Below are 288358 nucleotides of genomic sequence, written 5' to 3'. Positions count from 1 at the left end.
GAAAGGGGCCTATTTATAGGTTGGAGACCCCTCATTAAGATTATTGGAAATCCTAATTTACAAGCTAACAAATCAGGATTATGATTTTTTTGAATATCAAAACATTGCGGGCCTTCTTTGTCTGCTTGAGTCATGGGTGTGGGCTCAAAAGAGAGAATTATTGATGGTAGATAAGGTGAAAGTAAGTAAAGAGAGAGAGAGAGAGAGAGAGAGTTACTATACACATGTCTTGAGGCGAGGTGTCTTTTATGGTTAGGTCAATGGCTATTTTGTGTTAGTATGTTAGTGGTTAGTAATCACTAGAAAGTTAATGTTACATTTACAATGGGTAGAATGAGGTGGATGGTTGAATAAGGTGAGCAAATCCTTGTGATGGTGAATCTTGAAGATGTTTTGGACTTACTTGTGTAGGTTCTCAAAATGACTATCGATCTTCTTCTTCGTCTTCTCTTCTTTACGCCACCTCCGCCAAGGTTGATTATCGTGATGAAAATGGTAATTTCGTTGATGAGATCTCTTGATTTGCAGAGGTTAATCATGGTACACATGCTGAATTTATGTATATATATAAGGGTTAAAATGGAATTGTACTTTGGAGATAATAGAGAGAGGCATAGAGATGGTGTATGTATGTAGAGGTTCATAAAAGAACTATAGGGATGAGAGAGAAGGGTAATGGTGAAGAGGGTGGGAGAAGACATGGAAATTGCAGGTTTGAGTGAGGGAAGGAGAGGGAGGGATGTGTAAGAGTGAGTAGGTGTGTGGAAGGGTGAGAGAAGACTAAAAGCTACTTGTGAGAAAAGTGGGCAGGCTGGGGTCCACTCAAAAAATCATATCTCACCGTTGGTAGCTCCAAAAATCATGAAAAAATTTGAGGTGATTATTCAGAGCGTGGGCTACATGTTCTCCACCGCTCCAAATTCGGAGTGGAGATCGGTGCCAAAATTCTCACCAAAAAGCCTATTTTTTATGCCTGCAAAAGTCTTTTAGTGGCCCCCTCCTTTGTTGAATTTGTACAATGCATCCAAGAGTGAGCCCCTCCTTTGTCATATTATAATACAAAGCATCCAAGTTGCCCTTGACCCATGCATGGAGGAGGATTATTGGTGAATAAAGAAATATATACATGGTGGGAATAGTGTATGGACTGTTCATGGACTTTAGCTCAATGAGCACATGGTGTTAGAATAATGAGTAAAAATAATAATAAAAATATGGAGGAGTTATGGATATGGAAAGATATTGGAATCATATGATATGGTCCCTCCTTGAATTATTTTGGGTGAAAGAGGAAAAGGTATGCAAGTAAATAATATAATAAAAGTAACCAATGAGTAGAAATCAATTTTTTGTTTTCACGAGGGTGAGGGTGAAAATGTGGGAGTGATTTGTATAAAGGAAAAATATGAGGTTAGAGTATGTACAATATTGGCAAAAAATATAATTATGGTGTAAGTGAATGAAAGAAGGTGTACATAGGTTTAATAAAACACACACCTAAGTAGAATATTTAAATAAAATACCAAAATAATTATAAAAAATCCCTATATTTAGGCCATATATACAATGAAATATTTACACACAAAGAGGCCATAATATACTTTTATTTTTTTTATTTTTTTGGCTCAACTAGCCCAGTGACTAGCTAGCTGAGGGTTTTTAAGAAGATATGGGAAAAGCCCCCTAACTCACACACGCCTATGCATAGTGAAATGGTAGAGATAGCCATAGCGTTTGGGTAAATTTGGGAGGGTGGAGTAACTTACTATGGCAATTATGGAGAGCCGAAAAACGGCTATCAGCGTCAAAGAAGTAACCATATTAGATTTCTACAAACGCAACAAACTGGCAAAATTCAGATGCCCAAAACCTGCATGACACATTTTTGCGTCTGAAACAGCCCTTGAATCTGCAACTACATTTGCAAAATTTACATTTTAGCAGCAATAAAAGCATGTTCAACTACACACTCTCTAGTCCTGATCTTTCTGGAAAGTGACTCTAGCAACAGCAATGTGCATAATGCATCAAACTTAACAACTTCAGGATTTCCTTGGGTCATAAGTCTCCAAAAGTACTAGCAAAAGACTGGTAAGAATCTGGTAAGGCATCAAGAACAGTCTGCACAAGGGAACTGTCTGAAATGACTTCACTTGCTTGACACCAGCAAGAAAAGTTTCCATATCATCTTCCTCATGCATAATATTCAACTCCAGCTCTTTACGCAGCAATGTAATTTTTGCCTCATTGCGGCTTGCATAAAGATAGCCAGAATATCCCAAGCCTGTTTTGCAAATTTTGTCGAACGAATGTGAGGAGTAATGGTGCGCTTCACAGACAACACAATGAATGCATGAGCATGTGCATCTTTTACATCCCAACGAGCTTGTTGTGCCATAGGCAAAACAATTCTAACAGCAGCAATCCTTGCAGCAAGACCTGCCACATCCTCAACATCGCCTATATCCTCAAAACCAGGACGTACATCAATGCCCTACACAATATTCTAGACGCCCTTTGACACAAGAACATGTTGCATCATGTAAGCCCACATAGGGTAATTGTCCCCATCCAATTTGTCTTCAACAGCAAACATCTTGAACATATCTATGTTGTTGTCAGCCATGGAAAATGCTTGCACTTGATGTGAAAACTGCCCAAAATGAGGAGAAACTGAGTGAGACCAACACGTGCTATATAGCACAACCCGCAGTAGACTGTCTTGTGTAAGGCCTGATTGTAGTGGAAACAGAGGTCAAAATGAGCCCGAATCAACAATATGAGCAAACTAAGCTCTGTGAGCTCTCTTAAAGTTTTTGTCGACCTATGAATGCTTGGCAAAGCTCACTGAAATCAGAGAAAGTGAGTAGGCGTGTGCTGGAGAAGCTGGCGACTAAGCCCGAAAGGACACAACCTGCTCTAATACCAATTGTTGGAACTAGGGTTGTAGGAAAACACACACAACTTGGAGAAGACAAAGAAAGCTCAAGGCACACAACAGAGAGTGTTTTACTTTGTGTGCACTGGAAAGATTGATATCCCTAGAATGATGGGCGTATATACAATGCATGGGGAAAAAAACCTCCTAAAGAGGGAAAAATGCCCTGCCGGTCCTAGTGTGTTCACACACATCACTACCACATGTATACGGTAACAAAAAGATAGAGGGGTTAGTGAGTTAGTGAGGGTAGGGGGTGTTCAAGGGTCGGTCAGAGGGCGTTTACCCAACAAGTGCAAGGCACTTAAATGTATCGGCTGAAACCATTGAAGCCATCATTGTCGCCAAGGGCTTATCACTCAATTTTTCTCAGTTGCACGCATGGCATGCTAGTAGGGTGGACTTACTTCATCTTCATCAATGTTTATGCTTCAACACTAGATACTCTATCAAGGACAACATTCTCCACCTAATGGTCAGGGTGGCTTCAATTTGACGTGGTCTCCACATGCACTGGAAGTGCATGAAGTGCATGCTTCTTTAAGACGAGGTAAGATTCTATTTGTTTCTAGTGATTGTTTATTGATAATTCTTATGTTCAAACTATTGCAGGGGTTACTCATAATAATCTTCTACTCAATAGCAATTGAGGCAGGTATTTTTTCTTGTGTTCATTGCATATGACTCCATCAACAGGCACTCTATATCATTATATATATGCACAAGGTGCATGCACTATAGGTGCTCATTTTCTTATGTAGCAGATAGGCATGGCCTGGCTATCAAGAAACTAGTTCATGTGCCACATGACTCTTCTACAAGAGCCTCAAGGTAGAAAATTTAATGTTTCCATTACATTATGCAAGGCATATCTTTAACAAAACAAAAGAATACCCAGTATGACTACGTTCTTTGGGTTTTGTGAATGTTTCTCTTCTTTCAATGGGAAGATATGATTGTTTCAAAGATCCAATTATGAATATGATTCCAACTTGAGAGGATCTCTTGCTTTGTCTATAGCACCGGGTGTGTCTATAGAAGCACATTTTTTTGGGTATGACCTAACTTGTGGATGCAAAATCATTTAATCGGTGCTGATGGTCGCTTTTGTGCCTCATTTAACTTGGGATTTCAAGGAAAGAATTTCTCAATTTCCAAAGGGTAGTGAAGAAGTGCATCATACCGATCTGTGTACAATCACTATTGATAGCACAGTAGACTCTGCTAGTCTCACGTACATAATGGTTTAATCAGGTTCTTTCCAGAATTTGACCAAGGGCCAAATTGCCAAGGCAACACCAAGGGTTGGTGTACCACTAACCGCCTCTGCTAAATTTTTCTGACCCTTATTAATTTTCCTGTGATGGAACTGTAGGTGTACTTTGGGTAATTTATTCTCTTTTTGTGGTTACCTCTCTTATTAACGATCATAGGCCTGCAAGGTGGCAACGTTTTTTGGCACACGTTGTCAGTCACAAGGTGTACAACATGATCTTAGAACTCATGTATTTTGGTTAAGCCAATGTGGAGTAAGGTTTATGAGGGGCCCTCTCACTCCTGTCACTAAGTGTTTCTAGTTATCTCAACACACATGTACTTCTCATACTTGATGGATGTCATGTTTATTGATACCAATATATGAGACATATTCCACATGTGGAGAATATGAGTCTTGGGGACAGACACTGGTACTTGTTTCCCCATTTATGTATGTGACAAATTCCTTAGGTGCTACTCAAATCTATTTTTTAAATCATTTCGAGCACGTGGTATTGAGAACAATTTCAGTGGCAAAAAATTGTCAGGTATCTAGTAAGACTTGTTATTGTAATGAGTATTATAAAGAATATTAATCATTCTTCTAGCTTTTTAGGTTGCAATATTGCATTCTTATTACGCATATAGCAAGGCTATGTCATGTTAATGAAAATGTTTCATTATTTGCACCTAGATGTGATTTATGTTTACATCCTATTATGGTCCAAATGTTTTAGTAGGGCTATCTTGAAAATGCAGGTATAAATATTTCATTCTTTTCAAAGAGTTATTTACACACTTATTATCTCATCTTTCATGTATGCTATGAACATAACATCCTCCATGAGGAGCAGTCATGGAAATGCAAGCTCGGGTACATTTTTGCTAAATGCATGCACACTAGGTGTTATGGGCCTTAGTATTTAGCAAAGGCATATTTGTAGTAGCATGAAACTTCATGAACTTGATAGATTATGAAGCTTTTTATTACCACATGTATAGTACCTCTATGGGATTTATTATGGGTACATAAGTCAAGGGTAAATGGATTACGTCTTAAATTGTATCATGCTAGATTGATGATGGTGGAGCAAGATGAGCTATCTGTGGAGCAAGTAATGTTGGTGAGGGATGAGGCGATTGGTGACACGGCGAGTCTCATATCTCTTTTTGTTGCTACTGATCATGAATGATCTAGCAGGCTAGGGGATGGGAAAACTATGTTAGGAGTTTTTTGGAGCAATGGATTGCACATATGTATATACACATGCATGGTGCATTGAATAAAGGATTGCCCATTCTTCAGCTCTAGGTAGTTACGTGGGGCCCACATGTGTACAAATAGGGAGGGTGTACATACTGCATCCATTTTCATTATCACGAGTGAGTTCCATTGAACGCAACAAGTCATGACTACAGACGCGTGCGCACACTTACACGGTCCATGTTCGTGATCCATGTGAAGCAAGTTGTGAACTGGGTTGCTGTTGGAGGATATCGAGTTTGGACTTTGTAGAAGTTGTACACATGTTCGAGATTGTTATGTAGGGAGTTACCTTAACATCTTTTTGTTCTTTTGGTTGTGAACTACAACAGCTCCTTCTTTTTTAAGCAAACAATGGTTAGGACAATACTACATGTAGTGGAAAATGCACACATTGTCCACTAAAATGCTATGCTAAGTGTTTCCACAAAATCTGTCACACATATGTAATTCATGCTTTTTTGATGTAGAGATCTCTTTGGGTCATTCCAAGTTTTGTTCATTTGCAAACTTGGGACTGCGTTGGAGTTTCATCTACTGTACTTAGTAATTTGTCGGTTTGTTTGAATGATGAAAGGTATAGGCGGGCCTCTTTGTGCCAGTGGTGGTCTTTTCAAGAACATTATATGTAGCCCATATGCTTGGTTTACCATTTTAAGACCAACACCCCTCCAGGTTTAGTTAAAGAAGAAGGTTTTGTTTGTAAAGGAACCAATGGTCTATGTTCTTTGTTTATGACATTTTCCCGTAAAGAGCAAACACTGAAGCAATCTGGAAGGCATGTGGCATTACACAAGATGTTGATACGAGCAAAAGAATTCACGCTGATATTGTTAGACTGGGGTTGTTAAAAGAAAACATCGTGCTTGGCACTACTTTGCTGGCATGTATGCCAAATGTGGTGCACTTCTCCTTTTCAAGAGACAGAGGTGTGTCATCCCCAAGTGTGGGTCACGGCCATGATCTGCACTATCTCCCTTTGTTGTTAGAACAAAAGCATAGGGTATGGTCATCAATCAATGCAAGGCTAGGAAGCACTAGGTTCTTTGCACATAATTTAGACCCTGGAGTGAGGGTCTCTCTCTGAATGTAGTGCCTTCAACACCTTGAGGAGGTGGGCAAGTGATATCCTATTATAGGAATTAGGAGTTGAACTACTTCAACAAGCCCTCCATCATCTGTGATAAATATGAAAACAATTGATTAAGGTAATACATGCACAACTTAATGAAATACCATGTGTGTCATAGTAAGAGCGAGTGAGACCCGCCGAAGGCGGGTCGCGTGAGCTAATATCTATTAAATAAACTTCACATACATGAAAATATCAATTTCTTCAAGAAGTTATAAGCATGGGAGCTAAGGATTCGTAGGAGAGTTGAGGGAATTTGTAGTCAGGGTTGAAGCAACTAGATTTGAGGGTTCGTAGGCGAATTGATGGTTCGTCAGGGAGGTGAGGGTTTGCGGGCATGTTGTGAATCAACATGAGTAGGAGATGGGGGGTCCAAGTCAGGTTCTTTGTACTAGTACGTCCAAGCCTTTGTGCATAGATTTGGTATTCGACAAAAGAAACCCCATTTGTAGGGGAGGTTTCGTGCTATATGCAATCTCATTACCACACATGCAAAGAATAATTATTCGCACTTCTTTTGCACAATGTTGAACTAATAAGCTCCACCTTTCTTTGACAAAATAAGTGCGCCCAACGGCCAGAATAATTTGCGCAATTACTTTACAAAAGACTAAAATCTAAATCAAAGATGTTTTAGGGGTTGTACCCACTATCACTCCCACCATGGAACATGATGGTGTTTTTCTAATAAAACAAGAAGGGGGGATAATGCTGGTAATCTTAGAGAGGCACTGCATAACATGGGCTCGGATGCTACTCTGTTGCCATATAAGGATTTTGCATTTGCTGTTGAGAACAAGAAACGAGCCAATGAAACCTCTGCGAATGCAAACAGCCCTGGAAAAGCTTTGAGCCTGACTTTTTTTGGAGTACGCACTTTGACTGAAGGAATTTTACATCGGGTTATCATGTTCAACCAAAATAAGGATTTGGATGGATATGTGATGAATGCTAACTTTAGTCCTCCAAAGTTAGTGTTACTACAGAGCTTGGAGGTATGATGTGCTCATTCAGTGGTGCTTTACTTTATGGGCACCCAAGGCTTACAAGAGTGGGCATCAATGGCGCTTTGTAGAAATGTGATAAGCCATTTCACATCAATGGGCCAAGGCTTCTATGTGGTAGCGTGTGCCTCCGAGAAAATTGATTAGGATCTTGTTATCAAAGAGGTGTTTGGGGGGGTCGGGTGTGTCACTACAATGAAAAATGCCTATCACGCGCATTCAACAGTAGGAATTACTTTTTTCTATATTTTCTTACATTTTCACATACAAAAGGGTGTTAAAAATTTTATCTTTAAAGAAAATTTACAAATTGATTAAGAAAAGGGTCCCTTTTATCGATGAAAATTCACAGCTAAGGGGTTTTATAAATAGTCCTTAAACACACGTGATATATAGGTTTTACATATAGTGACCCCCTCAAGTTTGGGGGCTTCCTATTTTGAGTACGCAATGCCATGGATGCCAGAGTTCTGCCTGAATGAAGAGTTTATGGACTTCTACTCTATTTGGGTCACGCTTCAAAGCCTCCCTCTTTGGCTCCATGATCAAGTGCATTCCATTGCTTCTATGATGCGCCATGTGCGAGGCTACAATGAGTTAGATCGGGCTTGGATGTAAAATTATGTAGACTATGGAACATGAGTACGTCCATCCCAAAATATTTGGATCTCAACATGGAATGTTTTGGAACCTTTCAACAAGAGGTAACGTTTGCCTCATTTCCCAATGCATGCTACAAATGTCGCAAAATTAACCACTATGCTAAGAACTACCCTGAGGCGTGTCTCTAGAGATGTCAAGCCAACTACAAATGTAAGCAAGTCAGATGAGGGTGAGACATGGCTACATATGAAACGATCAAGAAAGATGATCATCATATAGCAGATAAACAAGAGAAAACAAGTAAGCGAGTAGAACCCTCGAAGAGGTTTGATGACCTATGAAACCCACCAGCACAACATCATAGTTGGTGACAATTAGGGACAAAAGATAGATCTCCTTTTCCACCTTGTTGATGTCTTTGTGTCCTTGAATAGTACTAGTCTGATAAAAAAGAAGAAGAAAATTTAGAAGTGACTTCCCTGTCGTTTTATATGACTATAAGGGTTGCTGGCTCATAGTATCCTTGTGTCCCCATTGCAAGCCAACCTTGCATGGGCTAGTTTGTATCTTTTTGTTTTTGTTAATACAAATATTCCTCATAATGTGAAAACTGCAAACAAAAAAGAGAGAAAAGAAGTTATAAGCTATTCATGAATTTTTTAAAACTAAAACAGCTTCAAGTTTTGATCAAAAAATTTCAACTTTAAACTCTCAACAATCTCTTAATATATCATGTATTTTGACATAGGGGAATTTTGCCAACTTTTTTTCACCTCATACCCTAACTAGTCTATGAACAAGACATGCAAAGTGTGTATAGTATTATAAACAACTTGGTGAGAAAATAGTACACTAAAGTGTCCGATTACAAAACTAGTGATAATTATGACAAGGCCAACCAAGCATGGCTAGTTGGTGATATGTAAAACCATACTTTTGTTATCTAATACCTGCATTTGTCTTGGCAGTTTGAGAATTGAGTGGACTCATGTCACACCCACGTAAATGTATGCCCAAGTCTCTCTTTCTATAAGGCCTTCCCATACTTGGTTAAACTCCCCTATTGTGCCTCTGCTATATTTTCCATGGGCATGGGAGGGTGGGATCTACGACGGGATGAACGAGAGCCATAGATCTCGAGCAACACAATCTCGGGTAAAAAGGTAATTTTGGGTACATGTGTGGGCCCTTGATCCCACTTTGCCCAAAGCATTATCGCTCACGTGATCTTTAATGAACCCTGGGAGGTGGACGTAGATGGACGGTCAACAAAAAGTCATGGGTGTTGACCACCCTTCTCACGCCCTCAATTCATGGCTTTCTAGAAGAGGAATTGTGTATGGTTTTAAGCTAGTATTTTACATTTGTACACTATTCTTCTCAATTTTTAGGTGGAAATTTTCCGACGTCCCTTCCTCATCCTTGAATCCTCAAGTTGAGATACCAAAACTAGTTCGTTTACGCGTCCGATGGATCTTGGAGTTGGGGACGTTAAAAATTCTCAATCTTCTTCTCTTCTCCATTTTTTGCTGCCGCAGGCAGCAAGGGAGTATGTACTCCGTCCCACTAAACCATGCTGATAATGGGAGCTCTAAATGCACACGCAAAGATGCTGCACCTCGCGAAGGCAAACCCATTTTGGTGTGCATGTAGAGCTTGAGGAGTTTTCATGGCCGTATGCCAAGGTTGGTCTATCAGCAGGGCCCCTGCGGCCCCAGTCACCTCAAAATTTTTCTTGCAAAATGGAGAAAAGGAGGTTGATGCCACCATCTCCAATAGCAGGTTCCTTTTCGAAGAGAACCTGCACAGAGTGGACGCTGAGGAGTTGTCTATGCTACCCAACGTACTGCAGGCAACCTTGTGTGATGACATCCATGAATTCTCTTTGAGCAGGAAACTGCCCAACAATGGGTATGACACGATTGGTAAGAGGGTAGAAAAGAAGATGTGCATAAAAGCCTTTTCGATAGGAAGCCGACCCAATGAAGAAAACATGATGTGTGGTGGTAGTATCATGCATGCAGCTTCTTTGATCGAGAGGTCCCCTAATGGAGAGAGAAGCAACATAAGGACGCATTTGGGCAACAGTTTGGGAAATGAGGCCACTCTAAAAGAGGTCTTACCCCAAGCAGAAGAGAAAGTGCTCATGTACGTGAGCAGAGATGGCGATGCTGTCAAGAGCACCACTGTGGGGAACACTGATGGCACGGGTGTTTGCTGCGAAGGAGATGGTATTGCATGGGATGAGCTCAATGTAGAGAAGGCGCTTTTACCCTTAGAGAACAGCTTGAACACCCAACCATCTGTGCAAAGAATAACCTTCCTCTTGCTCAAATGTAAGAAGGAGAAAAGTTATGGGCATGTGTTGCAGCTTTATGCATATGTACGCCATCATGGATTAGAAACACATGAGCTACTCGGGAACCATCTGGTTTTGCTTCTGGCTGAAGCAGAAATGATGTGTGATGCTCAGCAGGTTTTTGATGGATTGTCGCACCGGAAAAAGCAGTCTTGGAATCTTCTGATTACTAGTTATGTTCGTATGAAGAAGCCACAGCATGCTCTTGACCTCTACCAAAGAATGCAGCAGGAGAGTTTTGTAAGTCCAGACCCTTTCACCTTTATCTCTCTGATGAAAGCTTGTACTGAACTAAAAGATAGGGAAAGTGCAGGAAAATTACATGATCACATCCTTAGGATCAGGGTGCTCGAAAGACATACCGCCGTTGGAAATGCACTGGTCAATATGTATGTCAATTTCAGGATGCTAGGAAAAGCACACGAAGTCTTTGAGCAGCTTCCCTTGAAGAATGTAATTTCTTGGAACACCTTAATCGCAGGGTATGCTAAATATGGGCGAGGACAAGAAGCACTTGGATGTTTGGAGCAAATGGAGCTTGAGGGTATTTTTCCCAACCATGTCACTTATATCTGCAGTTTGAAAGCTTGTGGAAGCATTGGTGATGTGAACAAGGGCGTAGACCTACATGCGGACATTGCAAGGAAAGGCTTGTTGGAAACTGATCTTCAGGTTGGCAGTGCCTTAGTAGACATGTACGCTAAAAGCGGCCTTCTTATGAAGGCTCAAGAAGTGTTGGATAAGCTTCCAACAAGGAATATAGTGTCTTGGAATGCATTGATTGCAGGATATGTCAATGCCGATCGTAGTCTTGAAGCATTAAGGTGTTTTGAGCGTGTGCAACGTGAGGGTATTCCACCGGATGCCGTAACATTCATCAGTTGTTTGAAAGCTTGCAGTAATGCAGGGGCCATAGATGAGGGAAGAAAAATCCATGATCAGATTATGAGGGGGAGTGATTCACTACATAAAGACCCTGTTGTTGGAAGTGCTCTAGTCAGCATGTACGCAAAATGTGGCTTGCTTGTGAAAGCACAAGAAGTCTTTGACAAGCTTCCCACTCGGAATGTGATATCTTGGACTGCATTAATTGATGGATATGGTGAGCATGGGCATGGTGAGGAGGCCTTACATTTTTTAAAGCAGATGCAAATTGAGGGAATCTGTCCAAATGCTGCCACATTTGCTTGCAGCTTGAAAGCTTGCAGTAGTGTGGGTGCAATACAAGGTCTACATGCAGAGATTGCTAGAAAACAATTATTGAAGGGTGATACTTTAGTATGTAGTACATTGGTGGACATGTATGCCAAATGTGGCTCATTATTGAAAGCACAAGAAGTGTTTGATAAGATAGCGACACGAAACACCATTTTGTGGAACGCTTTACTGACAGGATATCTTGATCATGGATGTGGTGAAGATGCTCTAGTATGTTTTGACAGGATGCAACTTGAAGGAGCTTTACCAGATGCTGTAACTTACTTATGCGGCTTGATGGCTTGTAGTGGCACTGGAGACATACATAAGGGTCGTCAATTACATTGTCAAATTGTAAGGGATTGCATAGCAGGAGGATATGTTGCTGCTGGAAATGTACTCGTTGATATGTACATGAAGTGTGGGCTTCTTAATGAAGCGCAAGATGTTTTTGATGAGCTTCCATCACGAGACATAGTTACTTGGAACGCTCTACTTGCAGGCTATGCTCAAAGTGAATTTGGTGAGGAAGCAATAAGTTGCTTTGAAGACATGACTCTAGAAGGCGTTTCCCCGGACGTCATCACGTACGATTGTATGCTAAAGGCTTGTGGCAGCATAGGTGCAGCAATGAAGGGTCAAGAAATACATGCTGAGCTTGCCAAGGATAAAGAGTGGGAATTGGATTCTGGTATATGCAATGCCTTAGTTGGCATGTATGCGAATTGTGGCTTACTCAGTAGAGCTCAAGATGTTTTTGACAATCTTGTGGACCGAGAAGTGGCACTATGGACTGCTTTGATTTCTGGCTATGCTCAGCTAGGAGAGGTTGGAACTGCTTTTGATGTTTTTAGCCAAATGCTAAATGAAGGTGTGAAGCCTAACATGGTCACATTTGTAGGCATGCTTAATTCATGTACTCATGCAGGTTTAATTGAGAAAGGTCAGAGATGTTTTGAAGCAATGTGTACAATCTACGACATTGCTCCAGTTTCGGAGCATTATACATGCATGATTGATCTTCTCTGCCGGGCAGGCCAATTAGAGTATGCCATATTCACGACCAAAGAGACCTGCCTTCTTCCTGATGTTGTGGTGTTGCGTACTTTGTTGGGGGCATGTAAAGATCAGACAAATGTGGAGCTTGGGAGACAAGTATTTGAAGAAGCAGTGCAATGTGATCAATATAGTGCTGCAGCGTACATTTCCATGTATAAAATGTATGCAGATGGATGACTGAGAGATATAAGTACTAATGAGACCAACCATCAACTGTTGGCGGAAAAGTGCCACTTCTCATGCTACCATACCGTGGGGTGGTTGGTGCTAGTGAAGTGTCACAGATTGCGAGCCAATCTCGGCCATCTGATCAACACATGAACTGGGGGTGAACTAGGCCAACCCTAGTCATCCCTAGTACACTCTAGTTCACCCCTAGTTTACTACCCAAATGCTAAATGAGGTGTGAAGCCTAACATGGTCACATTTGTTTAGTTCATGTAGACATGCAGGTTTAATTGAGAAAGGTCAGAGATGTTTTGAAGCTGTGTATAGTCTACGACATTGCTACAGTTTTGGAGCATTGTACATGCATGATTGATATTCTCTGCTAGGCAGGCCAATTAGAGTATGCCATATTCACGACCAAAGAGACGTGCCTTCTTCCTGATGTTGTGATGTTGCGTACTTCCTTGGGGGCATGTGAAGATCGGACAAATGTGGAGCTTGGGAGACAAGTATTTGAAGAAGCAGTGCAATGTGATCAATGTAGTGCTGCAGCGTACATTTCCATGTATAAAATGTACGCAGATGGATGACTGAGAGAGCTGAGTACTAATGAGGCCAACCATCAACTGTTGGCAGAAAAGCGCCACTTCTCATGTTACCACACCATGGGGTGGTTGGGGGGACCTACGGTGCTAGTGAAGCGTCACAGATTGCGAGCCAATCTCAGCCATTTGATCAACACATGAACTGGGGCCCGGGGATGAACTAGGCCAACTCTAGTCATCCCTAGTTCACCCCTAGTTTACTACACAACCTGACAGTGTGGATTGCCTCGAGATAAGGACCTTGCGTGCCATGCAATGACAAGATGCGAGTGGTTGAAGGCAGTTCATAGCTGGTGGTAGTGTCACGTCATCTATAGCATCGAGACAATGGAGCACATATGGCATACACTGTGTATGCAGAGTTCAGGGGTGGAGTCTACACGGGGTTCAAGGAAGCCAGTCTCGGGGGGGTGTAGCGCAGCACACCGTAGGCGTGGCCATACTCGGCCACAGTCTTGACCAAGTGCGAATGGCTAGGTCTATATAAAGGGAACCCTGATAAGGTTTAGACAGTGCTCATATGCAAGGAGCTCCTCTCAGAGAGCTCATATGAGAGGTGCACAATGCCTACGTTACAGGTAGTGATGCCAAGTCTGGCTGCTGGTGATGGATCATGGATCATGGATCGTTCCGACTCTTGTCGAGTTTAGTTGCAGGTGGTTACAAAAGGATATTGCCGGTAGTACAATTTGCCAACATAACTTAGGGTTGGTAGACTTGGTTGGAGGTCAGTAAAAGGATGGAAGGGGTCTTTCTAGTACCCTGCAGTATTCAGGTAATAATGGGATAGGAAAGACGTAGACTCGCTAAAGGGCGGTAGATTTTAGATTTCACCCGATGTTTACTTTAACAACTTTACTTGAACTTCATGACACTAAGGAACTTTGTAAATAAGCTTGAGATTGGAATTCAACACTTAAAACAAACGAGGGCTTGGCAGCTAGAGTGCTTCCAAGCAAATAGTGACACCGCGTTGGCCCCAAAGGTTGGCGCCCTTTTCGGTATTTCTTTATCCAATTAAACTTTGAAGAAAAATCAATAATTTCCTGCGAGCTGTCCCACGTTCATTGAGCTGAAAATGGCCAACTCTAGCCCAATTTCGGTAGCATATCCGCAGTAGGAGGCTTCACAGGCAAAATCCCCATGCAAAAGGTGACTTTCACGGTGCATTTGAGCACTTTCCCAAACTTGGTGAGAAATTACAGCATGTTGAATTTTTTGTTTTCGGCCTCGAAAATGCACCAGAACACCTGTGTAGTGATCCCCTAGCTTCCTCAAAGCTCCTTGGACTATTAGGCATCAAAAAGGGTCAAAACCTTAAACTTGCAAAAATAAACAACAAGCAAGTTGTAATTTCTTGGTTTGGGTTCCATTTCGTGTTTTGGGTGCATCTGTAGCAAGTCCTTGAGCTCTTGCACTTGTAGGGCTGATTGCCCTTTCATTTGGACGAGATTTCTTGCGTGAAATCTCTTCGAATCAACTTGTATCTGTGGAAGATTAGCAATTAGCTAATCCAATACTTGTGTAAAGAGGCTCTTCCCTCGGTTATCACGCATGAACCCACACAATTGTACATACAGATGAGTAGCCCTTGACCCTTGACTTGGGCATCATGATTCTATATTCAGAAGGAGAGAGAGGTGCACGAGAATGGAATTATCATGCTACATAGAACAAGGGAGAAGACAACTTTCCATTAAAGCTGTGATCACCTACACCCACTACTTACACACTGGAGTTCACAATGAAGGAGCAGGCGCAAATCGATTTGGACACCCCCTTCCAATGATGCCGCCAAGTGTCCCATTTGCTCTTTTAAGTTAATGTTCTAGTACCTATCAACTTATAAAGTGTCGTGCATGGCTTAAATGACTTTGAACTGAGTCTAGCCACCCTTTTATTGCTTAGATTTCAATGTCGATTGGCTCGACCAATTCGTGGCAACCTGGCCTTCACTATTGCGGCTCAATCGTCGGTTGTTTCACACTGGCCATACAATGTCCGGTCATTTGTGACTTCAAAAAGAGGGTCCCAAAACTTAAATAAAAATCAAGGGAAAGAAACGAACAACTAAAGTTAGAGATTGTCATAGCCTCGTGACAGACCTCCCTTTTGAACTCGCAAACGTCCTTGATTGCATGCCAGATGAGGATCAACCAAGAGTTAAGGAACTTGATAAGATCTTAGTTCCTGAGCAGATTTTGGCACTTTTTTTTCTAGTGAAGTTCAAGAACTATCCACCTATGGATGCAAAGCCTTGTGACAGGTGCCCTGCTCGATTGAGGGAACAATTGTGATGTGAATCCATTTGTGGTGAGGTGTGGATTGAACTCTTGTGCCATATTGTCTAAAGTGGTTGTGTCAAGCCATGGAGTCGAAGGAAAGAGAAAGGAGACAATGTAGAGAGAGAGAGAGAGAGAGAGAGAGAGAGAGAGAGAGAGAGAGAGAGATGGACAAGAGGCAGACGAGCCCAATAAGTGGAGAGATGACAGTAATACGAGACAAGGACAAAGAGCCCCCTAGGCCACATATATATAATGAGCCAAGGTAGGGTTTGGCAAATAACTCTGTCCAATACCACAAGGAAACATAAAATCCTCATCCTAAAAATAATAAAATGGCCAAAACAGGCTTGAGATGGGCAAAGTGCATGTGCAAACCCCAAATGTGCTTGAGATCCATATCTAGCAGGTGTATAGGTGGCCAATCCACAACTAAGGGCAAGTGCACATGTGATGAGAAGCCTGCAAGGAGGAAGGAAGAGCATCTGGAGGGTGACCACAACTCTAATAGTTCGGAGGTGGAACTTAGGAGTGGTGCTCAGTTTGGCTATGGGTCATCATTAGCCATTCGCTGACTTTAATGTCAAGCTACAGCATCAAGGGGGTTTTGAACGAATGAGCTTCTCTAGCTTGATAATGTGGCAATCATGTTTAAACCTGTTGGTCTCCCATGAGATGGGTGATAATTCTGTAAATCACACAAGCTAGAGACAAAATGGCCAAAACAAGACAATCTGACACTCGCACAATCCAAGTGGCAAGAGCAAAAACCACCACACTCGGTTGGACTTAGTGTTCCTTTCAACAGTTCTTTCACAGGAATTTGGTCACAGCGCGTGTGCTATTACAGCTTGTTAGAGCACTCTCAGACTACTGCTTGTTGGTCAGCCGTCAGTCCATATTAATAGACTACCATGCACTATCTGATTGTCTTTGTCCAGTTGCCACATCATCTCTTGCTGAGATGGCTACCAACTCAGTTGCATGTGGCTCTGATAGAAGCACCTCTTATGAATGAAATCCATAACTCTCTTCAACTCCCTTTGACTTGCTTTATACACCCCCAATACCCCTTAGTCACTATGCACACTCGACTCTAATATAATACCATTTGCTTTGTGGTTGCATTGTCTGATTAAGAGTATGAGTCAAGGGGAGTTGGCCTAGCAGTAAAGGCCTTGCGACATGCAGGTGTAGGTGCAATCCTGTAAAACTAATTGTTTCACACCAGATAGCTAAAAAAAGAATAAGATTATGAGGCAAAATCCATCCAATACTTATATGGGACTATGGCTATAACTCTTGTGTGTGTGGCTATGGCTACGGAGTGTTTTAGCTTTTCCCATGCTCTGTTGGGCATAAAGGCCTTTAGGCCAATACCATCGCAGACTAACCGCTCACTAACTCTAATCTCATTCTTTCTTATTGATATTATAGAACAATAAGGAGCTTACACATTGTGCAAAAAAAAGCTCCACAAGAATATTTCTCTCTCTCTCTCTCTCTCTCTCTCTCTCTCTCAATCAATCAAAACACTAATCTCTCAATCCTTGCATCACGCACTCATCAACAACTGATATCAGAGCCACACTGAAAGCCATGCATCATTGCAACATCATGGCAGAGAATGTTGTGAAGCTATAAAATTTTCAGCACTGTTTTGCGACAGAGATTTGACTAAGTAAAAATGCATTTTTTAGCTTGATTCTGGCAATCCTTACAAAGAATGCCATGGTCTACAACTTTATAATTGAAAGTTTTTCAAATTCTGTACTGATTTTGTTGTATGTTTGGCAGACATTGCCTGTAGATAGAAGATAGAAAGTTGCAAATTTCTACAGATCTGTTTGACCTGTAAAAATAGCTCGTTTCATGCAGTTCCCATAATTCTTGACCTTTTTTTTACAATCTACAACTTTGCAAAAAAAAGTTTTTACAAATTCTTGACGCTTGGAGAGATATCGGTTGACTGGCTACATGGTGTTTGCAGATGCTTGTGTGAAGAGTTTATGGAAGTGGGATGCTTATTGCATACTTCATTTATTCAATGCGTGGTTGATTTTCTTGGGGGTTTTGAGCATACATTAAAAAAAAATTATGCGTTGCGTGTGAAAGAAACAAATACGTTCTGATTATGTTTATTGACCATATCTATGGTTCATAGTGTATCTTACGGTTTTGCACTTGCTTATGCGCATTGTTGATTACTTTGATGCATGGTCTTGTGAATACTGTTTATGAATGCATTTGTGAAGTCATCTTAGGTAGTATGACAATCCCGACCATTTTTTAGACTTGGTCCGAAAGATAATCATTTTTTAGACTTGACTATGGTGGATTAGGTTGCTAAAGTTTCCCTTATCATGGCCTCACCATAGCACATGTATGATAGTGGACATATGTGCTCGACATATGTGTTCATGATATGTATGCATTGAGAGATGTGGTGATTTTTTACCCTTCTTGTTGAGATACTAGCAGACATTGCTTATTTTGGTGATTTATAACATTTGGAATTTGGTATTCTGTTCCTCGTACAAAGGAAAATTCTATCAAAATTTTCTCGTGAATTTCATGGTTGTGATTGCTTTAACATTTCTTTATCTTGCCATTTATTCGCTTGGCTTCTATTGGTTTTTTGGTTGAAATGTTACTCAATTTATAGTTGAAACTCTGCCAAAGTTTTGTTAAGATTATTCTTTCCATTTAGTGGAATTATGGCTTCTTTTTTGGAGAATGCTTTGATTAATGTTGAAAAGTTTGATGGAAACAAATTTTTTTATTGGGAAAAGAAAATCATGAATGTCGTTGTTCAAAAGAAACAGGTTAAGCCCTTTAAGTTTCAAGGTGTCAAACCCGAGAACATGAATGTGGAAGAATGGGAAGAGCTAGATGAGCTAGCTATGTCTACCATCCAGCTATCATTGTCTAAGACTGTCTACTACAATGTGGAAGATGTTGTAGGAGGTACTTATGCATTATGACAACGTTTGTGCAATCTTTATGATCAAAATAGTGTTGCATCACAAGTCTATTGGCTAAGAAGCTTGTGGATTGCCGCATGAAAGAAGGGACTTCTATGTCAGATCACTCGAATGAGTTCAATATGATTTTTAGCCAGTTGATTGCACAGAAGGCTCCACTCAATAATAGCCTAAAAGCTATATTCTTGTTGACCACTTTTCCAGAAAGTTGGGATACTTTTCATATGACAATAAGTAATAGTCTTACAGTGAATGAACTCACCATGGAGAAGGTTTCTAATTTTGACTAAAGGGATGAATAGGAAGAAAATTGACTATTGGAAATATCATACTGCTCTTAATGTTCCTAGTAGATCGCAATCAAGAAAGGAATTTGTAGAAAGAGAAAAATCAAGAAGCAAATATCGTTCTTGATAATGGGAAAGGTTCTACTGCTCTTAATATTCCTCATAGGTCACAATCAAGAAAGGGATTTGTAGAAAGAGGAAAATCAAGAAGCAAACCTCATTCTCGTCATGACATAAAGTGCTACCGTTGCAATAAACTTGATCATATACAAAAGGTGTTGGTTTCAAGCCCTCATTCGATTGATGGTGTCAGCCCATGGGATACTCCCTTTATAGCATGCAGAGGACACTTTAGTTTAGAGCTAGTTTGCATGGCCAATTTTGCTCTATATATGTAAACTTCACAAAAATTAATACAATCAACAATAGCGTGTTGTTTTTTCTCTTGCTGAGTGTTGATTCTCACTCTCTTGATTGCTCTGCAAACTTGCTCGCCATGAGTCCTGCGTGCCATCACCCACCATAACCGGCACCACTCAACACTGGTATCAGAGACTATGCTCTCGACCTCGGCAAGCTTGAGTCAATACAGCGTGCGTGGGAGCTGCCGCTTGTGGAAGGGAAGCTAGCGCCCGTCGACCTGCACAAAACGTGCAAACTCACCATCAACATGGTCGCTTTGGTCTGAGAACCAGCTTTCGACACCTGTTTTTCTGCTAACTCGGCCTCTATAGCCCGCTGCAAGAAGGTTTCACCATCGCGTACAATCTATTTATCTGCTACAGAAAATCGTCACTTTGTTTTTATTTCACATTGTTTTTGAATTGGCCAACCTAAATTAACCCCTTAAGCAAGAGGGATTCACACCCTCTAGTTCCGTGCTCAATGCTCTATGCTCGAAGCTCAATGTTTAAGTTTAAGCTGCTGCAAATGGGCTATTGAATGCAATTCAATTTGCTGCCAACTCTTCCAAGCGGTGTTGAAGGTTTGGTTATGCTACGGATTTAGTGATATGTTAAAAAGCAATTCAAAATTCTATTAACCAAGGTCGACAATCATTATTTGAAAGCATAGAAAACAGGACCAAGCTATCGTTGGCATATCGAATATGGTGGATAAATTCAACAGATCCGGATTCCACACATGGAAAATCAAAGTGAAGGGATATCTGATGCGCAAGAATTTGTGGAGTGTCATCAAGCCGCTATCAGCCGATGAAGCAGGCACATCCGCTGCAGTTACCTGAGCGTTATCTACCGAGCAACAACTCAAGGATGAGCAAGCATTAGGTATTATTTTGACATCTCTCGAAGATAATTTTATTCATTATCTGGATGACATGCAATCTGCCAACGCTTCCTAGATACAACTAGAGAAGGTTTTTGGTGCTAAAGCTAAGTATTAAATAATGAGTCTAAAGATGGAATTGTACTCTCTTGCTATGCATGCTGATGAAAATATCACATCTTTAGTTAACCGACTGAAGAGTATTAAAACTCAACTTGTTTATGTCGAAGCCCCAGTACCAGAAGAAGATCTCATAGCCGTTTTGTTAAAAATTTTGCCTGACAAATTTTATCAGATTGTTACTGTTTTAAAGGAGAAAGATCCACTGCCCTCCTTGGATGGTATCATCAATTCATTACAGGAAGAAGAAAGAAGGGTATCCCGTACCAATTCTCCTATTATCCCTAGTGCATATATGGTCTCCAATGCAGTATCTCCCATCAACTCTTATGATACTTCCAGTGCCTATGCAATCACTAATTGTGCTTCTACATCGGCTTCATCTCGACCATCCATTGATACCAGATCTTTTGCCATTTGTGGGTGCAACAATCATCAGACAAAAGACTGGTTCAAGAAGAATCCTTGTGTTCACTGTGGTAAAACAAATCATCCTTCGAATAGATGCTTTCAAAAGGGTAAAAATCAAATTCATATGATTGAAGGAGACATCAAACCTCCAATATATTCTGTTGACAATGAAGTCTTTTAGCTCAACTCTTTTCATGTTTTTTTTGTCAAAATAAATTGTACGGGCTATAGACACTGCCACACATGAGTGGTAAGACCTCCCAAATTATCAGTTTTTTGCTCAAGTCCTATTTTGTCCTACTTTTCATGGGGTTATTGGGTACACCTTAAACCCAAGGTTTGGCAGTGAACCAAAAACTTCACTCATTGGTAGCTAATTTTTTGACCTACACCCTATCTGTTCTAGGGGGGTTTTCTATCATAGCACCAAGTTATGGATACACTAGAAATCCTTGTTTGTGAGAGAACCTAAAACTCACGGTTGCCGAGTATACCAAAAACTCGAGGTATCATGAAAATGGTCTGTCTAGTTCGGGCTTGAGGGGGGATTGTTGGGTTCAAGCCCTCCTTTGATTGATGGTGTCAGTGTGTGGGATACTCCCTTTATAGCATGCAGAAGACACTTTAGTTTAGAGCCAGTTTTCATGGCCGGTTTTGCTCTATATATATAAACTTCACAAAAATTAATACAATCAATCAACAATAGCGTGTTGTTTTTTCTCTTGCTGAGTGTTGATTCTCTCTCTCTCTCTCTCTCTCTCTCTCTCTCTCTCTCTCTCTCTCTCTCTCTCTCTCTCTCTCTCTGTTGGTCTGCAAGCTTGCTCGCCATGAGTCCTACGTGCCAACACCCACCATAACCGGAACCACTCAACAAAAGGATTACTTTATATGGAAGAGAGAGCAAAGGAAATCTAAAGATAAGCAAGTACAAAACGAAGGTAAAAATAAAGTTTTGTTTGTGAAGATCGAAGAAGCACAATGGAATCACGTGGAGATGTGTTGGTCTTATCATCTCTTGACTATGATCTACTACCCTTAACAAGTGGATCAGTCATTATGGTGCATCATTTAATGTTGCTCCATGTAGAGAATGGTTTTCTGCTTATGATGCTGCAAGGAAAGGTGTGGTCCGTCTTATAAATAATTGACATAATGGACATTGGTGATGTGCAATTGCAGTTTTCTAATGGCTGTAACTTCACTTTGAAGTACGTGAGACATCTTCAAAGTTGCAAAAAATTTGTGATTAGCATTGGGTAACTTGATGATGAGGGTTATCATGCCTCTTTTGGAGATGCTTCCTAGAAGTTGTCAAAGGGTTTCAAACATGGAACTCTTTACACTCTACATGCTACTGGCATTAAGGACATTGTTATATGTGTAACCAAGCAACCAAATACCTCTGTGTGACATTGCTAGCTAGGTCATATGAGTGAAAAGAGAATGAGAGCATTGTCTCGTTTGGGTTATTTACTGAATCTTGATTATTCTACTTTTAAGGTGTGTGTGTATTGTCTGTATGGTAAACAAACACAAATTCCTCACAAAGAAAGTGGCTATACAAGAAGTGGGCACTTAGGGTTGATACATAGTGACATTTGTGGTCATATGCCTAGTGTTTCATTAGGGTGTGCTCCTTATTTTTCCACATTCATAGATGACTATCCTCACAAAGTTTGGGTTTATTCTCTTAAGTACGATCAAGTGCTTAAAGCATTCAAAAAGTTTGTCTCATTGGTTGAGAACCAGAGTGGAAACAAAGCAAGTGCTTACACACTGCCAATAGTGGGCAGTATATTTTAAATTATTTTCAAAGGGAATTAAACGTGAGTTGACTGCTCCTTAAAATACTCCACAAAATGGTGTTGGAGAGAGGATGAACATAACAAAACTAGAGAAAGTCATATCTATATTGTCTAATGCCAATCTACCCCAAGGATTTTTGCGTAGAAGCAATTGCTACAACAGTTCATCTTATCAATATTTCACCTAAACGTGTGCTAGACGAACAAGTTCTAGATATGCTTTGGTCTAAGATTATGTGTAACAAGCTAGACTCCAAGTCAAGGAATGTATATTCTTGGGTTATGGTGAGTCTGGTGAAATGAGATATCGACTTTAGGATCTCGAAGCCAAAAATTAAAGATTGTTCAAAGTAATGATGTGTACTTCAATGAGAAGAAGATGCATAAGAAACCTATACCTACTTTTGAGGTTTGTTGGTGATTCAAGAGGATGGAATGGTACATAACCGAGTATGTAATGTACCTGAACAACAATAACAACATGTGGAAAACCTTCTCTGCTAGAAGAAAGACTGGAACATCCAAATGTACCTGAGTTAAGGAGATCTAAAGTTTTTTGTCCTCTTGAACTTTTTGTTCCATCTCTTGACTATGTGATGTTGAGAGATTGCGGTGAGCCTTTATGCTATAAGAAAGCCATGTTTGCAGATGATAAGCTTAAGTGGCAAGTAGCTATTCAATCTGAGATGAATTCTTTGAAGAAGAATGACACTTGTGACTTAGCACCTCTGAAAGAGGACATGAAAGTTCTTCCTTACAAATAGTTCTACAAAATGAAGCTCGCTTCCATGGATGATCAGCCAAAGTACAAGGCTAGACTGGATACCAAGGGTTTAAAGCAACAAAAGAGTGTTGGTTTTGATGAAATCTTTTCACCAGTTGTGAAGATGACCACTCTTAAATTAGTGCTTGCATTGGTAGCCATTGAGGATATGGAACTTGTTCAAACTGTTACCATATACATGTGGTAGTGATGTGTGTGAACACACTAGGACCGCCGGGGCATTTTTTCCCTCTTTAGGAGGTTTTTTTCCCCCGTGCATTGTATATACGCCCATCACTCTAGGGCTATCTATCTTTCCATTGCACACTAAGTAATACACTCTCTATTGTGTGCCTTGAGCTTCCTTCGTCTTCTCCAAGCTGTGTCTGTTTCTTTGCAACCCTAATTCCAACAATTGGTATCAGAGCAGGTCACGTCCTCCCGGGGTTAGTCGCCAGCTGCTCCAGCACACGCCTGCTCACTTTCTCCGATTTCAGTGAGCTTTGGCGAGCGTTCGCAGTTCAACAAATATTTTGAGAGATCTCGAGGAGCTTGGTCTGCTCAAAATTTTGATTTGGGCTCATTTCGGCCTCCGTTTCCACTACAGGCAGTACAGCACAGGCTATTTCGTCATTTTGTGCAGAATTTTTGTCAGTGCCGTTTTCTGCATAACAAGTGCCTTACAGTCTTCTACGGTTTGTGCTATATAGCACAGGTTGTTCCCGCTCCGTTTCTCCTACTTTCGGGCAGTTTTCACATCAGGTGCAGCATTTACCATGGCTGACAACAACAACACAGATGTGTTCAAGATGTTTGCTGCTGAGGATAGGTTGGATGGGGACAACTACCCTATGTGGGCTTATATAATGCAACATGTTCTTGTGTCAAAGGGTGCCTGGAACATTGTGCAGGGCATTGATGTACGTCCTGGTTCTGAGGATGTAGGCGATGTTGAGGATGTTGCAGGTCTTGCTGCAAGGATTGCAGTTGTTAGAGTTGTTTTGCCTACGGCAGAACAAGCTCGTTGGGATGTTAAGGATGCGCAGGCTCATGCATTGATTGCGTTTTCTGTGAAGCGCACCATTGTTCCTCACATCCGTTCTGTAAAATCTGCAAAACAGGCTTGGGATATTCTAGCAGGTCTTTATGCAAGCCGCAATGAGGCTAAAATTGCTTTGCTGCATAAAGAGCTGGAGTCGAAGATTATGCATGAGGAAGATGATATGGACACTTTCCTTTCTAGTGTCAAGGATATCAATGAGCAGCTTATTTCTGCAGGTGAAGTCATTTCAGACAGTTCCCTTGTGCAGACGGTTCTTGATGCCTTACCAGATTCCTACCAGACATTTGCTAGTACATGGAGACTGATGACCCAAGGAAATCCTGAAGTTGTCAAGTTTGATGCATTATGCACATTGCTGTTGCAAGAGTCACTTTCTAGAAAAAACAGGACTAGGCAGCGTGCAGTTGAACAGGCCTTTATTGCTTCTCAAAGAAAGGGTGGTAACAACAATGCAGCCACTTCTTATGGTTCTGCTGCGAGTGGCAAAACTTCTGTTCCTAATGCTTCTGCTAGCAGTACTTCGTCTGGCAATTCTGGTGATAAGGGCAAAAAGAAGATGCGTTGCCATTATTGTAAAGCCAATGATCACTTGATCAAGTCGTGTCCTAAGTTGAAGGCCAAAGAGGCTAAGAAGAAAGAGGGTGGTTCCACTGCAAATGCTGGTTCCACTACAAATGCAGCCATTGTTGAGTCTTCTGTAAAAGGAGACTGTGTTGCTGATGTTGATGTAGAATGGGCTTTTAGCGCAGAGTGCACTTACAATCCTACTGTCCATGATGCATGCTTGTCAGTTGCTGCAGATTCACATGTGTGGTATTTCGACAGTGGTGCTACAAAGCACATTACCTCACATCGTGAATTGTTTACCTCTCTTGAGTCTGTCCCTCATGCGAATTCAGTCACTTGTGCCAGCAACGCCTCTTATCCAGTTCAGGGAGTTGGAAAGATTGTGCTCACTGCTGCTAATGGCAGTTCCTTCACACTTGTTGATGCACTTTATGTACCTGGGATCAAGAAGAATCTCTTGTCTGTATCCGCACTTGCTAGACTTGGACTTGTAGTCAAATTTGTGGATGATAGATGTACAGTTCATGATCTCAGTTTTGGTGATGCAATTGTTGCATCTGGGCTTTTGTGCCATGGGCTGTATAAGCTCACTTTGTATGACAAGTGTGGACAAAATTTTGCAAATGTTGTTGCAGATTCAAGGGCTATTTCAGCTGCAAAACTTTGGCATGCATGTTTTGGTCATCTGAATTTTGCTAGTTTGTCGCGTTTGCAGAAATCTGATATGGTTTCTTCTTTGCCACCTCTTGAAGCACCTGTCAAACATGTTTGTGAAGGCTGTATTTTGGGTAAGATGCAGCGTTCTAAATTACCAAAGGATGGTTCAGTTCGGGCCACATGCAGGTTGCAGCTTGTGCATAGTGATGTTTGTGGGCCCATGCAAACTCCGTTCTTGGGCAATTACCTGTACTTCGTGACTTTCATTGATGATTACTCCAGGCATGCATGGGTATTTCTGCTTAAAGCGAAGTCCGAAGTTTTTATGTGCTTCAAACAATTTCTTGCTATGGCTGAAAATGTCTCGAAATGTACTATGGGCACCCTCCGTTCCGATCGAGGGGGGGAGTATATGTCTCATGAATTTAATGCATTTCTAGTTAGTCGTGGGATAAAACACCAATGTACAGTGCCTTATACGCCTCAAGAAAATGGTGTTGCTGAGAGGAAAAATAGGTCACTGACGGAAATGGCACGATGTATGGTCAAAAGTCAAGCTTTACCGCATTCTTTTTGGCTTGAGGCCATCATGTGTGCCACTTATGTACTTAACAGGTGTCCTACGAAAGCTTTGCAGTCTATTAATCCATATGAAGCATGGCATGATAGAAAGCCTTCTATTGAGCACATGCGTGTTTTTGGCTGTTTGGCATATGCTTTGGTGCCACATGTGTAGCGCAGAAAATTGGATGATAAGGCTGTCAAATGTATTTTTGTTGGTTATAGTGCTGAAAGCAAAGGTTACAGGTTGTATCATCCACAAACAAAACGTATTCTGGTTTCACGGGATGTAGTGTTTGTGGAAGATTCTGTTCAGCCCTTGCTGTCATGTACTAGAGACAGTAATGTAAGCTCACAGGACATTTATGACACTTTGTTGCCTCTTTTCAGTGGTGGAAATACGAATGTAAGTTCCAATGAGGAAAATGTATAGCCTATGGGGGTTTCTGAAAAATGTTTTAGATCAGCCTATTACTGATGCAGATGTACATGATGTACTTGATGAGGAAAGGGCTGAAAATGAGCAGGCTAGAGGTATGCCAAAATGGCTGGTGCACACTTTGCGTGACAGTAAATTGGATGCACCTTTGTCTAGTCGTACTCGTTCAGGCTCTCGCCATGCATCTTATGCATCAGATTGTTATGCTTTGGCTGTGTCTAGTTTACATGATGTTGAGGAGCCTCTGTCTTTTGATGAAGCACAGAATTCAAAAAATTGGATGGCTGTCATGCAATCAGAATATGATGCACTTATAGAAAATGACACATGGACTTTATGTGATTTGCCTCCTGGCAAAAAGGCCATTGGTACGAAGTGGGTTTACAAGTTAAAACGCAAGCCGGATGGTGAGATCGATCGCCATAAGGCTCGACTTGTTGCAAAGGGTTATGCACAGCAAAAAGGCATAGATTATGAAGAGACTTTTGCTCCCACTTGTCGTATGACTACTGTGCGTTTTCTATGTGCATTGGCAGCTCATTTTGGTTGGGATGTACATCAATCAGACATTGTTACTGCTTTCTTGAATGGTGTCATATTTGAGGAAGTTTATGTAACGCAGCCTCGCGGTTTTGTCATAAAAGGACAAGAGGACAAAGTGTGCAAATGTAACAAGGCTTTGTATGGGTTAAAGCAATCTCCTCGTGCTTTGTATGAGAAAGCTGACACTCATTTGGTCAAACAAGGCTTTCGTAACAGTCCAACAGAAAGCACATTGTATGTAAAGCGTGAGGGTGATGTAATTCTCATCGTGGTTCTTTAGGTTGATGATTTGTTGATCACTGGACCAAATGAGAGACATATTGTTGAATTTAAGGCTGATTTGAATGCTACTTTCAAGATGAAAGATTTGAGGCTGTTGCATCATTATTTGGGTATACAGTTTAAGCAGTGTGATGGTGGTATTGCCTTGTGTCAGAAAAGTTACGTAGAGACATTGCTATGTAAGTTTGGACTTGAGGATTGCAAACCTATTGCCACTCCCATGGAAGCAGGTTTGAAGTTGAGTCTACATGATGCTGGTGATCCTGTTGATGTCACTCTTTACCAAATTGTTGTTGGCTGCCTCATTTATGTATGCAACACGAGGCCAGATATTCAGTTTGCAGTCTCACAGGTCAGCAGATTTATGCATAGCCCATGGTCTAAGCATTGGCAGGCTGTCAAGAGGATTTTCCGCTACCTTAGTGGCACTTTACATCTTGGCTTGTTTTATCCCAAGGGGGGATCATTGCCGCCAGACTTACATGCTTTTTCGGACTCAGATTGGGCTGGTTGTTTTGACACGCGAGTGTCCACAAGTGGTTTTTGTTTTATGCTTGGCAGTTCATGTATATCATGGTTGAGCAAGAAGCAACCTACTGTGGCCACTTCGAGTTGTGAGGCTGAGTACAGGGCAGTCTTCACAGCTACGGTTGAGTGTGTATGGCTCAGACACCTTATGGATGATTTGGGTGTTGGACAGGACACTGCCAACACTATCTACACTGATAGTCAGAGCGCATTGGCAGTTGCGAGGAACCCAGTTTTTCATGCTTGCACAAAGCACATTGAGGTGCATTACCACTATGTCAAGGAGAGGCTCTCAGCAAGAGAGATCAGCTTGGCTTATGTGCCAACATAGGACAACCTTGCAGATCTTTTCACAAAGGCATTGTGTCGTGAGAAGCTTGAAGCTTTCCGCAAAGCTTTGGGCTTACTCCCCTTTGTGGACTGATCCTGTCCTCAGGGCATGGCACTTCCCTTTACTCATGTGCCAGCTCTCGTTCACCGCATCACTCCAGGGGGGATTTGTTACCATATACATGTGGTAGTGATGTGTGTGAATACACTAGGACCGTCGGGGCATTTTTTCCCTCTTTAGGAGGTTTTTTCCCCCGAGCATTGTATATACGCCCATCACTCTAGGGCTATCTATCTTTCCATTGCACACTAAGTAATACACTCTCTATTGTGTGCCTTGAGCTTCCTTCGTCTTCTCCAAGCTGTGTCTGTTTCTCTGCAACCCTAATTCCAACACAAACAAATGTCAAAATGGAATTCTTGCATGGGAATCTTCATGAAGATGCTTATATGCAACAACCAAAAGGGTTTGTTATTGAAGGCAAAGAAAAGATGGTCCGCAGACTTAGAAAGGATCTCTATGGGACAAAACAAGGATCCCGTCAATGGTATCATAAGTTTGATGCTTCTATGAGGTCTCAAGGTTTTCAATGGAGTGACAAATAACATTGCCTCTACATCAAAAAGGCTATACATTGTTGTCTTTTGATATTGATCTTGTATGTAGATGACAAACTTATCACAGAGAAAAGTACTAGCGAGATAGATACATTAAAATCAAAGCTGCACAAAAACTTTGACATGAAGGATTTAGGAGAAGTCAACCACTTTCTTGGTTTGAAAATGCTTTTCTTATCTCAAACTAAGTATATTTTCAAGGTACCTCAATGTTTTAATATGGAGCGAGGAAAGATGTTTAATAGCCCGTTACCTCCATATTTAAAACTCAGCTAAAATGATTGTCGTAAATCAAAGTAGGAAAAGGTTGAAATGGCCAAAATTGCTTATGCATTTGTTGTTGGTAGCTTATTGTATGCCATGATTGCGACACGTCTAGACATTGCATTTGCAGAGTGGGGAATAGTTAGCAGATATATGTCTAATCTTGGTAAGAAGCATTGGGAGGCAGTGAAAGGAGTGATGCATTTGTTGCTGGTAGCTTAATGTATGCAATGATTGCGACACGTCCAGACATTGCATTTGCAAAGTGGGGAATAGTTAGCAGATATATGTCTAATCTTGGTAAGAAGCATTGGGAGGCAGTGAAAGGAGTGATGAGATATTTGAGTGGTACAAAGGACAACTGCTCATGCTTTGGAAACAGGTTGTTGGGAATAAAGGTCATTAGGCCAATACCATCACAAAATAATAATTCAATAATTATAATCTTATCCTTTCTTTGATAATACAAAACAATAAGGAGCTTACACCATTTTCTGAGAAGAAGCTCCACAAAAACCTCTCAGCCCTTGCATCCCTTTCGTATCGTGCACTCATCAACATGCTCATGTGCCACTATATCTAAACTCATCATATGATGAGATCAAAAGTGCCCTTTCTACATGTCCAAAACTGCAAAGTTTATGCATGGGTGTTTTGCATCAGATAGCTAAAAAAGGAAAAAGATTATGAGGCAAATTCGATTAACACTTATAAAGGACTATGGTCATAACTCTTGTGTATGTGTGGCTATGGTCATAACTCTTGTGAAATCCTTGAGCTTCTTCATGCTCACGTGCCAATATATCTAAACTTCTATACTATATATAATGGACCTTAAAATTTTCAAGGAAGGAGAGGGCCTCCACGTGTCACTCATTGATTCACTTTTAAAAAAACATCTAATCTAAAATGCAAAAATGAAGGGTGAGATTGTGAGAAATGACATCTTTTTTTAGAATGTAAGAAATGACTTGCTCTTTATATGTAAAGTCAAAAGACTTTTTATTCTACATAGAATAAGTGTTCCAGTTTGAATGCCCATAACAAAAAGGGGATAATTTTAGTGGAAATTTTGCTATTTAATGAAAATTAAATTTTTTGAAGATATTTTCAAGGAAGTAGAGGGCCTCCACATGTCACTCATTGGTTCACTTCAAGAAAAACATTACAAAATATCTAATCTAAAATGCAAAAGTGAAGGGTAAGATTGTAAGAAATGAAAGCCTTCTCAAAATGTAAGAAATGACTTACTTTTAAAATGTGAAGTCAAAAGACTATCTATTCTACATAGATAAATGTTCCAGTTTGAATGCACATGACCAAAAAGGGATAATTTTAGTGGAGATTTTTCTATTTAATGGGAATTAAATTTTTGAATATATAACAAAAAAGGAATAATTTTAGTGAAAATTTGCTATTTAATAAGGATTTAATTTTTGAAGATATACTTGGCTTTATCTTTTTAAGAGGCTTTTTTCAAGACCAATATTGATATTTTTTTGAAATTTTTGGAAGTTTGTGTTTCTTTAAAGAGCTTGAGAAAAAGGAGAGAAAAAGAAAAAAGCTCACCTAACGTTGACTTGGTATTGTCTCGCTTTGAGGACATGTATGTAAATGCGGGGGTCGTTATCCACATTATTGCCCATGAGAGAGAGAGAGAGAGAGAGAGAGAGAGATTTTACTGTTGAGCTCATGCACCCTTCAAGCCCTTCAAATTCCCAAGATATTATGGTTTTTTTGGCATTGGAGTATATTTTTAAAAGGGTAGCTAAAGTTTTCTACCCGTAGAAAATGGATAAAATGCTCGACAAAGACAAACCCTCACATTAGCACCCCAAATGGATAGAGAGTTTGCCCAGTTGATGGAACTTCTACCAATTTTGGGATATTTTGTTCTTTTTAATTTTAAGAGTTAAATTATGGGCCATGCTTAAGAATCTATAAATTCTCTAATTGGCATGCAAGGGTGCCTATGAAAAATTAAAGAGAGAGAGAGAGAGAGAGAGAGAGAGGACAATTTTTAGTGCCCAACAAATGACACAAGAGGAGAGAGAAAGAGTGATCAAAATGTTCAAGGGTGTAGGAATAATCTAAAGAGACGTTAAAAGTTACACGACAAGTCTTTAACAAAAGTGAATATCTAGGGGAGGAGAGAGAGAGAGAGAGAGAGAGAGAGAGAGAGAGAGAGAGAGAGAGAGAGAGAGAGAATCATCCTTAAACATTATGTATGTGCATATATGTGTGTGTGTGTGTGTGTGTGTGTGTGTGTGTGTACAAATACATGTATATATGTGTTAGGGGCTCACAGCTCTAACAGGTATTATGTACAATAGACATGCAGTGAAGGAGAAAGAGAAGACAATGTACTGCACATTAAATTTCTTTTGCAAAGATCTGATATGGTTTATTGACCACATCATACATTTTGACTTTGATTTTCTACCAGATACCTTTCATATAGTCCTTTATTTCAACCTTCATCTTCTCCACATCACTTGAAGCCAAATACTAGCCCTCTACATCTAGCTCTTCCTCTGACATTTCTCTAATCTTCTCTTCCAATTTTTTGCATGTTGTAACTCTGTTCAACAAAACCCTATTGATGCTCTCCAAAGTAGCATTCAAAGTAGTCATTTCAATCAACCATCCCTACAAGACATTAAACCACGCATCTCTCCAATGAGCAATTCTAGCTGAACTTTTCTATCTATGTACTACCAATTGCTTATATGAGGCTAATTACTTTTTCATTAGCTCCTGGCTTCAATCAACTCTTTAAATGTCCTCTGTAAAACTTCTTCTTCATTCTAAAATTTCTTTTCTTTTAGTGTTTCCTCCTTAATCTGCTCCAATTCATTGTGCAGTCTCTTATTCTCCCTCTTCAATAAAGGGAAATCCATTGTCTGTTGTTCTACATATTCTTTGAATACACCAATTGCATTTTGCACCTCACTAAAAGATACATTTGAAAAGCTGGCCTTGGATATGTTAGGCTTTTCAATTGCAGATTCCCCAGCTGTTATGACAGGTGCCTCTCTTGCAAGTTTTCCTTTTAGCTTTTTGAGTTTAAAACCTGTCTTGACTAACACATGTACTATAGAGTTTTTACTTTTTTCCACTCCAGATTCAGGAAACAAGGCCATAAATTCCTTGTCCAAATTCACCTTAACTAATTCCAGAGATTCCTTCTTTGATATTTTGCAGAGACAAATTTTCCACATTCTTTGTCATATGCAGGGTCTTTTGTTCAATGACACAATTTTTATCTTTTTTCTTTCCTTGGTGCAGATCATGAGTCTTCAATCAACTGTCTTGGCCTTGGAAAAAAATTCCCTTGCAAAATACTCTTATTGTTCACATACTGAAAAACTGTTGTCAAATATGGTCCCACTTTTGTTGTTTTATCCTTTCTCTTGTAGATTTCAAACTTGATCCTATTAAATAGGATGTTTGCCATCCAATCTACTTGCCAGTCTCAGCTGCTAACAATATACCATAATTTTCCCTGCTTATATACTCTAACTTGACCACCAAAAATATTCTCTCAAGAAACCATTTCACCTACTGTAGTCCCACTTGGTTCTTCATTCCTAATAGTTGATAGTAATGCCTCCCACCTTGAGACCGTCCAAATTCCTTTTTCATGTCCTTTTCAGTTGCTTTACTGACCTCATTGTCTTCTACAGTAGGTATATCAAACACCTGTGCAATCAGTTCTTCAGCCAAATAATCCTCGGCAAAGATATGTCTATCATTTGCCTACAAATACTTTAAGTATACCATTGGCATTTGATTCTGCCTCCAACTCATCCAGGGTAAGCTTGCAAAATTTAGTAACCCTATTTTCTTCAACCATGGAATACTCTCCTCATTTGCCACTAAATCATACATGAAGTCCAAGAAAATGTACTCTCGGATTACTTCCTCTTTTGAAGGTGGTAAAGCCTTGATGGGTGTAAGAATTTATGGCTCATCCTCCTCACTGGACTCATCCACCACAGCTCTCTGATAACGAGTTTTGTGCAAAGGTCGCAGTGTGAAAAAGGGATCTTCCTCTTCCATCCTTGAGTGAGGTGTTGCAAAGGCTACACATGCTATAGCAAGCAATAAAGTGCAGCAAGGAAGAAAAATGCCACGAAGTAGAATTTTTGGCACTCCTCAAAATGATGTCCTTTTCCACTACTTCACATGCATAAGACATCTCTATCCCACTAACATCATTAATTTGATGCTCTCCTCGAGTACCCTTTATTTCTCCAAAGAAGCGTTTAAGTCAAAAACCATTTACTGGCTTAGTAATGGTTTGTCCTGACTCATCCACCAAAATAAATGTATTAGGTCCCATAGACCTAACTATCTAGAATGACCCTACAAATGTGAGTTTCAATTTGCCAGGTCTTGGTGCCAACTTGCTGTTGTAAACCATCACCCAATCTCCTGCAAGGAAAATGTTGAACTTTCTATTCATGTTGATCCAAGCTTGCCTTCTTTGTTGGATAACCTTTGCGATATACATGCTTTGAATTTTGTCATCTTCCAGTTTTAGTAATGCTTCCTTTCTACAATTGACTAATTCTTTAGGAGATAGTTTCTGTTGAACTGCAACCCTGAGGCTTGGTACCAAAAACTCTATAGGAACTACTGCTTCCAATCCATACACCAAATTGAATGGTGTCATACATGTTGCCCGGGGGATTCACCATGGAAAACTTATCGCACCACGTAAGTGCAAGGGAGGGGGGTTTTTTTACAAGTTACATAAGCGTATAAGTTAGGGGTAGGCCCCCAATAATTTATCTCTAAGCTTAAAAATAAGGGAGGGGGTTATCATATTTTGGGGTTGGGGGGGGGGGGGCACACATACTATTCCCTATACTTTTCTTTGTTTTATCATGTTCTAGATGCTTGAAGATCTAGCCTATAGCTTTTATACTATCTTGAACCAAAATTGAAAGCCACATGTCAGTGCTCGAAACAAACCTCGTTTTAGTGTATTTCCACCTACAAATTTTAAAATTTACCTCTTGAAATTAATTATATGGGTTTTGGCAACTTTTTTCAAAAAAGCCTATTAGGTTTTTTAAGTGTATGCAAAGGAAGAGGAGATAAACTACCTTTTGAATATACAAGGATAAGATAAATATAAGGGAAAATAAAAAAGTTATATAGTTTTTTTAGAATTTCAAAGTGCATTATGTTCTTGAAGTGAGGAATAGGACTAAGGATAGTGGGAATGGGGAATCAAGATGCCTTAATCAGATTAATGTAAATTTTAAAGACTTTACTGTTGCTATTATGCTTAGCTAACGTTCAAATCTAAATAAACATTATTTTTGGTTGGCAAGGCTCCCGCCTCTTTACAATTTGCCTTGTGAGCTTCTGACTTGTGAGCCTTGTCTATAGTCCCCTCTCACTCTCTCTTCCTCTCTCTCAACATTTGTGGCACACGTGACACAAGCTTTGTCAGATTTTCTCATCCCGCATCTTCAAAGATTTCCTTTGTGAGTCTCTGAGTGCTGAGCAGTGAGAACCTTAGAGCATGTCACATTGTCTCTCTTGGCTGACTCTAACCAAGAAGTAGGAGAAACACAACAAGAGGTAATTTGACCACAGAGAATTACCTTGCTGGCGCCTTGTAAAGTGGACCACTGATCCTTATGGGTGGGATCATATGGGACCCCTTCCCATTTTCCAAATGTGTACATGTGCCATGTGTGAGTGCCGAGGTTATCCATTGCCGCCAATGCAGCACACTCTTAAATTCTCGCCTCTGTTTAAAATTAAGGTCCATTTCTTGCTTTCTAATCTCTATGGGTTGCCCCTCTTGTGAGCTTTAGTATTCAACTTTTTCGTACACACCCATTTTGCATCTTTCCCTCGACGCAGATAAAGTCACTCTCTCCCTCATCAAGGACCGCTACACTTGCATCCTTAGGGTTTTTCCAAAAGCTTCACCCCGGGATGCATCCCCCCCCCATCTCCACATACCTACAAAGACGACCTCTACATTTGGATTACTTCTACATTTGAATTTTCACAGATTTTCTATGCTCTTGTTTATGAAGGAGTTGACGCACACATCAAAAGAACTTCACGACACATTCCCAAATGAAAAAAGGGTCTTTTTTTCCATATAATTTACCACGTTCAAGGGGGGGAAAACCTTCAAATTTTCTTTTCCATTAAGGAAAGCTACTAGTAAAATACACCCATGTTGGAAAATGTGATTTGGAGCTGACGGAGGGAGGATGATGATGATAAGGCATGCATCCCCTTTATATGTTTGATAAGAGTGCATTACTAGAAGGCGTAACCCACAAGTCAACATTATGAACTCTATGCAGTTGAGTCCAACTCTCCAGCTTCTGTAGCCCGACAGTGATTTCCATTTCTAGCCAAGCTGCACCTTCCTGTCCTTAGATGCTGAAAGACTCATGGGAGGGAGGGAGGGAGGGAGAGAGAGAGAGAGAGAGAGAGAGAGAGAGAGAGAGAGAGAGAGAGAGAGAGAGAGAGAGAGAGAGAACGGAGACTGCCCGTGCCTTGCCTTGCATGCGAGAGTCTCGTCGCAGTCCAGTACACACACACACACGCACGCACATGCGCGCACGCACACACACACACACACGGAGCCTGCCCGTGCCTTGCTTCTGCATGCGAGCGTCTCGTCGCAGTTCAGTACACACACACACACACAGAGGCATAGAGTAGCCCCATCCCCCCACGTAAAATAGAGAGAGAGAGAGAGAGAGAGAGGAGCACCCTCCCACATCTCTCACCAGCTCCACCCACGGCAGTTGTCAGCACTTGCATCGGCCCACATGCAAGATGTCGCCTACACTCACATCCTCCAACCACCCTCTCTATCCCCTCTCTTGTCCAGATGGAAAGTGCGAAATAGAGGGATTTGGTGAGATTTCCTTCAGAACAAAATGGGCACCACCCTACTCTGCTCATTAACAAAAAGAAGTTGCTTAGTGTGGCTTGCCCTCAGTTACTCAGTAGTGCGCTCTCTCAATGGCCTGCTGCTCATGGTATCATATGCCAACAACTCGCAGAATCTTGCACAGTAGCCCTCAGCGGCGGTCGGGTAGCCCCAGGCTCGGAAGGGCACCAAGGTCGACCGGGCCTCACTCTCTATCTCTCTGTCTTGTTTTTGGCATGCCCAAAGGGCAAAGGCTATAGCGATGTTTTCTCTTTTTGCTGATTAAAATAGAAAAAAAATAAGTTGTATTTTCAAGCATTTTTTGAAAGGTCTAAAATGTTGATTGGTTGAAATCAGATAGTGGGCACTCATTTAGATGACCTCTATGTATTTTTCAAAAATTGCACAGCTGTATTTTATTGGACCGTGGATAGAAATACTGGACATTTACTTCGATGCTATGGGACTTGTGATCGTAACTTGAAGTTCTAAGCCGTCTCTTGCAATTAATTAGTGCGTATGATTCCTAGGGAATCTTGGAAATTGGAAGGAATTCAAGGAAAGTAACGGAGCACGAAGAAATCACCATCATGCCCTCTGTACACACTTCACCCCTTGCCATAGCTGCAGGCAGAGCTCCGCTTGCCATCTCCCTCTCTCCCCGCATGGTACCTGCACCTCTCTCTCCCGTATTAGCCTCATATACACCAATGCTCTATGCGTCCTACCTCGGCCAAATGCTTTTCGAATTACACACTAGATATTTATCTCACTTATGTTGAGGCTTTGCAGGTTTGTCTGTATCTCTTTTCGGGTACGCGCGAGAGGAAGATGGGACTCTGCAGCTTGAATGCAGGGTGTTGCGAGCAAGGGACACTTTCAGAGTCTAGGTGCAAAGGAGAACAAAGCAACCATGGAGAGTGCTGGGGAACGACTGATGCTACTCGCGCGATAGTAATGTGCATGTGTGTGTGTGAAGCACAGTGGGCTCCTAGTAGGGGATGGGGATGGCCCAGGATGACGATTCATGAACCTCCATCGAAGGGGTTTTATAGCATTTTGTGTGTTGCATACCTATTCAATGCAGGGTGTGCGCCGAAGAATCTGAAGTGTGTGCGCGCATTACAGTATCTCTTTGCACAGAGAATCTTGTCTCACCTCCGGCCGCCTGATCATAGGCTCTTGCACGTGCGTGCTGGCCTATGGGAGGCATGGTTCAGGAACCAGTGTTGGCTGGTCATTCTCTGTCGGCACTGCCCCCACGAGGAAATGGAGTTCATGGCGCGTTGCATACCCAAGGACTTACATTCACCATTGTCTGAAGACCTCGGTTGGGTGTCACTTTGTATGATCAACTGGAGTTATGCTTGGAGAGTGGTAAGTTTTGGATGCTTTTTTTTGCATTAATAAACAACCAATTTTTTAAACTGGCAATGCCTGAGGTATAGCGACGCATCTACATGACATGATTTGCAGGATCCGTCACTATTGGACCACAATAAGCTTTTATCTGAATGAGAGATATGGGAAAATTTGTACACTTTCCGTCATTTGTTTTTGTCTTGTGTCTTGGCAGGTGATGCAGCTATCAAAGGAAAAGGGGGTCTCCATTCTGTTTTTCTTCATGCTAGAATGGATCCATTTCATGTTGTAGGAGAGGCTGTGCAGTAAGATTCTCATGTCTATTTCTTTGTCAATAGTCCACCTTGATAACTTGTGCAATGCTCATATGGATCTGCCTTAGAGCTATGGAAAAATTTCGTAGGCGAGAAGAGAAGGAGGTATGGGATTTGCCTTACACTGCAAATTCCAGACATTCTGAATCTGTTTGGTGCACATGGGATGCTTTTTATACATATGTTTCAGCAGACGGAATCAGGCAAGGCCTAAAAAGGTATCGTCTATATGGCTTCGTATAATCTCTTGAGATAGGTTATTGCAGTGGGTTTTTTTAATCAAAAAATTTTCAGTAGAACCAAAAAAATTGATTATTATGTTTACCAGAGGATGTTGAGGGTTGTCCAAGGTGGTCCCTATAACGTTAGTATTATCCATTATTTTATACTCATTATAATCGAAGGACTTAATGTTCTGAGACATTATTGTATGATGGCACATGCAACAAAGCCTGTAGGTTGCATTATGGTCAGCTATGTCCGTCAACAATGCTAATGCATTGGCTATACTAATACCATTGGTAAATTCAAGGGATATGACAGAAGTTTGGGGGAGTGTTCAGAAAATTTGTAATGTAAGGTGGAACATGTCAACCCATTAAAAGCAAGTTCCATTGTTTATTGATGCTAATCCACTATTTTTAGAAGGAAAGCATAGTAGGTGGCAGAAGAAGAGCAAACTTTTTGGGCTTTGGTTGACTATAGTGGACCTCTATAGTATGCACTCATGTTTTTACTCCCCGATGGAAATGTAGAGACAAGTGTCATGGTCGTTGTTTTTGCAATATCTAGTTCTAATCTGATTTTGAGTCTTGACATCTGCCCTATTGTTCTTGACCATCAAGCATAAAATTTAAGCACCAGGACTCTCCATCATACATGCATACAAATTACTCATTTGCGTTTGTTGAGCTTATGCACCTCTTACTTGTGGAAGGTCATCATGGTGCAACTCTCTGATGTGGATTATTTTTTAATCACTTCTGCCATTGTATGTGCATCTCCTTTCAATTCAGTGTCTGCTTAAAGCGGCCTCTTCTATCATAGTGAGCCATATGAGTTGTGGAGATCTGATCATGTGGGTAATAAAAAATTACCAAGCACTTGATGTCTGACATGAACTTAAAAGGAATACAAAGCTAATCTGCCACTATAATAGCAAAAAAGTAGGCACACCTTCGCATCATAAGTGACAAGTGTGTGTGTGTGTGTGTGTGTGTGTGTGTGTGTGTGTGTGTGTGTGTGTGTGTGTGTGTGTGTGCGCGTGCGCGCGTGTGTGTAAAGTGTGTTCTCCAACTTTAAAAAATGCAGTAAAGTATGAGAAGAGTCTAACAATCTTGGGATCTTGCTTGATTTCCCTCAGCGTGGAAGATGGTGGTACTCTAGCACGTTTCATCATCATTGATGACCGATGACAATCCATTGCTACTGATCATCAGCATCAAGTTGATGAGGAAACTTTGAAACAGATACCGTATGTTGTACTTAACAAATGCCTGTGAGTTCTACCAGTTTGTTGGCGCTAATGCTCTTGATCCTATATAACCAACCTTGTACCAGTGCTCTCGTCTCTAGCGCCCCTGCCCTGCGGTAATAAATTAGGGTAATATTAGGGCTTGCTACACCCCGGGGATCAATATTCTGGTTGCTTTTCTTTTCCCTGCTTAAAAGTCCCCTCTGTCTTTTGCGGTCTCTTCTTGCAGGGTTCAGCGGCAATAATCTCTCTCTCTCTCTCTCTCTCTCTCTCTCTCTCTCTCTCTCTCTCTCTCTCTCTCTCTCTCTCTCTCTCTCTCTCTCTCTCTCTCTCTCTCTCTCTCTCTCTCTCTCTCTCTCTCTCTCTCTCTCTCTCTCTCTCTCTCTCTCTCTCTCTCTCTCTCTCTCTCTTTCTTTTGCTGCTGTGCTCTCTCTGTCTCTCACAAGAACATGTGTCAGTTTATAAAAGACATTTCAAGTGTGCATTCTCATGTACTCTTCGCCCAGGCGTCTCCCTCCCCTAACAGACGTCTATAACAGGACACTGCTAGCTCTCCACTCTCTCCCTCAAGATCAAGATCAACCTTCACCCTGTGTAACACGAGTCTTCAATAGTTAAAGACCTCTCTGTGTGTGCATGCCGGCTTTTTGGCAAATATATCTCGTTTTCAATTTTTATCTACCTTGTCTAGAGCCTGCGCAGGAACTGTTCCACGATTTAATTAAATGGCGCGTCGCATTGATAAGACCACATTGATAGAGACACTCAACCTAGGACACATCACACCCAGCTAAACCAATGCTCTAATGCCTGCTTGTTTGCCTCTTGTAGGCTTGGGATGGATGGGCTATGTTCAGGGGGATAGCAATACAAGTTGTATAGCTTTAGCTGAGCTCATCCTTCACATCAAGAAGTGTGGGCCAAGGTTGTAAAGGGTTGCAGCAAACCCTACGACGCTACTTTATTTGGGCAAGTATTTTACAGATGTAACCCTATTATTGGTGATGGGTATTCACTCTTTAAATATTTGCATTTTTTCTAAAGTGTATGTTCGTTCTTTTATTGGCATGGTACAGGTCTTCAGGTTGGTTACTTGAGACGCACCTTATTTCTTCATTAGCAACAAGCAAGTATTGGTGGATTGAAAGCTTGAGTGACGGAACAAGCAAGTGACTAGCCCGTTTTCATTACAAAGCAAAAGTCCAGTATGAAGCCACTTGGAATGCTCCATTCACCTCAATCATCCTACAAAAACATTTTCCTACGCATATTAACATATTACAAACTACCCAACAAGGTTTGCACAAGACTGCAATGCATCACAAAGAGGCCACAAAGGCTACTCTTGCAAAGCATCATCTATCATCTAATCACTCACATTAGTTTGAATTGCTTTGTAAAATACATTTGCTGTACATTATTGGGCTGGCATTGCGAGCAATGAGAACTAGCTACAGCCTCAACCTTGGAGCCCTGTGCTTCCCTTTATCTGTACAGAGGAGCAGAGCAACCTTGTTAAGTGCCTCAAATTTGTTCTGGTGGAGTTGTTTACTGAGTTGGAGGAAAGTGATCATTGAGGTGTCTGCTTGGAATAATGTTGTTTCCTTTTCAAAGCCTATTTACTTGAGTGAAGCTGGAATGATTCAAATATCTAAAAAGCAGCTGTAGTCTTCATCATGGCTAGGGTCATTTGTGCTTCGAGGCACGAGCTTATTTGCTTTGTGCCTAATTAACGTGTAGAAAAAAACAATTATTAGCAGAGTAGATTTTAAGGGTTTCCTAACATGCTTAGTCTGAATTAGTGGTAGTTTTTGTTATCTGCTATTGTGCCACTTGAGAGAGTGTTAAGCTTCTGCCTTATGATGACCATCAAGTTAAAACACATGGTTATCATTATACTGAGAATAGCTTTTGTAATTTTTTTAAACAGATCAGTTCATGTCTTCTGTGAATTTAAGACATGGATAATGTATTCTAGGAGAATTTCATTGATATCGAAGCCCAGGATGTGTTTACTTAAAAGGGACAAGTTTGTTTTGCTGTTAAATATGTCGTTTGTGAAAGCTTCACAATATCTCTGTTTACAACAGACACAGATAACATGATACATAACAGGTATTTGCAAAAAATGTGATGAATTGTCTTTCAATTCAGGTAGATGTATCTTGCATATATATGTAGAACAGATGTCAATTGTACACAGAATTTTGAATTTAAAAGGTATAGAATGAATTTTTGTCTTAATCATTAATAGCAGTGAGTAGTGGGTTCTTGAAAGTGGCATGCAATGAATGCTATTCTCATGAAAATGTTGAATACTAGAACAATCTACTACATAAATGAAAGTGAGATTTTTTAGTTAAAACTTTGGAGAAAGGGAATCTTACACACACACACACACACACACACACACACACACACACACACACACCTACTCTTCCTCTCCATCACCCTGTGTCAGTCGCATCTTGGTGGCCCCTAAAAAACCACCTCAATCTCCCAAAGCACTCCCTTGTCACCAACAAAATGCTCTCAGCCTTCCTCCTTTTCTCCTCTCCCAAAATCTCAATAAGGTCCCTGTCCTTCGAGACCTCGGTTCTCCCTTTATCGGTTGCTGACTTGGCACCCCTTTGTGAGCCCTCTGAAAATTTCCCATGAGGTTGTGCAAGGTCTGGAGCAGGGCCCACGTCACCTCGAACATCTGGTCATTGGAATACAGTGGTGGAGGTGTTGCATCCCAACTCCTCGGGCTTCCTCCCACCCCCTTCTCCCCTTCCATTGTTGTGTGTTGTTGTCATATGGATTCTAGGCCTGCTGCTTCTTGATCACTGTCGTTGTCAGTATTGGGTAGCTCAAGCTCACTCAAGTGTTATCACTAATAGTAACTTGCATCACCCTGTACTTCAGCATAGTCATAATCAAAATAATTGGTATCCTATATCAATATTAGCATATCCCAAAATTTGGCAAAAATGCAAGTATCTGGTTATACTTGGCTTCAAAGCTTAGAATTAGGGGAGGGAGGGAGGTTTGAAAGATCTATCATCTGAGAAAGGGAGACAAGCAAAGTAGAGCACTGGTGATTTCCGCAAGGGGATTGATCATGGGGGGATTGGATTGCAGATCTTGAGAATCTTGACTTGCAGAACCTCCTCTGGCCTTGGAGAGATCACCTATAGTCGATGGTGGGCAAGGGTCAATTGCAACATTGAGTAGTAGTACTTAGCTCCTGCTCCCCTTTCCCAGTATGGTAGGCTATGTTGCAATGAGTGCTCAGAAGAAAGTTATGACTAAGGGTAGTGGGTTCTTTTAATGATGTTGCCAGCATGGAGGCCGGAGGTAGCTTGTGTTGGTGGGTGAAAACTTAAAAGGCTCCCAAGAAGGTGTAGTTACCGAAATGGCATCATTGTGGAGGTTTATTTTTTGAGGTTCTCGCTTCCTCGTTAGATGAGGGTAGTGACTAGGCTTGTCCCCTAAAACCCTAGGTCCCTTCCCTCACGTTCTATCTTTTGCTCAATTTCTCTTTCTTGCCCTACGCATTTTTTAACAATCCTATACATTTATATCGGGTTTTCAAGCCCTCGACCGCTCTCCACCTAATGCTTCACGAGCCTCTTTGAAGGTTGTGGCTCGGTTATGCTCGGCTTCTTGCAGCGGAGCATCTCAAGCCATTTTTCAGTGCTTTCCCTCTCCTTTCTCCTCATATGCTAACAACCCTATGTTGGAAGAGCTTTTCAATACTTATAATTTTGAAGGCACACCAAAAGATTAAAAGAAGGAAGAGAGCGGAGTCTCAAGGCAGGTTCAGACGAGCTCGTTGGTAAAAGAGGTACAAAAACTTTTCTCCCACCTTATTGTTCACATGAGGCGACGACAGCACATGTATGCAAACCTTACAAACAAGCTTTCAACTAATCAATGATAATGCAATGGTGAAGTGAAGTGGATGGCACGATCAAGGCTTCTTACAGTCAAGCTGCATGATGTTTCCATGCCTTGACTAGTTTTACTCGGTTAGATCATGTGAGGCATAAATTTTATATGTAAGATAGGGGTATGATAGTTTTCGTAATTGATTGTCGTATAAGTGTAGAAAGGGGGGTCATATTCCCTAGTATGAGTCGTATGTAGGGGTTTTATCAAAGTTGTCCGCTCGCAGGTGGCATCCCGTTTTGTATATAGAGTGAATCCCCCGGGACATGTTGTCACTTTAAATGCTGTCCTAAAAGCCCAAAGTGTTGAATCCAAATTCTCATCCAAATTTGTCTTGTTCTGATTCACCAACTTCCTGATTATCTTGATCAAATCTTATTAGTACTTTCTACTTGTCCATTTGCATGAGGATAATACACAATTGATTTCTTGTGTAACATCATATGCAGTTCAGTCAATTTACTGATCACTTTGTTAATAAAATGTCCTCCCTGATCAGAAACCAACTCAATAGGGCATCCGAATCTGGTCATAATATTTTTATACAAAAACTTGACCACACTCCTTGCTGCGTTATCTCTCAAAGCCACAGCTTTGAGAGATAACGCAGCAAAGCCACAGCTTTGACCGATTTTGTGCAATAATTAGTTGTAACCAAGATGTACATGTTCTGTGTAAACCCTGCAGGTGGCTTGATGGGACCAACAAAATCTAATCCCCTCTTTTGAAATGGTTCCAAAGGTAATATAGGTTGCAAGGGCATCCTGTCTACATTCAATGGTCTACCCTCTCTTTGGCACAATGAACATTTCTTACTAAATTCCTGAGATCCTTTATAACAATTGGCCACTAAATTCCAGCTAGAAATATTTTTCTTGCAGTAACATCTCTTGAAAAATGTCCTCCTAAACTACCTACATGAGCTTCTGTCAGTACTGCTCTTTGTTCAAACTCAAGAACACATCTCCTGATCACCTGGTCAATTCCTCTTTACAAATCTCCTGCAATAACTATAAAAGTTTTGCTTTCTTAATCTCTTCCTTTGATCCTTAGTCATTGCTTTAGGTAACACCCCTTCAGAAACTGAAGCATATCATCATACCAGTACCCTAACTGGTCAGTCACCTGAACTAGAAACAACTCTACATTAGGCAATTGATCAAGTAATCCTCCAAAATCTTCTTCTTGTGTTTCCAATCTACTCAAATAATTGGCTAATACATGAAGTGTTCCCGGAGTATGTATCACCACATAATCAAATTCCTGCAAAAGCAGTATCCATCTTGCCAACCTCCCTGAAAGGTGGGGTCTATTCACCAAGTAGATCAATGCGTGGTGATCCACATAAAAAATTACCCTATTTGCCAATAGGTAATGTCTAAAATTTTACAGTGCATTAACCATTCCCAAGAACTCCCTCTCAGTAATTGTGTAAATTGTAATTCTTCTCTACAGGTGGTCGTACCCTTCTTCCATAGTAAATAGGTATGAACCCACCTCTACTAGTTTCTTGCATTAATGTTGCACCCACTGCTACATGAGATGCATCCACAAAGATGTGAAATGGTAACTTCCAATCAAGAACAATCAAAATTGGTGCTATAGTCAACATGTTCTTCAAAATTGTGAATGCCTTGCTCTACTCTTCTCCCCATTCACATACAACATCCTTCTTTGTAAGTTTTGTTAATGGTGTGCACACATGAGCCAAATACCTCAAGAATCTATTATGCCACTTGACTTGCCCCAAAAATATGCTCAATTATTTAATTTTTCATGGTTCTGGTGCCTTACTAATAGCTTCCACCTTTTTGGGATCGATAGAAACCTCTTCTTCAAAAATCACATGCCCTAAAAGAACTCCTCTTTTCATTGCAAATGCACATTTGGCTGGATATAATGATAATCTGAATTCCCTGCATTTTTGAAAACACAATCTCAAGTGTTCAAGATGCTCCTGCTTCTTTCCAAAACACTAAAATCATTCAAGAAAACCCTCATAAATGTTGTAAGGAACCCAGAAAACACATGTTGTACTGCTTTCTGAAATGTTCATGGAGCATTTTTCAAACCAAATGTCATCACATTGCTAGCATAAACTCCCCATTCAATAACAAAAGCTATTTTTTCCATGTCTTCAAATGCCAATTAAATTTGGTTGTCACCACTAAAACCATCCAAAAGATTATAAATCTCATGCTGAGCTACTGCATCTATGTTGGAGGGAGCGACTCACACACCCATGAAGTGCATGTAAACACTACCTAGATCAACATAATGTCAATCGAGGACACAGATGACACGATAGGCACACGGAGCAAATCTCTTAAGCTTGTCAAGCTAAGACCATCCTACACATACAACACTCTGGAAGGCCAACTATACCACAATCAAGAACCTCACTACTCTCAACTACACCACCTAGCCACATACACACATACGGAAGGTAACTCACCTAATCATGCCAGATTCGTACGAAACTTAAGGAACACCATCCCCTCACTAGGATACACCTGTCCCTAAGCTTCTACACTCAAAACCCTCACTCTAAACCCATCTGCGGAAAACGCGTAGGATGACAGAGCTGAATTTTGAAAGTGCCCGAAACTGAAATTTATGAGTACCTATGCATAGCTTATGTCGCCACGATTCTATAGACTACTAGCACGCAGAAAACAGACATCATTTGATACACTTACGGCCACAAATAGCTCGTAGATGCGTCGACGTGTGTGCTTCGTCTCGCGTGGAATGCTTGGCATTGTCGTGTAGCTCTCCTCGAGCCTACAGCAATGGTGCAGTCGGATCTCCAATGTGTTGAGCGAGCCAGGCGTAGCGAGAGGATAAAGCTCACGCTCACTGTCTTTCTCTCACACACACAGTAGACAGCAGCGCTAAGTTTTGATTATGATAAAAGTCTTCTTTTACAAAATGACCTAGGTACCTTATATACTAAGGCTACCTTAGGTTTAACCAAAAATGGGGTTGAAAGGGTCAAATGGCTTTGTATTTACAATCTGGAAGTGCCATTGCACCCTGGCTTCTGAAACTAGAATAACTACTCATGACAAATGACGTTTATATCCATAATCCGCAGCATTTCAAAACTCGCAAAAGATAAGACCCAGCGGTCAACATTCCCCCCTTCCGCGTTCATGTCGTCCCCAACATGACCTGATTGTCGATGGCGATGTGGTCTTTGATGTCGTTTTGTTGTTGTAAAGAAAGTATAGACTATAGCCTTTGCAGTAGCTTGTCTTGTTCGTCCAATCCGATGTACATAGTCTTCACATGATTCAGGAAAATCTCAATTGATGACGAACTTTATGTCTTTCACATCCACGCTTCGAGCTGCAGCATCTGTTTCTGTCATTATAGATCTAATGCCAGATCTAAATTCAAAAAGAACCCAATGTCGTTTAACTTGACTCTTATCATCATGGATAGAGAAAGCTCCATCCATCACTTGCTCCAGCAAATCTGTCAATTCGGAGTATTTGTGATTCTCAGAAACAACTTCTACAATCTGTAGAATTGAGTGATTGGCTTTCTGATCTTGTGAGCCAATGACAACTTTCTAAGGATTTTGTAGAAATTGTATGGCTAAACCCTTAACTTCTTTAGGCCAAGTTGCACTCCAATGCAAAGTCTGTCTGTCAGGCCGAATCCAGGACTTAATTATGCTAATTTGAGGTTCAACACCCTGCCGAGCATTCGATGAGCATTATCAAGGACAAGCTTTTGAGATCCTGTGATTGCTTTTATGTCTTCTCTTCTTCATTGGGGACTTCTTTGTTCCTGTGCAATCATGTTGTTGTGTTGTCTGTAGCTTTGTCATTGTAGGCCATTCTTCGACTCACCATTGAGGAGAAGTATGCTATGATCTGAAATTGGTGCTCCAATTCATTTGTCAATTGATTTGAGTAGCATTTCCTTATTGTTGATGTAGAAGGAATATGTACAAGAGGATGGTGATAGGTGTCTTTAGATTAGGGTCTAAAACCTGGATGACCAAAGGGAAAAAACCCGGTGGGAAAAAAATGCCTTTGGTATACGCTCTTATTGGAGTTGAGCAGTTGAACGTGAAGTGCATGTTCATGAAAGGTGAGTGCTTGGGTGAAACACGAAAAGAGTGCCTGATGCAAGTGCCAATTATTGGACACTCTATATGCATATGAGAAATTTGTCAACAAAAGCATGCAATGTGAAAGAAGGAGATAATGGGTGTTTCGAGGAATAAATGTAGCACGTGTGACATCAAAAGGTGTCTCAATATCTTCCACCTTTCTAAGAAGGGTTTTCGATGTAGAAGTTTCTCCACTCGTATCTCACTGTGCTCAGTACATGAGTGTCTTTTGGACCTTCTCCTTCACTTCACCAAACTTAAGTACTTAGACTTCGACTCTTTTGCTCACCTATACCAGCATGAGCCACACAACGTAAATATGCTCAACTCTTCCAGCTTGAGCAGTACCTAGAATAGCTAAGACGCTTAGACCACAGAGAATATTACTTGAAGCTTTGGGACTAACACCTCACTCATTTTGTGGCTTAGCTACTCGACTCTGACTTTTATTACTTGTCGGTTGCATGTTGACACTGCTTTGTGACAAGTTCTTCGGCTGTTGTAGTGGCTGCTAAGACATACTTCGTGAAGTTTCATCGTTTTTCTGTACCTTCTTCTCTTTGTAGTGTTCCGGCCTCTCGTCAGTCTTTTCTTCATGTGGATTATGGATTTTTTTATTTTTTCTTAATAATAAACAAAGAAAATCTTAAAACAACTCAACAAAAGAAAAATCATTCAAATAGAAATCTAAATGCTATGTACACTATACACATGTCCCTAGGGGCTCATATATGGATTTTGTCCCCATACTCCTCTGTAACACTACTATGAGGGCATGTACTCTAAATTTCATCAAAAAATTATCACAATAAAACGCAAAAATTCAATGCATCTCACAAAACATTGCCCTCTAATAGTCATAATGTTAGGTCCGCATTCAGAATGCCTCCCGCCTTCCTATTTGGAGTCATCCTTTACGACAGGATATCGCAAAGGGTATGTGTTGTGCTTGGGCAATTAAAAGTTGTGCCTATGCAGGCCTTGTAATGTAGCCCTATTATGCATACACAATCAATGCATGGAAAAGATTTATATTGTGCAAGATGTGGGTATAAGCAATTTTCTTATTGGCATTTGTTGGCGAGGCTTCCTATTCTAAGCAATGTAATGGTCTTTGAAGCTCCTGTATCGTTGCTTGATTGAAGCGACTTGCTCTCTTCTAACTGTACTGTAATTGTAGGAAGAATTGTAAGAATTCAAGCGGCGATGCACTGACAGCAGTTTTGTTGTTCTTCTTTGGGACCCATTTCTTTGCGTTTATTGGCTGTTTTGTTGTTGGCTCTCGTTTGGGAACCCATACTTGCCCGTGCTTCGTTTGTGTTTGAAGAGACTTCTTTGGGATCCACCTTTTTGTTGTGTGAGTCAACAGTGTTCTTTGCTTCAGCCCTTGTACGCTTGGTTGGGGACGGGATTTAGGCTTTAAAAGTTGATAATGTGGTTGTTTTGGAATCCAAATGAATTCCTGACTTTTTTGTGCTTGAATCAACTTCTTTGGAGCCCAAACTTGAGTTGTGAAAGCTTGCGACTTTGTGATATTCTTACCCGTTCGTGCACGCTTTCCTTGTTTTTGTTTTGGTGTTGGATCTTGTGATTTGTCATTAGAGATCTTTGTCTTCTTGATCCATATCTGTTTTTGGCCGATCTGGCTTTTTGGTATCCAGATTTGTTGAGCTTTTTGGCTTTGACTTGTTGTCCTGTTCTTTTGACCTGTCATGGTTGTTGTTGAAGGGGTTGGTGATAGTGATGGCCTGAGCTGATGTTTGGGGATGTCGTAAGATTCATCACTATCGCTACTATCCTCAGCAAGGTTGACTTCTTGTACTTTCCCTTGATTTTTTGGCTGGTAGTGGAAAGTTACTATCTGTTTGCTCATGGGTGGTAGTTTCTTGGAGGACTTTTCTAGCCCATTGATTAGAGCATTGTTAGCTCGTTGCTCTGGTCGTATTCCTCCTAGCTGAGTCTTTGCATCCTTATTAGGAGCCATGTATGAGGATGCTTGTGGTGGCTGTGTCTTCACAGAGGACTTTGGAATCCACTTTTGATGCACTTTATTCGTGTAGCGATGACATTGATTCCCGGGTCGTTGATCTTCTTGAAGCTCGAAGTGTTCTACAGAGTCATAGAACTCGTCGTCTTCTTCATCTTTTGATTCTCCACATTTATTTGTTTGCTCCTTATGTCTAGAGCTTGTTGATGTCTAGTTCTCTTCGTTTTCCTGGATTACACTCACTGCAAAATAAGGAACGACATCATAGCCATTTTCATCACAAAACTTTGTTGTGGAAGCATCCTCCACGGCGCACACGTCCAGAGTAGCCAAGATGTGTTCCCATCCAAAAGGCTCTAACTCTTCTTCAGGAAATGGTTCTAGGATATAGTCCTTATTCTCTATAACCCGCTCTAGGATACATTCCTCACGCTTCAAGCTACCACATTGTGAAGCTCCACACATCCACAGTTCTTTAGGCTTACCTAACCAAGCTGGAGGTTCTAATCCTGCTACTGTGGCTGAATCAAACTCCTCAACCGGTGTTCTCGTCACATCCCTATAGCTATGGTCCCTCAAGTTTACCTTTGTTATTGTTTCCATATGTCTCAGGTATATATGGTCATAACCCCAATCTTGGACCATTTTCAATTGTCGCATGAATGGTCTTCCCAGAATGATGTCATAGTTGTTCTTCTTGCCAAAGTCAACAACAGCAAAAGTGTGTTCATATTCAATGCCACAAGAAGTAACAAGTAATTTTTCTAGCAGTCCTAGGGGCATTTCCTTGTGTCCGTCTGCAAGCTGTAGGGTCATTCGTGTAGATATCAAGGCAGGTTTTCCCCATTTTTTCCAAACCTCTTTGGTTGCAATGGCCACACCAGCTCCATTGTCAAGGATTGCCATGGTTTTTACACCATTGAATTCCACAAGAAGGGTGGTGTTTCCCTCTTCTCCCTCGTAATACTCGCCTACCTTGTTTAATGGCATTGGCCTAGTATTTAGTTGAGGCATTTCAAGCTCTTTGATGCCTTCCTCAATTTGAGTCATTGGGGTTTTTACGCCAAATTTCTCTAAACATTTACCCACATTAGCCCACATGTTTGGTCTTATTCTGAGCAACTCGGCTAACCTTATTGTACAGGTGACTTGGGTTGATAGAATATCTACTAGCCCCTTTGAATCGATGGTCTTGTTGGGAGACAGTCTCTGTGATGGGACTGCAACCACATCTGACTTGGTCTCGTACTCTCCCATGTAGGACGGTAGTGTTCTTAGCGAATGGGGTTGACTATCCATAGATTGTACAAATCCTTTCTCGCCCCAATACGATTGCACGTCTAGATTCATTTGAGATCCAATCTCAAATTCCTCTATTGGTGGTAGAAACACTCCTCGTTCATCACCAGTCTTGTCTACTCGTTTAGGTCATCGGCTTCATTGGCCTCTCTGACTTGTTTCCACAATTCGTCAAGACCATGTATCTTTTTACAATCCTTAGGTATAGCTTGGTGAAATCCCTCGGAAGAGTTATCTGTGGTATTCAGTACTATCCTTGGTTCTAATGCTGGGTCTTTGAGGTTTGGTCTGTGCTCATGACTAGAATCTGGCTCTTTTAGTTCCTAGTTTGGTGGGATTACTTGTGTAGGCATGACACGGATCACGTCCTCAGGTTTTGCAACTGGTGGTTCTAGTAAAGCTTGGGCTGTTTGAATCATTTTCTGGCACATTTCAAACCTTTGCTTTTCTAGTTCCGCATCGGGATATGTCATCCACCTGTGTTCTTGGGTTTGGTTGTTTTTGAGCCTCACGTCATAGGCTTTCAAGAGTGCATCTAATGTCTCATTAACCTTCTCTGCCAACACAGATCCTCCTGAACTAGCACTTCTCAGTTTCTCATCCGTGGATAGTTATTCTAGAGGTTTAACCATCTGTGTAAGAGAAGGTGCCTCCTTTTCCTCATGTTGTTTTATCTTCTCCTCAGCTTCGGTAAGCTTCTCAGCTAGGGATTTTTGCTCTCGTTACCTGCGTGCTTTCATCCTAGTCTTTCTAGCTTTCCAACTATTTCGTTTGCTCTTTGTTTTTTGACTAGGTGCGTCTGTCTTTGGTCCATCATCTGTCTTTGGACTCGTGTCACTTTCTGTGTTCTTTGTCTCTGGATTCTCATCAGCTTTCTTTTGAGCTTTGCTCTCATAACCACTTGAACTGGTACAACATTTTCATTTTCTGAGCTACTAGGGAGCTGAACAATCCCTGATACATTTGTCATGATTTTCCTGATTTGGTTTAGGTTTTTCGGGCAATCGGGGATCAAGTGAGTGATGCCACACTCAAGACAATAGGCATTTACTTCAGTGATCTCCGTATGAGGAAATTGTTTGACTAAATGGTTGTCAGGACTTTTGTGACAATCTGTCTCTGGTTGAGGAGATTCTTTTAGCATTTCTTCTTGGCTATAAGCAAGCTTCGACCTAGCCCGGCCGTTATTTGCAATGAATCGCAATGTCCTTTTGTCCATTTCATACCTTCTTTCTTTCAACTGAAACCCAGGAGGTGGAGGTTGTACCGGCCTCACCACTCCATGTGTTTCTCTCACATTTTGTTGCTCCGAAGGGTAGTACTCACTTTGGTTGCTATACCACATTGTAGCTGGTACTGGCGTTGGTTTATTTGATGCTTCCCTCATTGGCATGTATCTCATGTCTACCTGCATTCTAGCACCTGGAAGCGGAGGTTGTTGTCCTAAGACAAGCTGTGGCCTTAAAACTCCTACTGGTCCTGGCGCATTCCCCGTAATGTATCTAGGTGGAGTAAGTTCTTCTGGAACAGGTTGTACATACCTCTCCCTAGAATTTTCCATGCTATAATAGCACTCTTCCCCCGTATGGTTCGTCCATTTTCTCTCAATTTCACACCACTTCGGCTCTCCCGAATCAGACCTTACAAGAGGAATCAACCTCTTGACCAAGTCATCGATAAGCTTTTCTTGATCAATAGGTGTCGTTGGCTTGGCAATGGACTCACTTATCTGTGAAACACTGTGCTGAGAGGATGTGTCATCTCCTTGACTCTTTAAGTCCGTTTCTTTGTATGCCTCACAGTTATCGACTAGATAAAGAGCTTATTTGATCAACTCGTTTAGCGTCATCCTCATTAACATATGCAGATCCTTCTGAAGGCCCGCATGTCTCATTCCCTAGATAAAGATCAGCATCAGTCGTGCTTGCGTAGGTAATTCCACTCTCGAACAGAGCTTAACATATCTCTTGAGCCATAATGATGCTTTGCATACTAATTCATCCTCTTTCTGTTTGAATCTATGGATTTGCGAGACCGTGTTGTGAGCAATGCCTTTTGGTGAGAATTCTTCAATAAACTCCTCAAACAGCTCATCTAGGGTCTCAAAATCCCATTTTTCCACCGAGTCGAACCATGTAGCTGCATCATCTTCTAGAGTCAATCCAAATCCCGCAAACTGTGTCGCAAAATCTGAAACTTCCTCTGCTCTAATCACTCTTCTAAAAGCCGTTACGTGATCTCTCGGATCTTTATCTCCGGAGTATTTTCTGTTTACCCATTTCTGGACTTGGGATTGTCTAACTCGTCAATTGTCTACAAGTCTAACCAGAGACTCTCCCAATCCTTCTCTTGTTATCTCTCTTGAAGGGAATCGTAGTGGCTCTCTTCTTGGAATTCCTATAGGAATTCTCATGTTTGGTGGAGGCATTTGTGATCCTTCATTGACCAAATATCCACCTCTTTCTAGTACGGTCTGTGGATTTGTGTTTTCTACAACTCTGTATTCTCGTCCATACTTGTCGACAACTATAGATCTCCATTGACAGTCAACTCCATATGTATAGATATATAAGAGCTTGTAATCCGTTATTTCTTCTAGGTAGGGATCTGAGCACCTATAAAGATTGACCTCATTGTCGTCAATGTATCTATATAGTCCTTCACTCTCATGACCAATCATCCAAACTCTCTCAACAAGATGGGTCTTTATCAATTGCAAGTTTGGAAGATCCATTGTGGGAGGATATTCCTCTATCGTCGGGATCTCCAAGCTTGTGTAAGCTGCGTTTGAATCTAGGGTAGACATGATTTCTAGGCTTAAGAGCTTTTGCTTGGTTCAAGTAGACTTACTCCATTGTGTTCAAGTGCTTTGGTTAGGGAAAATTCGAAACTATGTCCAAAACCGCAACCGTTTCGTCACAATTCTCGCAAATTGTCGCTTTCAGACACCCCTGACTTTCGGATGAATTTTGAGGCCTCAAACGATGTTTTTTTTTTTCAAAGTTGAACTAAATGGTTGCCGTTGGAATGCTTTAAGTTCAAGTTTTTCTCTAAGATCTGTAGAGCCGCTCTCAGGCTACGTTTTGATATAAAAACTTTTCCGATCCGATACCGTTTGTGAAAGTTATGGCCAAAATAGTGAAATGCAGTTTAAACTGGTCAAAATGAGTCCAAATTCAATTTTAAAAGAAGATTTGGGATCTCTGTGACACTGTGAACACTTCTGTATGGTCAAAAGTATGGTTGGACCCTAAAACTGGCCTAGAGACATCCTACGCGTAGGATGTCTATATGATCATAATTTAACAAAATTTGGTCCAAAGACTCCCCTTAAGTCCAGCAACACAATGGTATGCTCAAAATTTCATTTGGACCTAAAAATGGCCTTGAGACATCCTACGCGTAGGATGTCTTTTTGCTCAGAATGACTTGAAGTTTTCACCCCAGCTTCTCCTTGATGTGTTGATCACAATGGTGTGCTCATAGGTTGGTTTGGAGCCCTAAATCAAGTTGGAGACATCCTACGCGTAGGATGGCTTTCTGCTCTGTTTCAGCTCAAACTTGCACTGTAGCTTCCCCTTGATGTGCTTAACTCACAGCTATTTTTACTTTTTGATTCTGCCACCTATAGGTTGGTCAAATGATCAAGAATCTGCTCCAGAAGCCTGATGTCTGTTCTGATGAATTCCCAAGTCAAATCAACTCCAAATTGGACCAAATTTTCCTAGGAGGCTTGCCTAAGGCTATATGACAGCATGGTATGGTCAAAGTAGAATTTTGGTTTCAAAATTATGCAGTAGACATCCTACGCGTAGTATGTCTTTTTGCTCAGAATGAACCCAAATTTGAACCACAGACTCTCCTTAAGGTTCTGATCATTGTGGTATGCTCAGAATTTTGTCTAGAGCCCAAAATCACACAGAAGACATCCTACACATAGGATGTCTTTTTGGCATGTTTGACCCCAGACTTTTCCCACAGCTTCCCCTTGATGTCAGTAACCCAGTGGTATGCTTAGATTTTGGTTTGGATTTCAAAAATCGCAAATTTTAGCTATTCTTGCCCGTTTAGGACCCCCGTTTTAGTCAGCTTAGGACCCCCGTTTCTCCCCCAAATGAGATGAAAACTCTCTCAGTCACTCAATATATCATGCAGATCATGCTCCTACAGCCATCCTGTGGTTTTGGTCTTGGAATAATGCCTTGGCACAATTTGGGTAGGATGTCTGGCAATTTCAGTCTATCTGGCTTTATCCTGTCAAGATATGGTCAAGTTCCCCTTTCCAGGTGAAAATAGGGTAAAACCTACCTTCTGAACACACTGGTTAACTCAGAATTTCAAAATTTCCACCAGATCACCCTGTGACATCCTACGCATAGGATGTCTTTTTTTCTCAGAATGGACTTCTGTTTCTACCCAAGGTGCTTCTTGATGCATATAACAAGAATATGTGATCACAGCAAATTTTGGATGTCAAAATTGCTCAGAAACACCACTTTTGGGAAAATATTTCTCTGAAAGAGTAACATCGCCTTAACTCTCAGTCTATACGTCCAAATGACATGAGCTTTGGTGTGTGTGTCCAACACAACATGCAGAATATGGGTATGATGTCAAAACTTGATTTTTGCTTCCAGAATCACTCTCTAGACATCCTACGCATAGGATGTCTACTGATGAAATTTGTGGCAGAATTCATCCACATGCACCCCCAAGTCTTGAGCACTAATTTTCAAGCATTCCTACCAGTTTTTATGCAAAATTGTGCTCAGAATCTTAAGTTTCTTGTTTTCGCATTTTTGACACTCCGTCTTTGGTCTTTTGGGTGTCAAGAGTTGGTCAAAACTTTAGTTTCAATGTATACTTAGGGTAAACCCCCCCTTCTAAACACACTGGTGCAGTCAGAATTTTCAAATTTGGTCTCCAGAACCCCCTTGAGACATCCTACGCATAGGATGTCTATGTTTACAGAATTGCAGGTTTTCTTCACAGAACCCTTGCAAATGCTCTTTTATATGCACAACATCAGTCAGTGATACAAAAATATCCACAAAAGATTGTTTAATGCATTTTTACCCTCAAAAGCACACTTTTCTGTGATTTCAAATGCAATCAAGCACTTGAGCAAATAATTCAATGCTGAATAGCTCTAGATCAGAATCGGATCACTTACCTAAAGCTACTCCTACAAATCATATGGGGTTTTGCATCTATGAGTAGAAAAACGCTTCACTGCCACACACGGACAAGTAAACGCTTTTATCACCTCACAAATCACTCGACCACCAACAACTACTCTAATCCACAGATCCTAACTAAACCTATCTAGTCGCAGACCCTCGGCAAGACACACGCTTCCTAGCTATCCACTTGATCGCGGAATATCCTCTTCCGGATCCACTTAAGAAAAATGCTTTCTTTAGCCAAAACTAAATCAAGCAACCATCACACAAGTGTTAGTAGGAAACCTACTTAGGTCCTTGTGTCCCCGGCAACGGCGCCAATGTTGGAGGGAGCGACTCACACACCCATGAAGTGCATGTAAACACTACCTAGATCAACATAATGTCAATCGAGGACACAGATGACACGATAGGCACACGGAGCAAATCTCTTAAGCTTGTCAGGCTGAGACCATCCTACACATACAACACTCTGGAAGGCCAACTATACCACAATCAAGAACCTCACTGCTCTCAACTACACCACCTAGCCACATACACACATACGGAAGGTAACTCACCTAATCATGCTAGATTCGTACGAAACTTAAGGAACACCATCCCCTCACTAGGATACACTTGTCCCTAAGCTTCTACACTCAAAACCCTCACTCTAAACCCATCTGCGGAAAACGCGTAGGATGACAGAGCTGAATTTTGAAAGTGCCTGAAACTAAAATTTATGAGTACCTATGCGTAGCTTATGTCGCCACGATTCTATAGACTACTAGCACGCAGAAAACAAACATCGTTTGATACACTTATGGCCACAAATAGCTCGTAGATGCGTCGGCGTGTGCGCTTCGTCTCACGTGGAATGCTTGGCATTGTCGCGTAGCTCTCCTCGAGCCTACAGCAATTGTGAAGTCGGATCTCCAATGTGTTCAGCGAGCCGGGCATTGCGATAGGATAAAGCTCACGCTCACTCTCTTTCTCTCTCACACACAGTAGACGGCAGCGCGAAGTTTTGATTATGATAAAAGTCTTCTTTTACAAAATGACCTAGGTACCTTATATACTAAGGCTACCTTAGGTTTAACCAAAAATGGGGTTGAAAGGGTCAAATGGCTTTGTATTTACAACCTGGAAGTGCCATTGCACCCCGGCTTCTGAAACTAGAATAACTAGTCATTACAAATGACGTTTATAGCCATAATCCGCAGCATTTCATAACTCACAAAAGATAAGACTTTGGTACGAAACTTGAGTTATGTTGTGTTGTTGACCCAACGGTCAACAATCTAGTAGTGTATCACAAAAAGGTAAGGGAAATGGATTAGTTATTGTAGTAGCATTCAGTTTCTTGTAATCCACACACACCCTGATCTTTCCATTCTTCTTTTGAACTACAACAATTGGTGACAGCCAAGTAACTTCCTCCAAAGGATAAATGAAACCCACAGCCAACAGTTTGTCAATATCTTCTTTAACTTGTTTGGCATAATTAGGATTCATCATGTACCTTTGTTGTACAGCTGGAATTGCATTTGCTTTCAAATTAATTTTGTGTTGAAAAAAGCTAGCATTTACTCTTTACATATCTATGTATTTCCATGCAAAAACACCTTTGAATTCTAACAGCAATTCCTTCAGTTTCAGTTTATATTCCTTATCCATATCTGCTAATACCTTCACTATCTGTGGTTCCTCTTGAGTGTTTAGGTTCAATTCTTGCAGTTCATCCTGGAGTCATTCTAGTAGTTCTTGCCATTTGATGTTCAAAGGCTCTCTCTACTTGCTTTATTGCTTCAATGGATTCCTCCTCTTCTCATTACCCATCTTGTTTGGTTGATTGTTTACTCCTCTCAGTAATTACTGGTTTTTGAGCTATTGATTGTATTCCATCATCTTCTGACTATAGCACATATTTGGTTGCTATCTTTTGCACATCCACTTCAAAAATAGGTACAAGTGATGAATTAGTTTTAAGAAATTCTTCCGCTACATCCTCTCTAATTTCTTCTACCATATTTCTTCTACCATATTCAGTCCTTCTGCATGCAGTGCCCTAAAAGTAAGTGGTATCACCTTTTTTGCATCCATTTGCATTATCACTTTTTTCTTTCCTCTTTTGATCGCTATAAAGTATGTTCCCCATAGCTGCTTTACTCTTACTGCTCTTAATAGGGCCTCCCCAACATCATTCGATAACGGCAAGTAGATTCTTCCAACCTGAGAACCACAAAGTTGGCTACAAACCGCAGTCCCCCAACTAAGATTTGCAATTTCCTCAAAATCCCCAAAGGTTGAACCCGTCTTTGGTATGCCATCTTCATGTGAAAAGGCGTTGGATCCCATTTTAAGAGATTCAAATGTTTTCAGGTTGAATCTAAAAGAATATTAACTCCTGACCTGCTATTCAAGAATACTCCTGGAACAAACACTTTTCCAATAGATACCCCCACTACTAGTACCTTGTAATCAACATCCATTGGTATGACTTCACATGCTTCTCCACAAAAAAATTCTTCAATTTCCCTACCTATTGTCTGATTTGTACCTTCCACTTCATTAGTTAATCTTTTCAACAATTGTTGCAAAATTGCAGGTATCAAACTCACAAATTTCTTTATAGTGGAGTTGACAACAAAGCTTCATAAAATTCATCACCACTGCCCTGCGCTTTCAGTACAGCCTTTCTTTTTTCTAATGTACTTTTCCCTTGGTCAACCAAGGATCTTGCAATAAACTCCCATTCTTTAGGTGGCATATTCCCTCCTTGGTATTCTCGTACTTCCTTGAGTGCTTCTGTTCTACTGCTTTCTACTCCTTCTAATTCATAGTGTCCTGATCTTCTTTTTCCTTGAGTGCTTCTGTTCTATTGCTTTTTGCTGCTTCCAATTCACAATGTCGTGACCTTATTTTTCCTGCACAATTGCCTTTCCTGGCTTTAATTTTGATCTTGTTACAACCATGACTTCAGTGCACCCACTGTTTTCAGGAATATCCTCAATTTGGATACATGTTGCACAGTCACAGTTGTAATGCTTACCCATTCCTTGAGTATACTGACACTCTTGTACTTTTTGATCAGGTTTCTCTTCCTCTTAATGAAATTGTACCCTATCCTGAATCCATTCTTCCTCAATCCATTCCTCCAACACCAGTAAATTAGCCTCGCCTGGAGGTCTTTGTTGGCTGATGGTGTGGAGGTTGTTGATTCTGCTCTTGAGGCCTGTTATTATGTGTTGTTATGTTATTGTTATTGTTGTACATGATGATAGGAATGCCTCTATCATTTTTGTTTCTACACCACAGTTCACAATCAGGACCTTGTCTATGTCCTACTGCTCCACATTAATTACATTGCAACTACTGCATATTATTTTGACCTCTGTTCTAGTATTCCCAATATTTTTTGTTTTGAAACCTTCTTTGAGGTGCAGGTCCCTGATATCTCCTGTTAACACCTTGAGGAGCTACCACATTTGCATCTTCCTCCCTCATTTTTTGAGTAGTATACTAAGGTCTTCTTCCCCTGAAATCTAGATTATAATAACAATTTTCATAATCATGACCAAATCTTTGACAAACTTGACAATATGGTTTTCCTAACAACCCTGCTTCTTTTCCTTCTTTCGCTTCTTCTGCTTTTTCTTTTTCTGCTTCTTATTCTTTTCTGACCAATCTTCATCATCAATATCAGTTTTTTCCTCAGTATCCTGATCTTCATCTTCATCTTCTGACTTTGGCTCATTTGACTCCGAGTCTGAATCTTCAATCTTCTTCTTCTTCTTCTTCTTTTCTTTTATTTCTGCCTTCCCTCCATATCTTCTTTCAGCTCTTGCAGCTGCTTCAACCAAATCAATCAAATCATGTGCATTTGGTAATGGGGGCCTCCCTGCTAGTGCACTTTACCCCTTTTTGAGTCCCTTACAAAACTAGTCTCCAATCGCTCCATAGAAGACTATTGTGCTGCATCCAGTCTATTATTCAAAGTTCTATATTTTTGTGCATAATCTTCAACTAACTATTTTTGTTTCAATTTTCTCAACTTCTGCAAAATTTCTTCAGGTGTCTTATCTTCCTTGAACCTTAATAAAAATCTCTACCTCAAATCATTATAATCAGCAAAAGTTGCCATGCCATACTGCTGCAAGAACTAATCCATGGCCTTACCATGTAGTGTTTTTACAAAATGCACTTTCTTCACTACATCCAGATGGAATGCCTCATATCCACTTGCAGACCACCTTGTTTGAAATTGGTTGATGTGGCTGTCAGCATCTTGGAACTTTTTTCTGCTGAACTTTGTCGCGCCCACTTTGGGATTTGGTGCAGCCATTGGAGGTATCGGAAATGTTCTAAGTACTCTTATCACAGGAGTGCATTGAAAGGTAAAGTACCTATCCCTGATGATACAAATGGAAATTTTCTTCTTGCCCTTAAGATTGTCTGAGTTAGCAGTACATTAACCAATTGTCCCAAAAGCGGGTATGTTGTAGGAGGAATTGTTTGTTGGCCTCCTTGGTTTGCAGGTGGGGTCTCCTGTAGCCTGTGTTCAGGTTCTTGCAGTTCAGTCCTTGCCCCAAAAATTTCTACTCTTGCAGTAACCCCCCTTATAGGTTCTTCTTGGTCATCACTTAAGTGTACGTACAACATAGCTTATTTCTCTTCAAAAGATAAACCTCCCTTTCACATTAAAGTTATTAACCTTTATGCCTAGGGCTTTCTAAATTTCCAATGGCTAATTCACATGGCCATTACACATATCATGACAGTTTTACAACTTAGGGAGTAAACTGACTACTCTAGAATCAGGATTTACACACAGTGTAGCTACACTAGTTCAGAAAAATAATAGAGCACAATTGTGGTGTCGAGCTATGTGTCTGGCCAACTCGGCGTCCGTTTAATCAATCCGCTAATAATCCCCCCTACCGTCCCTTGACACGACCATGTGCAATCTTGTTGTGAGGGTCATCTTCAGCTTTGTCTTCAAGGTTGGTCTTTAGCTTGGGAAGTTCTTTGTCGTTGATTGCTTCATATCTCCTATGGTTTGGTTGACGCATGTGTTGGAGGAAACTTTGTATCTTGTTACCCATTCTTCTCTTTATTGCCACTTCCACCCTTGAAGATGGTTTTGGATGTGCTTGCCTTTATCGTCTTGCAATATTTCACTAGCTTTAGCATTGTTGAGCTCCTTACTGTTAGGTTTAATGGCCATGTGGCCGACCACCCATCACTAACTGCTACTAACCCTAAGTGTACAGATATACACTTGTGTGAGCCACTAACACTAAGTACAATGTGTATTGTGCCTTAGTGCATAAGATAGAGAAGAAAAAAGGGGGCACACAATACGTGTTCGCTCTCCCCCTCCAAGCTGTGTGTGTGGCTATGGTGGTGTGTGTGTGAGTGTGTGCGTGCATATTCCTCTTCCGCTGTGCTCCCAACTCCTTCTCTTCATATAAATCAGAACCATCTCATTCCTGAAATCATTTTCGCATGCGTGTGCACTTTCAAGAGTGCAAATAGGATTTCGATTTCGGCATCGGCAAATTTAGCTTTTCGAGAGCGTTTCCAGTAGGCATCCTGCAGTTTTACCCCCCTTTCAGAGCCATTCGAGCCATCAGAAACCTCATTCGAGCTACGATTCAGGAGATGAATTTTTCAACCCTCTTTTGGTAGTTTGTGTTGCAGAGCTTCCATAGCCAGTTACAGGTACCATTGTTGCAGTCCCATCCATCTACAAGAGCCCACGACTCATTTAGGAGTGTGTAGCCTCTTTTGGAGTGTCTCATACACACACATAGAGTGGGAGTTTGACGGAATTGTCTTCTTCGACTACAGGTACAGATACAGGTTTCAATGCTTGCGATACTCTGGTTCCAGTGGGAGCAGCTGTTTATGCGTACATGCATATGTTGACACTTTTGACAATGTTTGAGCTCCTTTGAGAGCGGTTTGACTCCGTGCAGGAATGTTTATTTGCATGCACATGCTTTTGACGCTTGATTGAGCGTCCTGATAGACTTGTACGTCTTTGTGGATACTACCATTGTACGCTTTTGTGGAGCCATCTTTTGGCTAGTACGGCAGTCTCGGCTATTTCTGAGACTTGGTCCGGATGATAGCCATTTCTGAGACTTGGCTATATGTTTTGATGCATAACCTACGTTGTTGAGGGTCGATAGCATGAGGTTTTCATTGAGCTGGGGGTATTCTCAAATCTGGAGATACGTACGGTGATACAGGTAGTTGGAGCATCCTTTATGACACCTCGCCATAGGACATGTATAGAGTGGTATAGGTGCTTTTGATGCCAAGTTGGAATTCTATGGTGAGTTTGACAGTTTATGCGCCTCAGTTGGTCTCTATACAGTGTGCTTATGAGAGGCATTTCCCTCTTTTATGCTTTGTGAGTGACATACTTGGTCATTTTGTCTCGTATTTTGGTTGACACAATCCCAAATACAAAGGAGACTCTAGAGAAATTTTCCCAGAATCTTTTGGTAGTTTTGTCACCATGTCTGCTAGCAAAGACCGTGACATTTATGACATAAAGAAAAGCTTTAGAAGAACCAAATGCATCATGTGCTTGTCCAAAAGAATCAAAAAATGCCTTGCCTATGCGGCTAGAACTGAAGATATGCACATGACTTGGTTTCAGTGGGAGGAGCTTGATGAGCTATGCAAGTCTACGATTAGACTGCACATTGGTGAGTCGGTGTACTTTTCAGTGTTAGAAATGTGAGACTACTCATGCTTTATGGTAGAAATTATGCGACACTTACAAAAAGGATATGGCTAGCAATAAGGTTTTCTTGATGAGCAAACTTTTCAACCTTTGTATGAAGGAGTCAGCTAGTGTTGGCAGCCAAATCAATGATTTTGATTCTCTTTTTGCCCAGATTCATGCACAGCGCATGACCATTGATGATGAGATGAAAGAAATCTTTTTGCTTTGTTCGTTGCCACCCTCTAGGGATATCTTTTGCACAGTTGTTAGTAACTCGGCTCTTAATGGTACGATTAAGTACGATGATGTTACTAGTGCACTTTTATCAGAGGAGATGCGTCGGAAGACCATGGCTACCTCGCATTATGGCAAAGCTCATTATGTGCAAAGGGATGATAAGCAACGTAAGGGCCGTTCTTCACAATGTGAGTCCAAGAAAGAGGGCAATAGAGATGCATCAAAGGATAGATCAAAGCCTCGTAGTCGCCACAATGTTCAATGCCATTATTGTGATAAGTTTGGTCACATAAGGAAGGATTGTTATGCTTGGAAGCGTGACAAAGAGAAGGGCAAAGGTAAAGGCAAAGATCATGATGTTACTAGTGCACTTTTATCAGAGGAGATGCGTCGGAAGACCATGGCTAGCTCGCATTATGGCAAAGCTCATTATGTGCAAAGGGATGATAAGCAATGTAAGGGCTGTTCTTCACAATGTGAGTCCAAGAAAGAGGGCAATAGAGATGCATCAAAGGATAGATCAAAGCCTCGTAGTCGCTGCAATGTTCAATGCCATTATCGTGATAAGTTTGGTCACATAAGGAAGGATTGTTATGCTTGGAAGCGTGACAAAGATAAGGGCAAAGTTAAAGGCAAAGATCATGATGATAAAGAGGAGAAACCAAAGAGTTCGGTTAAGATTGAAGAGCTGAACATAGTTTAGGATGACATTGATGCGGAAGACATTAATATGTTGACTAAAAATAATGATGTCTTTTATGATGCACAAGAAACTCTATCTTTGCAGAGTTCTATGCTAGTTGAACTCCTTGTTAGTGGTGAAGTATCCCATACATGGATTCTTGATTTGGGTGCTTCGTTGCATGTCACACCTCATAGGCATTGGTTTACTACATATGAGGAAACCATTGGCTTTGTTACACTTGGTGATTGTTACTCTTGTGACATTGTTGGTATAGGTGATATTGCCATGGTTATGGAAAATGGGGTGAAGTTTATTCTCCATAATGTGCATCATATTCGAGCCTTGATGTGCAATCTGATTTTGATTGGACGTCTTGATGACTTGGGTTACAAAGTCACTTTTCATCAGTAGTCTTGGCGTATTGCAAAGGGTCATCTTATTATAGCCCATGATTCTAAAGTTGGTTCACTTTATCCTCTTTATGTATCTGATAAAAACAGTGTTCTTTCTGCAAACCAAGCTGCCAATCATTGCTTTGTGGCATAGCCGGTTAGGACATATGTCAAAGAAGGGAATGGAGACATTCTCTCGTTTTGGCTACTTATCGTCTTTGCTTTCTGATTTTCCCTTTTGTGAGCACTGTCAATATGGAAAGCAAATATGGACACATCGTACACATTCTTTTGACAAAGAAAGAAAACCCTTAGAGCTTGTGCACAGTGATTTATGTGGGCCTATGCCTTCTAAATCCCATGGTGGTGCGTCTTATTATTTTACATTCATCGACGATGCAGCACGACATGTTTATGTGGGCCTATGCCTTCTAAATCCCATGGTGGTGCGTCTTATTATGTTACATTCATCGACGATGCAACACGGCATGTTTGGGTTTATGCCATGAAGTCTAAAGATGAGACCTTTCCTTGCTTCAAGAAGTTCTTATCTAGTGTTTAAACTCAGTCTGAATATAATTTGAAAGCTTTGCACTCAGAAAATGGTGGAGAATATGTCTCCAAAGAGTTTACAGACTTCTTTTCAAATAGGGGAATTAAACGTGAGTTTACAGCTCCTTATACCCTTGCACAAAATGGTGTTGCGGAACAAATGAATAGGACCATCCAAGAGTGGATTATGTCTATGCTATCACAGGCTAATTTACCGCAAGCGTTTTGGATTGAAGCATTATACACAACCGTGTACTTGATCAAAATTTCACCACATGCTTCATTACAATTTCGTGTACCTTTGGAGTTATGCTCAGGACATAAATTGTATTATGAAAAACTTTACACATTTGGTTGTGAAGCTTATCCACATGTACCCAAGGAGTTGAGTGCTAAGCTAGATCCTAAGTCCAGGAAATGCATCTTCATTGGCTATGGTGTAGATGGTCATTTTGGCTATTGTTTATGGGATCCGAAAAGTCGATCAGTGATTCGTAGCAGTGATGTTTTCTTTAATGAGACTAAGATGCATAGACAGCCAGTGAAAGAGGTTGAATTTTGAAAAGTGACATTTTTTGATGTATCACCTCCTGTCCAAACAGCTCTCGAGCCAATTACTACACAGGCTAGTACAAGTTTTGATCAACCGTGGAGATCTCAAAGAGTCTCACATCCGCCATAACGTTTTGTTCCAGGCGTGGATTTTGTTTTGCTCTGACAGATAGTAGTGAGCCTTCTTGTTACAAAGAGGCTATGTTAGCCAATGATAAGGTTTAATGGGAACATGCTATGAAGAGGGAGATGTCCATTATTGCAAAGAACAAAACATAGGAACTTGTTCCATTGCCAAAAGGTAGGAAATCATTGCCTTGTAAACGGGTTTACAAGAAGAAGATTGAAAATTACAAAGCTCGTTTAGTGGCCAAAGGTTTCAAGCAATAATATGGTGTGGATTTCCAGGAAATCTTTTCTCCAATGGTCAAGATGACCACAATGAGAATGTTGCTTACTTTGGTTGCCACTGAAGATATGGAGCTTGATCAAATGGATGTCATTACAGCATGGTGATATCAAGGAAGAGATTTATATGCAGCAACCTGAAAGTTTTGTGCTAAAGGGCAAGGAACATTTGGTCTGTAAGCTTCTAAAAAGTCTTTATGGCTTGAAGCAATCATCCAGACAATGGTATCCAAAATTTGATGCATTTATACGTTCCCTAGGGTATAAGCGCAGTAATGAGGATCCATGTCTTTAGGTAAATAGACAACCAAATGGACACCTTATTATACTTATCCTTTATGTAGATGACATGCTTATTGCTAGTCATTCTAAGAAGGACATTGCTGACTTGAAAACCAAGCTGAAAAGTCAATTTGACATAAACGATTTAGGTGAAGCCAATCACATTTTGGGTATGCACATTACTCGTGACCGTAAGAAGAGGTTATTGTACCTTTCTCAAAAAGAGTATGTGCACAAGGTTCTTGATCGTTTCAACATGCAGAAGGGGAAGGCTTTGAGTACTTCATTGCCTGCATATTTGAAACTTAGCAAGAAAGACTGTCCCAAATCTGCTGAGGAAAAAGCTACGATGGCTAAGGTTCCTTATGCTTCAGCATGTGGTAGTCTCATGTATGCCATGGTGGCTACAAGACCTGACATTTCACATGCAGTGGGAGTTGTCAGCAGATTTATGTCTAGCCCTGGTAAAAAGCATTGGGATGTTGTCAAGTCGCTTCTCAGATACTTGAGTGGCACTGCAAATAGAGAGTTATGCTATGGTTGTGGAGTGTCATAGATTCAGGGATTTTTAGACAATGATTATGCAGGCTGTGTTGACAGTCGTAAATCAACAACAGTTTGGATTTACACTTTGCAAGTTTTGCTGTTCTTGGAGATCCATTCTTGCATTGAGTGAGGCATGCAAAGAAGCTATTTGGCTTGCTCGCCTAGTGAAAGATCTTGGATTTGAGCAGTGTACACCAGTTCTTCATTGTGACAGTCAGTGTTATTGCCTTGGCTAACAATCCACCAGTGTTTCATTCCAGAATGAAACACATTGATGTGCGTTATCACTTCAGCCGTGAATGCCTAGCAAACAAGAGCCTTGATTTAGTGAAGATTCCTACATCAGAGAACACAGCGGATGCATTGACTAAAAGTCTCTCCTGCCATCTCAGCTTCAGCACTGTCGTGAGTTAATGGGCATTGGGTGAAGAGTGGTTCTTTTCCATTCTTATGGTCTCCCACATTGGCCATCAAGTGGGAGAATGTTACGTTTAATGGCCATGTGGCCAACCGCCCATCACTAACTGCTACTAACCCTAAGTGTACAGATATACACTTGTGTGAGCCATTAACACTGAGTACAATGTGTATCGTGCCTTAGTGCATAAGATAGGGAAGAAAGAAAGGGGGCACGTAGTACGTGTTGGCTCTCCTTCTCCAACCTGTGTGTGTGGCTATGGTGGTATGTGTGTGAGTGTGTGCACGCATATTCCTCTTTCTCTGTGCTCCGAGCTCCTCCCCTTCACTTACTACTCAAGAAAAATTGAAAAATCCTTACATCTTGGCGTATCGCCTTCAACATTGCACCAACCTCCACCAAAGTAATCACCTTTTAAAACCACTTCAGAAACTGACTTTGCAGCTCCTGCCATGAGCTTCGATCCACACTCTTTAGACCATCGAACCATACATTTGCACGTTCGCGCATCAACAACTTTTCTTCATCACTTTGCAACCACAATGAGAATATAAACAGCTAAAAATATGCCAATCATTTGTCCACGTCTTCAACCCCAATGAAAATCCAAATCTCGACCACGCTATCTCTAGCAATACCTGCTCTTCAAAACTTGCATCTTTGGCATTGGCAAAACCGCCACTTCAACTTCAAACAAGAGCATTAGATCGCTTCTCCATGGGGGCACCACACAGCCAAAAGCCCTTCAAAATGGCCAAAAACGTGGGTTATATCTACTCGTACAGCTCTCTAAGAGCTTCATTTAGAATTTTACTACATTATACACAAGTGTGCATACCTTTCAATCCTAACTGCCTATGAACTACCCCTTGGGCTCATTCTCAGCCACCCTACCTCCTTTGTGTGTGAGCATCCCCATATCATCTATGGGAGCCCCGATGGCACCATCGGTGCTCTATCACTTTCTCCTAAAAAAGGTTTGGCCCTTATGGGTGCGGGAAGAGACCCTTGATTGGGCATACCACGTCATCAACTGCAGAGCATTGTCAACAGCTGCCAACCGACACTGTTCCAACCCACAGTGCTAATAGTGCCGCCAAAGGCCGTAGGCGGACAACCAAATGCAACGCCACAAATTCCCTACCACGCCCACGCCATGTCTAAGAGCTTCAAGTTCTCCACACACCACCTCATTGTTGTCAAATGAGCTCACACTGCAGTATATATAATGCAACATCTTTGGCTTTAATTCTGCAAATGGGATCTCTCCCAGTGCCACATGGCAGCATCGGGTGGCTTCACCCCAAAGATCTACAAAACCACCAAAAAAACTTGTTTCCAACTGTAGTTTGGTGCCCAATGATCGAAACTTTGAGCCGGCAAATCCAAGTTAAACTCTTGCTATAGCGGACTTCAGTCCTCAGATATCCCGTTGCACTTTGATCTTCCCAAGTTTGCAAACCGAGGTCGCCAAAACCAGCAAAACCCCTCTGGAAATGTACCGCCGTCAACTGCTGGCACCCAACTTCAACAAGCCATATCTCCACAACCATAAGCCCGATGGACGATCCGTCGATTCATGATAACTCCACATGATGCATATCACATTGCAAAACGTGGTCGAGCACATTTCCCAATCGGTCAAGCCGACTCAAAACCAACTCCTGGCAAAGCTTCAACTGGCCATATCTTCCACCATGTAGCTCCATTTGATGAGCCGTCTGGACCAGCTCACTCAACACTTCAAGCTCTACACCCCCAAGCAGAAAATTGGCCCTTGAAACCTCCTTACGTGCAATCCCATCTCTCTATTTTTTTGGAGCCCATCTGGCCTAAGAAACCTTATTAGACATACACCCCAGCTATCACTTACCTGCCCAAGATCTTTCCACTTGCTTTAGCACTTCTGCTTGCACTTGCTAGCCCATCCATATCTGTTTGTGCCATCTTCTATGGTCGACCAACTTTTTTTGTACCAAAGTATTAGGGAGAGAATGCAACAAGAGAATGTGAAAAATCTGCTTTTCTGGCAGGGGGAGGGCTAAAAGTAAGAGAGAGTGGTTTCAATGTAAAAGAGAGAGGATAGGGGTGGGAAAAAGACACTCTAAAATTAAGAAATATATATTATTATAACATTTATTTATCCACCTCTCTTTTTGGTAAAAAAATTCTATTTTCAAAACAAAATATAGAAATAGTATTTTTTAAAAGCCCAGCATAGGCCTTTTTGCCCAATCTTCTAGGCTTTGTCAAACTTGGCTTAAGCCTTACGCATTTCCTTAAACTGCTAAATAAAGAGGCCCTCCTACACTCAATTCACTTCTTTATTATGGCTTAGCACTTGGTCCAACATCGATGACAAGATCCTTGTAAAACTTGACACTCGTAGTCCATGGTTAATCTCTCCTATAATGATTGATTGTTGAGGTAAAGATGCTCCACCTTTTGCCCGTCCGGACGTCCGCTATCCGGCCGTCCATCCACGTGTGTAAATACCCTTATTCTTCATTATTTATGAGAGTAAGGAGGTCCTCATCTTGAGTCTTGTGAGGCTGCTCCACCCACACCGGCTTGTGCTTCTTTCCTTCCCCGCACGCACGCACACTCCTCAATTGGTATTAGAGCTATGGGTAGGCGGCGGTGATGATCTCTCGACGATGCGGAGCTCGGCCGGAGCTCGACGCTTCACGGCGTCGGATCGGACTGACTTGGGGCGGATCTGACACGGATCAGAGAGATCGGGCAAGGTCGGCGGTATAATCAACATTGCATCGAATTCAGCTTAGTATAATCAGGCTATCATAAGCCGTGAGCCGAACAAAAGCCGAGCAGTAGCTAAAATCAAAGGCTTGAAGGGCATTCAACAAGTGAATCGAGGCAGCTCGGAGGTCTACTCATGAAGCATTCAAAGGCTTGAAACCTTGACAGCCAGAGCATTCAAGGGGAAAGCATCGGGTAGGGCCAGCATAGCAAGTTATGTAGGAGCCGGTTTTCAGGAAATTGAAGCCATTGGCAAGCAACACACACACACACTGTGTGTAGAGAGCAACTGAAGGAAGTCAAATCGGGCAAGACGCGCAGCCGACAAACAGTAGTAAATTGCGGGATTGCAGTAGCAATTGGGGAGCCACAACAAGGGTGAAAGGGGTCGACCAAGAGCACCAAGCTGCAATAGACTCGAAGAGAAGAGTTCAAGCAATGAGCCAAGCTCGAAGAGCTTGCGATGATGGTGTTGTGTATAGCGCACACACACACTCTCTCTCTCTCTCTCTCCATAGGAGCTTGGGGAGAATTGCAGTAGCAATCAGGCAACAACAACAGGCAACAAATCCAAGCAACAGGCAGACGTGTGCAGCTACCTGCGAGTAAGCTCGGACATCACCCAGCATCGGCCCGATTTTCCCGCCCTTTACGGTGATTTTTTCTCCTCTTCTCGACTTCAGATTTCGACGACCCGACACCGATTTTGGCATTTTTACTTAGCATCTCAGCATTCCTCCTCCACGGCTTTGAGCAGCTATTGGAGTTAGTTTACGACACTGATTTAGCGGCTTGGCTTTAGCGGTTCTTCTCAACGTTTTGCATTGGCTCGGCATCGGCCTTGAGCTGGCCTTGAGCTCGGCGATTAGCCATCCCAGTGGATTGGTTTCGACATTGATCATGCAACTATTCGAGTAGCGCACTTTCACCCGACAGCGAAAGCCGACATCGAGCATTTTCTCAACTCCGAGCACAGGTGGCCATAGCATTGGCATTTTCGCCTGACATCGGAAGACGGCTCCAACGACCATTCCCGGGTTTTTGACTTCGACTGTCATCTCCAGTTTCGTCTTCGACGGCACATACCAACAAATACGACTCTGATGACCATTCCAAAGTGGATATCTTCCTTGAATGCGACAACTCTTGACAGGTTTTTCGATCGACGTCTTTACCGATCGATGAGGTAGTAGTTGCTAGTTTTCAACGGTTTTCCTCAAAGGTTGAATTGCAGCTTGTGTGGAGCACTAGAGAGAAATTTTTGCACGATTTTGTGTAATTTCATGCTATGTATGCATATGTGGATACAACGTGAGCTAAGATAGCTTGCAGGTAGCAGATTTACAGGTTTACAGGTTTACAGGTGTTTTTGGACAGGTACACGTCCATAGAGACACTCGGTCAGGAGTGGACTAGTTCGCCATGCTTTTGGCAACATATGTAGACCATTTGTCGATCTGTTTAATTGAGACATTGTTTGTCTAGTTTTCATGCGATTTGGTGAGATTTTTTGAGCTTTTACTCAGTTTCCAAGGGAAACTCTGTCGGGGTTTTTCCCAGATTCTCTCCATGGTTTGCACGTATTCATAGTTTACTCTCTGATGGTTTAGTGGTCAAGTTGACTTCCACTCTAGCAGTTATCTACAGCTTTTTGGCTTGCCTTTTGCATTGAGTTTTGACTCATTTTGCAAAGGAAATTATGTTCGTTTTTCCTCGTCTTCCTGCCATAAAAGTTTGCAGTGCTATGCCATCTTGTACAGTGGTCAATATATTCCCACTTTGACAGTGATCAAGTGCTTACTCTCACTTTGACAGATTTTGACAGGTTTTGTCAGTTTGGACGCAGTTTGGTGTTCTTATACCCACTCTCGAAGTGAGGATTGTGATTGTGTATGCTTGTGTGGCTAAAGATAGACAATCACAGGTTTCACAGTTTTTTCTCAGTTTTTTATAGGCAGCTATCTTGTGGGATGCGTTTTGAGCTAGTTTGCTCTCTAATTATGAGCTTTACGCTCAATTGAGCAGTTTGTCCCAATTCATGCTTGCAAAGTTTGAAGATTGTAGAGTTTATTTTAGGCATATGTGAGTATCAATTTTAATGCGATTGATCATGACTTTGAGCATTGTGTAGTGGTCGAGTTACCTCCCACTTTGTTGCCAGCTTGGCATGGTTTATGGTTGAGATTGTACTTGAGGTTTTGCTCAATTTACACGACGGGAGATTCTGTCATATTTTTCCTAGATTTCTTGCCATACTTTGGTTATTAGCCATTCATTTATAGTATGCTCGTAGTGGTTACAGATTTCCTCTGATTTTGCTTCATGTTCTCACATCGACACATATTCGAGCGTGAGACTATAGCATGCAGGTTACAAGTTTTCACTATTGAGCTATTGGTTGGTTTATGCTTGATTAGCATAGTGGTCGAGTGATCTCCCACTTTGTTGCCATTTTGGCGTTCACTTATGGTAGCAGACATGTGTGTCATTGAGAAACGATGGTCTCGTTCTTGCTGACACATGCGTTATTGGCATTGCGATCATACAGGTCACATTAGATATCGTTGCTTTAGACGTATGAGATAGCAGCAGAGATGTATGCAAGATGCAGATACGGCTTTGACACATGTTAGAGAGGCACTGACAGTCTATGCTAGTGATGGTGATGTCACGCTTGCCTCCAGTGTACCTCTTGCAGATTTGTCTATGGTTAGTTCGTGACGGTGTACTCTGGATTTTGTTGCTAGCATGTTGTAAGATAGAGGAGACTGGAACATGCTGATCACCACCTAGCCATGCCCTATATAGACCCTTGGCCTACTAAATATAGGGAACCCCTTGACTGCATGTCCGTCCTAGCCCTTGGCCATGAGCGGGGAAACCAGAGACGTTTGATCTCCACATTGTTATCCATTTCTCTAAAGGTTGAACCTAGTGTTCACGTATCCGTAGTGAAAGGCACCTGCCCAAATTTCTCGTCTGCAAAGGCCTGGGAGTACTAATTAGTAAAATGCAAGTAGTATTGTATAGATAACCTTGGGTGCTGCCTTTGCAATCTAGACCCCCTGGTTAAAGCAACATTGTCAAACCCCTTGGTTAAATGTTGCATGAAAACTGCTCAACGAGCAGCTTCTGCCTTTGCAATCTAGACCCCCTGGTTAAAGCAACATTGTCAAACCCCTTGGTTAAATGTTGCATGAAAACTGCTCAACGAGCAGCTTGCCCTTGGCCTTTGTCCATGACCCCTCTTGGGTTTGCCGTGGCATTTTATTACTTTTGAAGTTGAAATATTTTCACTACCCCTTGGCAATGTGTGGACTTCTTTCCTTGAAACTATAAGTGTGAAGGTTCCAAGAATGGACCATCAATCCTTACTAAGTGATTTAGTAATCACGCAATGGGTCTTACCCCAAACTGTACTCATATAGGCACTCTTAGTTCTAATAGGAGTTCCACTAAAATTGGAGTTCTATGCACAACTAGATCTTTGTCACACCTGAAATCCATAATGTGGGGTTTTTGTGAGCAGTCGTGCGGTCTGAAATGCTGGCTTCATTTATACACCTTGGTAGAGATAAGCTCGGACAAGTTTAAGACGTTCAAAAACTCAACTTGACTTGCACACTTAAAGTGTGAAGTGCGAAAATAATGTCCAAAAAAACACTAATGGCAAGACTCTTGCTTGTCTATTTACAAACATATGGCTCTTAGCCATGACCAAATAGGTGGTAATAGATGGCTCTTAGCCCTTCCAGTTGGCTTGTAGCCCTTCCTGTTATCGTACTATCATAGAAAGATTTTAATAAAATCATGTCTAGTTTCACCTTTCCCGCATGGAATGTGGAAAGAGAGAGAGAGAGAGAGAGAGAGAGAGAGAGAGAGAGAGAGAGAGAGAGAGAGAGAGAGAGAGAGAGAGAGAGAGAGAGAGAGAATGCTGGGCTGAGGAAAATCCTTTATTTGAATGTGTGGTAAGCCCCTTGCATATGATGCAGTGTAGACCATGTCTGTGTCTTAGCTGATACTATAAGCATAAACCATTGTACTCGGATCATGCCCTTGTAGAGAGAGGGACTCGAAGTCACATCCTGACCAATTTTCCGTGTATGTGGTAGTGCATATGTATGGCACTTTGCCCGTGAATAAACATAAACACAAAATGTTTGAAAACGTCAACAACTGAGCTCGTCCTTGACAAAGTAATTAGTGCTATAGTGGAAGCATATGCAATGATGGATGTCGTACGTCCATCATACTAGCATGTCATGCATACATTGCAAAAAATAGAACAATAAGCCCTTGGCGTCCATGATAGACTCAACCATGTGAGCCGTTGGTATATGTGCCGCGCATGAGTACACTGGAATGGATACATCACAGTGTAGCGTTGCCTGTGAGCTTATATCCATGGAGTGTTGAAGATGCATGCCATTATCATTGATCTATAGTCAATCGATAATACTTGGGCACATAAGAGAAGCTGTGCTTCATATGAAGACAGTCAAAGCACTTTGCTTTGTCCAGTGTCTTTGTATGGAGTCTGCCCAAGCACTTTGCTTTTCACAGCAGAGAGGTCTTGTCCAAAATGAAAAGTAAAACATAGACAAAAAACAAACATAGCGTGAAGTGGACTAACCTTGTCACCCACTTTCTGATAATGCACTCGAATCCGGCTCATAGCCATATATGCAAAGGACTTGAGAGCTATCGGATGTCCCACACATGCCGTCTTGGCTTGGTTTAATCTGATCGTAAGTGAAAAACATGCAAACATTGCAAAGACTCCCAAGTTCGTATGATAATAGCATATTCCGAATGTTGGAAACTGTTATGCAATATGTCTTAGCATGAAGCCTTGCTTTCTTGTCAAGTTTGCAGAGAAAAAGGTCCTTGCCAAAATACATCTTATTGAGAATCATGTGATTGCTCAATAGAAAAAAAGTTAGCTGCAAAACCTAGTTATCAATTAGCATCTAAATGCCAAACAACACTTGGACAAAGCAAGATTTGCTTGTCAAGGTGGCATGATAGAAAAATGGAAGAAATTCAAATGGAAACTTAAGGGAACATGATTGACCATAGCCATGCCCCTAGAAGTCATGTGGGTCTCTGTCTGAGTACCATAACCCTGGTTGACTGCATTAAAAGCAGACAACGTGCCTAGGAGCCCTCTCCTAGCATTGCTTGCCAACATCTTGAAAGAAATTTAGCGATCAGCCGTGCCGAGTACCTTGACCTCACAAATCACATACCATGCCTGACTTCTTGATTAGGAGGCCATATTGAAAGCATAAGATTTGAACTATCCATATACACAAAGCGTACCTGTATTGGAACGTGTTCACTGTGCCAATCGTGTATCTGGCAATTTGTAGTCTCGTTGGCTTGGAGCCTTGCTCCTCTCAACATGATGCCCTTGCACCGTGTGCTGCCTCCAAAGGCAACAAAGAGTTGATATTACGAAGCCGTGCTGCCATAATGAGTCTCTGCCTATTTCAGAATTTTTTGAGATTCCAAAATTTTGCAATATCATTTTCCTTGAGAACCTCGTCGCACAACCAAAAAGAGCTATGGAGGTTGTGGGGAGAGGCGGCCCATCATTAGCACGCCTTGCATGCCAAATGTGCCTAGCTTTATCAATTCTTGCCGTTGCTAAGGTTTTTCATTTGCGTGCAATTGCATGTGGCCTTTAGGACCTTCACAATCCGCACATGCGTCACAATCCTCTCATGACCCTTTGCTTTAGTTGAATTTCTCGGAGATCTCTGTAATCTCTGAATATTGAAGAAATTACAGAAGCCGCAATGTTCTCATCCATTTTTGCCTCGTCTCGGACTGCTCTGCGCCAGTGGCATTGCTTACTTACATGAAAAGCCTAAAAGGGGGGGGGGGGGGGGGGGGGGGGGGGGCACCGTGGGTACCTTCGCTAATAGACTGTGTAGAGACAGAGATAGAGCGGCAGTGCTCTAGTGAGACACAACAAAAGTTGTCAGACTTTGTGTAGGTAGAGATAGAGCAAGTCTCCTCCCTAGAGACACAGACAGAGGTAACAGATATGGAGTTTTTTTACATGCTCATGTTAAAAGCTGATGAGTTGGTACCAGGATTGCCTATGGGTGAGAGGGACGTAGCTTCCCCAGTGTCGGCGTTGACACATCTATACACGATGGGTAGTCCTAAGGGTGCAATGTTTGTAGATAGCGCAGGGGAGGCGGGTACAGCCAGTCTTGCACAGATTTCGTCAGCATTCGGGCGTCTCATGTTTGACTTGTTACTGTCAAGGCCCGACCTAGCAGCTACAGTGGGAGCATTTGTAGCAAGGATTGTTAGTCGTACGGTGGCTGACACTAGCATGACGCTTCATGGAGCTTTGTAGACCATACAGAGTTGTCTGCAGGATATACATGCAGGCTCTAGCATGGGTACGCACACTAGCCTACCACTAGAGCTGATATGACTACGTGTAGATCGACAAAGTGAGCTAGTGGGGTAGGTTGAGAGAGTCTCTCACCTAGTTTCTTGTACATACTAGTCGTTTAGCAAGTAGGCCTCACTTATCGACGCATCGCCTTTAAGTGGGAGATTGTTGGGGTAAAGACGCTCTGCCTTTTGCCTGCCCGGACGTCCACTGTCCGCCCGCCTGCCCACGTGTGTACATACCCTTATTCTTCATTACATATGAGAATAAGGAGCTCCTCATCTTGAGTCTTGTGAGGCTGCTCCACCCACACCGGCTTGTGCTTCTCCCCTTCCCCGTATGCATCTGCGTACACGCGCACTCATCATGGATGTCTCCTCATCTTGACACTCGCAGTCCATGGTTGATCTCTCCTAATGATTAATGTCTCCTCATCTTAGTTTGATTAAGTTGTTTAAATTCATTATTGTATCCTCTACACAAACTCACGGGTTAGTATGATTTCTACCTAAAATCCTTTGATTTTATTAATTTGCAACATAATTAAAACTATAGGAGATTGTCCCTGCATGGCATGTTGATCCAGCCCACCTTGGCTTAGATGAGTGGCACTTGATGGTCCCACCTCTCATACAAAGGCTACTTTTTTGTGTCAAGGACCCAACCTTTCATGCAACTATAATAGACCATCATCCTGGTTTAGTGGGTAAGGGAGAAAGCCTCATACTTTTACTCCTAGCTATCCTTAACATCCCTGCATGGTTGTGCCTTTATGCAATTACCCAAGAAGGCCCGACTCTAGCTATTGCCCGCATCCATGACATTGGAGCCAACCTATCCACCATCAACAAGAACGATGCAAGAGAGAAAACAGGATGGAGAGAGTAATCCCACCCCGTTATGAGAAAATTTATGGACTTTCATGGCAAGAGGCTAAGAAACGACCCTTTCATGTGACTCGGGAAATGAAGCAGGGTTTGAAGTTCTCTTAGTACCCACTTTTGTTAAGTATGGAGCTTGATTTACCCTTGTAATTTTCTGTGGTAAAAGCGCACATTTGTAAGGCCCCCATTATAAGGAGAAGCCATCATGCGTAAAGGAAAATCACTCGCCGGAAACCAAAATTTTCACGGCCAAAAATCAGGGGCAACTTTTTTTTCCCTCGCCGGAATATTATGGCCGAACGGCGGCTGGAAAGTGGTCGGAAAACAACCGTCGGTTGGCCGATGGCCGGTAGTCAATGGCCGGTGGCCGGTGGCCGAATTCAAAAGCGGATTTGTCTACACAAGGGCGGCCACACATGGGCGGATTGGAGGGTCCGATTTAGAATTATTCACACAAGGGCAGCTACACATGGCTGCCTCTCATAAGAGAGGGCAGCCCTTTTGGCCTATAAAAGGAGGCCATTTCTACACACATTTCATAGTGTAAAGTTGATGCAACAAGGTGAGTGTGAGGTGGTGAGAGTGAAGCAAGGCGGGAGCTCCATTAAGGGTATAATCCCTTTGTAAACTACTTCTTGTTTTGAAGTACTAAAGAAATTGAGTGGCTGCTTTCCCGTGGACGTAGCCCACATTGGGTGAACCATGTATATCGTGTGTACTCTCTCTCTCTCTCTCTCTCTCTCTCTCTCTCTCTCTCTCTCTACTCTATAATATCGTGTATGTAAATTTGTCTCTCTCCATTAAGAAATCTACTCAATTATCTATTTAGCTACGTCTTATTTCCTAACAAATGGTATCAGAGCAAGGTTTGCTCGTAGCTAAATTATCTCAAGGAAAGGATTCCTTGAATTGAGTGGGAGTTATGGAGGAGGAAGGGAAGCTCAAGATTGAGAAGTTCAACGGCAAAAACTACCAACATTGGAAGATGCAGATTGAAGATAATCTCTACCAGAAGGACCTCTATTTGCCACTAGGCGGTCTTGCGAAGAAGCCCGCAACAATGGCAGATGAAGCATGGATTGTCCTTGATCGAAAATCACTGGGAACAATCCAGTTAAGCTTGGCGTCAATGGTGGCCTTCAATGTTTCGGACATGAATACCATGGAGGACTTAATGAAGTCACTTGACGACTTCTACGAGAAACCATCGGCATCCAATAAGGTATTTCTTATGAAGCGTTTGTTCAATCTAAAGATGGCAGAGAATGGTTCAGTTGCAAAATACCTAAAAGAATTTTAACACAAACATAAGTCAACTTCGATCGGTGAAAATCAATTTCAATGACGAAGTGCGAGCTCTCCTTATACTATTATCTCTACCGGATTGGGACAGCCCCCGAGGGATTCACCACTTATAATAAGGACACGTCACCTGCGTGCAACAAATTTCCCTTTTTTACCCCTATAAACGGGACCATCCTTTGTAAAATGCACCTTTTCTCCCCTTTATAACCTCCCTATTGTACACTCACGTGATACCATACGGTAAGACTTAGTGAATCCCCTGGGGGACAGCCTTGTGATGGTTGTAAGTAATTCTATCTCTGGTACAAATACTCTTAAGTTTGATGATGTTGTGGGTGTTCTCCTAAGTGAGGAAATACGAAGGAGAAGCACAAGAGAATCATCAAGTGCTGCATTGTCAGTGGAAACAAGAGGAAGGCCTAAGGAGAGGTTCAAAAGCCAAAAGGGTCGTGATCGCCCAAGACGGAGCAAGTCACGCACAAAGTCAGTTCTTGAATGTTGGAATTGCGGCAAGAAGGGCCACGTCAAGAAGGATTACTGGTCCAAGAAGAAGAAGGAGACTGAGTCTCAAGACAACAAGCCAACATCGAAGGCCAATGTGGCAGGTAAAGTAGAGCAATATGCTCTAATTCTCTCATTAGACAATGTGTCTAATTCCTGGATAGTAGATTCTAGGACTTCATTCCATGTGACACCACACAAGCAACATTTCCAAGACTACACCAAAGGTAATTTTGGGTATGTATACTTGGGAGATGATGAAGCTTGTGAGATTGTCGGCAAAGATACAGTTTCTGTCAAAACTGCTAATGAAAATGAATGGAAGCTTAAAGAGGTTAGGCATGTTCCTTCTCTTTGCAAAAATTTGATCTCTACAGGACAATTGGACGATGAAGGTCACAACATTGCATTCAGAAACAAATGGTGGAAGATCTCAAAGGGATCTTTGGTGGTTGCCAAGGGAGAAAAGGTCGGTACACTTTACTTGTGTACTATTAGCACGCAACCTTCAGCTTGTGCAACAACTACAGAAGTTGACAGTGCGGTGTGGCACTACCGACTTGGGCATATGAGTGCCAAAGGAATGCAAATCCTTCAAACAAAGAAGCTTCTACTACCATGTTTGAAAGAAGTGGACTTAGAGTTCTGTGAAGATTGTGTTTATGGTAAACAAAAGAGGGTGAAATTTCAAAAATCAGGAAATGAAAGAAAAAATAAAAAACTTGAGTTGGTTCATTCTGATGTTTGGGGTCCTGCAAGTACACCATCACTTGGTGGCTCCCTGTACTATGTAACATTCATAGACGATGCGACTAGAAAAACATGGGTTTATGTCATGAAGAATAAATCCGATGTATTTTCCATATTTCAAAGGTGGAAAGCCTTTGTGGAGAATGAAATAGGTACCAAGGTTAAATGCCTCAGATCCGACAATGGAGGCGAATATTGCATCCAAGCTTTTGAAAGCTTTTGTGCTAGCAATGGCATTCGGAGGCAAAGGACAACCCCAAGGACACCTCAACAAAATGGGATTTCGGAAAGGATGAACAGGACAATCATGGAGCGAGCACGAAGCATGCTGCTACATGCAGGCCTACCGCTTGAGCTTTGGGCGAAAGCTGTAAGTATGTCTGTGTACTTAATCAATCGGTCACCCTCAATGGCATTGGATGGGGGAGTTCCAAAAGAGGCATGGACAGGTAAACCGGTGAATTATGCATTTCTCAAAGTGTTTGGGTGTGAGGCTTTCATGCACATAGATAGAAGCCTAAGATCAAAGCTAGATGCAAAGTCCAAAAAGTGTTTCTTCATTGGCTATGGAGAAGGTGACTTTGGGTATCGCCTATGGAATCCTGAAGATGGTAAAATCTTAAGGAGTAGGGAGGTAATTTTTAACGAACAAAATATGTACAAAGATTGCTTGGAAAGAAAACAAACAAAAGAAACAGGTGATGAGTACATGGAGCTTGAGGACGGTGAAGACTCAAGGACTGCAAATGGTGACAATGTGCAACAACGTCAACCAAATGAGGAGCCTCAACCTATTCCCCGAAGATCTACAAGAGCAAGTAGACCTCTAGAAAGGTTTGTTCCTTCCTTCAACCATCTCTTGATCTCAAATTCTAGAGAGCCGGAATCATACGAAGAAGCTATGCAACATGAATCCAAAGAAGAATGGACGAAGAGCATGCAAGTGGAGATGGACTCACTACATCGCAACCAAACATGGGAGTTGGTTGAGTTGCCTAAAGGTAAGCGGTCACTTCAAAACAAATGGGTGTACAAGCTGAAGGAAGAAGAAGGTGGGAAGAAAAGGTACAAGTTTAGGCTTGTGGTAAAAGGGTTTTCTCAAAAGAAAGGTATTGACATCAATGAAATATTTTCTCCTGTGTAAAAATGAACTCAATTAGGCTTGTCTTAAGCCTTGTGGTTGCTCATGATCTAAATCTCGAGCAAATGGATGTAAATACGGCATTCCCTCACGGTGACTTAGAGGAGGAAATCTACATGCTTCAACCAAAGGGGTATGAAGTAAAAGGTAAGGAGAAAATGGTTTGCAGATTAAAGAAGACCTTGTATGGTTTAAAACAAGCATCAAGACAATGGTACTTGAAGTTTGATCGATGGATGTTGGATCATGGATTCACAAGATGCAACTCGGATCACTGTGTCTACACGAAGAATTTGGGAGATGGTAAATTCATCATCCTAATGTTGTATGTTGATGACATGTTGATTGCAAGTGCTAGCATGCAGGACATCAAAGACCTAAAAGAGGAGCTGTCTAAATCTTTTTCAATGAAAGATTTAGGTGCTACAAAGAGGATACTTTGTATGAAAATATCAAAGGACAGGACGAAGAAGACAATAAATCTATCTCAAGCAGATTACATCAAGAAGGTACTAGAAAGGTTTGCAATGCAAAATGCAAAACCAGTTTCTACACCTTTGGCTGGTCATTTTAAACTAACAAAGGATATGTGTCCAAAGACACAAGAGGAGATAGCCTATATGTCTAAAGTTCCATATGCTGCAGCGGTAGGTTCTCTAATGTATGCGAGGGTCTGGACAAGGCCAGACATTGCACATGCAGTGGGAGTTGTGAGTAGGTTCATGGAAAACCCAGGTAAAGAGCATTGGCAAGCTGTGAAGTGGATACTTAGGTATCTAAAAGGGACAACAACAAATGCTTTGTGTTTTGGAGGAACTGATATTTTTCTAGAAGGGTATGCTGATGCAGATATGGCAGGTGACAAAGATACTCGAAGGAGCACTACTGGCTATGTGTTCACGGTTGGAGGCACAGCAGTAAGCTGGGCTTCAAAGCTGCAGAAAGTGGTTTCACTTTCTACCACGGAAGCAGAGTATGTAGCAATGACGGAGTCAAGCAAAGAAATTTTGTGGCTTCACAGATTCTTAGAAGAGTTTGGATTCAAACAAGACAATTGTGTCTTGTACAGTGATAGCCAAAGCGCTATCCATCTTGCGAAGAACTCAATCTTTCATTCAAGGACAAAGCACATTGAGGTGAGATATCACTTCATACGCACTCTTTTGGAAGAGGGACAGGTAAAGCTAGGAAAGGGGCATACAAGTGAAAATCCTGCAGACATGTTTACAAAGGTGGTCAACAAGGAGAAGTTGAGCTTTTGCTCATCTTTAAAGGGCATTCAAGGATAAGAAGCCAGGATGGAAAGCAGTCCACGGGTTTGGTTTGGAGATCAGTCTCCAAGTGGGAGATTGTTAAATATGGAGCCTGATTTACCCTTGTAATTTTCTGTGGTAAAAGCGCACATTTGTAAGGCCTCCATTATGAGGAGAAGCCATCATGCGTAAAGGAAAATCACTCGCCGGAAACCAAAAATTTCACGGCGGACAAAAATCAGGGGCAACTTTAGGGGCCTCGGGGGCGGAAGCCCTCGATACTTTTTTTTCCCCTCGCCGGAATATTATGGCCGGACGGTGGCTGGAAAGTGGTCGGAAAACAACCGTCGGTTGGCCGATGGCCGGTAGTCAATGGCCGGTGGCCGGTGGCCGAATTCAAAAGCGGATTTGTCTACACAAGGGTGGCCACACATGGGCGGATTGGAGGGTCCGATTTAGAATTATTCACACAAGGGCGGCTACACATGGCCGCCTCTCATAAGAGAGGGCAGCCCTTTTGGCCTATAAAAGGAGGCCATTTCTACACACATTTCATAGTGTAAAGTTGATGCAACAAGGTGAGTGTGAGGTGGTGAGAGTGAAGCAATGCGGGAGCTCCATTAAGGGTATAATCCCTTTGTAAACTACTTCTTGTTTTGAAGTAATAAAGCAATTGAGTGGCTGCTTTCCCGTGGACGTAGCCCACATTGGGTGAACCACGTATATCGTGTGTACTCTCTCTCTCTACTCTATAATCTCGTGTATGTAAATTTGTCTCTCTCCATTAAGTAATCTACTCAATTATCTATTTAGCTACGTCTTATTTCCTAACAATTTTCACCTCTCATCAACTACCAACAACCACATAACCCCTTCATACTTACATAGACCCCCTTATCCCTGATCTGCTCCCTTGAAGTTATGTTATAGGATGCTAATCATAAAGTGTGGCTTTTTGGCAAAATTCACTACCGTGATCAATGAATGTTTTCTTTCCCCCCTTCTTGTTGATGATAAAGACAAGGGGGCGACAAAGCTTGACCTCGCAATGGCATTAGACACTTCTCCACCACGTGACAAGAGATCCTCATGATGAACTCATGTAACCTTCTCAAGCCCTACCTCATTGGATGCTTCATCATGGCACGTTTCGATACTCAAAGATGCTATGTAAAATTAGTGTGAAAACCATCGCACACTAAACTTATTGGCACTGCCTGTTGCAGGTAGTGATATAGGCATGGTGCCTACCAAATTGTGTACACATTTTTTAAGCATTCTTTTAGGTTTTATAGGCTATTTTTTTGGCTTACTAATAAAAATAGCGTATCTTTCTCTCTCTCATCTGCACTGCCGAAGCAGATCTCTCTCTCTCTCTCTCTCTCTCTCTCTCTCTCTCTCTCTCTCTCTCTCTCTCTCTCTCTCTCTCTCTCTCTCTCTCTCTCTCTCTCTCTCTCTCTCTCTCTCTCTCTCTCTCTCTCTCTAACAGCAGGTAGTGCGGCCGTCTACACGTTAGTGTCGGCTTGTTACTTCGTTAGTGTAGGAGGCATTTTCCTATCCCTGGCCTCTCATTAACCCACATGGCTCCTCTTTTTTTTTAACCCAGCGATGAAAAGCTCTAAAAAAAACTACGTTGTCAAAAGCTACCAAGTGAATAAGATTAAAAAAATCATTCTGTGTTGCTCTCACCAACAATTCGATCTTCTCCACAAGTAGTTCGCAGGTTCCCAAAAGCAGCCACAAGCAGTTCGCAAGTTGCAGCCACAAACAGTTCGAAGGTTGCCAGAAGCAGCTCCGAGCTTTGTCTACAGGTTTCTCTGGAGTTCTTGTTTTTTTTTCTCTCGCTGTGCCTTTTAAAAAAAATGCATGCACTGCTTGGTCTCTCTCTCTCTCTCTCTCTCTCTCTCTCTCTCTCTCTCTCTCTCTCTCTCTCTCTCTCCCCCCCCCCCCCCCCCCCCCCCCCCCCCCCCCAAACAGGACATGAGCTAGAAGAACTGGTCACTGAGCTTCACAATAGTATAGATGCATATTCAAAGAGCACAATGTTGAGAAGTTCTTGATAGGCTTCTTATCCGGGATGTTGAATTTTGCTATGCAGTGATTGCCGAAATGCATGGCAGTGGCAAGAAAGCACTTTGGTGTAGGTATCTCTGTTCCACTGAAAAGAATCATGCGTTTTGTATCCACAATAAATCCACTACAGAGAAGAAGAAATATTCACTACATAAGTCAAGCATAGACAGGAAGAGCATGCGTTGTTGCAATGCTTTGGTCTATATGTATGCCAAATGTGGTGCCATTGCAAAAGGATGAAAAGTTTTTGTAGCTATCCTCTCCAAAATGTCGTCACTTAGGTCGCATTGATTTCAAGATATGCCCAATATAGCTGTGGCAAGGAAACTCTAGGCTTTTCCACCAACTCCAAAGGCAAGGCCTCCCTCTAGATGCAACCACTTTTCCTTGCGGACCTTCTTCACATGGGCAAGAGATTTCATGATGAGATTTGTAGTCAAGGGCTATTGAAGGAAGATGTCCTAGTGGTGGTGCTTTGGTTGATACGCATGCAGTCAAATGCAAGAAATGCCCAACCTGGCTAGGAAAAATGAAGCTATGGTTGTTCACCTTAGAGATGTGGCAAAACCTTCACATGGGTGAGACTATTCAGAATGAGATTGCCAGTCAGGGTTTTCTAAATGAAGATTTCGTGTGTAACAATGCATTGTTTGATATGTATTTCAAATGCAAGTGCCTCACAAAAGAACGAATGGTCTCGATGCACATTCTATTCAAGGATCTCATTATTTGGACAACATTGATTGCAAGATATGCCCCACCATGGATGTGGCAAGGAGGCGCTAGGTTTTTTTCACCAGTATCGAAAGGAGGGCGGCCTCTCTCAAAATAAAATCATTTATGTTTCCACCTCCCAGCATGTGGGCATACACAAGATATTCATATCTATAAGATAATTCACTATTAGATTTCTACTTAGGGGCCGTCGTTGCAGAAAAATGTGCTTGACGATGCTTCGTTTGAAATGTATGCCAAATGTGGTGCGTCACAAAAACTTATAATGGGCATCCTCTCTAGAAGGTCGTCATTTTGAATGCGTTGATTGTAGGATATGCCCAACATGGCTTTGGCATTAAGGAAGCTATTTCACCCTGATATGAAGGGAAGACCTTTCTCCATGTGGCCTTTGGCAAAAACTTCAAGTGGATGCAAGATGCTGATATGGGCACCAAAATTCACAATTATATTGTTACTCAAAGGCTACTGAAAAAAGATGTTGTGCTTGGCACTGTCTTGGTAGATATGTATGCCAAATGTGGCGCGCTTGAGAAAGCACAAGCGGAATGTTGCCTCTTGGAATGCACTGATTTCAGGATGTGCACAACAAGAGCAGGGCCAGAGAGCTCTACACTGTTTTTGAAGGGTGAGATGTTGTACTTGGCACTTCTTGGCCGATACGAATGGTGCGGTTGCACAAAAAATGCTTGAGGTCCTTCCTGTCTAGAATGTCACCTCTTGGAATGCATTGATTGCACGATGTGCGCAAAAAGAGCGGGGAAGCTCTAGGCTATTTTCAACGGACGAGATGTCATGCTTGGTAAAAGTGCTTGAGGTGCTTCTTGTTCAGAATAAGCACAAAAAGTGCTTGAGGAGCTTCCTATCTAGAATGTTGCCTCTTGGAATGCACTGATTGCGGGATGTGTGCAACAAGAGCAGGGCCAGAATGCTCTGAGTTGTTTTCAGTGGGTGCCAAGCAAGTGTGTTGAAGGTGCCACGGGAAGCGTGTGCGAGTGCAAGTGCAAGAGCACAGAGAGAGAGAGAGAGAGAGAGAGAGAGAGAGAGAGAGAGAGAGAGAGAGAGAGAGAGAGAGAGAGAGAGAGAGAGAGAGAGAGAGAGAGAGACCTTCTTTGGATGGAGCACACAGCAACGTTATCCTGTTTGCAGCTCCTTATTCTGTTGTATTAAATAATAAGTGTATACATGGGTTAAGTTAGTAGATGGGTTAGTAGTAAGTGGGATGTTCAGCCAGTTGGCTTGAATCCCAACAAACTCCCACTTGAAGGCCAACGCAGCCCAAGTGACCTAGTATGTACAGCCGTGAAGCAATCTAGTGGCTTCAACCTATACCCATCACTCACTGCAATGTGTAAACCGCTCCAAAGCTAAGCCTTTCGTCAAAGCATCTGCTAGGTTGTCGTCAGTGTGTACCTTGACCAAATCAATGAGCTTTTTGGCCAAGAAATCTCTCACGAGATGATACCTGACTTCAATGTGTTTCAATTTGGAGTAAAACACGGGATTCCTTGCGAATGCAAGAACACTCTGACTGTCACAATATATCACTGGACTCTCATCAATGCCAAGATTTTTGACCAAGCGAGATAACCATACAGCCTCTTTACTTGCATCCGACAACGCAACATACTCTGCTTCCGTAGTGGAAGACGACGTACAATCTTGAAGACATGACCTCCAAGATATTGCTGCTCCAGCAAATATGAAAACATAGCCAGATGTCGATCTCCTATTGTCAACACAACCCTCATAGTCTGCATCCGCATAACCCACGATGGATGCATCACTATTGCTGAAGCGTAAATACCTGCCGATCGTACCTTTGAGGTACCTACGAATGTGCTTCACTGCTTCCCAATGCTTGCTGCAAGGATTTTCCATATATCGGCTCACCACTCCCAGTGCAAAAGCAATGTCTGGTCTTGTGGCCACCATAGCATACATGAGACTGCCCACTGCCGAAGAATATGGTACCTTAGCCATTTCAGCTTGCTCAGCATCATATTTGGGTGCATCTTCCTTGCTGAGTTTCAAGAATGCCTACATTGGGGTACTCAATGCTTTCCCCCCTGCATATTGAAACGCTGCAAAACTTCAAGAATACAACGTTTGCAATCTCTTTTGATTCGCATGCTAAGAAAGTGTGTAGCATCTCCCAAATCTTTCATTGAAAAATTATTGCTATGGTTTTCTTCAAGTTGGCAATTTCCGCAATGGATTTCCCAGCTATAAGCATGTCATCAACATACAAAACTAGAATGATCATCAAGCCATCATCTAGATTTCTTGTAAACAAGCAATGATTCTCTTCGCTCCTTTTATATCCTTGAAACCTCATACATGCATCAAATTTATGATACCATTGTCTTGAACCCTGCTTTAAGCCATAAAGTGCATTTTGGAGTTTACATACTAGCTCCTCACGAGATGCGTTCTCCTAAACAAACCCTTCAGGCTACTGCATGTAAACATCCTCATCGAGATCCTCGTGAAGAAATGTTGTTTTCACATCCATTTGGACAAGTTCCATGTCCTCAATTGCTACAAGACCAAGTACGGTTCTAAGCGTTGTCATCTTGACCACAAGCGAGAAAATTTCATCAAAATCGACTCCCTTTTGCTGTTTGAACCCTTTGGCTATAAGTCTAGCCTTGTACTTTGGATTTGGATCACCTGAGGTATATTTTTTCTTGTAGACCCATTTGCAAGGTAAAGCTTTTGCATCATTTGGCAGTTCTACCAAGTCCCAAGTGTCATTAGCCAGAATCGAGTTATACTCAGATTCCATAGCCTGCTCCCACTTCACCAAACCATCGGTCATCATAGCTTCTTGGTAGTAGCTTGGCTCACCGCAATCGGTCAACATGATGTAATCAAGACCTGGCTCGAAACGCGCGAGTGGACGAGAGACTCTAGTAGACCATCTCACTCCTTGACCATTGCTATCCACTCCCTCTGGAGCAATGCTGGTGGAAGGTACATCACTAGCCCGCTGAGTTGATTTCACTGTCTCTGAGGCAACATCCTCAAAAGTGACTCTCCGAATCTCTATTTCCTTGATAGGTTGTTTATGCATCTTTGACTCATTGAAGATCACATATGAACTACGGATGACTCGATGAGATTCTGGGTGCCAGATGTAATGGAAATGGCCTATGAATTTTGAGAGTAGCAGAATTAGGAAATTAGATGAACCACTTTTGTGAGATTACTTTGTGAGCATAGCGGGTGAACTTAATTGATGGTAGCAACATAAACATGGTACTTAGTTAACTTGGCATGAACGATACTTCTGCAAGAGAGAGAGAGAGAGAGAGAGAGAGAGAGAGAGAGAGAGAGAGAGAGAGAGAGAGAGAGAGAGAGAGAGAGAGAGAGAGTTTAGAGAACATGACAATAGTTGAGGACTGGATTCATATGGAGCCGGTCCACCCTCCAATAGGCATTTGTATTATAGTTTCTCCCATCAAGAGAGACTTGGTACAATACAATGGTTGTGTTCCTTGTGACCTAGGTGATGCAATGAAGATGGAAAGCTTCATGCATCACAAGCATAACATAAACTTTGTAGAAAGCATTAATTATCCCAAGCCTCGGTCCCAAGGCCTCAAACACCTTCGAAGGTGGAGAGAACTAGCGGGGAATGAGGATAGGGAACAGGAAGAAGAAACATTCATAGGAGAAAGAAATAGCTCCTCACTTATCATCACTTTTCTTGCTAGCATACATAATAGCATAGTAATGAAGATGGAGAAGATGGCAAGCTTAAGCATTGAAGCATGGCTCTTGGTTGGATTTTCATTCCATAGCCAAGAGTGTTGGTGTAGGCTCTCACTTCTCACAAGCTTGGAGAAGGAGGTGGAGTTCCTCAACTTTAACAAAGTGAGAATGGCCTCACAAAATGAGTGTGTGTGTGTGTGGTGTATATCCCCCTAGCACCCCCCTTGCTGCTTGGGACGAGTTGCAACTTTTCCACATGCTGCAAGCTCATTGGACCCTCTCCCCCTAGCCAATCACATGCAGCATGCAGTCAAGTACATGGGTAGTCTTTTGACAAGTGTCCTCCTTACCCCTTAGAGAGAGAGAGAGAGAGAGAGAGAGAGCTTGAAAATATCTAGATATTTGTTGGATGGAACTAGAAGCTCATTGGACCCCTCTTTAGCCCAACCAATAGCATTCAAGCACACCATGTGGTTAAGCTTAGTGAGAGTCTGACATGTGTCCCATGTGCCCTTTTAGAAAAGGGGTGCCCTTTGGGTGAGTGGAAGGTTAGGTCAAAGATTCCCCTAACTTTGGGACTTTCATGCATAGGAAGCTTCTCAAGCAACTTCCTCATTAATTTTGTAGGGTCTCTTTTTAACTCAAGCACCTTACCCCCCATGCGTAGGAAGCTTCTCAAGCAACTTCCCCTCAAGTACCTTAGTCATCAAGCATGACAAGCACCTTAGGTGGAGTTCCCAGCTCAATCTGCCTAAGGTCAAAGGCAAGTTTAGGTCGGGTCCCCACCTCAAGCTCAGCCCTAGCTTGCCCTTGGTCAAAGCTGAGTTTAGGTCAGGTTCCTACCTCAAGCTCAAGGTCAAAGGACTTTTAACACTAACCATTGGAGGTCTTTAATGAAGCTAACCCTAAGGTCTTTTAGCTTACCCAAGGTCAAAGGACTTTTAACACTAACCATTGGAGGTCTTTAATGAAGCTAACCCTAAGGTCTTTTAAGCTCCATTAGTTAACCTTGCTCTTTGACAGACCATCTCTCCTTTGGGCCCCTTTACCATTGGCGCCCCGTGTTGAGATAGATCCGTAAGCACATGTCTATATTCTAACCCTTGTTCCCGTTTATTATCCCACATTAAATGATCATTTTAATATGAGAAAATCATTTGGGTTGGTTAGATATTAGATTTAATGCCACCAACGACGATATCCCATCTCTCCATCTGCACCATATCCAATGAAAATACATTTGTGTTACTTTGGATCTAACTTCTGTCGAAGTTGTTTAGGCATGTGAGCATAAGCTTCACAACCAAAAACATGTAGAGGGTTATAGTGAGGGTACGTTTAGACCATAACTCTTTTGGAATCTCATAATTCAATGGCGTACTAGGCGAACAATTTATAATGTGCATTGCAGTCAAGACGGCTTCTGTCCAAAATCCTTGTGTGAGATTTTCTCTAGAAAGCATGGTTGTGACTCTCAATCCTCAGCCTATAAACGACCTTTAGAATCTCCCAACAAAGACTCTCCTCCTTGCAAGAAAAAACCCAACTATGTCCACAACCTCAACACACCTATCAATCCTGCCTACCCTCTTAAACCTCGTAGCCCCCAACACCCCACCACTTCCCACCCCGCTCTACCGTCGGTTTCCTCCTCCTCCCTCAAGAAAGCCTCATTTCAACATCACACCTCCCACTACAATTCAAAGCACTCGGGAAAAGTGAAAGGGAGGAGGGACTAGGGCTACAACACCCCACCACATGGGTTCATCTTTTCTTCTCCGAGCCCCCCCTCCTCCCTAACCTTTGGATCTCTAACACCACCTCTACAAGACCTTTTGACAAAGAATACCTCCAGGCCCCAACCTTCAAAAGACGAGTGAGAAGAAAGTTTTGGCTACCCCTCACAAACCCTCATGGCTACAAGCTTCTCCTTTTTGGTAATCTTAAAGCCTTTTCATTTGATAATGGGGTTTCTAATTTTAAAGTGCACAACCTTACGCCTAAGGTACTCTCTCTCCCGGGAAAGCGGTGCCTTGCTTTAGGTTTAAAATACATCCCCCCCCCCTCCTAATCCTTCCCCCTCTTCACTTCTTAAGGCACATGGCATCATGGCAAGAATTCTCAAACTAATTTTTTTTTTCAAGAATCATCCAACTCCTCTACCTTCCCCTTTCAAGTTACCTAATCCTTTTTGGAAACCCCCTTTGTAAAACCCCGCTCTCAATCTAATCTTACACAATAACTTTCATAACCTTAGCCGCCTTCTCTACTCTAATTTCTTCCGGCCTTCAAAGCCTCCCCGTTTTGTCGCACAAGCCTTATGTAGCCTCAAATTGGACCCTTCAATTGTGATAAAACCTGCGGACAAGAACTTAGGCTTGGCCATCTTACCCTTGGATTGGTATCAAAGTAATGCCCTCACCCACCTCAATGATACCTCCACTTATGAGCCTTGCGCTACCATCCCCTTTCCCTTTATTGCCTCCCTCCTCTCCTCCCTTTCCATCCAATTTTTGGCATTTCCGGCATTAGAGCGTAACTTCATCCTCTCACCCCTTAACAAGCAGCTTAAACCATGCCCCATCTACTTCATCCCAAAGCTCCACAAACCCTCCCTTGTCACACGGCCTATTTGCTCCTACAAAGGCTATATTTTTTAAAAAGCCTCCATATGGCTTCACTTTGTACTTTTCCCTATCCTCCTCACGTATAAGCAAAACCTTAAAAACTCTTTCACCCTCATCCAAAACCTTAACAATCTCCCCCTCCCACCCAATACCCTCCTTTTCACTTTTGATGTTGAGGCTCTATATCCCAGTATCCCTATCAACCAAGGACTCTTAGCCCTCAAAGCCTCCATAGCTACCCATTTCGACCCCCCTAGAACTCGCTTTATCCTCTCTCTGGCGGCTCTCATCTTATCGCACCACTACATTACCTTCAAAGGAAAGTTTTGGAAGGTTAAGGGCACGGCTATGGGTTTCAATTTTGCCATAGTGTATGCATACCTTTTTCTTTGCCATTTAGAAGCCTCTTCCTCTCTTTTGCACAATCCCAACCTTCTTTACTTCAAACGCTATGTAGACGATGCCTTTGGTTTATGGGTTGGCTCTTTGACTTCCCTCACCTCTCTTTTGAATGATTATGGGAAACCACTTCAAGAACACATTAGAATCTCAAGCCACATTTCTCCCTACCATGCCACTATCCTCGACATAGAATTTTATAAAGGTAACAATTTTGCCTCCTCAAGCCTGTTGGACTCCCATTGCCACCAAAAACCCTTAAACGCTTATAACTACATCCCTTGGATCTCTTGGCATCCTACGCATCAAAAAGTGTCCTTCATCATCAATGAACTCAAAAGATATATCATTAGGGAAAGCTCCTTGGATGGCTACCTCATTATCAGCAGCCTCTTCTACAAACGCCTTAGGACAAAAGGCTACCCACAAGGGTTTTTGCATAATGTGTTCAACAAAGTCACTTATAAGAACCGTACTTCCCTCTTGGAACCATCACTCCGACTTAAGAAAACACCCCCCATAACCTTCAAGCTACCTTTCACGCCTCCCACAAGAAGGCTATCACCCTCTCACTGTATCAGTAACCCCATTGCTCGGGCTTGCCAGTGCAACCCCACACTCTCACATCTACCTAGACCCACCATTTGTTGGACTTCGGGACCCAGCATCCATAAACTTCTTGTGCATGCCTTACACCACCCCGATGAACACCCTAACCTTTGATTTAGCGGCCCTCTATGATGGTCTTGCTCATAGGGGAAGTAGTGGTTGGTACCTACTTTCCACGTTGTCACTTAACTTCTTCCCACCTAATATTGCCTTTCTCTATCAAATCCTCACAAATTGCATTCCCCTCCCTAGTATAGCTCTCTATACTCCCCAACGTTTTGGCATACCCTCATTAACTCATATCCAATGATCCCCTGTCTTCCTCCCTTTTTGCAAAGCCTCGCTTACGAAATACATCGTTTGCTGGCTCGCTTAAATGTAAACAAATTCTCCCCCCTACATTTTTTGGCATCAAATCACACCCCCCCCCCCCCCCCCCCCCTCTTTAATTTTTGGCATCTAATCACACCCTCACCATTCTCTGCAAGAAATTAAACTCTTTTTTGGTACAACTTGTCTACCTCTTACCATTAAATCAAGTACCACCCCTTCTACCCTTACTCTTTCCCTATGTACTTGAGTACATTGCCATTAACTTCCCTTCTTTCCCCCCAAAAAAACATCCCACCTCAAATTGCCCCTCTATAAAGCCTCGCTCACCCCCTCCATTTGTATCTAAACCCACACCACTGATGAGCTCATTATGAGCGAAACGTGTTTGGTGTCCCACCCCCTTGTTCCTTAATCACCCCTTAATGCCCTCGTTAACCATTCTACTATATGGTCCTTCAACGTCTCATCGTTTTTTATCTTTCTATATTTGGAGTCGTTTCGCACGCTTGCTTACGTTTTTATGTTGCAACTCCATTCTGAGCGGGTGTGTATGGTGCAGTAAAATGCCTTTTAATCCCCCTTTTAGCACAAAAAATGTCAAACTCCTTGGAGACATACTCTCCACCGTTGTCAGTGCGCAACCTCTTGAGTTTCTTGCCATACTGATTCTCAACAAGTGCCAAAAAAATTGGAACACGGGAAGAACTTGATCCTTATGTTTCAAAGGATATGCCCACACCTTTCGAGCAGAGTCATCTATGAATGTCACAAAATAGCTGGCCCCCCCTAGAGATTTGGTTGACATAGGTGCACAAACATCACTATGTACTAAATCTAGAGGTTTAGCTCGCTTTTGACCCAATGGTAAGTGCACTGACCTAGTCTGTTTGCCATAGATACAGTGCTCACAAACAGGAAAGTCAACATAAGACAAGACATGTAAGTAGCCAAAATGAGTCAGAGTTCTCATTCCTTTTTGGCTAATATGACCTAACCGGCATTGCCACAACTCAATAGACGGCAACTCGTCTATAGATATGTAATCATGACCAGCATCTGACACATGCATGGAATACAAGGTACCATGCTTCTGACCTCTGAGTACAACAAGATTACCTTTGTGTACTATCCATGAACCATTGCCAAATGTGGTGTTGTAGCCCAAATCATCAAGCTGACCAACAGAAATCAAGCTTTTAGTCAACTTGGACACATGTCTGAGATTACATAAAGTAAAGTGCGTGCCATTCCTTAGATGCAATTTGATGTTTCTGACACCCTCAATGTCTACTTCATAAGCATCACCAAGTCTCACTTTTCCACAAGAGTGAGAATAAGTAGAGAACCACCCTCTATGTGGTGTCACATGGAAACTCGCACTAGAATCTACTATCCAATTATGTGCACATCTTCTATAACAAGAGCCTCGATAGGTAGATCTGCTGTGAAGACCAATACGTCAAAGGTAAGTGGCATAACAACCGCTGGAAGAGTCTATACAATAGGAGCATTTGAGGACTCTAGCACATTGATCTCCTCTAACTTTGCTTTGCCCTTGTTTGAATCATCAGACTTAGAAGTTTCACCGGATTGTTTATCCTTCTTGCTTTGCTGCCATTTTCTACAATCCTTCTTCACATGTCCTTTTTTATGGCAGTGATAGCACTTGACATTACGCATAGAACCCCAAGAATTACTGCGTGAGCCCCCATGTTCCTTGATTTTGGCACAACTTTGAGTGCGACCCCTCTGTCTATCACTAGCAACATACACATCACCATCCTTCTTGCCTTTGAGAGATTTCCTGCAAATCTCCTTGGTAAACAGACTCCCAAGGACGTCATTGTACACTAGATCGATACCAGGTGCTGCGTTGCTAATTGCAGTACAGAACGTATCCCAAGACGAGGGTAAATTGCATATCAAGAATACATTTGATTTCCTCATCAAAGACCAAACCCTAAGTGGTCAACTGAGTGAAAATGATATTGAACTCATTAATGTGAGTAGAAATAGTGCCCTCTTCCTTCATACGAAGGTCAAACAACTTCTTCATCAAGAAAACCTTATTAGTGGCACTTTTGTTCTCATAACTGGAACACAACTTATCCCATACATCTCTAGCAGTCCTTTCTCCAACTATAGTAAAGTACACAGATTCGGCCAAATGCAAACGGAGGGTATATTTGGCCTTAGCATCAAGTTTCTCCTACTCAACATCTGTATACTCGCCCTCTGGGCGCTCCATGATAGGATCCAGCTAACCTTTTTGTATAAGAACATCTTGAATCTTCTCTTTCCAGATAACAATATTTGTCCCATCAAATTTTCGGATATTGTAACTATCCTTTTCACCACTAGATGACATGGCTGCAAGCTAAAGATAATATGGCGATAAACACTGGTAATTCTGGGAAAACTTCGACAGAGTTTCCCCAGGAAAACTGACAGAATCTCAGTCCAAAAATGTCACAAGAGATCAATAACGCATCAAAAGTAATGCTCTCAGAGCATAAGACAGGCGCATCAACCACTAATTGTGCATAAAAAGTCAAAAAACTGACCCAACACTGCCAACACAGCATCAAATGCACCTAGCCCTCTCTATACATGTCCTATGGCGAGTCACAAAAAAAGGGGTACTCCAGCAACCTGTATCACCGAAAGGATCGCAACATTCGAGAATCCCCCAGCTCAAGAAAACCTCATGCTATCGACCCTCACAAAAGGTTATGCAGAAAAGAAACCATCCCAGTCTCACAAAGGGCCTCCGAACCGAGTCTCAAAAACGATCGGGGCTGCCAGAAAAAAGCCAAATCGGCTCCACAAAAGGTACATATGGCAGTTTTTGCAACTCAATGTACATCCACTATCAACAATACTGCAAGGTGTAGTATATGCGCTCAAACAGGCACCAAACAAAATGTGCAAGCAATAAACAAATCCTTGCGGGAGTAAAACCGCTCTCAAAAGTGCTCAAGCACTATCAAAAGTGCCAAAACAATGCATATGCGCATCAAGTACTCCAACTGAAATGTATGCTAATGCTAAACAGTGCAACCTGTAAGAAACCTGGATGTTCTGTATGTATGCAAGAACCTATGAGGAGATGGATGCCTGAGAAAAACCCGAGACAATGTTGATGCCAAAAAGTGCTCCTAATCAGCCCATAAACACCATCTCAATAACACATAATAGCCATAAAACGGCTATATACCATTCCAAAATAGTCTTTGAACAACCTGCACTTGTGTCATGTACATGTACCTGTAGTAGCTGTAGCAAAAGTGGAGTTGAAAAAATACAACTCTTGAAGCGTAGCTTGGATGAAGCTTTCGACTGCACAAACAAATTTGAAAGGGGGGTAAAACTTCAGGACACCTAATGGAAGCGCTCTCGGAATGCTGAATTTGTCGATGCCGAAATCGAAAACATGTTTGCACTTTTGCAAGTGCGCGCGAGCCAATGCGAAAAAAAGCAAGCACAAACCCTGCTCTGATACCAGTTGAAGGTGCCAGGGGAAGCGTGTGCGAGTGCAAGTGTGAGAGCAAAGAGAGAGAGAGAGAGAGAGAGAGAGAGAGAGAGAGAGAGAGAGAGAGAGAGACCTGCTTTGGGTGGAGCGCACACAACATTATCCTATTGTGCAGCCCCTTATTCTGTTGTATTAAAGAATAAGTGTATACATGGGTTAAGTTAGTAGATGGGTTAGTAGTAAGTGGGATGTCTGCCCAGTTGGCCTGAATGTCAACGTGTATTTCTCAAAATTCAGTCACCTACACTTTCGTCTTGAAGGCCATGCTTACATCTTGAAGCCATGTGGCTCTATGCAAGTGCTCGAGGAGCTTCCTGTCCAGAGTGTGGACTCTTGGAATGCACGGATTGCAAGAATTTCCCCCCCCTGTTTGGCATTGTGTTGGTCAACATGTATGCCAAATGTGGTACTCTTGAGAAAGCACGTGCTTCTTGTCCAGAATGTCGCCTCTTGAAATGCACTGATTGCGGGATGTGCAACAGGAGCAGGGCCAGAAAGCTCTAGGCTATTTTCAGTGGGTGAGATGCCGTGCTTGGCACTCTCTTGGTCGATATGTATGCCACATATGATGTGCTTGAGAAAGCACAAAAAGTTCTTGAGGTGCTTCTAGTTCGGAATTTCGCCTCTGTTACCATATACATGTGGTAGTGATGTGTGTGAACACACTAGGACCGCCGAGGCATTTTTTCCCTCTTTAGGAGGTTTTCTCCACCGTGCATTATATATACGCCCATCACTCTAGGGCTATCTATCTTTCCATTGCACACTAAGTAATATACTCTCTATTGTGTACCTTGACCTTCCTTCGTCTTCTCCAAGCTGTGTGAATTTCTCTACAACCCTAATTCCAACAATTGGTATCAGAGTAGGTTGCATCCTCCCGGGCTTAGTCACCAGCTGCTCATGTACACGCCTGCTCACTTTCTCCGATTTCAGTGAGCTTTGGCGAGCGTTCACAGGTCAACAACTATTTTGGGCAAGCTCGTAGAGCTTGGTCTGCTCAGAATATTGATTTGGGCTCATTTTGGCCTCCGTTTCCACTACAGGTAGTACTGCACAGGCTATTTCATCATTTTGTGCAGAATTTATGTCAGTGCCGTTTTCTGCATAACAGGTGCCTTATAGTCTTCTACGATTTGTGCTATATAGCACGTGTTGTTCCCGCTCCGTTTCTCCTATTTTTGGGCAGTTTTCACATCAGGAGCAGCATTTACCATGGCTGACAACAACAACACAGATGTGTTCAAGATGTTTGCTGCTGAGGACAGGTTGGACGGGGACAATTACCCTATGTGGGCTTATATGATGCAACATGTTCTTATGTCAAAGGGCGTCTGGAACATTGTGCAGGGCATTGATGTACGTCTTGGTTATGAGGATGTAGGCGATGTTGAGGATGTTGCAGGTCTTGCTGCAAGGATTGCAGCTGTTAGAGTTGTTTTGCCTACGGCAGAACAAGCTCGTTGGGATGTAAAGGATGCGCATGCTCATGCATTGATTGTGTTGTCTGTGAAGCACACCATTGTTCCTCACATCCGTTTAGCAAAATGTGCAAAACAGGCTTAGGATATTCTAGCAGGTCTTTATGCAAGCCGCAATGAGGCTAAAATTGCTTTGCTACGTAAAGATCTGAAGTCGAAGATTATGCATGAGGAAGATGATATGGACACTTTCCTTGCTAGTGTCAAGGATATCAATGAGCAACTTATTTCTGCAGATGAAGTCATTTCAGACAGTTCCCTTGTGCAGACTGTTCTTGATGCCTTACCAGATTCCTACCGGACTTTTGCTAGTACTTGAAGACTTATGACCCAAGGAAATCCAGAAGTTGTCAAGTTTGATGCATTATGCACATTGCTGTTGCAAGAGTCACTTTCCCCAAAAAAAAAGGACTAGGCAGTGTGCAGTTGAACAGGCTTGTATTGCTACTCAAAGAAAGGGTGGTAACAGCAATGCATCCACTTCTTATGGTTCTGCTGCGAGTGGCAAAAATTCTGTTCCTAATGCTTCTGTTGGCAGCACTTTGTCTTGCAATTTTAGTGATAAGGGCAAAAAGAAGATGCGTTGCCATTATTGTAAAGCTAATGATCACTTGATCAAGTCGTGTCCTAAGTTGAAGGCCAGAGAGGCTAAGAAGGCGAAAGCCCAATCCATTGCAAATGCTGGATACACTACAAATGCAGCCATTGTTGAGTCTTCTGTGAAAGGAGACTGTGATTCTGATGTTGATGCAGAATGGGCTTTTAGCACAGAGTGCACTTACAATCCTGTTGTCTATGATGCATGCTTGTCAGTTGCTGCAGATTCACATGTGTGGTATTTCCACAATGGTGCTACAAAGCACATTACCTCACATCGTGAATTGTTTACCTATGGAGTGTGTCCCTCATGGGAATTCTGTCACATGTGCCAACAATGCCTCTTATCCGGTTCAGGGAATTGGAAAGATTGTGCTTACTGCTGCAAATGGCAGTTCTTTCACACTTGTTGATGCACTTTATGTACCTGGGATCAAGAAAAATCTCTTGTCTGTATCCGCACTTGCTAGACTTGGACTTGTAGTCAAATTTGTGGATGACAGATGTACAGTTCATGATCTCAGTTTTGGTGATGAAATTGTTGCATAAGGCCTTTTGTGCCGTGGGATGTATAAGCTCACTTTGTATGACAAGTGTGGATAAAATTTTGCAAATGCTGTTGCAGATTCAAGGGCTTTTTAAGATGCAAAACTTTGGCATGCACGTTTTGGTCATCTGAATTTTTCCAGTTTGCTGCGTTTGCGGAAATCTGATATGGTTGCTTCTTTGCCGCCTCTTGAAGCACTTGTCAAACATGTTTGTGAAGGCTATATTTTGGGTAAGATGCAACGTTCTAAGTTTCGAAAGGATGGTTCAGTTCGGGCCACATGCAGGTTGCAGCTTGTGCATAGTGATGTTTGTGGGCCAATGCAAACTCCTTCCTGGGGCAATTACTGTACTTCGTGACTTTCATTGATGATTACTCCAGGCATGCGTGGGTATTTCCTCTTAAAGTGAAGTCCGAAGTTTTTATGTGCTTCAAACAATTTCTAGCTATGGTTGAAAATGTCTCGAAATGTACTATGGGCACCCTCCGTTCCGATCGAAGGGGGGAGTATATGTCTCATGAATTTAATGCATTTCTGGCTAGTCGTGGGATAAAACACCAATGTACAGTGCCTTATACACCTCAGAAAAATGGTATTGTTGAGAGGAAAAATAGGTCACTGACAGAAATGGCATGATGTATGGTCAAAAGTCAAGCTTTACCGCATTCTTTTTGGCTTGAGGCCATCATGTGTGCCACTTATGTACTTAACAGGTGTCCTACGAAAGCTTTGCAGTCTATTACTCCATATGAAGCATGGCATGATAGAAAACCTTCTATTGAGCACATGCGTGTTTTTGGCTGTTTGGCATATGCTTTGGTGCCACAAGTGCAGCGCAGAAAATTGGATGATAAGGCTGTCAAATGTATTTTTGTTGGTTATAGTGCTGAAAGCAAAGGTTACAGGTTGTATCATCCGCAAACAAAACGTATTTTGGTTTCACGGGATGTAGTGTTTGTGGAAGATTCTGTTCAACCCTTGCTGTCATGTACTAGAGACAGTAATGTAAGCTCACAGGACATTTATGACACTTTGTTGCCTCTTTTCAGTGGTGGAAATACGAATGTAAGTTCCAATGAGGCAAATGTACAGCCTATGGGGGTTTCTGAAAATGTTTTAGAACAGCCTATTACTGATGCAGATGTACATGATGTACTTGATGAGGAAAGGGCTGAAAATGAGCAGGCTAGAGGTATGCCAAAATGGCTGGTGCACACTTTGCGTGACAGTAAATTGGATGCACCTTTATCTAGTCGTACTCGTTCAGGCTCTCGCCATGCATCTTATGCATCAGATTGTTATGCTTTGGCTGTGTCTAGTTTACATGATGTTGAGGAGCCTCTGTCTTTTGATGAAGCACAGAATTCAGAAAATTGGATTGCTGCCATGAAATCAGAATATGATGCACTTATAGAGAATGACACATGGACTTTATGTGATTTGCCTCCTAGCAAAAAGGCCATTGGTACGAAGTGGGTTTACAAGTTGAAACGCAAGCCGGATGGTGAGATCGATCGCCATAAGGCTCGACTTGTTGCAAAGGGTTATGCACAACAAAAAGGCATAGAGTATGAAGAGACTTTTGCTCCCACTTGTCGTATGACTAATGTGCGTTTTCTATGTGCATTGGTAGCTCATTTTGGTTGGGATGTACATCAATCAGACATTGTTTTACTGCTTTCTTGAATGGTGACATATTTGAGGAAGTTTGTGTAACGCAGCCTCGCGGTTTTGTCATAAAAGGACAAGAGGACAAAGAGTGGAGATGTAAGAAGGTTTTGTATGGGTTGAAGCAATCTCCTCGTGCTTGGTATGAGAAAGCTAACACTCATTTGGTCAAACAAGGTTTTCGTAACAGTCCAACAGAAAGCACATTGTAATAAAAGGTTAAGGGTGATGTACTTCTCATTGTTTTTCTTTATGTCAATGATTTGGTGATCACTGGACCAAATGAGAGACATATTGCTGAATTTAAGGCTGATTTGAATGCTACTTTCAAGATGAAATATTTGGGATTGTTGCATCATTACTTGGGTGTACAGTTTAAGCAGTGTGATGGTGGTATTGCTTTGTGTCAGAAAAGTTACATAGAGACATTGCTATGTAAGTTTGGACTTGAAGATTGCAAACCTATTGCCACACCCATCGAAACAGGTTTGAAGTTGAGTCTACATGATGCTGGTGATCCTGCTAATGTCACACTGCTGTTGGCTGCCTCATTTATGTATGCAACACGAGGCCAGATATTCAGTTTGTAGTCTCACAGTTCAGCAGATTTATGCATAGCCCAGGTTCTAAGCATTGGCAGTCTGTCAAGAGGATTTTCTGCTACCTTAGTGGCACTTTACATCTTGGCTTGTTTTATCCCAAGGGGGGATCATTGCCGCCAGACTTACATGCTTTTTCGGACTCAAATTGGGCTTGTTGTTTTGACACGCGAGTGTCCACAAGTGGTTTTTGTTTCATGCTTGGCAGGTTATGTATATCATGGTTGAGCAAGAAGCAACCTACTGTGGCCACTTCGAGTTGTGAGGCTGAGTACAGGGCAGTCTTCACAGCTACGGTTGAGTGTGTATGGCTCAGACGCCTTATGGCTGATTTGGATGTTGGACAGGATACTGCCAACACTATCTACACTGGCAATCAGAGTGCATTGGCAGTTGCGAGGAACCCAGTTTTTCATGCTCGCACAAAGCACATTGAGGTGCATTACTACTATGTCAGGGAGAGGCTCTCAACAAGAGAGATCAGGTTGGCTTATGTGCCAACACAGGACAACCTTGCAGATCTTTTCACAAAGGCATTGTCTCGTGAGAAGCTTGAAGCTTTCCGCAAAGCTTTGGGCTTACTCCCCTTTGTGGACTGATCATGTCCTTAGGGCATGGCAGTTCCCTTTACTCATGTGCCAGCTCTCGTTCACCGCATCACTCCAGGGGGGATTTGTTACCATATACATGTGGTAGTGATGTGTGTGAACACACTAGGACCACCGGGGCATTTTTTCCCTCTTTAGGAGGTTTTTTCCCCTGAGCATTGTATATACGCCCATCACTCTAGGGCTATCTATCTTTCCATTGCATACTAAGAAACACACTCTCTATTGTGTGCCTTGAGCTTCCTTCGTCTTCTCCAAGCTGTGTGCGTTTCTCTGCAACCCTAATTCCAACAACCTCTTGGAATGCACTGATTGCGGGATGAGCGCAACAATAGTAGGGCCAAAATGCTCTCACCTATTTTCAATGGGTGAGATGTCATGCTTAGCAACGTCTTGGTCGACATGTATGCCAAATGTGGTGCGTTTGAGAAAGCACGAAAAGTGCTTGAGGTGCTTCTTGTCCAAAATGTTGCCTCTTGGAATGCACTGATTGCGGGATATGTGCAGCAAGAGCAGGGCCATAAAGATATAGGCTATTTTCAGCAAATGCAAATTCAGTCACTTACACTCTCGTCTTGAAGTCTATGCTTACATATTTTAGGCATGTGGATCTATACAAGTGCTTGAGGAGCTTTCTGTCCGGAGTGTGGACTCTTGGAATGCACTGATTGAAAGATTTTCCCCATGTGACACGGGGCAGGGCTAGAAAGCTCTAGTCTATTTTCGATAGATGAGAAGCGAGGGCCTCTCTCTATATGCAATCACCTACGCATGCATCTTGTGACTATATGCGAGATGATGATATGGGCACAAAAAATCACAATTATATTGTTGGACAGAGGCTGTTGAAAAATAGACAAGCAAAGCACGATGAGGTTTTTTCTTTCCTGACCGGACTCATTACAAGATATACCCACCCTGGCTCTAGCAAGAAAGCTCTAGACTGTTTTTACCAGATGTGAAGGAAAGGCCTCTCTCTATTTGTCAGGCCTGGGCCAAAATAATGGCATCCCAGGTGGAATCAGCAGGTTTCTTTAAATTTTAAAAAATTGATTAGATTGGGCAAGATTCGCAAAGGAAACATGCATGCAAATCAATTGCCATATCATTTTGTGATATGAACTTCTGAAGTGCTTCTTTAGCTAAGTGGTTATGTTCATCTCTACAGCTTTGAAGTTGACTCTAAAGCTCATTAAGGAGCCTTGGGTGATCCAAGCTATTGTCAGGGTCAAGGAGTGGAAACGACTCTCCACCACTTCCGTTGGCTGGCCAAGAAAGCATGCATCATTTCAATCGCAACACAAGATGCTTGTATGGGCACAAAAATTGAGCCTGATATTGTTATTACGGGCTATTGATGAAAAAGGATGTTGTGTTTGGCAATGCCTTGGTCACTATGTATGCCAGATGTAGTGCATGTTTCACAAGAAGGTCTGTCGAGAATGTTGCCTCTTGGAATGCACTGTTTGCAGGATGTGCGCAACAAGAGCAGGGCTAGAAAATCTAGGTTGTTTTTAGTGGATGCAAAGCATCGAAATGCACTGGTAGCAAGATACACACAATAGGAGCAGGGCCAGAAAGATTTATGTTGTTTTCAGCTTCCTCTTCGGAGTGTGGACTTGTGGAATGAACCCATTGCAAGATTTTCCATAGGAGAAAGCTCTAGTCGTGCACATCTTGAAGGCATGTGGCTCTATGCAAGATGCTCATATAGCAATAAAAATTCAGCCTGATATTGTTAGTTAGGGGCTGTTGGTGAAAAAGGGTTTCATGCTTGGCAATGCCTTCGTTGATATGTAATCCAAAGGTGGTGCACTTGAGAAAGCACAAAAAGTGCTTGAGGAGCTTCCTGTCTGGAATGTCGCCTCTTGGAATGCATTGATTGCGGGATCTGCACAACAAGACCAGGGCTAGAAAGCTCTAGGCTGTTTTCAGCAGATGCAAAGCATTGAAATGTACGGGTTGCAGGATACACACATCAGGAGCAGGGCCAGAAAGCTCTAGGTTGTTTTCAGCTTCCTCTCCGGAGTGTGGACTCTTGGAATGCAATGTCTGCACGATTTGCCCCACGACAGAAAGCTCTAGTCTATGTTTAGCAGATGCAATCACCTATGCATGCATCTTGACGGCATATGGCTCTACACAAGATGCTGATATGGGCACAAAAATTCAGGATAATAATGTTAGTCAGACGCTGTTGTTAAAAAAAGATGTCATGCTTGGCAATGCCTTTGTCGATATGTATGCCAAGTGTGGTGTACTTGAGAAAGCACAAAAAATGTGTGAGGAGCTCCCGTCCGGAATGTCCCCTCTTGGAATGCACTGATTGGTGGATACACACGACAAGAGTAGGGATAAAAAGCTCTAGGTTGTTTTGAGCGGATGCAAAGCAAGTATATCTCTCCAAATTTAGTCACCTATACTTTCATCTTGATGGTTTCTCTCTAGGCGAAAGCTCTTGGAGTACTCTTATAGAAGTTTGATACCCAACTGGATCTTATTAAGAAAGCTGTGAAATATTTCTTTGATGTAACACAAGGGCAGCTCATCAACATTGTTTATTGAGTCATTTCTTGGAGAGTATTGATTGACCATTGTAGTACTGTTGGAATTAGGGTTGCAGAGAAACACACACAGCTTGGAGAAGACGAAGGAAGCTCAAAGCACACAATAGAGAGCGTGTTACTTAGTGTGCAATGGAAAGATAGATAGCCCTAGAGTGATGGGCGTATATACAATGCACGGGGGAAAAAACCTCCTAAAGAGGGAAAAAATGCCCCGGCGGTCCTAGTGTGTTCACACACATCACTACCACATGTATATGGTAACAAATCCCCCCTGGAGTGATGCGGTGAACGAGAGCTGGCACATGAGTAAAGGGAAGTGCCATGCCCTGAGGACAGGATCAGTCCACAAAGGGGAGTAAGCCCAAAGCTTTGCGGAAAGCTTCAAGCTTCTCACGAGACAATGCCTTTGTGAAAAGATCTGCAAGGTTGTCCTGTGTTGGCACATAAGCCAAGCTGATCTCTCCTGCTGAGAGCCTCTCCCTGACATAGTGGTAATGCACCTCAATGTGCTTTGTGCGAGCATGAAAAACTGGGTTCCTCGCAACTGCCAATGCGCTCTGACTGTCAGTGTAGATAGTGTTGGCAGTGTCCTGTCCAACACCCAAGTCAGCCATAAGGCGTCTGAGCCATACACACTCAACCGTAGCTGTGAAGACTGCCCTGTACTCAGCCTCACAACTCGAAGTGGCCACAGTAGGTTGCTTCTTGCTCAACCATGATATACATGAACTGCCAAGCATGAAACAAAAACCACTTGTGGACACTCGCGTGTCAAAACAACCAGCCCAATCTGAGTCCGAAAAAGCATGTAAGTCTGGCGGCAATGATCCCCCCTTGGGATAAAACAAGCCAAGATGTAAAGTGCCACTAAGGTAGCGGAAAATCCTCTTGACAGCCTGCCAATGCTTAGACCCTGGGCTATGCATAAATCTGCTGACCTGCGAGACTGCAAACTGAATATCTGGCCTCGTGTTGCATACATAAATGAGGCAGCCAACAGCAGTTTGGTAAAGAGTGACATCAGCAGGATCGCCAGCATCATGTAGACTCAACTTCAAACCTGTTTCCATGGGAGTGGCAATAGGTTTGCAATCCTCAAGTCCAAACTTACATAGCAATGTCTCTATGTAACTTTTCTGACACAAGGCAATACCACCATCACACTGCTTAAACTGTATACCCAAGTAATGATGCAACAGCCCCAAATCTTTCATCTTGAAAGTAGCATTCAAATCAGCCTTAAATTCAGCAATATGTCTCTCATTTGGTCCAGTGATCAGCAAATCATCAACATAAAGAACCACAATGAGAAATACATCATCCTCACGCTTTACATACAATGTGCTTTCTGTTGGACTGTTACGAAAGCCTCGTTTAACCAAATGAGTGTCAGCTTTCTCATACCAAGCACGAGGAGATTGCTTCAACCCATACAAAGCCTTCTTACATTTGCACACTTTGTCCTCTTGTCCTTTTATGACAAAACCGCGAGGCTGCGTTACATAAACTTCCTCAAATATGTCACCATTCAAGAAAGCAGTAACAATGTCTGATTGATGTACATCCCAACCAAAATGAGCTGCCAATGCACATAGAAAACGCACAGTAGTCATACGACAAGTGGGAGCAAAAGTCTCTTCATAATCTATGCCTTTTTGTTGTGCATAACCCTTTGCAACAAGTCGAGCCTTATGGCGATCGATCTCACCATCCGGCTTGCGTTTCAACTTGTAAACCCACTTCGTACCAATGGCCTTTTTGCCAGGAGGCAAATCACATAAAGTCCATGTGTCATTCTCTATAAGTGCATCATATTCTGATTTCATGGCAGCAATCCAATTTTCTGAATTCTGTGCTTCATCAAAAGACAGAGGCTCCTCAACATCATGTAAACTAGACACAGCCAAAGCATAACAATCTGATGCATAAGATGCATGGCGAGAGCCTGAACGAGTACGACTAGATAAAGGTGCATCCAATTTACTGTCACGCAAAGTGTGCACCAGCCATTTTGGCATACCTCTAGCCTGCTCATTTTCAGCCCTTTCCTCATCAAGTACATCATGTACATCTGCATCAGTAATAGGCTGTTCTAAAACATTTTCAGAAACCCCCATAGGCTGTACATTTGCCTCATTGGAACTTACATTCGTATTTCCACCACTGAAAAGAGGCAACAAAGTGTCATAAATGTCCTGTGAGCTTACATTACTGTCTCTAGTACATGACAGCAAGGGTTGAACAGAATCTTCCACAAACACTACATCCCGTGAAACCAAAATACGTTTTGTTTGCGGATGATACAACCTGTAACCTTTGCTTTCAGCACTATAACCAACAAAAATACATTTGACAGCCTTATCATCCAATTTTCTGCGCTGCACTTGTGGCACCAAAGCATATGCCAAACAGCCAAAAACACGCATGTGCTCAATAGAAGGTTTTCTATCATGCCATGCTTCATATGGAGTAATAGACTGCAAAGCTTTCGTAGGACACCTGTTAAGTACATAAGTGGCACACATGATGGCCTCAAGCCAAAAAGAATGCGGCAAAGCTTGACTTTTGACCATACATCGTGCCATTTCCGTTAGTGACCTGTTTTTCCTCTCAGCAACACCATTTTGCTGAGGTGTATAAGGCACTGTACATTGGTGTTTTATCCCACGACTAGCCAGAAATGCATTAAATTCATGAGACATATACTCCCCCCCTCGATCGGAACGGAGGGTGCCCATAGTACATTTTGAGACATTTTCAGCCATAGCCAAAAATTGTTTGAAGCACATAAAAACTTCGGACTTCGCTTTAAGCGGAAATACCCACGCATGCCTGGAGTAATCATCAATGAAAGTCACGAAGTACAGGTAATTGCCCAAGGACGGAGTTTGCATGGGCCCACAAACGTCACTATGCACAAGCTGCAACCTGCATGTGGCCCTAACTGAACCATCCTTTGGAAACTTAGAACGCTGCATTTTACCCAGAATACAGCCTTCACAAACATGTTTGATAGGTGCTTCAAGAGGCGGCAAAGAAGCAACCATATCAGATTTCTGCAAACGCAGCAAACTGGCAAAATTCAGATGACCAAAACGTGCATGCCAAAGTTTTGCATCTGAAATAGCCCTTGAATCTGCAACAGCATTTGCAAAATTTTGTCCACACTTGTCATACAAAGTGAGCTTATACAGCCCACGGCACAAAAGCCCAGATGCAACAATTTCATCACCAAAACTGAGATCATGAACTGTACATCTGTCATCCACAAATTTGACTACAAGTCCAAGTCTAGCAAGTGCGGATACAGACAATAGATTCTTCTTGATCCCAGGTACATAAAGTGCATCAACAAGTGTGAAGGAACTGCCATTAGCAGCAGTGAGCACAATCTTTCCAACTCCCTGAACTGGATAAGAGGCGTTGTTGGCACAAGTGACTGAATTCCCATGAGGGACAGACTCGAGAGAGGTAAACAATTCACGATGTGAGGTAATGTGCTTTGTAGCACCACTGTCGAAATACCACACATGTGAATCTGCAGCAACTGACAAGCATGCATCATGGACAGCAGGATTGTAAGTGCACTCTGCGCTAAAAGCCCATTCTGCATCAACATCAGCATCACAATCTCCTTTCACAGAAGACTCAACAATGGCTGCATTTGTAGTGGAACCAGCATTTGCAGTGGAACCACCCTCTTTCTTCTTAGCCTCTTTGGCCTTCAACTTAGGACACGACTTGATCAAGTGATCATTGGCTTTACAATAATGGCAACGCATCTTCTTTTTGCCCTTATCACCAGAATTGCCAGACGAAGTGCTGCCAGCAGAAGCATTAGGAACAGAAATTTTGCCACTCGCAGCAGAACCATAAGAAGTGGCTGCATTACTGTTACCACCCTTTCTTTGAGAAGCAATAAAAGCCTGTTCAACTGCACGCTGCCTAGTCCTGTTTTTTCTAGAAAGTGACTCTTGCAACAGCAATGTGCATAATGCATCAAACTTGACAACTTCAGGATTTCCTTGGGTCATCAGTCTCCAAGTACTAGCAAAAGTCTGGTAGGAATCTGGTAAGGCATCAAGAACAGTCTGCACAAGGGAACTGTCAGAAATGACTTCACCTGCAGAAATGAGTTGCTCATTGATATCCTTGACACTAGCAAGGAAAGTGTCCATATCATCTTCCTCATGCATAATCTTCGACTCTAGCTCTTTACGCAGCAAAGCAATTTTAGCCTCATTGCGGCTTGCATAAAGACCTGCTAGAATATCCCAAGCCTGTTTTGCAGATTTTGCTGAACGGATGTGAGGAATAATGGTGCGCTTCACAGACAACGCAATCAATGCATGAGCCTGCGCATCCTTAACATCCCAACGAGCTTGTTCTGCTGTAGGCAAAACAACTCTAACAGCTGCAATCCTTGCAGCAAGACCTGCAACATCCTCAATATCGCCTACATCTTCAGAACCAGGACGTACATCAATGCCCTGCACAATGTTCCAGACACCTTTTGACACAAGAACGTGTTGCATCATATAAGCCCACATAGGGTAGTTGTCCCCATCCAACCTGTCCTCAGCAGCAAACATCTTGAACACATCTGTGTTGTTGTTGTCAGCCATGGTAAATGCTGCACCTGATGTGAAAACTGCCCGAAAATAGGAGAAATGGAGCGGGAACAACTTGTGCTATATAGCACAAACCGTAGAAGACTATAAGGCACCTGTTATGCAGAAAACGGCACTGACAGAAAATCTGCACAAAATGACGAAATAACCTGTGCAGTACTGCCCGTAGTGGAAACGGAGGCCGAAATGAGCCCAAATCAAAATTCTGAGCAGACCAAGCTCTTCGAGTTCTCCCAAAATATTTGTCGACCTGCGAACGCTTGCCAAAGCTCACTGAAATCGGAGAAACTGAGCAGGCGTGTGCTGGAGCAGCTGGCGACTAAGCCCGGGAGGACGTGACCTGCTCTGATACCAATTGTTGGAATTAGGGTTGCAGAGAAACACACACAGCTTGGAGAAGACGAAGGAAGCTCAAAGCACACAATAGAGAGTGTGTTACTTAGTGTGCAATGGAAAGATAGATAGCCCTAGAGTGATGGGCGTATATACAATGCACGGGGGAAAAAACCTCCTAAAGAGGGAAAAAATGCCCCGGCGGTCCTAGTGTGTTCACACACATCACTACCACATGTATATGGTAACAAGTACATGCAAGTGTTTAGAGGAAGGATTTGTACCAAGTCAGGAGGATAAACAGTGAGCTCCTCAACAACGGGTTACTTAAAAAAGACATAGATTTAAGAAGCACATTAGTGAGTATGTATGCCAAATATGGTACCCTCACGAAAGCACAAGTTCGTTCTCGATGGGCTTCTTGACTTTCACGGCTTATATGCCCAACACATTTGTGGAAAAGATGCACACCGGATGCGAAGGGAAGGCCTATTTCCATATGAAAAATGACATGCTTGGTGACACTTTGGTTTATTCTCTCTAGACTTTTATCACTCGGAATGTATTGACCACAGGATATGTCTAACATGGCTATGGCAAGGAAGTTCTAAGTGGTTTTAACCAAATGTAAAGGGAAGACCTTTCTCCTAATCAATCACCTATGCTTGCACCATGAAGGCCTATGGCCTAATGCAAGACACTCACATGTGGGAGAGAATTTATGACAAGACAAATACATGCAGACTCTTTGTGAGACAAATGGTGGGATCCACTACTCTTTAAGGACTGGCGTCTGTTTGAAAATTGTAGTTTAATGTAGGGTGCATTGGTGCCACTGAAACAGAGGGCGCATTGCTTGAAGGACTTCCTATCCTCTAACTGTTCCATTGGAACGCATTGATGGAGAAGGATGTCATTCTTGTTGAATCTTTGCTCGCTATGTATGCCAAATGCGGTTCCCTCACAAAAGTGCACAAATTTCATGATGGGCATCTCCATCATACCGTCTCCCGAAGTGCGAACTGATTTCAAGATATGTTCAACGTGGATATGGAAAGGAAGATCTAGGTTGTTTTTACTAATTGTGAAGGGAAGGACTTTCTCTAAATGCAACCTTGATGTCATCATCTGATCATCCTTCAGTTTGGTCAGCTCTTTGAAAGCTTATGGTCTTACACAAGACCTTCACACAGATGAGAATCCACAATGAGTTTGCAAGATATACCAATGTGAGCATGCAGAAAGCATATGCGCAAGCTCATTCACAAAGCTTTAGCCAATATCATCGTGTTGGTTAGAACAGTCGACAAATGAATGTCGAAACAGAAGGTACATAAAATACTCTATTCTTTACTCATTACTAAGAACACTGTGAAATGAACGCACTGAAAATTGCACGCTGCCGTGGGAATGACACGTTCCCTCGTATTATAAAAATTGGGGAGGATTGTGCAAACTTCCCCATGCAAGGAGACTTGCATGTTTTCCTTTTTTCACAAACATAAAAAGTGGACAACATCTAAACGTGAACATATTCTAAACGACTCATATCATTTATTTATAAAAATTATAACATTTGCATGGTTCTTTTGTGAGGTACATTGACCAAAATTGGGGCTTCCATATTGTATTAAGGAAGATATCAATCAAAAAACAAGAAAACATGCTTTGATGAAAGGTAACAAGCTCTTTCTTTCTTCTATTTTCTTCTTCAAGGACATATTCTCTTGTTGCATCTTCATATTACACAACCACACTTCACAAATGACAACAATGCATACAATAGGGCGAGATTGAATCAAAAGATTAATACAATTTAAAAACTAAGGACAAATTTGGACATATCCAAGTTGGGGCATGTAGATCATGGCATTGTGAACACAAGACCATGTCAACTTGAGGTAACAAGATTTGTGGAAAACAAAACACAAGCGCTCTCTCTCCCTCTCTCTCTCTCTCTCTTTCAAGCTTCTCTTACTCTTGGACTCACTTCAATTCAATACAAAAGCGGCTAACGAAGCACTGTAGTTCTCTAAGCACACATAAATCCTTTTATGATATTTTTCAAAAGGAAATGATATATAAAACGCAACTTGCTATGCGTGCTACTTGAGCCCCCCCCCCCCCCCCCCCCCCCCTTCTCCAATGTTCACCACCTCGAGGCGAGGATGCTAATACAGCATCTGCCGCTTCTCTCGAGTAAGCGCATCGTCTTAGCCTCCGCCTCCCCGCGCAGGTTCCAGCTTTTACAAAGCCTGGTAGCTCCTTATCTCTCTCTCCCCCCCCCCCCCCCCCCCCCCCCCCCCCCCCCCCCCCCCCCCCAACAAAACACACACACGAACGATATATCTAACACACCACCACCAACATTACTAACGCCTTAGTCTGTACAAGGAAACAGCTCGGCACCATCCAGATAATGATCAAGCATTCTCTTAGATGTTGGCTGTGCAGCTCGTCTCGCTTGATTAAGCATGAGAGGGTTATAAAGGGAAGTGAAGAGAGAGAGAGAGAGAGAGAGAGAGAGAGAGAGAGAGAGAGAGAGGAGGAGAAGGAAACTGGTAGACGCCTAGGCAACAATGCAAAGAGACCTAAACGGACGAGAGAGAGAGAGAGAGAGAGCCCAACTGTTACAGTCGATTTTCAAACCTACTACCAAAGGTTTACTTTTGAGTGAGGGTGGAGCACCATCAGATGGTGCAATACACACCCACTCTTTGACTGATTCTTTCGTGATGAATCCTCCGTTCATCTCTCTTCCTGAAGTACATGGAGGTACTTTCAATAGAGCGTTCTTTATTTGGGCTTACAAGACACTGCTTTGTTTATGGTAGAGCATGGCATATGGCAGCTGGATGCACATGGAGAGTGGAGCGTCCAAAGCATAGACAGTAGGAGTGGACCGTTGAGAGCATAGACAACAGAAAGTTCTTCAAAAGAGGCGGACAAAGGTACTATAAGAACAAAGGCACAGAGAGCTAGGAGGAGCGTAGCAAAGAAAAGGAGGAGGAAGCGTCAGAGCTAGACAAAGGTAAGGTAGAGGCTTCTTAGGTTTCAAAGGTTTACATACGTAGCAATCCTATTCCATGGATCCACCTCTTGAGACTTCTTCCTCTTCAACAACTATACCACTTGCTTCTCTAGAGCCTGATAAGGCTTCTTGGGATATTAATGTGCCTTCATGCGGTTCATACAGAGATGAGAGTCCGCTTCCGTGCTCATGGAACTATGTGAGGAGAAATTTTCACCTCTTGGACTTGATAAAAATGTAGATGTAAAGAGATCTGAGAGATTGAGAATCTTGAGGATTGTGCCCTTGTTGATGAACATTTTAGAAGATTCTTATCACAAAGTAATGACCGGCATGAGCATACCTGATCGGAAGAGAGGAGGCTAGAGTTGAGCTTGGCTCGATGGGCGGACCCAAATCTAAGTCGTGACAGGATTTGTAGTGGGATTTGCATCGCTGCGGTTGCTATAGTGATAGTGTGGACACTGGTTGCTTTTGGTTTGAGTTATGGGAGCATTGACTTTCTGGGGCACCAACTTTTGATTGTAGAGCTGTTGGGGTGCTAGTTTTTGATAGCAGTTGCTTTTGGGCCTACGTGCCTGAGTGGTGTGTTGTCCGTCTTAACGCCTTGTCAATGACTCGCCAATTTATTGTTAGAATAGGCAGCGGATGTCCCAAATTGATGACGTGGCACCACCTCTAGGGGGTTAGAGCCACTAAAACCCACGTGAGGACAATCGGCCAAGAACAGACAAGCGCTAAAAACGTAGGAGTGCTGATGTGGCACAATTGTATGGACCAACCTGTAATTTGCGGAGCTGTTGCTGGCATGGCATTTTGGAACCCTCTTGCGCATGGCTCTATGTGCCACATGGACATGCTTCATAGACCTCTAGAGCCAGTTTTGGAACCCTCTTGCATAAATGGTTTGTACATGTATTCTGACAGATGTTATTACACTGCGGTGGACATCTCGCATGCCGTGCATGTAGTTTTAGGTTAGCGGAATTCAATGAGCCATTTTCCGCGTCAATCAGATTCATGGATCAATAGATGTGCGACAGCTTCACCCAGAAATTGAGCTCTCGTCAAACTTATCAATAAATCATTTTAATGATTTTATTTAGAAGAATTTGGAGGTTTTGCCCTACCTAAACCTTATGGAGTTTATAACCTATAAAATTGGCTTATAAAGGGAGCATCCAGCCTGGCGTTTTGCATCTTGCAGACCAGTTTGGCGTTTTGCTCCAGATCAGCACTAGTGTTTTTAGATTAGCTTTCAGCCTTGGCGTTTTTGCAAAATTCCCCAGATGAGCCCAAGCCTTGCAGAATTCAGCACAACAGCCAGCGTTTTCAGATTTCAGCCCCTTTCCATCGTGGGAAACGGCTTGGATCTATATCACGTGCACATGGCTTTGTGTGCCATTGTTAGGTGCAGCGGAATGAATGTTTGTGCTTTGCTCAAGATGAGTGCTCTGAACTGTGCTCAAGGTTCCTTTTGTTCTTATGGAAGGTAGAGCCTTCCATTCTTAATAGAAAGTGCTATGATCACAAATAAAGTGAATGGACACTGTGCGTGCAAGTGTATGAGACTGAGAGATAGAGAGAGAAGAGAGATACGACACCAGAGACGTAAAACCCTCCTCCGAAGGCCCTACTCTTGTCTGCGAGAGTGGTCTACTTATGATTGCACAAAGTGGTACAATGACGATGCAATGGACTGATGCAATCTGGGATTATGCCGATGACGACGACGGTGATGACGACGACGACTTTAGGGCTGAAATCTGTGGTCTTCTAACTGCTGAATTTCGGGACTGTTTCGGTGGCTGAAAATGACTGTTTTGGCTGCGTTTTCGAGGCTGAAAATTGGGGTTCTTCTGCAACCAACTTGGGTTGAATCTACTGTTGTCCAATAGGGGTGAAAACGCTAACCGTTGATGCATCTTCTGCAGCCAAGGGCCGAATATCAAAAACGCTGATGCCTTCCTCTAGCGTTAGTGAAATGTTGATGCTTCTGGTGTGCTGGCGATGATGCACAGATGAAAACGCTAGGGCTCTGTGTTGATGGCGATGAAGCAATGTTGATACGCCGGACCTTGGGGAAGTACTGCTGGGAAAACCAAAAACGCTAGCCAGAGGGAGGAGGTAGCGCCAAGGTTGGAGGTGTTCAGCGGGTTGTGCTGAGAAGTTATCTGTTGAGCGGGGAGCTTCTGCTGCCTCTTTTGCCAGAAAGTGCTAACTTGGGTTTGCTTATATATTAACTTAGCAAAATTGCCCTACCTACTTTTGTTGGGAAGTCACTTAAGATTAATAAGTGAAAATACCAAAAATAGGCTAAAATCATTGGAAAAATCCCCTAATTGATTCTAATGGATTCTGATGGGAATACTGATAATCATGCGGTGTGCAACCAGAGGATATGCATCTATGCTAAGTGACTGGGCATGCACGGTCTACGAATAGACTCACAAAAGTGCCAGATCACTTCTAATCTGGATTTACTAGACTGATTGAACCGACTGAACCCTTGTCGTGTTGTAGCTTGTCCACGGACACATAGGGTTGGATGTGTCACGTGACATCCCCTCCTTTTCAAAGTGAGGTATTGGTACCGAACCGTATGACGTCAAGGGAGATTGCCAATAGGATCCGGAATCCTGGAAGGGACTCTTCGTCGGCCCACTCTGATGGGTGGGTCGTGTGGTACTTGAACTTCATAAAGGTCTGCAACGCTTGCTTCTTTGGGCTGCGCCGAAAGTGACAGTCTTCTGTATCTCCTTCCTTGCTTCAACTTCGTCTAGAGTCGTGCTTCTTTCATCTTCAAGAATCTCCATGGCTGAAAATTCCTGAAACCACTTCCAACACAGAACCATGAACATACTCATTCCATGTAAAGTTAGTGGAAAAAATCGTGTCGTCCTCATAGACTGTGCATGCAATGTAGATGAACAAATAGACGGAGTGCCAAACGGTTCACTACATATACGCAAACAATGAGATCGAATCTTTCTCCGATGACCTAAAGCAATCAACTGTGGCAATTTACAGCGGAAATGTCGATGCTTGGTGCTCATACTTTCATGTGCTCGTTGTACGAATGTGTCATGCCAAGGAAGAGACATGGAATGCGACTTCCTTACATACTTACTTTTCAGCTTTTCATGAACAATCCGCATACATTCGTGCTCATTCATGAGTGAAACGTGCTCAACGAACAATATGTCATGCCTAGTAAAAGGGGTCACATAAAGACGCTGACTAAAATACAGGAAACGATTACGAATGAAACACTTGTACAATGCATACGTATCAATCATGTGAACACATAATACTTCCTGTGAGGGATCTTTGAACCTAGGCTCGAGAGCTAAGATCGCTTCTTCTTGAGGGGGTTCTTTGGACCTAGGCTCGAGAGCCAAGATCGATTGTTCGTGACTGATCGAATCTGCAATGAGGTTAGCTTCACTAGAGAAAGTATCCACTAACACATCATCCTTGTGAACAATCACATCATCTTCATGCAACTCATCATGCTTGTGAGAAATCACATCTTGATCATGCAAATCATCATGCTCGTGAGAAATCACATCTTGATCATGCAAATCATCATGCTTGTCATTGGCAACCAAATCAGCATGCAAATCCTCTGTGTCATGCTTTGGAGAAGAAGAGACTGAGAGAGTCTTCTTTTCCCGAATCTCTTGTATCTGTGTCTGAACTTGAGAAAAGAGTCGCAAGAACTCTTTCATGTGTTGGTCGCTCTTTTCTTTGATGGCTTTGTTCTCGCGAGCAAATTCTGCTTGTCTTGCTTTGTTCTCGTGATCAAATTTGGCTTGACTTTCTTTTTCTTCCAAGTCGTATTGATGCTCTATGGATGCCATTCCTTCTTTGTATTCACGATCTATGGCTGCCCTTCGTTCTTTGTAGGCCTTTCTTTCTGCTTCTCTTTCTGCCTTTCTTTCTTTGCGTTCTAACTGTCTTTCCTTAAACAACTTCTTGCGGGGTTCTGTTGAGAAGGTGCCCGTTGAGCGGGAAGCTCCTGCTGCCTCTTCTGATATTGAGTGCTAACTTGGGTTTGCTTATATACAAACTTAGCAAAATTGCCCTACCTACTTTTGTTGGAAAGTCACTTAAAAATAATAAGTGAAAATACCAAAAATAGGGAAAATAGGCTAAATGCACTGGAAAATTCCCCTGACTGAATCTGATGGATTCTGAAGGGAATACTGATGATCATGCTATGTGCAACCGGAGGATATGCATCTATGCTAAGTGACTGGGCATGCACGGTCTACGAATAGACTCACAAAAATGCCAGATCACTGCTAATATAGACTTGGATCACTGCTAATATAGACTTGGCTGGACTGACTGAACCCTGATCATGCTGTAGCTTGTCGACGGACACATAGGGTTGGATGTGTCACGTGACATCCCCTCCTTTTCAAAGTGAGGTACTGGTACCGAACTGTATGGCGTCGAGGGAGATCGCCAATAGCATCCGGAATCCTGGAAGGGACTCTTCGCCGGTCCACTCTGATGTGTGGGTCGTGCGGTACTTGAACTTCATAAAGGTCTGCAATGCTTGCTTCATTGGGCCGCGCCGAAAGCGACTCAAAGTCTTCTGTGGCTTCTTCCTTGCTTCAACTTCGTCTAGAGATCTTTCTTCTTCAAGAATCTCCATGGCTGAAAATTCCTGAAACCACTTCCAACACAAAACCATGAACATACCTATTCCATGTAAAGTGAAGGAAAAAAATCTTGTCTTCTCTAAAGACTGTGTATGCAATGTAGATGAACATAGAGACGGAGTGACAAACCGTTCATCAAACACATGCAAACAATGAGAGCGAATCTTTTCTGTTTGATCGAAATCAATTATCTGTGGCAAATTACAATGGAAATACCCATGCTTGGTGCTCATACTTTCATGTGCTCGTTCGGAAACTGTGTCATGCTAAGGAAGAGACATGGAATGTGACTTCCTTACATACATACTTTTCAGCTTTTCATGAAAAATCCGCATACATTCGTGCTCATCCATGAGAGAAACGTGCTCAACATACAATATGTCATGCCTAGGAAAAGGGATCACATAACGATGCTGACTAAAATACAGGAAACGAGCACGAATGAAACACATGCGTGCGTATCAATCATGCGAACACATAATACTTCTTGTGATGGTTCGGTGGACCTAGGCTCGAGAGCCAAGATCGCTTCTTCTTGTCAAGATGAGTGCTCCGAATTGTGCTCAAGGTTCTTATGGAAGGGAGAGGCTTCCGTTCTTAATGGAAAGTGCTAGGATCACGAACAAAGTGAATGAACAATGTGCGTGCAAGTGAATGAGACTGAGAGATAGAGAGAGAAGAGAGATATGACACCAGAGACGTTGTAAAACCCTCCTTCAAAGGCCCCACTGTCGTCGGCGAGAGTGGTCTACTTTTGATTGCACAAAGTGGTACAATGACGATGCAATGGACTGATGCAATATGGGACTATGTCGATGACGACTACGACTTTATGGCTGAAATTTATGGTCTTCTAACTTCTTGTCCATCATTCTCTTGTCGAAAGCCTCCATAGGAGTTAGTTCAATCGGTGTCGTAGATGGGGAAGGGTCAGAAAAACCTCCTGGTGGGGAAAATTCTTCTTCGCCTCTCTTATGCTCATCACCTCCAAGCGAAGTATCCATTCTGCTTCGAGTGATGATCATTCTGAAGTCGTGGGGTCTTGTGGGTTCTTGTGGTCTTGGGTTCTCAAGTTCACGAGGAACTTGGGTTCTTGGGGATCTTGGGTTCTTAAGTTCACGAGGAACTTGTGTTCTTGGGTGTCTTGGTTCTAGAGGTTCTTGAGGTTTTCTTTCGCTTGCAAATCGTGTTAAAGAAGGATCTTCTCTTCACCCGAGTTCTACTCTTTTCCGCGGGCGCACCCCTTGGCGGCCTTGCGCTCACACCAAGGTTGCTTTTTCCCACCTCACGTCGATTGGCCGGCCGCTAAGTGCACGGTCCACTCTCAATGAGTGAAAAGAGACACAAGGGGAGGCTGGACAAGCCCTTCTTTCTTGGGATTCCTGTCACTCTTCAACAAAACACGATTAGGAATCGACACGCCCAAGTAAACTTGGGGTCATGCCACCTCAACAAGCAAAAAAACATTCTTGTGGTTCTTTTCTTGAGTGATATAGAACACTGCCAAAGCTCTCATACCAACGCTACGTGCAACGGAATGAATGTTTGCGCTTTGCTCAAGATGAGTGCTCCGAACTGTGCTCAAGGTTCCTTTTGTTCTTATGGAAGGTAGAGCCTTCCATTCTTAATAGAAAGTGCTATGATCACAAACAAAGTGAATGGACACTGTGCGTGCAAGTGTATGAGACTGAGAGATAGAGAGAGAAGAGAGATACGACACCAGAGACGTAAAACCCTCCTCCGAAGGCCCTACTCTTGTTGGCGAGAGTGGTCTACTTATGATTGCACAAAGTGGTACAATGACGATGCAATGGACTGATGCAATCTAGGACTATGCCGATGACGACGACGGTGATGACGACGACGACTTTAGGGCTGAAATCTGTGGTCTTCTAACTGCTGAATTTCGAGACTTTCGGTGGCTGAAAATGACTGTTTTGGCTGCGTTTTCGAGGCTGAAAATTGGGGTTCTTTTGCAACCAACTTGGGTTGAATCTACTGTTGTCCAATAGGGGTGAAAACGCTAACCTTCTGATGCGACATTGGTTGAAAACCAAAAACGGTGGACTGATCTGCTCATTTCGGCCTCCATTTCCACTATAGGCAGTACTGCACAGGCTGTTTCGTCATTTTGTGCATAACAGGTGCCTTATAGTCTTCTACGGTTTGTGCTATATAGCACGTGTTGTTCCCGCTCCGTTTCTCCTGCAGTTTTCACATCAGGTGCAGCATTTACCATGACTGACAACAACAACACAGATGTGTTCAAGATGTTTGCTGCCAAGGACAGGTTGGATGGGGACAACTACCCTATGTGGGCTTATATGATGCAACATGTTCTTGTGTCAAAGGGCGTCTGGAACATTGTGCAGGGCATTGATGTACGTCTTGGTTCTGAGGATGTAGGCGATGTTGAGGATGTTGCAGGTCTTGCTGCAAGGATTGCTGCTGTTAGAGTTGTTTTGCCTACGGCAGAACAAGCTCGTTGGGATGTTAAGGATGCGCAGGCTCATGCATTGATTGCGTTGTTTGTGAAGCGCACCATTGTTCCTCACATCCGTTCAGCAAAATCTGCAAAACAAGCTTGGGATATTCTAGTAGGTCTTTATGCAAGCCGCAATGAGGCTAAAATTGCTTTGCTGCATAAAGAGCTGGAGTAGAAGATGATATGGACACTTTCCGTGCTAGTGTCCAGGATATCAATGAGCGACTTATTTCTGCAGGAGAAGTCATTTCAGACAGTTCCCTTGTGCAGACTGTTCTTGATGCCTTACCAGATTCTTACTAGACTTTTGCTAGTACTTGGAGACTTATGAACCAAGGAAATCCATAAGTTGTCAAGTTGATGCATTATGCACATTGCTGTTGCAAGAGTCATTTTCCAGAAAAAGCAGGACTAGACAGCGTGCAGTTGAACAGGCTTTTATTGCTTCTCAAAGAAAGGGTGGTAACAACAATGCAGCCACTTCTTATGGTTCTGCTGCGAGTGGCAAAACTTCTGTTCCTAATGCTTCTGTTGACAGCACCTCGTCTGGAAATTCTGGTGATAAGGGCAAAAAGAAGATCCGTTGCCATTATTGTAAAGCTAATGATCACTTGATCAAGTCGTGTCCTAAGTTGAAGGCAAAAGAGGCTAAGAAGAAAGAGGGTGGTTCCACTGCAAATGCTGGTTCCACTACAAATGCAGTCATTGTTGAGTCTTCTGTGAAAGGAGACTGTAATGCTGATGTTGATGCAGAATGGGCTTTTAGCGCAGAGTGCACTTACAATCCTGTTGTCTATGATGCATGCTTGTCAGTTACTGCAGATTCACATGTGTGGTATTTCCACAGTGGTGCTACAAAGCACATTACCTCACATCGTAAATTGTTCATCTCTCTCTCGTCCGTCTCTCATGGAAATTCAGTCACTTGTGCCAACAATGCTTCTTATCCGGTTCAGGGAGTTGGAAAGATTGTGCTTATTGTTGCAAATGGCAGTTCCTTCACACTTGTTGATGCACTTTATGTACCACGGATCAAGAAGAATCTTTTGTCTGTATCCGCACTTGCTAGACTTGGACTTGTAGTCAAATTTGTGGAGGACAGATGTACAGTTCATGATCTCAGTTTTGGTGATTAAATTGTTGCATCTGGCCTCTTGTTCCGTGGGTTGTATAAGCTCACTTTTTATGACAAGTGTGGACAAAATTTTGCAAATGCTGTTGCAGATTCAAGGGCTATTTCAGATGCAAAACTTTTGCATGCACGTTTTGGTCATCTGAATTTTGCCAGTTTGCTGCGTTTGCAGAAATCTGATATGGTTGCTTCTTTGCCGCCTCTTGAAGCACTTGTCAAACATGTTTGTGAAGGCTATATTTTGGGTAAGATGCAGCGTTCTAAGTTTCGAAAGGATGGTTCAGTTTGGGCCACATGCAGGTTGCAGCTTGTGCATAGTGATATTTGTGGGCCCATGCAAACTCCGTCCTTGGGCAATTACCTTTACTTCGTGACTTTCATTGATGATTACTCTAGGCATGTATGGGTATTTCCGCTTAAAGCGAAGTTCGAAGTTTTTATGTGCTTCAAACAATTTCTGGCTATGGCTGAAAATGTCTCGAAATGTACTATGGGCATCCTCCGTTCGATCGAGGGGGGAAGTATATGTCTCATGAATTTAATGCATTTCTGGCTAGTCGTGGGATAAAACACCAATGTACAGTGCCTTATACACCTCAGCAAAATGGTGTTGCTGAGAGGAAAAACAGGTCACTGACGGAAATGGCATGATGTATGGTCAAAAGTCAAGCTTTGCTGCATACTTTTTGGCTTGAGGCCATCATGTGTGCCACTTATGTACTTAACAGGTGTCCTACGAAAGCTTTGCAGTCTATTAATCCATATGAAGCATGGCATGATAGAAAGCCTTCTATGGAGCACATGCGTGTTTTTGGCTGTTTGGCATATGCTTTGGTGCCACAAACACAGCGCAGAAAATTGGATGATAAGGCTGTCAAATGTATTTTTGTTGGTTATAGTGCTGAAAGCAAAGGTTACAGGTTGTATCATCTGCAAACAAAACGTATTCTGGTTTCACGGGATGTAGTGTTTGTGGAAGATTCTGTTCAGCCCTTGCTATCATGTACTAGAGACAGTAATGTAAGCTCACAGGACATTTATGACACTTTGTTGCCTCTTTTCAGTGGTGGAAATACGAATGTAAGTTCCAATGAGGCAAATGTACAGCCTATGGGGTTTTTTGAAAATGTTATAGATCAGGCTATTACTGATGCAGATGTACATGATGTACTTGATGAGGAAAGGGCTGAAAATGAGCAGGCTAGAGGTATGCCAAAATGGCTGGTGCACACTTTGCGTGACAGTAAATTGGATGCACCTTTGTCTAGTCGCACTCGTTCAGGCTCTCGCCATGCATCTTATGCATCAGATTGTTATGCTTTGGCTGTGTCTAACTTACATGATGTTGAGGAGCCTCTGTCTTTTGATGAAGCACAGAATTCAAAAAATTGGATGGCTGCCATGCAATCAGAATATGATGCACTTATAGAAAATGACACATGGACTTTATGTGATTTGCCTCCTGGGAAAAAGGCCATTGGTACGAAGTGGGTTTACAAGTTGAAACGCAAGCCGAATGGTGAGATTGATCGCCATAAGGCTCGACTTGTTGCAAAGGGTTATGCACAACAAAAAGCCATAGATTATGAAGAGACTTTTGCTCCTACTTGTTGTATGACTACTGTGCGTTTTCTATGTGCATTGGCAACTCATTTTGGTTGGGATGTACATCAATCAGACATTGTTACTGCTTTCTTGAATGGTGACATATTTGAGGAAGTTTATGTAACGCAGCCTCGCGGTTTTGTCATAAAAGGACAAGAGGACAAAGAGTGGAGATGTAAGAAGGCTTTGTATGGGTTGAAGCAATCTCCTCGTGCTTGGTATGAGAAAGCTGACACTCATTTGGTCAAACAAGGTTTTCGTAACAGTCCAACAGAAAGCACATTGTATGTAAAGCGTGAGGGTGATGTACTTCTCATTGTGGTTCTTTATGTCGATGATTTGCTGATCACTGGACCAAATGAGAGACATATTGCTGAATTTAAGGCTGATTTGAATGCTACTTTCAAGATGAAAGATTTGGGGCTGTTGCATCATTACTTGGGTATACAGTTTAAGCAGTGTGATGGTGGTATTGCTTTGTGTCAGAAAAGTTACATAGAGACATTGCTATGTAAGTTTGGACTTGAAGATTGCAAACCTATTGCCACTCCCATCGAAACATGATTGAAGTTGAGTTTACATGATGCTGGCGATCCTGCTAATGTCACACTGCTGTTGGCTGCCTCATTTATGGATGCAACACGAGGCCAGATATTCAGTTTGCAGTCTCACAGGTCAGCAGATTTATGCATAGCCCAGGGTCTAAGCATTGGCAGGCTGTCAAGAGGATTTTCCGCTACCTTAGTGGCACTTTACATCTTGGCTTGTTTTATCCCAAGGGGGGATCATTGCCGCCAGACTTACATGCTTTTTCGGACTTAGATTGGGCTCGTTGTCTTGACACGCGAGTGTCCACAAGTGGTTTTTGTTTCATGCTTGGTAGTTCGTGTATATCATGGTTGAGCAAGAAGCAACCTACTGTGGCCACTTCGAGTTGTGAGGCTGAGTACAGGACAGTCTTCACAGCTACGGTTGAGTGTGTATGGCTTAGACGCCTTATGGCTGATTTGGGTGTTGGACAGGATACTGCCAACACTATCTACACTGACAGTCAGAGCGCATTGGCAGTTGCCAAGAACCCAGTTTTTCATGCTCGCACAAAGCACATTGAGGTGCATTACCACTATGTCAGGGAGAGGCTCTCAACAAGAGAGATCAGGTTGGCTTATGTGCCAACACAGGACAACCTTGCAGATCTTTTCATAAAGGCATTGTCTCGTGAGAAGCTTGAAGCTTTCCGCAAAGCTTTGGGCTTACTCCCCTTTGTGGACTGATCATGTCCTTAGGGCATGGCAGTTCCCTTTACTCATGTGCCAGCTCTCGTTCACCGCATCACTCCAGGGGGGATTTGTTACAATATACATGTGGTAGTGATGTGTGTGAACACACTAGGACCGCCGAGGCATTTTTTCCCTCTTTAGGAGGTTTTTTCCCCCGAGCATTGTATATACGCCCATCACTCTAGGGCTATCTATCTTTCCATTGCATACTAAGAAACACACTCTCTATTGTGTGCCTTGAGCTTCCTTCGTCTTCTCCAAGATGTGTGCGTTTCTCTGCAACCCTAATTCAATAGTCACTTAAAAATAATAAGTGAAAAATATCAAAAATAGGGAAAATAGGTCTATGCATTGTAAAAATGCTCTTGATGGGTTCTGATGGAAATTTGATGATCATGCTGTGTGTAACCAGAGGATATGCATCTATTCTAAGTGTCTGGACATGCACGGTTTGCGAACAGACTCACAAAAGTGCCAGATGACTTCCTAAGCTAGGCTAACTGAACTGAACTAAACCCATGTCTTGAAGTAGGTTGTCCATGTACACATAGGGTTAGATGTGTCACGTGACATCCCCTCCTTTTCAAAGTGAGGTATGGTACTGAACTGTATGGCGTCAAGGGAGATCGCCAACAGCGTCTGGAATCCTGGGAAGGACTCTTCGCCGGCCCACTCTGATGCGTGGGTCGTGTGATACTTGAACTTCATAAAGGTCTGCAACACTTGCTTCTTTGGGCCGCGCCGAGAGCGACACAAAGTCATTTGTGGCTCCTTCGATGGTTCAACTTCGTCGATAGTCATGCGTCTACCATCTTCAAGAATCTCCGAGGCTGAAAATTCTTGAAACCACTTCCAACACAAAAACATAAACATACCCATTCCATCTAAAGTGACTGGAAAAATACTATTCTTTCGAAAAAACTGTGCATGCAATGCAGATGAACAAAGTGACGGATTGTCAAACTGTTCATCAAACATACGCAAACAATGGGGTCGAATCTTGACTTTCTGATCTAAATCAATCAACTGTGGCAAAACACAATGGAAATGCCGATGCTTGATGCTCAATCCTTCTTGTGCTCTTTCTGAGATTGTGTCATGCCAAGCAAGAGACATGGAATGTGAATTCCTTGGGTGTAAAAATTTCATCTTTTCTTGAATCATCCGCATACATCCGTGCGCATTCATGAGTGAATCGTGCTCATCGTACAATATGGCATGCCTGTGAAAAGGTATCACATAATGACGATGACTAAAATACAGGAAAGCATCACGAATGAAACACTCGAACAATGCGTGTTGACTAATCATACGAACACATAGTACTTCCTGTGGGGGTTCTTTGGACCTAGGCTCGAGAGCCAAGATCGGTTCTTCGGGATCTATCTGTAAGGTGCAGCAGAATGAATGTTGAACTTTGCTCAAGATGAGTGCTCCAAACTGTGCTCAAGGTTCTTTTTACTTAGGGAAGGGAGAGCCTTTCGTTCTTTAATGAGAGTGCAAGTGATCACAACAAAGTGAATGGACACTGTGCATGAAGGTGCATGAGACTGAGAGATAGAGAGAGAAGAGAATACGACACTCGGATGTTGTAAAACCCTCCTCCGAAGGCCCCACTTTCGATGGCGAGAGTGGTCTACTATTGATTGCATAACCGGTACAAGACTCTGATGTACTTGAGGACTATGATGCAATGTGCGACTAGGGTGCTGTCGACGGCGACGACTTGACTCTATCTTTGGCTGAAAATGGTGATGAAGTAAACACTGAATTGGCTAAATGTTGTTGCTGCAAAAATGCTATCTGCTGGTCTCTTATGTGCTGCTGAAAATCGTCGTTGTGCTGCTGAAATCTGTTGCTTCAAATTGCTGATTATGGCAGCCCAAAACACTGACTATAGCTGTTAGGTGCAACGGAATGAATGTTTGCGCTTTGCTCAAGATGAGTGCTCCGAATTGTGCTCAAGGTTCCTTTTGTTCTTATGGAAGGTAGAGCCTTCCGTTCTTAATGAGAGAATGCTATGATCACAAACAAAGTGAATGGACACTGTACGTGCAAGTGTATGAGACTGAGAGATAGAGTGTTAGGTGTAGCGGAATGATTGTTTGCGCTTTTCTCAAGATGAGTGCTCCGAACCGTGCTCAAGGTTCCATTTGTTTTTATGGAAGGTAGAGCCTTCCGTTCTTAATGAGAGAATGCTATGATCACAAAGAAAGTGAATGGACACTGTGCGTGCAAGTGTATGAGACTGAGAGATAGAGAGAGAAGAGAGATACGACAGCAGAGATGTTGTAAAACCCTCCTCCGAAGGCCCCACTCTCGTCGGCGAGAGTGGTCTACTTATTGATTGCACAAAGTGGTACAATGCGGATGCAATGGACTGATGCAACTTAGGACTATGCCGATGACGACAACGGTGATGACGACGACGACTTTAGGGCTGAAATCTGTGGTCTTCTATTTGCTGAATTTGGGGTCTGTTTCGGTGGCTGAAAATGACTGTTTTGGCTGCGTTCTCTAGGGCTGAAAATGGGGGTATCTGCAACCAACTAGGGCTGAATCTGCTGCTGTCCAATAGGGCTGAAAACGCTGACCATCTGATGCGACAATGGCTGAAAACCAAAAACGCTGCTGCATCTGCTTCAAGTCATGTTGAAAATGAAAACGTTGAACTGATCTGCTAACGCTAGGGAAAAACGTTGGCCTTTCTGGGACTGCTGGCGATCAAGGGATGGCTGAAAATGCCAGGGGACTGTGGAGGTGCTGAAGGTATGCAAAAACGCCAGGCTTAGTGGGAAACCCAAAACGCTAGGGCTAGGTATCTACTAATGGCGATCTGCAACTGAAAACGCCAGGGATCTGGGGGGGTGCTGAGGATGCCCAAAAACGCTAGGGTTGATGGGTTCTTGCTGAGAAGGTGCCTGTTGAGCGGGGAGCTCGTGTTGCCTCTTCTGCCATTTAGTGCTAACTTGGGTTTGCTTATATATTAACTTAGCAAAATTGCCCTACCTACTTTTGTTGGAAAGTCACTTAAAAGTAATAAGTGAAAAATGTCAAAAATACGGAAAATAGGCTAAATGCACTGAAAAATTTCCCTGATGGAATCTGAAGGGAATACTGATGATCCTGCTGTGTGCAACCAGAGGATATGTATCTATACCAAGTGACTGGGCATGCACAGTCTACGAATAGAATCACAAAAAGTGCCAGATCACTTCTAATCTAGACTGACTAGACTGACTGAACCCTGTTATGCTGTAGCTTGTCCACGGACACATAGGGTTGGATGTGTCACGTGACATCCCCTCCTTTTCAAAGTGAGGTACTGGTACCGAACTGTATGGCGTCGAGGGAGATCGCCAATAGCATCCGGAATCCTGGAAGGGACTCTTCGTCGGTCCACTCTGATGTGTGGGTCGTGCGGTACTTGAACGTCATAAAGGTCTGCAACGCTTGCTTCTTTGGGCCGCGCCGAAAGCGACACAAAGTCCTTTGTGGCTCCTTCGATGCTTCAACTTCGTCGAGTGTCATGCTTCTTTCTTCTTCAAGAATCTCCATGGCTGAAAATTCCTGAAACCATTTCCAACACAAAACCATGAACATACCCATTCCATGTAAAGTGAGTGGAAAAAATCTTGTCTTCCTCAAAGACTGTGCATGAACAAAGAGACGGAGTGCTAAACCGTTCACCAAACACATGCAAACAATGAGATCGAATCTTTCTCTTATGATCTAGAGCAATCAACTGTGGCAAAACACAATGGAAATGGCCACGCTTGGTGCTCATACTTTCATGTGCTCGTTCGAAATATGTGTCATGCCAAGGAAGAGACATGGAATGTGACTTCCTTACATACATACTTTTCAGCTTTTCATGAACAATCCGCATACATTCGTGCTCATTCATGAGTGAAACGTGCTCAATGTACAATATGTCATGCGTAGGAAAAGGGATCACATAAAGATGCTGACTAAAATACAGGAAACGATCATGAATGAAACACTCGAACAATGCGTGCGTATCAATCATGCGAATACATAATACTTCCTATGATGGTTCTGTGGACCAAGGCTCAAGAGCCAAGATCGGTTCTTCTTGAATGATCTAATCGTCTTGTGGGGGTTCTTTGGACCTCGACTCGAAAGCCAAGATCGGTTCTTCGTGATTGATCGAATCTACAATGAGGTTAGCTAATCTAGAAAAAGAATCCACTAACACATCATCCTTGTGAACAATTACATCTTCTTCATGCAAATCATCATGCTTGTGAGAAATCACATCTTGATCATGCAAATCATCATGCTTGTGAGAAATCACATCTTGATCATGCAAATCATCATGCTCATCATTATCATCCAAATCATCATGATGATCATTGTCAATCAAATCATCATGCAAATCTTGTGTATCATGCTTTGGAGAAGAAGAGACTGAGAGAGTCTTCTTTTCCCGAATCTCTTACATCGGTGCCGGCACTTCAGAAAAGAGTTGCAAGAACTCTTGCATTCTTGCTTTGTTCTCGCGAACAAATTCTGCTTGTCTTGCTTTGTTCTCGCGAACAAATTTGCTTCTCTTGCTTTGGCTTCCAAGCGTGCTTGCTCGCTCTCACACGCTATGGCTGCCATTCTTTCTTGGTACTTACGCTCTATGGCTGCGATTCTTTCTTCGCTTTCTAACTTCCTATCCATCATCCTCTTGTCGAAAGCCTCCATAGGAGTGAGTGCAATCTTGTCGTAGATGGAAAAGGGGGAGGGTTGGAAAAACCTCCCGGTGGGGAAAATTCTTTTTCGCCTCTCTCATGCTCATCACCTCCAAGCGAAGTATCCATTCCGCTTCGAGTGATGACCATTCTGAAGTCGTGGGTTCTTGTGGGTTCTTAAGTTCACGAGGAACTTGGGTTCTTGGGGGTCTTGGTTCTTGGGTTCTTGAGGTTCTTGAGGTGATTGAGGTTTTCTTTCGCTTGCAAATCTTGTTTGAGAAGGATCTTCTCTTCACCCGAGTTCTACTCCTTTCTGCGGGGCGCACCCCTTGGCCGCCTTGCGCTCACACCAAGGTTTCTTTTTTCCACCTCACGTCGATTGGCCGGCCGCTAAGTGCACGGTCCGCTTTCAATGAGTGAAAAGAGACACAAGTGGAGGCTGGACAAGCCCTTCTGTCTTGGGATTCTTGTCACTCTTCAACAAAACACAATTAGGAATCGACACGCCCAAGCGAACTTGGGTTCGTGCGACCTCAACAAGCAAAAAAAATTTCTTGTGGTTCTTTCCTTGAGTGATACAGAACACTGCCAAAGCTCTGATACCAATGTTAGATGCAGCGGGATGATTGTTTGCGCTTTGCTCAAGATGAGTGCTCCGAACCGTGCTCAAGGTTCCTTTTGTTCTTATGGAAGGTAGAGCCTTCCGTTCTTAATGAGAGAATGCTATGATCACAAACAAAGTGAATGGAGACTGTGCGTGCAAGTGTATGAGACTGAGAGATAGAGAGAGAAGAGAGATACGACACAAGAGACGTTGTAAAACCCTCCTCCGAAGACCCCACTCTCGTCGGCGAAAGTGGTCTACTTATTGATTGCACAAAGTGGTACAATGCGGATGCAATGGACTGATGCAACTTAGGACTATGCCGATGACGACGACGATTTTCTGTGGTCTTCTATCTGCTGAATTTGGGGACTGTTTCGGTGGCTGAAAATGACTGTTTTGGCTGCGTTTTCTAGGGCTGAAAATGGGGGTATCTGCAACCAACTAGGGCTGAATCTGCTGCTGTCCAATAGGGCTGAAAACGCTGACCATCTGATGCGACAATGGCTGAAAACCAAAAACGCTGCTGCATCTGCTTCAAGTCATGCTGAAAATGAAAACGCTGAACTGATCTGCTAACGCTAGGGAAAAACGTTGGCCTTTTTGGGACTGCTGGTGATCAAGGGATGGTTGAAAACACTAGGGGACTGTGGAGGTGCTGAAGGTATGCAAAAATGCGAGGCTTAGTGGGAAACCCAAAACGCTAGGGGTAGGTATCTGCTGATGGCGATGTGCAACTGAAAACGCCAGGGATATGGGGGGTGTTGAGGATGCCCAAAAACGCTAGGGTTGATGGGTTCTTGCTGAGAAGGTGCCTGTTGAGCGGGGAGCTCCTGCTGCCTCTTCTACCATTTAGTGCTAACTTGGGTTTGCTTATATGTTAACTTAGCAAAATTGCCCTACTTACTTTTGTTGGAAAGTCACTTAAAAATAATAAGTGAAAAATGTCAAAAATACGGAAAATAGGCTAAATGCACTGGAAAATTCCCCCGATGGAATCTGATTGATTCTGAAGGGAATACTGATGATCATGCTGTGTGCAACCAGAGGATATGCATCTATACCAAGTGACTGGGCATGCATGGTCTACGAATAGACTCACAAAAAGTGCCACATCACTTCTAATCTAGACTGACTAGACTGACTGAACCTTGTTATGCTGTAGCTTGTCCACGGACACATAGGGTTGGATGTGTCACGTGACATAGAGAGAGAAGAGAAAATACGACACCAGAGACGTTGTAAAACCCTCCTCCGAAGGCCCCACTCTCGTCGGCGAGAGTGGTCTTCTTATGATTGCACAATCTGGTACAAATGGAATGCATGACTGATGCAAGTCTAGTGTCACGATTGTGACGTATTCTTCATGATTGTATTACCTTTCTTGCGTGTTCCTCTTGCAGATACAAAGACGTACTAGATCAGAGACCCCTATTCTCGAAAGGATGTACCTCTTCGTCCAAGAGTCACATCTATTCGGCGAATAGCCATGCCCCTTTGGCGAATGGCTGCACCTCTACGTTGAATGGTCGCGACTCTACAGCGAAGAGACCAAGGGTCACGTCTCCTCATTGTGTCTCTTCAGATTCTATATAAGAACGCCATTGTAACACATTTCAATCAATGAAACATTCAGTCTCTGATTCTCTTGTTCTCAAGTTCTATTCAGAGTTTTAGTTTCTTCTAAATTTCAGTATGAATAAACACACATAATAAGCGTGTTCTTCACAGTGGTATCAGAGCAAAATTTTTTCCCGGGCCTTTGGACTTGGTGTCTACTTAGCTTCGTCGTTGCCTACCCTTCCCGCAACCCTCACCTCGTGAGTTGTATGGCAGCAGAGGAAAGATGGTGGTCAATTGCCTATGTGTATGCGGTAACTTCTAACTAATCTCTTTAATTCAGAGGAAAACAAAAATAAGAAGGAATATATAGCGGGCAGACAGCAGTGTGTGCAAGTGTGTGGCGTACCCAGAATTTATGTGTGGCGTGTACCCGAAGGCTCGTATGTACAGCCGGTACGTGTAGTGTTCTGCCTTTCGCCGCACCTCTTCCCAAGTAGGAGAGCCATCACCAAGTGACACCCTCAAGTGGCAGCTTTGGCAACGATTGGCGTTTCGCTTTTTTATTGCCTGGCTGAAATCGCACGCTGGCTGAGTCTTTTTTTTACGCTGGGGTTAATAAGTTACGCTGGCTGCCTGACCTTGTAAGTTATTAAAAGTGTCCGGCCGCCCCAAATTTGGGTGCCTGGCCATAGAGGGTTTCATAAACTTACCCACATTAAACAGCATGGCTGCATATTTTTCTATGCAACGAATCAGCAACACAACGAAATTATGTAACGCTGGCCTGCCTGTGATTTCTTCTTTTGGCCACACGCTATGCGTCGCGGGCTATTTTTCCTCATGGACGATGATGCATACGATGTGCGTGTTCCGTATTTGTCATACGTAGACGACGTGCCGGAAGAAGTTCTTCCCGAAAATCCTCCTCCCCGCGAGATCATAATCATCTCCGATTCGCTGGAACCCGACATCATATTAATTCCAGATTCTCCAGAGCCGGAAATTGCAGAGATCCCTTTGCCTATACCTATTCCTGCACCTGTTCCAGAGCAGGCTGTTCCGGAAGTACCAGAGGGATTCCGTCTCCCACGTACTCTCCCGAACCTCCGAACCCTCTCGAAAGAGAGTATCTGGTGCACATCTCGCAATGCCGTTTCGGGTTCCAAAGGTGGTCAGTGTGGCGAATTGCCATTCGGTGCAAGCCGACAGAGTTGCCACACTACGAGTTCCTTTTGACTCGTTTTCCATTCGTCGCACATCATATTCCGGCTTGTTACGTGGATAACCTCTCTGAGCTCCAGACTTCCCACACGTTAATTCCTTTCCACGCCGAGGAAGTCGTGCCAGATTACACTCCATTGACTCCAGAGCCCGACGAGATCGAGGATTTTACGGAGGACGACCCAGCATTCGCTGAGTTCGCAAAGCCACTACACACACCGCCTACTTTACCTACAGGTTGGTCTTTTCTAGCCTCGCCTCGCTACGAGCTGTGAGGTCGTTATGTCGGATTCAGGGACACATCAGGAACAGGTGGACGGAGCAGCACTCTTGGCCGCCATTCAGCAACAGTTTGAGGCCCACGCTTCACGACAGCCCAGTTCGAGTCTATGCTCCAGTCCTTGTCAAATGAAGTTAAAGCCCTGACACAGCCGACACTTCAGCAGGACGACAATTCTACATCTTCCGTGCGTGGCGAAGATCAAGCCATGCCAGATCCACCTGATGAGGTTAACAATCCTGAAATTAAATATTTATTTCGATTAATTACAGAATCTAATAAAAAAAAAGTGGACATCAAACCCCCTGAACCTTGTGATGTTCGACGCAATAAGCGGGTGATTGATCAATGGATTTTCAAGATGGACAATTATTTTAATAACCTGGACATAACGGAACAAAAAAAAGTAGCTTTGGCTGCTAGCCTACTGAAAGACACTGCCTTTCTTTGGTGGCAAAATCGGGTTGTCTTAGGAAAACAAACACTGACGTGGGCCAAATTCAAGCGCGCAATATGCAAAGCCTTTATGCCAGCAAGTGCTGATTTTCATGCGCGTTCTATGTTGCGCCACTTAAAGCAAACAGGCTCTGTGGCTGCTTACATATCTCAGTTCCAACGATTGAACTTGGAGATAATGACCATTACTCCCGACGATAAATTACATTTTTTCGTCGATGGACTTGAGCCCACCCTTGGCGATGATGTACATAAGGCAAACCTCCCTACAGTTGAGGACGCCATTTCATATGTGGAATGGTTAGGTGACTTTTGCAGAGATCACTTTCCGCTTGGTCGAGCCAGTCATCGCCCATTTGGTCGCGGATCCCGTGCCCCCTTTCGAAACCAGCGTGATGTCTCTTATTCAGGCAATAGATCACATAATGGTTCTAATGTTTCACCGTCCCAATCAACTGCTAGTTCCTTGTCCCGATCTAGTGTTTGGAGTCCGAGAGCGCAGAATAGTAGGCCAAATTACAATCATTTCGGCAAAATTCTTACCCGGATAGACGTTCATATGGCAATCAAGCGTCAACTTTTGTTGCTCCTCCACAACAGTCCAGTTCCCAACCCTCCAAAGATGGATTATGTACCCTTTGCGGTGGACCTCATCGTTGGTTCCAATGTGATAAGCGGCCTCAACCGTCTTAACTTGAGACGAAACGCTAATGTAGAGACACCTACAATGTTACCTTTTAATACTGACCAGTCTGTCGATTCTACTTCACATCAAGACAGAGGCAAACGTGTTGTTAACACAATTCGCGTTTCTAAGGTGGCTACATTTTTAATGAAAAATGCCAAGAATACTATGCCCATACCGAGCAACTTGTCTAATCAAGTATTAAGTCTCCTTGGCTTCATTCATGGCAAACCAATTAACATTTTGGTTGGTAGCGGATGTTCCAATAATTTTGTGAGCACCAACATTGTGCATCGTGTCACGATTGTGACTTGTTACACTCTTCTTGATTCATTACAGATGCAGATGCGAAGTGTGACTAACCCAAGAGGACTCCTGTTCTCGAATGGTCACATCCCTTCGCCCGAAAGACATACCTCTTCGCCAAAAGCCACACTCCTTCGACGACTGGTCACACCCCTTCACCGTACGGATGCGACTCTTCACCCAATGGTTGCAGCTCTTCGTCGAAAGGATGTCTTTTCGCCTAAAGTCATGTCTCTTCACAAAGAGACATGCCTCTTCACTGATGACTATTCAATTCCTATAAAAGGAACCCTTGTATCACACTTTCAATCAATCAAACACAGTCTTCTAAGTCTTGTTCTAAGTTCAGTTTCAGTTTCTTAAGTCTTAATCATGAGTTTAAGTACTTAATTAAGGATTAGCGACTAGAATCCTTACAGTGGTATCAGAGCAAATTTTTCCCGGGACCCGAAGGTTGTGAGCCTCTCACCCTCGCCGCTACTCTCCCCCTTCCTGGAGTTGTATGGAAGCAGAAGAAAGATGGCCAGGACCCATGTCAGCATGAGGTAATCTTTTCTCAAACACATACATAAAGATAAGCAGAAGATGGCAGACAGAGTAGGTGTTGCAGCGTACCGGTGGCAATTCCAGACTCTTCGCGAGGACAGGATGGGTTGCACTCTTTTCTTCTTGCGCAAGTGATGCGACCCAATGCATCCAGGCCGCCCCTTCACCCGGCACCTCACTCACGGCAGCCCCATGTTGGCAGCGCTGGCTGTTTTTCCAAGAGGCAGCAGCGTTCGAATGAAAAGGCAGCTATGCAGCGTTTCACTTTAATTCCCAGCGCTGATTTAAATTGGGGCCACCTTTTCATTTTAAAAGGTTTATTGGCCGGCCGCCCAACCTCACTTTTAAGTGGGCACCCCATAATTAAACAAAAAAAAAAGGACATGAAGCCAACGGCAGCCAGCGCAATGACAAATCAACGCCAGCGTGAGAAATTCAGCGCAATGACAATTCAACGCCAGCGTGAGAAATTCAGCGCACCCTCTTCTGCTAATTCCCAGCGCCACCAATTTTGGCCATCGACAGACGCGCACGCGGGCTTGTTCAGAGTCATGGAAGACGATGCCCTCGACGTTCTTGTCAATTTTCTCTCGTACATAGACGAGGTGTCCGAAGAGATAATGCCCGAAAATCCTCCTCCGGCTCCCGAAGTGATAATTATACCAGGTACCCCCGAAGCAAAACCCGTACCCGAACCGGAACCCACATTCGAACCGGAAGTCATTCTCATTTCGGATTCCCCATCTCCATTTCCAGTTCTAGAAGAAAGACAGGTTCCCGACTTCATTCCGGCACCCGAGCGTGCTCCTGTACCTGCATTACAGCCAGCAGTGTTGCCCCAAAATTACCTGGTTTATGTCACTCATCGGCATGCCTCGCGTTCACAAGGCTGGGTGGTGTGGCATATCATCGTTACGTGCGAGCCTCTTCATTTGCCACACTATGAGCACATACTGAGCCGGTACCCCCACTTGGCCTATTCTCTAACGGAGTGTCGCGTGGATTCAGTAAACGACATCATTTCCAGTAGCCTTTAGTTCGGGTTCACAGCGAGTTACAGCTTCTGGACTACACGCCTTTGACGCCAGACGACACACCTCCTATCGACGAGGTGGAAGATATCGAGGATTCGGATCTTGGACCAGATTTCTTAGAGGAGTGGGACGCATCATCAGCAGCAGCTTCACCTTTTTACGGCAACCACACCTCTCCAGCTTCTCCGAGATATTCCCTCTGAGCCGTCAGAATATCAGAGACAGGTAGTGCTGCACCAGACGATCCGATAGCCATCCTCAGAGAACAGATGTTCGTCCTCCAGGAGGCCCTCTCCACCGGTCTTGCATCGATGACCGCACGTTTGGATGTCTTGCAGGCCTTTTCTTCTTCGAGGACGCAGCCAGCTACCCATTCAGTTTCTTCGGTAGCAGAGTCAATTCGTGAGCAAGTCGACGCTCCGGAACCAGAGGTAGACAATCCTGAATTGAAATATCTTTTTAAGATAATAAACACAGCACAAAAAAAGAAGATAGATGCAAAGTTGTCCGAGCCATACAACGGTCGCCGCGATAAGCGCGTGCTGGACCATTGGCTTTTCAAAATGGAGGTTTACTTTTCAAATACTGATCTCATTGAAAGCAAGAAAGTTGCTTTGGCTAGCTCTCTACTAAAGGATACTGCATTCCTTTGGTGGCGTCGCCGCATTAAAGATGGAAAAATCACCGCTACTTGGGACAAATTCTGGCGCGTTCTTTGCAAAGCTTTTGAGCCTGCAAATGTCGATTTTTACGCCCGGTCTTCTCCCCGCCGCCTGAGCCAAATTGGTTCCTTGGCCGCGTACATCTCAGAGTTTCATAAATTAACTCTTGAGATAGAGCCTCTCAGTCCTTTCTACAAACTCCACAGTTTTGTTGACGGACTTGAGCCTTCCCTGCGAGATGATGTCCATAAATTGCCACACTGGATGCTACAATCGCTTATGTTGAGCGTCTTGGTGACAATCGGCGCCCACTCAGAAGTTTCCTTCCTGGTGATTGAGTTTCCAATTCTGCAAGCTCTTCACAACGTAATTACCAAGGACAAGGTGGTCAAAATCAGCGTTCATTCTCAGGAGCTCACTCTTCGAGACAATACTCTGCTGGACAAACTTCTTTCCGACCCCAATCTTCTGGACAAGCAGCCACTTCCAGAGCCTCCTCTTCGGCAAATAATCAGAATCGACGAAACAATCGTCCCAATCATAGAAGGAATGGTCATCGTGATTTTCGGCGGAATACGTCCTCTGGACAGCAATCCTCTTCATCAGCTCCTTCAACATCCAACTCCAACCGTACAGGATTATGTACAATTTGTCATGGCGATCACAGATGGTATGAATGTCCCAAGAAGCCAAATCCTTTTAATCCTCGCCAGAATTCTCACATGGAGACCACAATTGCAGAACCTATCCACAGCAAACCTCCTGTCCCAAACAAAGGCAAACAGGCAGCACGTTGTGTTCGAGTTTCCAAGGTTGTAAGTGCCTTAATGATGAATGCTCGGAATCACGTTACTGCTCCAGTGGATCTTTCGAATCAGGTTCTCAGCCTCCTTGGCTTTGTTGGCAAGCAGCCAATCAACGTTCTTGTAGATAGTGGGTGTTCTACTAATTTCGTCAGCACATCTTTGATTACTAAACTGCGCCTTCAAACTCAACCTAGTGAGGCAGCTTACCAAGTAGAACTTGCTGATGGTTCCTTCCTCGAGTGCAACAAAAGGATTGAAAAGCTGGATTTTCAGATACAGGATTACCAAGATCAGCTTGGTTTTTCAGTTATGCCCTTGTCACATTACGACTTGATCCTTGGCCAATCTTGGTTATTTCAGTATGATCCAATAATTAGTTTCAGAGATCACTCAATTCGGCTCTTTCACAAGCAATAGGAAATAGAGCTTCGTGGTCTTTTCAATGCCAAACCCATTATATTGGTTTCTGCTTTACAAGTCAAACGGCTGGTTCGAAAACGTGATTGTGCTACAGCCTTAATCATGTTAAGAGATGTTAAACCCGGTGCAGAAGAAGCAAAAGTTAAATCCTCCTCAAATATTGCCTATTTGCAGCAACCCTTCTTTCAACCACATTTGGACTTGTTTCCGGACGAGCTACCAACAACTTTGCCTCCTCGGCGTCCCGTGGATCATCCCATTGATTTGATCCCCGGCCAACCTCCACCAATTTGAGCCCCTTATCGAGTTTCATATTCAGAGTCTCAAGAGATACAGCGGCAGCTAGAAGATTTGTTGGATAAGGGTTATATTCCAGATCCTACTCAACCTTTTCAGGTCATGACCGATGCGTCAGATCGTGCTTCTGGAGGTGTTCTTATGTAGAATGAGCGTGTTATTGCTTTTGACAGCCGCAAATTTTCAGCCATACAAATGAGATACCCAGTTTATGACAAGGAATTTTTAGCCATTGTTCATGCTTACTGCACTTGGAAACACTATCTTCTTGGCGCAGATTCCGTGGTGCAGATAGATCATCAGTCATTAACATACATTTTTACTCAACCGGTGATGAATCCTCATCAAGGACGATGGGTTGAGTTCTTGGCAAATTTTCATATGATTATTCAATACGTGCCAGGCCTTGCAAATGTAGTTGCAGATGCCTTAAGCCGTCTTCCTCGAGCCATCAACTTTGCCATTTCCGGTGTGCAAATGGAAATACCTGCTTGTTTCAAGCATGAGTATTTGACAGATCGAGATTTTGGGGATGCATTTCAAGCTCTTAAATCCTCTACTCCGACTCTTGCAGAGATGAATATGTTTGCAGCTTACACCATTGTCAATGACTTGCTGTATTACATTGATCGCATTTGTGTTCCACACAATACACCATTGCGGAAAATTTTGATCCAAGAACATGAAGTCCCTTTTGCTGCTCATCCAGGCATCAACAAGACATACAGAGTGTTATCTGCAACATATTTTTGGCCACAAATGCAGCAAGATGTTATCAAGTTTGTCAAAGCTTGTCATTCCTGTCAAACAATGAAGGCTTCTCGACAACTTCCTCAAGGGTTACTTCATCCTTTGCCCGTACCTCAAGAAAGATGGGAAAGTGTCAGCATGGATTTTATCACTACATTGCCTCGTTCTCAAAAAGGCAATGCATAGATTCTCGTAGTGGTGGATCAGTTTTCAAAGATGACACACTTTATTCCTTGCAAGAAAGTTGCCTCGGCACCAGACGTTGCGCAATTGTTTGTGCAACACATTTTCAGATTACATGGATTACCAAAGTCTATTGTTTCAGACAAAGATCCAAAATTCACAGGGCATTTTTGGACATCCCTTTTCAAATCCCTTGGTACAAATTTGTTATTCAGCTCAGCATACCACCCTCAAACTGATGGGTAGACAGAAAGAGTGAATCAAATTTTGGAAGAAATGCTTCGACATTACATACAAATTCGATTGGGATCACGGGAAGAGTATTTGCCACTTGTAGAGTTCGCATACAATAACTCTATCCATTCAGTAACTGGCATGACTCCATTCCAAGCAGCTTATGGGCATACTCCTCTTATACCGACAACCTTTGTTCTTCAACACAAAGTAGCTCTAGCAGATCAGTTGGTTTAAGAAATGCAAGATGTACTTATTCAAGTACGTGACAAGTTGGTTCATGTCCAACAAAAGTACCAGAAACAAGCCAATAAGCATTAACGACATGCAGATTTCCAAGAGGGAGATTTGGTTTTATTATATGTAGCACCTCATCGCTACAAAACTGTGAAATCAATCTTTCCAAAGTTGCGCCCTCGCTTCTATGGACCTTTCAAAATAATCAAGAAGTACTCAGTTGTCAGTTACAAGTTGGAACTTCCACTCTCATGGGGAAAACTTCATCCAACTTTCCACATTTCTTGGCTCAAACAATACATACAAGGAGATTCGCCAATTCCAGACTTATCTTCTTATGTGCCAGAAATTGAAGATGAACACGTAATTCTTGTTCCAGAAAAGATTCTTGATGTAAGACAAAAAGAAACAAGACGAAAGATCACAACAGAATTTCTTGTCAAGTGGATGGATCTTGATGAGTCAGACTCAACTTGGCAGACGGATGAAGATATGCAGCAGTACCCAAACCTCCTTCAAGAATTCTTTGAAAAGCGGAAGACTTTCATCTAAACACAGGGTTTTAATGTAAATGGGAGGGAATGTCACGATTGTGACTTGTTACACTCTTCTTGATTCATTACAGATGCAGATGCGAAGTGTGACTAACCCAAGAGGACTCCTGTTCTCGAATGGTCACACCCCTTCGCCCAAAAGGCATACCTCTTCGCCAAAAGCCACACTCCTTCGACGACTGGTCACACCCCTTCACCGTACGGATGTGACTCTTCACCCAATGGTTGCAGCTCTTCGCCGAAAGGATGTGTCTTTTCGCCTAAAGTCATGTCTCTTCACAAAGAGACATGCCTCTTCACTGATGACTATTCAATTCCTATAAAAGGAACCCTTGTATCACAATTTCAATCAATCAAACACAGAGTCTTTTAAGTCTTGTTCTAAGTTCAGTTTCAGTTTCTTAAGTCTTAATCATGAGTTTAAGTACTTAATTAAGGATTAGCGACTAGAATCCTTACACATCGACTACAATTACCTATTGTCCAGAGTACTCAACCGTACGATGTTGAGTTAGCAGATGGGTCATTCTTAACGTGCAACACAATTGTTCAGCAGTTGTCCTTTGACGTTCAAGACTATCAGCACAGTCTCACTTTCGAAGTGATGCCATTATCCACTTATGATATGATTCTTGGCCAATGTTGATTATACCAATATGACCCTCTGATTAGTTTCTGAGGACATACTATAACTCTTTGCAAGGGTGGCCAGCTTCTTACTTTGAATGGATTATTTCGTGTACAACCGGTGACTGTCGTTTCTGCATTACAAGTGAAATGGATGGTACGCAAACCAGACAATTCTACAGCACTGTTAATGATACGTAGCATCGACGATGATACAGCTGATACAGTTCAATCCAAACCAGCACCAAAGCTAGCAGCTTACCTTGAGCAACCATTCTATAAACCATACTTGGATCTTTTTCTTGAGGACTTGCCGAGCACCGTACCTCCTCGTAGACCAGTGGATCATCCGATTGATCTCATTCCTGACAGTGCTCCGTCTACACGAGCTCCGTATCGAGTCTCATATTCTGAATCTCAGGAAATTCAAAGACAATTAGCAGACTTATTAGATAAAGGTTATATTTGTCCAAGTAAAAATCCTTTTGGTGCTCCAGTATTGTTGGTTAAAAAAAAGATGGTTCGATGCGCTTGTGTATTGATTACCGCGCATTAAACAAATTAACAATTAAAAACAAATTTCCGCTTCCACGGATTGATGAACTGTTTGACCAACTTTTGGGTGCTAAAGTATTTTCGAAGATTGACTTAAAGTCTGGTTATCATCAAATCAGAATCAAAGCAGGAGATGAGTATAAAACAGCATTCAGAACAAAATATGGACATTATGAATTTCTGGTCATACCCTTTGGATTAACCAATGCTCCTGCATCATTTATGACCTTAATGAATGAAATTTTTGGTCCATATTTGGATAAATTTGTCATCATCTACTTGGATGACATTCTGGTTTTTAGCAAGGATATTGCAGAACACAAGAGCATCTTCGTTTGGTGTTTTTGGTATTACGGACTAATGTGCTTTATGTCAACAAAAAAAAAAGCGAATTTTTCAAGGATCGGATCGAGTATCTTGGTCATGTTATCTCAGCTGATAGAATAGCAGTTGACCCTCAGAAAATCAAAGTCATTCTGGAGTGGCCTCTTCCAACAACAATATCTGATGTTCATTCATTCTTGGGATTAGTAAATTTCTATCATACAAAGGTTTATAGATTTTCAGGTATTGCTGCTCCTCTATCAGAGTTGACGAAGTTTGACAAACTTATGTGGTCTTTAGAAGCAGAAAAGTCTTTTAATGATCTCAAACAAGCCTTAACAACTACTCCAGTCATGGCCATTGCGGATCCTACAAAACCATTTCTTGTGATGACAGATGCTTCAGATCGTGCTTCTGGTGGTGTATTAATGCAAAATGACAGGGTTATTGCATTTGATAGCAAGAAGTTTACTGCTATACAAATCTGTTATCTAGTCTATGACAAAGAGTTTATAGCCGTTGTCCATGCATATCGTACATGGAAACATTACCTTTTGGGAGCTGACTCTGTTGTTAAGACAGATCATCAATCATTGCAATATATTTTTACACAACCAGTTATGAACCCTCGACAAGGACGAAATTTTCACATGGTCATTGAATATGTATCAGGACTTCAGAATTCGGTAGCAGATGCACTTAGTCGAATGCCTCAAGCTACGAATATGGCAATTTCTACAGTTACATTTGATATTCCTGATTGTTTTAAAAATGAATACTTGATTGATCGAGATTCTGCTAAAATTTTTCGAGTGCTTCGAACAAACACTCCTACACAGGCAGAAATGAACCTGGTTGCAGCTTATACAATGCAGGATAATCTGTTGTATTATGAGGACAGAATTTGTGTACCACATAATTCGCGTTTGCGAAAAATGATTATTCAAGAACATCATGAAGTAGCTTATGTTGCTCATCCAGGAATCAACAAAACGTACAAATTATTGACAGTTGTTTACTATTGGCCTCAAATAAAGCAAGATGTGGTGAACTTTGTCAAAGCTTGTCACTCTTATCAAACTATGAAGGCGTCACGACAATTACCGCAAGGATTGTTACAGCCGTTACCAATTCCAAATGAGCGCTGGGAAAGCATCAGCATGGACTTCATCACAACGTTGCCCAAATCTTCCAAAGGAAATAATCAGCTATTGGTGATAGTGGATCGATTTTCTAAAATGGCACATTTTATACCTTGCAGAATGACAGCTTCAGCGCCAGATATTGCTTCATTATTCGTACAACATATATTTCGAATCCATGGATTACCAAAATCAATCATTTTAGATCAAGATCCAAAGTTTACAGGACATTTTTGGACCTCCTTATTCAAATCATTGGGAACGAATCTTTTATTCAGTGCAACTCATCATCCACAGACTAACGGACAAACTGAACGAGTAAATCAAATATTGGAAGAAATGTTACGACATTATATACAAACTCGATTGAATTCTTGGAAAGAATATTTGCCATTGGTGGAGTTTGCTTACAATAACTCCTTTCATTCAGCAATCATGACTCCGTTCCATGCAGCCTTCGGTCATACTCCATTGATTCCTACAAATTTTGTGATACAACATAAGGTTGCTTTGGCAGATCAATTGGTAAATGAAATGCAAGATATTCTTATTCAAATCAAGGACAAGTTGGCACGTGTTCGACAGACTTATCAAAAGCAAGCAAATAAACATCGTTGCCATACAGAGTTTCAGGAAGGAGACTTGGTGTTATTATATGTTGCTTCGCATCGATATAAGACAATAAAGTCTGTTTTTCCAAAATTACGACCCAAATATTACGGTCCTTTCAAAATTTTGAAGAAGTATTCTACAGTCAGTTACAGACTTGAACTTCCACTAGCATGGGGAAAGATTCATCCGACATTTCATATTTCTTGGCTTAAAAAATATATTCCAGGAGATTCAATTATTCCATATGTCTCATCCTATGTTCCAGAAATAGAGGAAGAACACTTGATTCTAGTTCCATAACTTATTCTTGATGTTCGTCAGAAAGAGACAAGACGGAAGATTACTACAGAATTTCTAGTCACGTGGATGGATCTTGATGAATCAGATTCTACATGGCAAACGGATGAAGAGATGCAACAATACCCTCAACTTTTACAAGAATTCTTTGATAAACGAATGTCTATAATTTAATACACAGGGTTTTATTTTAAATGGGAGGGCATGTCACGATTGTGATGTATTCTTCATGATTGTATTACCTTTCTTGCCTGGTTCTCTTGCAGATACAAAGACGCACCAGATCAGAGACCCCTGTTCTCGAAAGGATGTACCTCTTCATCCAAGAGTCGCATCTATTCGGCGAATGGTTGCACCTCTACGCCGAATGGTCACGACTCTACAGCGAAGAGACACGACTATTGATCTAGGGTCATGTCTTTTGACCAAGGGTCATGTCTCCTTATTGTGTCTCTTCAGATTCTATATAAGAAAGCCATTGTAACACATTTCAATCAATGAAACATTTCGTCTCTTAGTCTCTTGTTCTCAAGTTCTATTCAGAGTTTCAGTTTCTTCTAAATTTCAGTATGAATAAACACACATAATAGGCGTGTTCTTCACATCTAGGCTATGTCGACGATGACGACGGTGATGACGAAGTCGACCTAAGGGCTGAAATCTGCAATCTTGCTACTGCTGTCCAAAAACGCTATGGCTAAAATTTGTTGTGTAGGTCCAAAAACGCTGATTTGGGGGCTGTTTTCTGTGGGTCTTTGACGCTGAAAATCTGCAGGTTTAGAGCTGAGAACAGAGGTTCCTAAAGGCTGAAAACTGATGGTCTTTCCGGGCTGAATCTGCTACTTCTTTGGGCTGATCTTGTAGGTCTTCTGATGCTGAAAATCGCTATGGAAAAACGTTGCATATGCTTGGATCTGCAAACGCTAGATTTGGGACCAAAAATGCTAGAGATGCTGAAGTCAAAAACGCTAGCTTGCCTGTGACTTCTTCTGGCGATGGATGGTGATGCAAAATGCTATAGGCTGAGGTCTTCTGGCAATGGTAAACGCTGATTTCGAAAACGCTAGGGCTGATTCTTTTTGCTTGGTGGGGGAACTGCCAAGGTCTTGTTGAGAAGTTGCCTGCTGAGCTTGGCTCCTGTTGCTTCTTATGCGAAATAGAGCTAGCTGTAGTTTGCTTACATACAAACTTAGGAAAATTGCCCTACCTACTTTCCAACAAAAGTCACTTAAAAATAATAAGTGAAAAATGTCAAAAATAGGTAAAATAGGCTAAATGTACTAGAAAATTCCCCTGATGGAATCTGATGGATTCTGATGGGAATACTGATGATCATGCTGTGTGCAACCAGAGGATATGCATCTAATCTAAGTGATTGGGCATGCACGGTCTACGAATAGACTCACAAAAAGTGCCAGATCACTTCTAATCTGGACTCACTGGACTGCACTGAACCTTGATCATGCTGTAGATTGTCCACGGACACATAGGGTTCGATGTGTCACGTGACATCCTCTCCTTCTCAAAGTGAGGTATTGGTACCGAACTGTATGGCGTGAGGGAGATCGCGAATAGCATCCGGAATCCTGGAAGGGCCTCTTCGCCGGCCCACTCTGATGTGTGGGTCGTGCAGTACTTGAACTTCATAAAGGTTTGCAATGCTTGCTTCTTTGGGCCGCGCCAAAAGCGACACAAAGTCTTTTGAGTCTCCGTCAATGCTTCCATTTCTTCTATGGACGTAGGTCCACCTTCTTCAAGAATCTTCGAGGCTGAAAATTCCTGAAACCACTTCCAACACAAAAACATGAACATACCTATTTCATGTAAGGTGACTGGAAAAAATCTCGTCTTCCTCAAAGACTGTGCATGCAATGTAGATGAACCAATAGACGGAGTGCCAAACTGTTCAGCACACACACGCAAACAATGAGATCGAATCTTGCTCTTATGATCTAGAGCAATCAACTGTGGCAATTCACAACGGAAATGCCCATGCTTGGTGCTCACACGTTCATGTGCTCTTTGTGCAACTCTGTCGTGCCAAGGAAGAGACATGGAATGTGAATTCCTTGAATGCATACTTTTCAGCTTTTCATGAACAATCCGCATACATCCATGCTCATTCATGAGTGAAACGTGCTCAACATACAATATGTCATGCTTAGGAAAAGGGATCATATAAAGACGCTGACTAGAATATAGGAAACGATCACGAATGACACACTCGAACAATGCGTGCGTATCAATCATGCGAACACATAATACTTCCTGTGAGGGTTCTTTGGACCTAGGCTCGAGAGCGAAGATCGGTTCTTCCTGAAGGGGTTCTTTGGACCTCGGCTCGAGAGCCAAGACCGATCCTTCTTGATCGAATCTGCAACGAGGTTAGCTTCGCTAGAAAAAAAATCAACTAACTCATCATCCTTGTGAACAATCATGTCTTCTTCATGCAAATCATCACGCTTGTGAGAAATCACATCTTGATCATGCAAATCATCATGCTCGTGAGAAATCACATCTTGATCATGCAAATCATCATGCTCATCGTTATCATCCAAATCATCATGCTTATCATTGTCAATCAAATTATCATGCTTGTCATTGTCATTCAAATCATCATGCTTCTCATAATCATGCAAATCCTGTGTGTCATGCTTTGAAGAAGAAGAGATTGAGAGAGTCTCCTTTTCCCGAATCTCTTGCATCTGTGCCTGAGCTTGAGAAAAGAGTCGCAAGAACTCTTTCATGTGTTGGTCGCTCTTTCCTTTGACAGCGGTTGCCATTCTTTCTTGGTGTCTGCGCTCCATTTCTACTTTTCTTTTTGCTCTTCTTTCTGCGTGTCTGCGTTCCATTTCTGCCATTCTTTCTGCATGTCTTGCTTCGCGTTCTAACTTCCTTTCCATAAACATCTGGTCCAAAGCCTCCATAGGAGTTAGTGCAATCCTTGACGTAGATGGGGAAGGGGGAGGGTCGGAAAAACCTCTTGGTGGGGAAAATTTTTCTTCGTCTCTCTCATGCTCATAACCTCCAAGCGAAGTATCCATTCCGCTTTGAGTAATGACCATTCTGAAGTCGTGGGTTCTTGTGGTCTTGGGTTCTTAAGTTCACGAGGAACTTGGGTTCTTGTGGGTCTTGGTTCTTGGGTTCTTGAGGTTCTTGAGGTTTTCTTTCTCTTGCAAATCGTGTTTGAGAAGGATCTTCTCTTCACCTGAGTTCTTCTCTTTTCTGCGTGTGCACCCCTTGGCGGCCTTGCACTCACACCAAGGTTTCTTTTTCCCACCTCACGTCGATTGGCCGGCCGCTAAGTGCACGGTCCGCTCTCAATGAGTGAAAAGAGGTACAAGGGGAGGCTGGACAAGCCCTTCTTTCTTGGGATTCCTGTCACTCTTCAAAAACACGATTAGGAATCGACACACCCAAGCGAACTTGGGTTTTTGCGACCTCAACAAGCGAAAAAAGTTTCTGTGGTTCTTTCCTTGAGTGATACAGAACACTGCGAAAGCTCTGATACCAATGTTAGGTGCAGCGGAATGAATATTTGCGCTTTGCTCAAGATGAGTGCTCCGAACGGTGCTCAAGGTTCCTTTTGTTCTTATGGAAGGTAGAGCCTTCTGTTCTTAATGAGAGAATGCTATGATCACAAACAAAGTGAATGGACACTGTGCGTGCAAGTGTATGAGACTAAGAGATAGAGAGAGAAGAGAAAATACGACACAAGAGACGTTGTAAAACCCTCCTCCGAAGGCCCCACTCTCGTCGGCGAGAGTGGTCTACTTATGATTGCACAATCTGGTACAAATGGAATGCATGGACTGATGCAAGTCTAGGCTATGTCGACGATGACGACGGTGATGACGAAGTTGACCTAAGGGCTGAAATCTGCAATCTTGCTATTGCTGTCCAAAAACCCTATGGCTGAAATCTGCTGCAGGTCCAAAAACGCTGATTTGGGGGCTGTTTTCTGTGGGTCTTTGGCGCTGAAAATCTGCAGGTTTAGGGCTGAAAACAGAGGTTCCTAAAGGCTGAAAATTGATGGTCTTTTCGGGCTGAATCTGCTACTTCTTGGGCTGATCTTGTAGGTCTTCTGATGCTAAAAATCGCTATGGAAAAACGCTGCATATGCTCGGATCTGCAAACGCTTGATCTCGGACCAAAAACGCTAGAGATGTTGAAGTCAAAAACGCTAGCTTGCCTGTGACTTCTTCTGGCGATGGATGGTGATGCAAAACGCTATAGATTGAGGTCTTTTGGCAATGGCAAACACTGATTTCGAAAACGCTAGGACTGATTCTTCTTGCTTGGTGGGGGAACCGCCAAGGTCTTGTTGAGAAGTTGCCTGTTTAGCTTGGCTCCTGTTGCCTCTTTTGCCAAAGAGTGCTAGCTCTAGTTTTCTTATATACAAACTTAGGAAAATTGCCCTACCTACTTTCCAACAAAAGTCACTTAAAAATAATAAGTGAAAAATGTCAAAAATAGGTAAAATAGGCTAAATGCACTGGAAAATTCCTTTGATGGAATCTGATGGATTTTGATGGGAATACTAATGATCATGGTGTGTGCAACTAGAGGATATGCATCTAATCTAAGTAAGTGGGCATGCACGGTCTACGAATAGATGCACAAAAAGTGCCAGATCACTTCTAATCTAGATTGACTGGAGTGAACTAAACCTTGATCATGCTGTAGCTTGTCCACGGACACATAGGGATGGATGTTTCACGTGACAATAGCTGATCCAAAACGCTGATTAGGTGCTGTTAAAAAACGTTGGCTGTGGCTGGGAATTTGCTGATGCAACGATGTGATTGGAGACGCCAATGCAAGGCTGGAAAACGCTATATGCAGAGGCTATATCCTTGCTGAATTTGCTGATTAGAAGCGCTGCTTGAGATCGCCAGATAGGCTGAAAAACGTTGATGAGGCTAGGTGGGGAAACGCCAGCCAAGGGTGGAGGTCTTGCTGAGAGAGAGAGGGGGAACCTGTTGCACTTGTGCCTGTGTTCTCCTTGGTCTTCTGCCAAATGATGCTAGCCTTGGTTTCCTTATATATTATCTTACCCAATTTGCCGTACTTAGTTCCCAACAAAAGTCACTTAAAATAATAAGTGAAAAATGTCAAAAATAGGAAAAATGCATTGGAAAATGCTCCTGACGGATTCCGATGGTAATGCTGATGATCATGCTGTGTGCAACCAGAGGATATGCATCTACTCTAAGTGCCTGGGCATGCACGGTTTGCGAACAGACTCACAAAAGTGCCAGAACACTGCGTAAGCTAGACTGATTGGACTGACTGAACCCTTGTCATGCTGTAGCTTGTCCGCGGACACTTAGGGTTGGATGTGTCACTTGACATCCCCTCCTTTTTAAAGTGAGGTACTGGTACCGAGCTGCATGGCTTCCTTGTAGTCTGCCAACAACTCTGGATAATCCTTGAAAAACTCTTCATCGATCTACACTGCTTCGTGGGTTCCTCAATCCTGAAACTTCAAAAAGTATCGTCTCACTTGCTTCTTCGAACCATGTCGAAACCGATGCAACAACACTTGCTCCGGCTCCATGACTTCAGCTTCATCGATGATCTCTGGTTCTTCTTCTTCCGAAATGTCCTTTGGAGGCGTTCCTTGAAACACTTTCAACCAAGAAACATGAAAAACGTTGTGCATTGACTATGAGTTAGGCAACTGCAATTTCATTGAAACCTCATTTATCTTTTTAATGATAGGAAATGGACCATACATTCGAAAGACAATTTTGGACACTTATTTCTAACTTGCTTAAGATGTTGCTTCATGATTCTTACACCCAATCCCCTTCCTTGATCGAAACATCCTGACGATGCTTATTAGCCTGCCGTGAATAAGATTCATGAGCCCACATTCTTAGAAATCTCATCCAATGACTGACTTTCAGCATTGGCATCAGGCATTTGACTGATCGAGCGAGTCAAAAGTGACCGGAACGGACGGCCAAAAGCTGCCGCATACGGAGTTCGACCAATGGCAGAGGAAAAAGAGTCATTCAAAATAGCTTGAACCAATGGGAGATAGAGCTCCCACTGAGACTGCTGATCATGCACATATGACTTGAAAACATCAAAAGCCAATTAATTGTAATCTCTGTCTGATCATCTGACTGTGGATGAAAAGCCGATGAAAAATTCAACTTAGTGCCAAAATTTTCAAAGAGTACCTGCCAAAAATTTGACGTGAACTTAACATCCCTATCTAAAACAATCGATTTTGGCAAACCACAGAGGGGGTACCAATGCTTAATGAACAACCGTGCTACATCTTGTGCAGTGACTGTGGCTTTACAAGGAATCAACATGCAAAACTTGCTGAAACGATCAACAATTGTCAAACATTGAGTGTTCCTTGAATGCAAACTTGGTGGAAGGTTACTCACAAAATCCATGGAAATATCTTGAAAAGGTTCATCGGGAATAGGCAGCGGAAGCAAGAGGCCTTGCTGCTTACTCCGAGGAGCTTTTACCTTTTGACATATAGTGCACTGTGTGGCATAACGAGACACATCCTTTCGCATTTTAGGCCAATAAAAGAATCTTTCTATTTTTTCCAAAGTTGTGTTTATTCCCCTGTGCCCACCTGTGAGAGAATCATGTGCATCATGCAATATGGTTGGCCTGAGAGAGGGCAACACACATAAACGTTGACGAAAATACAACAAACCATCATGAATGAGATAGTTGCTTGGCCATTGGGAAGCAAGAGCCTGTAACCAATGCTTACCAAACTTGGAATCCGCATATTGATTCTTCATGCTATCGAAAGACACACCCTGAATAGAAAATGTGGACCTTGACTCAAGAGCCAAAATCTGTCCTTTGCGACTCAACGCACCTGCAAACAGGGTTAGCTTTTCCAGGCACATACTCAATCAAACCTCCAAATTGCTCAAAAAATTGTGACCACCGTGTCTGGCGATCACTCCAATGTGCACTAGGCATAGATTGGAGCTACTTGAGGGCTTGATGATCTGTGCGAATTGTAAACTCTCTACCATAAAGAAAATGCTTCCAATGCTTAAGAGAGTGAATGACAGACAAAAGTTCTTTATCATAAACTGAATAATTCTTTTCTGCAATATTGAGCTTCCGGCTAAGCAAAGCTACAGGACGACCATGTTGCTGAAGCACAGCGCCTATGGCGACTTTGCTTGCATCCGTCCATACCTCAAAGGGATCATCCCAAGAGGGAAGGATCAGACACGGTGCTTCTGTCACCGCAACCTTGAGAGCTGCGAAAGCCTCAATGGCTGCTTCGGGCAAGTCTACGCGCTGACGGCTGTCATGGATGCTTGAGAGTTGGTCGTTGCCTACATCATCGCCTACATCATCGCTAGAAGGCTCTAGAAGAATCTAGAAGGATCTAGAAGATTCTAGAAGTTCTAAGGAGATTCTAGAAGTTTCTAGAAGCATGGAGAAGATTCCGGAAGAATCTAAAAGTTTCTGGAAATCTCTAGAAAGTTGAAGAAGGATCTAGAAGGTTCTAGACGAATCTAGAAGGATCAAGAAGTTTCTAGAAGCTTGGAGAAGATTCCGGAAGAATCTAGAAGTTTCTGGAAAGCTCTAGAAAGTTGAAGAAGGATCCAGAAGGTTCTAGAAGAACTAGAAGGATCAAGAAGGTTCTAGAAGATTCTAACCTCCTCAAGAAGAACCTAGAAAGTTGTCACGTGACACATCCCAACCCTATGTGTCCGTGGACAAGCTACACCACAACAGGGTTCAGTCAGTCCGATCAAGTTAGATTAGCAGTGATCTGGCACTTTTGTGAGTCTATTCGTAGACCGTGCATGCCGTCACTTAGCATAGATGCATATCCTCCGGTTGCACACAACATGATCATCAGAATTCCCATCAGAATCCATTAGCATCAGTTAGGGGAATTTTCCAGTGCATTTAGCCTATTTTCCTATTTTTGGTTATTTTCACTTATTATTTTTAAGCGACTTTCCAACAAAAGTAGGTAGGGCAATTTTGCTAAGTTAATATATAAGCAAACCCAAGTTAGCACTTTCTGGCAGAAGAGGCAGCAGGAGCACCTTGCTCAACAGGCAACTTCTTAGCAAGACCAACCCCCGCGACTACTCTGGCGTTTTCTCCACAGAAGACCTAGCGTTTTTGCATTAGATCAGCCTTGGCGATTTGTGCACAGCAGATCAGCCCCGGCGTCATCACGACACAGCAGATCAGCCTAGCGTTTTTGCATTTGCAGAACCCTGGCGACAGAAGGACCAATTTCATCCCCTGGCGTTTTCGGATTTCAGCAGCAAATTAAGACTGACATTATTCACCTAAGTGTAGCAGATTCAGCCCGTAAAGACCATCAGTTTTCAGCCCTAAGAAACCTCATTTTTCAGCCAAGAAAACGCAGCCAAAACAGTCATTTTCAGCCACCGAAACAGTCCCGAAATTCAGCGATTAGAAGATCTCAGATTTCAGTCGTCGTCGTCGTCGTGGTCATCGTCATCGTCGTCACCGTCGTCATCGTCGGCATAGACCAAGTTGCATAGTCCATTGCATACGCATTGTACACCTTTGTGCAATCAAAGAATAGACCACTCTTGCCGATGAGGGGGGCCTTCGGAGGAGGGTTTTACAACCTCTCGGGTGTCGTATCTCTTCTCTCTCCTTCTCTCAATCTCATTCACTTGCACGCACAATCGACTCACTTTGTTCGTGACCATAGTACTCTACAAGACGGAAAGCTTTGTCTTTCCCTAAGAACTAAAAGGAATCTTGAGAAATAAAGAGCACTAATCTTGAGAAAATACAACATTCATTCCGCTGCACCTAACAAAAGTACTAACCTCCTCAAGCAACTAGTATAAATAGGGGTCTTGGGCCACAAGCCCCTCAGTCTTGCCAACACCAGTTGTGAGCCTCCTATGAGGAAATCCCTCTTATAGTTCTTATGTTCAAGTCTTGTCCTTGCAATCAAGCCTTGTCTTGTACTCAAGTCATGTAATCCAAGTCTTGTATCTAGCTCTCTTAATAAAGTATTAAGTCTTGTAATCAATATTAAGCTTATCATCAAATCCAAGTTCTTGTACATTGTGAGCGCTTCCTCTTGCTCTTCTAGCTCTATACGCGCTCATAACAGTTTGGCAAGACTACCATCTCTTAATCTTCTCAAGCCATCATGGAGCCGACGATGGAAGGTGTCATCAACGCATTGCAAAGCATCCAAGCTTAGTTACAAGAACTTCGCGAGAGTAACGCTCAACTTCAAGCAGGGCAACCCCTAATCTTGGGACCGGTGTTGCAAAATCTTCAACGTCAAATTCAAGAACTTCAAGAGACAAGCACACATCAAGCACAAGCTGCAAGATCTAGCTATTCTCAACAACATAAGAAGGAGTCGAAGGTCAGCATGCTTGAAAAATTTGATGGGACTAGATCAAAGTTTAGAGGTTTTCTCCAACAAATGCGTCTCTTCATTCGAATGCAACGAGAGCGTTATCCAGATGATGCCTCTCAAGTAGGCCTTATTGGGACCCTCCTCTCGGGTACGGCTCTCTCTTGGTTTGCTCCCTTACTTGAAAAAGAATCTCCTCTTCTTCATGACTTTGAAGCTTTTGTGCGGGAGTTCTCTGCAACCTTTGGGGATACTAATAGAGCAAGGGTTGCTGAAACCAAACTTAGAAATCTCCGCCAAGGATCAAGACCTGCATCCGTCTATGAATCCGAATTTCAACAGCTCACTTGTGATCTGACTTGGCATGAGGAATATTTCATTAGCCAATTTCGGTGGGGATTAAAGGATGACGTAAAAGATCTTTTATTGACTATGCCAAAGGTTCACACACTAAGCGAGTTCATCTCTCAAGCAATAGAATGTGATAATCGACTATTTGAGAGGAGACAAGAGAGGCGTCTTGGGGCACCATTGCGACCCCAAACAGAAGTGACACATAATGGCTACACACCTCAACAGGGCCATGAATCAAGCATTGAGCCCATGCAAATTGATTCAGCACGGTTTCAACCTCTTTCAGCCTAGGAGAAGCAAAGGCGACGCATTAATGGCTTATGTATGTATTGTGGAGAGCAGGGGCACATAGTTCAACAGTGTCCAAGGAAGAGAAGGATGAAGGTTCATGGTGCAATGGCCTCAATGTGTTCGGAAAACATGGACGTCCAACCCCAATAGAGATCGACCGGTTGGACAAAAGACAAGCAAAAAAAGGTCTCTTTTCTTCCCGCTGATTCCACTTCAAGTTTTATGCTACCTGTCAAGATCCATATGTCGGGTAGGCACATGGATTGTGAAGCATTACTAGATTTAGGCGCAACGGCGTGCTTCATGGACAAAGAATTTGCAAAAGAACAAGGCATACCACTTGTGGAGAAGTCTAATCCAGCAACTATAGAAGTCATTGATGGTGGTCCTCTCACTTCAAGGGATGTCAGGTATGAAACTCGCCCCATAGAAGTAACATTGCAGGAACACGTTTCAAGAATAACGTTCAATATTATACAAAGCCCAAGCAGTCCAATTGTTATTGGGCTACCGTGGCTTGAATTACATAATCCTGACATCGATTGGAGGGCTCGGAGAATTGAACCACGAAAAGTCCAAAAGAAGAAGGGAAGGCATAATAGGCCTATATATCTTGGAGCCAAGGTCTTCATGCGTGCAGCCAAAAAGTATCCAACTTTCTTGATATTTGCAACACCAATCGACACGTCGACAACAAAAATCATGGAGGCATTGCCTCGTCAATATCAAGATTACAATGATGTTTTTGAGAAGAAGAATGCAAACCTCTTAACGGAGCATCGACCCTATGAATCATGATTGTGCTATAGAGCTTCAGGAGGGAACCCAACCTCCTTTTGGTCCAATATACAAGCTATCTCAAGATGAATTGGTAGAATTACGAAAAAATATTGATGAGAATCTTGCTAAGGGGTTCATACGGCATTCAAAGTCCCCAGTAGGAGCTCCAATACTCTTTGTAAAAAAGAAGGACGGAACTCTCCGGATGTGCGTGGATTATAGGGGCCTAAACAAGATCACCGTCAAGAATCGCTATCCCCTTCCCTTGATCCCAGAGCTTCTTGAGCGCCTTGGCAAGGCAAGAATATTTACAAAAATAGATCTTCGTGGTGCTTACAACCTAGTTAGAATCAAAGAAGGTGATGAATGGAAAACAACTTTTCGGACAAGGTATGGCCACTTTGAATATACCGTCATGCCTTTTGGTCTCACAAATGCCCCGACTGTTTTTCAACATTTAATGAACGATATCTTTCGGGAGTATTTGGATTATTTTGTGGTAATATATTTGGATGATATCTTGATATTTTCCAAGGATCAAGAAGAGCATGAGCAACATGTACGATTAGTGCTTGAAAAGATTCGTGCATAAGGGTTATATACAAAGTTGGAGAAGTGCTCTTTTCATCAATCTAAGGTGGAATTTCTTGGTAATGTAATTTCTGAAAAGGGAATCGCCATGGATTCAAAGAAGGTTCAAACCATCCTTGATTGGGAGACACCCACCTCGGTAAGAGATGCTCAATGTTTCCTCGGATTTGCAAATTTTTATCGTATCTTTATACAGGGATACTCCAAGGTGGTTACATCACTCACAAGGTTGACATGCCATAATAAGTTTGTCTGGGACTCAGAGGCCGCGAAAGCATTTCAGACTCTCAAGCAAGCTTTCACGACCGCACCCATTCTAATTCACGCAGATCCCTTTCATCCTAGAAACTGACGCTTCAGATTTTTCCCTTGGCACTATTCTATCCCAAGTAGGAGAGGATGGTCGAGTACATCCAGTGGCTTTTCATTCCCGCAAGTTCTCAGCTGCAGAAATCAATTATGAAATCCATGACAAAGAGCTCTTAGCAATCATCGACTCCTTTGACACTTGGCGTCACCTACTTGAAGGAGCTCCTCATAAGATCACTGTCTATATAGATCACAAGAATTTGGAATACTTCATGACATCCCGCGTCTTGAATTGTCGCCAAGCCAGGTGGAGTGGTATCCTATCAAGGTTTGATTTTCTTATCTCTTATAGACCTGGCCATCAACAAGCTAAGCCAGATGCCTTATCAAGAAGATCCTACCTTGCACCTAGAGAAGGCGACGCAGCATTTGATCAACAAGAGTCAATGATTTTGAAACCTGAACAGCTTAAGCTAAACGCCAACATGAGCCAAGCTCCTGAAGATTCTACTTTTCTTTCTAAGGTGAAGACGCAAATTGCCAAAGACCCACTTGCTCATAATATTAGACAACAACTACAAGGACAAGAGGTTAATGAGGACTTTCAAGAAATTGATGGACTAATTTACTATAAGGGTCTTCTCTATATTCCGCTAGGACCAACACGCTTGCAGGTACTTCAACAACGGCATGATCTTCCATCAGCAGGGCATTTTGGGGTTAATAAGACAATTGAGCTTCTCTCCCGTGACTTTTGGTGGCCTCAAATGTGGAAGCTTGTCAAGGAGTATGTAGGCATTTGTGACACTTGCAATAGATCAAAGGCCCCTTGTCATCGTCCTCATGGGTTACTCCATCCCTTGCCCATTCCAACCAAACCATGGTCATCCATCTCCATGGATTTCATTGTAGAGCTACCCTTGTCACAAGGATTTGACTCCATTTTAGTAGTCGTGGATCGGTTTACAAAAATGGCACACTTCATTCCAACCACTAAAACCATCACCAGCGAAGGTACGGCCAAACTCTTTCTACAACATATCTATCGTTATCACGGATTACCGGATGACATAGTTTCTGATCGAGGTCCACAATTCATCTCTAGCTTTTGGAAAAGCTTATTCAAGCTACTCGGAGTATAAATCAACCTCTCCTCAGCCAATCACCCACAAAGTGATGCACAAACAGAGAGAGTAAATGAAGTTTTGGAACAGTATCTCCGTTGTACTATCAATTATCACTAGGATAATTGGGTCGAGCTCTACCGCTAGCAGAAATATCCTATAATAACAGTTTTCATGCCTCCACCCGTCACACTCCATTCTTTGCTAATTATGGTCAACATCCCAAACAGGATATCCATAGACACTATCAAGTCAAGAATTCAGCTGCTATTCATCTTACACAACAATTATGTGCAATTCACAAAGAACTTACAATTAATATCAAAGAAGCTCAATCCAAGTATAAGGAAAGTATAGATCTCCATCGCATGCAGCATCCAAAATACAAAGAAGGGGATAAAGTGTGGCTCCTCCGACGTGATCTGCGTTCATCTCGTCCCTTTCAAAAGCTTGATTATCGAAGGCTTGGCTCGTTTAAAATTATCCGTCAAGTCAATCCTGTCACCTATCGACTCCGATTGCCCTCATCCATGAAAATCCATCCGGTCTTTCATGTCTCAGTCCTAGAACCTTGTCACACATCTAAGATCCCAGGAAGAGTCCTACAACCACCTCCTCCGGTTGAGATTCAAGGACATGACGAATATGAGGCCGAGAAAGTCCTAGATTCTCGAGTTTCGCGTGGCAGATTACAGTACTTGGTGCATTGGAAAGGCTATGATGTTAGTGAACGAACTTGGGAACCAGTACACAATCTACAACATGCATCTCCCAAAGTCCAAGAGTTCCATCAACAACATCCATGGAAGCCCAACTCAAGGAACACCATTGCTCCTCGTGGAACTCGTCGCTAGAGGAGGGGGTAATGTCATGGATGCTTGAGAGTTAGTCGCTGCCTACATCATCACCTATGTCATCGCCTACATCATCGCTAGAAGGCTCTAGAAGAATCTAGAAGATTCGAGAAGTTTTAAAAGTATCAAGGAGATTCTAGAAGTTTCGAGAAGCATGGAGAAGATTCTGGAAGAATCTAGAAGTTTCTGGAAAGCTCTAGAAAGTTGAAGAAGGATCTAGAAGGTTCTAGAGGAATCTAGAAGGATCAAGAAGTTTCTAGAAGCTTGGAGAAGATTCCGGAAGAATCTAGAAGTTTCTGGAAAGCTCTAGAAAGTTGATGAAGGATCCAAAAGGTTCTAGAAGAACTAGAAGGATCAAGAAGGTTCTAGAAGATTCTAACCTCCTCAAGAAGAACCTAGAAAGTCCTAACCTCCTCAAGTAACCTCCTCAAGCAACTAGTATAAATAGGGGTCTTAGGCCACAAGCCCCTCAGTCTTGCCAACACCAGTTGTGAGCCTCCTATGAGGAAATCCCTCTTCTAGTTCTTATGTTCAAGTCTTGTCTTGTACTCAAGTCATGTAATCCAAGTCTTGTATCTAGCTCTCTTAATAAAGTATTAAGTTTTGTAATCAATATTAAGCTTATCATCAAATCCAAGTTCTTGTACATTGTGAGCGTTTCCTCTCACTCTTCTAGCTCTATACGCGCTCATAACAACGGCGAGTCTTTACCCCTTTCAAAACATCAGTCATAGGTTCGGTAATGTGTGCAAAATTCTCTATGTGTGAACTATATGCTTGACATAGACCAAGAAAAGAACGCACATCATATGCAGTTTTGGGCAAGTCTCAATTACAAACCTGTTCCACCTTCATGGGATCTAGCTTGACGCCTTCTGCAGAAATGATATAACCCAGATAAGTGACTTAAGTAAGAAAAAATTCAGACTTCTTAGCTGCAATGTACAATTGACACTCATCCAAACGTGTTAGTACCCTTTCGACATCCTTTTCATGTTGTTCCCACGATGCAGAAAAAATGAGAATATCATCCAAAAAGATGAACACATACACCGACCATATCGCCGAAACGGCCTACCATGAGATGATTAAATGTATCCATGGCACCTGTCAATCGAAAAGGCATAACAATATACTCCCATTGCCCTCGTGCGAAAAGCGGTCTTGAAGATGTCGCCTTTGAATACCTTTGCCTGATGGTATCTACTCTTGAGATCGACCTTGCTGAAAACCTTTGCTCCATTAAGCCTATCTAGGATATACTCAATGCGAGGCATTGGAAACTTGTTCTTGACGGTCATCTTGTTCAAAGCCCTGTAATCAACATACAAACGAGACGAACCATCCTTCTTGCGAACAAACAAAATAGGAGCAGCAAAAGGACTTACACTAGGACGTACGAATCCTATGGCCACCAACTCCGTGAGTTGTCGCGCTAACTCTTCCTCCTGTGTCTTGTTCATATGGTAGGGATCCTTACTGACAGGCTGTGTCCCTGTCACAAAGTGATGACGTGTCTGCCCGAGAGCATTCCGGAAACCCTAACCCTGACTGCTGCTGAAAACCCTAATTCTGAAAAACCCTAACTCTAAAACCTACAAACCCTAAAATTTGCCAAAAACCCTAACCCTAACCCTAACTCTAACCCTAAAAACTGCCATAAACCCTAACCCTAATCCTAGGACAGCAGGATTGAATTTTCGTGAAACGTGCCGGCATGCTGACGTGGCAGTACGGCAGACCCAGATTTTGCGGCGGTTTTCAGCTTTTGGCTACGCAATTGGAGAATAGAGAGAGAGAGAATTGGATTGCTTTATTTTAAACTCAAGTGAGTTTGAGAGAAAAAAAAGAGCTTTGCTTTTATTTTAGGCTTTTGATCTGAAGCTTTTGGGCTCTGCTTTTGGCATCCCTTGTAATTTAAATAGGTGGTGAGGGCTCACACTCTGCAGAGCATCTGGACGCAGAGTCTGAGAGTGAAACCCTAAACACTCTCTTGTACTTTGAACCGATTAATACATAAAGAAATACCAAAAGGGGCGCCAGTCTTTGGAGCCAATATCTCTAGGCACGGAACTCCGCCGGGCCAATGCAAGTGTATTGTGAACTGTGAACTGTTTTGAAGTGGTTATTTCGTGCTGTTGTGATTGATTCTTTACTTGGAGTGTCCAAGTTTGTTACAGTGGTATCAAAGCACGGCCGATTTCTCTACTACGGGAAATCCGATCCCCAATTTTTTTTCTGCGGCACCTATGGCTTTACGCAAGGATCAGTCGACTCCCACTGCATCCGGGGATGTGGGCAGGGATCACAACGTAGATTCCAGTAGAGAGTATGGCCCGCCTCGGCCTACTCAGGCGGAGCAATGAGAGATGAAGCGTCGTCAATTGATCGGCGATGCACTAAAGACGATGCTCAGTTTTGCGAAGGACCCGAAATTGGCGAAATATATGAGCGAGACTTCTTTTCAGGAAGTGCACGAGCAGTGGCAGAAAACCACAACACCACCCCCGAAACCCGCTCTCAAGAAACCTTCTGCTCACAAGACCTATCAGAGAAGGAATTAGACGAGGTAGTTGATGCACAGCTTACTCAACTTTTTGACGCGCAGAATAAAGCTAAAAAGGCACGGCAAAAAGCAGAAGAAAGGCATTGACTTCCCGTGTTATTTGGGTCGTCAGTCGACATTTGAGAAAGCAAAGAAACAGAAGAAGCGTGTTTGATTTGAAGAAGTACCCAGTTCTTCTTCTTCTTCTTCTGACAGTTCTTCTAGCTTTTCAGATTCGAGCGAAGAAGACAGAAAAGGCAAAAAGTGAAGCAAGAAACAACACTTCGGAAAGGGCAAGAAAAAGGCACTGAAGTCTAAATCTCACCCAGTGAGTGACAGTTCTACAGAGGACTAGTCTACAGACAGTTCAGACTCTGATGACGGCAAATTTTATGCGAACAAGAAGAATTTTTATAAAGACAACCAGTATGATTTTCTGGAAGATAAAAGCAAGAAAGTCCCAGAGTTCAAGGAAGAAGGATAGTTGATTAAATTTGACACTTTTTCAGGATACAACGATGCTTCGAAGGCTTTGTCTTTTATACAACAGTTTGACATCGCTTTCGCAGGAGGAAGATTCGGAGAGCTGCCTCTTATTTAAAGGGGAATGTTCGAACTTGGTGGTCCACGCTTCTTTTAAACAAGACTGCGCCAGTTAAATGGCTGAAATTCAAGAAGCTTTTTATTTCTTCTTGGTTGACGCAAGAGTATGAACGCGATATACGAGCTACTTGGAACCATCTTCGCCTGACCAAGAGAGATACAGTGGATGCTTATCGCGAGAGATTATGGAGCTCTTTTCTACCCGCCTCTTCATTCAATAAGATCTCGTTCAGAGAACAGATTGAGCGGTTTACCTTAGGTCTATCTACAGAGATCCGAGATCACTACTTGGAACAAAAGTCAGCTTCTATTCAAGAGTTGATGAGTCATGCGAAATGGGGCTTTGCCATTCACTCTGGCAGTTTGACCTACCCCACCGATGAGGTCATCACACAACAAGCCAAACAGACATCAGCGAATGAAAGTAGAAAGAGAAAGAGCAACCCAGAAAAGAAGGATGCACGACCCAAGCTTACTTCTGAGGAGAGAGCTCGCTTCATCAGGGAGGGGAAGTGCTTTGGATGCGGAGAACATGGACATATCTCCGCGAAGTGCCCTAACAAGGCACCGAATGAACAAGATGAAGGAAGGCGAGAAAGTTCTAAAGCAGCTGAGAGACGTGGCATAAAGGCAGAACTGGTACCACATTGCGTGGGACCTAAACTGAATCAAATGAATGAAAGTACAAACTTTGCCGCTTTTAGGGCAAAGTGAAGGAGCAGGAAGCTCTTTTGAAGGAGCCAAGGCCAACTTCTTTTCACTCGGAATTGGCGGCTCGATTTGGAATTATGCCCGATAGGCTGAGGCCACAGGCGGAGGTAGTTCGACTGGCACCCGGACGGGATGTTGCCATTACACCGAGCATTGGCAAACTTCATTTGCAATGATAGGGGTGTTCAGGGCACGCAAATGACGTTCTACTCGGAATCCCTTGGTACCACAAGAACTACGCCGTGGTTGAGTACTGTGTCGAGAAAGCGACTTTGACAAATGAAGGGCTCAGAGATTCTACTTGATGAACTTCAGTTTCTTTACTCATTCTTTCGGGAGAGAACTGAACGATGGATAAAGGTTGAATATGTTTTGACCTAAACAAAAGAACGCCAAGATTTTTGTCCACACTCATGCCGATTGCTTTTTCGAGGTCCTGAAGATCATACCATTGATCTGATACCTGGAAGCACACCACCGAACCGGCCACCTTACCGTCTGAGCCGAGCACAAAATGAAGAGATTATGAACCAAGTGAAAGACCTCTTGGAAAAAGGTCTTGTCCAGCCTAGTACTTCACCGTATTGCTCTCCAGTGTTGTTGGTTTTGAAGAAAGACGGATCTTGGAGAATGTGCATCGATTATAGAGCTCTCAACACAATCACCATCAAGAACAGATTTCCGATTCCTAGGATGGGTGATATACTCGACAGATTACAGGGATCCTCGTGCTTTAGCAGGATTGATTTGAAGAGTGGATATCATCAGATCAGAATTGCGCCGGGAGACGTCTACAAGGCAGCTTTCTTGACGACTTTTGGGTTATTTGAGTTTTTGGTGATGCCTTTTGGCTTAACCAATGCTCCTGCGACATATACCCGGATGATGGACAAGATTTTTCGAGAGTACACGCTATTTGTTGGCACTTTCTTTGACGATATCATTGTTTTCTCCAAGAATGAGGCAGAACACAAAGATCGTCTGCTTCAGGTCTTTCAGGCATTACGAGATCACAAGTTAGTGATTAATGCAAAGAAAAGTGAATTTTTTCCTTCCAGAGATACACTTTTTTGGGACACATTGTCTCAGCAGCAGGAGTGCAAATGGATGCGGCCAAGATAGAGACTATACGTGATTGGCCCGATTTGAACAATGTCCATGAAGTTAGAAGCTTCTTGGGACTGTGTTCGTACTACAGGCGGTTCATTTGAAAGTTTGCAGAGGTTGCTTCCCCTTTGCATATCTTGACACAGAAAGCAGTCCCTTTCTCGTGGGGACCCAGAGAGGTGACGGCCTTTCAAACATTGAAAGAGAAATTGACTACGGGACCAGTTTTGACTTTGCCGGACTTGCAAAAGTCATTTGAAGTATATTGTGATGCTTGTGGTCGTAGTCTGGGTGCGGTCTTAATGCAAGAAGGCCATGTCATTGCTTACGAGAGCCGATTGTTCTCAAGGCCGGAATTGACAGCACAGATTTATGAGAAAGAGCTATTGGCGGTTATCCATGCTCTTACTTAGTGGCAGCATTACCTACTCGGAGAGGATTTTACTGTCTTTACAAACCATTAGAGTTTGCGCTACTTCTTGTCACAGAAGCAGCTTTCGGAAAAGCAGATACAGTGGGCGAACATCTTGTTACAATTCACTTCCAGATTGTCCATGTGCAGGGACAGAAGAATGTGGTGGCAGATGCTTTGTCTCGAAAGCCGTTGATTCTGGCTATTTCCGTGATACATCATAGGAGCTTCGAGGATATGGTCGACTAGTATGCCACAGATACAGATTTTGCAGACGTTTTCACACGGATACGGGATGGGGAGACAATAGCGGGATATTCCATTCGGAATGGGTACTTGATGAGAAAAACCATGTTGTGCGTTACACAGCCGTTGAGGGAAAAGGTTATGACTGAATGCCACGGTCCACCTTTTACGGGTCACCACGGCATTGCTACCACCATGAAAGGGTTAGAGAGCTACTTCTTTTGGCCGAGACTCAAAAAGGATGTGGAAGAGTTTGTGCGCAGTTGCTTAGTATGCAAGAAGGTCAAGTTTGACAGGCATAAAGCATAGGGATTGTTACAGCCTTTACCGATACCTACCTGCCCCTGGGAAAGTATTGCAATGGATTTCATTTTTGATCTCCCCAAGAACACAGAGTGGTCACGATGGTATCTGGACTGTTATTGACAGATTTCATTCCAGTGACGAAAACAATCAAGCCGGATCACTTAGCGAGACTGTTTGTGGCCCAGATTTTCAGATTACATGGCGTGCGTGAGACGATTGTCTCTGACAGGGACCCCAGATTTACGAAATGTTTTGGAAGGCAATTTGGGAGAACATTGGCACGCAGTTGCAGTTCTCGTCATCGTTCCACCCGCAGACTGATGGGCAGTCTGAGATTGCCAATTCAGTGGTTTAAATTTATTGAAGTCTTATATCTCGGATCAGAAGACTCAATGGGAAAAGTACCTACCTTTGGTGGAATTTGCCTAGAATAACACGATACACTCTTCGACGGGGAAGGCGCCATTTGAGATTGTTGAAGGTGCTGCGAAGGGCCCACCCTTCCTAAGCACGAAAGATAAGATTTTTGAAGCGGATGAATATACGCGAGACTTAGATATGCCTTTTGCCAAGGTTCGCAAGACTTTGCAGAAATCTCAAGAACGACAGAAAAAGACAACGGATCGCCATCGTCGCGACTTGAAATTGAAGGAGGATGATTGGGTGCTCTTACGTTTTGAGAAGGCACTGCCGCCTGAGAAAGAAAAAGAGAAAGGAGAGGCTTTTTCCAAAGCTTAGTATGCGATATGTTAGGTGCAGCGGAATGAATGTTTGAACTATGCTCAAGATGAGTGCTCCGAACTGTGCTCAAGTTTCCTTTTTGTTCTTATTGAAGGGAGAGCCTTCCGTTCTTAATGAGAGAGTGCAATGATCACAAACAAAGTGAATGGACACTGTGCGTGCAAGTGTATGAGACTGAGAGATAGAGAGAGAAGAGAATAGGACACCAGAGACGTAAAACCCTCCTCCGAAGGCCCCACTCTCGTTGGCGAGAGTGGTCTACTATTGATTGCACAAACTGGTACAAAGTGGATGCATGTAACTGATGCAAATCTAGGCTAGATCGATGATGACGATGGAGATGGCGAGACCGATCTAAGGGCTGAAAACTGATGCTGTTTCTGTCCGAAAACGCTACTGGCTGAAATTTGAGGCTGATCTGCTGTTGTCTAGAAAACGCTAATGGCTGGAACCAAAAACGTTGATGTGGGTTGCTCTTTGCTGGCTGAAATCTGCCGGTGCTGAGGCTTGTCCAAGGCTGAAATCTGATGGTTCTTTATCTGCTGAAAAACGCCATGCACAGGGGGCAATTTGGGTTCTGGAAACGCTAGGGCTGCAATGCCGCTTGGAGGAAAAACGCTAGCAAAATGGGGAGGTTATGGCGATGGTTGCTTGCTGAAACGCCAAGGGCTGATGTCTTCAAGCGATAGATGCTTGTTGATGGAAACGCTAGGGCTAGGGTGTCTTGCTTGGAGGGAAAACGCCACCAAGAGGGTTCTTGCTGAGATGTCACATGACACATCCAACCCTATGTGTCCGTGGACAAAAGCTACAGCACGACAAGGGTGACAGTCAGTCCAGTCAGTCTAGATTTAGAAGTGTTCTGGCACTTTTGTGAGTCTGTTCGCAGACCGTGCATGCCCAGGCACTTAGTGTAGATGCATATCCTCTGGTTACACACAACATGATCATAAGCATTCCCAACAGAATCCATCAGAATCCTTCAGGGGAATTTTCGAGTGCATTTAGCCTATTTTCCCTATTTTTGACATTTTTCACTTATTATTTTTAAGTGACTTTTGTTGGAAAGTAGGAAGGGCAAATTGAGTAAGTTTGTATATAAGCAAACCTAGGCTAGCACTATTTGGCAGAAGAAGCAGTAGGAGCACGATTGCTCAACAGGCAACTTCTCAGCAAGAACCCTTGGTGGCGTTTTCTCCTCCAAGCAAAGGCTCCCCTAGCCCTAGCGTTTTTCATCAGACCCATCGCTAGCATAACCTCAGCCTTCGCGTTTTCCTTAGCAAGCATCCTTGCCATGATCCCCCATTACTAGCGTTTCCATCAGCAAGAAGTACCATCGCCATAGCCTCTCAGCCCTGGCGTTTTCCATAACACCCAATCGCCCCCTTTTGGCATGGCGTTTTCAGCAGATAAGGAACCAACATATATCAGCCTTTGAACCCCTAAAGACCAGCAAATTTCAGCCCACAAAGACCAGCCCACATCAGCGTTTTTGGTGCCAGACAATTTCAGCCATTAGCGTTTTTGGGACAGCAGCAAATCAGCGACAGATTTCAGCCAGTAGCGTTTTTGGACAGCAGTACAAAAGCGTCGGTTTTCAGCCCTTAGATCAGTCTTGTCATCTCCGCCGTCGTCATTGATCTAGCCTAGACTTGCATCAGTCACATGCATCCACTTTGTACCAGTTTGTGCAATCAATAGTAGACCACTCTCGTCGACGAGAGTGGGGCCTTCGGAGGAGGGTTTTACAACGTCTCTGGTGTCCCATTCTCTTATCTCTCTATCTCTCAGTCTCATACACTTGCACGCACAGTGTCCACTCACTTTGTTTGTGATCATTGCACTCTCTCATTAAGAACCAAAGGCTCTCCCTTCCATAAGAACAAAAGGAACCTTGAGCACAGTTCGGAGCACTCATCTTGAGCAAAGTTCAAACATTCATTCCGCTGCACCTTACATTTGGTATCAGAGCTTTGACAATGTTCTGTATCACTCAATGAAAGAACCACAAGAACACAAGAATTTTTTTGCTTCTTGAGGTCGCACGAACCCAAGTTCACTTGGCCGTGTCGATTCCTAATTGTGTTTTTGAAGAGTGACAGGAATCCCAGGAAAGAAGGGCTTGTCCAGCCTCCCTTTCATTTAGTCATACAACAGAATACTGTCAGCTCTCAGTATCCCTCAAACTCAAAGAGACATCAGTGACTCTAGTATTCAAAAAAATCAAGGCATCCGTTGACAAAGGAGCGGAGTAACTCTCCTCTTGTGCAACCCATTGCACCAGATCTCCGGCCAAGCTGAATTCGGGGCTCCATTTGGAGTAGACTATGCTAAACCAAAAGCTTCAAGGTAAAGGTTCACAATCTGAGGAGTATTTGCTAGGTCCTCCTCATCATCCACTTCGCATCCAATGCAGGATAGTTCTTGAATTTAACCAAGAACCGCCTTCATACTTTACGCTTATTCTTTCTATCCTTATGTGCCAAACTCTGGTCAAGAACAAGGATCTCCTTGTTTTCTTCCATTTCGGGTTGCTCATCGGGCTCCCCATCTTCGGGCACATCACCTTTAAAAGATTTCAAGAGACTCACATGAAATGCATTGTGGATCCTCCAAGTGTCTGGCAGTTCAGTCGGAAGGAGACATCATTGATCTTTTCGGAGATCTGGAAAGGTCCATAGTATCGCATACTAAGCTTTGGAAAAAGCCTCTCCTTTCCCTTTTTCTTTCTCAGGCGTGCCTTCTCAAAACGTAAGAGCACCCGATCATCCTCCTTCAATTTCAAATCGCAACAATGGCGATCCGTTGCCTTTTTCTGTCTTTCTTGAGATTCGTGCAAAGCCTCGTGGAACTTGGCAAAAGCCGTGTCCAAGTCGTGCGTGTACTCATCGCCTTCAAAAATCTTATCTTTCGTGCTTAGGAAGGGTGGAACCTTCACATAACCTTCAATAATCTCAAATGGCGCCTTGCCCGTCGAAGAGTGTATCGTGGTGTTGTAGACAAATTCCACCAAAGGTAGATATTTTTCCCATTGAGTCTTCTGATCCGAGATATAAGACTTCAATAAATCTAAAACCACTGAATTGGCAATCTCAGATTGCTCGTTATTTGCGGGTGGAAAGATGACGAGAACTGCAACCGCATGCCAATGCTCTCCCAAATTGCCTTCCAAAACAAACTCGTAAATCTGGGGTCCCTGTCGGAGACAATCGTCTCAGGCATGCCATGTAATCTGAAAATCTGGGCCACAAACAGTCTCATTAAGTGATCGAGCTTGATTGTTTTCTTCACTGGAATGAAATGAGCCTGCTTGCTAAATCTGTCAATAACCGTCCAGATACCATCGTGACCACTTTGTGTTCTCGGGAGATAAAAAATGAAATCCATTGCAATATGCAATACTTTCCCAGGGGCGGGTGGGTATGGGCAAAGGCTGTAACAATCCCTGTGCTTTATGCCTGTCAAACTTGACCTTCTGGCATACCAAGCAATTGCGCACAAACTCGTCCACATCCTTCTTGAGTCTCAGTCAAAAGAAGTATCTCTCTACCCCTTTCATGGTGGTAGCAATGCCGCGGTGACCTGTAAAAGGAGGACAGTGGCATTCGGTCATAGCCTTCTCCCTCAAAGGATGTGTAACACACAACATGGTTTTTCTCATCAAGTAGCCATCCCGAATGGAATATCCCGCTACTGTCTCCCCATCTCGTATCCGTGTGAAAACGTCTGCAAAATCCGTATCTGTGGCATACTGGTCGACCAGATCGCTCCTATGATGTATTGCCGAAATAGCCAGAACCAACGACTTCGGAGACAAAGCATCTGCCACCAAATTCTTTTGTCCGTGCACATGTACAATCTGGAAGTGAAACTATGACAAGATGTTCGCCCACCGCATCTGCTTTTCCAATAGCTGTTTCTGTGACAAGAAGTAGTATAAACTCTGATGGTCTGTAAAGACACTAAAATCCGCTCCGTGTAGGTAGTGCCGCCACTGAGTAAGAGCATGGATAACCGCCAAAAGCTCTTTCTCATAAATCTGTGCTGTCAATTCCGGCCTTGAGAACAATTGGCTCTCGTAAGCAATGACATGGCCTTCTTGCATTAAGACCGCACCTAGACTACGACCACAAGCATCACAATATACTTCAAATGACTTCTGCAAGTCCGGCAAAGTCAAAACTGGTCCCGTAGTCAATTTCTCTTTCAATGTCTGAAAGGCAGTCACCTCTGTGGGTCCCCACGAGAAAGGGACTCCTTTCTATGTCAAGATATGCAAAGGGGAAGCAACCTCTGCAAACTTTCGAATGAACCGCCTGTAGTACGAGCACAATCCCAAGAAGCTTCTAACTTCATGGACATTCTTCAATTCGGGCCAATCACGGATAGTCTCTATCTTGGGCGGATCCATCTGTACTCCTGTTGCTGACACAATGTGTCCCAAAAAGTGTATCTATAAGGTGCAGCGGAAGTGAATGTTGAACTTTGCTGAAGATGAGTGCTCCGAACTGTGCTCAAGGGTTCCTTTTACTTACGGAAGGGAGAGCCTTCCGTTCCTTTAGTGCGAGAGTGCAATGGACACAAACAAAGTGGAGAACACTGTGAATGAAGGTGCATGAGACTGAGAGATAGAGAGAGAAGAATACAACACTAGAATGTTGTCAAACCCTGCTCCGAAGGCGGCACTCTCTATGGCGAGAGCGGTCTACTTATGATTGCATAAATCTCTACAATGTTTGGACTTGCCGACGATGTCGACGACGATGAGGACGACAACGAGACGGGCTGAAATCTGAAAATATTCATCTGTTGAATTCTGACTCTATGTCGGTGACGATGTCGATGGGGAAGATGCGACGACGACGCGCTGAAAATGCAGATGCTGAAATCTGTGTTTTCCGGGCTGAAATTGTGAACTTTGCGGGATCTGACCGTGCGACGAGGATCTGCTGCGGGAAGGTGAGATCTGCAAGGTTCGAGGGTTCCACTACGGGTACTGAATGCTGAAAACTGAAAATGCCGGTGCTTGTGTTGGTTCCGTCGTAGTAGATCTGCAAAACGCTGAAATGTTTGGCAGATGCAAAAACGCTAGGGCTGAAAATCCGACTTGCGGTGGAAATCTGCTAACGCTAGGGCTGATCTGTTGTCGCTTTGCAAATCTGCTAACGCTAGGAGTCTTCTGCTTCTTGTTGTCGCCAAGTTGTTGCCAATGCAAAAACGCTGGCTGATCTGGTCCAAAAATGCCAGCCTTCTGCTGTGATGCAAAAACGATAAGCCTCTTGGAGGTTCTACTGAGAGGTTGCTTGTTGAGCGTGTGCTCCTGCTGCCTCTTCTGCGTGCTAGCTCTGGTTTGCTTATATATTATCTTAGCAAAATTGCCCTACCTACTTTCCAACAAAAGTCACTTAAAAATAGTAAGTGAAAATTGTCAAAAATAGGGAAAATAGATCTATGCACTGTAAAAATGCTACTGATGGGATCTGACTGGAATCTGATGGTCATGCTGTGTGCAACCAGAGGATATGCATCTAATCTAAGTGTCTGGACATGCACGGTCTGCGAATAGACTCACAAAAGTGCCATATCACTTCTATTCTAGATTGACTTGATTGAACTAAACCCTCGTCATGTTGTAGCTTGTCCACGGACACATAGGGTTGGATGTGTCACATGACAGTATCTCTGGTAGGAGAAATTTACTTTTCTTCGCATTAATCATAACTTGTGATCTCGTAATGCCTGAAAGACTTGAAGCAGATGATCTCTATGTTCTATCTCATCCTTGGAGAAAACAATGACATCGTCAAAGAAAGTGCCCACAAATGGCCTATACTCTCGAAAAATCCTGTCCATCATCCGGTTAAATGTCGCAGGAGCATTGGTTAAGCCAAAAGGCATCACCAAAAACTCAAATAACCAAAAAGTCGTCCGAAAGGCTGGCTTGTAGACGTCTCTCGGCGCGATTCGAATCTGATGATATCCACTCTTCAAATCAATCCTGCTAAAACACGAGGATCCTTGTAATCTATCGAGTATATCATCGATCCTAGGAATCGGAAATCTGTTCTTGATGGTGATTTTGTTGAGAGCTCTATAATCGATGCACATTCTCCAAGATCCGTGTTTCTTCAAAACCAACAACATTGGAGAGCAATACGGTGAAGTAATAGGCTGGACAAGACCCTTTTCCAAGAGGTCTTTCACTTGGTTCATAATCTCTTCGTTCTTGGCTCGGCTCACACGGTAAGGTGGCCGGTTTGGTGGTGTGCTTCCAGGTATCAGATCAATGGTATGATCTTCAGGATGAGCGGGTGGTAACTCATCTGGCAGGCCCTGTGAGAAGCAATGGGCATGAGAGTGGAGAAAATCTTGGCGTTCCTTATCAAGCTCAGACATATTTGTCCTATCCTCATCACTCAACTCTTTCATAAAGATCAAGTAAACAAACAGACTGGATTTCATTAACTTTGAAATTGCCGAAGCCGATACAATAGGGACAGACTCGCCCTTAAGTTTAATGTCAAGTACAATGGTTCTGCCCTTCTCTGTGGTCAATGTCGCTTTCCTCGCCCGATAGTCGACCACAGCGTTGTTCTTGTGGTACCAAGGAATTCCCAAGAGAACATCACAATCTTCCAAAGGCATTATGTAAAAGTCCTCATGCCCCAAATACCCCTAACAATGCAACCGAAGTTTGCTAATGACCGGTGTAATGGCTACGTCCCTGCCGGGTGCCGCTAGAACTGCCTCCGCAAGTGGTCCTATCCTCGGGAGTGATCTCGAGCCACGCCGCCAATTCCGGTGAAATGAAGTTGGCCTTGGCTCCTCCATCAGAGAAGATCAGGGCTTCTTGGTCTTTCACTTTGCCCCAAGCTCGGCAAAGTTCTGTACTCTCGTCCAACGTGTTGGGATCAGTACCCACGCAATCTAGAACCAATCTTGTTTTCATCTTGCCTTTTCTTCCACGTTCCTCAGTTGCTCTCGAGCTCTCAGGCCTGTCGTCGTCCTTGCCATTCTGTTCTTTCTGTGCCTTTTAGGGCACCTCGCGAAGATATGTCCAGTTTCCTCGCATCCAAAGCACTTCCCTTGATGAAGCGAGCTCTCTCCTGAGGAGTGAGCTTGGGTCGTGCATCCTTCTTTTTTGGGTTGCTCTTCCTCTTTCTACTTTCATTTGTCGAAGTCTGTTCGGCTCTTTGTGTCATGATCTCATCGGTGGGGTAGGTCAAACTGCAAGAGTGAATGGCAAAACCCCGTTTCGTATGACTGATCACCTCCTGAATGGAAGCTGACTTTTGTAGCAGTGATCTCGGATCTGTGTAGGAAGACCCAAGGTAAACCGCTCAATTTGTTCCTTGAACTAGATCTTCTTGAATGAAGAGGCGGGTAGAAAAGAGCTCCAGAATCTCTCGCAATAAGCGTCCATTGTATCCTTCTTGGTCATCCGAAGATGGTTCCAAGCAGTTCATATATCACGTTCATACTCTCGAGTCAGCAAAGAAGAAATAAAAAGCCTCTTGAATTTCAGCCATTTAACTGGCGCAGTCTTGTTTAATAGAAGCGTGGACCACCAAGTTCGAGCATTCCCCTTAAAGTAAGAGGCAGCTCTCCGAATCTTAGAGTGCTCTGAGTAACGCCCTTCCGAGAAAGCGATGTCAAACTGCTGTACAAAAGACAGCCTTCGAAGCATCTCTATAACCAGAAAACGTGTCAAATTTAATTGACTGTCCACCTTCCTTAATGTAACAGACTTGGACACTCGAAGTCGAGAATCAATCACGACAGCACCAAATAACCATTTCAAAACAGTTCACAGTTCACAATAGATTTGCACTGGCCCGGCGGAGTTCCGTGCCTAGAGATATTGGCCCCAAAGACTCGCGCCCCTTTCGGTATTTCTTTATGTATTAATCAATGTTCAAAGTGCAAGAGAGCGGTTAGGGTTTCACTCTCAGACTCTGCGTCCAGATGCTCTACAGAGTGTGTGCCCAAACCGCTTATTTAAAGTTTACAAGGGTTGCCAAAAGCAGATTCCCAAAAGCTTCAGATCAAAAAGCCTAAAAGCAAAGACTCCTTTTTTCTCTTTATCAAACTCACATGGGTTTTTAAAAATAAAGCAAACTCTTTCTCTCTCTTCTCAAATTGCGTAGGAAAGAGCAATTGACGCAAAAGCAATTGCCAGTGCAATTTTCGGATTTTCAGCCTGTTGCTAGGGTTAGGGTTAGGGTTTTAGGCAGATTTTAGGGTTTGCAGGTTTTAGGGTTAGGGTTTACAAAATTAGGGTTTTCAGCAGCTCGGCTCCCGGGCAGACACGTCATCACTTTGTGTACCCCCCTCTTGAAAGCATTGTAATCGCCCTCGATTACACGCCTGCAAAACAGACAGAGGCTATAAACTGTCTTAGTAGACATTGAGTGTTAGTACCTACATACTAGGAACACACGTCTAGCACATGTACCAATCGACAGTCACATCACACGACATCACATGACATCACTAGACATCATAGGACATCGCATGACATTCAACATTCATTCGGATCTTAGACCATGATTTATCGGCAATGTGGATCTTAGACCATGATTTATCGGCAATGTAGCTAGCAATCGTATCTAGATCCAATCGGGACCTCATCGATGTCCAATTGACTAACCCCTATTGCAACCATGTCTATTCGAGATCAATCAGACCAAAATGCTACAGTTATTTTGTCTATCAGTTCTTGCACTTAAAAGAAGTCAAGAACAAATTAGTATCATAATCAGGAATTCCATTTCATAAAGTCTTTCAGCAGAATACTGTCAGCTGTCAGTATCCCTGAAGCTCAAAGAGACATCAGTGACTTTATTATAAAAAATCAAGGCATCTGTTGACAAAGGAGCGGAGTAACTCCCCTCTTGTGCATCCCATTGCACTAGATCTCCGGTCAAGCTGAATTCTGGGTTCCATTTGGAGTAGACTATGCTAAACCAAAAGCATCGAAGTAAAGTTTCACAATCTGAGGAGTATCTGCCAGGTCCTCCTCCTCCATCCACTTCGCATCCAATGCAGGATAGTTCTTGAACTTAACCAAGAACCGCCTTCGGACTTTACATTTCTTCGTATCCTTCTGTGCCAAAATCTGTTAAGGAACAAGGATCTCCTCGTTTTTTTCCACTTCGGGTTGCTCATCAGGCTCCCCATCATCAGACACATCACCTTTAAAAGGTTTCAAGAGGCTCACGTGAAATGCATTGTGAATCCTCCAAGTATCAGGCAGTTTCAGTCGGAAGGAGACATCATTTATCTTTTCAGTGATCTGGAAAGGCCCGTAGTATCGCATACTAGGCTTTGGAAAAAGCCTCTCCTTTCCCTTTTTCTTTCTCAGGCATCCCTTCTCAAAACGTAAGAGCACCCAATCAACCTTCTTCAATTTCAAGTCGTGACGATGGCGATCCGCTGCCCTTTTCTGTCGTTCTTGAGACTTCTGCAAAGCCTCGCAAACCTTGGCAAAAGACGTATCTAAGTCTCGCGTATATTCACCCGCTTCAAAAATCATATCTTTCGTGCTTAGGAAGGGTGGAACCTTCGCAGCAGCTTCAACAATCTCAAATGCGTTTTCCCCGTCGAAGAGTGTGTCGTCCAAACGTAGGTACTTTTTCCATTGAGTCTTCTGATCCGAGATATAAGACTTCAATAAATCTAGAACCACTGAATTGGGAATCTCAGATTGCCATCAGTCTGCGGGTGGAACGATGACGAGAACTGCAACCGTGTGCTAATGTTTTCCCAAATTGCCGTCCAAAACATTTCGTAAATCTGGGTTCCGTGTCGGAGACAATTGTCTCATGCATGCCATGTAATCTGAAGATCTGGGCCACAAGCAGTCTCGCTAAGTGATCCGGCTTGACTGTTTTCTTCACTGGAATGCAATGAGCCTGTTTGCTAAATCTGTCAATAACAGTCCAGATACCATCGTGACCACTGTCGGGAGATCAAAAATGAAATCCATTGCAATACTTTCCCAGGGGCGGGTGGGTATGGGTAAAGGCTGTCTTAATCCCTGTGCTTTATGCCTGTCAAACTTGACCTTCTAGCATACTAAGCAACTGCGCACAAACTCTTCCACCTCTTTTTTTGAGTCTCGGCCAAAAGAAATATCTCTCTACCCCTTTCATGGTGGTATAACCTTTTCCCTCAATGGCTGTGTAACGCACAACATGGTTTTTCTCATCAAGTAGCCATCCCGAATGGAATATCGCTACCGTCTCCCCATCCCGTATCCGTGTGAAAACGTCTGCAAAATCTGTATCTGTGGCATACTGGTCGACCATATCTTCGAAGCTCCTATGATGTATCGCGGAAATAGCCAGAACCAACGGTTTCCGAGACAAAGCATCTACCATCACATTCTTTTGCGCCTGCACATGGACAATTTGGAAGTGAAACCGTGACAAGATGTTCGTCCACCGCATCTGCGTTTCCGAAAATTGCTTCTGTGACAAGAAGTAGCGCAAACTTTGATGGTTTGTAAAGAGAGTAAATCCGCTCCAAGTAGGTAATGCCACCATTGAGTAAGAGCATGGATAACGGCCAAAAGCTCTTTCTCATAAATCTATGCTGTAATCTCCGGCCTTGAGAACAATCGGCACCCGTAAGCAATGACATGGCCTTCTTGCATTAAGACCGCACCCAGATTACGACCACAAGCATCACAATATACTTCAAATTACTTCTACAAGTCCGGCAAAGTCAAAACTGGTCCCGTAGTCAATTTCTCTTTCAATGTCTGAAAGGCAGTCATCTCTGTAGGTCCCCACGAGAAAGGCACTCCTTTCTGTGTCAAGATATGCAAAGGAGAAGCAACCTCTGCAAACTTTCGAATGAACCACCTGTAGTACGAACACAGTCCTAAGAAGCTTCTAACTTCATGGACATTTTTCAAATCGGGCCAATCACGTATACTCTCTATCTTGGCCGGATCCATTGGCACTCCTGCTGTTGAGTGTCACGAGGACGTGGCAATTGCTAACTTGAGTTGTTGGTTTCTTTCTGATGATTTTTGTTTAATTTTTGGGATCCTCTCTTTGAAGTTGCAAATGACCGGACATTGCGTGGCTAGTGTGAAACGGCCGATGGCCGAGAGTTTCACCCGCAGTCGGGAAGGACAGGTCACCACGAGTTGGTCGGGCTAATCGGCACTGGAATCCGAGGAGTAAAAGGGTGTCTCGGCTCAATTCAAAGTCATTTAGGCCCCTCACGACACTTATAAGTTGGTGGGTACTAGGAAATTAACTCAAAAGTGGCAAACTGGACACTTCGCGGCTCTTGATGCTTTTGCCAGATTTGCATGAAGAGGGGGAACCCAATTTGAGAGCGGGGGCTGATTTCAGCCCATTAGTGGTTGCTACAGTTTGTGTGAGTAGTGGGTGCAGGTGATCACAGCTATAATGGAAAGCTTGCCTTTTCCCTTGCTCTATGTAGCGCGATGACTTGCTCTCGCGCATCTCTCTCTCCCCTTTGCACATATCGTAATGCCCCACTAGTTGGGCTTCTCAAATGACCATGTATTGTTCTGGGGGTTTATGCGCGTTTGCCAAGGCAAGAGCCTTTTGTACAGGAACCGGATTAGCTAATTGCTAATCCTCTTCAAGTATGCACAGTTCCATCGCGAAGGAATGCGAAAACGGAGAGTTTTCTCGCGTGAAAACTCGTTCGGTTTATAGGGGAATTGTCCCATTGCGTGTAGGAGCACCTGAGACACGCGTAGGCGTGCTCGCTCCGCTCGAAACGGTCCAAAACAGAGAATTACAGCCTGCTGTGTTTTTCTGCAGGTTTAGGGTTTCGCACCTAAACTACTGGGAATCGCCAGGGGAGCCTCGGAAAGGCCTTGGGATGCGTGTACAGGGCAGTAGGCACCCAAAAGTGGCAAACAGAAAATTACAGCATGCTGAAATTGACCTACAGCTCGCTGGAAAGCTTCGATACCGCAAGGGAAAGTGTCTTTGATGTGTACTTTTGACCTACAGGGATATTTGCGCCGTTATGTTGGCGAAATTGGGTCAAAATCTTGCAATTACAGCCATGGACAGGTTTGGACAGCTTGGGTGAGGGCTAGGTGCAAGGGTTCAGATCGTTTATTTGTCAGGGGAGCCTCGGGAAAGCATTGGGTGCTTGTACAGGCCATTTTGGAGAGATTTCCCGCGAGGAATCTCGTCTAATTCAAGGGGCAAGTGACCCTACAGGTGCGAGAGCTCGAGGGCTACCCAGAAAGTGATCGGCACGCGGATCGGAGCGCAAAACAAAGAAATCAGCGAGCTGCAATTTCTCGCCAGGTTTTGCAAAGAGCTCTAAAGTGCGTGGAAAGTCTATGTTTGCTTGGGATTTTGTCCGTGGAGACTTCTACTGTGGTTATGTTGCCAAAATCGGGTTGGAGTAGAGCAATTCAGGTCGATAAAAGTGGGACATCTTGTGGAAGTTTACAGGTTTTTCTCAAGTATAATAAGAATAAAGACATACCGAAAGGGGCACCAGTCTTTGGGGCCAACAGGGTGTCGTTGTCTGCTTGGTAGCGCTCTAACTGCCAGGCCGTGGTTTGTCTTGAAGTGTTGAATTCCAGTGACAGGCTTATTCGTGAAGTTCCTTTGTGTCATAAAGTTAAAGTAAAGAATTTCGGGTGAAAGCCAACGCCTACCGCCCTACGGGCCGGTTTCATGGTTCCATTGCTTAGATATCAATCACTTTTTCCTCAAGAAGTGAGCCTTGGTTGTTTTGGGTAAAGACACAGAGTACAGGAACTTGGAATTACACTATGGCTGACAGGACAGATGACACCAGGGAAGAGGGTTCCTCTTCACAGGACAGACAGGAAATTCCGCATGTTCGCCCTGCCAAAAAGTGGTCAAATTAGGGCTGATTTTCTGCTACGTTTTTAGGGTTTGCAAGTATGAACCAAGATGAGATAGGGACAGGTCTCACGGTGGTAGATTGGCCACCACTAGATCTTCTGCGGGAGTGATGTGGGTCTACCACGTGACACGCTGCTTGCCAATCTTTGAGGCAATTGCTTGGATTCTTTGACGCATCGGTAAATCATCTTGAAATTTGAGCTTATTTGGTCGTGGGTAGTATGCTATAGTTTTGCGGAATTATGCTCATTTGCAGAGGCAAGAGCCTCTTGCACACGTAAAAGTTAAGGGATAGGTTGCAAAGATGCTACTTGGTGAAGTTCAAGAACTATCCACCTATGGATGCAAAGTGGATGGAAGAGCATGAACTGTCAGAGTCACCAAATGTATTGCAACTTTACCTTGAGGCCTTTGGGTTACAGCATACGTATGCCCCAACCCAACGTTTGCAAAGGAGGGGTAATGATAGAGCTAGCACATCAAATGTACTCATGGATTCAGTGCAATAGCAGTGTACAATTTGACAAAAGTATGAAGGTCTCATTAAGTCATTTGTACACATGTTTTGACAGTCTTTCTTGCGGATACATGAGATGATAAAAGAGTGCTAACAACACAAGATCATCAATGGCATGTATGTATGGCACGCAATCGAGGACGTTTGCGATTTTAAAAGGGTGGTATGTCACGAGGACGTGGCAATTGTTAACTTGAGTTGTTGGTTTCTTTTCGATGATTTTTGTCTAGGATCAGTTCAAAGTCATTTAGGCCCATCACGACACTTATAAGTTGGTGGGTACTAGGAAATTAACTCAAAAGTGGCAAACTGGACACTTGGTGGCTCCTGATGCTTTTGCCAGATTTGCATGAAGAGGGGGCGCCCAATTTGAGAGAGGGGGCTGATTTCAGCCCATTAGTGGTTGCTACAGTTTGTGTGAGTAGTGGGTGCAGGTGATTACAGCTTTAATGGAAAGCTTGCCTTTTCCCTTGCTTTATGTAGCGCGATGACTTGCTCTCGCGCATCTCTCTCTCCACTTTGCACATATGGTAATGCCCCACTAGTTGGGCTTCTCAAATGAGGGGCTTATGCGCGTTTGCCAAGGCAAGAGCCTTCTGTACAGGAACCGGATTAGCTAATTGCTAATTCTCTTCAACTACGCACAGTTCCATCGCGAAGGAATGCGAAAACGGAGAGTTTTCTCTCGTGAAAGCTCGTCCGGTTTACAGGGAAACTGTCCCATTGCGTGCGGGAGCACCTGAGACACGCGTAGGCGTGCTCGCTCCGCTCGAAACGGTCCAAAACAGAGAATTACAGCCTGCTGTGTTTTTCTGCAGGTTTAGGGTTTCGCACCTAAATTGCTGGGAATCGCCAAGGGAGCCTCGAAAAGGCCTTGGGATGCGTGTACAGGGCAGCAGGCACCCAAAAGTGGCAAAACAGAAAATTACAGCATGCTGAAATTGACCTACAGCTCACTGGAAAGCTTCCATACCGCAAGGGAAAGTGTCTTTGATGTGTACTTTTGACCTACATGGATATTTGCGCCGTTATGTTGGCGAAATTGGGTCAAAAACCTGCAATTACAGACATGGATAGGTTTGGACAGCTTGGGTGAGGGCTAGGTGCAAGGGTTCGGATCGTTTATTTGTCAGGGGAGCCTCGGGATATCTTTGGGAGGAAAAAAAAATTCACTTTTCTTTGCATTAATCACTAACTGTGATCTTGTAATGCCTGAAAGACCTGAAGCAGATGATCTCTGTATTCTGCCTTATTCTTGGAGAAAACAATGGTATCATCAAAGAAAGTTCCAACAAATAGCTTGTACTCTTGAAAAATCCTGTCCATCATCCGGGTATATGTCGCAGGAGCATTGGTTAAGCCAAAAGGCATCACCAAAAACTAAAATAACCCAAAAGTCATCCGAAAAGTTGTCTTGTAGACATCTCTCGGCGCGATTCTGATATGATGATATCCACTCTTCAAATCAATCTTGCTAAAGCACGAGGATCCCTGTAATCTGTCGAGTATATCATCAATCCTAGGAATCAGAAATCTGTTGTGGATGGCGATTTTGTTGAGAGCTCTATAATCGATGCACATTCTCCAAGATCCGTCTTTCTTCAAAATCAACAACACTGGAGAGCAATATGATGAAGTACTAGGTTGGACAAGACCTTTTTCCAAGAGGTCTTTCACTTGGTTCATAATCTCTTCATTCTGTGCTCGGCTCACATGGTAAGGTGGCCGGTTCAGTAGTGTGCTTCTAGGTATGAGATCAATGGTATGATCTTCAGGCCCTCGAAAAAGCAATCCGCATGAGTGTGGAGAAAAATCTTGGCGTTCTTTCATTCAGGTCAAAACATATTCAACCTTTATCCATCGTTCAATTCTCTCCCAAAAGAATGAGTAAAGAAATTGAAGTTCATCAAGTACAATCTCTGAGCCCTTCATTCGTCAAAGTCGCTTTCTCGGCCCGATAGTCAACCACGGCGTAGTTCTTGTGGTACCAAGGGATTCCGAGTAGAATGTCACTCGCGTGCCCTGAACACCCCTGTCATTGCAAACGAAGTTTGCCATTGCTCGGTGTAATGGCAACATCTCGTCCGGGTGACAGTCGAACTACCTCCGCCTGTGGCCTCAGCATGTCGAGCGTAATTGCAAATCGAGCCGCCAATTCCATGTGAAAAGAAGTTGGCCTTGGCTCCTTCAAAAGATCTTCCCGATCCTTCACTTTGCCCTAAAAGCGGCAAAGTTTGTACCTTCATTCATTTGATTCGGTTCAGGTCCCACGCCATGTGGTACCAATTTTGCTTTTTATCTGCCTTTTCTGCCACGTCTCTCAGCTGCTTTAGAACTTTCTGGTCTTTCTTCATCTTGTTCATTCGATGCCTTGTTAGGGCACTTCGCGGAGATATGTCCATGTTCCCCGCATCCAAAGCACTTCCCCTCCTTGATGAAGCGAGCTCTCTCCTCAAGAGTAAGCTAGGGTCGTGTATCCTTCTTTTGTGGGTTGCTCTTTCTCTTTCTACTTTCCTTCGCTGAAGTCTGTTTGGCTCGTTGTGTCATGACCTCATCGGTGGGGTAGGTTAGACTGCTAGAGTGAATGGCAAAGCCCTGTTTCGCATGACTCATCAACTCTTGAATAGAAGCTGAACTGTCTGTAGACTAGTCCTCTGTAGAATTGTCACTCACTGGGCGAGATTTAGACTTCAGTGCCTTTTTCTTGCCCTTTCCGAAGTGTTGTTTCTTGCTTCGCTTTTTGCCTTTTCTGTCTTCTTCGCTCGAATCTAAAGAGCTAGAAGAACTGTTAGAAGAAGAAGAAGAAGAACTGGGTAGTTCTTCAAATCAAACATGCTTCTTTTGTTTCTTTGCTTTATCAAATGTCGACCGACGACCCAAATAACCCGGGAAGTCAGTGCCTTTCTTCTGCTTTTTGTCGTGCCTTTTTTGCTTTGTTCTGCGCGTCAAAAAGCTGAGTAATCTGTGCATCAACTACCTCTTCTAATTCCTTCTCTGATAGGTCTTGTGAGCAGAAGGTTTCTTGAGAGCGGGTTTCGGGGGTGGTGTTGTGGTTTTCTGCCACTGTTCGTGCACTTCCTGATAAGAAGTCTCGCTCATATATTTTGCCAATTTCTGGTTCTTCGCAAAACTGAGCATCATCTTTGTTGCATCACCGATCAATTGACGACGCTTCATCTCTCTTTGCTCTGCCTAAGTAGGCCGAGGCGGGCCATACTCTCGGCCGGAATATTCGTTCTGATCCCTGTCTGCATCTCTGGTTGCAGAGGGAGTCGACTGATCCTTCCGTGAAGCCATAGGTGCCGCGGAAAAAAAATTGGGAATCGGATTTCTCGTAGAAGAGAAATCGGCCCTGCTCTGATACTACTGTAACAGACTTGGACACTCCAAGTGAAGAATCAATCACGATAGCACGAAATAACCACTTCAAAACAGTTCAGAGTTCACATTAGATTTGCACTGGCCTGGCGGAGTTCCGTGCCTAGAGATATTGGCCCCATAGATTGGTGCCCCTTTCGGTATTTCTTTATGTATTAATCAATGTTCAAAGTTCAAGAGAGCGGTTAGGGTTTCACTCTCAGACTCTGCGTCCAAATGTTCTACAGAGTGTGTGCGCAAACCGTTTATTTGAAGTTTACAAGGGTTGCCAAAAGCAGAGCCCCAAAAGCTTCAGATCAAAAAGCCTAAAAGCAAAGACTCCTTTTTTCTCTTTATCGAACTCACTTGAGTTTTTAAAAATAAAGCAAACTCTTTTTCTCTCTTCTCAAATTGCGTAGGAAAAAGCAATTGACGCAAAAGCAACTGCCAACGCAATTTTCGGATTTTCAGCCTGCTGCTAGGGTTAGGGTTAGGGTTTTTGGCAGATTTTAGGGTTTGCAGGTTTTAGGGTTAGTGTTTACAGAATTAGGGTTTTCAGCAACACGGCTCCCGGGTTGACACGTCATCATTTTGTGACACTTAAACTCTCTGACTTTCTTGCTTTTGTCTTCCAGAAAGTCATATTGATTGGCTTTGTAAAAATTCTTCTTCTTTGTGTAAAAGCTGCTGTCATCAGAGTCCGAACTCTCTGTAGACGAGTCCTCTGTAGAACTATCAACCACGGGGCGAGATTTAGACTTCTCTGCCTTTTTCTTGCTACCTGCAAGCCAATAGGATATCCCAAATGTCTGACCACCACTTGTGGATCAAGAATTTCGCCAGGCCACAAACGATGAAGCCAATCACAAACACCAAGAGGCAAGAGTTTGGATTTCCAAAAATCAACCTTAAGGCGTGCTGCCGAACCAAATGTATCCAATGCCTGCATAATCTCTCGTACATCATCCTGTTTATTGCGGGGCATGAACAACGAGGCCTATGTTATGCATAATCTCTCTTGGTGATTGCGGGGCATGAACAACGAGTCATTAACATAGGCCTGGTCAATAAAGTCATTCCCATAAGGTGATTTTTGTCCATCAAAACAACCAAGCGAAGTGAAGTGATCCAAATGTAATAAGAAGGGGTGAGTGGCAATGGCATACAACAAGCAGTTGAGTGGGCAACCTTGTCTGACAAAGCATCCAAGAGGCCAAGGTTCAATCAGCTCACCATATAGAATGCATGCAGACGTACACTGAGCATATACAACATTGGCTAACTTTGGACCGAATGCAAGGGCCGCATTGTATCGGTAATGAAATCCCATTGTACCGTATCAAAGGCCTTTTCAATGTCTACCTGCGTTACGTGTACATCCTACTGAGTATATTTGGCATATTCTATTCCAATCAATACATTAGCCAGATTATCCAAAATTTGGCGACAAAGGATGAAGCCATATTGCACTAAATGGATACCCGCCACAAGAGGTTCCTTGATACGACTTGCAATCATTTTGGCGAAGATCTTATATATAACCGGCATAAGAGTAATCGGCCGCCAATGTGAGAACTACTCACAAAGCGCTTGTTTAGGCAACAACTTCAGCAAACCCGGTTTCCAAGATATCGGCAAATTCTGTTTAGCCCACATAGCGTTAGTCATGTAAAGGATATTTCAGAGGCTCCCGAAAGGAGACAAAAAATTCCACAGTGAAAAGCATCTTGAGGCGAGATAATCGAATGCACTGGAGATAACAAAAGTTGGCGTGCATGAAGAACTTTAGCAGACGGTGGAGAAGGAGCGGCAAAGACATTCCCAAAATGAGAAACCACGGCATCCACAAGCTCACATTTTGAGGCTGTCCAAACGCCCGATCGGAGCATAACCCTCTTAATGGTTTGAGAAGCCCTTGAATGGTGCAAGTGCTTAAAAAATTGTTTTGAGGCACATCCCTTATCCACAAACGCTCAATGGAGAGCACGAGTTTGCCATTTGTCTAATTTTAGACACACCCGTGCCTGACAAAGGCTGTCGATTTAGTTTCAGACAATAAACGTGTGTCAGCTAAGAGTTGGAGCTGTCGATACACATGCTTGGCATCTTCAACATCACCACGTAATTGAAACATGTAATGCTTGCCATAATCCTTAATTACACTTTGCACACGTGCAACATAGCGAAACCAAGCAATATCAGGATCAATAACATCATAAATCATCTCGTAGAATGCTTCAAGTGAAAGATAAGCATTACTGATGTGCAGTAGACGTTTCCTAGAAAGAGGCTGATCATAATGGAGTCGCCCAAAGGGCAACAACATCACAACGGGAACATGATCAGATGTCAATAAGGTGTGGTCTATGCTCGTTTTTCATAGAAACTCATCAAAATGTTGCATGTTAAGGACATACCACCGATCTAATCTTGCACGATATGCAGAATGAGCATTATGCTAAACGTGTACCCGAAAACATTGGGATGCAAAAGGGTCCACATATCCAACATCTGTGTGCATGCAATGAGATTTGTCCAGGCCTGCACTTCCATACTCAACATGTGCGAATGTCCTGTGGTGTTATCAGATAGAGCGGGTGCATTGTTAAAATCACCACAAAGCAGCGCATTGGAAAGTCATGGATAAGAAGACATCTCATGCCATAAAACAGCCCCGTTTCCCCGAGGCCGTTTGCGCATAAATGCCACCAAATTCAGAAGTCTTGCGATTGATTGTACATTGAACCACCATCCAATGGCCCGTTGGATCATTGTACGCTAGAATTGGCTGCAACTCATGCCTAACCATAATCAAAACACCTGAAAATCCCGATAAACCAGCATGTGCTACACACACACACAAAAAGAAAAAAAGAAAAAAAGAGTACATCTTTGTATTAGCATGGCAGCCAGTCTCTCTTGTGCAGTGGATCATTCGCGCTACAGTCATAGCTCTTATGACTCATGGCCATGTTAGTTTCTTCCTTTTTTTTTGCGTGCCCTTGTGGCGCAATGCCCCTAGTCGAATGTAATCAGTTGATGTATTTGATTGGGAATCTCTCTTGCCAGTGGAGTGTATTTTAGGGGGGTTGTGGAGAGGTTTTGGGTGCACTTTTCTATATTTAGTAGATAATAATTGTGTTTGTATGTAGGATTGCTCTATTCTTGGGTAGCTTGCTTGTTCAGATGGCTGTTCTGAGAGAGTCCCCTATAATATTGCATCTACAACATTCCCTTCAGATGCTTACAGGTTCTCAACTAGTTGGAGAGGCCCAAAGGTCAGCTTGTATAGAGAGATAAGATGTGGAAATGTATGTCATAGGATTTCTACTGGCTTCTTGCAGGATCAGGAAGTTATCCATTGTGTGAGAGGGGCCTGGGAGGTACTATGCTTTGGAATGTGATAGTATGGTATCTGTAGCGGTGTCGTTGAGGGCAGGAACTTTAGATGCAAGATATAGTTAACATTCTGGCTGGGTAGATTTGGTTTTAGTCATATTTATGCTGGAGGAAAATGGTGGTTTTACAATCCTCTTTAAGAGCAGGAGAGATGAATAGACGGTATTTTATAACGACCTGGGTGACACGATATTTTCTTCTATGGTTTGAGGAGTGGTCACTTGACATACAAATACCTCCTCATTTTTGCTTCAGTCTAAATGTTCTATTCACTGCCTTATAAATTCTGTTACATATTGACATCATCATGTGACTTCACTTCTCAATCTAATGCGAATAAATATATTTAACTTTCATTAGAATTCTATGAGATGCTGTAGCCTTTTTGTACTGGCTATTATGAGTAGCTGCATTTTATTTTTTTCGGAATAATTGGAGGTCATACAGGGCTTTTTGTACTGGCTATTATGAGTAGCTGTATTTTATGTTTTTTGGAATAGGAGGTCCCTACAGGGCTATGTGTTTGCAAATAGTAGCCTGATGTGCTCTTTGCTAGTGGGCAGGGGCTGAATGTGGAAGTAATACCGTCAACCTTTGATGAAACCCTTGACAAGTCTGTTTTTTCTTCAGCTGGAGGTAAGAAGATAATGAAAAGCACGTGTCTATATGTAGTACATGAGTATATTGAGTGAAATTTTAATACCTCAAATTTACAAGATTTACAGTCAGTGATGGTCATACAATAGTAGTACAAACACAGAAGCTAGAAGTCCTTTTTGTGCTATGTTTTCCATTTTAACATTGCAGCAATCTGACTGCAGAGTATGCGGCAGAAACTGCACTGCACAAAACGATTGAAGTTTCTTGACAAACTTTCCAGGTATCATTTAGCTTGTTCTGTAGGTGTTTGCTTTATTTTTGTCAGGTGCAAGCTTATTAACATTCATGGGCACATTGTACATGTATGCACGTGTAGCACAACTAAATCTTTCATAGATAGGTTTTCTCGAGTACTTCTAGAAAGAAAGTTCGGAATCATTTGAAAAGGAAAGTTTTGATGAAGCCAAAAAAAAAGAAAAGAACACACACCCACCCACACCCGAGGTTAAAGAGTACCTCGAGTCCATTTATAAGGAAAACAAACTAAATGTTTTCTCGAGTACAGAAAAAAAAAAGAACACACACACACACACACACACCCACCTACACCCCAAAGGTTTAAGAGCTCACCTCGAGTCCATTCATAAGGAAAACAAACTAAAGGACTAAATTAGTACCTCTAGCCCATTCTCGAAGGAATTATAGGTTTTGCCACATCTTTTACTCATTGCTCTTCTGAACTGACCTGACATTCTTGATGACTCTTGTTCACTAGTTTAGGATTACTTTTTTCAGCAGTAAAAGAACATACTGATGATGCTGGAGATTGTTTGACAAACTCTACCTTTGTTTTTTGGGTAGGCAGCTGATGGAAGACAGGCAGATCTTGTTATCGGAGCTGACACTGTCGTTGAGCTTGATGTAATCAGAGATCTCCATGTTATACAGTCTGAGCATTTTATCCTCTCTTAATCTATCTGTAGCTATTATAATTTTTTTCTGTAGGGTCTGATTCTTGAAAAGCCAAAAGATGAAGATGATGCAGTTTACATGCTCTCAAGACTAAGTGGTAAGCAAAATCCTGATGGTTTGATTGGAATGTGACTTAGTTAATCATGCCATCCTAGGCCTTGCTTGATTTCTCAAAAAATAAGATGACTTTTATTGTCTGATTGAAATATCCTTTAACCAAGTTGTGCTTGCTCTTACCTGCTTATACCTGATTATGTTTTGGTTTTGGAAATCTTGAAGCTTATGGTTCTCACTAGGCATAAGTGGGGATTTAGCATTGACTGCAAGCCAACTTGACAATGTATGCCTTTGTACGTGCAACCATTTAGGCAAACAATTAGATGATGTATCTACATTTGGTGGACAAGCTTGATGCAAGGTTGCATTCCATACTTGTATTTCTCAAGCTATCCATACCATCTGTAAACTGCTGTAAGCATACTTAATACATACTCATGGAATCACTCTTCTCAACAACAATGGATCAAAAACATAGTTGTTCGCAAAATGTGCTGCCCCTTAAATATGGTGAAGTATCTTTCTTTTGTCTATCCTAGAAACCTAGATCTATACTCCGATCTAGTTATGTAGCTCTTTTTGTCCTCGATGTCAAGGCATCATGTTCACCTTCGGGATGCTTTTCCTCCTGCTTACAGGCTTTCTTGTCTCACGTGCACTGGCCCTTGGTTGTGTTTTGGTCACCTGTACATTTGCAGAAATTCCAAGCACACTTGGGTTTGCACTTACACTTCACCCATTTCATGCCTCTTTTTGACATTTTCCATTTTTAGGATGAGGGTTTTATTGTTGATCGTGGTATTTGACAGAGATATTTGCCTGACCTGACCTTGGCTTATATATATGTGGCCTAGGGGCCTCTCCTCAGAGTTTGCCATCTGGAGTTATTGGGCTTGCCACCCTCTCTCTCTCTCTCTCTCTCTCTCTCTCTCTCTCTCTCACACACACACACACACACACACACACACACACACACACACACACACACACACTCACACACTTTTTTTGTAAATCTATTTGATTAATTTACTACTGGGAAACCTCAAAGCGAGGAAAACCCACCAAAAGGGTAATGTACAAGGGGAAGAACACATAACTACTCAGTTGTACAGAGTAGCTAGAAACATTCATAGGAAAGCCGATGTATCTTTGCGGTGATATCACCAACTTCCAAAGCAAATCGTAACGATTACCGAAGGGAAAGCTTGAAGAGTGGGAACGGGTCTGCATGAGTACGAGGAAAAGTGTAAGCATTACGCTGATGCCACAGGGTCCAATAAGCCCAGTATCTGACCCACATAAAGAAGACCGCAAAACGCTGTAACGTCGGTGAGAAAATGCCAAATGTCCAGAACCTTTGGTGAAAAAAACCCCAGGAAAGTAGAGCCGCATACAGGCCGATGCAGCAATTCCACAACAAGTGGCAAATATCCCCTTCTGCAGTGGAGCAACGGACGCAAGAGGAGGGACGAATATGATGCGCCCTAAGAAAAGTGCCAACAGAAAGCACTCCAAGCAAACAATGCCAAAGAAACAGTTGCTCCTTCAAAGGCAAATGGCTTTTCTACAAGGCAGAGAGAAGCCTCCTCCACCAGAGATCAGATTTGTGCATGTGCCAAAGGGCATTGAAATGATCACCAAGCCATGATTGTGGTAGAAGAAGAGCATGAATTCGACCCGCAAAAATATCTCTAAAAGGCGTTTGAAGATCCCAATCAGACATGCGATCACCATTAGGTGAAGGTGAAACTGGCAAAAAGTCAAGCAACATACTTTGAAGTTCTCTCCAAAACTGACGGTAATGCATGCCCAATCTAAAACGGCGAGCGGCGAAGGGAAACTCAAAAGTATATCCAGCCTCATCGACTACATCCTCAACCACACGAATGCCACGGCCAGAGAGAAAGTAAGCCTGGCGAGGGGAGCGGTCGACCAAAGTAAGAGAAAATACTCGGCTCCAATGGAGACTCTCCAAACGAATTGAATCACCTTCCTGCCGAGGATTCCATGAAAGATGAATCGTAACCTCTTTCCAGGCAGACACTAAAGTGGAAGCAAGAGGACATCCAGGAATGCACCCTTCCATCTTGCCGAAAACCACCTCCCAGATAGATGGTTGCCAATGGCCAGAAGAGGAAGTAACAACATGCTGACCAAAGTATGCAAACATAAGAGTCCAAGGCTGAATTTTTTGCTCAAGTGTAGGCAACAACATAGCTTTCCGAGCAAGAACATGCCTGCGCAAATCCAAGATGTTAAGGCCACCCAGGCGTTTAGGAGTGCAAAGCTTCTCCATTGACATCAAGCGCAAGCCTTTTTTCTGAGCATGGGTCCACCACAAATGGGACATAATGTCCGACATAAGAGAATCAAGACAACGACGAGGCCAATGCATCAAGCGCAAAAAGAACTGAACATATGCCAACAGGATACTCTGAACAATTTGCAGACGAACATGTAATGGCCAAGTGGATAACTTCCAGTAGTGCAATTTGACATTCAAACGTTGCATAACCCAATCCACTTTCTGAGAATGAGTGACATTCCATCTAATTGGATAACCCAAGTGCCTAGTAATCACGTTTGGAGAAACAATCTCACCTGGCCACAATAGACTGTGCCAATCACAAGAACGAAGAGGCAGAAGCTTCTATTTACAAAAGTCGACTTTAAGCCCAGCCACAATGCCAAAAAGTTCCAAGGCTTCTATAATCACTTCGACATCAGCCTTTTGATTACGAGGCATAAACAACGAATCATCTGCGTAAGCCTGGCCAACAAAGGTACGACCCGAAGGTAACCGCAAACCATGAAGATGCTCAACAGAGGTCAAATGATCAAGATAAATCAACAACGGGTGAGTGGCTATAGCATACAACAGAGCACTAAGGGAGCAACCCTACCTGACCGAACAACCAAGAGGCCAAGATTTTGTTAATTTGCCTTCCAAGATCCCCGAAGACGTTCAACTACATTGGCGAATTTAGGACCAAACCCTAGGCACCTCATCGTGGCAGCAATGAAATCCCAATGTACAGTGTGCTAGTTGTGCAAGCTCTCTCTCACACACACACACACACACACACACACACACTTACTTTTTTTGTAAATCGATTGATTAATTTACTAGTGGGAAACCTCAAAGCGAGGAAAACCCACTGAAAAGATCATATACAAGGAGAAGAGCACATAACTCCTCATCTGTAGAGCGTAGCTAAAAGCATTCATATGAAAGCTGATGCATCTCTAAGGTGATATCACCAACTTCCAAAGCAAACCGTAACGATTGCCTAAGAGAAAGCCTGAAGAGAGGGAATGGATCCGCATGAGTACGATGAAACATGTAAGCATTACGCTGACTCCACACGGTTTAGAAAGCCCAGTATCTAACCCACATGAAGAAGACCGCAAAATGCTGTAACGTCGGTGAGAAAATGCCAAATGCCTAGAACCTTTTGTGAAAGACAACCCCAGGAAAACAGAGCTGCAAACACGCCGATACATGGCGAAGGAAGTCTCTAGTAACGCAGCAAGCCCACAACAAGTGACAAATATCCTCTTCTGTAGTCGAGCAACGAACGCAAGAAGGACGGATATGACGCGCCCGAAGAAAAGTGCCAAGAGGAAGCACTCCAAGCAAACAGCGCCAAAGAAACAGACGCTCCTTCAAAGGCAAATGGCTTTTCCACAAGGCAGAGAGGAGCCGCCTCCACCAGAGGTCAGATTTGTGCATGCGCCAAATGGCATTACAATGACCATCAAGCCATGGTCGTGGTAGAAGAATAGCATAAATTCGACCTGCAGAAATAGCTCGAAAAGGCGTTTCCCGAAAGCATAGTTACCCGGAACGCGGAACGGGAACGGCAACGGGATCCCCGCGGAACGGGGGAACGGCTAGGGGTCCGGAACGGGAACGTCGCGGAACGGGAGGTATATAAAACACCCAAATAGTGCAATTTTTAGCTCCTTGTGTTTAAATACAAGGATTATTAGAGTGCTTTGACTCTAATACTCACAAAAAACTCGTTTTGAAGACCATTCAACCTTGCTATGACTAGATGATGAGAGAGAGAGAGAGAGAGAGAGAGAGAGAGAGAGAGAGTGAGATGGAGAGGGAGAGATTTGAGAGAGTGGGAGGGAGAGGAAGAGAGCTTGAAGGCTTGAAGCCTTGAGCCTTGAGAGAGTGAGTCTTGAGAGGGAGAGATCTTGAGAGTGAGAGGGAGAGAGCTTGAGCCTTGAGGATTAGCTTGTGAAGAGAAAGGGGGAGGGGGGTGCATTTTATGAGTCCTTGAGGCCTTGCACACTTTCAAAAGAAGCCTAAACATTTACTTCAATTTTTTCAATTTTTGCCAAATTTGTTTGTAGCCGTTGGCCGTTCCAGGGGCATTCCGGAACGGTTCGGGGGCATTTCGGAACGTTCCGGAACGGCCGTTCCAGTTTGCATTGGCCACCCGGAACGTCAGACATTCCGGGACGTTTCGGAACGTTCGGGAAGGGAACTGACCCCCGGAACGCCGGAACGGGGGCTAGGGGGCGTTCCCCGATAACTATGCCCGAAAGGCCCAATCAAGCATGCGATCACCATCAGGCAAAGGTGAAACAGGCAAAAAGTTGAGTAACATGCTTTGAAGCTCTCTCCAAAACTGACGGTAATGCATGCCCAACCCAAAACGACGAGCAACCATCCAATTGGATAACCCAAATGCCTAGTGATCACATTTGAAGACACAATCTCACCTGGCCACAACATACTATGCCAATCACAAGAACGGAGAGGGAGAAGCTTCGATTTACAAAAGTTGACTTTAAGCCCAGCCGCAATGCCAAACAGTTCCAAGGCTTCCATAATCACCTTGACATCCTCCTGCTGATTACGAGGCATAAACAACGAATCATCAGCGTAAGCCTGCCCAACGAATGTACGACCCGAAGGTAACCGCAGACCATGCAGACTCTGAACAGAGGTCAAATGATCAAGATAAGTCAACAACGGATGAATAGCAACAGCATACAACAGAGCACTAAGGGGGCAGCCTTGCCTGACCGAACAACCAAGAGGCCAAGATTGAGTTAATTCACCTTCTAATATCCCTGAAGACATGCTACATGCATACAAAAAATAAACCACATTGGTGAATTTAGGACCAAACCCTAAAGACGTCATGGTAGCGGCAATGAAGTTCCACTGTATAGTGTCAAAGGCCTTTTTAATGTCAACTTGCATAACCAACACATCTTGTTGAGTATACTTAGCATACTCCATGCCAATCAAAACATTAGCCAGATTATCCATAGTCTGGCGACGTGGAATGAAACCATATTGAGCCTGATGGAGTCTTGCAAAAAGATGGTCCTTAATGCGGTGCACCAGCATCTTAGCCAATATCTTATAAACCACCGGCATCAAAGTAATCGGACGCCAATGAGAGAATCGCTCAGAAAACGCTTGCTTAGGTAGCAATTTAAGTAAACCTTCTTTCCAAGATATCGGCAAATCTTGTTTCTCCCATGCCGCATTAATCATGTAAAGCAGTGGATGCTCAAGATCCTCCCAGAAGGAGAGGAAAAATTCCACAGTAAGCCCATCCCAGTCGGGAGACCGCCAGCGACCCAAAGCAAGCAACGCACTATGCAATTCTGAAGCAGTGAAGGGGTCCTCAAGACCACATGCATCTTGCAGGGATATAATTGGAGTAACAAAGGAAAGCATCAATTGACGCGCATGGCGAGCAGCCAAAGATGTCTGAGAAGGAGCAGCAAACATCTGTCGATAATGCAAAACCATGTCATCTGCAAGTTCCTGCTTTGAAGAAGTCCAAACACTCGAGGAAAGCATAACGCGCTTGATTGCACATGAGATTCTTGAATGATGTAAATGCTTAAAAAATTGCTTTGAAGCACAGCCTTTGTCCATGAAAGCCTGCTGGCAAGCACGTGTCTGCCATTTAGCAAGCTTTCGCTTGTCATTACGCTGAATACACACACAGGCTTCACATAGCTCCGACATCTCAGAATTAGACAGAGGCTGCAAATCAGCCAACTCTTGCAGTCGTTGACAAGCATGCTTCGCATCTTTGACTTCCCCTCGAGTGCACTGCATGTAATGCTTGCCATATTCACAAATAACACTTTGCGCCCTCATAACAAAGCGATACCAAGCGGCATCAAGATCAAGATGCATATGAACCAATAGAGGGGGAATAACCTTAGAGATCATTTCCCGAAAAACCTCATGTGTGAGATAAACATTATTGACAAGTAGCAGACGTTTCCTGGGAAGAGCCCGATCACAAGGACTCTGCCCAAAACTCACATTCAACAAAACAGGGTAATGATCCGATAACTGCAAGGTGTAATCGATGTTGACCTCACATACAAATTCCTCATATTGTTGCAAATTAAGCAAATACCATCTGTCCAACCGCACTCGATAAGAAGAATGGGCAACATGTTGAAAAGTAAAACCAGATGCATTTGGATGCAAATGCCGCCATATATCAGTCATTTGAGTAACAGCAAAGAGATTATCCCATTCTTGCCTTTCCGCAAACAACATATGTGAATTGCCAGTGGTACTATCATCCATCTCAGGGGTATTATTAAAATCACCGCAAAGGAATGCACTTGAGGTCCATGAGCGAGAAGAGATGTCTCGCCATAGAGCAGCCCTTTGTCCAGATGATGTATACGCATAAACACCTCCAAATTCATACACCTGACCGTTCAGCAAGCATTGAATCACCATCCAACGGCCGTTCGGATCATTATACAAGAGAATTGGTTGAAGCTCATGCCGAACCAACATCAATAAACGTGAGTAATCATGCAAACCAACATATACAATCCAGTAACCTGCGAAATAAGAACACTGACCAACAAAGTCATGCTGGTTGTGTTCTTGCAAAACCACGATATCTGCCTTACATGTATGTACATAGTGCCAGGTCAGTCGCCATTTGTCCAGGTTACATAACCCACGCACATTATATGAAATGCATTTAATGCGACTATGCATTAAAACCATATTTACAACGGCACGAAACGGAAGGATCAAGTCGAGATGCCCATATGGACATCTCCATCCACCACATCCATGTCACAACCCATCTGCTGAGTCAAAGCAGGAAACTTGTCCATAGAGATTGCCTGAGAAGTGGAAGCCTCGCCCAAAAGTACATCCTTATAAGAGTGCATCGCTTTTTCCCAAGCGTCAATCAATGTGCGATTGTCATTGCAGGGAAGCTGCTTAAATGATACATTCTTATTGGCGTTAACCAGAGGAACATAATTACGGGATGAAGGTGGAGTACGAATTTTTACTGTCTTTTTAGGTATCGCCCACGAGCCAACATCAGTCGATGCAACATTTTTTCCTTTCCCTACATTTACATTCCCAACATCTGCAGACGGCGGATTTTTGTTTTTCCCTTTATCTGCATTAGAAGCCACCTTCATTGCAGGGATTCCATTCGATTTAGCTTCACCAACAAATTTGCCTATAGGGGCAGGGGCAGAGGAAGGAACAGCCCAAAGAGGGGGCTGCAAAACTGGTTTAGGACATTCAGATTGCATGTGACCGAATTTACCGCATCGAAAACAGGAGTTAGCAAATTTGCCCCATTTAAGTTTAAAAGGGCGCTTGCCCACCCAAGGATCCCCTGAATCCACCATAATTCCATCCGGGGTTTGCTTATCTGTATCCCACAAAATGCAAAACCTGTTAGTGTTCGCGTCCAATTTCGGCGGGCAAATGACCTTGCCAAGTTGAGCAGCCAACAAAAGAAGAAAATGCCTCCACGTGTGGGGAAAATCAACAACTTCCACCCACACAGGACATTTGTGACGAATAAGACTTTGATAGTCCTTCATAAGTGCCCAAGGCAGAACATGAGTCATCTGTGTGCCAAAAAAGAGAGAAGACATCTCCAGCAAGAGGTTTCTAGCCTCAATATCTGCCAATAATACCTCATAGAAACCCCGAGCACCAAAATAAACGCCTCGGACAACCTGACGTTTGAGTAGGAAATCAACCCACAGTCCGACATCCTGCGCAACAAGCATTTTACCAGGGAAAAACAAAATGACCGCATTCATGGCATATTGCGCTACCGGATCCAGCAAGTCCTGTACTAGAATTTGCACCTCAAGGGCAGATGCCTGACCATTTCAGGCTTTTCAAGCCTCTTCGAAGTCTTCATACAGACAAGTTTTGATTTCAGAAGCACCCTCCGAAACACTCTCCATGCCTCTACGACGCTTGAAGACACACGGAAACTCTGACTGCATCAAGCGGACCACAACCGAGAACTAAAGCAAATACAAGTTTTCCCATTTTTTTTTTGGGTAATTTGACACTTTATCTATTTACAAAGACCGCAGAGATATGTACATCTCCCACAGAACTCATACATCTGCTAAAAACTGCTAAAACTTTGCCCGTAATACTGTAAATGAAACTTTGCCTGTAATACTGTAATTTGTGCATACTTGTAGACTGCCTAACACTGATACTGCAGCAGTTTGACTAAATTCTGACAGCAACAAGCAAGGCCAAATTTGCAGAACGCAATTTGATAGCAGGCTTTCTTCACTTACTATTTCCGTGCAGTATCTAGAAGGATGCATAGAACCTGTTCACTGCCAGGGTTGCAATGGTGCAGCCTTGTTACTTGCGTTGCCGCTGACTGCAACACGCACACTCACGCACTGTCAGACCCACACACACGCGAACACACAAAGGCCCTCACAGGCTGGGCAGAGTGGCGCGCGAGTAGGCTTTCGCGAAGGGCACACACACACGCACACACACTCACAGACACCTGCTGACGCAGGTGCAGTGGGCTGGAGCAACGCGCAGACAGACTCGCGACAGAGTGCAGAGATTACACACACACACAGACACACACACACACACGCACGCACACACTCGGTATTATAGCTGTCACGGGGACGTTGGAGAGGGGGAATAGGGAACACACCAAGCACACCAAATATCTGCCTCTCTATAGCCCAGGGATTCCACAACACCCCTAACCTCTCAAATAACACCTTCAAATTGGCTAATTTGCACTAACAACTCCACTTTAGCACATAGAACACCTATCTCATACCTTGCAAAAAACACCTTGCAGCACAAATGCACCCACCCTACTCAACTCACCCTTTCCGACTCACAAAACACCCGGATTCTACCCTCTTGGTAACACCCTTCAAGATGCAGGCAAACCCTCTGCAAGCACCGGCCAATACACAAAGAGCGAGAGAAAAGAGGGGAATGGGGAGAAGCAACACAAGAAATAGGGGCAAATATGTGGTATTATTGCATAGGGGAATAGTACAATCAAGTATGCAGCTTCAATGGCAAGCTTTGCACTACACAGGCTTGCAACTTTCAATCACACTCTCAGGCAAAAAAGCCCTCAAATTTTCACGTTTACATTCTTTTATAGGGGTGTCTCTAGGAGGTCTAAAAAAGAAATGATGGGTGAGCTTCTTCTCTCGTGGCCTTCACTTAGAGCTCTTTTTGGAATTTGTTTTGAATTGCTTGTACCTGGCATAGTTCATTTTTGGAAGCAATTGCATGGTGTACACATCTTGACTCCTTGTCCACTCAATTTGGCCGGCCGACTTGCTCCTCTTGGGGCTTTTGAATTCTCTCTCTTGCTTTGGCTTTGCTTGATCTCCCTAGCTAGAGCTTTGGACGTTCTCTGCCTCGCCTTCCCTTCACTGCGGGATCAAGTTCTTCCATGAGGGGGGGGGGACGCAATAGCGAGGTCGCTATTGCCCTCCCTCTTTCCTTCAAAAATTTGGGGACCTAAGGGCCGCGGACTCACCGCTAGTCGGGCGCCACGTTGTGACGTGTTTTTACGGAATGATGCAAGCCACCCCAAAGACTTTGGAAAGGGTTTTTTAATGCTTTTGGGTCCCTTATATGTAAATAAAGCATGCTTGTACAAAGTGTACAAAGGCGGTGTGTGGCAGCTGTCTCTACGCATGCGGGCCAGTTGTGCGGGGTGCATAGTTTTGCTGTTTTTGTACATAGACGTGTTGAGACTTGAAAGAGTCACTTAGTACTTGAAAAATATGAACAAAACTGAGTTTTTATCAGCTTGAGGTCGTGAGTGAGTGGGGGATTTGACAGAGGAAGATCTAGCAGCAAGAAGCCCTGATTGCCGCGAGGGATAGAGGCGTTTGGGAGTAGAGCAGCCTGTCTTGCTAGTCGAGGGCCCGATGTGGTGAGTTGAGAGTGTGTCTCTCCTCAATGGGCTGATGAAAGTGGGTGCTTAGCTCTGCATATTGACCTCTCTTCATCTTGTTTTGAGGTATGGTGGCTATGGTGTGTGCAGCTCCTTGTGGTGTAGCTAGTCGAGGGTAAACTATGTGTTGCAATGCCTTGCTTGTACATATATCAAAGGGCAAGGTTTCCCCCAAGTTTTCCATCACCTTTTTTGATTTTTTTTGCTGAACTTTGTGGATTTTCAAATTAAGCTTGATTTGAGAGGGTTTTGGTCAAGCTATGTGCATATATGGGAGCGCCTATGGAAGCCCTACTAGCACATGGAAGGGCGTTTGAAAAGAAGTGAAGCTCTTTGAGTTATGGTCAAAAGTGCAGAGATTTCCATGGTTTTTTTCTCACTTTTTTTCTTGATTTTATTGCTTCCTTGGTGTCTTTGAGTGCAATGGAGTGTAGTGGGAGTTGTAGCGGTGTAGAGGGAAGCTAGTCGGAGCTAGTCGAGGCTAGTCGAAGTTGAGTGTGTGTGAAATTGAGAAAATTAGTGAGAGAAGATCAGCCCATATTATCTCGAGAGAGCTATACTCTTCATCCTCTTTTCTTGGTGTTGGTTTGAGGTGTTGTAGAGGCCAGCCCCCCAATCCTTCACATAAACTGGTGCCCCCACGGAGGAGAAGAGAATCCTTCTAACAGGGTTTTGATCTACAGATTGGCATCCATTTGAAGATCAACTCAAGGCCTATGGCGGGAGATGGGTATGAAGTCTTCAAGGGTGGGAAAGGAGAAGATGTGGACAAGTTCATCCGAAGGATCGAATTGATTGCATTGAAGAGCAATAGGGGCGATGGTGCATTCAAGGTACGTTTGGTGAGTTGGCTACTTGAAGGTGAAGCACGTGAATGGTATGAAGATAGGCTTTAAGGCGGTGTAAAGGGAGATTGGAATCTTCTTTCTCATTCCTTGAGAGAAGAGTTTGAGAAGGAGGATGATCCTGAGTATTTGTGGAGAGAGCTAAGCAAGCTGCAACAAGGAGAACATGAAGACATCAATGTGCACATAAATAGGTTTGAAGCTTGTTGGAGAAAGATCATAAAGGGACTTGAAGAGAATCAAATGCCCCCTGATTTCTTGAAGAAAGATAGGTTTGTGGTTGTCTTACATCAAAGCATTAGAGACAAGGTGGAGCTCAAGGACCCAGGGACCTACAATGAAGCAGTAAAGGTTGCTAGAGAGCAATGGAGAAAGAAGGTGAGAAGGCATGAAATGGCAAATAGGGAAAGAGAAGCAAATGTACATCAAAGGGATGGTTATGTATCAACAAATAATGTGGTCGAGCCTTTGCCTTTGGATATGCATGTTGAAAGGGAAATCCATGTAGAAGCTCCAAGAGTGGACAATAGAGGACAGGAATCCTTTCACCAAGACATTCAAAGATTGACAGAGCAAATAGGAAACCTCAACCTTGCTATGCAAGCTATCCAACAACAAGTAAGAAGACCTCAAGGAGAACGGCCTCAAAGGAATAGAGGTGATAATGTGATGTGTTACAATTGTGGGGAGAGAGGGCATATATCGCCCAATTGCAATCAACCAAGGAGAGAGCCAGGAGGTATATATCCTATCATACAAAGACAAATAGGTAATGAAGGCAATGTAAATGGAAATGTGCAACCTCTCCAAGGTCAAGGACTTGCACAACAACAGGGACAAAATCAAGCTCAAGCACCTCCGTAATTTAACGTAGGAATTTTGGAGGCAGTTGAGGAGGGAGATGAAGATGATGAGGTTGATGTCTTTGCAAATAAGAGAACAAGGGCACAAAAATCAGGGAGTGAAGGCCTTTTCAAAGAGGAAAGAGCAAGGACAAAGCCAAGGAGAGATGTAGATAAAGGCAAGGCACCTATGGAAGAGGCTGAAAGTAGTAAGCAGGCAAAGGTAAGGGCAAGAAGAAGGAAGATAGGCATGGATGATTTTCAGCTTGGGAAGGGTCAATCAGCATACAATCTCTTAGAAGACTTGAAGAACAAGAGGGCCGACATATCATATGGGCAACTCTTGCATTTGAGCTCAAGTATGAGAAGGCACTGGCATAAACTAGCTAGTGTTAGAAGGGTGAAGGTAAAGACACGCGATGCACATGTAGTGCAGCTTCATAAAGTTACTGATGTTTTGCCTGTGGTTGATGCTTGGATACATGGAAGGAGGGTGAATAAGGCGTACATGGATGGTGGAGCCCAAGTGTGTGTTATGACAGAGGAAACAATGCAACAATTGGGATTTCAGCTCACAGGCAAATCCTTGTTCAGTGTGAAGATGGCAAATAGTAGTAGAGTGAAATGCTTGGGAGTTATTCATGACTTGGAGCTTAATGTTTTGGGTCAAAGGGCTGTCATGGACATTCATGTGATGCCTGCAAAGCTTGGGGCATATCCAGTTATATTGGGTAGGCCTTGGTTGATTGCTATGAGGTCACGGCAGGACTGGTACAGGGGATGTATTGACCTCTTTGTGGACAGGCCTAAAGAGAAGAGGATTAGATATGATATGAAAACATGTAAGGTGCTGGAAATTGATGATGAACCAGCTATGCATCAAGATTTATCGCCATCCACTTATGACATGTGTGACAGTTCTTCTAGTGCATCCTCTACATGTACTGACGATGAGGTTTATGATCAAAGTTTTCTTGATCTTGATGTAGATCTTTGTGGGATACATGTATATGATGAAAATTGTGATAAAGGGGATGCTATGAGATCAGAAAATGACCATGGGACTGATCATGAGCCGAATGTACCAAAAGCTGAATTAATGGATATGCTTGTAGGTGACCTGACTAGTCGTGAGAGAGAAGCATATGACGCATTGTGTGATAAGTATCCCAAGTTGTTTGCCAAAGATTATGCTCAAATGAGGGGAACAAAGAGTGTTGTTATCGAAATAAAGCTTAAAGAAGGTGCAAAGCCTGTTGCTCAAAAGCTAAGGAGATTGGGCACCATTCAACGAAAGGTGTTGGAGATAGAGGTGAGTAAGCTTTTGCAAGGTGGTTTTATCTACCTTGTGGATGATGCAGAATGGGTTTCCCCTGTGGTTATAGTCCCAAAAAAGGGACATAAATGGAGAATATGTGTGGACTATAAGCCATTGAATGCGGCAACAAAGCGGCATCACTATCCCCTTCCCTTTCAGGATGAGATTTTGGACACTGTTGCAGGTCATGAGAGATATTCGGTATGTGATGGGTTCAGTGGGTATTTTCAAATTGGGATTGCATATGAAGATCAAAAGAAGACCAGCTTTTTGACCCCATGGGGAGTGTTTTGCTATAGGGTGATGCCCTTTGGCTTGATGAATTCTTATGCGAGCTTCCAAAGTTGGATGGACAAAGTATTGGGGCCTTACCTTGGAAGCTTTGTAAAAGTCTTTATGGATGATTTTTGTGTTTACAGTGATAGAATGCTTCATGTGAAAAATCTTGATATGGTGTTTAAAAGGATTGATGATGATGGGGGTCAACTCAATCCTTTGAAATGTAAAATTGCAAGAGCTAGAGTGATACTTCTTGGCCATGAGGTAAGTGAGAATGGGATAGCTCCAGATCCTGTAAAAGTGGAATGTTTGCTTATGATGGAGAGTCCTAAAAGTACAAAGGAATTGATGAGTTTTGTACAAAAGCTAAGGTACTTGTCAAGGTCTTTTTGTATGCTTGCTGAATATGTACACCCTTTGCAAGAAGCAACACAAAAAGACCCTTTCCTTTGGACGGAGCATGAGCAAACAGCTTTTGAGGACGTCAAGGAAAAGCTATCTACATTACCTTTGATGATGCCTCTTTGTTGGGATGAAATGTTTTATTTGAGCTTGAGCGTGGGTGAGCATGCTATTGGTGTAGTATTGATGCAAAAAGGAAAAAAGCAATCTTATATGAGGCCGGTTTACTACATAAGCAAAGTGAAGAATGATGCACAAAAATCTTGGCATGAGATCGAGCAATTGGTTTAGGCATTGGTATATGCAACAAAAAGGCTGAAATCTTATCTTATTTGTAAGCCTTTTGTGGTGTTAACATCATGTAGTTTATTGCCTCATGCACTAAGGTATCCTGGGGATAGTCCTAAATTGCAAAAGTGGATACTTAGCTTGCAACAATTTGACATGAGCTTTACGAAGGAGGATAGTGTGAGAGCAAATATGGCGGATATGCTCACTTTTAAGGAGATTCATGCAAGGAGTGAGTTGAAGAAGGATTTGGAAAAGAAGATAGCACCAAGCCCAACTATGCATGCGGAGCTTCAGGATGTAGAGGGTACCTTATACTTTGACGGGGCTTTCAAAAGGAGCATTAATAAGGGCACTATTGGTTATATATTTGTGGATAAAAATGGCATTGAGTGCTGGTTTGGAAGCCAAGAAGTGGATGTAAAGAGTAATAATGAGGCTGAGTATGCAAGCCTCTATTTGGGCCTGGAAGAATGTGTCAAAAGACATATAAGGAGGCTTTTAATCAAAGGTGATTCTATGTTGATTGTGCGGCAAGTTCAAGGTACTTGGAAGGTGAATCAAGAAGGCATGAAGGGCTGGTTTTTCAAAGTGAGGAAGTTGTTAAAGTCTTTTACTTCCTTTCATTTATGGCATATACCACGAAATATGAATGTAAGGGCTCATGAGTTGGCGGAACAGGTGTTCACAAAGGATGTGCATGCGGTGATAATTAGAGAGCCAAGGTATCTTGGAAGGGAATCCTCCATGAGGAAGAACATGTGTTGCAAACGGGTTTTGCAAGAAAGGGATTGGCTTCTCAACAAAGGCATGCAATCACACGAAGAGCTATGAGGTATGTCTTGATTGGAGAGCAAATGTATCACAAGGGGGCTGATGGTGTCATGAGAAGAGTTCTCTACCATGATGAAGTTTTTGATTGCTTAAAAGCATGTCATGAGGAAGGATGTGGAGGCCATTTTGGAGTGGAAATTACAAGAAGGAAAGTATTGAATGCTCAACTTATGTGGCCAAGTATGAATAGGGATGTTGTGCATTGGTGTAGAAGCTGTCACGAGTGCCAAAAAAGAAAGCTGATGCCTGAGCCTTTGAGACACATTGTAAGCTATGGACCTTTTGAATAGTGGGGTGTGGATGTAATTGGTCCTCTTCCAGGCACTAGAAATGGGAAGCACTACATACTTAGTGCAGTGGATTATATGACAAGATGGCCAGAAGCAAAGGCTAGTAGAGGGGCTACAAGCAAAGATGTATGCAGCTTTATTTTTGATTGCATATGTTGTAGATTTGGAGTGCCGTTGGAGCTTGTAAGTGATCAAGGGAAAGAGTTTAGGAATGATCTTATCACTGAATTGGTGGAGAAATTGGAGATCAAACATAGGTATGCTACTCCTTATCATCCACAATGCAACGGGTTGGTGGAGGCATTCAATGGAGTTTAACAGAAGATATTGTTCAAGCTTGTGGAAGAACATCCAAAAGATTGGGATATGTATTTGGAGAGGGCATTGTTGGCATGTAGAGTGACTCAAAAATCATCCACGGGATTCACTCCATTTCATTTGGTATATGGAGAAGAGTGTGTTATGCTGATTAATGTGATGCTTCCTTCATTGGAGTTCATTTTGAAGCATAGTTTGGTAGAGGAAGAGCATGTAAAAGAGAGACTGGCATCTATGCATAGCCTCTTATTGGATAGAGAAAGTGCCATTAGATACTATGAAGACTTGGGAAGAAGAAGGGCTGATGTATTCAATGAAAAGATAAAGGAAAAAGGGCTATGTGAAGGCATGTTGGTTATGAGGTATAATAGTGCTTTGGACAATACCTTTCAAACAAAGTTCAAGGCAAAGTGGGAAGGTCCTTTTGTGGTGCATAAGGTGTATGATAATGGAAGCTATCAGCTCAAGGACTTGGATGGAAAGATGCATAAGGCAAGAGTCAATGGGATCCGAATCAGGCCTTATGTGACCAGAATCATGTGATGAAGCAAGAAATGTACATGAAACACTTGAAAGTGTTCCATGCTTGTTGGTTTTTTAATGCTTTTGGGTCCCTTATATGTAAATAAAGCATGCTTGTACAAAGTGTACAAAGGCGGTGTGTGCCAGCTGTCTCTACGCATGCGGGCCAGTTGTGCGGGGTGCATAGTTTTGCTGTTTTTGTACATAGACGTGTTGAGACTTGAAAGAGTCACTTAGTACTTGAAAAATATGAACAAAACTGAGTTTTTATCAGCTTGAGGTCGTGAGTGAGTGGGGGATTTGACAGAGGAAGATCTAGCAGCAAGAAGCCCTGATTGTCGCGAGGGATAGAGGCGTTTGGGAGTAGAGCAGCCTGTCTTGCTAGTCGAGGGCCCGATGTGGTGAGTTGAGAGTGGGTCTCTCCTCAATGGGCTGATGAAAGTGGGTGCTTAGCTCTGCATATTGACCTCTCTTCATCTTGTTTTGAGGTATGGTGGCTATGGTGTGTGCAGCTCCTTGTGGTGTAGCTAGTCGAGGGTAAACTATGTGTTGCAATGCCTTGCTTGTACATATATCAAAGGGCAAGGTTTCCCCCAAGTTTTCCATCACCTTTTTTGATTTTTTTTGCTGAACTTTGTGGATTTTCAAATTAAGCTTGATTTGAGAGGGTTTTGGTCAAGCTATGTGCATATATGGGAGCGCCTATGGAAGCCCTACTAGCACATGGAAGTGCGCTTGAAAAGAAGTGAAGTTCTTTGAGTTATGGTCAAAAGTGCAGAGATTTCCATGGTTTTTTTCTCACTTTTTTTCTTGATTTTATTGCTTCCTTGGTGTCTTTGAGTGCAATGGAGTGTAGTGGGAGTTGTAGCGGTGTAGAGGGAAGCTAGTCGGAGCTAGTCGAGGCTAGTCGAAGTTGAGTGTGTGTGAAATTGAGAAAATTAGCGAGAGAAGGTCAGCCCATATTATCTCGAGAGAGCTATACTCTTCATCCTCTTTTCTTGGTGTTGGTTTGAGGTGTTGTAGAGGCCAGCCCCCCAATCCTTCACAACGTCATCACTGTCAAACAGTCGCCGCTTCATCCCCACACGGGCGCGAGCGCCCGTGGTGCCGCCTCGCTTTGCCAAAACCACCACCAACCGCCCCGTGCAGCGCCCAACAGGGCCGCCGCCCGTGCGCCATAGCCAAGGAGGAGGCAGCTCTCCTCTTTCCTCCCTTGTGTCCATTAGAGAGCTCACGGCTCGCATTGTATACTGCACCTCTCCAGTCCGCGACTGCGCATATGGGATAATCCGGCCACGTGGCAGCCCGTGGGTGATCCCCCCTTTGGATAGCCTCCAAGGCCCTCAAAAATCCACCCTTTAAATTTAACCCACTTCTTTTTTTTTGCTTGTATCGGGTAGTCTTGTTAGGTCCTGCCCAGTTGGCCGATGCACTGGTCGTCGAGCCCGACTGAAACCTTGCGTCTTCATCTTCAAGTCACCCCCCTCTTGCTCCATTTTGAGATCTCCAAGGCTACCATCCGAGGCGGCCAAAAAACAGGAAATGCATCTACATGCACTCAATCGCCAAATGCTCCATTTTGCTCCGCACTGTAACTCGATGCTCGGGGCTGAGAATCACGAGCCGTGATTTCGTGCTAACTCCACATGATGTACACTATCATCGAGAACTTTGGCGAGGCCCAAAAGATGCCAGATGGCACATCCTCCAATGCAGTCAAGTGGGCTTGGACCCGGCCCTCCAAAAAAATGCAACTGGACATAAAATGCAAACCATGGCTCTGATCCACAATCTGAATAGACGAATAGGATCCATAAATTGAGCTCTACAAACCTGTACCTCGACTTCCACTTGGACCACCTGTCCCCAGTTGCCTTGTCCGGCAAGAATTTGCAATTTATTGAAACTTCAACCTTCAATAACTTGGGCTCCGTAGCTCGGTTTGATGAGCCGTATGGACCTGCTCCTTCAGCACTTCAAGCTCTTCATTCCTAGACCAAAAAGCTGTGCTTTGCATCTCCCTCATCCGCTACCTAAATTAGCCCCTCATGGAGCCTTCCTTGGCCTATAAGCCGCATCAGGCATACAACTGCGCTGCTACCTGTCATCCCATGATTTTCCTAGCTGCTCCAACCCTTTGCCATGCTTCTGCTAGCCTGCATACATCTGTCCATGCCATCTTCTAGAGTCGACACACTTTGGCTGCACCATCATTGCCCACCTCCCAGTTGAGCATTAATGCTCAACCACATAAAAGCTTTTATTCCACTACTAACTGCAAAACCTGGCACACTATGAAAAAACTAAAACCTTATGTACATAGTTTTATTGCACCCTATTGCCAAAGCTTCAAGTGGGTTGCCCCACCCATTGCATAAGAATCTGATGCACTGCTGGCACCAGCTCCCTTTCAAAATAGAGCTTGAGACACATACCATTTACCCTGTGTTTGAGGAACCGACCATCCATCCTGATTAGTGCATAAGTACCATTGGGAAAAACTTGATGAACCTTGTAAGGTCCCGTCTACTTTTTCTTGAAATTCTTCGGAAAGGTGAAGTCAAGATAACTCTCGTACTTCATCACTAGATCGCCCTTCTCAATCCGCTTTGCAGGCAAATGTTGGTTGAACTTTGCTACTCTTCTCTGTCCCTGCTTCACATAAAAATCTGCCGCTGCCTCATGATCCATCTTCAAAGTTTCAAGACTTGTAATCCTATCTTGCAAAACATCTTGATGAGTCTTATCGATTCGCCACAAACCTTTGAGAACCCCTAATTGCACATGCATAAGTAGGACCGCTTCCTTGCCATATACCAACTCATATGGAGTAAAGTTGGTTGCCACCTTATATGAAGTCGTGTACGCCCAAAAACATTTGTCAAGGTTCGATTCCCACCCTTCAACCTGTTGGTATATATACTTCCTAAGCATCTTGACTATCTGCCCATTGGCACTCTCTACCAAACCATTGCTCTGCGGATGGTATGGAGATGAAAATCGGTGTTGAATCCCCAATTTGTCCACCAGGGCATGCACCAACTTGCTTCTGAACCCTTGTCCCCGATCTGATATAAGCACCCAAGGCACTCCAAAGTGACAACATATGCAATCAAATACAAACTGAGCAACAGTATGTGAATTTACCTCTTTGACCGGTTTAGCCTCGACCCACCGGGTAAGGTAGTCTATGGCCACTACCACATATTTCTTACCGCTCGCTGACTTGGGCAATGGACCAATTGCATCCAAACCCCACTCGCTTTTCAAAGGCATCATGTGCGATGATAGTCCCTTGCTGTCGACTACGAGTCGTCTTTCACCCATCACTTGGCACTGATGACACGTCTTGCACCAATAATGCACATCTCGCACAATAGAAGGCCACGAGAACCCACTTCTTAAGATACGAAACAAAACTTGACTCTTACCTTGATGACCGCTTTCCTCGTGGCATTGCTCCAATACCATACCGATCTCTTCCTTGTAAAGGACACGATGTAGCACCCCATCTCTACCGTGCATCATAAGATCTTCTCCAATCAGAGTGAACCTTTTAGCCTTTTGAACAACCCTCCTCTTTTGTAGCTTGGAAAACCCGTCGGAACATTGACATGTACTCAAGAAATCATCAATATCCTTCAAAGTCTCTCTACATGCATAAGTGGCCGGCCCCACATACAAACTCGACACTTGAGTCTGAACACGAATGCTAGCCAACCGATCTGCTTCCTGGTTTTGTTCTCTTTTCACATGTTTGAATTGCACTGCTTCAAAAAACTTCAACAGCTTCTTATTGGAAAAAAACCAATTCTTGAGGGAATCCCGCTTTACCTGCCATTGGCCCAAAAGTTGTTTGACAACTAGTAGAGCATCACCTTTTACTACTAACTTTGATATGCCAAATTTAATTCATTGCTTGAGTCCCAGGTGTAAAGTAAGATATTCCGCTTCATTGTTGGTATGCACCTCCTCCAAGTCGTACGCTTTGGAAAAAATAACTGTGTCATGCGGATCTTGAATGACTACACCTCCACCTGCTTTCTGTGTTACCCGTCTGTAAGCGCCATCAAACCACATCGTGAAGTCCCTCTCCAAGTCAGGTTCCTCCTTATCCTCCTCTCGTACCACCCTTGGATAAATTGGTAACTCAATATCCTTGTTGACTAGGATATCCACCAAGTGAGACCGTCGCGTATGATCCGTTTTGAACTCAAACTCAAACTCTTGAAGCTCGATTACCCACTTCATGATTCGTTTCCCTGGCTTCAAGTGTAGCACCACTTCAGGCAAAAGATTGTTAGCAGTCAATACATAAAACTTCCGAACGACCAAATATATTTTGAACTTTCTGCAGGCAAAGACCAAAGCCATCACCCACTGTTCCGCCTCTGTATAAGTAGCTTCACCCTGACTAATGACTCTGCTTTCGAAGTAAATAGGCTTATAATTCCTTCCCACCTTTTGTAGCAATACTGCTCCGATAGCCACCGTTCCCACCGTCATAGCAATATAAAAATCATCCTCATGATTAGGAGGGCATACTGTAGGTAACTGACATAGAATACCTTTCACTTTATCAAATGCCTCTTGAGCTTCTTCATCCCATTGAAATCCATGCACCTGTTACCTGTTGAGCCCTTTTCTGAAGAGGGTAGACATATTGAGACAACATCCAAAAGAAGCGTGATAAATACTTTAACTTATGCATGAATGACGCCAATCCCGTTGCACTAATGGGAGGCTCCATAAGAACCAATGCTTTCACCTTCTCTGGGTCTGCTTCAATTCCGTTCTGTGATACCACATGACCCAGCAACTGAACTCTTGGTTGTTCTAGCTTGCACTTCTTTGGATTCAATTGACCTTCTCCTTCATCTACCCTTTGAAAACAAAGCCTTAACTTGGACAAATGTTTTGCCCTGGAACTATAGCAACCAATATCATCCATAAATACTCTGATGAACTTACCCAAGTATGGCCCGAACACCTTGTTCATCCAATCTTGAAATGTCGCATACGCATTTACCAGTCCAAAAGGCATCCTGCGGGGTAGGCAAAGCAACCCCATGGAGAAATGAAGGTAGTCTTTAACTGGTTCTCCAAAGCAATACCAATCTGAAAATACCCTAAAAAACCATCCATAACGGAATAGCGTTCATGCCGGGCAACCTGGTTTAAAATCTCATCTTGAAATGGTAGGGGGTAATGATTCCGCTTGGTTGTAGCATTCAAAGGCTTATAATCTACACATACTCGCCATTTTCCATTTTTCTTCGGGGTAATGACAACTGTAGAGACCCACTCAGACTCTTTACCGGGTATATAATACCTGCCTCGAGCAATTTGTTGATCTCCTGCCATAGAGCTTCCTTTTGAATATCTCCCAACCTCCTGAGCTTCTATGCTTTTGGTTTGTATCCTTCTTTCAGTAGAATCTGATGCTCCACTCCTTTAGCTCCCCTCAGATCCTTATACTCTGTTGCAAATAAGTCAGGGTAGGATGCACATAGGTTCATATAGCCTTCCTTCTCTTGCTTTGTTAAATCTGTACCTAGCATATCTTCCACCTCTTTAGCCTGCAGACTACAAACAGGAACTTGCATACCTCTCCTTGTAGTGGTAGAGTCTACTGTGACTCCGAACAAATCTATATCCAGCTTCAATAAATCCTCATCACTCTCTTCCTCTTCGACATTGGTCAACCCTTCATCATAAGTAGACTCCGTTTCATACTCATAACTGGTACTGAAATCTCGATTATCTGCACCTGCTGAGGGATGAGAACGACGTTCCTTGGTCTTTAGGTCCAACGCAATCTGTCCTCCATTTTCCCAATTCGGCAAGGTAAACACCCCGGTCTCCCAATCTTGCTTGGCTCCAATTGCCAGCAACCATGGCCTCCCCAATATAATTGGATAAGCATTCTCTCCTGCTTTCATGACAAAAAAATCAATTAAGCATTCAATTCCCATAATCTTTACCTTCACATCGTGTGCCACTCCTAAACAACGAGCTTTGGCATGATTAGCCATCCTCATTCGCACATTGGACTTGACAACAGCTTTAATGCCAATATCCCTCATAGCAGATTCCGTAATCACACAGACTTGGGCACCACCATTGATGTAGGCTTGAACCTGTTTCTTCTTCTCCAACAAAACATCCACCACCGGAAGCACATCGGTCGGACTCCCCACCTCTAAGGCTAGATTTTGTACTGCATGCACATCCCCTCCCACTCGAGGAAGCCTCGTACTGACATTGGTTGAGCATTGCCTTCTTAACTTAGGGTTTAATGCAAGCAGCTGCCCAAAAGTGATGTTAGCGTTTTGACACTGGTTGACAGGAGATACCTCTTTTCGAAAATCTTGCAGAAAACAGGCCCGCAACGCCGGCCACATAATTCTTGGCTCTCCCTCCAAAGCATAGAACCATGTCGATGCTTTTCTCCGCATCAACAACGGGATCGTTTGCATTTTACTATCTTTATTCGGCATATGCAGTGACAGCATATACAACTCGAAATCGGCCATCCACTCTTCCGGATCTCCTGCTCCGGCGAAAACTGGTCCATAACTATGTGTTGCATCTCTCCTTGATGGAAATAACTGTCTTCGATCAACACCGACGAGCAATCAACGGCTTCTCCGTGGGGGCACCAGAAGATGGAGAGGGAAAATAGGGAACACACCCAACACACCAAATATCTGCCTCTCTATAGCCCAGGGATTCCATAGCACCCCTAACCTCTCAAATAACACCTTCAAATTGGCTAATTTGCACTAACAACTACACTTTAGCACACAGAACAACTATCTCATACCTTGCAAAAAACACCTTGCAGCACAAATGCACCCACCCTGCTCAACTCACCCTTTCCGACTCACAAAACACCCCGATTCTACCCTCTTGGTAACACCCTTCAAGCTGCAGGCAACCCCTCTGCAAGCACCGGCCAATACACAAAGAGCGAGAGAAAAGAGGGGAATGGCGAGAAGCAACACCAGAAATAGGGGCAAATATGTGGTATTATTGCATAGGGGAATAGTACAATCAAGTATGCAGCTTCAATGGCAAGCTTTGCACTACACAGGCTTGCAACTTTCAATCACACTCTCAGGCAAAAAAGCCCTCAAATTTTCACGTTTACATTCTTTTATAGAGGTGTCTCTAGGAGGTCTAAAAAAGAAATGATGGGTGAGCTTCTCCTCTCGTGGCCTTCACTTAGAGCTCTTTTTGGAATTTGTTTTGCATTGCTTGCACCTGGCATAGTTCATTTTTGGAAGCAATTGCATGGTGTACACGTCTTGACTCCTTGTCCACTCAATTTGGCCGCCCGACTTGCTCCTCTTGGGGCTTTTGAATTCTCTCTCTTGCTCTGGCTTTGCTTGATCTCCTTGGACGTTCTTTGCCTCGCCTTCCCTTCACTGCGGGATCAAGTTCTTCCATGAGGGGGGGACGCAATAGCGAGGTCGCTATTGCCCTCCCTCTTTCCTTCAACAATTTGGAGGCCTAAGGGCCGCGGGACTCACCGCTAGTCGGGCGCCACGTCATCACTATCAAACGGCCGCCGCTTCATCCGTACACGGGCGCGAGCGCCTGGTGCCGCCTCGCTTTGCCAAAACCACCACCAACCGCCCCGCGCAACGCCTAGCAGGGTTGCCGCCCGTGCGCCATAGCCAACGAGGAGGGAGCTCCCCTCTCTCCTCCCTTGTGTCCATTAGAGAGCTCACGGCTCACATTATATACTACACCTGTCCAACCCGCGACTGCGCATATGGGATAATCCGGCCACGTGGCAGCCCTTGGGTGATCCCCCCTTTGGATAGCCTCCAAGGCCCTCAAAAATCCACCCTTTTAATTTAAACAACACTTCTTTTTTCTGTTTGTACTGGGTACTCTTGTTAGGTCCTGCCCAGTTGGCTGATGCACCGGTCGTCGAGCCCGACGGAAACCTTGCGTCTTCATCTTCAAGTCATCTGCCTCTTGCTCGATTTTGAGATCTCCAACGCTACCAGCCGAGGCGGCCAAAAAACGGGAAATGCATCTGCATGCACTCAACCGCCAAATGCTCCATTTTTCTCCGCACTATAACTCGATGCTCGGGGCTCAGAATCACGAGCCGCGATTTTGTGCTAACTCCACATGATGTACACTATCATCGAGAACTTTGGCGAGGCCCAAAACATGCCAGATGGCACATTCTCCAATGCAGCCAAGATGGCACATCCTCCAATGCAGCCAAGTGGGCTCAGACTCGGCCCCCGAAAAAAATACAACTGGCCATAAAATACAAACCATGGCTCTAATCCGCAATCTGAAAAGACGGATAGGCTCCATAAATTGAGCTCTACAAACTTGTACCTCGACTTCCACTTGGACCACCCGTCCCCAGTTGCCCTGTCCGGCAAGAATCTGCAATTTATTGAAACTTCGACCTTCAATAACTTGGGCTCCGTAGCTTGGTTTGATGAGCCGTCTGGACCTGCTCCTTCAGCACTTCAAGCTCTTCATTCCTGGACCAAAAACCTGCGCTTTGCATCTCCTTCATCCGCTACCCAAATTAGCCCCTCATGGAGCGCTCCTTCCTTGGCCTATAAGCCTTATCAGACATACAACTCCGCTGCTACCTGTCATCCCATGATTTTCCTAGCTGCTCCAGCCCTTTTCCATGCTTTTGCTAGCCTGCACACATCTGTCCATGCCATCTTCTCGAGTCGACACACTTTGGCTGCACCAACATGGCAACTGTTAACTATGTCACGAGGACGTGGCAACTGCTAACTTTAGTTGTTGGTTTCTTTCCAATGGGTTTCATTTTATTTTTGAGATCCTCTTCTTGAAGTAGCAAACCGTCGGACCTTGTATGGCCAATGTGAACGGTAGTTTCACCCACAGATGGGTAGTGGTCGGCACTTGAATTCGTATGGTAAGAGGATGTCTAGGCTCAGAGCAAGATCATATAGGTCCCCCCGTCGCACTTAGCAAGTTGGTGGATACTAGGAAGTGAACTCGATAAAGGCCTAAAGTCAAGGTGTGACTACCAACAGAAAATATCCGACAATTTTGCCACATTGCACTTTTGGATGCGGTCCCAATGAGGATAGATGGTCAAATGACCACAGGGAGCCCAACGGAATCATTTCCTAAGATTTAGGGAACTGCTATTTTGGGCCACGAAATGTGTTCTCATCATTACCTCCAGTATGACTAGGGGAACACTTTACAACTGTGCCGCGAAGTCAACTGGGCGACCAGTCGGGAGATTTTTAAGCGGCGAACCCGAAACGGGAAAATGCTTGTAAATGCGCCAAGTGTCAATTTTTCATGCACTTTCCTCCTACAGAAAAAAAGGGCGCTGATCTTTAAGCTGGGAAGAGGCCTCATTTGCTCTCTGTCGCAGGTTAAGAGCTATGGAGTGCTTCCTTTCCCTCTTATGTACAGTGCGTGCCAGTAGTGATGCCCTGCACGCTACGCAGTGCTCTCTCTCTCCCCTATGAGCAGTATGTTATGCCCCTCTAGTGGGTTTTTCATTTGACCAATGTACAGTTATGTGGGTTCATGCGCGATTGCCGAGGCAAGAGCCTCTTGCACAGGTATTGGATTAGCTAGCGGCGAATCCCCCGTAGGTACAGGTGAATTTGGAGAGGTTTCACGTCAGAAATCTCGTCCGATTCAAAGGGCAAGTAGCCCTACAGGTGCGGGAGCTCGAGGTCTTGCTACGGATGGGACCGGCACGTGAAACGGAGCCCAAAACAGGGAATTACAGCCTGCTGTGTAGTTTTGCAGGTTTAGGGTTTCGGCCCTAAACGGACCCTAATAACCCCCAGGAGGTTCGGGGACGCGAGGGGACCGCTGTACAGGTGAACTGACGCATTTTCGGGGCAGAAAACACAGAATTCAGCGTACTGCAGATTCTCGCCAGGTTTTGCAAAGTGTCCGTATGCGTCGGGAAAGTCACCTTTTGCGTGGGGATAGTGACTGTGAAGCGTCCTAGTATAGTTATGTTGCCGAAATTGGGCGAGAACAGGTGTTTCTTAGCCTTGTTTGTGCGGGGCAGCTCGTAGGAGATCGCAAGTTTTATTCCCTTTGTTGAAGAATAAAGAAATACCGAAAGGGGTGCCAATTTTTGGGGCCTATAGGTTGTCGGCGTCTGCTCGGACCATTCTAGCTTCCGAGCTGTGTGTGTAGTTAGGTGTTAATCCCCATTACAGGTTATCTTTGCAAAGTACTATGTGTGTGTCTAAAGTAAAGAATTTCGGGTGAAAGCCAACGTCTACTGCCCCACGGGCCGGTTTCAAGGTTCCGTTGCCGGGACATCAATCACTTTTTCCTTAAAGAGTGAGCCTCGGTTGTTTTGGGTAAAGACACAGAGTGCAGGAACGTGGGATTACACTATGGTCGACAAAGGGAAGGGCATTATGGAAGAGGGTTCCTCTTCAAAGGACAGGCAGGAGATCCCTATGGTTTTCGAGATTGGCGAGAGCTCATGGCCACGTCAGTCTGTACCTCCTGTCAATGTGAATGTACCTCCAGTAGTACAGGGCTTTATAACTGGGCAACTTGAGGACGATGCATTCAATACTCAGTTAGTTGCCGCGGTGAATGTCTTTTCGCAGCTGGTGCAGAATCGAAGGTTTATGGAGTTCTTGCAAGTGCCACCAGTGCAACGACAAAATAGGCAACCTACGCCGCGTACGGAGCTTGTTGATGCTCAAGCCGAGGTACTTCATGCGGTTCAGGAGGAAAGGGAACAATCGCATGTTGTGGAGTCAGGGGCTCCAAAACAGGTTCCTCCTGTGCTTGAACAGGTGGCTAGAGCCTAGAGCGCCTATTCCACAGGTTATGCCAGTTCAGCCCGCCACCTTTTAGAGCCAGCATGCTGTCTTGAATGGACAAGGAACTCGATACCAGGCTATGCACCTAGTTTTTCCACCAACCACGGTACATCCTGGGTATTTCGGGGGTGGATCAGTGTTCCAAAGTATGGCTGGCTATGCGCCTGGAAGTCAGCCGTACATGCTAGGAACAGTGTTCGGGGGTATGCAAGGCATCTTGCCAAACCCCATGTATGGTAGTATCGGTATGCAGTAGGGTTTTCAGAGCAACCACGGCCAGTTTGGGGTGCCACAGGGTCATTTTGGCATGGTTGGTTTTTCTGGACAGCACCCAGATATCGCACCTCTGACGCACAATGTGAATGGCCAAGATGTGCCGATCATGCCTACTACAGTGCCCATGTTGCAGACCATTCCGTATGACAACTTGGGGGCACTAGAGAAGCCGAAGGCTTACAAAGAAGGTGGTGCAGCTGTAAAGTTTAGTACCTTCAGTGGTTTCGAGGATAAGACAAAGGCCCTCACTTTCCTCCAGCAGTTCGATACAGCTTATGCGGGAGGGCATTTTATAGAGGCGTCGAAGGTCAGGAAAGATGCCACTTTCTTAAAGGACAATGCGCTTACATGGTGGACGACATTGTTAATGCAAGGACAGACACCCGCCACTTGGGTTTACTTCAAGCAAATGTTTGCATCTGCTTGGCTGTCAAATGAATTTGAAGCCGACGTCATGACAGATTGGCACCAGCTTACTTCAGCTTCGTGCAAGAGCTTGCTGGAGTACAATAGGAGGTTTTGTAAAGCGCTACTCTCAATGACCTCCTACAGATTTGTGCCATTGACAGAGCAGATAGAGAAGTACTGTTGTGGGCTGCCTAAAGGGCTTCGCGATTACTGTACAAAGAATAGAGTGGCTACCCTCACTCAGCTTATGGAAGTTGCGAACACTGGTCTTGCCTTGTTGAAAGGAGAGGATAGTGGATTTCTGAGCAGCGACAAAGGAGGGCAGCAAAAGAAAAATTCAGCGAAGAAGCCCTTTGTGAAAACGGCTCCTGATGCGTCACAGGGGTCAGAAAAGGCCACCAAAGACAAGGATTCAGCCGGGACTTCTGGAGCGCAGGCAAAGAAACAGAAAAAGAAGCCTTTGTGCGCAAGTCGCTCGAGGAAAAGAAGGTCCTAATGGCTGAGAACAAATGCTTTATATGCGAGCAGCCTGGTCACTTTGCTATCAATTGTCCACAAAGGAAAAGACCAGCTGACTCAGAGGATAAAGAAGACCAGAAAGGCAAGAAACCTAAACCCACGGCAGGTTTAGTGCCAGACATGGTGGGTGACAGGCCCAGCATAGTTGCCAGTGAGTTATGCAGGGCATGGGGTAAAGTTAGGGATCAAACGGCACTCATCTTCTTTGATCCAGGTGCCAAAGACAACTTTATCTCACCAGAGTTAGCTATGAAGCTGTGCATCAGAGCTGAAGAGATGGGGTACACAGTAGAGGCAGGGTTGGCATGTCCTTGCCACTCAGAGTGTGTTACTCCCATGATTGGAAAGCTGCGTGTGCATGTTCAGCCGTATGTGGACACAGAAGAGTTCTACATCATGCCGCTGGAAGGATGTGACGCCTTGTTGGAGCTCCCGTGGATGTTCCGAGTGCATGGAGTCTTGGATGCCTACAATAAAAAGATCATTGTACAGCATAGGGGCAAAAATCACATCTTGGATGTAAAGCTTAAAGGAGAGTCAGTCCCTATTGTATCTGCTTCTGCTATCACTTCTGTAATAAAGAATCATCTTTCTGTGTACTTGATTTTTGCACGTGATGTCTCAGATAGTGATCAATCAAATTTATCTGTGTTAGATAAAGAAAGGTCAGCATTTTTGCACAAGTTTAGTGACTGTTTTTCTGATTCATTACTGTCGCAATTGCCGCCAGAGAGACCTGAGGACCATCAGATAGATTTGGTGCGAGGGTGTAGCCCATCAAATAGACCTCCCTACAGGGTTAGTGCTACGCAGCAGAAAGAGATTATGGGCCAGGTTGAGGAGTTATTAGAGAAGGGGCTGATTCAGCCTAGTTCTTCACCCTTTTGCTCCCCAGTGCTCCTAGTGCAGAAGAAGGATGCCTCATGGCGCATGTGTATTGACTACCGTGCGTTGAATAAGAATACCATCAAGAATAGGTTTCCTATTCCTCGAATTGATGATATTCTCGATCGTTTAGAGGGTGTTGCAATTTTCAGCAGGATAGACCTTAAGAGTGGGTACCATTAGATTCGTATAAGGCCAGAGGATGTGCACAAGACTGTGTTTAGAACGACATTTGGTCTTTATGAGTTTCTAGTGATGCCGTTTGGGCTAACAAATGCTCCTGCCACGTTCAACAGAATGATGGACCGGATTTTCCGCTCGCATCAACAGTTTGTTGCGACATTCTTCGATGACATGATAGTGTATTCGAAGAATGAAGAGGAGCATAGGCGTCACTTGACCATTGTGTTCGAAGAGCTGCGCAGCCACGGGTTACTTGTCAATCCTAAGAAAAGTGAATTCTTCCTCGATTAGATCCACTTTCTTGGCCACATAGTCTCAAAGGATGGTGTTAGAATGGATCCTGCAAAGGTCGAAGCTATCAAGACATGGCCAGACTTGAAGACTGTGCACGATGTCAAAAGCTTCTTGAGATTGTGTTCCTACTATAGAAGGTTTATCAGAAATTTTGCAGAGATAGCATCGTCTCTTCACGCTTTGCAAAAGAAAGAGGTCACTTTCAGATGGACCCAAAAAGAGATTTCAGCTTTTAGTCTCTTAAAGGAAAAGTTGACTTACAGATCCAGTTATTGTTTTGCCAGATGCTCAGGAAGTCATTTGTGGTCCAGTGTGATGCGTGTGGCAGTAGCATCGGAGCAGTGCTAATGCAAGACGGACGGGTAGTAGCTTATGAAAGCAGAATTTTGCAAGGGCCAGAGAGGACTATGCAAGTCTATGAGAAAGAGCTCTCGGCCGTGATTCATGCGCTTTCTAGCTGGAAGCACTACCTCTTATGTGCTGATTTTGTTGTCCAAACAGATCATCAGACCTTGCGATACTTCTTTTTTTTTTCCAAGAAAAAGATCCTTCTATTAGTTAATGAAAACTACCCATAGGGCTACATCCACCTCTGCAGGAGAGGGCTACAACAAGCATGGTGGGGAGACTCTCCCAATGAAAAACCAACATATATACAATGGGGCTAAATCAAGAGATGGGAGGAGGGAAGAGACACACAGGTGGACAGTAGTGCCATCTGAGCACCCCCTGGACCATGGTGTAGAAAGGCCCAAGGCGCCAGAGTCGAAGGAAAGCCTCGCGGCGCTCCCGCATGCGGTCGGAGCTGCCCTGTAGTCCCTCAAGCTGTCCACTGAGAGTATGGATCAGCTCTAGCCAAAAGTCACGAACAGTCTCTGCTGGTGGCACAGGGCGAGCGTTAAAGATGCGGAAACAGCAGGCCCGCCAGATGAACCAGAGAGCTAGGCCGCTGATGAGCTCCCAACACTCCTCTCTCTCACTGCACCACTCCTGTGGAGTAAGATCTGTAGCAGGCTGGAGTGTAGGTCGCCCCCCCTGTATCACTATCATCCTACTGGTGGAAGATAGCTCAAACTGAAGTGCCGGGCCCGTGAGGGTGGACCAAGCCGTTGCCCCCCAAGTGTACTGTCGAGCCGTGGAGAGGGCAGGGATCAGCTGAAGAACTCGTAGCCACACCTGCTGGGCTGAGGGACAGTCCCAAAGACAGTGACGCTGACTCTCCACCAACTGGTCATAGGCTGTACATGCGGCCGAGAGACCACTATGCACAAGCCAGCTCCCTACTATTGTGGCTCTGTGTGCAACCAACCACTGGAACAAAGTGACGCGCCTCGGCTGTCTGGAGTCCCACAGCCTCTGCCAAAAAGCTGCCAAGAACTCGACTGTGAGGCCCTCCTCCTGCCAACTGGTCATAGGCTGTACATGCGGCCGAGAGACCACTATGCACAAGCCAGCTCCCTACTATTGTGGCTCTGTGACGCTGACTCTCCACCAACTGGTCATAGGCTGTACATGCGGCCGAGAGACCACTATGCACAAGCCAGCTCCCTACTATTGTGGCTCTGTGTGCAACCAACCACTGGAACAAAGTGACGCGCCTCGGCTGTCTGGAGTCCCACAGCCTCTGCCAAAAAGCTGCCAAGAACTCGACTGTGAGGCCCTCCTCCTGCCAATGACGTGCTGCAGCGGGGCGGGCCTCTCTCTTTGCTGCAAGTATGTGACGTCCAAGCCGAACAGTGTACTGAAAGAAAGGGACTCCTGGGCGGTCTGCAGAAGAGAAGGGGTCCCTCCATAGCCACTCACCAGGATCCCACTGTACTCGTGCCAATGGACAGCACTCCCAAGCCCATAGCCTCCAGTGTCCTGTCTCAAGAGCTGCTGGGTCAAGGTCTATGACGCAAGTCCTCCCACAGATGCCCACAACTCGGATCCTCTAGAAACAACACTCTGCTACCTGCGGGGCCTCTATTGCAACTCGCTGTAATCGTCCCCCACCCTGAGGCTCAAAGAACAGGGCTGGGACAGTCTCTGAGCAAGCCTTGACTGAAATGAGAACCTCCAGTCGTGTGAAGGCTCCCATCCATCGGGGTGCTACTGGCTCGAGAGGCGTGAGCCACTCAGCTGGAACTGACTCTGAGATGTACTGACACATGCTCTAAACCCCTCTCATGCCCTGTAGCTGGACAGCTTGCACCTCCTCTGACAAACCTGTGAACTCTAGCCAGTCACCTAGAGAGCGCGTTGGACCTGCTGCCATGGGACCCCAAGAAACATGAGGCCTACTCCCAACCAAGTGGCCTCTCTGAGTGCTAACCATGGGGTTCCAGACGAGGGGCTGCCGTAGGCGCTCCTCCGTGCACGTCGGCTGTCTCTGCTCTAGGCCACGCCGTAAGAGCTCCCAAGAACGAAGCAAACTCACAGCGAATTGGTCCTCCAGTCTCCTGCTCAAACCAACTCGGCGCAACTCTGTAAAGATCCATCTGATCGAAGGTTGCCAAGGGCCTCCTGACTGAGGCACCCTGGCATGAAGCCTCTGCAGCAAGAACTCCTTCCAGGGCTCCTCGTCTGGAAGAAGTCCTCTGATGACGAACTTCCCAAGAAGGGCTCTGCTCTGTTCTGTTGGATCAATGATCCCAAGCCCTCCCTGAGAACAAGGAAGTGTGATGACCGACCAAGCCACCTTGGCTCGGGCAATCTGAGTGTCGCGACCTGACCAAAGGAAGTTCCTGATCAGCCTCTCTACCTGGCTGATACAAGAACTCGAGAAGATCCAGCAAGAAGTGATGTACCACATAGTCGCCAACAACACCTGGTTGGAAACTACTACTCTGCGAGCCAGCGAAAGTCGTGCTGAGCTCCAATGTAATAGCTTTCTTCTGATGGACAGGAGAAGAGGAGCAATCTACTGCTCGGGGGACAAATCCAAACCAACCTGACAACCCAAGTACCGAACTGCAGTCCCTGGAGGAATCCACCTGAAACCCTCTCTTGGCATCCAATCTGGCACAGGAGCACTGCCAACCGAGAAAGCCACTGTCTTTCTCCAGTTGATCAGTGCGCCCGATGCATAGCAGAAGGTCTCCAAAGCCTGCCCACATCTGTGTAAATTGGCCTCCTGGCCCTCTAAGTACAAGGCTGAGTCGTCGGCAAACTCAGCGTCCAGAAGCTCATCTCCCACTATAGGGAGTGCTAAGCCCCTCAAACCAACCTGCTGTGACACCAAAAATTTGCTCATCGCCTCTGCATAGAACAGAAAGAGAAAGGGGGCAAGAGGACAACCCTATCTGACCGATCGTGTGAGCATGAAGCGCTCACCTCTACCTCTTGCCAAAAGCACTTGACTGTGAGCCTGGCTGTACAAAGCTGACACCCCTCTGATCCAAGCATCTGAGAAGCCCATCCTGCGAAGCGTGCCCTCCAGAAAGTCCCAGTCAACTCTGTCGTATGTCTTCTCAAAATCGAGAAGAAGAATCACAAGGTCCTCCCCACGGAGACGTGCCATGGCAGAAGCCTCCCAAAAAGTGAAGATGTTGTCAAGGATATTGCGTTCCTTGAAAAAACCTGTCTGAGTCCCATGTATAAGGCTCTCCAAAAGTGGCTGAATCCTCAAACTCAGAGCCTTGGCAAGAATTTTGTAGGCTGAGTTGAGGATGGTGATGGGGCGCCACTGTCGAATCTCATCCAAGGAGCCACCCTCCTTTGGGATGAGGTAAATCAGGCCCTCACTCATGCTATCCGGCATCACTCCTGTGTGTAGAATGTACTGAAAGGCACTACACAGATCTGGGCCAAGCAGGTCCCAATACTCCAAGAAAAAGCTGAGAGTCAGCCCATCCTCACCTGGATAGCTACCACGCGGGAGGGCCCTAAGAGCCGTGTGCAGCTCCTCAAGCTGAAGAGGTATCTCTAGCCTCTGGCGCATCTCCTCAGTCACAAGACAAGGCATCTGCGCCCAAACCTGCTCCCTGCATGCATCCTGTCTCTCTGACGGGGGCTCAACCGACAGTAGCTCACGGTAAAAGTCAGTAGCAACTGCACGCATATCCTTAGGCTCACAAACAACTGACCCATCGGGTCTCCTCAGCTGATTGACCTTGGCATGCGAGTGCCGAGGTCCCACTGTCTCAAAAAAGGCACCTGTCACTCTGTCACCCACTTGAGTCCACTGAGATGCCTGTCGGTGAAAGGCAAACTCATGGCGCCTCTCCTCTGTGCAAGCAAGCTCCTGTCGAGCCTGCTGTAAATGCTCCTCCAACCAGGGACTGTCTGGATGCTGCTCCTGCATCCTCTGTAGTGAAGCAATGCCTCGTCTGAGACGCTGCTCCTTCTCTCTCGCTGCAGCCCGTTGAGCCAGAGACTCCTGGAGAAAAAAGTGGCTAAGCTGAGCTAGGCCTAAGGCCACTCTGTCTGCAGGAAGAGCCTGGCTGTCCATGCCCTCTGTCCAGAGAGCCTCTACCCTCTCTCTGAGTGCTAAGTCCAACAAGATCCGCTCTGGGATGCGAAGCATCGTGCTCCCACTCCTCTGCCTGTCTGCCACTGTGAGGATCACTGGTGCATGGTCCGAGAAGGATGTCCTTGCCAGGATGCCCACTGATGCCCCCAAGTCACTGAAGTGGTCACTAGTGTAGAAGCGATCTATCCGTGATAGATTCACTCCTCCCACTCTGCCGTCCGATCTAGAGAAGGCAAGACTCTATGGAGGCCTCACAAAGCCAGAATGCTGCCATGTATCCGAGACCCTCAGAGTCATACACAACCTCTCCCAAGGTGCTAACTCGACTCCATGCACAGTAGCATGGCTGCCTCCGATCCTGTCAGAAGGGTCCTCCAACATGTTGAAGTCCCCTCCTACACACCAATGGTCAACCTGTGGCAAAGACTCAACAATCTGTGACCAAAACTCTACACGAGCACTCGCCACATTGGGCGCATAGATGTTCAGGAAGCCCACAAGGCCACCCTGAACCTGCAAAGTAATCCACTAAGCCCTGCCTGGCACAATAATCCCTCTGCCCACAATGCCCTGCTGCAATGAGTCCGCAATAGTCATACATACCCCACCCTGGATGCCTCCAGGTCCAAAAGCAGCTGACCAAAAGGTATCATAACGTCCACGCAAAATTTGACCACATCGTCGAATGCGGCTCTCAGACAAATGGTGCTCCTGAAGCATAAGGAGATCAATCTCTCCTCCCACAAGGCAACGCTGAAGCTCCTGACGCAATCAGCCCCGCTGTCGCTGAAACTGGGGCCCACCTAATCCGTGCACGTTCCACGAGACGATCCTCATGGGGAGCGAGAGAGAACAGATGCTGCCGCAGCAGCAAGACGGGCTATCTTCGAGGCAGGCTTGGATGGGGAGTAATCCACATCCGAGCGTCCTCTAGATAGGCGAGCCTGTAGTGAGTGCCTGGCCCAAGCCCAAGCAGAGCGAGCCGTGCGTAAAGCAACCTCCTCTGACCAGGAGTCCTCATGAATGTATACATAGCAAGGCAAACACTGCGTATCAGCAAAAAAGTACACCACAATGTGCCTACATCCTGCTGAGTCTGGGGGTTTCACCGCAAACTTGGACAGTGGCCACAAAGTCTGCAGCAAATCTGTAACTCCAAGTTCTCCCATGTGGTGAGAGAACTCGAGAACCTGTGTATGCAACCATCCCACCACTGAGTCGAGGGACCACTCTGTCTCGGTCCTACCACAGAGGGGAAAGGAGAAACCAACTGTTGAGTCCAAGGCCTCCGTCCCCCTAGCGGCGAGGAACAGAGCGTGGACCCTGAAGCAGGCTGCCTCGTGGTCTGCTGCGGAATCGCCGAGAAAGCGAGTGAATCCGTAATCGAAGAAATCCCAGCGGCGTCGGAGGTCAATGCTCGTCAGACCACGAGGGATAGTTGCAAGGGAAGATGTCTGAATCTGCAAAGGGGGCCGCAAGAATGGCTGACCCTCTCTCGCTAGGCGACTCGTGGCAAAGGCGCTGCCAAGAGATCTCCTAGCCGTCGGCGAGGAACCAGTCTCCTGAGTCGACGGTGGTACTGAAGCAGGAGGAGGGGGAGAAGGAGCAGGGGGGGGGCGGAGGAGAAGGGAAACGGGGTGGGGCGACAGAGACAGGGGGGCGAGGTGGGGAGTGGGCAAGAACAGAGGGCGGGGGAGGGGATGAGGAGGAAGAGGGGAAATCTAGAGGTGGGGTGGCTGGCGAGGGTGAAGCGGAAGTGGAGGCTGGCGTAGGGGGCTCCTCCTGCTAAAGAGGACCAAAGCGGTTCCCCGTGGGACCCCACTGTTGCTGAGTAGGCACCTGAGGGCCACTCTGAGTGCCAGGCTGTCGCTGTGGCCCCTGGCGTCGAGGGCCACAGGCCTGCTGCCACCCCTCTTCCGCTAGAGCCCGAGGCTCGGAGGGTGGCTCAGAATCTGTGCGCTGTGCCGCTGGCTGTGGCTGCGGCTCAGCCTTGGCAGGCTGGGGCTGAGGCTGAGGTGCAGGTCGAGGCCTCCTCCGTGGACAGGCCTTCGCTAGGTGTCCCATCTGTTTGCAAATGAAGCACTGGTTCGAGAGACCCGAGTACTCCACACTCTGTCTAAACCAACCCCCACTCACCCGAGGCAGAAGGATGACCTTCGGGAGCGTGTGGGTATCTCTGACCAAAACTCGAACTGAAGGGATGCCAGCCGCCTTGGTAGCTACTGATGCTGCCGTACGAGGTGTTTCCAGGACAGTCCCGATGGCGGAGCCAATCCTGGAGAGAAGTGGAAGGTACTCCCTCCGTAAACCTGGAAAGCAGACTGAGATGGGGATGTCTGCCTCCTCTACTAGCACATCCGAAGTCGGGTCGAAACCATGTCGCCACTGTCGAAAGTGGGCGCGTGATGCTCGGATGGCCAGTGGACTCATAGCTATGACCTTGGAGGCCATCTGGGAAGTCTCGAACTCGATCTGGTAGTACCCCCGTCCGAGGATCTGGACATCCAAAATCTTGCCCACCTCTGCGAGAAGGCGGGCCTGGAGAAGGTCTCGTAGCTCTCCTCTGCTAGGACGGGTGCCGAGAACCTTGCAGATGACAAAAGTCGCCTGCAAGCGCTCTACCTCTGCGGCAAGGCTCGCTTGCTCTGTCGGCGAAAGAGCAAGTCGAATGGTGGGCTTAGCGGGGTCGGGCGAGGGGGTTTCAAGCGAGTCCCTCTGTGGGGGAGCTGGAGCCTCCATCTGTGTCTACTGCTGAGTCGAAGAAGCGGACGATGAAGAAAAACTGCAACCGAGTACGCCGAACACTTGTCCGAAGAAAAAATGTTGCAGGGCCAGGTGCAGAAAACCTTCGGAGACAATGAGGAACAGGGGGGGGGGGTGGAGGGAAGGATAAAGAGGCGAGCGAGGGTACAAAGGCTACGGGGGGGGGGGGGGGGGGGGGGGGGGGGGGGGGGGGGGGGGGGGGGGGGGGGGGGGGGGGGGGGGGGGGGGGGGGGGGGGGGGGGGGGGGGGGGGGAGGGTGCGAGGGCGAGGGGGAGCAGCGCGGGGGGGGGCTGGGGGCAGCGCGAGGGTGAGAGAGAGAGCGGGGGGTGAGGGGCAACGATGGCGCAAGGGGGGGGAGCATGCAGCAGCAGCGAGCGTAGCGAACGCCTTGCGATACATCTTGACACAGTCAAAGTTATCAGAAAAGCATATGCGATGGGCAAAAATTCTTTCCATGTTCCACTTCCAGATTATGCATGTGGAAGGCAAGAAGAATGTTGTGGCTGATGCTTTATCAAGAAAGCCACAAATTTCAGCTGTGTCAATTCCTTATCATCATGAGCTGGATGACATGAAGGAACAATATAGTGCTGGTGAAGATTTTGCAAGGATCTTTGAACAGTTACAAGAGGGGCAACATCACGAGCACTACCTCCTCAGAGATGGTTTTATGATGATGCATGGCAGACTTTGTGTCACTAGGCCACTGTGACATAAGGTCATGGAAGACAGTCATGTCCCACCGTATGCAGGGCATCGTGGCATTGATGCAACATTTAAAGCGGTAGAGACATTCTTCTATTGGCCTACCTTGAGGAGAGATGTGGATGCCTTTGTGCGAGCATGCATAGTTTGCCAAAAGGTCAAGTTTGACAGGCAAAAGGCACCAGGTTTGTTACAACTTCTGCCGACTCCGGATAAGCCATGGAAAAACATTGCTATGGACTTTATCTTTGATCTTCCAAGAACGCCAACACGGAATGATGGTATATGGACCACTATCTGCAGGTTCAGCAAGCAGGCCCATTTTATCCCTGTCAGGAAGAAGATAAAATCTGATCAGATGGCACGCTTGTTCATGTACAATGTGTTCAAGTACCATGGTATGCCACAATTGATTATCAGTGATCGTGATCCTCGCATGACCAGTTTGTTCTGGAGAGGATTGCTTGAGAACATGGGCACTACGCTCAAGTTCTCGTCTTCGTTTCATCCACAAACTGATGGACGGTCAGAAGAGGCTAATTCTACTATCTTAGGTCTTTGAAATGCTATGTGTCAGATAATAAGGGCAAGTGGGAACAATATTTGCCTATGCTTGAGTATGCGTACAATAATACGGTGCATTCGTCTACTGGCAAAGCACCTTTTGAGATTGTTGAAGGCAGCAAAAAGGTTCCTCCCATTCTGCATACAAAGGACAAGATCTTTGAGGCAGATCGATATGTTGAGAACATGGATGAGATGTATAAGAAAATTAAAGTTGCCTTGGAGAAGACCCAGGCAAAGTAGAAAAAGGCCGCTGATCGTCACCGTCGTGAATTGCTGTTATCACCTAGTGATTGGGTTCTGTTAAGGTTCAAAAAGGCAAGGTTAAAGAAAATGGAGGGCAAGGAACGGCTATTTCCTAAGCTCAGTATGCGTTACTATGGGCCTTTTCAAGTGCTTGACAAGATTAGTGATGTGGCTTACAGGCTGAAATTGCCTGATGCATGGAAGATTCATAATGCGTTTCACGTGAGTCTTCTAAGACCCTTCGTGGGTGACGTGCCAGAAGATATGCTAGATGAGGATCAGCCAGAAGTTGAGGAACTTGATGAGATCCTGGTACCTGAGCAAGTTTTGGCACATAAGGACAGAAAGGTTAAAGGACAAGTTGCAAGACGCTATTTGGTGAAGTTCAAGAACTATCCGCCTATGGATGCAAAGTTGATGGAAGAGCATGAATTGTCAGAGTCACCAAATGTATTGCAGCTTTACCTTGAAGCCTTTGGGTTACAACCTACTTATGCCCAACCCAACGTGTGCACGCTAGTACATCAAATGTACATATGAATTCAGTGTAATAGATGGAAATGGCAAAAGTATGACGGTCTCATTAAGCCATTTGTATCTATATGTACGACCTTTTGGCGGATACATGCGATGATAAAAGAGTGTTAATAGCACAAGATCATCAGTGGCGTGTATTTATGGTATGCAATCGAGGACGTTTGCGATTTCAAGAGGGGGGTATGTCACGGGGACGTGGCAACTGTTAACTATGTCACAAGGACGTGGCAATTGCTAACTTTAGTTGTTGGTTTCTTTCCAATGGGTTTTGTTTTATTTTTGAGACTCTTCTTGAAGTAGCAAACGGTCGGACATTGTATGGCCAATGTGAACGGTAGTTTCACCCACAGATGGGTAGTGGTCGGCACTTGAATTCGTATGGTAAGAGGATGTCTAGGCTCAGAGCAAGATCATATAGGTCCCCCCGTCGCACTTAGCAAGTTGGTGGATACTAGGTAGTGAACTCGATAAAGGCCTAAAGTCAAGGTGTGACTACCAACAGAAAATATCCGACTATTTTGCCACATTGCACTTTTGGATGCGGTCCCAAATGAGGATAGATGGTCAAATGACCACAGGGAGCCCAACGGAATCATTTCCTAAGATTTAGGGAACTGCTATTTTGGGCCACGAAATGTGTTTGCATCATTATCTCCGGTATGACTAGGGGAACACTTTACAACTGGGCGACCAGTCGGGAGATTTTTAAGCGGCGAACCCGAAACGGGAAAATGCTTGTAAATGCGCCAAGTGTCAATTTTTCATGCACTTTCCTCCTACAGAAAAAAAGGGCGCTGATCTTTAAGCTGGGAAGAGGCCTCATTTGCTCTCTGTCGCAGGTTAAGAGCTATGGAGTGCTTCCTTTCCCTCTTATGTACAGTGCGTGCCAGTAGTGATGCCCTGCACGCTACGCAGTGCTCTCTCTCTCCCCTATGAGCAGTATGTTATGCCCCTCTAGTGGGTTTTTCATTTGACCAATGTACAGTTATGTGGGTTCATGCGCGATTGCCGAGGCAAGAGCCTCTTGCACAGGTATTGGATTAGCTAGCGGCGAATCCCCCGTAGGTACAGGTGAATTTGGAGAGGTTTCACGTCAGAAATCTCGTCCGATTCAAAGGGCAAGTAGCCCTACAGGTGCGGGAGCTCGAGGTCTTGCTACGGATGGGACCGGCACGTGAAACGGAGCCCAAAACAGGGAATTACAGCCTGCTGTGTAGTTTTGCAGGTTTAGGGTTTCGGCCCTAAACGGACCCTAATAACCCCCAGGAGGTTCGGGGACGCGAGGGGACCGCTGTACAGGTGAACTGACGCATTTTCGGGGCAGAAAACACAGAATTCAGCGTACTGCAGATTCTCGCCAGGTTTTGCAAAGTGTCCGTATGCGTCAGGAAAGTCACCTATTGTGTGGGGATACCGACTGTGAAGCGTCCTAGTACAGTTATGTTGCCGAAATCGGGCCAGAACAAGTGTTTCTTAGCCTTGATTGTGTGGGGCAGCTCGTAGGAGATCACAGGTTTTATTCCTTTTGTTAAAGAATAAAGAAATACCGAAAGGGGCACCAATTTTTGGGGCCTACAGGTTGTCGGCGTCTGCTCGGAGCTTTCTAGCTTCTGAGCTGTGTGTGTACTTAGGTGTTAATCCCCGTTATAGGTTATCTTTGCAAAGTACTATGTGTGTGTCTAAAGTAAAGAATTTCGGGTGAAAGCCAACGCCTACCGTCCCACGGGCCGGTTTCAATAGCACTCGGCATTGCCTCTGCAATCTGCTATCGCCATCGCCGTCTGCCTTTGATGGCTCTGCCAGCGTTTTGCTTCATCGCAGCCTTAACTCTGTTTGTTTTAACCTTCTGTGTAAAAAAGTTAATCAATTGTTAACACGTGCTGGCAATATTTGACACGTCACCAGTTCAGCATCTACCGCAGGCTTGCATTTGCAAACTCGAGCCTCCCCCTCTCCCTTTCCAACTTTGTTCGCTTGGCTTTTGCGACCGTTCTCCAATTGCTTCTGCTCCTTGTGCATTGGTCATTAACTTTTGATTTGTGTGATGGCAAAAGTCGGCTTCTTCTCTGAATATCTTCGCCTCTGTTCCATGGCCCTCCGCCACCATCCGGCTTGGGATTTTTGCTACCACAGGCTTCTGCCATCCTAACAACCCCATCTCCTGCTGCGTTTTGGTGTGGACAGCCTGGAGATTTCGCCGTAAACAACTCCTGATATCCGTGGCTTGTTTCTAGTCACTCTCCCACTTTCACATTGGTTTGGTGCTTCCTCGTGCGTTGCTTTCAGATTGCATTCTACCCTTGCTTCTTCTTGGACTTGAGACATGAGATTTCTGGATGTTGGTGCTGGCATGATGGACGGATCTCCCTCAGCATCACAAATTTTCTGTCTAGATACCGTGTTGCTACTGGCACTCGTCTTGTGGATGTGGCTTGGTGTGCCTTCCACCGCTATGTTTCCCTTAATGATTCTTCCTCCCTCTTCCTGGATTGCTCGCTCTGCACTTGGGATTGCCAATTTGCCATGTCCGGCTCCTTGATTGGATTTTAGTATGATGGACTTGTGCCTACCATTGGATACTGCTTTTGGACCTCTTCCTCTTAAGTTAAGTATCCTTTGGCATGTGGATGCTTGCTTGGTATTCTCTTGCATAGTGCTTCTTGGTGATTGTCTAGCCTTGCCTCTCTTTGGTGGAGCTTTTGTTTTTCTTCCCCTTCGGCTTGTGGCTTTAGTCTCTGCAGTTTGGATGTACGTATGCAATATTGATCTGGTGAAGACCTCATTGATGATTCTAGCTCTCATTTTCTAGACCTCTCCGATTGGATCCATTCCTTGAGGCCTCTCCAATTTTGACGTAGCAGGTGGGAGGATTTGTTTGAATACTCCTTCATGTGCCACTTTGGTGACTCACATGCCGACCTTAAGGCTGCCTATTTTAAGTTCAAGTTCTAGCCCTTGCAGCATGGGGTGTGTGTGTGTGTGTGATGAGACTCTGACTGACACTAACTTTATTTGTTGGTTTCCTTCCCTTGATTTTTATTTGATTTTTGTGATCCTCTTTTTGAAATCACAAATGTCCGAACATTGCATGGCCAGTGTGAAATGCCAATGGCCGAGAGTTTCATCCGTAGAAGTCAAGGCCAGTCAGCTACGAGATGGTTGGGCGGATCGGCACTGAAAGCGGACTAGTAGAGAAGTGGCTAGGCTAAGTTAAAGTCTCTTTAGGCCCCTCGGTAAGACTTCATAACATGGAGGGGTTTAGGAATTAAACCAAACGTGGTAAACTGGACACTTGTCGGCTTGAGAAGCTTCATAAGGACATCTGAGCAAGAAGGGGGCGCCCAATTGATTTAGGGGGGGAGGGGGCTGTTTTGGGGCTCATTATGCAATATAGCGCGTGTGTATAGTGGGTGCTTGTGCTCAAGCTTCAATGGAAAGCTTGCCTTCTCCCTTGTCTTATGTAGCGCGATGTTTCCGCTCTCGTGCACCTCTCTCCCCTTTTGAATACATAGTCATAATGGTCAGCTGAAGGGCTTCTCATTTGTTATGTATAGTTGTGGGGATTCTATGCTCAATTGCCGAGGCAAGAGCCTCTTGCACAGGTACCAAATCAGCTAATTGCTGATTCAAAGCAGGTACATGCGGCTAACATGCTGTTTTATAAGGGACAAGTAACCCTACATGTGTGGAAGATCGAGGGCTACCTATAGGAGCGATCGGCTCGCGAACCGAAGCACAAAGTAGGGATTTTCAGCTTGCTGTAACGTTATGCAGGTTTAGGGTTTTGGTAAATTTTGATGTCAAAATGTCCCAGGAGCTTCTAGGAAGCTAGGGACTCATCAAACATGTGTTTAGAGCAATTTAGAGGCCAAAAACAGAGAATTCAAGGTGCTTTAAATTCTTGCAAGGTTTTTAAGATTAGACTAAAGTGCTTGGGAAATCACCGTTTACGTGGGTTCTTGTTCGTGATGACTTCTATTGCGGTTATGCTGCCGAAATTGGACTAGAGCAGGGAAATTTTAGCCCAATAAAAGTGAGACAGCTTGTAGAGGATTACCGGTATTCTCGAGTTAAATAGGAATAAAGAAATACGGCAAGGGGCGCCAATCTTTGGGGCCAGCAGGGTGTCATTGTCTACTTGGGAGCACTCTAGCTACCAAGTCGTGGATTGTTTTGAAGTGGTGAAATCGCAGGTTCATTGGTGAAGCTTCTTTGTGCCATAAAGTGCACGGAAATTTAGACAACATAGTTTTGGGTGAAAGCTAAAGTTTAACTGCCGTTTAGTAAGGCTACAAGCCGGTTTCATGGTTTTGTTGTGAGGACTGCATCACTTTTTCCTCAAGAAGTGAGCCTTGGTCTATTTTGGGCGAAGACACAAAGTACAGATACTTGGAATTTCACTATGGCTCACAGGACGGATGACACTAGAGAAGAAAGCTCTTCTTCACAAGGTAGACAAGCTATTTCTCTAGTGCATGAGGTTGGCGAAAGTTCACGGCCACCACTATCTTGACCCTTTACTGATTTGAAAGCGTCGGAGGATCAAGCAAGATTGGGCAACAAGGAGAGGATATGTTCAAGACCCAACTTATCACGGCTGTGACTATGTTCAATTAGTTAATGATCCCAGGTTTATGGAGTTTTTGCAACCTCCTTCAGTGTCAGAGTAAGCAAGGAGCATCCTTAACTTACGGAGCATGTTGAAGCTCATGTCACAAACTGGTGACGTGGCTGCTGCCCACTAGACCCACACACACACCCCGGAATGTTGACATGGCAGGGTGTCATAAGACGGGCACCATGTGCCAATAGAAAAGAACAGACTGAACAGACTTTTAGCACTTCAATAACAGCTGAACTGAAAGAGAGACGATATGTGACACGGAGTGGCGGAATTCCACCCCAGAGAGTATTTGCTACAAACCTTGGCGCCCCTTTCGGTATTTCTTTATATTGCATCAACACAGTACAAGGCAGTACTCAAGACTCTGCACCTTCTCCAGGAAGCATGCAAAGAATGAGCCCTAACCTCATATTTAAAGGCCCTTGGCCTGAAAAGTAGTTACAGTGAAAAGCCTTCAAAACTCAAAAGCTTCTTGTCCCAAAAGCAACGCCAAAAGCTGCCAGCGTAATTTACGAAAATCCGTACAGCTTGCCACGTCATCGGTCAACGAAAAACACGAAAATCCGTACAGCCTGCCACGTCATCATGCCATCGCAATTTTTGGAAATCTGTCGTACAACTGCCACGTCATCAGCTTTGGGTGAGTGTGTGTGTGTGTGTGTGAGTCCTACTTTATTTTAATCCCTTTATGTCACTGGGGCCCATCGGACGGGGTCCCCATAAGTTGGTAGGACTTCTTCTTCTGCTACTTGTTTTTCTTAGGGTTTAGGCCCCTTGGCTGGCATCTGTAAGTTGGCTCCATTCTTTCGGCTTTGACACGTCAGCAGTTTGTTACATCTCCCCTTCTTGAAAGAGAGTAATCGTCCGCGATTACAGCATATCTGCAAAACAACTCAAGTTAGCTCAAAAATTTCCGAGGGTCATTCCGAGGGACAATCAGTTTGCTCTTTTTTTTGTTAAGGAGTTAGCTTCTCCTTTCGGCTCTTTTGATCAAGGAGTTAGCTTCTCCTTTCGTCCAGATCGGAACTCTTGATATTCCGGCGTAGTAAAATTAGCCATCACACCCAGACCGTACTGATCTTCCATGGGTGTCTTGATGCACTAAAATTACATACCCAAACAATCTCATCCAATTAGGAATATTCAGTGGTTGGCACACACAATGCAAAACAAATGCTCACATACAAGACATAGAAACATAAAGTCGCCGATGAACACTCCTCCTGCATAACCTAACAAGGTCCAGGCCGGGAGATATTCAACGACTCCCTCATCACTCCTCTTGCATAACCTAAAAAGGTCCGGGCCGGGAGATATAGAGGCCTTTTACAACCAAACACCCCCCAGACCGCAGCCTGCGTCGTTTGGAGGTGCTGAGAGTAACCACTGCTCAGACTCCTTAATACTCCTCCCGCATAACCATCCAGGTCCGGGCCAGAAGTCACAACAACAATTATTTTACAAGCATACAACCAAACGCTTGCCAGACATCCGGTCTGCGTTGTTTGGAGATTCAAACAATAGCAAAACAACATTTCTCACTACTCCACCCGAAAGTAAAATCACCAGTCATTGAAACCAGTATTAAAACCAGAGTCAAACATTTCAAATCGGCACCAAGACAAGTTCAAAACAGATACCATCCATTTCAAACAAATTTTCAAACAATACTTTCTAGCTATAAAGAAAAAAAAACAAGTAGAGAGTTCATTCGAGGTTTTGTTTGGACAACCGAACTTTGAGGGCGACTGGCTTGTCCTTCTGCATCACGGTGATGGTTCGTTTCTGAACCTGGAGAGTCGCATCATTCTTGTCGTGCCAAGGCATGCCCAAGAGAATGTCGCAATTGCCTAACTTCATGATGTGGAAATCAGCTTTTCCATGATAATTTTGAATAGTGACTGGAAGAGCACCAATGAGCGGTACCACTTTATGAGTTTGCCCTGTGGCTAGCTCAGCTTCAATTTCTCCACCCTCTGCATCATAATCAAAGTCCATCTGCTTTAAGAATTCTAGATGAATGAAGTTCTCCGTAGCTCCGCGGTCAAAGAAAATAAGGGCTTTGAAGCCATTGACTTTGCCATATGCTCGACACAATTCATTTGTACTCTCAAGGCTTATGCCATAAATATCAGGAACTAGTCCAATAGCGGGTCTAGCTCTCTTAGCAGGAGGTGGCGCTAGGGTTCTGTGGACCGTTGGTGCGGGCGTCGGCTCCTCTGGTCTATCAGTGCGTTTGGGACAATTAGAATGATTATGCCCAGTTTGAAAGCATCCAAAGCATCGGCCTTCTTGTAGTAAGGTGTCTCGTTGTTGAGGCGTCAAACAAGGCCTTTGTGGTTGACTTTCACGAGACTCTCGAGAATTTGTTCTTTGTTGGCGAGAGTTGTGGTTTGTGGCCGGAGATTCTTCTGTGGTAAACTCTAGCTTTCCCTTCATCAGTTTGTAGCCGACCGCGGCATGGTCCATAAGTTCTTGCATGGTAGAGACTTGCTTGGATAGACAATATTCCTGCAATGGTGATGGTAGTCCAATGGTGTATCGCTCGCATTGGGCCTCCAAGGGAACAGATCTAAAGGACACCGGAAGGTATACGTCGAGAAACCTTTGGTTATATTCGTCCATGGTTTCGGTGGCAAGCATTTTCAAGTTGCCCCACTTTGCCAATATATGGACTTCAAACATAGAAGTCATGTAACTACGTGCAAAAGCTATCTTGAAAGCTTGCCAGGTCCTTGGAGCATGCGGTTGTGTCGCGATTGAACTCCACCATTGCATAGCATTATCTTTGAGAAATCCCGTTGCTCGAGAAATCTTGGATTCTTATGTATAGCTCCCCAAAGCATAGATGTTGTCGAATTGCTGTAGGATTTGCAATGCTTTCTTGCGATCTTTCACCCCGGAAAAAGTGAAAAATTCAACTGTCGTGCCGTCATCTTTGAAATCTTTGGGTTGGTTAGGTGCATATCCCAGGTATGGATAATAAGGGTATCCATATGGGCTCCAACCATTGTAGCCTGGTGGTAGTGGTGGTGGAGGTGGAGGCATTTGCGGTGGCAAAGGCAGTTGCACAGGATTAGGGTCAGATGGCTGCACCATATTCCTGAAGACTCCCCCGATCGGAACAGACGGCTGAGAAGGTTGCCGGTTGGAAGCTCTCGTACTTTCTAGTGCCGGAGGAGGAGATACCACCTGGGGCATCAGACGGGGTAACTTCTAGTTCAAAAATTGTTGAAAACTTTTCTTTTGTAATTCTACTAGAATTTAGGGGTTTGCCTCCTAGAATGTACTAATTTGGTATGTGAGCAATATATATAAGGCTTCTTGAATCTGGCTAATGCCAAGTAATACCATGTAAGGCTTTGCTCTAAACTGGAAGTATGACTAAATAAAGGGGTACAGAAATTGGGGTTTCTGTACTAGAAGTTGCAGCAATAAATAATTCTCTGAAACTTGTTTTAGGTGTTAATAGGGACACGCCCGAAATCCTAGCATGCAAAATGTCAGTCAGGGAGGAAATTGAGTGAGCAGTGCAGTAACCAGCTTGTTCAAGACCATAAGAGTTCAGAAATAATGTTTTGCAAATAAATCTTGTTAAGTAGTGCCTAAACTTTTTGTGCAGGCCGCCAGCACAGAGTATTCACTGGTGTGTCCCTCATTTTCCCATCAGTTTGCGGTCAGAGTCATCCAACCAAACCTTTTTTGAAGCTCCATGTGACTATTAGGAAGGGCCAAATTTGATCATCAGATATTTCTGTAATTTTTGCAGATCCTGGCCTTGGTAAACCACCTCTTGTGCGCACTTTTTGGGAGGAAACAAAGGTAAGTAGGACTTATTTTTCTAGCTCCAATTATATTGAAGACGAATCCCTCTGCTAGAGTTTATGGATAGCATTTTTCAGGTTGATTTTGGGCATCTAGAAAGAGAGGTGATAGAAGCTTATGTGAAGTCAAGGGAACCAATGGACAAGGCTGGGGCTTATGGAATCCAGGTTTTCAGACATGATTTTTATACCAAGCATTACATCTTTTGCAATCTCATGCTAGGGTAATCAGGTTTTTGCTGGTTTCCTAGGGCATCGGTGGCTCCTTCGTGAAATCTGTGACAGGATGCTTTTACAATGTTGTAGGTTTCCCACTTTACAGGTACTCACACTCATAAGATATGCTGATCTTTTCAGTTTTGAGAGACAAGCATAATTTTGCTCTTTTATTTTTGGGGTTTTCTTGTGTTGCGATGATGTTATTGTTTACAACCTTAAACTTGTCCAAAGATTCTGTGCATCAACTTCAGTATGCTTTTACAGGGAAGCATTCCATGTTATGTGCCTTGCAAATCATAATAAATTAGGAGGGGATCATCCTTCATTCATCTCTGTGTCTTCAATCATGGGGTAGGAACTCCAGAAATTTGGATGCATAGGAGCAGTCTTCATGTTTGTAATGCACTGATGGGGCCAATCGAAGTGGGGGTGATTGGCTTGCAATGTCGAAGTGTTAGTCATCTCCCATGGCCAGGCTAGGGCCGCTTAGCCTTGGGCATGAGAGGCAAGGAGGAGAAGATTAAAGGGGCAAGAGTCTTTGCGCTGCAATTATACCAGACAAACTATTTGGGGCTACAGACACGTCGTGGAAGTCGTACTTTGAACAGAGCCTGCTCAAAGATTAAGATGGCAGGAGCTAGCTAACTATGTAGAAAAACGCATGTGAAACTTTTTGGCCTGCCAATGGCAAAGGCCTCAGGATTCATTTGGTTATCAGGATTTAGTATCATGGATTCATCATCAAATACTAAATCAAATCATATCAGGATAAAGTGATGATGGTGCTTTAAAGAACATGTCCCTTCCTAGTTTCCTTTGAGCATAGAAATGTGCTCACTAGATTTTATTCAGAAGATCTTTTTTTTTCCTGAGAAGAAGATCCTTCTATTAGTTCATAAAACTGCCCATAGGGCTACAACCACCTCTGCTAGAGAGGGCTACATCAACCATAAGGGGAGACTCTCCCAATGAAAAAACAGCATATGTACAATGAGGGCTAAATCAAGAGATGGGAGGAGGGAAATGCCACAGAGGTGGACAGTAGTGCCATTTGAGCTCACCCCGGACCATGGTGAAGAAAGGCCCAGGGCGCCAGAGTCGAAGGAACCAAAGTTACACGGAACGGGAACGGGGGGCTCCGGGACGTTTCCGGAACGGGGGGCCCTCGTTGTGGCGAAACAGGAACAGGGGCCGGAACGGTAAACCTACAATATGCTTAAATTAAGTTGGATTCAACCTATATGTTAGTAGAGAGCCACACACACCCATTAGTCGAAGTAGAATCTTATGTAGATATGCTTTTCAATGATGCTTAAGGCTTACACCCTATGTCCCTAAGGCTGTAGGTTGTCTTAGGGCCACAAGATGTTTATGCCAATAAGAAACCCTTCTATGCTCTATGTTGGCTGCCAGATGGAGCTTAACACTCCTTGAGGGAGGGATGGAGCTTGAGCCTTGCGGCTTGAACTTCAATTAAGGCTTGGAGCCTTGGGGTCCGAGGGAGAGGAAGAGAGATTTTGAGGGAGAGGGAGAGGGAGAGGGTGAGTTTGAGAGCTTGAGAGTGATGGATCTTGAGGCTTGAACTTTGAAGCCTTGAGGGAAAGGGAGAGAGAGCCTTGAGGCCCGGGGAGAGGGGGAGGTAGAGAGCTTGAGAGAGAGGGTTTAAAGACCTTTATGTAGGAGAGGATGTAAAAAACACCCCCCAAAAAGTTCAAAAGACCTGTCCCAAACAGCCATATTTCCAAACTTTGGCGTTCCAGATTTGCCGTTCCCCGTTTAGCTTGTTCCGGGCCCCGTTCCCGTTATGCTTGGGAAGGGAACGGTGTTCCGTTCCCGTTTCCGTTTCGAGAAGGCACTGGGCTTGGGAACGCGTTCCGGGAACGGGAGGGCCCCGTTCTGCCCGTTCCCTGTTACTTTGGAAGGAACTCCTCTCTGCACTCCCGCATGCAGTCGGAGCTGCCCTGAAGTCTCTCGAACTGTCCCCTGAGAGTATGGATCAACTCCAACCAAAAATCTCGAACAATCTCCGCTGGTGGCACAAGGCGAGCCTCGGAAATGCGCAAGCAGCGGGCCCACCAAATGAACCAGAGTGTTAGGCCATAGACGAGCTCCGAACACACCTCTCTATCACTGCACCACTCCTGTGGGGTAAGCTCTGTAGAGCAGGCTGGAGTGTAGGTGGACCCCCCTGTATCACTATCATCCTGCTGGTGGAGGATAGCTCAAACTGTAGTGCATGGCCCGTGAGAGTGGACCAAGCAGCTGCCCCCCAAGTGTACTGTCGTGCTGTGCAAAAAGCTGGCATCAGCCGAAGGACCCGAAGCCAAACCTTCTGTGCCATAGGGCAATCCCACAGACAATGACGCTGACTCTCTAGAGGATGATCAGAAGCTGCGCTTGCTGCCGAAAGGCCACTATGTACTAGCCAACTCTCCACTACTGTAGCTCTATGTCCAACTAGCCATTGGAACAAAGTGACTCGCCGCGGCTGTCCCATCTCAGTTTGCTACCCCGGCGGAGGGAGTACCTTCCGCTCCTATCCAGGATAGGCTTAGAGATTGGGATTGTTCAGGAGACACCTTGCACGACAGTCTCTGTCGCTGCCAAGGCAGCTGGCATTTCCACAATACATGTTCTGGTTCGGGTGAGGAGGCCTCGACCTTCACCTCAGGCTCAATCCCAGCCTCCTAGGGCGGGTGAGCAGTTGCAGATAGAGTCACAGGGTACTCAGGCAGACTCACCCTCCGAGCTTGGGGCTCAGGCAGAGGAGGGATGACAGTAGGTTAGTGGTCGGCGTTGATAGGGGCCACCACGTCAGCGTGGCCCTCCGGTTCTCACAGGGAACCGTTTCGACCCTCTTCAGCAGGACGAGGTCCCAACTCCACCCTCCATCTTAGCCTCACCTTCAATAGCCCCTCCTCCCCGCCTCGCCCCCCTCCTCCTGTCGCTCCCCGCCTTCCCACTCCTCCATCTCCCACTAGTCCCCCCTGCTTCCACATCTCCTCCCGCTCCTACCCCGTAGCCGACCCATGGGGTAGGACCTTCCTTGGTTGCTAGGAGATCTCTTGGCAACGCTTTTGCCTTGAGTCGCTTGGCAAGAGAGAGAGACAACCTTTCTTGCGAACCCCCCTTCTGGTGCAAACATCTCTTTTTGCAGCAGTCCCTCGTGGACTAACGAGCTTCGACATTCGTCGCAGGTGGGACTTCTTCGCCTATGGCTTCACACGGTTTCTCGACGACCCTTTACCAGACTTTGAGGCAGCTTGTTCCAGAGTCCATGTACTGTTCCTTGCAACTAGAGGGATAGAGGCCGTGGACTCAGCTGTTGGCTTCTCTTTTCCCTTATGTGGTAGGGACCAGTCTGGGTAGACTCTGGACTCAGTGATGGAGTGGCTGCAGGCAAAGGCCCTCGAGTTCTCTCACTACATGGTAGACCTGGGGGTTACAGACCTGGTACAGACTTTGTGGCCGTTGGCCAAGTTCTCAGTGACACCTCCAGACTCGACAGGATGTAGACACATTGTGGTAAACTTCTTTGTTGACACGCAGAGCCCACCATGCTATGTATACATACATGAGGACTCTTGGACAGAGAATTTTGCCATGCACACGGCACGCTCTTCTTGGGCCTGGGCTAGACATTCTTTGCAGTCATGCCTATCTTGGGGACGCTCGGATGCGGATTACTCCCCATGCAAGCCAACCTCAAAGATAGCACGGTTACAGCAGCAGTTCTTTCTTGTTCTCCATGAGGAATGTCTTGTGAAACGTGTAGGGATTAGGTGGGCCCCAATTTTAGCGCCAGCAGGGTCGATTGCCTGAGGAGCTTGAGCGATGCCTTGTGGGCGGAGAGATTGATCTTCTTATGCTGCAGGAGTATCATCTTTGTGAGAGCCTCATTAGACGATGTGGTCAGCTTTTGCATGGGCAATATGAGACATTTTGGTCAGTTGCATTTGGACCTGGTGGTATCCAGGGAGGGGTATGTATGACTATTGCTGACTCTTGCTTGGCAGCAAGCCATTGTGGGCAGAGGTATTATTGTGCCTCGCAAGGCTCAGTGGCTTACTATGTAGGTTCAGGGCTGCCTCTTGGGCTTCCTGAACATCTATGCACCCAATGTGGCAAGTGCACGTGCAGAGTTTTGGTCTCACATGAGTTTTGGTCTCACATTGTAGAGTCTTTGCCGCATGCAGAGCGATGGTGCGTTGGGAGTGACTTCAACATGTTAAAGGACCTCTCTAACAGGACTGGAGGTAGCCATGCTACTGTGCACAGAGCTGAGTTGGCAGCTTGGGAGAGGCTATGTATGACTTTGAGGGTTTCAGATGTCTCGGGGGGTGCACTATGTAATCATGTTAACGTATAACGTGAGTTGTTATATAGGGGGGTAATGAACGGTGAACCCCCTGAGTCAGATGTTCGGCAGCACTCTGGCTTTGTTATGCCCCAAGACAGCTTGGCCTTCTCTCGCTTGGACTGTAGAGTGGGAGGAGTGAATCTATCTCAGATAGATCGCTTCTACGCTAGTGACCACATGTGTGACTTGGGTGGGTCAGTTTGCATTTTGGCTGGGACATCTTTTCGGACCATGCACCAGTGATCCTCACTGTGGGACAGATAGATAGAGGAGGGAAGGGACGATGCCATGCATCCTTGAGAGGATCTTGTTGGACTCAGAGCTCAGAGAGCGAGTGGTGGCTCTTTGGACAAAGGGCTTGGACACGCAGAACTCTCCTGCTCTGACAGAGTGGCTTTGGACTTGCTCATCTTAGTCGTTTCTTTCTCCAGGGGTCTACAACCAACCTGGCTACAGCGAGGGAGGAGCAGCGTCTCCGACGTCTGCGACGGGCCCAGACAGTCTTTGGTTGGAGGAGCAGTTGCAGTAGGCTCGCCAGGAGCTTGCTAGCATAGAGGAAAGGCATCATTAGTTTGCTTTCCATCGACAGGCATCTCAGTGGACCCAGGTGGGTGACAGAGTGACTGGGGTGTTCTTTGAGGTAGTGGGACCCCTTCATGTGCACACCAATGTCAGCTAGTTTAGGAGACATGACGGGTCAGTTGCTTCAGAGCCAGAGGATATGCGTGCAATTGCTATTGATTTCTATTGTGACCTGCTGTCAGGAGAGCCTCAGTCAGAGCGTCAGGATGCATACAGAGAGCAGGTTTGGGCATAGATGCCTTGTCTTGTGACTGAGGAGATGTGCCAGAGGCTTGAGCTACCTCTTCAGCTAGAGGAGCTCCATGTGGCCCTCAGAGCACTTCCCCGAGGTAGTTGTCCCGGTGAGGATGATTTGTTTTGGGACTTGCTTGGCTCAGACCTTTGCAACGCTTTTCAGTACATGTTGCACACAGGAGAGATGCCTGATAGCATGAGTGAGGGCATGATCTACCTTATTCCCAAGGAGGGTGGCTCCTTGGAGATTCGGCAGTGGCGGCCCATCACCATCGTCAACTCAACATACAAAATTCTAGCCAAGGCTCTGAGTTTGAGGATTCAGCCACCACTGCTAGAGAGCATTATACATGGGACCCAGACAGGTTTTGTCAAGGAGCGCAGTATCCTTAACAACATCTTCACTTTTTGGGAGGTGTCTGCCCTCGCGTGCCTCCGAGGTCAGGATCTGGTGGTACTTCTTCTCGATTTTGAGAAGGCCTACGACAGAGTTGATTGGGACTTCTTGGAGGGCACTCTACGTAGGATGGGCTTCTTAGATGCTTGGATCAGAGGTGTGTTAGCTGTCTACAGATGTGCACACTGTCAGGTGCTTTTGGCAGGAGGTAGATGAGACCGTTTCATGCTCATACGCTCGGTTAGACAGGGCTGCCCTCCTCTTTCTGTTCTATGCTGAGTCGATGAGCAAATTCTTGGTTTCACAGCAGGTTGGTCTACATGGCGGCGATGAGCTACTGGATGTTGAGTTTGCTGACGACTCAGCTTTGTACTTGGAGGGCCATGAGGCCAACTTGAACAGGTGTGAGCAGGCTCTAGAGACGTTTTGTTGTGCATCAAGCGCATTGATCAACTGGAGGAAGACAGTGGCTTTCTGGGTTGGCAATGCTTCTACGCCTGATTGGTTGCCAGGTGAGGGTTTTAGACGGATCCCCCCAGGGACTGCCGTTCGCTACTTGGGCTGTCAGGTTGGCTTGGACTTGTCTCCTGAGTAGCAGATTGCTCCCCTCCTACTATCCATCAGGAGGAAGTTGCTACATTGGAGTTCGGCACGACTCTCTTGGGCAGGTAGAGTTGTAGTGGCCAACAAGGTGTTGTTGGCTACTGTGTGGTACATTACATCTTGTTGGATCTTTTCGAGCTCTTGCATTAGCCAGGTAGAGAAGGCTGATCAGGAACTTTCTTTGGTCAAGGCGCAACACTCAGATAGCGTGGGCCAAAGTAGCCTGGTGGGTCATCACTCTACCTTGTTTTGTGGGGGGGGGGGGGGGGGGGGGGTTTGGGGATCATAGACCCAGCACAATAGAGCAGAGCGCTTCTTAGGAAGTTTGTTGTCAGAGGACTGCTTTCAGGTGAGCAGCCCTGGAAGGAGTTTTTGCTTCAGCGGCTTAGAGCTTGAGTGCTTGAGGCAGGAGGCCCTTGGAGACCTTCCATCATATGGATATTTACAGAGATGCGCAGAGTTGGTATGAGCAGGAGACTGGAGAATCGTTTTGCTGTGAGCCTGCTTCACACTTGGAAGCGGTTGCGGAGAGGCCTGGAGCAGCACCAACCCACCTACACGGAGGAGCGCTTGAGACAACCCCTTATTTGGAACCCCATGGTCAGTACTCAGAGAGGTCACTTGGTTCGTAGTAGGCCTCATGTTTCTTGGGGTCCCATGGCAGAGGGTCCAACACGCACTCTAGGTGATTGGCAGAGGAGTTACAGAGCATCCGGCTGCAGGGCATGAGAGGGGAGCAGAGCATGTGTCAGGACATCACAAAGGCAGTACAGGCTGAGTGGCTCACTCCTCTAGAGACGGCAACTTCCAAATGGATGGGGGCCTTCACGCGACTGGAGGTCCTCATCGCAGTTCGAGCTTGCTCAAAGACTGTACCCTCCATGTTCTTCAAGATGCAGGGCGACGATCGATTACATAGTCTCTGTAGAGGCTCCACAGGTTGCAGAGTGCTGTTTGCAGAGGATCCGAGTAGTGGGCATCTGCGAGAGAACTTGTGTCATTGATCCTGACCCAACAGCTCTTGAGACAGGCCATTGGAGGCTTTGGGCTTGGGAGAGCTGTTCACTGGCACGATTGTAGTGGGATTCTGGAGAGTGGTTTTGGAGGGACCCTTTCTCCTCAGCTGACCATCTAGGGGTCCCTTTCTTTCAGTACACTGTTCGACTGGGTTGTTTCATTTCTCTTATTTAGAAGATCTTCAAAGATTTACTTTGAGAAACTATTCTCACATTTTCATTGACGGGCACTCACATAGTTTGAACTACCTCTAATTGGCTACTCTGGATTCTACAGTTGCTAGGGGTTTCTATTTGTTATAAATCCAAGGGGTCCACTCAGATGGGTTGGGATCTATAAGCTCTTCCTTTTGGGGTGATCCATCCTAGCTGGATTGTCACTAGAATGCAAGTGTAGGAGCCCCTGCCAGTTGCTCAGGTTGTGAAGAAGAAGCCTTTCAATAAGGCTAATTCATTAAAATTGAAATCCTTCAATATTTGCTGCTGAGAAATAAAACAAATCATTAAAACAAAGGATTGTCCAAATCTGACCCTTCAACGTGCACGCGTGTGTGTAAAGGGGGAGAGGGGGGGTGAGGCTTTTGATTTCCAGCTCTGTACACTATCGAAACCCTAAATCAAACCTTCAGCAGGTGACGAAAGTCTAAACTGCCCTCAGCAGGTGGCGAAAAACCCTAAATCAGTTCTTCCAGTGTCTTTGAAGCAACAGGTTTCATTCGTAGTAGTACTTTATTGTCTGTGCGTGGTCTTCTTCGGCTTCGACTTAGAATTGGAGTGCAGAATCTCGTCTGTTATATTGACAGTGTGTGAATTGTACTTTTCGGTAGAAAGTGCTGTGTTGGTCGATTCATGGCAGAAGAAGCTGCATATAAGCGTAGGAAACAGATTGATCTATCCTCAATGGATGCTGCAAACATCATCAAAGAATGTTTGTCAGAGGATTTTGCCGATGCTTGGAATGCTTGGGAAGGTCAACAAATTGCTATTGAGTGGTTATTCCTGTCACAAACTGCTGACGTGTCAAAGCCTTGAAGAATGGAGCCAACTTACAGATGCCGGCCGAGGGGCGTAACAAGTAACAGAAGAAGAAGTCCTACCAACTTATGGGGCCCGGTCCGATGGGGCCCCAAGTGACAAAGGATTAGAATAAAGCTGGACCCTCACACACACACAGCGTGAAACTGATGATGTGGCAGATTTTTGGAAATTTTGTTGATAGTACTGATGTGGCAGGTTGTACGGATTTCCGTGTTTTGCGTTGACTGCTGACGTGGCACTTGTGTAGAATTCCATGATTTACGCTGGCAACTTTTTGGCATTGCTTTTAAACCAGAAGCTTTTGAGTTTGAAGGCTTTTCATGTAAACTGCTTTTCATAGGCCAAGGGCCTTTAAATATGTGCTAAGGGCTCATTCTCTGGCATGCTTCCTAGAGAAGGTGTAGAGTCTGGAGTACAGGCTTGTAGTGTGTTGATGCAATATAAAGAAATACTTAAAGGGGTGCCAAGGTCTGGGGCCAATACTCTCTGGGGTGGAATTCTGCCACTCCGTTTCTTGTGTGCTCTCTCTCTTTCAGTTCAGCTGTTATTGAAGTGCTATAAGTCTGTTCAGTTTGTTCTTTTCTATTGGCACGTGGTGCCCGTCTTGTGATAGTGGTATCAGAGCATCAGGCGCATGCTTTTCCGAAAGCATACCGGTACCACCAAAGATCAGACAGAGCAAGATCTCACTTCGAAAGCTCATTGGAAATTTTAGGTTCGTGTTCCGACCCCGGACTTACTAGCCACTCCCACCCTTACTTCATCACGCATCGGGCACACTCCCGTCCTCACCGCTCATGTCTTATGCATAAGCCATAAAGATCACTTGCAAGATAAGGATCCAAGATTTGTTACAAGTCACTGTGTTTCTCAAAAGCAGTGCCATGCAAATGTTGATGTCTATAGCTACCAAGCAGCACACTCCAAGGACTTGGCAAGCTTTCAAGAAAATTTTTTCCTGAAGTGTATGGTTTCTGACATCTTCCTTCAGAGTGCAACTTCTGGCAGAGGGGTATTTTGAAATGCTTGCCATGGAAACCCTAGCAGATTATAACTTGAAATTTCTCGACATCTCCCAGTAGATGTCTCTTCATGAGCAGATGACCTTAGAGGTCCAGTGCGATTGCTATCTTGGGATTACCATCACCGCCAAAGAAACATTGTTTGTCCAAGGGCTGATGGACCATGCTGTGCTTGGCTATGACCCTATGGAATGAACCTAACCCTAATTTTTTGGTGCAGGTTTGAGGATGGAAAGTCACTCGACTTTTCGAGCTCGAATGATGTCGAGATTGCTTTTTAAGTTTGAAATCTGTTTGAGAACTTGTTTGGTGATCCTGTTTGGAATTTGTTTGAAATGGATGGTATCTGTTTTGAACCTGTCTTGGTGCCGATTCGAATTGTTTGACTCTGGTTTTAATACTGGTTTCAATGATTGGTGATTTTACTGCCAGGTGGAGTAGTGAGAAATGATGTTTGAGAATGCTTGTTCTTACTCATGGCCCGGACCCTTGTGGTTATTTGCGGGGGGAGTATTGAATGATTGAAACGTGTTGTTTTTACTAATAGCCCGGACCCTTGTGGTTATTTATGGGGGGAGTATTGTTGTTGTGACTCCCGGCCCAGACCTTGATGGTTATGCGGGAGGAGTATTAAGAAGTCTGAGCAGTGGTTACTCTCAGCACCTCCAAATGACGCAAGTTGCGGTCTGGGAGGCGTTTGGTTGTAAAAGGCCTCTATATCTCCCAGCCCGGACCTTTTTAGGTTATGCCGGAGGAGTGATGAGGGAGTCATTGAATGTCTCCTGGCCCGGACCTTGTTAGGTAATGCGGGAGGAGTGCTCATCGGCGGCTTTATGTTTCTATGTCTTGTAACATGCATATGTGAGCATTTGTGTTGTGATGTGCCAACCACTGAATGTTCCTAATTGGATGAGATTGCCTGGGTATGTAATTTTAGTGCATCAAGACACCTGTGGAAGATCAGTGCGGTTTGGGAGTGATGGCTAATTTTACTACTCCTGAATATCAAGAGTTCCGATCTGGACGAAAGGAGAAGGCAACTCCTTGATCAAAAGAGCCGAAGGGAGAAGCCAACTGTAAGGTGCAGCGGAATGAATGTTTGAACTTTGCTCAAGATGAGTGCTCCGAACTGTGCTCAAGGTTCCCTTTGTTCTTATGGACGGGAGAACCTTCCGTTCTTAACGAGAGAGTGCAATGGACACAAACACAATGAATGGACACTGTGCGTGCAAGTGTATGAGACTAAGAGATAGAGAGAGAAGAGATATACAACACCAGAGACGTTGTAAAACCCTCATCCGAAGGCCCCACTCTCGTCGGCGAGAGTGGTCTACTATTGATTGCACAAACCGGTACGATGGGAATGCATGTGACTGATGCAAGTCTAGGCTATGTCGACGACGAGGCCGACACCAGGGCTGAAAACTGAAGGTCTTTATCTGCTGTCCAAAGTCACTAATGGCTGAATTTTGCTGTGGACAAAAACGCTGGTTTTGGGGCTGATTTCTGCTGGTCTTTGTCACTGAAATTTTGCAGGTCTTAAGGCTGAAAACTGCACTACTTGTAGGGCTGAAACTGATGTTCTTGAGGGCTGAAACTGCAGGTTCTTTAGGGCTGAATCCGATGTTGCTTTATTGCTGAAAAACGCCAGCTAGAAGGCAGGGCAATATGGCTGAAAAATGGTAGGGTTGGAAGTATTCTTGTGGTGACGCCTGGGATCAAAAACGCTAGGCATGTGATCTGCTGGCGATGAGGGAGATCTGGAAACGCCAAGTGCGGGGGGTGTATGGCGAGGATCACCTTCATGAAAAACGCCAAGGATGGGATCTTGCTTGGAGGGGACATCACCAAGGTTCTTGCTTGAGAAGTTGCCTGTTGAGCTTGGCTCCTGTTGCCTCTTCTGCCAAATAGTGCTAGTCTAGGTTTGCTTATATACAAACTCACTCATTTTGCCCTATCTACTTTCCAACAAAAGTCACTTAAATTAATAAGTGAAAAATATCAAAAATAGGGAAAATAGGCTAAATGCACTAGAAAATTCCCCTGAAGGATTCTGATGGGAATGCTTATGATCATGCTGTGTGCAACCAGAGGATATGCATCTACACTAAGTGACTGGGCATGCACGGTCTACGAATAGTTTCACAAAAGTGCCAGATCACTTCTAATATAGACTGACTGGACTGACTGAACCCTTGTCGTGCTGTAGCTTGTCCACGGACACATAGGGTTGGATGTGTTAGGTGACATCCCCTCCTTTTCAAAGTGAGGTACTGGTACCGAACTGTATGGCGTCGAGGGAGATCGCCAATAGCATCCGGAATCGTGGAAGGGACTCTTCGCCGGCCCACTCTGATGTGTGGGTCGTGCGGTACTTGAACTTCATAAAGGTCCGCAACGCTCGCGTCTTTGGGCTGCGCCGAAAGCGACAAAGTCTTCTGTGGCTCCTTCGATGCTTCAACTTCGTCGAGAGTCATGCGTCTTTCTTCTTCAAGAATCTCCATGGCTGAAAATTCCTAAAACCACTTCCAACACAAAATCATGAATATACCTATTCCATGTAAAGTGAGTGGAAAAAATCATGTCGTCCTAATAGATTGTGCATGCAATGCAGATGAACCAATAGACGGAGTGCCAAACCGTTCACCACACACACGCAAACAATGAGATCGAATCTTTCTCTGATGATCTAAAGCAATCAACTGTGGCAATTCACAACGGAAATGCCCATGCTTGGTGCTCATGCTTTCATGTGCTCTTTCTACGAATGTGTCATGCCAAGGAAGAGACATGGAATGTGACTTCCTTGAATGCATACTTTTCAGCCTTTCATGAACAATCCGCATACATTCGTGCTCATTCATGAGTGAAACGTGCTCAACGTACAATATGTCATGCCTAGGAAAAGGGATCACATAAAGACGCTAACTAAAATACAGGAAACGATCACAAATTAAACACTCGGACAATGCGTGCGTATCAATCATGCGAACACATAATACTTCCTGTGATGGTTCTTTGGACCTAGGCTCGAGTGCCAAGATCGGTTATTCCTGAAGGGGTGCTTTGGACGTAGGCTCGAGAGCCAAGATCGATCCTTCGTGATTGATCGAATCTGCAACCATGTTAGCTTCGCTAGACAAAGCATCAACTAACTCATAATCCTTGTGAACAATCACGCCATCTTCATGCAAATCATCATGCTTGTGAGAAATGACATCTTGATCATGCAAATCATCATGCTTGTCATTGTCATCCAAATCATCATGCAAATCAATTGCGTTCAAATCAGGATGCTCATCATTATCATTCAATTCATCATGCTTCTCATAATCATGCAAATCCTGTGGGTCATGCTTGGGAGAAGAAGGGAGTGAGAGAGGCTCCTTTTCCTAATTCTGTGCAAAGTACGCCTGCACTTGAGAAAAAAGTCGCCACAACTCTTTCATGTGTTGGTCGCCCTTCTCTTGTCTTGCTTTGTTCTCGCGATCATATTCTGCTTGTCTTTCGTTGTGCTCGCGATCAAACTTTGCTTGTCTTTCTCTGGCTTCCAAGCGTGCTTGCTCGTGCTCACGCTCTATGGCTGCCATTCCTTCTTTGTATTCACGATCTATGGTTGCCCTTCGTTCTTCGTAGGCCTTTCTTTCTGCTTTTCTTTCTTCGCATTCTCATTGTCTTTCCATAAACAATTGCTCCAACTCCTCCATAGGAGTTAGTGCAATCCTTGGCCTAGATGGGGAAGGGGGAGGATCGGAAAAACCTCGTGGTGGGGGAAATTCTTCTTCGCCTCTCTCATGCTCATCACCTCCAAGTGAAGTATCCATTCCGCTTCGAGTGATGACCATCCATTGAAGTCTTGGGTTCTTGTGGGTTCTTAAGTTCACGAGGAACTTGGGTTCTTGGGGGTCTTGAGTTCTTAAGTTCACGAGGAACTTGTTCTTGCGGGTCTTGGGTTCTTGAGGTTCTTGAGGTTTTCTTTCGCTTGCAAACCGTGTTTCAGAAGGATCTTCTCTTCACCCGAGTTCTTCTCTTTTCTGCGAGCGCACCCCTTGGCGGCCTTGCGCTCACACCAAGGTTGCTTTTTCCCACCTCACGTCGATTGGCCGGCCGCTAAGTGCACGGTCCACTCTCAATGAGTGAAAAGAGGCACAAGGGGAGGCTGGACAAGCCCTTCTTTCTTGGGATTCCTGTCACTCTTCAAAAACACGATTAGGAATCGACATGCCCAAGCGAACTTGGGTTTGTGCGACCTCAACAAGATTTTTTTTTTTTTTGTGATTCTTTCCTTGAGTGATACAGAATTGCCAAAACTCTGATACCAATGTAAGGTGTAGCAGAATGAATGTTTGAACTTTGCTCAAGATGAGTGCTCCGAAATGTGCTCAAGGTTCCCTTTGTTCTTATGGAAGGGAGAACCTTCCGTTCTTAATGAAAGAGTGCAATGGACACAAACAAAGTGAATGGACACTGTGCGTGCAAGTGTATGAGACTGAGAGATAGAGAGAGAAGAGATATACAACACCAGAGACGTTGTAAAACCCTCATCCGAAGGCCCCACTCTCGTCGGCGAGAGTGGTCTACTATTGATTGCACAAACCTGTACGATGGGAATGCATGTGACTGATGCAATCCTAGGCTATGTCGATGACGACGACGGAGATGACGAGGCCGACACCAGGGCTGAAAATAAAAGGTCTTTATCTGCTGTCCAAAGTCGCTAATGGTCGAATTTTTCTGTGGACAAAAACGCTGGTTTTGGGGCTGATTTCTGCTGGTCTTTGTCGCTGAAATTTTGCAGGTCTTAGGGCTGAAAACTGCAGTACTTGTAGGGCTGAAACTGATGTTCTTTAGGGCTGAATCCGATGTTGCTTTATTGCTGAAAAACGCCAGCCAGAAGGGAGGGCGATATGGCCGAAAAACTCTAGGGCTGGAAGTATTCTTGCGGTGACGCCTGGGATAAAAAACGCTAGGCCTGTGGTTTGCTGGCGATGAGGGAGATCTGGAAACGCCAAGTGCTGGGGGTGTATGGCGAGGATCACCTTCATGAAAAACGCCAAGGATGGGATCTTGCTTGGAGGGGAAACCACCAAGGTTCTTGCTTGAGAAGTTGCCTGTTGAGCTTGGCTCATGTTGCCTCTTCTGCCAAATAGTGCTAGTCTAGGTTTGCTTATATACAAACTTACTCAATTTGCCCTACCTACTTTCCAACAAAAGTCACTTAAATTAATAAGTGAAAAATATCAAAAATAGGGAAAATAGGCTAAATGCACTGGAAAATTCCCCTAAAGGATTTTGATGGGAATGCTTATGATCATGCTGTGTGCAACCAAAGGATATGCATCTACACTAAGTGACTAGGCATGCACGGTCTACGAATAGACTCACAAAAGTGTCAGATCACTGCTAATCTAGACTGACTGGACTGACTGAACCCTTGTTGTGTTGTAGCTTTTGTCCACGGACACATAGGGTTGGATGTGTCACGTGACTCCAACTCCTTGATCAAAAGAGCCGAAAGGAGAAGCTAACTCCTTAACAAAAAGAGCAAACTAATTGTCCCTTGGAATGTCCCTCGGAAATTTTTGAGGTAACTTGAGTTGTTTTGCAGATATGCTATAATCGCGGACGATTACTCTCTTTCAAGAAGGGGAGATGTCACAAACTGCTGATGTGTCAAAGCCCTGAAGAATGGAGCCAACTTACAGATGTCGGCCAAGGGGCTTAAACCCTAAGAAGAACAAGTAACAGAAGAAGAAGTCCTACCAACTTATGGGGACCCCGTCCGATGGGGCCCCAAGTGACATAAAGGATTAGAATAAAGCTGGACCCTCACACACACACAGCCTAGAATTGAGGACACGGCAAATTTCTGGAAATTACACTGACAGTGCTGACGTGGCAGGTTGTATGGATTTCCGCGTTATGTGTTGACTACTGACGTGGCAGTTATACAGAATTCCGTGGTTTACACTGGCAGCGTTTTGGCATTGCTTTTGGACCAGAAGCTTTTGAGTTGAAGGCTTTTCATGTAAACTGCATTTCATAGGCCAAGGGCCTTTAAATATGTGCTAAGGGCTCATTCTCTGGCATGCTTCCTAGAGAAGGTGTAGAGTCTGGAGTACCGGCTTGTACTGTGTTGATGCAATATAAAGAAATACCGAAAGGGGCGCCAAGGTTTGGGCCCAATACTCTCCGGGGTGGAATTCCGCCACTCTGTGTCACGTGTGCTCTCTCTCTTTCAGTTCAGCCTGCTATTGAAGTGCTATAAGTCTGTTCAATTTGTTCTTTTCTATTGGCACGTGGTGCCCGTCTTGTGACAATTCCGGTTCAGCAGCTTATGGATCCGGTTGCACAATATGCGTTGAATGCGGTTTGTTTTTTTTCCGTGCAAGATGCCTTCGACGCAAGATGTAGGTAAGTGGGTTTATTTTTTGTTGAAAAGAAAAGTAGTATGAGGGGTGCCCGAGGTTTTTATGGAGTATTCTTGGCAAACATCGACGCTCGTTCGCAATTGTTGGAAATGTCGCCTTTGTTTTTCAATATGCAAATGACACATGTATTGCCATGGGGGCTTACTAAAGACTATTAGAGTTTGATACGGCATAGGTGTCCAGTTTGGGTGGGAATAGTCGGATTTCCACGTACGTGGAAGCACTTCTTACCTCTTTTAGCTGCTCAGTTGGGCAAAGTGATGTATCCCCCAAACTTGGATACCAATTTCAATAGATCCTGTGTGCTATGGGATGCGGATAAACCAACACCTACAGGAATAATAGTTGACTCTGTTGATCCAGTAGTGGGCAAAAAGCCATTTAAACTCAAAGGGGGGAAATTTGCAGGTGCATGTTATGTTTTAGTTGTGGTAAATCTGGTCATATGCAGTGTGAATGCCCAAAACCGCTGTTGAAATTGCCTCCTTCTGCTGTTCCTACATTTGGAACTCATGCCCATTTGGAACTCATGCTACCTCTCCCTCCTCTTCGTCTATGAAGACAAAGCCGGGGGAATCTAATGGAAACATGCAGTTTCAACAAGATAAAGATAAAGTTAAGCCTTTGACTAATGTGCAGTCTAGTGCAAAGGATGATACCAAAGGTAAAGCCAAATTGGGTGATTGCACTGATGGTAGGCAGATTCCAAAGAAGGCGGCTAAACCTTGTGTGCCACCTGTCTCAAGAAATCATGTACCTGCTTCAAATGGGATAAGTGATGGGAGCTCTGCATCTGCCTCTCATTATCACAAGTCACTAGTTGAAGCGTGGGATAAAGTGGTTCACTCATATAAAGATGCTCTGCTTGGTTCCACATCTGCGTCATTGCCTATCCATCAACACCCCTCGCAAGGAATGCAGGTGGAGACTGCTTTATTGGCTATTGGTATGGAGGCAGATGTGCCAATGGGCACCTCTTCTTGATGATTGCACCGTGTGATTCTCCTATAAATATTATTTAGGTGCATTCTCCTCTTAGATGTTTCATGTATGATGTGCACGGGTTGTGCAACCACGACAAGTGGAAGCTAACCTGGCATTATGTACATACACATAAAGCAGACATAGTAGTATTACAAGAGCAAAATCAGCATGGGTTCGTTGGTCAATCTTTGTACTATGCCGGGATTTTGGATTGCTTATGCTGGTGCTAGTTCTTTTTCGGGTGTTTTGATGTTGGTGCCACATGAATTGCAGTCGATCTTAGCTCACAATGACCCGGTGGGGCAATGGATGGTTGTTCAATGTCTTGTACAGGGGAATATTCTAGAATTTGTTGGTGTTTATGCTTATACTGTCTCAGCACAAAGAAGTCGCCTTTGGCAAGAATTAGACAAATACCCTTGGCGTTCGCATGCTTTTTGGTGTGGAGATTTTAATAATGCACTTGCAAACACGAACAATACATTTGGTCAGTCATAAGTTGAGCTTTGAGAGTTCTTCTTGGGATACTATGGTCAGTATTACAGGTATTTTGGATTTGTGGGTCATTACTCATTCTTCAGAGCGGGGTTGTAGTTTTACTCATGATGCTCACTCTAGATATAGAGCACGATTGGATCGATGGTATTTGTTGGGCACTCCGCAATATGATATGTTTGCATGTGATATGAGGGTTGATCATTCCTTTACCCTATCTGACCATTTCCCTCTTTGTCTTTTCGTCCATTTTGAGGCACTGTCTACAGATTCTCCTCTTCCTCGCAAGCTGTTATTGCATATCAATAATGCCCATCTTTCACACCAAGCCTTCTCTATGTTGATTGAATTGGTAATTCCTCCACTTGTCTCTCATATGTTTATTGATGTGGATGTGGCTTGGTATCGTTTTGTTATGCGGATTCAAGCAGTCACAATAGATTATGGTACATGGTACATGCATCAGCAAAGACACAAAGTGCAAGAAGACAAGGCAACTTGTCCAGACTTGGAAAGTCTTGCGAATTCTATACCGCTTACTGATTCGGAACAAGAGAAGTTATGTGCGGCTAAAGTCTCTTTGATGCATAATAACAACAGGAAACTTGAAAAATGGAAGGAGACAATATGCTTTCATGGATAAAGGCTATTCATCAAAACAATTTTTTAAGCATTTGCACCATTCGCGACAATCTATGGCTATTAAAAGAGTTCAGGATGATGTTGGACAATGGACTACCAATAAATTCAATTAGCGAATTCCATGATGAATCATTTTCAACGGGTTTTTGCAACTCTTGAGGCTCCCTCAAGCGAGATTTTGCAAGCCAGATAGTTGTTGTTGTCGTATGTACATCCTATATTGACAATGGATGATCTAGCTACTCTTGACACCAGCTTTACTGAAGCTGAACTGCACGATAGTTTGTTGCATCTTGGGTGTTGGAAATTGCCTGGATGGGACGATATTACGGTTGAATTTTTCCTTCGCTTTTGGGAGTCTCTTAAGTAGCCTCTGCTTTGCATGATGAATCATACATGGACCACACAATCTTTGCTGCAATCGTGGAAAGGACTGGTGAAATTGTTGCCCAAGCAAGCACTGTGTGAATCCTTCTCACATTGGTGTCCTATTACGCTTATGCCGGTCAATTACAAATTGATGTCGAAGATAATAGCTACAAACATTAAAGATCATTTGTTTTCCGGTATACATCCTGCTCAATATGGATTCATTCCTCGTTGACAAATTATGGATACTATTGCTAATGCTTCATAGGAATTGAGTATGCAAAATATACGGGTCAAGATGTTTTTATCATGCAAGTTGATATAGAGAAGGCATGCATGCAGTTTTTTCTACCGTTATTAAATTGGCCACCTCGTCGTCTCCAGGCCTTCATGTCTCGGATTTTGGAGCATTTTGGTCTACTTGCTCCCAAAAAAAGGCCTACGATTGCTCGCTATGGATAAGCTATGTACTCCAAAGCATTGTGGTGGTCTGAATATTCTACAGTTTTGTTCTCATGTTATTGCAAGGAAGGCCACCTTGTTATTGGTACTGGTGGAGCAAAAACAGCCCTGGATGTTGATGTTTGCGTTTTTGTGTTCTCATGCGGTTTCTACACCAGCTTTTGGGCATTGGAAACCTTCATTCTGGGATGTGGTTTTTAAAAAAATTGAAGCCACTATACTTGGCTGCCTCCTTGCTTCCGGTCTTACAGCTGATTTGAATATTGTCACAATTTTTTTTTTGTGGAATGGTCCTCCCAGACAGGCTTATTTTCTCTCCGAAAAGGCATTGAAAAGATCTCAGATGTGATCAACGCTGATGGATAGGTGTTCTCGTTAAGACATGCTGCTCTTACTTTCGGTCTTGGAATGCATTATAAACACATGTGGAATACCATTAAGGATCTGGTTAATTCCATATCTCCCATTCCGTTGCTTGTTACTAAGGATCGAATTTGTGATTGGCATTACGTTGGTTTTTCGATCCTCTCTATATTTGCAAAGAAGGTGTATTGTCATTTGCAGTCATCTTCGTGGATATAGGAGCATTGTAATAAGGAATGGAATATGTATAAAGGTGCTACATGGTGGTGACGTATGTTAAGCTTCCTTTAAAGGAGCAATTGTTTTCTTCCAACTGGCAACTTTCTGGGCTTCAGAAGATTAGCTTCCTCGCGATGTGTTCGTTGTGGTGCGTGCAATGAGAATATTCCACATTTATTGTGGTCTTGTTCTCATACACAACAATTTGTGGATCGCATCTCTACATCTCTTCACATGCGTTTCCTTGGGATACATTTTGCTCGATTTTTCTTGCTTTTTGGAGTGCTTTCACCACTCCTTCAGCCCTATGCATACTTTTTCGACTGGGTTAGGTTCTGGGTGCTATGGCAGTGTGGAGAGCACGCAATTTCCTCATGTTTCAGCAGATTCGAGTGGAGTATGTATCCTTCTTCAAAACCTCCCTGCAACAGTCTCCTAAATTTGCCTATGAGTTGGATGAGCTTCCCTCCAATCATTACAAGCTCTACTTCGATTGTTTTTTATTTACTGCTTGTAATATTTTCTATGGGTTTTCCTTGACTTGAGGTTTCCCATTAGTACAGTAATTCAATCTGACACTACTTTTAAAAAAAGTGTGTGTGTGTGTGGAGAAGCTTTGCACTCCGAAGCGTTTTGGAGGATTAAATATTTGGGACCTTCACCGCCATCATCTTGCGAGGAAGGCCACGTTATTGTCTATCCTTGCGCAACAATCCCGACCTTGGACTCTCATTATAGCCTCAATGTGTCAGTAGGTTACCACTTCCGCCTTTGGTCACTGGTAGACGTCACTCTGGGAGACTGTGTTTGGCAAGATAATCGGTCATATTCTTGGTTGTTCCCTTATCTCTACTTGATACTTGGAAAGCCGTTATGGCTCATCTTTCATGGAATGGCAGGCAACCACAAGATGGGAATTCGTTGAGCGTGGAAAGTATTTATTGGAGCTGAGCTTTTGCTCTTACTCTTGTAGATCGGCCGCCATGCGCGGCTGGCTTTCTTTCTTGTCGTGGCGTGCACACGGTGGATGATGTGGTCGACATGTATGGCACTTTGATTCGTTATCCTCAGGTGGTGAGCGCATGTTGGCTGACTTCTTACTCGCTCAACCATTGACAGTTGGATGCCGCATGCTGGATTGGACTTTATGGGACACCTTTTGTTGACATTTCTGCCCGTAAGGTTTATACTTCTCTCCGTCCTTTGTCTTGGTTGGCTGACCACTGTAATGCATTATGGTCTTTGCACAAATCACATCGATGGAGGAGGAATGATCTTACTACAATTTTGAAGAGTCATTTGCCTCTCAAGAAACGTCTGTTTTAATGGCGCTGCTTGTTGTGAATGCTCCCTGTCGGTACCTTCCTTAGTGCGTGTCACATTAGCTCTTCTTGTTGTGCTAGATGTTTAGCCTTTGATGAGACAATCAGACACCTGCTTTGGGATTGTCGTTTTACCAGGGCCTTCTTGGACCGCATATCCGCCTGTATGCGTCTCCGTTGTCCATCGGCATTTTCCACATACGTTTTTGGCTCTTTGGCATTCTCTCTGATCCCCTTCAACGTTTTGCAGCCTTCTTCACCTGGGTCAGGTTTTGGTCTCTATGGTCCTTATGGCGCCAGCACAACTTTCGCCTATCCTGTCAAGAAGATGTGGATCCCTTTCCTCTGTTGCGGATTTCACTTGGACAATCCTTACATTTTGCCCTTGATATTGGGGACATATCCTTGGATATCCTACAGCTTTACTATGTGTGATTTTAATGCCTTCCCCTTACAGAACACCTTTGTATTCTTCTTTGTATCTGATCTTTCTAATGGGTTTTCCTCATGTTGAGGTTTCCCATTTGTAAATTAATCCAAGATTTACAAAAAAAAGTGTGTGTGTGTGTGTGTGTGTGTGTGAGAGAGAGAGAGAGAGAGAGAGAGAGAGGCGAAGCAACCCTGCGCGAAACCCCCTGCGTCTCAGCCTGCGCGAAGCTCCCTGCGTGAACGTGCAGCCAGCCGCGAGCATCACTACACGTGCTCCTGCTGCTGCCGCGTAACCCCATCCCTGCAGCGTGCACCCACGGCGTCTCCTGCCTGCAGCCCGTCACCTCGCGTTCCTCCTCGCGCTCTGTTGCTTGCAGCCCCACGCGTCTCAGCCTCAGAGAACCCTAATCCCTGAAAACCCTAATTTCTCGAAACCCTAATCCCTGAAAACCCTAATTTCCTGAAACCCTAATTCCCTGAAGAACCCTAATTCTCCGAAACCCAACAGTCCGCCAACCCCACCTGTTTCAAACCTTCACCGTGTGCATCGTTCTACTACCTGCAAGGGAAGGAGAGAAAGAGAGAGAGCGTGAAAGAGTTCAAGCTTCACTTTGGGTCTTGCTTTTCCCGTTTGCCAATCTTGCCCATTCTTCATGGCGGCTTTGCCGGTCTTGAGTGCCACACACGGCGCTCCATCACCACTTGCCTGTCGCGTGGATTGTACTGGTGACCTGTTGACACGCATTGACTCCAAAATTCAACACTTGGCACAGCATGCCTTGGTTGGCCGGATGATTGGACAGTCTCCACCTCGCTCTTCTATACGTGATTGGTGTCAAACTGCACTGGGCACTACTCAGGGACGGGTCTTGGAACTTACATTACTTGGCAGAGGCATATTCATGGTACGTCTTTCAGATCCCGCCACTGCCTCAGCTCTCCTGGCTCGCTCTCCGATACTCTCTGATCGCAGAATGATATACTTGACGAGGTGGTATCCAGAGTTCACTACTGAGGAGTTTGACAGCCGACATCTTATTCCCAGATTCCCTCTGACGCTTTCCTTCCCGGATATGCCTCTCCATTTTATTGATGAGCATCTCCTTCAGATGATTGCTTCTCATTTTGGCACAGTAGTTCCAGGATCCTGCATCTTCTCATCTGGTCCAGCTCGCATTTAGGTCCTGGTGTTTGGGGATACTTCATTACCAGATACAGTTACTGTGGCTGTGTGTGATCGAGACTACTCTTGCTGAATGGTAGTCACTGGCCGCCCAAGACAGTGTTTACGTTGTCACGAGATGGGACACTTGGCACGCGATTGTCCCACTCAGCCACGCCATCGGCGACAACAACAGCCAACTCGTGGCACCCACACTCAGCCACGTGGTCAGCATCCACAGTCGGTTCCTACTACTACTACTCGAGCACCTTAGCAGCCTAAGGGCGCTCCCAGAGCTTCAACCCCCCATGTTCCTCCCTCTGCTTCAGTTCCTACTGAGACTGCATGGCAAACAGTAGGTCGTAACCATTCCTTCCGTCCTCGTCAGCAACCCACCCCGCAAGCAACCCCCAGTGTTAACTCTCCTGCTCCCTCTCAAGTTTCCGCCACTCCCTTACCCCCACCTTCTCCTCGCCATTCTTCTTCTTCAGCCCAGGATCACTTACCTCTGCTACCAGCTCCTCCTTCACTTGCCATTTCCCTGCCTACTCCTTCCCCTATTCCCGAGGTCCCTATTCCCGAGGTCCCTATTCCCATGCAGATGGATCATTCACCGTTGCTACCTCTCCCTTTTCCTCCTCTCCCTCTCGCCCTTACTCCCCCCCCTCCACCTTCTGGTCCACCCCCTCCCTCAGCCGCTCATACTTACGTCCCACGCAGTTTTCTCAGCTCTTGCCCTCTTTCATGGGGCACCCATCGAGCTGAAATCTGCGGTGACTCAGAAGGACCATTGCGGGTGCAGCTCTACCTTATGCACCACAAGCCAGGTTGTGTTCCCTCTTTAATAGGCAATCGCTCTCAGCCTACTCATTCCTTTTTCCTTCCGTTCCATGCAGCTCAGGAATGGTCCGAGGATCAAGTTCTGCATTTTGTGCATGCACAAACTATGGCTCAGCTTAATTTATGGTTGTCTACTTCCGCTCCAGATGTATTGTCTCCACACTTCCCTTCCTGTATTGGTGCAATGGAATGGAGTGATGTTTATGCTTGCTATTCATTGCCTATAATCATTCATGTATCCTCAGATGTGGTGCTCCCTATGTCTATGCGCATTTGGGGTGTCAAAGCTGCAGCATCGGTCATGCAATGTAAACAAGCTGAGGTCCGCAGTTGGTGCAATGAGACGCCATATTTTAGAGAGGGCTTGCGGGTTGCTTTCCTCCCGCCAGAAGCTCATCCCTTGGATGGCCTAGCTGCCTCCAAGAAGATGCGTAGTTAGTCAGATGCTTTACCACTTTCTCCATGCAGACTATGGATTTACATGTAGTTTCTTGGAATACTAATGGTTTACAGACTTCTCGGGTAAGAGGTTCACGTAAGCTTTTACTTTGCAGAGATTTACATGCTCATGTAGTAGGCACTGTGGATATATTACTAGTACAGGAGCATAAGACTGCCACTCCCTTTGGTAATCTCATGCCCTCGGGCGCTCACACTTTTTGGGAGCCTGCTCTAGGCATTCATGGACAGAGTTGTGGTGTATGCATTTCAGTTGGGCCAGGATACTTGGCATCAGTTCAGCAGCATGGCACACTTGTCGCTGGCAGAGCAGTCTATGTTTCTATCCGGATTCGGGACTCTACCATTGGCTTTATGTCAGTATATGCACCCACTACTCCTCAGGAGAGAGCTACTTTTTGGTCCTCCTTGGTTGCTGCTCTACCTGCTGTGGACTCTTGGGTTGTTGGAGGCGACTTCAACAACATCGAGAGCGACTCTGATTGGCGATCGCTCACTCCTCCAGTTCTATCATCCATTTCTCCAGATGAGCAGCCAGCTTGGGATCGATTTCTTCTAGCTATTCAAGGTGTTAACGCCTGGCACATACCCTCTTTTGGTCACCACCCTGCTACACTTCATTACTCGTGGGGGTTTCAGAGACAACAGGGAAGACTATTAGAGCGACTTGATCGTTTTTACATTGGCCCTTGGGCAGCAGCTCTAGGTGGATTTACTACTATTTGGCGAGGGACCAGCCTCTCAGATCATTTTCCCATCTCATTGTTTATCTCTTTCACTAGATCTGCTGCACAGAGACGAGGCTGCCGCATCCCTGACAGTGTTCTCACCACTGAAGTTTTGCAGCAGCAGATTCGTGACTTGTGGTCCACGGGTGATTCTTATTGTGGTCCCCTTGGAGAGTTCCTTGCCCATTGCATTACTAAGTCTAGTATTTACTGCCGTGATCAGACTGCTAGTATTCATCGTCAGTTGAGAGTACGCGAGTCTGACCTCCACATTCCTCTTGGTTCCACACAGCGCTTGCTTGAGGAGTGGCCTCAGGATGCTTATCTCGTTGCTAGACAAACAGAGCTCACACAGGAAATTCGTCGTGTACAGGAGGCTAGGTCTGAGTTCACTCATCATGCTTCAGTATCTCATTGGACAGCTAAAGCTGATCGAATGAATAAGGACTTCTTCACTGCGCATAAAGAGCGCCCTTCTGGCACCACCCTCAGGACTTTGTGCGATGCTCAAGGAACACTTCATATGCATCCTGATGTTATTCTTGATATGTCTGCAGATTATTTTGAGGCATTGTTCACTGCTGATGTATGCACTACTGAGGTTTTACTTGCTCGTGAGCAGATCTGGCATCACACCCGACGTCGTTGTACAGACACTATGGCAGAGATCTTGTTGGCCCCATTCACACTTGCAGAGCTTCATGCTGCTATCGAGAGTCTAGATCCATCTTCCTGTCCAGGCGAGGATGGCCTCACTAGAGATTTCTTTTTGACCTATTGGGATGTATTGCATATACCACTGCTTCGTGGTTGTCAAGATATCTTTGCATCAGGCTATATGCATCCGGATCTTTGTTCAGGTCTCATGTCTCTTATTTCGAAGGGGGGTGACACCACTCAGCTTCGCTAGTGGCGGCCTATTACCCTACTCCCTTCGGTCTATAAGATATCAGCGTTACTGATCAGCCATCGCTTGCGACCGTTCTTACCAGATATTATTCACACTTCTCAGACGGGCTTTGTCATGGATCGATGCATATTGGATAATATCTTCACTTTTTATGAGGCAGTAGAGTGGGCCAGATCATCTTCTGAACCTCTCGCTTTCTTCATCCTTGACTTCGAGAAAGCATACGATCGTGTTGAGTGGGAGTTTCTCAAAGGATCATTAGCCAGGATGGGTTTCCCTTTGAGATGGATCTCAGGCATTTCCGCTCTCTTCAGGACTGCCAGCAGTGCTATTACTATTGGTGGTCGTGTCAGTCGCAGTTTTGAGCTCTCTCGATCTGTCCGTTAGGGATGCCCTTTAGCAGCATATCTGTATCTGTTTGTGGGAGAGACTATGTCCGACTTTCTTCGTGCTCAGAGTCATGCATTTCGTGGCTTGACCATGCCAGTACCTTCAGCTCCGGACCTTATTGATCAGGAGTTTGCTGATGACACTATGCTGATGTTGCGCTATTTGCTAGCAGCTCTTGATGCCATGCGGGGAGCCCTGGAGGTTTTTTGCATTGCCAGTGGTGCACGCATTAACTGGCATAAATCCTATGGATTATTGGTTGGCAGTGATGACATACCTACTTGGGGGGTAACTGATGGTTTCACATGGCTACAGCCAGGTCAGACATGCAGATATTTGGGCTTTCAGGTTGGATTCGACGTTTCCTCACAGCAGCAGTTTGCACCCGTACAGCAGTCTATTCGTAGGAAGCTTTGTCATTGGTCTTCACATCATCTGTCGTTGGCTGGCCGTGCATTGGTCGCGAACCAGGTCATTCTGGCTATAGTATGGTATACGGCCTCTTGTTGGATGCTACATTCTGGAGTGATAGCTCAGCTCCGCAGACTCGTGCGGAACTTTTTATGGAGTGGCACAGATGGGACTACTGATACTCGTGCTCGAGTTCGCTGGTCCACGATTATTCGTCCTAGATCAGAGGGTGGCCTTGGCATTATTGATCCAGAATTACAGAGCCGCGCCCTTCTTACCAAGCTTATTGTTCGGGGTCTTTTTCCCGGCTAAGAACCTTGGAAGATGCTTCTTCAGGCTGCTCTTTCCACAGCGACTCCGCGCCACGGCACTAGAGATGGCCATACTTGGCAAACAGGGTATCGTTTTCTCTTTACGGATGCCCCCTTGTGCACCAGCACTCTCTCCCCCTTCATCCGATCGCTCCTTCAGATTTGGGTATCCATGCGACGAGCTATCAAACGCTCACCTCCCTCATGCCGTGAGGAGATTGAGCGCAAGCCTCTCATTTGGAATGATGCAGTTCTTGATTCTTCGGTTAATCCACCCCGTCAGCTTGGAGAGAGGACTCACATTGATTGGGCTGCTTGGGACACTGGCCCTGCTGCCTCTATGCGGCTATTTCATGAGACACGTATGTTGGATGCAGATTTTGTGGCAGAACATTATGCATTGGTCGCGGGGTAATAGACAGACTGCTTGAGATTGGCTCTGCCATTCCTTCACACTGGGACGCAGTCATGCGAGGCACAGTTCTGATGCCTCCACATTGTGGCTGGGACGGCCTCTTTACTCAGAGCACTCTCTTATTAGTTCGTTTCGACACCATGCTGTTCACAGTTGATACTGACTACTCTTCGGGGATGCATGCTAGGCTGACATATGCTACTACCTCTCCGCGCCTTGTCTACCCCGGCGCTCGATGGGAGGCCATACGAGTAGTTGGCTCACGCGGGAAGCGTCGTTGTGTTGACCCCCGTTTCGCTTCCGCTGATGCTGCACTTTGGAGGCTTTGGGTGTGGGAGGGTCGTGCCCTATCTCAGCTTTATTGGGACCCAGGAGAGTGGCATTGGCCTCACTCTCACCCCACCGGCGCACATGTATCATTCTTTGAGTACACAGTCAAAATTGGAAGATTCGCATTGATGAGACAGCACCCAGAGCAGCCCACTCGTATGCGTTTCTGGTTACATTCAGGTCTCTCCCATGCCTATCTACAACAGTTTTGGTCAGCCATCTGGGATTTACATGTGGCTCGTCGTATTTCCTTTTTCCTGTGGATGACTGCACATGCCGGACTTCCAGTTGGGACTTGGTTAGCTTCTATGGGTCATGATCCGTTATGTACTCGTTGTTCTTTGTGCCTACCAGAGTCACATGCACACTGCCTTTGGTCACGCTCGTCTTCTCATGCAGTATGGCTAGCAGTTTGCTTTTTACTTAGCAGAGCTGGTGTTCAGCATGGATTTCTCACTTGGAGATCTGTCTCCTGGTTGATGCCGATGCCCGGACCGCACCTTTTCTACGAGGGCTCAGACACAAATTCAGCTCTTATGCTTACCATGACTGGTTACCGGCGAGGGACTTTGGCTATGTTACCACAGATTGCTTGGCATTGGGATCCTCAGACACGTGATGAAATCTTCTCAGTCATCACTAGCATTGCACTCTGGAATGTTTGGAGAGCTCGGTGTCTTCATATTCTCAGTGCGGCTCCCCAGCTCCTTCCAGATACCCTCACTGCCATTTGGCTGGACATCATTCACACCCTCATTTGGCAGTGGGATTCTTCCTCAGGTACATCTAGAGCAGCCGAGGCTCGTCGATTTGACTTCCTTCGGCGTTGGGCCCGATCTCCACTCTTCTTCACACTTACAGGTGGACAGATGACATGGCATTATGCACCTCCTCAATGGTTTCTCCTCCACTCATCATACAGACCACCATGAGATTGTTCTAGTCGAGTTGTCACTATAGTGGCTCTCAACCTTACATTCACCTTGTACACCCCACGTGATAGGCTATTTTGGCATCCGTTGGGGATTATCTTGTACTCAGTAATATACAGCCCTGATTTTTCCAAAAAAAAAAGAGAGAGAGACAGAGAGAGAGAGAGAGAGAGAGAGAGAGAGAGAGAGAGAGAGAGATTTGGAAATCTGTTTTGTGTTTTTCAATCATTGGCTGTCACCAACAAACCAGTTTCCTGATTGCAGATTTGCTGTTGAGCTTGATGGGTTGATAAAGAAAGGAGCCATCTCTCAGTGAAGTCACAGCAACTCCTCTCATCTTTTGGCATTCACATTGGGAGATGGTGTTGCATAGAAGCTGTGGAGAGATCAATGCTCTCATTCATTTTGAGACGGACATGAGAGCTTAAGTTTCAGGAGTGCTAAAACTGGAAGCACTCTTCCATTCTTTCTTGAGTACTATGTAGGCATCGCAACATTTGGCCTGATGATCCGTTGGATGAATTCGTGATGAGATTGTATCTGCCACTGATAGACCTGCATTACTCAGGTCACATTGGCATAGCTTTTTTTCAAAAATGTGAAGCTTTTCTTTTTTCAGATCAATAGAGAGGGAGGAGGAGCAGGGAAAGGATACAGGGTGTCCTTTCCTCATAATTAAGGTAACCCCTGATGGTGACGGGTGTATGTTGAGGGCCATGGGGGAGCCTTGATTACGGGGGAAAGGACACGATATGTTCTTTCCCAGCCGTCAAGTGTCCAGGAAAGGGTGTCAGAAGAGTGACAAAAGCTGATGAGGTGGCACTACATGACTGGTCTGTAGGCAATGACAAGTGTTCATTGTTTTGTTTTATTATGAGTGTTGAGTTATCAACCATCTAGTGATGCTTCACCAGGATTCCTGCGAGGAAATAACAACAGATATGTTGCTGAGATTAGCAGCCCCCTAACCTTGGACCTTGAGGGGGGATATGAGTTGGAAGAGAGGAGATACATGCAAATTTTTTCAAGTGTTGGTCTGCCCGAATCTCTCTCTCTCTCTCTCTCTCTCTCTCTCTCTCTCTCTCTCATAACAGGTTTTGAGTTCCAACTTTCCTCGTCGGATTGAATAATAGGTTTTGAGTTCAACTTTCCTCGTCGAATAGATCTTTAAGGTCTCTTGGGATAGTTTCCTATGACGTTAAAAATTATCTTCTTCTTCTTCTTGTGTGTGTGTGTGTGTGTGAAACCTTGGGAGCCCTATTCTTGCTACGCTTCTCTCCCAAACTCTAGCGGTGCCTCCACAGTCCCCCCGGGCGTGCGGCAGCTCTATGGGGGGATGTTAAGCCCTAACCGCAGCCTCGCCTTGCAACTTTGCACCTGTTCCATAAGCCGGCGGGCTTGCACCTTGTGCCTTGTTAGGTGCCCTCTCAACTACCCCATAAGCTTGCGAGTCTACACCTTAGGCCTTGCCTCTCTCGGTGCCGTGTCAGAGTCTTCGTGCTCTTATCAAATGCCTCATAAGCATAGGTCAGCATTAATGCTACTCAAAACCCTCTCAAGGGCACCTACTCCACTAGAGAGGGTCACATCTCTACAACACAAATAGTGGATTTTTCCACTCCCAATGAAGGATATGGCTACAAAGGCAAAGACATCACTCCCAAAGATGCCCCCGACAACACGACCAAGTTCCGCTGTTGTCGTAGCAGCCCTAAGCAAAGGCAACTGCATTTGGACAATTGCAAGCAACCCTAAACAAAGTTTTGGAAGAAAATCGTGACGTCAAGGCTCACATTTGATTCTATGGTAGATCTCACTACCGACAAGGTGAAACAAGTTGAAGAAAAGATCACCTACGTGCACTTGGCAACACACCACAATGACCAAGACGATTGACAACAAGATACAAGTGGTCTTACAAGAGCATTGAGTACAAAAATCCCTTGGCTTGAAAGTCAGGATCGGGGGGACTTCCATTCCCATGGTGCATCGATGAGGAAACCCTCAAAGAAGCCATCACCAAGCTCAATGATATCCTTCAACCAATTCACATAAAGCTTGAAACTATCCCTTGGATCAACGATACACATAGGAAAGTGCCACCTTAGCAGTGTATCCCACCTTCAAGGACAAAGAAGAACGATTGCGATTACTATGCCAATCGCGTCTTCTCAAGGGGAAAAACCTTTGGATTGCCAAAGAATTGACTACAAATCAACTAAAGACTAAAGCAAGCAAGCTCAAGAAGATGCACGAAGCCCGCAAACAAGGCAAATGGGTGGTTTATTGAAGTGGCAAAGTTGTCATCAGGAGTTTCGAACTCCCAAACCAAGAAAGAAAATAACAAAAACTAAGAGGGGTTAGGTGAGGCCTGGCCAATGGACCCTCAGTCCTTAATTGATATGTACCTAATGCCTTCATCTAGAAACATCGATGTTATATTTTGTTTTTGGGTCCCATAAGTCATATATGACCTCCGTGGACGATAACACTCTCTCTCTCTCTCTCTCTCTCTCTCTCTCTCTCTCTCTCTCTCACACACACACACACACACACACACACACACACAATCAAATGACTCCGGAAGTAATCTAATCGTAAATGACACATTATAGCTAACGAATGCCTGGGGTGTGTCCAATCCTCGAGGGCGATCAAGGAGAGGGAGAAACTCACCAAAGTAAGTGCTGAGTACGGCCCATCTTCTTTCACAATCAAGAAGATGAGGTATTTTCACTTGGAAGATGAGCTCGAGGAGAAAGGGGTTATTCGTTTCTAAACTACATTCCATCTTATCTCATCATCAAGTCCTGAAGCTTATGGTCTTATCATATCAAGTGACTACAACTAGATGGAGAACGATCATACCTGGTGGGTAGGTTGACCATACATGCATATCCACACCTCCTGTACCAAGGTAATGGCAACTAAGATGGATGCAATCTCTCTCTCTCTCTCTCTCTCTCTCTCTCTCTCACACACACACACACACACACACACACAAGGTGTAGTGCTTGACAATCTAGTGCGCTTTTCATGTCATGCTCTTAAACTACATTCATTGTAGGATATGCAAATGTGCTAGTAGTCATCAGGAAAAGATTGATGCATTTCATCGCATGAGAAACCAAATGTTTTTGCATTTAGTGAGGCCATGGCACCATAGCCTCAAGTAAAGCCAAAACCTGTTCTCATGAGGGGTTTTGTTTTGTTTTTTTGGGCAAGAAAAGAGATCCTTCCATTAGTTAATGATAACTATCCGAAGGCTACAAGCCACCTCTGTAAGAGAGGGCTACAACAGAAAACATGGGGAGACTCTCCTAGTGAGAAAAAGTATGTACAATGAGGGCTAGATCACGAGATGGGAGGAGGAAAGAGCCACGTTGGTGGCCGGTAGTGCCATCTAGGCGCACCTTGAACCATGGTGAAGAAAAGCCATGGACACCATAGTCACAAAAAGCCTCTCGACGCTCCCACATGCGATTGGAGCTGCCCTGCAGTCTCTCAAACTGACCCCTGAGTGTCTATTAGCTCCAACCAAATCTCCAGAATAGTCTTTGCTGGTGGAACAGGTCGAGCCTCGAAGATGCGGAAGCAACAGGCCCGCCAAATGAACCAGAGTGTCACGCAGCTGATTAGCTCCCAACACAACTCTCTGTCATTGCACCACTCATGAGGTATGAGCTTTGTGGCAAGCTGCTGTGTAGGTCGACCCTCTTGGATCACTATCATCCTGCTGGTGGAAGTCAACTCAAAATGGAGTGCTGAGCCTGTGAGAGTGGACCAAGCTGCAACACCCAAGTGTACTGTAGGGTTGTAGATAGGGCTAGCATCAACCGGAGAACTCGAAGCCAAACCTGCTATGCCATGAGATAGTCCCACAAACAGTATCACTGACTCTCCATAAGATGGGCACATGCTGTCGAAAAGTCGTTGTGTACCAACCAGCTCCCAACTGTTGTAGCCCTGTGCGCTACCAGCCACAGAAACATAGTAACTCTCCTCGGCTGTCTATTGTCGCACCCTCCTTGGATTGCAGTCGGGCGAGCCTCTCTCTATGTTGTCAGAATGTGTCGCCCCAAACACGCTGTCTATTGGAAGGAAGGAACCCCTGGGTCTCATTGCACTCGTACTAGAGGGAGGCTCTCCAAAGCCCAAAGCCGCCGATGTCTTGATGCAAGATTTGATGGGGTCAGGATCAATGACACAGGTCCTGCCACGAATGCCCACGACTCTAATTCTTTGATCATCCTCTATCATGAGCATATCAAAGCACTCCATTCCTGTCATCTTTGCCTGTGTCTCTAGGGAGCAGACATGCTCTACCTCTGCCTGCACAGACTCTAACAACACTTGTTGTGTCTCACTAGAGCAGTGCCGCTCTACCTTTGTCTCTTCTATAGAGTCTTTTGGCACGTATTGCACAGCTAAATGCTCTGTCTCGTGAGCATGGTGGAGCTCATCCGCGAAGGAGGCATGACTCGTCTCTCGCTCAGCACACGCCAGCAACAAAATAGAGACCATGCCATCTCGAACCTGAGATACATTCATATGATATACCAAGCCATTGCGGGTTCGTCTGACAATCACTAATGAACCACAATGCATATAGAAAGAATGCTATCTAAGTAGTGTTTGACACCCACAATTTTCTAACCATCTCACTGAGATCAAGCTCTATCTCTCAGCCGAGGAACATAGCGCACATGTCGTAGTATATATGATGCACCACTAGGTAAAGAAAAGCAAACATTTCATGCGCCTGCAATGTAAACACCGAACCATTGGCCAAGTGCACACAACCAAAGTTTGCACTAGACAAGGTGCTAAATCAGTCACGATGTGGTGTGATGTGAAAAATTGCATCCTCATATAACAACTAACAGGGAGAAGTGTCACCTCTAGAAAACATGTAAGCAGGAGGAACACTAAAGGAAAACATGACATCAACACTCTAGCATGTGAAGCCACCACTCTAGCATGTGTCGAAACCTGATCTGCACCATGCATAGATTTCCACTATTGCCTCATACATCTAAAACAATGGCGCCTAATGTGCCCTATATGAACACAATGCCAACATTGCATGTATCGGCAACTACGAGATCGCTATCTCTCACATTACTGTCGACTCTAAACTATCACACATATCTGCAACCATAAGTGAATGTCAAGAAACAATGGCGAGAAAACCAGGGAGAAATTTAACAAAGCCTCCCTTGTAAATTGGAAAAAAAACTCAAGTACAATCTCTACCATAAACCATGCCAAACTGGCAATATAGTGGGAGATAATTCGACCACTAGACAATCATGCAAATCATGATCAAACGCATCAAAACCGATGCTCAATATGCATAAAACCAGGTTCACGATTTTCTATATCTGTAAGCATACAATCTGGGACAAAGAGCTCAACCAAGCATAAAGCGCATAACCATATATGCAAGTAGTGAGCATACTAGCTCAAAATGCATTTCACAAGAGAAACTGCCTGCAAAATTTGCAAAACACCTATGAAACCTGTGACTTGCAAAATCTGTAGCCACACAAGCATATGCAACTCTCACTCCTGCGAGAGTGAATGCAAGAACACTAGACTGTGTCCAAGCTAGTGAACCTGTCAAAGTGGGAGTCAAACTCGATCACTAAACCGTTAGAGAGTAAAACTTCAGATATGCATGAAACATGGTGAGAATATGGAAAATACCCAACAGAGTTTTCCCTGAAAACTGAGTGAAGACTCAAAGAATCTCACCTATACTGCATAAAGCATAGACAGACACTCAATGTCTCGGTAAACATATCCGTAAATGGCATACATGCACAACCAAAACCCTGGTAAACTGGCTTAATCCTGAATGAGTGGCTCTATGGACCTGTACCTATCCAAAACTGCTGCAAATATATTAACATGCTACCTGCAAGCTATAGCTAGCTCAAGCTATATCGGCATATGGATACATGGAATAAGCTGCACAAAATTGTGCTCTCTGAAATGACCCCATAGTGAATCATCGGCACTAGGATGGCTACATTCCTCTCACCCATAGGTGGATTAATGTGTCATGGCATCAACTCATCAGCCTCTAGCATGAGCCTATCAAAGAACTTCATATCCATCATCTCCATGGTAATAGACATCTTTGTCCTAAGAGGATCAATCCACTTTGTCTCGGTAGAGCATGGCCACACTCTCTCTACATTTACAGACATGTCATGCACAACACTCTGGAGCTCATCCACAAAATACACATGTCTTGTCTCCCACTGCGTATATGACTGCAAAATCACTAAGATTGCACCGTCTCGCACATGTGAGTCACTAGTCTACTCCCTGACTAGCAAAAGCATCAAAATTTGTCGCCACCATCGGTGACTGCTCTAGTCATGCACTCAAAGATCTATCTTGCTCTCCATGTCTTTCCTCATACCCTACATGCACAATGAGTGAAGTGTCATGTTGCTCATCAATAAAGTGTACTCACCTGGATTAAACGTCTGCATGGCAACAACGGACTCACAGAGACTATGGCATCTCTGCCAACAAGAATGTAGAGAAGAGTTGATCAAGCACCACCATGGCCTCGCGTTATCACAAATAAATCTCTCCTCATCAAGTAAGACTCATCAGTCAACTCAACATGACACCCATGATCTTTGAGTTGCAAGATGGAGATCAAACTCCTATGAGCATCAGACATATACTCAACATTATGGAGCACACTCCCACTCGCAAAGTGCAAATTAATGTCACCCATACCATGAACACCATCCTGTCTTAGAGCAAAAAATGTGCTAAACCACTCTCTACAAGGAGTATCATGTTGTAAAGCATCACTGCCCAGGTGCCAATCATGAAACAAATTCCACGCATGTCTTGGTGAACCTGTGAAAGTAGGAGTGTCTACCACACTTGTACTCTCACAACAGAATCTTCCGCTATCTCCAATGCTTGAAACCACGTCCCCTTATGTGTCTTGGTCTGCCACAATGCCAACAAACCATATGTCTGTGCCTATGAAATCTGTGTGATACACCAACCTGTGTATTCAATGACGAATTGTCAATGCAAAGGTACACAACTTAACGTCAGTATTGTAGATCATTTAGAAATGGATGGTTGGATTGAAATGTGTTAATCAGGTGATAGAGGATATGGTGAGAGCATACATTAACAAAAAGAAATCTAATTGGAAAGATTATCTCCCTATTCTAGAATTTTCTTATAATAGCACAAATCATTTGATGATTGGTTTTAGTCCTTTCATACTTATGTATGGTTTTCAACCTAGATCACGAGTTACAATGGGATTGGCAAGTGAAAAACTTCAGCACATCAAGGATTTTCTCTGAGATCACATGGATATGCTAAAACTTGCTCGTCAAATAGTTTGACAAGCGCATGATAGATACAAAAAGTATGATGCTGAGAAAAGTCTGTAAGTAACATTCACGAAAGGGGAATATGTATTTTTATGTGTGCTAGAACATTTAGAAAGTCTAAAAATTGGGCCAACACCTAAATTATGTCCAAAATATTATGGGTCTTTTAAGACACTTAAGCGAGTTGGAGATAAGGCTTACAAACTCTCTTTACCTGCGTACTCTCATATTCATCCAATTTTTCATGAACGAATGTTAGTATTTTTTTCTTGTTGATAGTACAAGTCTGCCTCCAAGCTGTACATACACAATCTAATGATGAGCGGATGTTATTATTGTTTTCTTGTTGATAATACTAGTCTGCCTCCAATGAGAGATATGAGACAAGGGGTATGTGTGTCCATAAGAATAGAAACCTCGAATAACCTTTTGATCACCCAAGTTGGATAGATCCTAGCCTCCAGCTCAAGAGTCATCTAGTAAATCTTTAAGATCCCTAAGGAGTGTTTCTACAACTTTATAGTTTCTCTTTTCATGGGTGTGTGTGCGCTTGCACGCACTCAAGTGAAAGATTATATTGATTTTCTCAATCTCCTCTAGAGTAGCACATCTTGAATCCAAGACTCATCGGATAGATTTTTTTTGTTAAATTTCTATCTCGTCTCTGTCTTTCTAGCTAGCTATCTATTTAGTAGGTCCTCTTTGACATTATCTCTCTCGTGTGCATACGGGTGTATATGTATGAATGTATAATAGTGGGTTTATGCTATAGCATGCAAGAGTTGTTGAATAGATCTTTGAAGTCTCTGGGGATTGTCATTAAGACATTAAAGATCTTAACTTGTCATGAGCTGTTTGCATGGTTGTGTGGCAATAGTATGGTGGCCAAATGTCACCTGCCTTGTAGGCACGCACGTGATCCTAGCAACTAATTTGTAGCAATATTTTTTTCTTGAAGAAGGTAAAACTTTGAATTAAAGAAAGTAAGAAAAAGGTTGCATGGATCCACAGGTAGGGGGAGGGTCACCCCAACAGAAGAAGTAATAACATATACAACTTATCTCTCATTCTGAGTCTTGTAGCTGAGTAGTACAAGGGAGTCTTTTTCCTCCATTGAGACCATTTGAGACATTTTTGCACTGTATAGATATACAAGGTAAAATCTGCTGGGAATCTGATTTCATGATAGAGTGATTATGAGGACCACTTTAGCTCGAACCTGGTCGAGTTCAAAGAAGCCTTGAAAAGTAGGAACTCTTCCTTGCTGAGATCTTCTTTTAACTCCAAAAGGGTAAGGGAAGGAGAACAACTAGGCTCGACTTTAGACTCTAAGTCAAATATTGTTTTGTTATCATCATCCTTCTGTGTTGTCTTATAGCATTGGCTCTATGTTTAAAATTTGTTAGAGACTTATGAGTATTCTTGACAGCTAAGCCCCAAGCTTTGAGGGTTGAAGTGTGTCTGCTAAATGCACTGTCAAAAATCTCTTTGACCTTTATCTTAACGCATTTTATGGAAAGTAAGGACTGATCAATGTGAGGCGAGCCACAGCCTTATACATGTGTGCTTCTTTAATGAACTTAAACATGACAGGTCAATGATATGACATAAGCATAGACTTTTCAATCCAACATTTAACTTGCCAAAAGTCCTACAAAATCTCTTATATAAATTCTAACTAGTCTTGCAGCCCTCTGGCAATTACGTTGCTATTTGTTGGACCAAGTAAAGCCTGTGTTGTGGGAAATGCCCAACAAGTTCTGCTTATCTACCATACACTCCCATTGAAGGTTTTATGTGACTCCTATGGTTTGCCCCATACTGTTCCATATGTCTTCCAAGTTTTCTACCATGTTGAAGTCCCCTGTAAGAAAACAAGGCTTAGGCAAGTTGGCAATCTCAGACCATAATGTAGACATGTCTGCAATAGCGTTAGGACCATATAAGGACACCATTGTGAAGTTAAAGGGAATCTTAAAAGTGATAGCAACCCAACTATTGATTGAAGATTTATGCACATTAGTAACCAATGTGTTGTGCTGGTCTGTAATGCCTATTGCTTCACCTCCTTTGCCATTACCATGGACATTATTGTACCAGTTAAGACAAGTCCCAACTTTGATAAGATTTCTCTTTAGAGCATGTCCAGTGGCTTGAGGTCTTGCAAACATATAAAGTGGGGTTTGAAGTTGGATTTTCTGATCCATTTCTTCAAAACATGAGCTCTTATGAGGTTAGTAAATCCTTTGCAGTTTAGGGAAAATCCTCTAATAGGAGGACAAATCATTTTTTATTGATTTTTAAGGGTTTGTCAAAAGAAACAGAGGTTCTATTGGGGTCTTTTGAGGACTCCTTTTTCCTCTTGGCTTTGGAAGTTGTAGGCATTGGTAGACTTTCTTCCTCAGCTTGGGTCATAATGATATCCACTAAGGGAGAAGGGGAGATATCAATCTACATCTTGCTCATCCAACTGAGCTTACCAAGAAGGGTTATCCTTGACAGTTAAGTGAGGTGGTTGAGTGCTAGGAATTGTTTTTTCTTCAAAGTCAGATGAGGAAGTGCAAGGCATACCTCTAGTCCTCTCCCTAGGGCTTGAATGAGGTCCTTTCTTACCTCTTCTTCTCTCTATGAAGCCTCATTGAAGGATTGCTTCTGGGGTGTGTCTCCTGAGTCAACTTTAGGGGTAGGTTCTTGTTCATGTTCTTGATCCTCTAGTAGATCACAACTGAAGGGTCAAATACATTTTCAAGTAAAAGGCTGTAGTTGAACTTGTTTCTGGAAGTGCTAGATCTGGAAATTTTCCCTCCTCTAGTAGCATTCCTCTTTGGGACAAATAATGGAGGCCTTCATTCCTATCTTGAGCTACCTCCTCTAGGGTAGGAATAGGTTTTATATTAGGGCAATCTTTGATAAAGTGTCCCTGTTTGAGATAGTGAAAGCAAGCATTGGGAAGGTTTTTATAAGCTACTCTTTGGAGGTGTAAGAATTTACCTCCAGAGTCCATGATAGGTATTTCATACTTTAGATCTTTTCCAATGTCTACTTCAATTAGAAGTTGAGGATACCACTTGGGATTGATGGTGCCTCTTTCCCTCTGTCCTAACACCTTACCAACCCAACTTCCTACATTTTTCAACCGAGGGTAGAGTTCAATAAGAAGGTCTGGGAAATAAACCCAAACTGGCACCCTTGTGGGTTTAGGGCCTATGAGTTAAAATCGGGGTTCCAATTGAAGATAGTCATAGGAGTGTTCCTTATGATCCATTGACCATGCCCACAACCACTTGAAGAGCAGCATTTGGGTCCTCAAAGAAAAAATGATAGTAATTATTGGGTAAGTACTGTACTTGGGAAACCTTGATGTCTTTATTTGTCCATTTTGTTGGGCTATGAAGGTCTTAAGTGTCTCCATGGAGGGCCTCTTGCCATGGAAAAGCCCAATTACTATCCTATCCAGACACTGAACATGCCGCATTTTGAGTTCTTTAGTGGGGATAGTAATACCATTTTCATCTAGATAAGGTCCTCAAAGGTTTTAGTATCTCCCATGTGCAGGCAATCGTGATCTCCTTCAATTTCACATTCTGGAGCAAGAAACTACTCAACTTAATCCCCTCTTCTAGGGCTATTTAATTGATTGTTCTTGTCTATATTTCTAATAATTTTTTAATTTTTTTATACCATCAGCGCGAGGAAGATAGTAGGGAGAAACTAACACATGTCATATATTTACAACTATACATTGTTGTACATTACACCCTCGAGGGGCAACCATGGGAACAACCCCCCAATAGTGGAGGAGAATACACCCAAGAGAAGGAAACCCGTAAGCCTCGAACCCTCAACCTTGGGGCTACTTCACAAAGGTCTCACCAACTGAGCTACGATTCTTGGGTGTATTTCTGAGATTATAACTGAAGTTCTCAAAATTTTCTTGATACCCTCTGTTTCAGGTGGTTGAATGTGCTCTATTATAGCAGGTGAGCCAAGTCGAGAGTTTGGAGGAGAATACATTATGTTCGCTACATATGAGGGATATTGTTAGGGGAATTGATGGAAAGGGGGAGAGATGATGGAAAAGCATCTGCACGCGTAGTGGACATTGGGCATTAACCTAGCATGAGCTTCAAACTCGTACGGTGCTCAATGCTACCTGCAGCTCCCATAGCTATAAAATTTGTTAAGCACTCAAGACGCATTTCGTTTGTGTGTGTGCGTGCTGGTGAAATAAATGGATCAAAAATTGGTAAGTTCGCATTAGAATAATTGCCCATAGTAAATATCGATTATGGGAGGAGCACGCATGCCGTTATAGTGTAAAACTACCTACAACTACACATGTTTCCTACTACTGGCCACTCACACACCCACTTTGTAGCTACCCCACATCTTCCTTGTCGTCTCAACAATTGTACCCTCAATTGCACTGCTTCTCCCATTGCTCTTCTAGCGTGAACCTTAATTTTGCCTCACCTCCTTCCCAGTTGTGCAAGCAAGTTGTTGGAATCCTTCATCTCTTGCAACATCATCAAGCAACTCTCTCTCTGTGTCTCTTTCTCTCTCTCTCTCTCTCTCTCTCTCTCTCTCTCTCTCTCTCTCTCTCTCTCTCTCTCTCTCTCTCCACAACAAAAAACGTAGCCGTTTTTTGATCTAGTAGACAATAGTTCACTCTTTTGATCATAACTTCTTCATCCGAACTCTGATTGAGTGATCTATAGCCTCAATCCAAGAGCACAAAGCCCTCTATGCATTGATGTAAAGACAAAAAATTTCAGAGTTATGGAAGGCATTTTTGTAACAGCATTTCGAAAGTGAACAAGTTCAAGGAAATTGACTCTCATCTCTTATTTTACATACAATGTCTTCCGACACTTGTAAGGGTTCTTCTTCTTCTTCAACAAGGTCCACAACCATTGTGGAAAATGATTTAAGATCTCCTAAGTATGGAGATAACAACACAAACACCCAACCAACGACATCAAAAACCATGATCATGGCATACTTGGTATCATTGCAAGAGACCGTAAACAAACAAGGCGAAGAATTACAAGCACTTGCAATGGAGAATGGCACACTAAGAGTACTTTTAGTTGAGAATGAGAATCTCAAGAGGACACTTGAGATGTAAACAACACATTTGATGCAACTTGAAGAGGAAGTCAAGGAATGTAAACGCTCTCTTGTGGACTTGAATGCTTTGAAGGAGCGGATGAGCAAAGTAGAGCATGACCATGTATTGAAAGAGGAGAAATTGGACACCATGAGCCGGGATGTATGTGACATGAAAAATGTATGCACAAACAAGTCTTGGGCTGATGTATGTGGTAGCAATGTGGTTTCTAATTCCTCACTCATGCAAGATATGGCTCAAACAAAGAATGTTGAGAATGTGGATGTGGAGGAGTTGAAGGAACGGGAGCGACATTCCAAGAACATTGTTATTCATGGAATTCCCGAAGAGAAGCTAGAGACACCTCCTTCTCCGAGTTACAATTAAAAATATGCTTTTGGCATTATAATGGATGATCATGGAATGCGGGGGTTGGCATTGATGAACTTACAAGCAAAGCCGATGTTGTACTTCTTGTTGAAACTTGGGAGCATGATACACAAAGGATTAACGTCTTGGAGAATTACAATGTACATTCATTGATGTGGTCAAAGAATCTTAAGCAATGAAGAGGACAAGGAGGGGTAGCATATATGGTTAAAAAAGGATTTGAAGATTTTGTATCAATTGCGAAAGATGACAAGTACAAACGTTATGTATGGCTAAAAATTATGACACCAAAAAGAGCACCCATTTTTGTAGCCGGTTGCTACATTCCTCATCATGATTCTCCCTTTTATGCTTGCATGGATAGAGATCAGCCATTTTTTGATTTAGAAGAGGATATTGCTTATTTCAAAGGTGAAGGTGATGTTATTGTATTTGGGGATATGAATGCTTGCACAAAACATTGCAACATGATACTCAACAATTTGATATGCCATACATTTCAAGGGAGTTGGAGGAAGTTCACTTGTATGATCGTTCTTCAATGGATGATAAAGAGCCCGATCACTATGGAAAGCTACTTATACACATGTGTAATAGCACGGGTATGCTCATTGCTAATGGTGTATCTTTGTAGAGTGGAACCAATGGATTTACATGTAGGAGACATAATGGGGATAGTGTGATTGACTATGTGCTAGTCTCCGAAGCCATCATGTATCGCATAAAGAGTTTTATGTTTGGCCAATGGACCTTGGAATCCGACCATCGCACCTTATGTATTGACATTTCATGTGTAGAAGCAACTAAGCATGATAATCTCAGCCAAAGGAAAGAGAAATTATCACTATGTATGGATTTCAAACGGGCACCAATGTACATTGAAATGGTTGAGCAAAAATTATGGATAAAGAAACTTCAATATGATGCACCATTGGAAACTAAATGGGAAGCTTTCAAGAAAGTTATTTGTTCTTGTGCTGAAGAATGCTTTGCAATAAAGCATCTCCCTGGTATCAACAAAGATAAATCACGCAAAAGGTGGTTTGATAAAGAATGTCAAGATGCTCAAAAGTCCTTGATAAAGCTTGATGCAACTATGGACAAAGACAATTACCAAAGTCATTTTCATACATACAAGGCATTGATTCAAAAGAAGAGAAGAATATGGGAAGTAAAGCAGCAACTTTTTCAAGTCCAAGAAAAGGCACATGCATGTAGAAGATTTTGGAGAAACTTGAGGGGCAAGCGGGTTGAGAATTTTGGTAACTTGAGTCTTGTGGATATGTACACACATTGTAGGCAATTATATGAGCAAGGAAATACTGAAAAAACACTCTCTCCCATGTATGCCCTCGTTTTTTACTATTGAGGACGTATGCGGTGGGCTTGAAAAGTTGGCCACTCACAAAGCGGGATATCTTCAAGGTATCAAGCTGGAGATGATCAGATGGACGGGAGATTTTACCCATGAATGGATGTGTGATATGTTCAACCTTGCACTTCAACACGATATGCCTTATGATTGGAGTACTAATTAGGTTAAGCCTTTGCACAAAGGAGGGGACGTAAAGAATATAAACAACTACCAGACTATAATGATTGGGTCTCTTATTGGAAAAGTTGTTTGGGTGCATAATGGAGATAAAATTGAGTGATTGGGATGAAGTTAATGACAAGCGTGCAAAGGGACAAGCGGGTTTTGTCGATGCCATAGCACCATTGATCATCTTTTCACTCTTCGTGTTCTCATGGAGCAAAGTAGGTTGAAAGGCAAGCGATTGTATTGTTGTTTTGTGCACTTTAAGAAAGCCTTCGCGATACGATTCCACGTAACAATTTGTGGAGAAGGATGGAAGAATTCCAAGTGCCACGTGAGTTTATGCTTGAAGTTTCTCGAATCTATGAGAAGGTGAGTTGTCAATTGCGCATGGGAAGAGAAATTTCAGAAATTTTTGTAAGCACTATTGGGGTTAAACAAGGATGTCCGTTGTCACCAACTCTCTTTGGTCTATGCATCAATCAATTGGAACAAATGGTACTTGACTTTATGCAAGAAGAAGGCATTGAAGAGGTCACTATTTGCAATGCGGTAATCATGCTTTTGTTGTATGCACATGATGTAGTGCTTCTAGCACACACTTTAGAAGATGTACAAAAGCTTATGGTTGTCCTTGAGAACTTTTGCTTGCATAGTGGACTGATTGTGAACGAATCCAAGACAAAGGTTATGCTTGTGAAAACCAACCATAAGGAGAAGCCATGCATTGTGTACAACAATGACACACTTGAAGTGGTTGAGAGCTTTAAGTACCTTGGCCTTGAGGTTCCGTCCAATCACAAGTGGCATGAATGTGCTATGCGTAGTTTGGAAGTGGGAAAGAGAGCATTTTATGCATTTGAGAACATGTGTAATGCACGAAACATCAAGTGTTGGGTTCTCAAGAAGTATCTTTTGATACATTGATGACACCGGTTCTTCTTTATGGAGTTGAAGTGTGGGGCGGGTGCATCTCAAAGTCTACTTGGAAAGAGTTTGAGAATGTCCAAAAGTGTTCTGTGACAAACTTTCTCCAAGTGAAGACGCAAACACCATATATGCTCCTACTTCTTGAGTCTGGATGTCTTCCAATTGAGGTTATGGGCATGGAAAGGGTTGTGGAGTACATGATAAAGATGCGTCAAAACCCCTCACATAGACTTCCTAGAATTGCATGGGAAGCAAGAAAAAAAGTTCAAAAGACGCATAAAAGCAAGATCTTGTGTTGGGGGATGCAAGACATAAAGAAGTGGTTTGGGAGATGGGATGCATTACACTTGCTACATGATGCTTCAATTGACTCCCAAGTGAATGAAGCTTTTCTACAACGCCAATGTATTATGGCTTGGGAGAAATCCGGTGGGTCATGCTTCATACATTACACCACCCACATTGCCCCCAACTACAAAACCATGTTCTTCGTCAAAAGAGGAAGCCGTACTCACACTTACATGCTTGAGCGTATTCCCTTGTCGGCGATACGCACTATCGTAGCCATTCGGCTTAGCTCCCATTTCCTTTAATGCGAGATAGGGCGTTGGGGAAATGGAGAAGAGTCAAATTGACTGTGCACATTATGCTCACTGCAAGCTCGAGAGTCCGAGTACCACACACTACTAGAGTACTCAGCTTTTGGTGACATCCGAACTTGCTTCTCTCACATTTTCAGCCATAACTTAGACCTACACACTTTCCTCTCCCAGCCGAAGTGTGGGCTCTCCATTGCGACTCTCATAACCACAATTTTGGAGCATCGAGAGTCACTCATTAGCCATACACATACTACATCACATGTAACTTTGGTCGAATAGGGCATATTTGACCTCCAAGGACGATAATAAAATCTCTCTCTCTCTCTCTCTCTCTCTCTCTCTCTCTCTCTCTCTCTCTCTCTCTCTCTCTCTCTCTCTCTCTCCCGACCACATAAACGACACATTGTGACTCTGTGCGTGCGTGTGTGTGTGTGTGTGTGTGTGTGTGTGTGTGTGTGTGTGTGTGTGTGTGTGTGTGTGTGTGTGTGTGTGTGTGTGTGTGTGTGTGTGTGTGTGTGTGTGTGTGAGAGAGAGAGAGAGAGAGAGAGAGAGAGAGAGAGAGAGAGAGAGGCGACTCAAGGTTGTCGGCGGGAAGCTCGTGCGTGCGTGTGTATATATATAAATATATTTTTATATTTATATATGAGTGACATCAGTTGTAATATTTCATCAACATAGGTACTATTACTATCTTTCATCATCTTGCCTTGGAACAATGTCCTTTATGCTTCTCTAACTAGGAGGTCAACCGTCAATGTTACCTCTATATTTATAATAGTCCACGACGTGTGTTCATCACCATTATAACACACGGTCTAATCCACCATAATCACGTACGTAGTGATATTGATAGTATACTTGCACAAAGAAATGGGGCATTTAAAGGTAGAGGAGATCAAGCACAACTGCCCACTCTTAGCACCGGGGATACAACTACTTAGACAGGCCCTCAGGGAGTTCACCTCTTAGACATGTAAGTTACAACGTGAGTTGAAATAAATAGGTTTTTTAATTGTCAAAATTTCAAAATTTTAACAGGATTATATTAATACAAGGGGATTTTAAATTGATTTTAGAGAAAAATCCGTAAGTTTTTTAAGAAAAAGGGTTCATTTCACTACCTTAAGCATGTAAGTGAAGGGGTTTCTTTCATATCCTTTGAACGCACGTTTATGAATAGTTTCTTAAAGGTGCACCCCCCGGAGTACATGCCTTATATGCCTAGCTACAAACCTCCAATGTGGGCATGCATTAAAGGAGGTTTTTGATGTCTAGATGAGGATGGCCATCTGGTAAGCACAAAAGCCAGTGGATGCAGGCTTTTGCATTACAACATGATTTTTATCTTGTAGGTGTGTTGGAGGCCTTGAGGAGTGTCAATGGCCACATACACACCCCTAAGCTATTGTAGTGTGCATGCACCTTGCCTAGTGCAATTGTTTACAAACAATGATATCAATAGAGCAACCGGCCTAAGGACTAAACGACACGAGGTCTTCAATGAAGACCCCGTGATGGGATCTATGGAAGAGAAGTAGCCGCACGCAATGTGAGCTCAACTTGGCTGTTTGATTTTACCCGGTGTGTCTGAGTTTACCTTTTTTTTTCCTAGTGTTTACTTATAATGCATTTGTTTCCCATCATGATCACCACACGTGCATGGAAGGGTTGGATAGGCCACACGTCTTGAACGGCACCTCCTAGGGTTCAAATCCCATGAGGGGCACTAAGCGCCATAATTTTTTGAAACTCTCCAATGCGCTTTCAGATTCGCGTGCGCAGTTGCCCACCATCTATCCCACCACTTCACTTCATTTAATAGCCCATGGGATTTAATGTCGAGGGACCTCGTGAGGGAGTGCGAGCATCGAGACATATTAACATTTTGGACAATGACAAAGGGAATCAACATGCATGAGATTGGACATTTGAGCATGGCTCGACTGATCATTACACCGAATAAAAGGAGATATGCTCAAACCCCTATAAATATGTTGATGCTAGCGATGCTACACATGAAGTGAAGGCTAGCAATTTCAATTACATTGTTGTGGCACATAACCTTCTCATCATATCGTCTTTGGCAATTTACCTTGGCCCAAGACTCTACCACTCATAGTCTTCCTTCCATCTTAAAGGTACAACAAGAATTACTAACCCACTTTCCCTTGGTCTCAAATCTCATACTCTTTTAGAGTCCGACTTGCCAATACCAATCCCTCCTCTCTCTCTCTCTCTCACTACAAGGTGAAACTTGTATTCATTGCAACTAATGATTGGGTAATCCGCTCTCAATTTTTAAACTTACATTGTGTTCCTCTTTCCTTGCTCATTCAATTAAGTGTAAGAATTGTCAGTTTTGTTGAGCCTAATCTTCAAATTTGAGTGCTTAAACCATTGCTTTTTGACGTTTTGACCATATGAGAGTGTTCCTAAACCATAGGGCGATCTTTATGGATAGTTTTGTTGTAGTTTTCAGGACCGTTTTCATGATGGATCGTGATTTTGGTACCTTGTTGGATTGCAGCCAGACTTGGTAGGATAGTGCCCCTAGGTGTCTTAGACCTTCTCCCGAAGCTCGTTGCATTTTGACTTTGTTTGAGTGCCGAAATTGCGTGATGACCTAGAGCAATGAGAAAGGACATAGGTATATTTTCCAATCATTGAGTGGTGGTTTGCTTTTTTGAGTTGGTGTATTTACTTGTTGATAGGTTTACTTCTTGAGATTGACAACTTCAAAGAGTCTCCGTGCCCCATCCAAGTCAGTTCCTTGACTATTAACATATTATGTTAGTACCAGATAGATTTGCTACAGACGCCCATCGCGGCGACCCGCTAACATGCACCATACTCAATGAGTCGGCAGTAGGCCCATTGAGTATGGGCCTACTACCTCATTAAGTTGATGAGAATAGAACAATCAAGTTTGAAGCCAAAGAGATGTATCATATCAAAAAATCCATGAGTCTCATTGGAGCTATAAAGGACAATGTTAACAGAGAGGATTATACTCCAAGCAAGGTTTTAAGGCTTTGTTAGCCATTAGAGAATAGTATGGATGCCGTTCATGGTCAATCATAGAATTTTTTCATGCCTTTAATCAGTTTTTATGGATAGTCCTCAAACGAACTGTCCATCCAAGAGTAGTTAATTTATAGATAAAATGTTCCCGAAATCATAAGAATCAAAATAATTGCATAAAGGTAAGAAATTTTGGATTAACCTGTAACCTAAAACTAATAGAGTCAAAGACTATTTTAGCTATGAGCAGGAATCCAATCTATAGACAAGGAAAGACTACCTAACACCTGTCAACCTAACTAGGAATTATAGACAAAGGGTCTATGAAAGCCCATAGACAAAAATCTCCAAAGCCAGCATCCTGGTTTCCCAACTTTCAGAGAGAACCTTGTGTTTAGGACATGTGTATTGTTGTTTTAAGACTTATACACAAAAGAATATAATAGTTAATAGTTCAAAAGAAAATTGGCTTTAAACAAAGGACAATGATTAACACAAAAATAACTCAGTCTTTGATTCATTTTTGTACATCATAGTGAGAATGAGGTATCATTCTAGTGCATTAGGGAAAATTTGGACTCTCAAATGGGCCCTATAAGGACTTTGACTTTCTCCCTCTTGTCCAAAATGGGCGCACTGTAAAAATTGTACAAATGAAATCAAAACTTGTCGGACCTTTTGGATTTAGAATGTACTCATCAAGATGTATACATTGATATGTAACATGCCATCAGATTCCTTATATTGTAAAAGATTTCATTTTTTGATGTGACAACTCCATCTTATAAATGGAATCTCTCCATACTTTTAGCTTCAGTGGGGAGGCTATAACTTCTACAAATCAACTCCAAATTTGTCGGAGTTTGGGGATTTAGAACTTACTTTTTAAGATCTTTCCAATGATATGTTAATTGATAGGTTTTGACAAAGCGTTTATGTACTTCATTGGGTTCCCCACTTTGGACAAGAGAGGCAAAGTCAAACTCCTTATAGGGCCCCTTTGAGAGTCCAAATTTGTCCCTAATGTTTTGCACATAAGTTAATCAAGAACAACTTATTCTAAAGTGAAAGAGGCCAGATTCAACAATGATGGACAACAATTTAGCCAAGAAGATCCTAAGTAAAGATAGAGTCCTCACCTACATCTATATACCTACTTAAAACCTTTTTAACTTATACCTACCATCAATGTAGTGTTAAATATCAGCAAATATCCATTCTCAAAATAGTAATTCACAAATGAAAGTGACATATGTGTGTGTGTGTGTGTGTGTGTGTGTGTGTGTGCTCTTTTGAAGGTGGCATGCAAATGTAAGTGCTCCATTAATCAGCCAATGGCTCTAAAAGAGTCATGTAAATATTGGTTTTCTCTTGTGAATCCCTATGAAGGATGAAAACTTGGCTTGAAATCTTCCATGAGTTTTCCATGTTCTAAGGCATTAAAGGAAATTTCGGTCCAACACTTGTACTAAATTAGACCATATTTTTAATTAAATGTATCTTCATATTGAACCCACATGATAAGTACATATATTATAGGTGATCTCCAATATCAAAAAATCAATTTTAAGAGAAAAAATTAATATATTCATCGTTCAAGAAGAGCATCCTCTATAAACAACCTAGAGGTTCTTGCCTTTCCTAGTGGCAAGCAATCATTTAGTGTTTGAGAAAAGCTTTATCTGTAAATAGCCTATACGTTCTTTCCTTTGCTAGTGGCACCAACAAACTTTGGCTGGCCTATTACTGACATCAATAGGTCACTCCCAACTAGTAAATCAAATTCTCATAGATGATGAGTACATGAGCTAACCCAACTAAACAACATAAAACCTTGTGTGTGGTTTCCCTCAAAGAAGGATTACCTTGGTAATATCTTATAGATGTTAGATGTAGGGATAGAGACCAAGCATGATATTTTCTAATTCAAAAAGATGTAACAAACTATCTCATTTTTTCTCTGGTCCACTTCTCATATAATGGCACACATTGTTGAGAATGCAAGCATAGGTGATTTCATTTGGAGACAAACCGTGGATTCTTTTTGTCTAAAATTGGTCCAAAGGCTCCTCTCCCTTTCCCTATAATCAGCACATTCCAAGCAATATCATTACAAAGAGGAAGATCACAACTGAATGTGTCTCAAACAAAAAGATCATTAGGGTGTAAAATGATTGGCAGCATACATGGAGCACCATCAAGAAAATTGATTGCATCTGGGTGATACTCTATGGTTATATGCAATAAAAAAAGTTTACTCATATCTTCTTTTTTTGGCCCACATCCTTCAATAAGTGCAATCCAAAAGACTACATTTGGAAAGACCCTAAACCTACACTCTATCCAAATAGCAGAGTGCCTAGCTCCGTGGCCTCTCCCTTATTAGGGACATCTTGCAAATATTTCGGGTTAAAAGATGATATTCTAGAATAGAAGTTCATGAATAAGTTTTGGAAGATCTTGGTTATTACGACATAGCTATCATAAAGAGCATTTTTGAACTACCATTAGATAATATCACATTAAAGAGAAAGTAAGAATATCACATGTGAAATGTGGTGCAATGTAGAGCAGCCTTGAATACTGATATTCTATATGCAATATCATGTGTACACCTTTAAGCAATTTCCTTGCCCATGGAATTGAGGAGAGAAATTTTTATCTTATGAATGACATTTAGAGACTCTTTGTAGATAGACATTGGATGCAAGTGCCAAGGGTCACTTGTTCAATGATTACTCTCTAACCTCTTGTCCTGGCTATTGACAATGATCGCAATACACATGAGAGGTGTTTGCATTAGTGTCGGCCCTTACCAACTATTCATTGGTGAACAAAATCCTACCTTGGCTCAACACTTCCATATTCTAGCATGCTTGCAGCTACGTCAAGAGATCAAGGTGCCCGAGAAGACTAGTTAAGCTTGAGAAATTTGAGGCTGCCTCCAAGATCAAGGTCATCAAGGAGGTGCGGGTGGTCACTAATAAAGGTCTTAAGAAGCTTAGAGCTGTAGATGCGACTGCAGTGATGGAGTACTTGTAAGTTGTAGCTTTTCACATGAAGCGCGTGCTTTGCTTGGTGTAGCTTTGGCTTTTGGATAATTGTCTAAAGCCATAAGCTATCCTCCTCACTATCTCATACGGGCATTTTAGGAGGGGATCAATGGCCCATGGATTAGGTGCAATCTGATCCATCCGATCCGTTTCTTGTAAATTCAAAAAAACAGGTAAATTCGGGTGCATCAAAACTTGTAAAGTCGCGTGGCACTTGTAAATTCGGGTTGCTTGCACCCCCTCTCCCCCTCAACTCGAACCCACGGTGTCATCATTGAGAGCCTATCACCTTAACCACTTCGCCTATGCGTGTGTTTCTTGAGAGCATTGGGATATATGTTCTTGATAAATTCGGACCGAATGGTAAATTCGGGTGCCATCACAAGATCGATGGCCCCCGATGCTCCTGTTCCCCCAATTTAAAGTTGGCCATTGATCCCCTCCTAAAAAAGCCCGTGTGAGATAGTGCTGAGGATAAGCTATGGTGTGGCAAGAACAAACGTTTCTGGATTCACGACTCATTGGAAGTTTGATCATTCATACAACAAGTGCTCTTTTTCATGTAGCATGCTTTTTTGTTTTAACAATGAGCTGAATATATATTCGGCCCCGAGACAAAAGCTCTTGAGGGCGTCGAGATTGGAGTAGGGGATGGCAAGAGATGTTGTCTACAACAGACTCGTTGTAGCTCTCACAACGCAAGCTCTCTCTCTCTCTCTCTCTCTCTCTCTCTCTCTCTCTCTCTCTCTCTCTCTCGCTCTCTGAATAACAAGCGAGAGAGCTGAATAACAAGCTCTCTCTCTCTCTCTCTCTCTCTCTCTCTCTCTCTCTCTCTCTCAATGTTATATATATATATGTTATAACAAGCGAGAGAGAGAGAGAGAGAGAGAGAGTATATATATATATATATATATATAACATTGAGAGAGAGAGAGAGAGAGACTCTCTCTCTGAATAACAAGCGAGAGAGAGAGAGAGACTCTCTCTCTGAATAACAAGCGAGAGAGAGAGAGAGAGAGTATATATATATATATATATATATATATATATATATATATATATATATATATATATATATATATATATATATATATATATATATATATATATATATATATATATATATATATATATATATATAACATTGAGAGAGAGAGAGAGAGAGAGAGAGAGAGCTTGCGTTGTGAGAGCTTCAACGAGTCTGTTGTAGACAACATCTCTTGCCAGCCCCTACTCCAACCTCGACGCCCTCAAGAGCTTTTGTCTCGGGGCCGTAAAGCATCAAGAGTAAACACGCGATACAACAAATATTACTCCCGAGACTTGGCCAATGTTAAAATATCGGCCAACATAGGTACGTGTAGGTGGAGTTGACCAGGGGAGCCGATCATGACACTCTTGGGGCGGGGGGTGGGGTATTTTTTTGACTTATCAATTGCATGCTGCACACTTGCAACATGCGTACATGGTGTAGTGGTAAAGTTCCCGCCTACGAGGACAGGTAGGTCCCGATCTCAAGTTGCGTACCGTACAAACGTCTTGACCTTTTAATCAACTTTTCCCAACCAGTTTCATTTGACCAGCGATCGGCTTCGGTTGCCCTTTTACACAGGCAAGCTAGCCAAATCTAACCAAAACAGCCAAATTTCGATCCTCCAAGATCCTGTGATGTAAGCATGCAATGGCTACATCCAAAGGGATGATGATGATGCTCATGGTGGTGATGGCTTGTATGCTGGTGTTGGGGTCAAAGATGGGGAGCTGCAACAAGTTCATCATTTTTGTGGGGCCAAAATGCAATAACCCGGTGCATGAGTACAATGTGTACAGCTGCTCCAACATAACCACCAACACGCAGGACGGCTATCGCTTCACATACTAGGGCCAGACCGCCTCTGCCTACAATATCGCCAAACTGCCAAGGAGTTCCACACACCTGCTCCCCCTTCAACTGGAAAAGATTCTAGTTCATCCAGTGCTAGTTGATCATAGGCTACTTTCTTTTACAATGACTAGCCCCAGCCTATTTCTCATGTGCCTTGCTCCCCTATTATTATGTATCGTTATATAATTCCTTGCATGTGGGCTGCACTATCTCTATTTCACTCCTTAGATTTTATCACGGGTTTCTTACAGGGCAAGTGGGTTTGCTCTTACTTCCCTTTAGTGTCTGGTTTACTCTTAAAAACAAGTGATAAAATCAGGAGGTCTACCAATGAAAGGGGCACATTAATCTAAGCAAGCTGTATAAACAAATAAAATAATACTGAGCTTATGGTTTCTTTATCACAATAAGAACTATCCTTGAAGTGGGATGAAACCAATGGATTGATGAGATGATAAAGCAACACAATGGTTGATGTCTCAATGAATCAAGGCCGATGAAAAAATCATCTCCCTTTAATGTTCTCTTTTGGAGTAGTTTTGGGAAATGAATGGTACTAAGTTTTGATCTCTATTTTACAAGAGCATGCATGGCTCAACCATATTAACGAGCTGATGGATTGAAAACCAAATAACAAGCTATGCATGTGATATAAATGTATCTAGTAGCTTGTTAAACCAGATATTGCTACTTAAGTTTTTACAAACACCAAAGTGAGGTAGAGCAGAGGGATCCACATGCCTTCAACGAGTCTCATGAGATTCTTGGATATAGGGAAGGCTAAGCAACCAACTTTATCACAATTGTAGACTCCTCCATATGTTGTTTCGCCAGGGGTCTCAGTACAATCTGAGCCCACAAAATATAGCTTTACTTTTCCAAGTTTAGCTCATCTTTCTCTTGATGACACCACGGCTACCATGCCTACCCCAGTGATGGCATGACAAAAAACATGCCATGGACCTCATTTATTAGTAAAGCACTGCTACATGGTGGTCCAATGCCTACAATAGTATCTACAAGTGTGTATCAACCATATGCACCTATGGACCCTCGTGCTCATTTAGCTCCTACCTCTCCAATTGTTTCGACGACTTATGCTCCACGGACACAACATCCAAGCCCTTATTTCAATGAGACCATACCAGCTAGCATTACCATGTCACATCCCACGTCTGCTATGCCCAGGGCCACACATATGAACCTTGGGCCACTGCAAGGTGTGACACCGTACCAAACTTGGAACCCAAGGGCTACCTATACGTCAAACCCAATGCCAATCCCTACTCCACATGTAGTCTCTGGAGCACCTCTAACTACTGTCTATTCACTTAGGTAACTTGGAAACATTTGACCAAGCTATTGGTCGATCTATTTGAAAATATGCATGGCACTCCTGATAGAGAGCTTAGAAGCAATGCAGTACAAATAGCCAAGCTCACACAAAAATTTAGTGAAGATGGGGATGTGAGAAAGCATATCAAGGTATTTGAACAAGTATGTGATTCCCCGGAAGAACACAATGAGCTTCATAAGTACAAATCTTTTAAGTTTGACTTTGAGTGGGAAGACTGGGGATTTGTATAGGACCCTAAGGATGAAAGAGAAAACGATGTACCCCTCTTAATAGACTGTTCTTGAAAGAGTACATAAGAGAGGGAGTGATTTGGGGTGTAGCATCTCAGCTCCAAAAAGACCAACGAGAGGAAGGAGAGTCCCTGAGAGACTTTATCACTCGCTTCAAGCATTTGAATTCTTCTTGTAATCCAAATGAGCGCTTCAATAACAACCAATTTCTCGATAGATTCATTAGGGGACTATGACATGAGGATATCTATGATGGCCTAGTCATTAGAGGTATCGCCACTTAGAAAGCAGTCACCACCAATGCAATCCAATTGGAGGACAATTTAATGATTCAAGGAGAAAGAGTGTCTGTTGAGCCTAAATCTAATAGCTCACAAGCATCGAGGCATGAGCCAATGACCATAAAGCCTATTGTTAAAGAGCCAAAGATATCTGAGATGACTTTAGCAGATATCACCAAGGCCATTCAAGAAAGTCTCAAAGGCAATCGTGCTCCACAAAACAATCATATGTGTCTCAAAAGGGAGCAACAATGGTGCTCAACTTTCTTTGGTCCACATAGTATCAGTGAATGCCCTACGTTTAGAGTAAACTTTAATGAGAATTGCAATGCATGTGGGAGGTATGGTCATCAAGCCAAGGATTACATATTATTTAAACATGTGATGACTAATAGAACAACCTTAGCACGGACGGACACACCTTGAGTGCTTGCATTGATGCCGGCCTCACCTTAATAACCGTCACAACACATGGTCCCTAGGGTCCAAAATGTTGTTCAAACAACACCATTACCACCTCTTGTGTTAGGACTGCAATCCCCACATCCGAGGATCACTTTTGTGAATCAAGTGGGTTGTGAGTCATCTATTGCTTGTGTGGATTGCGAGGATGAGTTAGACCCTAACATTTCCTATAGGATTGATGCACTTGAAGAAAGCCACAATACTACATGGAGGAATATTGGGGGCAAGTAAAACCTGTCTATCAAGTAGCTGCTCTTGCGGCAAGAGGCCAAAATATCAATTTCATCGCCATACCACCTCTTCAATGCTACAAGTGTGGGGGTCCACATCGTATAGTCGAGTGTCCTGTTAGACCACAAAAGAATTTCACACTAATACAAACAATCAAGCAAAGTACAACTACAATGCCATTACTCATGTGTAATTGATGTGGCATAGATCATTTGATTTCCCAATGTCCTAATAATCCAAATGCAACAAAGATCACACATTGAACTTAATTGAGGTTATCGAGGAGCCATCACAAAGTACACCTGTGGTACCAGTAAATGTACTCACACAATTGATGCTCCAAAACCAAAATTATTTTCTAGAAGAAACAGACACAACATCAATTTTCCAATCTCAAAAGAAGAAGAAAACACGAAGGAAGAGATTGCAAAAAGCATCGAAGTCAGACCCCAATTTAAAGACCAACATAAGGGTTGATGACCCCGTGTATATGAATGACGCTAAAGAGGGTTCTGATTTGAATGAGACCATGGAGACTAAAAGTTCATAGGAAAGAAACAAACAAGGAAGATCATCATGAGCCACAATGGACAGGACCCAAGGAACCCAAGAAGAAGATAGGAACTTACCCAAACCTTATAGAGGAGATTGAACGAGTCAAGAAATCAACGAGTTTGGTAGAAGAAACCCAAAGGGATCTAGAGCCAGCACCTAGGCAGATCCAAATTATAGACACAATGTTCTCTATGCGAAATCAACCCCACAAAGACCATAGGCCAGTAGCCATACCTAGTGTCATCCAAGAAGAAAGCGACTTTAAGTCATTGAGAAGTGGGTGTACTCCCTTCTTGTTGGAGAGAATTTTTACAGAGGGATTACTTGACCCTATCAAAGAAATGGAGATCCCATCTTCCCTATGTCAAGGAACTGAAGCCCAAAAAGTGCTGTTAAATATTGTCGAACTGATAGATTTCATGGCTTCAGAAGTTAGAACTACCATCATGTCTAAACTGTATGGAGACCCCGAGATATTCCTAGCTCTTCGAGCTTTCCTCAATGGAGAAATGAAAATCGGGCTATAATGCCTGTGGTGGGACTACCCAAGAATGAACCTCCCAACCTCCCATTAAATAGACCCTTGGGCCTCATTCCCTATCCACACTTGCAGCCGCCCCCTTAGGCCTGATCCTTGACCACCCGGCATTGTCCTTGGCATGACATTACTCCCCCCTTGGAGAAGCGTTTTCGTCCTCGAAAACAAGAGTCATGATACACTAATGCTTTTCACAGTGGCATCTTGCAAGGATGCAACTGTTTGCTTGACAAGAACACTGTTCAGTAGGAGGTTCAATGAAACCAAGAATGACATCTTGATTTTCCATATTGTTGTCCTGTTGCATCGTCGTGGTGTAACCGTCACATAGATAATATAGCCTGTAAACTCCATTGAGAACTCACTTGAGTAGCTAAATGAGTTATCACAACTAAGATGTACCCAAAGAGTACCTCTTTTCACTTTCCTTGAAATTAACTTGCTGACATAACTCATCGGCCAAGTTTAAGTCCTTGACTTTTTCTCAGTTTTCATCAGTAAACAACCCCACCATAGCTAGTGTTCAAGGTTGAGAATCTGACTTATACATGAAAAGACTAAGCCTAGTTGCAAACATGCTTTAACTTATAGTAAGCAAACTCCAAGTAGAGCAATAAATGCTTATTAATTGGATTGCTTGGTGCTAATGTACGCACTTTGCATATCCTTTAGCACAAGATTACACTTGTAGCTTGTAAGCTGCCTATCCTGTTTGGATAACTGACAGTACGGAAGTGTGTTTCCCCACGGTTTACAAACAGTCGTCCAAAATGACTGGTAAATAGGGACCACTGCATTGTACAATATTACTGATAAATCAACAACGTTATGAATAACCATCTTGGTTAGCTTGAAAGATCCACAAGCACCAAAACCGAGCCATGACCTCTATTGGTGACTGGTAAATCCAAAGGTAATCTCATAGAGATACTGTACATAGAGTGTAAAATGCTTCATAAGCAATTAATGTGATGAACATGTATGCCTCTCCAAATTAGCCTTTGCTAAACACTAGGGCCCATAACACCTAGTGTGCATGCATTTAGAAAAACCGGATCCAAACCTGTATATCCATGATCATACTTGCCAATACTTATGAAGAATCTGATGCTCCTAGCACA

At 43.9% G+C, this 288358-nt stretch overlaps 2 protein-coding genes across 5 annotated transcripts; both read left to right on the top strand.

Moving 5' to 3' along the window:
• Window positions 1–9668: 9668 nt before the first annotated feature.
• Window positions 9669–14590, top strand: LOC147419469 (pentatricopeptide repeat-containing protein At3g53360, mitochondrial-like). Its single transcript, XM_086505549.1, has one exon. The coding sequence runs from the start codon at window positions 9868–9870 to the stop codon at window positions 12988–12990; it is 3123 nt and encodes a 1040-aa protein (XP_086361675.1). The 5' UTR covers window positions 9669–9867; the 3' UTR covers window positions 12991–14590.
• Window positions 14591–110972: 96382 nt separating this feature from the next.
• On the top strand, window positions 110973–260281 carry LOC147419468 (uncharacterized). 4 transcript variants are annotated; one of them, XM_086505589.1, is made up of 10 exons: window positions 110973–111094; window positions 183211–183283; window positions 183469–183527; window positions 184113–184168; window positions 184253–184316; window positions 231391–231444; window positions 231538–231590; window positions 231671–231760; window positions 231844–231914; window positions 259932–260281. In XM_086505589.1, exons 5-10 carry the CDS (start codon window positions 184298–184300, stop codon window positions 259981–259983), a joined length of 339 nt encoding a protein of 112 aa, XP_086361715.1. In that variant the 5' UTR covers window positions 110973–111094; window positions 183211–183283; window positions 183469–183527; window positions 184113–184168; window positions 184253–184297; the 3' UTR covers window positions 259984–260281. The 4 variants fall into 4 exon arrangements, with proteins under 4 accessions (XP_086361715.1, XP_086361712.1, XP_086361713.1 ...); XM_086505586.1 differs by having other exon boundaries at window positions 184109–184168; XM_086505587.1 differs by having other exon boundaries at window positions 110983–111094; window positions 183204–183283; window positions 184109–184168.
• The last annotated feature ends 28077 nt before the right edge of the window (window positions 260282–288358 follow it).

The sequence above is a fragment of the Adiantum capillus-veneris genome, chromosome 29 (assembly GCF_014529385.1).
Source record: "Adiantum capillus-veneris isolate H3 chromosome 29, ASM1452938v2, whole genome shotgun sequence".
In the NCBI taxonomy this organism is placed as follows: Eukaryota; Viridiplantae; Streptophyta; class Polypodiopsida; order Polypodiales; family Pteridaceae; genus Adiantum; species Adiantum capillus-veneris.
Note: the sequence above shows the minus strand (reverse complement) of the source record. Positions and strands in the feature narration are given on the sequence as shown.

Excerpts from the sequence above, each read along its gene's own strand:
- LOC147419469 (XM_086505549.1), top strand. The coding sequence starts at position 9,868 with ATGGCCGTATGCCAAGGTTGGTCTATCAGCAGGGCCCCTGCGGCCCCA.
- LOC147419468 (XM_086505589.1), top strand. Across the intron at positions 231,591-231,670 it reads CTTTTTGGGAGGAAACAAAG|GTTGATTTTGGGCATCTAGA; the intron begins GTAAGTAGGACT and ends AGCATTTTTCAG. Across the intron at positions 231,761-231,843 it reads CTGGGGCTTATGGAATCCAG|GGCATCGGTGGCTCCTTCGT; the intron begins GTTTTCAGACAT and ends CTGGTTTCCTAG.